We start from the raw sequence: 288358 nt of genomic DNA on the forward strand, positions 1-288358 counted from the left end.
GATGGTTGGATGGATGGATGGACGGATGGATGTGTGGATGGATATAGGCATGATGGATGGATAGAGGACAGATAGCTCAATAGATGGATATATGTACGTATATATGAACAGATGGATAAATGTGATGATGCATGGATGCATGGATGGATGGATGTGTGGATGGATGGATGGATGGACGGAGAGATATGATGGATGGATGGGTATGTGGATGTGTGGATGGATGGTTGGATGGATGGATGGACGGATGGATGTGTGGATGGATATAGGCATGATGGACGGGTGGATAGAAGATAGCTCAATAGATGTATGTATGTATGTATATATGGACAGATGCATAAATATGATGATGGATGGATGGATGGACGGCAGACGGACGGATGGATGGACGGATAGATGTATGCATGTATGAACGGATGGATAGATATGATGGATAGATAGATGATAGATAAGCTAGATGGACAGATGGATGCATGCATGGATGTATAGAGAGCTGGATGGATGGATGGATAGATAGATATGGTGGATGGATAGATAAAAACATGGATGCATGGTTAGATAGAGGACAGATAGTTCGATACACGGATAGGTATGTATGTTTGAATGGATGGATAGATAGATAGATAGATAAGATAGATGGATGAATTGGATGGATGGATGGAGACAGGATAGATAGATACAGGGATGGATGGATTGATGAATTGGTAGAGAATGGATGGATGGATGGATGGATGGATAGGTGCATGGATAGATAGGTAAGTAGATGGATGGTTGGATAGATATGGTGGATGGATACATGGATGGATAAATGATAGATAGTTATATACATACATACATACATACATATATAAATACATAGATATTGAGCACCTGGGGGGCTCAGTGGGTTAAGTCTCTGCCTTCGGCTCAGGTCATGATCTCAGGGTCCTGGGATCGAGCCCCACATCGGGCTCTCTGCTCAGCGGGGAGCCTGCTTCCCCACCCCCTCTCTCTGCCTGCCTCTCTGCCTACTTGTGATCTCTGTCTGTCAAAGAAATAAATAAATAAAATCTTAAAAAAATACATGGATATTATAAATAATTGGTGCATGCAATTATGGAAGTTGAGAAGTCCCACAATTTCCCATGTGCAAGCTGGATACGCAGGCCAGTCCGTGGTGTAAGGGCCGGTCCAACGACAGGAGGAGGACACCGATTTCCCATTTCACACTGCCCGGGAGAAAGAGAATGTCCCCTTCTCTCTCCTTCTTTTCCTCTAGTCAGACCCTCACGTGATTAGATGAGACCCACCTGCCTGGGGGGGAGGTCCTCTCCTTTACTGACTCCACCCATCCAACTGCTCCTCTCACCCAGAAACACCCTCCCAGCCACACGCCCAGAATCGTGTTTCTCCACGTATCCAGGCAGCCCGTGGTCCAGTCAAACTGACACAGGCAGTCCACACACACAGGAGCAGCAGGAAGATTCCGAGTCTTCGGAAGAAATGGGCTTCCTTGCGCTGAGCTTGCGGTGGGAGGTGAGCAGGGCAGGGATCCCCACCAGGGTTTGGCAGGTCACGGTTAGATCCGTGGTAAGGGTGTCTCATCCTGCAGGCACCCAGGGAGAGTAGATGAGGACCAGAGGACGCGGCGGCGTGGCTGATCAAGATGGGTGCCTTCAGCCATCAAGGAAGGAACACAGCTGGTCTCCCAGACTGGGCTTCTCTACACCTGGGCCCCAGGCTACCATGATGGCCTTCCAGTTCCCAGCCTACAGCTGCAGCTGGTGTAGACAGAGTTGTGCTGGCTCTTGACCTCAAATATGGAGCCCTCTGTGTGGACTCAGGTGGGCTGAGCTGACACAGTGCTGAATCCCTTAACACCTATGATGCACTCTGTGTGTGTGTGCGTGTGTGTGTGAGAGTGTCTACAGTGTTTTTCCACTTGCAAAATATCCCACCTCTTCTGCACATTTTTTAAACTAAGAACCACAAAAAAAAAAAAGAAAGAAAGAGAAAAAAAGACAGAAAGAAAGAAAACAAACTCACCCGTGAATGTTAATGAGATGCCAAAGTCAATTTTCCTGCTCAGGAGAAATCTGTGTCTGCCTGGTCACGGAGGTGAGAGGAGCTGGCACAGGCTCATGGCCACAGGCATAATTTTCTATGTTAATAGGCTGGGTTGGGACATCCGCTGAAGCGGGCGTCCCCCGGATATGTCTGTCAGCGAACTGATAGCCTGAATCTAGAAGGAGGCCCCATTGTTTGAGACTCGTATCAAACAGACTGAGGTGTAGGACAGGAGAGTGTGATGGGTCTGAGGACCTGCCCCCCCCCACTCTGGACTATCGGATGGTCCCTGCAGAAATCTCAGAGGACATATGGAAGCCACTGAGGTAGGTCAGTGCCCCACCAAGGCCACTCAGGTGGAAAGCTTTCTTCCTTTGGGAAGATTTAACCCAGCAGAGAGCATGACCTGGGGTTGTCTAGGGCCATAAAACCTAGTATAAACCTGTCCTCTTCACTTCTAAATGCACAGCAAGAGACCCAGAGTCTCTTTTTGAAAACCTGTAAGCATCTGCCTTGGGCTCAGGTCATGACCCTGGGGTCCTGGGATGGAGCCCTGCATCGGTCTTTCTGCTCAGCAGGGACTCTGTTTCTCTCTCTCCCTCTGCCCCTCCTCCTTGCTCATGCTCTCTCTCTCTCTCCCTCAAATAAATAAATAAATAAGATCTTTAAAAACAAAACAACAACAACAAACCCCCCTCTATTCCCATTGGAAGCCCTTCTATGTGTGCATCACTAATCTTTTGTTGAGGAGCAAATTGCCCTCAAGCTCAGAGGCATCACCAGCGTGCAAGGATCCCATCACCAATGTGCAAGGATCCCAGTCAAGGATCCCAGCACAGTTTCCAAGAGTCCCATGCTTTAGGCTGCAAACCCGGGAGCCAGGACCAGGTTGGCCCTGAGACTGTGGGAGGGCCCCTTTCCAAGGTCAATGCTTGTGGGCAGGAATCACCTTGCATCTCTCCAGCTAGGGACTTCAGATCCCCTCCAGTGGTCAGCTGGAGGTCACCCTCCATTGCCCCACGGTGTGGGCCTCTCTCCGTTAGCAGCTCACCCTGGGACAGCTGGCTTCCGTTAGAGCTAGCCAACGAGACAGTGGACTAGCGAGACGGAAGTTACCATCTCATGCAGCCCCATCATGGAGGTGATAATGCCATCGCTTTTGCCACATTGTGTTGGTTAGAAGAAAGGCAAAACATTCCTCCTCCTTACTCACGGAGACTGGGTGACACAAAGGTGTGACTATTACTCAATGGGGATCACAGAGGACTCTCCTAGAGGCTGCCCATGGCCAGAAAATCCTCCTGCTGTGATCTCGCATAGAAATCTCTCCGGAGCTCCAATATTGAGGTTTTCACAACTATGACCTTGAGGGAGATTATCCCAACGGTTGGCTGCTCTTGAATGCAAATGGCGGCACAGAAAGGGTAAGCCTGCCTGAATTTTCAGTGAGTTGAGGCAGCTGTGTCTTAAGGGCGTCCATAATGATCATTGTTTAACTTTCCTCGTGGTTGACTTTATCCGTGGCAGCCTCGTCAAACAGCAGTGGGAAGGGCATGGAGAACAGAACCAAGATGGCACCAGAGAGGTTGAATTTGGAGCCATTTCCTGCTCTTACGTCTCAGAGGGGCGTAAGTAGAAAAAGAAGAGAATTCCATGCATGTAAAAATAGAGTAGAAAGCCATACACCCGCATCTGGTGTAGACCCTAGCCAAATATTTACTCAGCAGGGACCAGTGGTATTCCTGACTCCATGTGGACTCCCAGTCTCTGTTCTTAAAAAACAAAACACAAGGTTTACTTGACATGGAAGGTGTTCAGAGTCCCAAACAGAAAACAAACAGGCAAGGTGGAAAACTTGCTAGAGGAAGAGAAAAGCTGATCTAAGACAGGCAGGAGCCGACTAGGTAGACACAAAGGTGGAACAGTGCTCAAGAACAGGCTCAAAACTCCTTCCCAACGGCTGCAGGCACAGCGGGACGTTGACTCGGTTGAAGGATTCACCGTAAGAGCAGCAGGGCATCAAAGGGAGAAACCCTAATAAAAGAAAAATTCCTAACTAGATGGGCAAATTAAATAGGACAAAGACACAACTTAGCGGGGAGAAAATGGATGAGAGCAAAGAAACGTGAAAAAATCATGCCGTGGGTGACAAAGAAAGATGCCACCATAGGAGAAAGTCAAGACATCTGAAGTACTACATGTCCTCTGCATGAATTACTTTTTTATTAAAAAAATTAGGAAATGTAGATACAAAAAGTCCTCCTCCTTGAAAGACGAGACACAGACAGATTACATCAAAGAATTTCATGAGTTTATTCCCAAGTTCATAAAGCCACACTTTGTATTACAACAGTTTCTCTAGTGGAATTATTATAGCATTCGAAAGGTAATACAGTATTAAGGTATCAATAGATAGCAGCCCAAGAGTGACCTGATTTATTCAGTAGAATAAAATGAGCTAGAATTAGCTTTTCAAATAACGCCTCATTCTAGCTGGTTTTTCTTAAAAAAAAAAAAAAAGTCTGCAAAGTCAGGTCATTTTAAATCTCTCTCCCAGTTCTTGTAAGTCTGACAAAGGCTCCATTTTCTCCACACGGGTTCTCGGGATGATGATAGGATGCTCTAAACAGATGGGGAATCGCGTCCAAAATCGTCGCAAAAATCATGTCGCCATATTGGAATTTCATTGGGGTGGTTGCGTCAACTAAGCTTTTCAGAGCAAGATGCCTGGTTAGTTTCTTAGTAGGCAGAAGATGGAATACTGTTTTCTGACGCCAAACGTGCAAAATGAGGGCCCCCAGTTCAATCTTCCATCATGCCCTTCAAAACCAAATGTGAATGTTGTGCGGTACCATGAATTTCAACCACAGCCAAGGCTACGTTACATAACCAACCAGGAGAAGATGCAATTTAGACTATGACGCACAGAGCATAATGATCTCTTCAAGTGCACGCAGGAAATGCAAGCAGCTCAACCCCAGGGCATGTCTTAGGAAACAAACCACTTTGGGTGGACACCCCCCATTCAGTCTCTGGGACGGTCTCAGGGATAGACACCCCCATTCAGCCCTCAATGAATAAGTAAGGATGAGTAAATGTCAGGCAGGGTACGCATGTCTGGAGTTTCCACCAAAGGTCTTAAAGCTTCTCCCTTGAATAACTTCAACAGCTCAGTGGCAGACACACCAGCTGAATGGAACGTCTCCCTTGACGGAGACAGAAGCCACTTGAAATTCGGTATTGCTCAAGAAGGAGATTCTGGATCCAAAGCTTGGCAAGGAATAAAGTAAAAACGTGTAAATGGCAGGAAAGGAGAAAGGCTGCTTGCATTCATTGAATTTTCTTCCACGTTTTGGGCTCTGTGCCGGGCACTCTGTTCAGAGGGTCTCATGTCAGTTGTCACAGTAACTGGAGTGTTAGTGTTAAAAATCTGCCGTTTCAGGCAAGGCACTAAGATTCGTCAGGGTGAAGCCCAAGAAAAGTCATACTGATCAAATACTTCCACAAAGGACCATTCCGGATAAATGATGGCCTCTCCCCGTTGCCAACGACCTTCCCGTGGAATGGGTAAGCCATTTGCCAGCAGGAAAGGTAAACTTTCGAGCTCATCCTTTTGAGCTGGGAGTACAGAGAAGGCATGGGACACGACAAATTCAGTGTTGGCCATGTCAACACTCAACTTGAGTTCTTCAACAATTAGTGGAGATGTGGAAAAAATTCTTGGCACACAGTCCAGAAGTCCAAAGCCCCTTTTGAGAAAGGACATCCATATGGGGACCTATTTCTAACCCACTTCTAAATCCTTCCGTTAGTTGGAGACATTCAAGTTTTCCATACAAGAATTAGGACACACTTGCCCATTCACCTCCTCTGGGACAAGTGTCTTTGGATCTTCTGAGATGTTTCCCTGATGGAGGGAAATCCTAATTCTGCTTCCTTTCCCATTCTGCGGAAATGATACCACTCTCTGCATCCTTCACTTGTGTTTTTGGAGTCCCTGATGTGTGCCAGGCATTGGGATAAAACAGGTATTTAAGAGAAGTGAAATTGCTGCCTTCTTGGATCTTGAGTCTACTTGGCATGAGAAGCCTTCATCAAACAACTGCACAAAGGTCCATTAGGATTTGTAAACTTAAGAGTTTACTCTTAAGTTTAGGACTTTTCATTTATTCAGTTCAGCACATGTATATTGAGTGGTTACCCAGCAACACGGCAAGTCCTGCTAAGACGAAGAAAGATCAGCATCTTCACTCTTAAGGAGTTCACAGTCCAGTGGGACAAGACAGCAAAAGGGTGAGTAAGGGGATGAGTGCCGTGGCTCCATCACAGGACGGATAACACTTCTGTCTCAGGAGCTGGGCTTCTCATGGTTTCCCACTGTCATCGATGAACAGGAGCATTAACTCCACAGGGCGCCTCTCCAGCGGCTTATCTCCTCACCACTGAGTTCCTTCTACCTTCCTCCTTTTGGAAACTATTAAGACATTTCCATCTACAATACCTCATGGTTACTGACATCCTACTCCTCGTATGGGCTGATCGACAGGCACTGGGCTTATAGATCTATTGTGGAAACAGTGTTTGAGGTGCAAAATATGGAGAGATCGAGGTATAGAGAGATACAGAGATAGAGGTAGAGGCTGAGACATACACATATATGTCTACAGAGGTGGGATAAAGGTGTAGAGACAGAAACAGAGAGATGGAAGCAGAGGCAAATAGGCATGTATTTACAGCTAAACATAGCTAAATCCAATTTAGGTGGGAATTACCGAGGTGTAGGTATAGAGGTACAGGTGTAAGTAGATATACGTGTATTATGGACATAGCATCAGAGTAGGGGCAGAACCATAAACATATAGGGAGAGATACAAACGTAAGTGCAGAATTATAAATATATGGTATAGGTATTGATGTATAGAGGTAGACGTATATAGAAAGCTATAAAGGTATATACACAGAAGCCCAGGTATGTAGACATAGGTATAGTTATGTAGATGTAGGGATGGATAGATAGATGATAGATAGATAGATATAGGTAAATTTAGATACAGCTATAGGCATACACCTCTCAGTAGAGGAAGAGATATGTAGATCCAGGTATAAGACAGGTGCGGGTGTATAGGTAAGAGTATATAGGTACAGGTATGAGCATACACATGGGCAGTAGACAGGTACCTCAAGAAAGGTAAGAGTTAAGATCATGGGGATGGCGCAGAGGGACCAGCCAGCTCTCCTAGAGGAGCAGAAGCAACATCATGACAGATGGAAGAGATGGCCTTGGTGAGGCCCAGAGGGTCTTGCTCAGCACCTGTGAAGGGTTTCCCAATGGGGATCTCATGTAAATGGGAGGACGAGTCCAGTATCTACAAGTCATGAACAGGGTAGAAGGCAGGTGTGCGCTGGGAGGTGACCCTGGGTTACCTTATCTGGTTTTTGAACGCCATGATGGTCTACCTATTAGAGAATGGGAAAACCATGGAGACTCCTATTTTTCATGGACCCTATGCTCTCCCTCTGGAAATTCTTCTTCCCTTCATGCTTCCATACCTTAAAGACCTGAGCATGTCCTCTTTGCCTGGAAGGCCCACCATTGCTATTGGTGCCATGGAAGCCAAAAGATGGTGGTCCCTTGAGGGGAACACCAAGAGCTTCCAGAAGATGACAACTCCAATCCCTGGGCCAGTAGTCCTAGTGTGGGTAACACCCTGGTCTCAATCACCCATTGGGCTACCACAGACCCCGGTACATATGTTCTTCCTTTAGGGACTCTATCAAGGAGGTGTCTTTGCCTCTGCTTCCTTCATGCACACCTTCTACCAAACACAGAACAGAAACACCTGTCCTTTGCACCTGCTGTGGGTCGAGGTGAGTCCTGGTTTCCGAGTGCCTCAGCACCTGCTCCTCCTCTCCTCTCACACCCAGACCTTTTGCCTCATCTGCACCCATGGTGCAGTTTTCTTGATGCACATCCAAGTCAAACACATGGAACCCAGGAGATGCCTCCAAAAGGCACAGATTCAGTAATGTTTTTCCCCAAAATATGAAAAAATAAAAAGATCCGATGTGATGAATCACCAACACTGTCGGATGGTCAGGAGATGAACGGTGCTCCCAGAAGACGTTCTGTTTCTAAATCCAGGGTGGGTTTCGGGACGGACTTGCTTTTCTGTTTCTTTCTCTTTTTTTTCCCCCTTCTTTTTCTTGAACAGCAAGAGATACACGAACAGGAACCAGCTTTCAGGATGTCAAAATATTTTTGCAGCTTCCCTGTGAGCAACGGAACCTTTTTTTAAAATTTTGATCTGGTGCTGTGCCACATTGGATGGTTAAGTTCCATGGTTTATTCTCAACATATGAGGATCCGTTGTCTCTTTAGCATTTGGGTGGCGGGGCGGGGTGGGGGGGGCTCCGCGTGCCTAAAAAATCCATCCGGAATTTAAGGGGTCAGGTCCACATATGCATATCCTTTCAAAATAGAAGATTTAAATATGCAAAAACAGAGGCAAACATCGAGTCTGGACTTGCCCGTTCAGCAGGAAGGCAGGGACTACCGATTTGGCAGTCAGATCTGTTATATAAATCAGCTTTCTTCTGCCTCCGTAAAAACAGTGAGAACCGGAAATAAGCTAAGATGAATAATTTATTTGTTCAATTAAAAAAAATCGAGCCCTCCGCACACATGCCCTAGAGACCGAGCTCAAATAATTAACACAGCGATAAGTCAAATATCACACGAAGGAGGAGTGAATTCTAGACTCACGAAATCCAGGGTCAGAATTTGTCGTCTCTCTCCGTAAGCTTCCTGGTTCTTGGGGGTTGAATGACAAGTCCCTTCAAGCTACTTCTTGACTTAAAAAAATATTCTCATCCACGCCTCTTCCAAATGCTGCCTTGGTCCCAAATGTGGAAAACCAATGATTGTCTTCTATTCTTTTATTTAAAATTGTTTTTGTTTAAATTTGAGTATTGTCCATGCACTATGATCTAGTGATTTTTGAGCGTTACAGCATTGCGTCAGACTCATGCTTATGTAGAAGTCTCTATTTTTCTGTTCCAGACTTTTCCTTGGCTCCAAGAGGTCTGGGGAGCTCAATGAGTTTAATGGGCTGTGATTTTCAACGGGGTGATTCTGTCCCCTGGGAAACACCAGGCCATGTCTGGAGACATTTTGGGTTCTCACAACCTAGAGGTGGGGAGTACGACTGGCATTAAGTGGATAGAGATCAGAGACGCTGCTCCAACCTCCTATGATGCACAGATGGCCCTCCCACCACAGAAAGTTATCTGGCCCTAAATGTCAGTAGTGCCAAGCTGGAGACCCTGGGCCGTGTCCATGGACTATAACAGCATCCTGTAGCAATTTTCTAGGGCTGCCAAAGTAAATGCCTACAAAGTGGGTGGCATGAAAATGCCAGAGATGTATCTCCTTATAGTTCTAGAGGCCAGAAGTCAAGACGGATGTGCCAGAGGGTTGGTCCTATCTAGAGGTCCAAGGGGGAGAATTTGTTCCTTGCTTCTCTCCCAGATTCTGGTGTTGCCCACAGTCCTTGACATGCCTTGGCTTAGGCACACATTACTCCAGTGTCTGATTTGCTGTCTCATGGACACCTTCCCTTGGTATGTGTCCTGTGCCTGAATTTCCTTCTTTTTATAAGGACATCTGTTGCTGGTTGTAGAACCTATCCTAATCTCAAAGGACTACATCCTATAGAACCTATACACTCTGCATCCTGTAGAGCCCATCCTAATCTCATAGGACTATATCCTATACATCCTGTAACTCATATCTTCAAAGACCCTATTTCCAAATAAAGTCACACTCGTTGGTTCTGGGGGTCAGAATTCTAAAATATCTTTGGGGGAGACACAATTCAACAATACGGTAAAGAATAAGTCAGAATAAGCGAAGCCCTCGTAGGATTTCCATCCGTGTGTGTGTGTGTCTACATGTGCACATACCACACATTAAACAAGTTAAATTCTCGGTATTTCCAGGAGCAGCTGTGAGGTGCTGTGGGCACACATGCAGAAGTAAAAACATCAGGACACACCTTGGTACAAACACACACAGAATGTGAAGGTTGGGGCAAATCTCAAAGGTCAAGTGTCCACCCTGTTCAGATAATGAAGTCCAGGCCAAGTATCATGTGGACAGTGCTGAACTTTGGGTATCCCGTCTGAGGACCTTGAAACCACACAAAAGAGGCCCAAAGACGAGGGGGGAAAAACCCAGGAACTTCATGGAACTGAAAATATTCCTTCCTGTTGATCTTTCAAAAGTCTGGGTCAACCATGCAGAGCTTTGGATGCAGATCCTGGACACTTAAAACAATGATCCTATTTGTAATAGGTGTCTAGTTATTATTTCACAGATGCTGTTCATTTCTCTCCTGTAGAAAGTTTGTACGTGATTGATCAAATCATTTATATGTACCAGCCCTCCCTGGGCCTTGTCGGGTTACAAGAACAGCAAACCCTGCTTTATTGGAACATCACCCCCGTACCCTCCCTCACCTCCATTGTGTAGTGGATGTCCTTGAGTCAACTCCTGGACTGATGGATGGAAGCATGGTGGGAACCGGGCAACGCCAGCAGATTCTGGAATGAATCTCCTGTACTCGAACAGACCTTAGCCACAGCCTCATCTGGAACCAAGAAATCAACCAAAATGAAAGAAGACTCAGCTGGATCCTTCAAGTCTTGTCCAACCTGAACCTTGATTTCCTTCTGCGTGCTGAAGGAAAAGCTGTTACTTTGCCTCATGTTCCTAACCCCAAAATCATGTCTGGGGAAGAAGGTTTCTATAAGACGTGGAAGGAGATGTCGTTACCAGCTGTATGATTGCTTTGCTCGACAGAGATCATCTCGGTGCCCAAGAAGAATATCTTGAAGATGGCTTTCTAGGTGACGGATGTCACTGGCAGGCACTTCCCACGTGTGAAGCACATGGTTTCACTTGGCAGTGGCTCGTGGCCCCAGGAGGACACTGAGTCGTCTCAAGTCTGCTTTGCTGTAAGCTGAGCCTGGCCAATTCCCTTGAAAGCATCTGGACTGGGTGCTGATGTGATTTGCATCTATGGACGTGCATCATGAGCACATCTTTTCATGGTCTATGGGATCAGCGAGGCAGGGAAGACCCAGTCTCGCATTTCTCCAGGAAGAACCTTCTCGCTGTTTCAAGACCAGTGAGAGGCAACATCTTCTCTGCAGTCTGGTGCCATCCTGTGTGTCAATGCCCCCAGCATATTAGAAAAGAAAGAAGAGATTTCTACCTGCTTCCTTTCAAAGTTTCACTCTGGTGCAGGATGTGTAAGACCCCCTCAACTGGGGAGTCTTATGGAGGGTGGTTTGGTGCACCTTCTGACCTCTGGGTTGCAATCTAAATTAAAGGTCGTTCTGTAGGGGACTGTTGCCTCTTGACTCTTGGGCAAGTGTCCAGCTGGGACTTGTTTTCAAATATTTTCTGAGTGCTTATGGAAGTCCCACTGTGTTTAGGAGATACTCTGCCAAAGTCATAGGACCATAGGAAAGAACTGTGGGTCCAACTCAGGACCATAAGAAAAAACTGTTGGTCCAACTCAGCAGGGGTGGTTGGTCCAATCCCAAAGAAGGATCCAGTCTTCCCCTCTCTTTTCCATAGGCTTTCTCAGATGACTGATGTTGTGGACCCTTCATTGTCACCAGTCCTTAGCCATCGCTCTGGGATCCCGTGTGACAGAAACCCTCCCAATGCAGAGATTCACGTAACTCGGCTCAGAGATGGCTTCTCTTGGAGGGAAGTGCGTGTTTCTGCAGTTCTGGAAGAAATTTTGCAAAAAAAAAAAAAAAAAAAAGCCATCGGTTTGGAAACAATTTATGGAAAGTGGCACCAAGGCATAACTGACTGACCTAAATGATCGGGGACGTGTCTACCAAACCCGCCCACAGGATGTTCACAGCCTCGGACTGCTGGTGCTTTGAAAACTCAGAAAATGTATTTAAAAAAAAAAAAAATGGCCCAGACGCTATCTGCTGCAATCAATGCGATGACCATTTTGGAAGAAAGTAGGGCATGTGCTATCTATAAACAGGTCCACGAACACCGTTCTGTGAGTAAGCTGTGTCAGGAAACACACCTTGTCTTCTTAGACTGGTGTCTGGTAAGGGGACCGTGGGACTCCTGGATCTCTCTGGACCCGCGTCCAAAAAATTTACAGAAGCATCGCTCCTTAAAGTTGTGCATTCACGGGCTCACGCGTGTCTGGGTGTCCAAGCGTTGTGTTGTGCTGTGTTGTCCTTTTGGGTGCCCGGCTTGGAAATACTGACCCGTAATATGTATTTTCAAGATGATTCGATTATGATAGAATATGCGTATATTATAGAAAAATATAAACGTTAGCTATTTTCCAGTCTATGAGTCATTAAGCTCAGCCACCTTTTCTCTATCGTGCGATGATTTCTGCAATCTGCTTCCAGATTTTTGGTTTTTTGTTCTTGCATCTTCTGGTAATTGAAGAGGAAACATGCTTTGCTTTCTTTAAAAAAAAAATGCATTTGGACCAATGCTTTGAGAACAGATGCCAACTCATCTTTCTAAAAATGATGAAATCATCCGAGTCAAAGCACAGGACACTGGGGGTACACACCCACGGTGCTTGGCTTTCCCCGGGCGTCCCGCGGTCCAACGCACGTCGCAGACACATCTGGCCCGCAGAAATGTAGGAACGCTTGAGTGAGAATCTGAGACGTGCAAAAATCGACCCTGTCACGCATCCCAGGACTTCAAGCATCAGGATGCTCAAAATGCGTTTTATCGTCCACACAGTGTGTTTTATTATTATTGTAAACAGCTCTCGGCGACCTCACCTCCCCGGTCCACGGAAAGCAGAAAAAGGATTAACGGCATTAATCTTCCCCAGTGACCTCGGAGGGCGCCCAGGGATGTTTCCTCCTTCCCCACGCCTGCGGATCTCGGCATCATCCGGAAAGAGGAAACACTGTCCACCCAGTTTTTCAATTCCTTAATCTACGTCTAGGAAAGCACGCGGCTTCGGGTTGCAAAAAGCCACAACGTCCGCCCACCGGGACATCCGTTTGTGAAAGAACAGAAGAGACGACAAGTTGGTGCCCCTCGGTTTCTGTCCCAGGCTGGGGGGGGGGGTGAGGGCTGTTGCAGGAGAGCCGAGGAGAAACGCCAGCGCGAGTCCCCGGAGAGCTCGTCGATGAACACGCCCGGCACCTGGACTTGAGTGTGTGTCGCTGAGAACCAGCAGCACACACCCAGACAAGCGTCGGAAACGTGCATGAGAAAGGCAGGAACACCCATCGTCGGAGGTCGGGGTGCCCTCCGTTATTCATAGAGCTTCCCCATCTCAGGGGTCTTGTTGAGTTTCGTCGGAAGGGACGCCGTGGTGGGGCTGAGTCGTGGGCACCGTCCATGCGTGTCTTAACCTGTGGATTCGGGTGCTTTCTGTGCCATCTCTGACTGTTCGAGAGGTACACAGCATGACCAGTCTCCCCCCCGATGCACACCGTTTGTTGTCCCTTGTGCTCTGGCTGCCCCTTGGGGTCCCAGCGATGGGGAACCTCTGCTGAGGTTGGAGGGAACGGCTTTCAAGGTGTTTGCACCCCTGGCTTCCTCAAGCAATGTCCCCAGGGTCCACGGTCTTTGTTGTCTTCTCCAAGACCCCTGCTCCTGTCTGTCCCATCTCTGGGCCACCTCTTCCCTGCTTACTGGGGCTGTGGGTCTTGGGGAGCAAGAGCAGAGAAGAGACATGTCTCTGTGGTCATCTTTATCAAGGGCACCTGCTCTCAACCTCTCTCATCCCCGTGCACGCCGACCTCAAGCACCTGGCCCAGGTGTGTTCGACAGGTGTCTCCACTGTCAGGTCCTTCTTTTACCTCCTCTTCTCCATACCGTTTGGAGGGACATCACCATGGACAACGCATACCTAATATTCAGGTCTTTAAAAGTAAATATGTCTCAGATTGAACCTCCTTACCTAAGAAGGGAGGCAGTACATTTCCCTTTATAATAAAGGTGGGACGGCAACCTGGGTGGCTCAGGCGTTAAGCGTCCGTCTTTGGCTTGGGTCGTCCTGGGATCAAGTCCTGCATCAGGCTCCCTGCTAAGTGGGGAGCCTGCTTCTCCCTCTGCCTCTGCTTCTCTCTCTCTCTCTCTGTCTCTCATGATTAAATAAATAAAATCGTTTTTTTAAGAAGTGGGGGAAAACATCCGGCAATAACCCTAAACACCTTCCACCATGAGCCAACTTGAATCCGGTATCCCTTCTACCCACGGCAGAGTGGTTTCTCTTGGGCTGAACATCCCAGAGGTAACCATTATAAACTTTCAACGAATTTTTTTTTTTAAATGGAATTATTGGAAGAGGCTGGTGCATGACCCCAGACAGGCAGAAACTGTAAGGGAGGAACCGTTCTTGAAATAAGGAGGAAGGACCCTGTGTGAGATCTGCATCTCAACGGCTTGTCTGGAGGACCCAGGTTCCTGGCAGGTGACCTGGGGGCAGTTGGGGAGCTGGAAACTTTGCAGGGGAATTAGCATGCACGGAGCATGGTTGCTGCCCAGGTACCCGGGACAGGAGGAAGGAGCCACAGCGGGGACCCCGTGGGGCTGTGTTTCAGCATCTGGGTGTGAAGGTCGCCCAGCTCCCTGGTGGGTCTGCCCTGGGCATGAGGAGGGAAACACGGAGAACGGGGGACCGTCTTCAGCACCGTGCAAAGATTTCAGGGCTGGCCCCGGCGGGGAAGGTGGCATTGCCTATGTGTTCGGCCTGGTGACCTGTCGGCGGCACTCTGCGGAGTCGAAAACACGCCATCCGCCACGTCCACGCCCAGACCCACAAAGATGGACACGGAGCAGCAGGGGGACGTAAGCTAAAGTGAGGTCAGAAGCAGCATCAGTAGGAACCGACCCCGGCGACCACCGTGGTGGAAAGGGCAGGCACTAACTTTATTCGATTCTAGTCCATTCTAGTCTTTGTATTCTATTCTGCTCTATTATCTTACTTAATTTAATTTAATGTAATTTTGTCTTATTTCATTTTATTTTATCCACTTTTATCTTGTTTTTATTTAATGTTATTTTAATGTTATCTAATTTATTTTATTTAACTTTATCTTCTTATTTCAAATGTATTTTGTCTGATTTTATCTTATCTCATTTTAATTTATCTAATGTTATCTCATTTTTATTTAATTTCATCTTATCTTATTTTAATTTTATGTTATCTAATTTTATCTTATTTGGAATCTATTTGGTGTAATTTTTCTTATTTTAATTTATCTACTTTTATCTTATTTTTATTTAATTTATCTTATCTTATTTTTATTTTATTTTATCTAATTTTCTCTTATTTTAAATCTATTTTGTCTTATCTTATCTTATTTAAATTTATCTAATTTTATCTTATTTTTATGTAATTTTATTTTATTTTAATTTTATTTGAACTAATTTTATCTTATTTGGAATCTATTTGGTCTAATTTTATCCTATCTTACTTTAATTTATCTAATTTTATCTCATTTTTATTTAATTTTATCTTATCTTAATTTATCTAATTTTGTTATTTTTATCTAATTCTATCTAATTTTGACTTACTTTATCTTATATTATTTTAATTTTATTTTACCTAGTTTTCTCTTATTTCAAATCTATTTGGTGTAATTTTATCTTATTTTATTTATCTAGTTTTATCTTATTTTTATGTAGTTTTATCTTATTTTAATTTTATTTGATCTAATTTTATCTTATTTCAAATCTATTTGGTCTAATTTGTATCATATCTTATTTTAATTTACCTAATTTTATCTCATTTTATTTTATCTAATTCTATTTTATTTTATTTTATCTTACTTCCATTTTATTTCATTTTTTCTAATTTCATTTTATTTGCCTTTATCTTATTTTAACTTTCCCTCATTTTGTTTTGTTTCATCTAATTTTATTTCATCTAATTGTATTCCATTGTATTGTCTCTTACCTTCATTCAATTTTATCTAATTTTATTTTATCTTAATTTAATTTAATTTTATCTTATTTGATTTTATTTTAATTCCAGCCGTAGTTACTATACAGGACAATATTTGTTGTAGGTGCAGAATGCCCTTTCTTTCCAAGACTACATCATATTCCATTCTATTCATGGGCCACATGCCATTTATTCATCCATCCAACCATCCAATCAACCATCCATCCATCCATCCATCCAACCATCCATCCATCCATCCATCCACCCATCCATCCATCCACCCATCCACCCATCCATCCATCCACCATCCATCCATCCATCCAACCATCCATCCATCCACACATCCATCCATCCATCCATCCATCCACCCATCCATCCATCCAACCAACCATTCATCCAACCATCCATCCATCCATCTATCCATCCATCCATCCATCCAACCATCCACCCATCCAACCATCCATCCATCTCCACATCCATGGGATAACATGTCCATCCAACACTTCCGTACATCAACTGGTGCTAACCTGCAACAACCCATGTTGTCACAGTGCGGGATTTTGAGTGCCATCTTGTAAAAAGAGGAATTGCACAAAGGCTGGGAGATATGGGGTGTTTTCCAGATTCAGCTGTCCTGTGTGGGTCTGTGTCCAAAGGTTGGGGCTTGGGCATATGATGCATTTCTTTGAGCATCTCTGTTCTACTCCACGATCTGGCCTTAAATTCTGCCGACCTCGTAGAAAAGTCCTAATGTTCACAGTCATGCTCAAAACCCTTACCACGGCCCCCCAAAATCCAGGTAGATATGCCCGCCATGACTCCCGTGATTCTATTGGAAGGAGACTCGTAGGCACACACATCGGAGATCGAGAACCCACGTGGAATGGATACTACCACCGGGAAATGAGGACAAAGCCAAGACACTAAAGATATTTCCCAGGAAACAGTCAGGACTCTAAAGCGGAGAAACGTTTTCCTGTTTTCCGAGTTCCCTGCGTGGGTCTTCTCAAAGCCTCTGAGGATCCCCGTGCGAGATCAACACGGTCGCCTGAAATCCTGAACTTTTGGAACAGGTCTGGGAGGTTTCACATGGGGTTTCCAGACCCCAAAGGCTGCCCCGGGACTCATGGAACAACCCCCTTTGGAGAAACACCAGCACCCAGAGCTGCTTCAGATGCACCTGTTCCCAGATCAGAGATTTGGAAACCGATCTCAAAGTCAACGCTCTCTTGCTTCACCCCCCACCACCCCAGGACACTGAAGACGTACCCGTTATTCCGTGTGTGCCCATGGAGACACCAGCAGGCTTACAGCCCCGTGCACAATTAAGGACCACGAAAGGCAAAAGAAAAACAAAAGCGACCCCCAACAACAAACCACAAACCAAAAGGCATAGCCAAACCCAAAACTTCTGCAAGGTTCAGTGTGTGCCATTTTTTCAAATTTTTTAAAAAAGATTTTACTTATTCATTTAAGAGAGAGAGAGCATGAGCGAGGGGAGGGTCAGAGGGAGAAGCAGATTCACCGCTGAGCAGGGAGCCTGACGTGGGACTCTATCCCAGAACTCCAAGATCTTGACCTGAGCCAAAGGCAGTTGCTTAAACAACGGAGCCACCCAGGCGTCCCCGTTGTGTGCCATTCTGTATATGGGACTCCTGCCGGGTTCCCCGTCATCACAACCTTACAAGGTGGAATGGAATTGTGCATCCGTGGTGCAAAGACCCCAAAACCAACCTTATGTCCAGCACCAACTGCACCTTCTGGCACCCCCAAGGTCACCCCCAGGTACACAGGTCCCCGACATGGACACGGACGACTCTGCCAAGCTGCCATAACCCTAACGGTTTCGTCATGTGAAAACAGCATAAAACCAGCAAAGGGAAGAGGTGTATGGGGCAGGTTCGAGGGGGAACCAGGCGCGAGCCTCCAGCGGCCCCTCCCAGCGGGCTCAGGCACAGCACCTAGCCCTCCCAGCGGTGACACATGACAACAACACGCAGCCATCGCCAACATGCACGGCTGCGTACCTGTGCATCTGCCCTCCCCCAAGCAGCATCTGCGTGCCTCAAAGCCCCCCAACCCTAAATCCCATTGTAGCATGGTCCATCTGCATGTCACAGGGCTCAGAGTCTTGCTCCTGGAAGCCCAGGGACCCACGCTGGAGCTGTCTTTGTGCAAAGTGGATTCTTGCCTGCACACCTCGGCAGGCAAAGAACATTCCGGATTTGGACCTGCGAGTCCAAGGAGTTGTTATATGACAAGAACTGTCAGAGGTGATGTCCCCTGGGCACCCCTCCCCAGAAGCATCGTGCATCCTGAGTGCCGCTAATTGTCCTACATCGCACGGGACAACACCCCGCGCCACAGGGACACCCGTCCCGGGAGGCTCAGCAGTGAGGACGTGTAAACACTGTGTTCAGATGCCAGCCTCCGAGAGACGCTCTCTCGCAGTGCAAACAGGGGACATGCTTTCTCTAACGCGTCCGTGTTTTAGGTCCACTTCTTGCACCGACCGCGACCTTTTTCTGGCTTTGTGTTTGGGTCCGCGCTGCAACAAGGAGCGCCAACAGCAAATATGCTCGCCAGCTAGGCATGGTGCCCCCCGACCCTTGGTGTGAGCCACTCTTGCAGCAGAACCTTGTCCCCCGAGCAAGCTCGAGAGGACCAACGCGACACAAAAGCGGAGGGCCACCTCCGGGCAAGATTTCCAGACGCCATCGGCGGGGAACGTGCCCAGGCACAGGGCCCTCGTGAACGCAGGGAAGGCCGCGCCGTGACTCCGCAGGGCCCCTGCCCGGAAGGCAACCCGAATCCCACTGCAGACAGCCAAGGAGCTCAACCCCGGGGCACATCCTCAATGCATTGTCTCCGTCTGCAAACCCATCACGAGCACGTCTTACTGAGGTCCTGCTCGCACCCAGGACCTAGGAAGAGAGGACACACCACCGGCCACTTGCCCTTTTTTTTTTTTTTTACCAATACTGAGGCACTTCCTGGTCAATCTGCTGCCGACTTATTGATTCCTTGTTTATTAGCTTTTTTCTTTTAACATTTAATTTTGAAGTACCTCAACCTTGGTAAAATTCACATAACATAGACGTCACCGCTGTGCAGTGCATGATTTGGAGGCAAGGACCGTATTTACGGGTTTGCAACCGTCCCCTGTACCCACCACCAGGGTATCTGCAATCCCCCACCAAAAGGAGACGGCCCGTGCCCTATTCCTCCCGTCCCCCAGCCCCTGGCATCATGAACCTGCTTTCTGCCTCCACGGATTTGCTGATTTGGGGCATATCCCATCAATGGGGTGGCACATGGTGTGGTCTTGGGTGCTGAGGGTGCTCGCCTGCAGCATCACGGCCTCAGGGTCTATCCATGGGGCAGCGGGTGTTAGGGTTGGGCTCTTTTTCCTGCCTGAGTACTATTCCCCTGGGCGGATGGACGGACGCATATATTTATTTGTCCACCTGCTGACGAATGATGATCGTAAACACTTCATTCCGTCATACTCAAACGCCCTTTTTACATGGTTATATCAACGATTTTTTAAAAAAGATTTTATGTATTTCAGAGAGTTTGCATGAATTGGCAAGGAGCCCGATGCGGGGCTCGATCCCAGGACCCTGGGATCATGACCTGAGCCGAAGGCAGAGGCTTTAACCCACTGAGACACCCAGGTGCCCCGGCAATCTGCATTTTTAACAAGTGCCTCAGTGTTTTATTTTATTTTATTTCATTGTTATTTATTTTATTATTTTACATTTTGTTAATTTATTTTATTTTATTTTATGCATTTTATTTTATATTTGATTAATTTATTTGACTTTCATTCCATTTTATTTTATATTTTATTAATTTATTTTAACTAATTTTATCTTATTAATTTTTTATTTCATTTTATTTTGTTTTATTTATTTTATTTTATGTTTTATTAATTTATTTCATTTCATTTTATTTATTTCATTGTATTCTATTTTGTTTTGTTTTATCTCATTGTATTGTATTTTATTTTATATTTTACTAATTTATTTTAACAAATTAATTTTATCTTATTAATTTATTTCATTTTATTTTATTTTGTTTTGTTTATTTTATGCATTTTATTTTATATTTTATTGATTTATTTGATTTCATTTTAATTTCAGTGTACTCTATTTTGTTTTGTTTTATTTCATGGTATTGTATTTTATTTTATATTTTATTAACTTATTTTATTTCATTTCATTTTTTTATTTCCCTGTATTTTTTTGGTATTATGCCATGTCATATCATACCCTATCATATCATATTATCTTACATTACTGGTCATTTCTGGTGAGTCTGGGTGGTACCTCCAGGACACCGGCTTTAACCCGTGTCCCGACTCACGGGGAAACGTCCTTGTCCATCCTGAGCTGTGCACACAGGGCATCTTGATAGGCTCCCAACTGGTCTTGACCATCCTTGGAGACCTTAGACTCCCCCTGCCCTCCAGTGCCTCCCCAACCCACACTCCCAACCACACTGTGGGGGAAGGACCCATCTTGGGACTCCGTTTCATAAACATCGTACACTTCCTTGGGGTCTGGAGAAAACCCCGAGGTCTTTGACCCACCCAAGTTGTAATTCTCCGCCACGCTCTGCTTTCACTGATAAGGTCCCCGTCTTATCCTGGGGACCAGGCATGGAGCCTCCTGTCCCCGAAGCCATAGGCTTGGGGTCCTTGCCAGCTTATGGGATCATTCCAACCAGCCTAACACATCCTCCCTGGGGACTCAGGGCTTGTCACCTCTCGGTACTGAAACCCCTGCAGATTCACTGCGTCCTCCTAGGGAAGTCCTCGTGGCCTAGTGTGGTGTGTATCTGGGGCCCAGAGGAACTATAGGATCCTTCTGGCCTCCTCGGGGACGTCCCATATGGGCCCCTTCCTTGTCCTGTGACAAACAGATGCACACTTCATGCCGTACGGGGAAACGCCGCTGGTTCAAACCCTCCCTCTCCCCACGACCTGCGTCATTCCTTGCCATCTTCACGTGTCTTCTCCCCACCCTGACTTTGGAAGAAGCGAGCCCGGAAAACGTTGTCACGGGCTCTCGGGAATCTCATGAGCGCCCTGATGTGTGCACGGAGAGCTGCAGGGATGTTGTGGCCCTGGGCACTAGGAGGCTCTCAGCGCTGTGGTGGACATCCTGGGTCCTGGGTGGACCTTCTTCTTCTGGTGCAGGTGATGCTACCTCCAAGTGCTGTGGTCCTCACACCCTTGAGGGGGCAGGGGTTCCTGGACCACGGTGGCCTTGGGCAGCGAGTGGCCGGTCCCCCAAAGTTACCCCGGCATGAATCCCACCCCGCCACGCCCCAGCTGCCGTGACTGTGCGCCATGGTAGAACACCAAGGGCTTTGCAGGTGGAATTCTGGTGCGGACCTAAAAATAGGCCGGTGATCCTGGATTGACCTGGTGAGACCTTCCTAAGCCCAAAAGCCCTCAGACGCAGAGGACTGGGTGCCACGGGAGTCACAGAGACGGGGCAGGAGGGGAAACTGTCGACATTCCAAGAGTGGGCTGTGGGGGGACCTGCTAGGACCAACGGTTTGCCCCCTGCTGACAGCTGTGCCCCAGAAATAGGAACCTTAGCCCCACAATCGCCAGGACCCCGCTTCCGCTCGGGATGTCCTTGAGGACCGGTTCATGAGATGGGGGTCCCCTCAGACCCTTGCTAGAGGCACCTAGGGAAGCCCGTGGCTATCAGCACAGGTCACGGCTCTAGGAAACTCCTGGGAACAGAGACAGTTGGAAGGGGGACTGGGGAAAGTAGACGAGGGGTCTTTAGGGTCACCCCAGACACTGGCTGGCTGTGGGTAACAAGCCTGTCCTTCTGTCTGTTTCTGGACACTGAGATATCCCACTCTCTCCGCTTCCTGCTGGCGTCCCAGCCCAGACCCTAGATCAGAGGACTCCCACTAGGATCCCTTCAGACCTCACCCAGACCCCAGGCCCCCGGCCCAGGGACCCCACCTGGATCTTGGATCCCTGTCCACAGACCCCCACCCTTGACTCCATTCAGACCCTGGACCCCCACTCCTGGAGTCATCCTGCACCAGGAACGGGTGGGCCAGAGCTGCCCATCCCACACACCAGGGAGTGGACAGGGGCAGAAGGTATGGTCACTGTCCCTGATCCTGTTTGTGGGGTGTACCTGGCCCAGCCGGGCAGGCCCATACTCCCAGGCCCAGTCCGGTCAGTGTTCAGAAAGGGTTCTGGGGTTGGGGCGGGGTTGGGGAAGGGTCCCTGGGCGGAGTCCGGGGTCGGGGCGGGGTTCTGGGGATCGGGGCGGGTCGGGGAGGGGTCTCCGGGCAGGGGATCCTGGAAAGGCTATTTGGCCTCAGTTTCTCAGAAGGTCGCAAAGGCCAGAATGAGCCTTCCTAATTCAGCTGGGGGGATGCACCAAGCAGGGGGGAGTCCCTACTGTCTCAGATCCCCATGGGAAGCCAGTCCCCTGACGTGAGGAAAGGGGTCCAGCTGCGGGCCAGGAGCTGGGGGACAACGGTAGCCCTGGGCTAGGGGGCCCCCTGCAGTCAAGGCCTGGTGGATTCGGGTCCTAGGTGATGGAGTTGGGGGAGATCCCCGGACTCAGTGGAGAGGTGTGGGATCCTCTGTGTTGGATCTTGGCTGGGGTGGGTGGTCTCGGCTGGTGTTGCGAAGGATGCAAGTCTGGAATGCACTGGCTGTTACAATGGGGGGGCATGTGACCGGGGGTCCTGGACCTTGGCAGGTCTGACGTTCTTGTGGGGCCAGGTTTAGGTGTCCCTTCAGAGGGTTCTGGGTAGGGGTTGGGGCGGGGGCGTGGTTAGTCGCAGTGCAAGTCCAATGATCCAAGAAGGGGTCTGCACAGGATTGGGGGTCGGGTGGGTTCCAGGGTCTGGGCGGGGACCAGGGCTGGGGTCTTCGACGGTGCCGGGGAGGGGGTGGGGAATCTGGGTGGGGGTCCCTACTCTAGGGACTGCTAGGACCACTACTCCTACTGAAGAGTGGGGTCAGGAAGGGTCCGGAAGGGGTCCCAGGTCGGGGACCGGGTCCAGGGGAGGGGTCAGTCCGCAGGGTTCTGGGGTCTGGGTGAGGGAGTGGGGGCCCTGGGCCTGTGTCCGGGGTCAGGGTCCCTGGGAAAGGTCTGATGGGTCTTGGCGGGGCGGACAGGTGTCCTCGGGCAGGGTCCAGGAGTCTCGGTGGAACCGGGGCGGGGTCTCCGAGTTGGGTCAGTGTTCAGAAAAGGTTCTGGGGTTGGGGCGGGGTTGGGGAAGGGTCCCTGGGCGGAGTCCGGGGTCGGGGCGGGGTTGCGGGGTCAGGGAGGAGTCCCGGGGTCGGGGCGGGGTTCTGGGAATCGGGGCGGGTCGGGGAGGGGTCTCCGGGTCGGGCCCGGGGCCGGAGCGGGGTTCCGAGGGTCTGGGCGGGGTCGCGGAGGGGTCCCTGGTCGGGGTCCGGGGTCGGGGCGGGGTTGTGGGGATCGAGGCGGGGTCAGGGAGGAGTCCCGGGGTCGGGGCGGGGTTCTGGGGATCGGGGCGGGTCGGGGAGGGGTCTCCGGGTCGGGCCCGGGGCCGGAGCGGGGTTCCGAGGGTCTGGGCGGGGTCGGGGAGGGGTCCCGGGGCGGGGTCCGGGGTCGGGGCGGGGTTTCGGGGGCCTGGGCGGGGTCGCGGAGGGGTACTGGGGACCTGGGCGGGGTCCGGAAGGGGTCCCGGGGCGGGGTCCGGGGTCGGGGCGGGGTTCCGTGGGCCTGGGCGGGGTCAGGGAGGGGTCCCCGGGTCTGGCCCGGGGTCGGGGCGGGGTTCCGAGGGCCTGGGCGGGGTCGGGGAGGGGTCCCGGGGCGGGGTCCGGGGTCGGGGCGGGGTTCCGTGGGCCTGGGCGGGGTCAGGGAGGGGTCCCCGGGTCGGGCCCGGGGCCGGGGCGGGGTTCCGGGGTCCTGGGCGGGGTCGGGGAGGGGTCCCGGGGCGGGGTCCTGGTTCGCGGCCCGGGGCGAGCAGGCGGGCGGGCGCGGAGGGCGGGCCGCGCGGGCGCGTTTCCGCCGGCCGGTGTCGCGCCGGGTCCCGGGGGCGGGCGGCGGCGGGCGGCGCGGAAGCGGCGTCCGGGCAGCCATGTCGCCTTTGTCTGCGGCGCGGGCGGCCCTGCGGGTCTACGCGGTGGGCGCGGCGGTGATCCTGGCGCAGCTGCTGCGGCGCTGCCTCGGGGGCTTCGCGGAACCAGGTCAGCAGGGCGCGGGCGCGCGGGCGCGCGGGCGGGGGGCCGCGGGCAGGGACGGGGGGCGGCGGGGGCGCTGGCGACAGCGGGCGGAGGCGCGCTCGTCGCGCGGCGGGACCCGGGGCGGGGGGCGCGGGCGGGCTGGCGGCGGGGGAGGCGCGCGGCGGGGGCTGGGGAGGCCGAGCGCGCCCCGCGTGCCTCTCGTGCGCGCGCGTCTCGGCTGCCCGCTCGCGCCTGCCCCGGGGCCGGGGTCTGCCGGAAGCCCGCGACCTCGGCCTCCGGGGTCACGGCCGGGCCCGCGCGCGCGCGCGCCCCGAGCCCCCCCTCGCGCCCCCCGACCTCGGGCTGTGCGCGCGCCGGCGGGGGTCGTGCGGAGAGCGCGCGCGCGGGCCGGGAGCGCGGCGGGGAAGCCCCGGAGGCTCCCCCCTTCCAGCCGGAGGTTAGGCGGCAGCGGCCTTCCCGGAAGGCCTGGCCGCGGCGTCGCGGGGCCCAGCGCGGCCCGGGGCACTGGGGAGCCCGGCCGGTGCTATGGGGACCAATGCCTGCCGGGAGCCAACTCCGCGCCGCTGCCTGGAACACCGCCGCGCCCTCCCCAGGCCTCGGGGTCGGGTCCCGCTCGAGCTCTGGTAAGCCCCGCGGGACCTCCGGCGTGCGCCCTGGGTCTGCACAGACACATGCCCGGGGCCGCCAAGCCACAATCCCGGAGGCCTTCCTGCGTGCGCGGCTGCGCGGGGACGCACAGGAGCCCTCGCCTGTGGGCGCAGCCAGGGCAGTTTATTTTTAGGTGACAAATAAGTGTTTTCCAAAACAAGGTTTTCCGTGGGAACTGGGGTGGGGAGCGGCCTCGTAGCTGAGCGCGTTCCCGCCGGGCCTAGGAGGAGAGCCGGGCTCTGAGCGGGACTTGTGCGGTTACCGAGTGTGCGAGGGGGTCGGCTCCCCACTGCAGCTGCACACGCAGCATCTGTCCTCGCCAGAATACACTTGACCTTCGGCCAGCGCTGCTGTGACGAGACCACCTTCACCTACATGTTGCTTTTCCTTTTTGTGTGTGCTTTTGCTTGCCTTTTTTTTTTTTTTTGGATACGGAGTGCACAGTCCCATAAGTGATTTTTTCATCCCATTTCTTCCTCTCCCTTCCTTGGAAGAACCCAGCATCCAGGGTTGACAACACACAAAAACCACGTGTGCGTGTGCGTGCACCCTGTGTGCCCTGGGTCAGGTTTCTGGGCTTTTCCTGGTTATGTTTTGGGGGCCGTCAGAAGTTATAAGCGGATTTTTCAGTGTGTGCCAACCCCCACGTGCTTGCAGGGGTCAGCCGCCGCCTCTGAATTCCTTTGTCTACCCATTCACGAGGGAGGGGGTCCCACCTGGAGAACCTCGGCTCTGAGTAGGAACAAGACATTTTTCAGGGAGCCCTACCTTCCCAGACCTCCAGCCAGGGAAATGACACTTTGTTTTTTCTCCAGGGGAGCTTTTAACTTGGGTGATAACACTGGAATTTGTGCATTTTTTTTTCCCCCTTAAAACGTATGTATACGCATTAGAAGTGAATGCAGGGTAAGAGCGAGTAGGCATTCCAGGGCTTGGGGACTGGGAAGTCAACATGTGTCCTTTCAATCAGCTTGTAAACTGAGGAACAACGAGAAACAGCCCCAGACCCATCGAGTACCCTGGCTTACAGGTACCCGTCTGGTTTCGCTCTGAGACGGGTCTTGTCACCTGCCTAGGAGCCCGGACCGGGAGCTTCCCGGCAAGACAGGGTCGATCTGGGAATGGAATTTTAGCCTTGGACGTTGCGCCCCTGTACGGGCACACCGAAACGTGCGTTTGCAAAACTTGTTTCCCGTGTGCAGCCGGGGGTGGCGTGCTCTGTTCTTTCTACTTGTTGGTTTAAAACAAACAAATAAAAATTTGTTGAAATACAGAATCCTCGTGAAGGCATGTGCCAGGCAGAGGTATCTTTCTGGGTGTTCTAGAAGACGAACCTTTATACATAAGGACGGACTTTAACTTGCTGGCCCTCGGCGAGCCCCAGCCTGTCTGTGGTCTCAGGAACGATTTTAGGTACTGGTGGGAGCGCGTCCCCGCCGCGGGTGTGCTGGTGGCCCACATCTCCAAGCCGCAAACCAGGGCTTTGCCTTTTAAAGCTTTTCTGATCTGCCTCTTACTGCACTGGGCGTTTGGACAAGAGCCGCTGAACTCTGCCCTAGGCGTCCAGCTAAGCAGTAACAAAGATCCAGTTCCCATTTCCAGCTGGAAATAACTCAACTTTTTTTTTTTTTTTTTTTTTAAATCCCAGACCAGGAGGATGGTCTTGGACCTTTTAGAAAGGGGAGTACGTGGCGGCACCTTCGAGGTCTGCTTCCACTTGGATTGTAGGAAGAAAGAAAGCAGAGTGCAGCCGTCTTAAGTGTTAAGAGGTGTTATTTTCTTAACATGTGTCCAAAAGCAAGATCCTTTAGAGACTCGGGTGGGATGGACATGCCTCTTCTGATTTCCAGGTTCTCTGTCTTCTCCAGACTGTATCTTGGTGTCCCACACGGGGAGGTGTGTCTCTTCGTCGTATCTTAAAATACACGAGCTAAGGACCGCATTTTGTATCCGATCGGGACCCCCAAATCTCAAGCTCTGGCCGAAGGGCTGCTCCAAGTTGCCCCAATCTTAGATGCATGGTCACGGGGGCGGGATCCACAAGGGTGATCCGTTGGAAATGAAACATCTCGATGCATCCGTGGGTTCTGAAATGGAGATTTTGGATGGAATTTTCCTTAAACATTTCGTGGGGCGGGGGGGTGGACGCGTGAGTGGCTCCGTCGGGGAAGCGTCTGCCTTCGACTCAGATCATGATCCCAGGGTGCTGGGATCGAGTCCCGCGTTGGGTTCCGTGCTGGGCGTAGGGTTTTGCTTCTCCCTCTGCCTGCTGCTCCCCTGTTGTGCCCTCTCTGTCTGTCAAATAAATAAATAAAATCCTACAAGCAAATTCCACGGGACGTCGGCAGGCTCCCTGATAATACGGACAACGGACTTGTTCATGCGTGCTAAACCTGTGACGGCCATACCCACCTCAAAGTATGTCAGCCAGCCCACTTACGGAGCTATTTTGGGAGGACTCCTAGTTTCCAGACTACAGGGCGTTGGAGCGCCTATCCAGGGAAAGTAGATTCTTGTTGGTTTTGTGCGCACGTGGACATGAACAGGGTCTCTAGGGAGGTGAAATCGCGGTGGGGGGTATTCAAACTTCATGATCGAGGGTCCCTTTGCTCTCCAAAAAAAGGAAGGACCCCAAAGGACCATTTGTTAGGCCAGTTTTGCCTGCCAGGAGTTAAACCAGAAATTTAAAACATATTTAAGATCGTGTTTAAAATAACAAAGACAAGCCAGTTGCTTGTAACTACCAGTGATACGGGTTTTTCAGATACTAAATAACTCCACTCTCCATGATAGAGTTCTCCATAAGGTAGTGAGCCCTAGTGACCCTGACCGACGCCACTGGGAGCCGAGCGGTACGGATGGTGGCGGAAAGACGGCCCGGTCCAGTGGCTGTCCAGGGGCTCACGGGAAACCTCCCCCGTCCTCGTCACCTGCTTTCCTAGGGGACCCCAGAGACTGTGACCTAAGTGATCTGACTGGGCTTACGGAAGGTGCGGCTTTGGGGGTCCTCTTTCTGCAAATCGTGGCCTCCTCGTCTCTCAGCTCCGTCCCTGCAGTTGGTCACAGTGACCATGTCCTCTGTCCAGCCCAGGTACCATGATGCCCGCTTAGCCTGCGTGTTGTGACGTCTTCCAGGAAGACCTCATGTGGACCCGCGTGGCGGGGTGTGGCTCTCGGACGTGGGGGGCATTTCCGGCATGATGTTGACGCTCAGTATCTTTTAAGGTTTTACCCTTGTCTTAGGAGTGCTCTGAGTAAGCCTTACCTTAGTACCACTGGCTTAGAAGGTCAAAAATTCATCCTTTCTGAGCTCTGGACAGCATAGTCAGATCGAGGCAGGGCAGGGCTACTGAGATCCAGGCGGTGCAGGGCCAGGCTCCCTCCAGAAGCTGTAGGAGCGGGTCTTTCCTGCTTTTTTCAGCTTCTTGGGGCTCCTGGCTGGTGCCCGCATCCCTTCCATGACCTTATGACATTTCACTTAATCACACCTGGGGCCTATTTCAAATAAGGTTCCATTCACAGGTTCTGGGAGTGCCCGAATTCTGGTGGGGGGCACTGTGTCATCCCCGCTAGACATCGAGATTGCGTTCTGGACATGCTCCTGATGCTCAGAAAATGCCTGGTTGGTGTGGTTTCTTTTTTAACCCCCCTGAGCACTGTACAGTGGGTGGGAAGGTTGCAGACTCAACACACACCTTTGAATAGAACCCAGCTGCTGTTCTGAGGGTGTCCCTGCCCTGATCGGTGGGACAGGATGAGGGGGCATCAGGGACTGTAGGAACCTTGGGGGCTTGGCTTCTAAGTCAACTCCCCTTTGAGAGTCTGGTGATGCTGAAACCGGGGCACAGCACAGCCAATGTGTGTCTGTGCGCACAGGTATGACGGCCCCCCGGTGGGCGTTGTCAGAAGCTCCTTTCACGGGATCAAGATGTCCATTACTGTCCCACTAAAGTTACCGATGACGGATGTGCCAAAGATAAAAGGACCACATGCCACGTTCCAAAAGGCATCATTTGGAAAACGTAAAATTTGGGAAGGAAAAAAAAAAAAGGAAAGAAAACATAAAATTTGGAGGAAAAAAAAAAAAAGTTGCCATGCCTCTTAGCCAACTTAAAGACTGCTTTGTCTGAATTAAAAACCGTTTTTGCTTCTTGGATACCCGGGACCAACCTCGGGGATGTGGTGCTTCACATGGTTGTTCACAAGGAGGCTTGAGGTGCTGGTGCTGGTGGGTCCTCCTGGGCTGGTGGCCGAGCTGAGGCACGTAGGCTTCGGTGGGCCGCCAGCAGTTTGTTCCCCCGGAAAGTGACCCTGCCTGGCTGGTGGCAAGATGGTGGACAGCCTAGCGCAGGAAACGGTAAACAGCCGAGGTGGGCCAGGTGCTGTAAAGACTGAGAAACTCAAAGACGTACATGTTTTCAGCCGCGCGGACTCCCGTGCGCGTAGGAGCTCAGATGCGCGCATTTTCAGACGTGTGGTGTCTTGCGCGCACCTCGGGCGTTTTGAGATGCGTGGAGTTGTGCGCGCATTGGCGCTCAGAAGCGCACGTTTTCAGACGCGTGGAGTCGTGCGCGCGTTGGCGCTCAGAAGCGCGCGTTTTCAGACGCGTGGAGTCGTGCGCGTGTTGGCGCTCAGATGCGCACGTTTTCAGACGCGTGGAGTCGTGTGCGCGTTGGAGCTCAGATGCGCACGTTTTCAGACACTTGGAGTTGCTGTGCACGCCGCACCTAGGAGTGACCTGCAGCAAAGAGGTGCTCATCTGTCAGAGCGCACCCTCCGCTTTCCAAAGGCCATGCGCACCGGGAAAGGCCGTCCCGTGGTGTCCCTCTGCCCTGCGGCTTGGGAGGAGACAGCTGCTTCGGCATGTGGCATGCGCTCGCTCCTCGCAGGGCACCCCCCTGTGCCTGGACCCATTCTCATGCTGTGTTTGTCTTGCTGCTTCTCAGCAGGTGCGCAGGAATGAGTGGAGGCCCCGCAAGCGGGCCGCGGCGCAGAAGCCATGGAGGCGAAAGGCCTGGACCCGTCCCAGACAGACCTCAAGCTAGTGGCCCACCCGCGCGCCAAGAGCAAAGTGTGGAAGTACTTCGGCTTCGACACCAACGCCGAGGGATGCATCTTGCAGTGGAAGAAGATATACTGCCGCATCTGCATGGCCCAGATCGCCTATTCCGGCAACACGTCCAACCTCTCCTATCACCTGGAGAAGAATCACCCCGACGAGTTCTGTGAGTTCGTGAAGAGCAACACGGAGCAGATGCGCGAAGCCTTTGCCACTGCCTTCTCCAAGCTGAAGCCCGAGGCGTCACAGCTGACCCCGCCGGACACGCTGGCCACCAAGGCCGGCCATGGCCATGAGAGCAAGCGGCAGCAGGAGCTCACGGCTGCCGTCATCGGCCTCATCTGCGAGGGGCTGTATCCCGCGTCCATCGTGGACGAGCCCACGTTCAAGGTGTTGCTGAAGACAGCCGACCCCAGGTATGAGCTGCCCAGCAGGAAATTCTTGTGCAGCAAGGCCATCCCTGAGAAGTACGGCGCCGTCCGCGAGGCCGTCCTCAAGGAGCTCAGCGACGCGTCCTGGTGCGGCATCTCCACGGACATGTGGAGGAGCGAGAACCAGAATCGAGCCTATGTCACGCTGGCCGCCCACTTCCTGGGCGGCGGGGCCCCCGGCTGCCTGTCCGTGGGCTCCCGCTGCCTGAAGACCTTCGAGGTCCCCGAGGACAACACGGCCGAGTCCATCACCAGGGTCCTGTACGAGGCCTTCATCGAGTGGGGCATCAGCGCGAAGGTGTTTGGGGCCACCACGGACTGCGGCAAGGACATCGTGAAGGCTTGCTCCCTGCTGGACATCTCCGTGCAGATGCCCTGCCTGGGACAGACGTTCAACGCGGGCATCCAGCAGGCCCTGCAGCTGCCCAAGCTGGCCGGGCTGCTGGCCCGCTGCCGCAAGCTGGTGGAGTACTTCCAGCAGTCCACGGTGGCCATGTACATGCTCTACGAGAAGCAGAAGCAGCAGAACATGGCGCACTGTATGCTGGTCAGCAACCGCGTGGCCTGGTGGGGTAGCACGCTGGCCATGCTCCAGCGCCTCAAGGAGCAGCAGTTTGTGATTGCGGGCGTGCTGGTGGAGGACAGCAACAACCACCACCTGATGCTGGAGGCCTCCGAGTGGGCCACCATTGAGGGCCTGGTGGAGCTGCTGCAGCCCTTCAAGCAGGTGGCCGAGATGCTCTCCGCCTCCAAGTACCCCACCATCAGCATGGTGAAGCCTCTCTTGCACATGCTGCTGAACACCACGCTGAACATCAAGGAGACGGACTGCAAGGAGCTCAGCATGGCCAAGGAGGTCATCGCCAAGGAGCTGTCCAAGACCTACCAGGAGGCGCCCGAGATCGACATGTTCCTGAACGTGGCCACCTTCCTGGACCCCCGCTACAAGCGCCTGCCCTTCCTGTCTGCCTTCGAGAGGCAGCAGGTGGAGAACAGGGTGGTGGAGGAGGCCAAGGGCCTGCTGGACAAGGTCAAAGACGGCGGCGGCTACCGGGCGGCTGAGGACAAGATGTACGCACTGCCCGAGGAGCCCCCGGTGAAGAAGTTGGTGCTGGCGTCCACGCCGCCGCCCACCAGCGTCATCAACAGCATGCTGGCCGAGATCTTCTGCCAGACGGGGGGCGTGGAGGACCAGGAGGAGTGGCACGCGCAGGTGGTGGAGGAACTCAGCAACTTCAAGTCCCAGAAGGTGCTGGGCCTCAACGAGGACCCCCTCAAGTGGTGGTCCGACCGCCTGGCGCTCTTCCCCGTGCTGCCCAAGGTGCTGCAGAAATATTGGTGCGTGGCGGCCACGCGCGTCTTCCCGGAGCGGCTCTTCGGCACCTCCGCCAACGTGGTCAGCGCCAAGAGGAACAGGCTCGCCCCGGCACACGTGGACGAGCAGATTTTCCTGTACGAGAACGCGCGCAGCGGCGCGGAGGCCGAGCCCGAGGACGAGGACGAAGGGGAGTGGGGCCTGGATCACGAGCAGGTGTTCCCCCTCGGGGACGCTGTGCACGCCGGCTTCTTTGGGATCAGGGACAGCGGCTTCGTGTAGGTGCCGGCGGGGTGGGGGCGGGTCACCGTGGCGCCGGCCCCCCCGCCCCCCGGGGTGCTCTGCTGTAAATACCCCCCCCCCCCCCGCCCCGTGCGCGTATGCGTGGGTGGCCTTGCCAGGGGGAGCAAACGCACAGGAGAGAAAGACGGGGCTGCCGTGCCTTCCCTCTGCGAGCCCATTCGCGTCCCTGCAAAGGGGCAGAAACAGGAAGGGAAGGTTCCAGAAGTTCCCTTGTGCACCTGCTGCCTGGTGATTGCAGATAATGACTCCGGGGGCAGCACAGTCAGCAGGGACAGACGGCTGGAGGGAGGGAGCCCCCTTCCCTTCCTACATAAGTTAATTAAACATCCAGTCTCGCGCATCGTTCCCAGCCCACATGCCTTCCAAAGGCCTTCGCAGACCTGTGGCGCACGTGAGCTCAAGTTTCCTCTCCAGCGGAAGTGCGCGCCTTGCCTTTGGCACGGCCGGGGATACCACGCTCCAACCCACGCGCCCCGAGTGGAGCAACCGCAAGCTTTGGGTTTGGTGCAGAGCGTGAAAGGGGCCGTGGGGACAACGCAGGAAGAGAGGGGTCTTCTGCCTTTTGTAACATTGCTGCAATTTGCTTTGTGCGTGTGGTCCTGGTGATGCCGCTGCGCTTGGGTCCTGAGCGTTCTCGCGTGTGCCTGTGTGTGAGTGCAGGGGTGTGTGTGTGTGTGTGTCCCCAGGATGACCACAAGGCCCCCGGCCCTCGGGAGCCCTGCCCTGCTTTCCAAAATTACCAGGGACCCAAGTGTGCCGAGGGTGATTTCGATTTCTCCAGGGGGCTGCGGACTCTTGCATTCTATCATGTCAAGGCCGCACCACAGGGGCCTGCTGATTTTTTTTAAAAAACGGACGATGGGACACTTTCGCCTTGATTTTGGGGTCGCTCCTGCTGCTCCCGGAAATCCCAGCTGCTGGTGACGTTCTGTGTGCCAGAGTCTCTCCAAGACTATCACAGACTTCTAAGGAGGCGGATGTGTCCGTGTCCTGGGGGTGTTACCCCGGTGGTGTCGACCAGGGGCGAGACTTGTATCTTGACGCATCTGACTGGGTTTGAGCCTTCCTCACGGTATCTATTTTTTGTGGGTTTTTTTTTTCCCGTTTTTTCTTATTTAACGCTTTCGAATTTGACTCTTGTTCAATAAACCCAAGAAACGGATGAGCTCCTAATTAATTGGTCTGATGTGTTTTCGTTGCGGTGAAAACCCTTTCAACCAGGAGGGAGGCTTTTGTTGCTCTCTTCAAAGACATTTCCGGGCCACAAAGAACAGAGTCCATGATGCTTTGTTCTGGGGTCCTTGCAAATGACCAAGGCTGTGATCCATTCTGGATATTGGCGCATCCCAAAATGTACGTAAATAAAGCCGCCACTTGGTGACCGGCCATCTGGTGGAGGGCCTTTTGCATTTTCCTTCATGCGAGGAAGGCCGCCACTTGGTGACGTCATGCCGGGGAGCAGGCCTTTTGCATTTTCCTTCACTGGCTTGTGTTCGCACGAGAATGGTTTTATGAGCCTGGCCTGTCTGAGTGGTGAGCGTGGACCTTTCGTTTTGTGCAGGCATCTGGCTGTTGTCCAACTTCCTCCTTTTCACAAGGCTCCCCGCAGACAAACGGATACGGCACGGTAGTCGGCACCGGCTGACCTCTTCCTGCAGGGAATGTGTTGCCTTGTTGCTAGGTGGGGGCGGACTAAATACTTCCTTTTCACACACAGACACGTGGAGTTGAGAGGGGCCACTTTTCGGCCACCATCATGGACATAGCCGATGTCTGACGCTCCCCAGGGAGCATGCCTTTGGCCGTGTCTGGTGGGCACCGAATGTGCCTGTCGCCGACCACAGTTGCTACGCACACAGCCCGCAGCCCACGTGCATTCTCCTAAGGCTGCACCTCGCTCGGCTTCCTCACACGTGTGGGTCGCCTATGTGGGATTTATGCTCATGTCTTCCTCTAAAGCCCTAAGTCTGAGCTGCGTTGTTGTTGTTGTTGTGGGAGTTCATCTGGGGGGCTTCCCGGAGTTGGTTCTTAGGTGCCGTGGAGGTTCAGTCCCGCTTGGTGTCGTTGTGTGATGGGCTTTCAGGACCTGGGGCAGATCTGGTTCCTGTTGTCCCTGAGAAAGGAGGTATTTGTGGCTTCTGGGAGCATGTGGTGTCGTCGGGATGTGGCCATGGTCCCGTGACTCTGCACACGGCATGCTACAGACCCCACTCTCCCTCATACATCTTCCACAAAATGTCCCTGCCCAATGTGGCTCCAACCATCTGCAAACACGAAACCTATTTAGGATTTAGCCCAACAGTTCCTATAAAGCCCACCGTCCTATCCTCCGGCGTCCCGAGACACATACACCAGCCCTATCCTGTTAGTTCACGGGCATCTGAGCTGTCTGATGTAATCCTGTGCCCACATCCCATTTCCCAGGACATGGCTTGATCTGTGGTGTAGACCAGCTCTGCTTGCCAGAAACACAGACCCAGGCTCTCTTGTGGGATCCGTGATTCCAAATCTGCATCGTCCCTGGGCTCCCCGGGTGCCTCTGCATGTCAGGACCTTGTCTGTTTTTCCAAGGTTGGGGAGCTCTGTGCAGCCTGTTGGTTGGTTGGTAATGTTGGCCTTTCTTATTCTGGGAGGATTCTCAGAATATCCACTCAGAACTCAGACTTCTGGTGAGAGACTAGCTCGAGATGCTCATCCAACCAGTTCGGCTTCTTGGTTGTCCCAGACATGGTGCAATCTCGTGCATTTCGCCGGGGGCAGATGGCACGTGCTGAGGAAGGGGCTGTCGTGTTCTCTGTTAGAACCCGTCTATAGAGCAGGGTGCCTCCCGAGAGTTTCTATTGTGGGGTGAATGGCACCCTTCCTTCTCATCTCAGATGTTCAGAGTTCTGGGAGATGGTGCTTTTCCTGGGAAGGTCATGCCTGGGTTTTCCTGGAAAGGACCCACTGGCTGCACAGCAGGCAGGAACGATGGTGCCGCGTGCACAGTATCGGGGACATCGGCACTGTCCTTTGTGGGCAGCTGGAGATTTCACGGTGATTACATCCCTGCCTAGTGGGTTACGTCCGTAGTAGGCCTCGTGAGTCCATGTCTGCATCAAAGGGATGCCATGCGTGTATGTATAGATCCTCTATGTGTATATTCTACCTGCATATAATTGTTTCTGTGTGTTATCTATCATGTATCTATTATTTGTCAATCCATCATCCAGCCACCCCTTCTTCCATCCGTCTACCCGTCTATCCATCTACTCACCCATTCTTCCACCCGCCCACCCACCTTCCTTCTACCCAACATCCCTCCTTCCCTTTCCATCCATTTATCCATCCATCCACCACTATCCTATCCATCCACTATCCATTTATCTATCCATCCACAAATCCACCCATCCATTCATCCACCCCCCCATCCACACATCCGTCCGTCCATCCATCCATCCATCCATCCCCCATCCACACATCCGTCCGTCCATCCATCCATCCATCCATCCACACATCCATCCATCCACACATCCATCCATCCATCCATCCACCCACCCCCCCATCCACACATCCGTCCATTCGTCCATCCATCCATCCATCCACCCCCCCATCCACACATCTGTCCGTCCATCCATCCATCCACACATCCATCCATCCATCCATCCATCCACCCCCCATCCACACATCCGTCCGTCCATCCATCCATCCATCCATCCATCCACACATCCATCCATCCACACATCCGTCCATCCGTCCATCCATCATCCATCCACCCCCCTATCCACACATCCATTCGTCCATCCATCCACTTTTCCATCCATCCATCCACCCATCCACCCATCCACCCACCCATCCACCCATCCATCTAACCATCCATCCAACCATCCATCCATCCATCCATCCACACATCCGTCCATCCACATATCCGTCCATCCACACATCCATCCACCCCCCCCATCCACACATCCGTCCGTCCATCCATCCACTTTTCCATCCATCCATCCACCCATCCACCCACCCATCCACCCATCCATCCAACCATCCATCCATCCATCCATCCATCCTGTGCTTTTGTGGTTAAACAGAAGGTGCATCGAGTGACCTTTATTCTACCTCCATGACTTTTAATGGGTTGATATTTCCTTATGGAACAGCTGTCACTGATTGACGTGTTATGGATTTGCAATTTTGACCACTTTCTAAATCCCACTGGAAGGAACCATGTGATTCCAGCTTCCCCGGGTCACAGGAAACATCCAAAGACTGGACCTTTCAAGCTTCCGCCTCAGGAGAGTTGGGTAGATCATCAGCCTGCTCTCAGTGCCTGGTCCCGTGCCTCCTAGGTGGGCGTGGCCCCCAGCCCTTCACACACTTGGCTAGGGAGGTGTAGGACATCAGGGTCAGGTCACCAGACTGCAAAGTTGGCCACCTGAAGGGGACACTGAGGCAGGGCCCCACAGGGGATGAGCAGAGTGGACATTGGCCTGCCTTAGGACCTTCCCAAAGAGGATCCTGCTCCTCGCAGGCTGGGCTGTGAACCTGGAGAGGGGTTCTTTAGTGGAGCACATGTGGAGAGGTCCAGGCAGGACAAAGACACCTCAGTGGGATCATCCAAACCAGCAACAGGCTGCCTGGTGTGTGTCCAGCATGAAGGACACCCCTTTGGAGGGCCTGGCGAGGGGCTGGGCAGCAGGCTGGCTGAGCCCTTCCCTGGTCTTGTCTCTTCCTGGGCACCGCGGTCGGGAGTTTGGATGCATTAAACCTGGATACGTGGAAGGACAGGAGATACACATACATAATTGGGGGTCAAGGAAGGGAGAGCGGGGAGTGATGTTCACAGAGAGAGGAGGTCTGCAGAGACGCTCAAGCTCTGTCTCTCCATTGTGAGCTCAGAGCGAACAGAAGTGACAAACCAAGGGGTGGGTTTTCACCAGGCAGTGGGTCAGCTGGCATCAGGATCTCACACTTCCAGCCTTCAGGGCCTTGAGAAATAAATGTGTGTTCCTTTTACTCCTCCTTTCTAGGGTGTTTGTTATTCAGGGTGTGTGAATCGGGGTTGTGCAGAGAAACAGAACCAATAGCTCGTATGGCACATTCTTCCCCTCCATGTTCTTTGAGGCTTTTCAGACCATCAACTGATTAGATGAGGCCCACCCACAGTGCAGAGGGCCCTCGGCTTTACTCAGTGCGCCAGATCTGATGCTAATCTCTTCCAAAACACCCTTGCAGAGAGACACACCCAGGGGGAATGCATAATCAGCTCTCTGGGCTTCCCTCAACCCACGTGTGATGAACCCTTACTTGAGATGGTTCCCTCGAGTTCCTGAGTGGGTGCAGCTAGGCTGGGTCCCAACCATCATGTCTGCCACCCATGCTCCCCAGGAACCACATTGCTTTCCAACATGCTCACAGGTTGCCTTCCGTGCAGAGTAGGGGTGGAGCTCATACCCACTCACCCCACTTTCCTCCTTGGAAATACCAACATCACACCCAGAAAATACCCTCTGGGTTTCCCACACGGGGCATGTTTTCTTCTTCCCATTTATCCTCACACCACAGGGGCTCCTCCCTAGACAGCTATGTTGTTGGGTGTTCACCCTTCCTCAACATCATGATTTGTTTGTTTGTTTGTTTAATTAATTTTATTTTTTAAGAGTGATTTTAGGCGCACCCTACAATAAAAATATATCCAGAATGCAATTAGATACGTCCAGTAGCAACACTGAGGGGAACATGCAGAATCCCCCATGTACCCCCATGACCTCACAGAGGCACAACCTCCCCAGCATCCGTACCTGCCCCACAAAGCACATTCCCTACAGTCGGCAAACGCCCATGGCCATGTCATGAGCACCGCTGACATGCTTTACGTTACAGCTTCTTCTTGGGGTTGTGCGTACCGTGGGTTTGCAGACCTGTGCGATGACACGTGTGTATCATCATAGCGTCACGCAGACGACTGGTACCTCCCTAAACATCCTCAGGGCTGCATCTTCTCATCCGTCCCTCCTACATCCCCTGCCGACCAGAAATCTTTGTTCTGTCTCTGCCATTTTGCCTTTTCGGGAACATCCTAGAGCCAGAATCATGCAGGAGGGAGCCTGCAGACCTACTCCCTTCCCTTCTCAGGATTCATGTAAGGTGACTTGGTGGCTTCTCATGGCTTGATAGCTTGTTGCTGTGAATTATATTCCCTTTCCCTGAGTGGAGCACAGGTGACGCAGGCCGCTTCCCTGGAGCAAGACTGGGCATTTGGAGGAAGGGCAGAGCTTGATGTGGCTGCAGCATGAGTTCGTCGCTGCATAGTGGGTGTGGAACTGGCCAAGAGCCTGGGTCTGGGGAGGGCTGGTTTGTTAGGGAGGTAATTCCAGCCCTGGTCATTGCCCCATCTCCTGATTTCAGACCACTTCTGGGATGCCGCAGGGGCGGTGAGCTTGTTCTCTGTGCTGCATGGTCACGGTGAGCCTCCCATGTGTGTTGAACTTGGTGATGGTCATGGGTCCTTATGGCTGTGGCTCTGGGATGGAAGTCTCAGAACCCCACACAGCAAGCTTGGGCAAGGCAAGAGAGCCCAGTGGCCGGCTCCAGCTCTCCATCTGCTACTGCCATTGAAGGCAGCAGGACATCTTCACCTGATGTCGAGACATGCTGGCACGTGCTGAACACCTGGTCCTCCGCTCACAAGGACGAGCCACTGTCCACACCCGTGGCACCATCTTGGTGCCCCATTCATGCTTCTCTGGTTCAGCGGGCCATCCCCCGCCTGAGTCCCTGCCCGCTGAGACCCGCAGCTTTGCTCCACCAGCGCATTCAACAAGGAGGGCCTGCCTTTCCAGGGAGCCTGCTGTGGGTAGGGCGTCTGGGTCTTGGCTTCCATCCAGCGCTGCTTTGGAGACTACCACGCTGGTCCTTCTGTTGTCCTTGCTCGAGGCAGTGGCTTTGCGCATGAGGGAGCTCACTCCCTTAGGGAGGTTCAGGCTTCTGGTTGATGGCTGTCACTCAACACCTTTGTTGCATGGAAAGGCTGTGTATTGTGACGGTTAATTTTATGTCATCTTGGCTGGGCCACGCGGGCCCACATGTGGTCAAACACTAGTTTAGGTGTTGCTAGGGTGGTCTGGTTAGATGAGGTTAACATTGCAATCAGTAGCCTTTGAGTAAAGCAGAGGACTCTCTCTAGGGTCATGGTGGGCCTCGTCCAATCAGTGGAAGGCTTTGTGAGCACACAGACTGACCGTCCCTTTGCTGGTAGATGTGATTTTGCTGTTGTTGTTGTTGACTTTGTCAATGACACTTTGATTTATTGCTCTACAACATGAATGTCTTTCAGACATAATCCTGCATTATGTACTCGTTGGAATCTTATCTTTTTCCTTTGGATTGGTGGGCCTTGTCTGATCAGTTGAAGGCTTTGTGAGAAAACAGACTGACCTTCCCGGACAAAGAGAAAATTCTGTCTCCAGGAGGACTTTGGACTCTGGCTGCCACTTTAGCTCGTCCCTGACTCTCAGCCTCCTGGCCAGTTCTGTGGAATAGAGACACAGTTACGTGAACCAGTTCCTTAAATTAAATCTCTGTCTCTCTGCTTAGTCTTTCGGTGTGCTTTTTGGGAGAACCCTGAATAATATGTCCTTTATGTGTAAGGGAGATGGGGCTGGACCCCTTCCAATCTGGAGAGTGCATGTTTACAAGTGTTTTACTGCATCGTATGCTAGGACTCCATTGCCAAGCATCTCCACTTTGTGCAAAACATGTGTCACCTTTGGTCACCATGCCCACGTTGATGCCTTTGAATTCTGCAGATGAATCTCTTTCGTGCAGGTGGGCCTTGTCCAATCAGTTGAAGACTTTTTGAGAGAACAGTCTGACCTCCCTTTTGCTGGTGGATGTGATTTTTTTTATGTTGCTATCATGCTTTGATTTATTGCTCTATGACATGAATGCCTTTCAAACACAATCCTGCATTACGTACTAGTTGGAATCTTATCTTTTTCCCTTGGCTTGGTGGGCCTTGTCTGATCAGTTGAAGGGTTTGTGAGAAAACAGATTGACCTTCCCGGACAAAGAGGAAATTCTGTCTCCAGGAGGACTTTGGACTCTGGTTGCCACTTTAGCTCGTCCCTGGGTCTCAGCTTCCTGCCCGACCCTGCACTGTAGAGACTCAAATATACACGGTTACATGAACCAATCCCATAAATTAAATCTCTGTCTCTCCGCTTAGTCTTCTTGTGTGTTTCTTGGCAGACCCTTGACTAATGCATCCTTTATGTGTAAGGGACATGGAGAGCGCATGTCTACAAGTCTTTTATGCATCGTTTGCTAGGACGCCATCGCCAAGCATCTCCACCCTGTGCAAAACGCATGTCACCTTTGGTCACCATGCCTATGTCAGTACCTTAACTTTGAATTCTGCAGATGACTTTCTTTAGTGCAGGTGGGCCTTGTCCGATCAGTCAAAGACTTTGTGAGAAAACAGTCTGACCTCTCCTTTGCTGGTGGATATGATTTTTTTTTTTTTTTTTTGGATCTTGCCATGATGTTTTCATTTATCACTCTGTAACGTGAATGCCTTTCAAACACAATTCTGCATTACCTCGTAATATGTCTCTTATCTTTTTCCTTTGGATTATCTTTTTCCTTTGGATCCTTTCTCTGAGTTTTATTGGAATCGAAGGATTTGTACATGGAAAATACTTGGCTTTGTTTGGATGGTCCCTTTCTTGACTGTGATGTTATAAACACCTTCTTTTTCTTAATTTTGTTTTTTTAAAGATTTATTTATTTATTTGAGGGAGAAAGAGCTGTGGGGAGGGGCAGACAGAGAAAGAGAATCTCAACCAGATTCTCTGCTGAGCCCAGAGCCTGAGATCATGACCTGAGCCGAAATCAAGAGTCGGGCATGCCCCAAACACTGTTTCTCCTATAAGCCTGATTGACCTGGCCTCAAGCTGATTCCCTTTCTCGTAACGCATATGAACCTGTTATTGGATTTTCTCCCCCAGTTTTATGGAGGTCAGTTGGCAACACATCACATACGTCTAATGGTTAGAGAATTTCAGAGAGCTCATGGGCACGTTCTCAACATGGTGGTTGTCTTATTTTCCTATACTGAGTATTTCATAGAAATGGAATCATGTCCTCTGTGGTCTTCTTGGGAGTGTGGCTTCTGTCCCTGAGCATTGCGCCCTCATGGTCCCTCCACGAGGCAGCAGGAGTCAGACTGCTTATCCTTTTCACGGCTGAGTTCTAGTCCATCCATGGATGGACCCTGTGCATTGGTGGGCACTTGGACTGCTCACATCTCCCTGGCTACCGTGAGTAACGCTGCTCTAGGCCTTCCCATGTGCATATGCTTGTGGACACCTGCTTCCCTGCCTCCTGGATAGATGGAGAGTGAGGAGTGGGATTGCCGGGCTGTGTGGTTTCCCCACTACTTTTCCACAGTGCCCACGGCATTTTCCCTGTCCACCCGCCATGCAGGACGGACACAGTTTCCCTCCCGGCTCTTCAACGTTTGTTCAGCAGTGTTTTCACTGCCCCTGAAGAAAGACCCATGCGAGGGGACCTAAAGTGATATCTCACTGTGGTTTTGGTTTGCGTTTCCTTAAAGGAGGACAGAATGCCCGTGAGACCCTCCCAGTCCATGAGTCATTTCCAACATAATGGGACAGAAGCCATGGGACAAAGACTCTTTGTTTTTAAATTGTGTTTTGAAGAGCAGAATGTGTTATTTGAACTGAGCTTATTAGACTTTTTACAGATCCCGTAATTCCTGTGCAGTTGCCAGAAAGGATATGGAGAAACCTTGTGTTCCCTTTCCCCGGTTTCCCTCCGGGGATAAAACTTACGAAGCTGTAAAGTACGTGATCCCAGCCCTCGTGACTGCAGGAATACCATCATTGCTGTTTTATCCATATTTCCTCATTTTCCTGGGCAGCCACCTGTGTGGTGGTGGGGTGACCCATCTGGGATGTCCTTGCAACATGAAGGATGGTGCATCCCTCCAGTCATGGGGGGGGGGGTGACCATCCTTTCTGTGTCAAGACACAGGTATGTTCCCTGCCCCCAGATTCCCAAATGTTCCCCTCTTATAGCTTTGCTACCTCCTTCCCATGTCTATGCACGCTGCACCCGCGGCCAGCCACTCGTCCGTTCTCCGTTTCCACAATGCCATCATTTCAAGAATGTCACATAGATGGAGTCACACACAATGCAACCTTTTAAAATTGCCTTTTTTTTTCTTTTTACCCCCCCCCACCCCCCAAACTCAGTATAATTCCACCGGAGGGTCCTCCCAGCTGTGTCTGGAACAATAAGCTTTTCTTTCGCAAGAACACCTGTAAAGACTCTTTGCATAAAATGACATTCACACCGAAGATCTTTGTCTTATCAGCAGGGCAGGGAGGGTATCTTTTTATGTTTGAGCCTCTTTGCGAACCCGTGGGAGTGCGTCTGTGGGAGCAGCTCTCAGCATTAGAGCTGCTGGGTCAGAGAGAACAGGCACGCACGCCTGCTTTGCACAGCCCTCGGCACCTCATCTGCTAAAAGGACAGAGTCTTGGTGCCCTGTGACTCGTTCTGGTGCGAGCGTGAAGTTTTGGGACCCACTGTTGTGATGGCTGATCACGAGTCAGCTGTCTTCCTTTCGTCGTGTGTGCTTAGAGGAGTGTGTTGCAACGCTGTTTTACACGGGCGTGTTTTATGCACTATCCATGAGTCCCTTGTACGTTTTCTTTGGGTCTTCGGAAGAGGAGAGAAGATGTGCATATCCTTGTACGAGACCCCTTTACGAGCAAGGTCGCTGCCCTTTTTCTACGGTCCGCATCTGTTGTTTGCCTTTACATGTTACCTGATGGACTTTCAACTCCTTAGGGTGAAACCCTTTCTTGACGTGCTCCGCCTTATCCGCACGGATTCTGCGCAGTCCTTAGAAAAGACACGGTCGCGGAGGGATCCAACCACCTCCGCCTCCCCTTCTGTGTTTACGATCGGATTTTTAAATATTTGAAATGTTGAAATATTTAAATCACTCACAATATTTTAAACAGTTCAAGTATCTGACTATGTAAATTAAACAATATTTTAAACATGGCAAGTATCCGAATCTGTAAATTATTTCAGCCGTATTTTAAATCTTTCAAGTGTCTGAATATGTAAATTATTTTTTAAAAATATTTCAAGGGGCCCAAGTATTTGAATCTGCAAGTTATTTAAAGAATATGGTAAATCTTCCAAATATGTCAAAATTTAAATTATTTAAATAGGATCATTTAAATAAACAGTAAGTACATAAACAAAAAATAATCCCAAGAGTTAAATAATTTTAAATCCTTTAAATCCTTCGAGTATTCGAATATTTCAATTATTTGAATAGTTGAATCTGTAAATGATTCCAAGATTTTGATATTTTGGGTATTTGCATATGTGGATTATTGTATCAGTATTTTTAAATATCTCCAATCTTTAGCTGTGGGAGGCAGGTCTTATTTCCTATGCTGTGGTCAGTGAGATGCAGACACAGAGGTCTGACATACAATTGCTTCCCTACGAGCTGGCCCTGGCGGAAGCATGAGGTCAACCCGCCACATTTCAGTTCTTAAAAAAGAATAATGAGCCACGAGGGCTCTAAACATAGTCCGGGCTCAGGATGGGAGCTCCTTCTCCGCTCGGCCTGCAAACATCACTCCTTTGCCAAGCAGACGGGCTTGGGAGGTGCGCGTTGCTTTTCTTGTCATCTGAGTCGTGGGCTTGCCCCCCAAGCACATCAGCTGGGCGGTTCGGGGAGGAAGGCGTGAGCCGTGACCCTGGGCGGCCTCCCCGTACGTCCGCAGTAGCTGCTGTCCCTGTACAGACCGATCAGCTCACAGCTGCCACCTTCCCAGCGCTCCTCCCGATGCCTGTTGGAGGTGAGCTGGCCCGTGGGACTTGGCGATGGTGGGTGCTGGTGTGCAGGACACAGAATGGCATGTGAGGGGATGGACAGGGATCCCCTGTGTCTCATTGCAACCGGGTTTTAGGGGGAAGCATTGAAGGCATCTGGGCTGGAGCTGACTCACCTCTGGGTGATAAAGGAGCAGGGAGAGGGACTGGCTTGCCGGTGCTCCTTGGGAGCCTCGCTAGCCAGGCTGGGGTGGCCTTGCACAGATGTGTGCATGCATGTGCACCAATCTCTAGGGTGCAAAAAAAGGTATGTTGAAGTCTTAGCCCCTGGTACCTGTGAAGGGGATCTTATTTGGAAATGGGGTCTCTGCAGGTGGTCAAGTTAAGATGAGGGCAGTAGTGAGGGCCCTGATCCCATAGGACTGGGGTCCTTATAAGAAGAGGGGATGTGGACACAGACACGCACAGAGGGACAACCATGTGCGGACACAGGGAGAACACAGGGTCTACATGCCAAGGAAAGGCCTCAGGGGAAACCAGCATTGGCCTATCTATCCATCCATTCATCCATCCATTCACCTACGTCTCCATCCATCATCATCCATTTTAACGATCATCCCTCTCTTTATATATCTATAAACATATATATATGATATATCATCTCCCTCTCTATGTGTATATGTTTACACACACACACACACACACACACACACACACACACAAATAATTTAATTTTAATCATTTTAAGGAATTGGCTCATACAACTGTGGAGACTTGTTAAACCCAAATGCTGCAGGGTAGAAACGCAGGGCATGTTAACAGTTTGAATCTGTCTGCTGGGAAATGGACTCTGGCTGGGGCGGGGGGTGGGAGTGGGGACCTGTAATCTGTCTTTCTGCAATGAACACCATCAACTGATTAGACGAGGCCCACCCACATTCGGCAGGGAAATCTTTACAGTGTGGGGATTTCAGTTAATCGCAGAGCCCAGAAGTTGCACCAGCAAGACCTGTTTCAATCAGAAGCACATGGCTGTCACATCCCTACCGAAGTAGATGGAGCTCCCATTCTCATGCCCTCTGCTGGGATCCAGCTGGGCACGGGGAGTCCCTATGCACTTGGGGTGTCCGTCACCCACGCCCCATGTCTCTGCAAGCCCAGACACCTGTATTTGTTTAGTATCAGTGAGTGCGCTGTGCAACTCCAAGCCAATACCAACTCTCCGGGGACAGAAGGATCTCAAGTGTGACCAGGAGAGGGGGAATCTTAAGCCACACACATCGGGATGGCTAAGACCTCCCAGCACGGATGATGGAAGGGAATTTCGGGGGGGGGTGATACCTGTGTTGGAGCCCAGTGACAGAAAACAGTGTGTATTTAAGCCAATAGGAGGCCCATGTTGGGGGGAAGCACTGGGTCAGCTGCTGAGAGCCATCTCTGCTATTATTTCCCTTTTCTCCTTGGCTGCTAGGAAGCTCAGAGCTGAATTTGCCCTCAGATCTCCAAGGCAGGGGTCTTATGACCAGGAGAGCTGCATATGATTTTTAATCTTCTTGGCTGGTTCAAATCTATCTCAGGGACTGACTTTTAGGATTTGATCAATCCTTTATTCACGTGCATTGTTTAACCAACTTTTGTACATTGTACTTTGGCACATTCAACATTTAACCCCCCCCCAATTTTTTTTTTTTTTTATTTCAAATTGTTTCTTTTTATTTGGATGAATCCTGGGACGCCTAATGGCTGGGGAACGCATGTGTTTAAAATTTGAAGTCAGGAAAATACAAGTGTTCTTTTTCCAAAGGGCAAGTAACACGCGGTAGGGGAAGGCTTAGTAACAGCTGTCTTGCAAAATTAAGTTTTCCACTGTAAGTTTTTATATCCGGAAACAATACCCATGACCTCGAGCGGTTGGTGCCATTTATCACACTTTTGGTGATCCTTGTGTCTCATAAATCACAGTTGTTGGCGAAGTGTGTGTGCATCTCTTTATTTATAGATCGGCATGGAAACGGCTGTGCGGGTTTTTGCTGTGAACGAGTCTCCTCCTGTCTTCACCAGCCAGGGCATATATTTCTGGGGTACAGCCAATAATTACTGGCTTTGGAGCACCCTGTCCTTGCCACTGCCTGTCTTTGGTGTGATTTGGTTCCGTAGGCCTCCTTGTTCCATTTTGAGAACATGTGCCACGTGCCGAGTCCTGATGGGGGCGTTATGGTTCCAGGTCCACGTCTTCCTGTTGTTACTTTGGGGCCATTTCACAGAATAAGCTGATGCAAGGTCAGGCTTCTCCATCTGAGTCGTGTGCCCAGTAATTTTGGCTCCCGATTTTGGGGGATGGAATCCTGGCCCCCAAAGACGTCTGTGTCCTAAGCCCTGGAAACTCTTAAGTCATGTTGTCATGAAGCTAAAGGCAAATAAAAATTGCAGATGGAAATTCAGATTTCCAATCAGCTGACCTTGAGATGGAGATTTGTGACCTCCAGAACTGTAGGATGTGTTTGTGTTTGGGTGGCACTGGTTCTCAATGGATATCCACCCAAGCTTGGAGAGAGGGGACGGACTTGCCCCATGGGCCCGTCACTGGGCACTTGACTGTGTTTGGGATGATTATATCCTATCAAAGATAGGACTGATTGGCAGCCTGAGCAGGTGGTTGGAGTCCTGGCTAGTTCAGCCCTGTGCTCCTTCCCACCATGACCTACAGACACCTCCCTGGAGAGGCGTAACCCTGTTGGAAATATGCTCGATTATGACCTGGAGCTCCTGCTTCTCACCTGGGGCCCAAGTGCTCTGTGGACTCTTCTCGTGGTTGAGAAATATCCTGAAACAGACATGATGAGCTACGTAGAGATGAAATCTTTTTAGATTTCCAGGGTCAACTCACTTACGGCACTTGGGACTCAAAATTACGGTATCAGCTGGGAGATGACTTCAGGGACCCCCGCGTGGGCTGAGCCATGCTTGGCAGGAAGCCAATCCCACTTGCTTGGCGCATCATGGCCTTGGGAGAAGACATTCTGAGGACCTGTGCCATCCTTGTTCTGGCCAAATGGAAGAAGACACTGGATGCAGACCTGTTGGGTAGGAAACGACCTTCAGGGCATGGAGCAAGCAACCATGGGCCTGGAAAGACATTTCATGGACTCGCTCTGTTCACCCAGAAACATCATGGTGGCTTAGAGTAGGGTGTCCATTATGCACCTCCTGTTTCTGATCCCTGCAAATACCTTTCATACTTAGTATCGAAGCCCAAGGAGCATTCTTTGTGAAGATGATGCTGTCCTCAGGAGAGCATTCTGGAAGACCACCTGCTGCTCTTGGCGTTGAAGGTGGTTCAGGGTTCCTGTGTCCATTTCTCACTGATAAGCTAAGGAGTCAGACTGGATCCTGGTGGTCATGTGGTTTCTTAGGGACCCCATTCCTGGGTGGTGGGTGTAGACGTTGCTCTGTCATCATGCCCGTTCCTCACATGCTTCTGTTTCTCTGCATGTCCTGAGCATCAGGCAGGGGATCTGCCTGGGATGAGGGCATCTTGTCTTAGCCCATTTGGGCCACCATAATAAACACACCATGGAGTGATTTTGTGGGGGGGGGGCTTCAGCAGCAGACACTTACTTCCCACCATTGGGGTGGCTGGATGTCCGAAATTAAGGAGCTGCTAGAATGGATTTGTCGATGGCGTTCTTCAGGCTGGGTCCTTGCACAGTTGAAGGGTCCTGGAGTCTCCTTGGGGTCTCCTTTATAAGGACACTAATTCCATCATGGTGGCTCTGCCCTCATGACCTGGGGAACTTCTAAAGATCCCCCACCTCCACTTTCATGACCTGGTCACCTCCCAAAGACCCCCACCTCCACCCTTAGCACCTGATGACCTTCCAAAGATCCCACCTCCATCCTCATCACCTGATCACCTCCCAAACACCCCCACCTCCAATCCCATTCCATGGGAGGGTTGGCCTTCAACACATGGATTTTAGGAGGAGATACCCACATTCACATCATGGCACATTTCCTTTGGTCTTTTGGGGTAGGTGTGGCCTTCAATCTGTGCTTGACTCAGCAATGGGTGGGTTAGCTCATTAAGTCCGTGAACATTCATGGAGCACCAGCCTGACATATGCCATTGGGCCAGGCAGTGAGGAACAGGGAACTTGAGAGGAGGCGTGTGCACCCAGGCAACCCTGGCCGAGGGGGTAGGGCAGGCCAGTCAAAGCACACAGTTGCAGAGGGTTGTTCTTCCCATGTAGGGCACACAAAAGCCTTCTGGATGGGATCCTGGGCACAAATGAGCACCCCTGGGCCCGTACGACTGAGACAAAGTCTTGACTGGGAATGGCTGCCATGTTGCACGGGGATTATCCCAACAGCAGAGAGACCTCCCGCATGAGTGCAGATACCACACTTAGAAGTACATATGAGCTCTTAGTGCTTGCATGACGTCCCACAGGACCATGAGCTCTTTCAGGGCATTATTCCCTAATATCTTCATAGTTTATTGGTTTATCACAGCCACTCAGGGCTGCTGACCGGTGTCTGTGTGTCTGTGAACACCAGGGACACAGCTGCAGGGAGAAATGGAAGGTCTGGTATGGATTTCCAGGGCACGTTCCTAGAAGTGGTTTTGCTGCAACAGCCTGAATGTGTTTCAGGTTGCACCCAAGGACCCCCACCCACATGGGAGTTCCCCTTCTTGCTTTGCTGCCCATGGTATACATGAACATGCGAGCACTGTGACAGAGAAGCATGGTGTCAAAGTGCCTGCTCTTGTCAAGTCCAATGGTGTCTCAGTGAGTTCTCATGAACATGCCTCTCATTGGGCAAAGTCTCACATGCCTTTGTAAGGACTGTGTCATGGCGTATGTTTTCATGTTCACCCTTTTTATGTTTCCTCAGAGTGTTCTTTTTCTTGATTTGTAAGAACTCTTTACATACTAGGAAAATAGCCTTTTGCATGTGATCAGGGTTGTAAGCTTTTTTTTCTTTTTGTTTTAAATATATCATTTACTTCGAACTTTGCTTTTGGTGTTTTTTTTTTGTTGTTTTTCAATCAAAATTATTTTGGTAGCAGAATTTATCTACTTATTCTTCTCAACTTCAACTTTTGATTAGGAAGACGTTTCATACTCTGAGGTTAAAGATAAATGGATTCATGCTCCCCCCCCCCCCCCGAATATGTTCATGGTGTAACTTCTACCCCATGGCTAATTTTGATGTGTAGATGGGTCTAATTTTGCCTTTTTTTCTTAATGGCTATTTACATGTTCCAACACCATTTATTAAAAAGTCCATCTTTGGGGTGCTGGGTGGCTCAGTCGGTGAAGCGTCTGACTCTTGGTTGCCGCTTAGGTTGTGATCTCAAGGTTGTGAGATCCAGCCCTGCACTGGGCTCTATGATCCGTGTGGAGTTGGCTTGAGATTCTCGTCTGCCTCTCTCTAATAAATAAGTAGATCTGAAATAAAATAAAATAAAAAAGTTCATCTTTGTCACCTTCATCAAATGCTCCAGCTCCCAGGGCTGGCCGGTTCCTAGAGATAGCATGTGGCTCTCTCAGGAGCACAGCTTTCCAACGCAAACCAGGCAATCCACAGTCCCACCATGTCCATAACCGCGTTGTTGGCCAGTGTCTACCCTGCCCACGCAAATCACCACAGGGCCAGGGACACACACATAGGGACAGCCCCTGTGACCCAGAATCTGCTGAAATTATTCGCATCAGCCCATCCTAAACCTGCTGAGCCTGCTTCCTTGACCCATTTCTTCCCACAATAGAGACTCTTGTCCACGCTTCCGTGTCCCTCTGCCTCCTGACCCATCCTACTGCTTCCCCATGTGGGGGGTGGCGTGGCATGCATGTCCCCTCCTCTTGGAAACTGTGTTCTACAAACTCGTTGCAACAGCAGGCATTCATCCCCTGGTCTGTTGTCCTCCTCCATACCTGAGACGTAGTAAAACCTACTTCCTGCCCCATGTTGCCTGGGAGTGTGGATGCTGGGGTGTCATCCACGCTCATAAGTGCTACTCCCACGTTGGCTCCCGACCTTTCTGCCCATCATTGTGCTGATATTCTCGTTGGGTCCTTCCAAGGCTCCGCTGGGGGTGAGCAAGCGTTTATCAGGTTTCTTTGACCGGGTTGGAATGACTTAGGACCAATCCAACCAATCCGCTTCTAAAACTCACATTGATTATATATATATTTTTTCCTTTTCTTCTTCTCCAGTTTTGGCCCCACAACCCGACCGCGTTGCCGTAGTGACTGGAGGCACGGATGGAATCGGCTATGCCACGGCGAGGCACCTGGCGAGACTCGGCATGCGTGTGATCATAGGTGATGATTGTGTTGTTGGCTAATGGAAGATACTCCGTCATTGGCTCATACAGAAACAGTGATTTGCTTATAGGTAAAACCCATCTGGGAAACACCTAAGGTTGCCCTTGAAAGGACTTCGGTCCTAGTGCAAGGAAGACCCATATCATTGGCCTCTTTTTACCCTAACCACCTCTTTAAAGACACCCTCTCCAAATAAGGTCAGGTTCTGAGCACCTGGGGTGTGGGGGTCCAGGCCTCAACATACGAATTTGGGGAAGACACGGCGTAGCCCAGTGTCGACTTGGAACAGGTGTTCAAAGATTGGCTTCCTTTGAAGCTGCGTCCCATAGACTACATTGTCCATTCTTCTTTTGAAACGCTCTCTCTGCTCCTTACCCTGGTGTCTAACTCCTCTTTGAAAACGAAGGTATTTTCTTTGCCTGGGAAAGCGAACAGAGGTCAAACGAACCCATTGTACTTTTGTTAATTTTCCCAGTGAATTGGGGGTAGAATTTTTAATCTGCTGGGAAAAATGATACTGTGCACATTACCTTCAAAAAAAACACTTCATGCTAATTATGTCTCCTGTTGACATGATTGGCATTAAATTAATACCTTTTGTGGTGTCTGTTTTTACAGAAATCATATTATACGGCTGCTTTTAGGTGTTAAGGATTGTTTTTACTTAAGACTTTCTACATAATATTACCCATGGTCATTTACTTATTCAATAATGATTTATTTCTTCCTTTCTCCCATTTTTCTCCTCCATCTTTTGCCCGCCATCAGTTTTTGAAGGGTAATTTGGGGTCAGAATTTATAGTTGGGGCAGGGTATTTAAACATGCATGTGTTCCACTCCTTCCTGGCTCTTCACAAGCTCGGTCTTTGGACCCCACAAACATCCAGTGATGCCTAAATGCACAAACTAAAATCCACACCATTATAAACCAAATGATACTGCGATGCAGATATAAAAATATGTAAGAACACAAACTTGCCACATGATTATAGACATGAAATCTTTATAGGACAAATAACATGACGTACTTGTGGGTTCCATAACTCCTACTGGTTGGAAGCTGTGACGATCTCAAACTTTATTTTGAGTCAGCTTTAACACCTCAACTTGGGTCTGAAAATATCTTTGGTTTGTGTCGGTGGGCAAGTCATAGACCCTGCCCTGGCATCTGTGTCTTGTCCGCATTTGGACAAGACATTAGTGTTGGCCGTCATGATGACGTTGATTACTTGTGTTTAAACTCAAAGACCCCCTTGCGTTCCATGGGAGAGGGGATCTCCGAGGGGGCTCTTAACCCAGATGGAGAGCCCCCAGGTCTAGCCAGTGTGGCCTTCTGTTGTCCTCACAGAGGTGTGACTCACCTGGATATACTTAGCTGTTCATTCCTATAATCAACTGGACTCATGCTCCTAACTTTGATGTTTTTATCACTTTTGTCAAACATGACTCCACAACTTAAAATTTTTGTATTGCATGGCCTTTCCCATGGGTCACTCTTTTGAAAAAGTGCAGTTTCTTACAGTGCTTCCTCCCTCATGGACCCATGTGGGCACCTTTCTCTCATGAGCCAACTGATCTATAGAACGGTATACCTTTGCCAGGCTTTGGGAGGGGATGCGTACTTCTTGGTGGACCTCACTATTTTCCTCATCCGTGTTTTTTTTCTTCAGAGATGGGTCCACATCCCTGTTGTCTGAATCAATGTGGAAATGACAGAACAGTTTTTGACAACTCTTTGCAAGGACAGTCTTTACCAACATCCATATCTACTTCCCCCACCCAGATGAAGAACAGTCGTTGGCGGATGAGGGGGTCCTGCAGGACAGGGGACCCATCTGAGTGTGCATTTCTGGAACTCCTCTTCAATTTTAGCATCCACATGATGTGTTTCTCTCTCCCTGGGACCTGAGCACAGCAGGGAGACATGGTGTGTGATCAGAGGGACTCAGGTCTCCGGGAGACTACTGCCTTGTCTTGGATTTCGCCACCATCTGGGATGACTTGATCAGAGTAATGTCAGGGGGGCACCTGGGTGGCTCAGTCAGATAAGCGTCTACCTTTGGCTCACATCATGATCTTGGGGTCCTGGGATCGAGCCTTGCATCAGGGACTCTGCTCAGCGGGGTATCTGTTTCTTCTTCTCCTTTTGGCCTCATGCCCCAACTCATGCTCTCACTTTCTCTCTCTCTCTCTCTTAAATGAAGAAAATTTTTTAAAAACTAAAAACAAAAAACAATAAGAAAGTGACATCACATCATGGACAGAAGAAGTCAAAGTCTCCTCTGAGGGCCTGCTGGAGGTTGGCTTGTGGTAGAAGGAAGCGGATAGAGCAGGGTGGGGAGGACCCTCCAGTCTGAGAACAGCCAGGCACTGGCATCCAGCACTGGTTATCTCTGCCCCTTATGACTTCTCTAGTGCACCTGTCTTCTTCATCTTCTTAGTTCTTTGTGAAACTTGGCAATAGTACAATGCAAAGAAAAAAAAATTGTTCCCTTTCTCTGCTTTTTTGCCTCAGTGTGGTATTTTAAGTCATGATGAAGTCTAGATAGATGATTTAGGTCATGATAGGGTCTAGTTGGGTAAATCATGAGGAGGTCTAGTTGGGCGGATCATGATGTCTTCCTCAGGTAGGTGGTGATGAGGTCTAGTTGGGTGAGTGATGATGAGGTCTAGTTGGGTGAGTGATGAGAAGGTCTAGTTGGGTTAGGTGATGATGAAGTCTGGTCAGGTAGGTCATGAGGAGGTCTAGTTGGGTGGATCATGAGGTCTTGTTCAGGTAGGTGATGATGAGGTCTAGTTGGGTGAGTGATGAGGAGGTCTAGTTTGGTAAGGTGATTGTGGGATCTATTTGGGTTAGATGATGATGCAGTCTGGTTAGGTAGGTCATAATGAGGTCTAGTTGGATTAGGTGATGATAGGTCTAGTTGGGTTAAGTGATGATGGGGTCTAGTTCGGTTAGGTGATGATGAGGTCTAGTTTGGTAGGTTATGATGAATTCTAGCTGGGTCGCTCATGAGGAGGTCTAGTTGAGTGAGGAGTGTGATGTACAGACAGAGTGCAGTGAAGGCACGTGAGGGACCGTGTGGTACTTATGCATGTGAGGACTGGAACCTTGACTCCCCTATCACCCCCTCATTTAGGTGATGTTTGCTGAGACCAGGAACAGTCCTGCCTGCACCAAAGTTCTCCTTCTCTTGAAGTAAACAGAATGCTCCTGTGCTTCTCCCCTTCCTGTAGCTTCTTTCCCACAGAGCTTCTGGTGTCTGCACGGGTCACAGTTTGACCTGCGCAGTCCAATGAAGTGTGAACGTTCCCTCCTCCCCGCGTCCTTCAGGGCGTAACTGCATATATTCTGAGAGGGACAATGTTTCATCTTGTGTGACAGTTTGATACAAGGCCACCTAACACAATATTATCGTGGACACTTTAATGTAAATTTCACACTAAATGGAAACTAAGAGATGTGTATATCCAATTTCAAGTTTGCCAATCCCGAGTCCATTAATGTTTAAACAATAATCAGTTACTTGTTGAAGAATTGGAAAAGGGAATGTGGGTCCAACCCAAGCACATTAATATTGCCATAAATACATTAATTATTAAATTTCTCATTTGCTCACAATATCTCAGTTCTCATAGTTTCAAAGTACTGTTTTGGTGGAGGATCTGTCTTTATAATTCTTTATGAATAGCCATATAAAAGATGGCTTTTGAGACCAGGGGCAAGTAAATTTTTTTTTTTCTGGTGTGGACCAGATAATAAATATTTGCTTAAGTGTGTCTCTTAATGGTCAGCTCTGTCTTGATAGCCAGAAAGCACCATTGGCAATATTTAAAGCTATGGGTATGGCTGTTGTTCCAACATATATATATTTTTTTCTTTTCACATCAAGGAAATCATCGGATGTGGCCCCAGGTTCCTAGTTTGCTGGCCCTGATTTGGGTTCAATGTCTTTAAACTTAGCCCCCCACCAAAAGCATGAGCCAAAGGCAGACACACTGTGCTTGTGCCTACCTTCCATTCTGGTCAAGTACTCTACCTCGCATGCAATATTTGGTCAGTAAATGCAGGAAATCTCTAACGATTGCATAGGGTCAAGGTTCCATATCCAACTCTGGGGAGCCAGCTGATAAAGATGACCTTTGCCAAAAGAGTGCCTTGTCCATGCCTCTAATGCAATGCCTTAGGGAGAGTAGTGACTTGCCCATTGAGGGGAGGTGTTACCATGCCCAGTTTCCCCTTCTGGTTGGATGCCCCCCACTTTCTCTGGCCATTGATACCTCATTCGGAACGTGGAACATCTTCTCTCCCACTTCACGCAGGCTCCCACTGGGCCACCTTTGATGCCAAGATGGTGAATGCCAGAAGCGTACGTAGCCCGCCGGTGGATGGCTCTTGAATATTTTAAAATTGCATGGAAATTCCAAAATAAGGTCATGCATGTACACGGCCCCAGCTTAGAGAAAGGTGAATTTTATTTTGTTGTCTTTGAGGCTTAGAACATTTAGAGATGGAATATAACATTCCAGTATGGCATCCTGTCTGACTGTGCACCCCGCAACACAGGAAGACCCTCTGAGCAAAAATCTAACAACCGTGTAATATGCTCTTTCTTCAAGGGAGCCGAAGGTGTGAATACGATCACAGCTGCGTTTTCTTGACGTCTGCAACTTTGAACTCCTTTAAGGTGGTGGTGCCTTATATAATCCTTTAACTGCACCCCCTGAAGATGTCTTTTGCCATATTTATCTCAGATTCATCTCCAGCTGGAGCCAAAGACGTTACTGATTTCACAACGTTCACTGCTTCTGCTGTCTGTGTTTCCTTAACTCTTTGTTGTAAAGCCTTCTGCTTCTGGGAAGGGTGTTCCATCGGGGTTTTTTTTGGCGGGGACTGGGGACACTTGTCGATGACACAGACTAATTAATGTAGGAGCAAGTGGTGTGGGGGATCCATAGCAGAGCCCCTTGTACGTTAGTTCGAATATAAAAATGAAACAAAATAGAGGAAAACAGCATGTAGAAATGTCTCCGGAACGGATTGCTTGGTGATATGTCTTCATGGAGATCTCAAGAGGGTTGTACCCCAGAGAACACCTGGCCAGCAGCGGCTGGACGCAGGTGGGAGGGCCATGTGAGCCACTCCACCCCTTTAGGACCTGGTCCTCCCAGGCCAGGTGTCTCTCCTGCTGTCCTCATGCCACCTGTCACTTCTCGGGGCTCCAGGAGCTTCACTCCCACGCCTGTGTTCCTTAGATGCCAACTCCAATCGCCTTGTACAGAAGCGCTCCCATGACTCACCCTGGCAGGGAGTTTCGGGGTTGGCTCACTCCACAAAGGAGCTGAACATCGGCCTGCGGTCCAGTTGATCGTGAGCGCTGGGGTGTGGGAAGACAGGGTGTCCTGATCTTCTGCCCGAATGGCAGCCCCATTTCCCACACCTTAAAATTTGGACTGTGTACTCAGGGACGCAGTTGAAAACAAGATGCCTTCCTCCAAACATCAATGCACTACCATCTAGTAAGACACTAAAGAAACCTCCTTCACTATTTTAACGCCCAGATGTCACCATCTCTATTTTAACGGCGATGTCCCTCATACACAAAACACGCGTGACCATTCTTCTAAGCTCACGTTTCCCCAGACTGATCCCTGTGGAGTTTGTACAGAGTCCTCGATGAGGAAATGAGAAATCCCACGTTCATAGAGGGAATGGCCCACGGTCATTTTGCAGCTCAGACCACCAGTGAGTGGGGGGGGAGGCGGGTGTCCACTAAAGTTTCTTAGAAAGTTCTATGTGTGCTCTGATCTTCCTTCTACCATCTTTATGCTCATGTGATCCTTGGCTCTTGTCCCCCGCCCCATGTTCTTTGTGCCGCCAGCTGCGTCACACCCCAGTTATCGAAGACAGAGACATTCTCCTTCTTGCCATTGCAAGCTAATGGCAATCCTCCATCAGTTGGTATGTTGCCTTGGCCAAGGCTGTTCTGGTGGCCACGTTCCACACCAGAGCTCGGTGACAAGCCATAAAGAGCCCCCTTCAAGGTTGTGTTTTGCACCTCAAGACAACATTTTCTCGTGCTTGATAATGTCTGGAGGACCTGGCCACTGATCATACTTTTTTTTTTTTTTTTCCCCTTATAGCTGGAAATAACACTGGCAAAGCCCAGGAAGCCGTGAGACAAATACAAGAAGAGACTTTGAATGACAAAGGTAGTGTTCTCGAGCCTCGTGGGTCTTGTCCTTGTTCCGAGTTGGTGTTGGCAGCTGAGCTGCAGGCCTGGACGTTGGATCATGAGTGTGGGAGGGGGGAGGCGGCACTCGGGGGTGGGGATGTCTGTCTTGTGCATTTCTTCTGGGGAATTCCAGTCCCCCCGAAGAGTGCTGAATAGCAGTAAGCATGTCCCAGTGATAGCATTGCTCTGTGGAGGCTTCTGATGATGAAAGCATTTGAATGCACCGGTTGATTGCATATTTGTGACAGTGGCACCCTGTTTCCATTCCGTGCCCGTCTCCAGGGCTGGGGGGCCTCAGTAGCATGTCTTCATGCCGGAAGTGTTCGATACAACTGCCAGCAGGTACATCGACTGGTTGCCGGTTCTGCGCTGCAGATAATTCCATCATGGATGTGTCTGGCTCCGCCTTACTCTAGCAAATCCTGTAGTGCTTGCTCTCTCTACTTGTCCAACCTGAGGCGTGGACACCTATCTGTAACCCCTATCCTGGTTGCAAATGCTGTTGAGTACTTTCTGAGCCCTGCTTGTGGGCCTCATGTTTAAGAAAAGGAGACGCACGTCAACCATCTTGGACTGGACCCAACCAAGATGGCGCTACGAGCATATCCCAGACACTGGGGCTTCTCCGGTCTGAGAGCTTATAGTGGTTCTCCTCTTCCTCCTCCTCCCTCTCCTTCCTCCATTTCTTTTTCTCCTCCTCCTTTTAAAGATTTTCTTTGTTTATTGGAAAGAGAGAAAGAGAATGAGCAGGGGGAGGAGCAAAGGGAGAGGGAGAAGGAGACTCTACACAGAGCTTGACTTAGGGCTTGACCCCATGAGCCTAAGATCATGACCTGAGTCAAAATCAAGCGTCCGAAGCTCAACTGACCGAGCCACCCAGGCTCACCAGTGGTGATTCTTTTTACTAAGGCATGAGACACAAGGAAAGCCATGGATGGGCAAGTCTAGTGAACATCTGTCTCATGGTACCTTTCTTCCACACCTAGCTTGTCCAAGGAAGCTTTGAAAGTTGGCATTTCGCTCTGTGCACACAGTGTGTGCACACACGTCTGGGGGACGTTCCCGCTGCCCGTGACCTTTGTGGCACGATCCCTTTGATCCTGGGACAGAACGTGGAGGAGAGCTTCCCTGTAGCCCAGTGCTGGTCTGGCTCTTTGTAAAACACCAGGCAGCTGTTGCAGATGGGAGCCAATGCCTTCTGCCACCTGCCCTGCGCAGAAATGATTATGACAGATGATCCTTGTCCCTCTCCTCATTTACTGTGGCTCACGGGGGTGGCGTTCTCTAACACAGTTGTGTTCTAGTTCTGCAGCATCACGGGGAAACAGGCTACAAATGCAGATTCCTGGCCCCATGAGGAGCCAGAGCATTTGAGAATGGGGCCTGGGCATCTGCATTTCCCTCTGGTTGAAACCTCATGGCCCTGTTAACAAATGCATTAGCCCTTGATTTCCAGACCCAACGAGGAGTCTCATGAGAAACCACCAATCATGAGTTCTTTGTGACTTTTGAAAAATTCTGAATGAATTCTTTTAAAAAAAGGATAGTTTAAAGAACAGTTTGCCAAACAACTCAAGCAAGGAGGGAGCAAAGGTTCATTCATAAAGTTTAAGAGTTTCGCATGTTCTAAGAAAGCTGTAACCAATAGTCCTGTCAAAGGAAAGAATGTTCTAGAAGCGATTCCTAACATTAGAAATGGCTACTGCTGGCGTCCGTGCTGTGGGTTGAGATGCAGGTGTGGGTGTGCAAAGCCCGTGCATTCAAGAGGCAGCTCTTTGTTAGCTCCTCTGTGCTGAGCTGCAGAGTAGGCTGCCGAGGGTCTTAGGGTTTGCGAGGAATGAAGACAGTGGTTCCTAACTGTGTAGGACAGTGTGTTCTCTTCTGGGGGCAGGCATGCCCCTCGCGTCAGAGCTGACGTGCCCTCTGTTGGCGGCTTCTGTTTTCTTCTTTCCTCTCAAACGCCACCAAGTAGACCTGGAATTAGTGTCTGGGAGGTCCAGGCCCTGGGCTGGCTAACCCTGCAGGGGCACATTCGCAGTCCCAGGAACCTCAGCCCATCTCGATGCATGCTCTTCCCCATCACTGCCTCCTGCTCCCGGGCACGTCCGTTTATGAAAAGAGCAGACCCTTTGTGTGTACAAGAAACATGGCTGTGCGTCCTTGGCGGGGGTGGCTGGTCCTGCTTTGTTCTTTCTGCTTCTTAGAACAGGACCAGCAAAAGCCCTGAGAGGGGGTTATCGGGTCTTGGGTGTAACCTGGCCTGGGAGTGGTCATGTGGGGTCAGGGCGGCATCTGGACCCAAGCCGGGTGAGCCCTGAGGTGTGCAGCATGGGTACTCCAAATGGGGACCCCGTTCAAGGTCATTGCCTCTGTCGGTTATGACCGAATGGGTTCATAGGGTGAGCAGGGGGAAAGAGGTCTGAGTCAGACACACATATATACACACTCACACACACACACACAGGCTTTGAAGTGAGTTTTGGATGCAATGAATTAGACCAGAAAGTAGCACTGTATTAAATTTAGATCAAAAGCTAAGCCTTTGGAGGCGTTGGTCAGTGGAGGGCCCCCTCCCGGCACGTCAGGCGCAGGATGCTGGGGCTTCGCTGCGTGGGAGCGGGAGGGCCGTGGTCCATGAACAGACTTTTGCTTTGGCTGAATGTGCATCCAGGCTCAGGGCACCCCCCAGAGACACCGTCCAGACAACCAGGGGCCACTCCCTGTTCGTGGGACTGCAAGGTCACCTTCCTCTCAGCACAACTCCCCGCAGGCAGGCCCAGCTCAGGATGCTCTCCAGAGCTGAGCTCAGAGGGAGACGCTTCTCTCCAGACCAGCGTGGACCCACTGGAGACCTCCAAAGTTCCCATCCCCGCAACGCCAGGAACGCAACCTGGATTGAGGCCCACGGAGCCACACTTACTCATGGATTATGGCTCTTCTGTGATTTCCGTGTTGGGTAATTGTGTCTCTGTGGATTCTTTAGATTTTTTTTTAATTCTTTTTTTGAGCAAGCAGGCACACATCCTAACATTAGTGTAGGTTCCTGTGAAGAACACAATGACTTCTCAATGCCTACAGGCTCTCCAGCCTACCTCCTCCTCTTCTCTTGACTTAATGTAAGTTAAACAAAAACAAACCCACTAACTTCTTAATTGAATGCTACATCCTCCTTACTTTCTGGTACTTTCTGCCATTGAGGTCTTGGTCAGTGGAGATCCTACTTTAGGTTGAGGTGGGAGGAAGCTCACATACCAGCCTTCAACTATTTGAGCTCTTGGAAGGTTGAATTTATGAGTGTTTTCAGGAACCGAGGCGATGTGGTTCATTTCTCCTGAGATTTCCCAGGGACAAGAGAGATTTTCCCAGGGGCAAGAGTTTGAATACCTTATCATTGTATCGATGGTGCCAAAATCTTTATTGCTCTTGAATCATAACTCCTGAAGACAGTTGTCTTGTTTGGAGCAGATACTCTTCCTTCTAGGACCACAATAAATAAATAAGTAAATGAAACAGAAAACAAAAATACGAGACCCAACACCATCACAAAAACAAACAACAGAAAAGACATAACAGCATCCCAGCGAACCCAAATGGAAATAGAGTATTCAAATACTATTGAAAGGACTTATAGAAGGTCATTCTGTTTTGGCTGTTTGCCATAGACTCACACAAAGCCTATTAAGATTAATTCCCTCATCCTAAACCTTCATCATGATCCTACTGAGAATGTGGAGTCTACAATCTTCTTATAAGGCTTTGCTTTGTGTTTTTTAAAAGTGTGTTCTTGACCACTCTCCTTCTTTCCTAACATTGTCCCGCCAGTAGTCACTTGCTCTGTCTTTATTGGGAAGAAGGGCCCGCTCTTTGATTCATGGGCTTTTTGCTCAGGTCTCACGTCCAGTTTGCTTTTGTTGAAAGAAAAATTTTCCTATGCCGGGAAAAGTCAGTTGTGTGCACTTACCAGTGAGATGGTTTCACCTTAGAAACATGTCTTTGAACTATGATGTTTGGATTATCCAACTGACTACAGAATACTTTAATTAGCCATGGAAGCAAAAAATACTATGACGTCAGTTTGGTGTTCATTATACAAATAGTTGTTAGCGTCTCTGGATCGCAATCTGCTGGTCTTTGTCATCTGAGAGAGATTCATATCTTGAATGTGGACCTGCCTTGCCATGAGTAGACACCTACCAATTTTCTTCTACTCATAGACTGTCTGATTTTGCAGAATGATCCTTCTAGAGTTTGGTCCATTTGGAAAAACTTGAGTGAGTGTTGATGGCATAGATTTCTGTGTTCCTTCCAGCACATTTGTTTTTCCTTTATGACGTAGAGTTCTCAACACCCACTACCTATGGTGAAGAGCATGACAGGAGTTTGTTGGCCAACAGTCAATGGTATCCCCAAAGAAGTTCGAACAATATTCTACATGAATATTTAGGTCCAGCATATATCCAAGACTACTTATCTTCCTTAGTTAACATAAAATGGCCCTTATTGACATGAATTTTTTCAAACTAGAGTCCCATTTTTTTTTTTTTTTTTACCTTTCAATTTTAATTTAATGTCCCAACTTAGGCAATAAGCAGCCACGTTCGTTAGCTAGATGATAGCCAGGCAGACAGACAGACAGCTGGTTTCCTGGGGGGTAATTAGAAGTTTTAGAAGGTCACCGTGTCTTCTCTGAAAGCAATGGAAGGAGCCGCTGAGCACTTTCTGAAAATTTAATCGGCTATTATAGCTCTCACCTTGTTCCTTACATTAAAAGGCTCTTCATTTCTCAGGCTTGCAACGATTAATTTTAACCTTTCGAAACACTAGCAAGGTGAATTCTATGAGAGAGGGCGATTGTCTGCCTGGTTTCCTTAGCTCCTCTATAAATACCTAGAGGAATAAAAAAAATCCCACAAGGAAGAATTTTCATCCTTAGACTGCCTGCCACATTCTGCTTCCCCCACCGATAATTTATGCAATATTTTCACTCCCTGCAAGGTCACTGGCCGTTATATTTCCACTCTTCCGTTGGACGCTTCTCAAATGGTTCCTTTGAACACATCTCAAGATGGTCTGGGCATCTAAGCCAACCAATGGGACGTCACACTTGTAACGGTTTCAAGAAATTATTCCAGAAACATTCCTTCTACGACATTTTTCCCTCTGGGGGAAATGAAGTAGATTTTCTTTACTGTAGAATAGATGCATAGAGTAACAAAGGGTGTTTTTTGGTTTTTTAATAAAATGTGGGGTGTTATGTAAAGATATTTTACACACATTGGTTAGACCCAGAGATAGAACCACATGGGATATGTGGGTTTGAGTAGGCAGAACCCATCACGTTAGTGAGTTATGAAGTCGTTAGATCCCCCTTTGTAGCAGGTGCTGTAAACCCTTATGTCCAGGAGAGTCTCCAAAAGGTACTATAGGGCCTTGGAGATAAATATTTATATTTCCTGTACTTGCACGTTTTATCTTAAATGCTTTTCTCACAGAGCCACGTTGTACTCTCTCCAGAGAGCAGCTGTGGGATTTGCAGGGTCCTAAGTGTTTATCTGCAGGTAAGGTGCTCCCTGTCGACTCCTGATCTTCCTGTGTGTTCCCGTTCCCTCTTGTAGATCCAAGTTTCCATCTGGGCCCATTTCACTTCAGCCTGGTGAACTCTTGTTAGCATTTCTTTGCTGTGGGGTCTGGTCATCACAAATTTCCGTACTTCTCCCTTGTCTGGAAATGTCATTACTTAACCTTCACTTTTTGAAAGCTGTTTTCCGTGGTTACAGAATTCCAGGTTGGGAACATCTTCTGACCCCCAGGATATTAAAGTTGTTCTGACATGGACCGTCGCCATTTGGGATGAGAAGACAGCTATTCTTATCATCAATATTTCATGAATATAAGTGTCTTTTCCCATTTTTCCTGTTATTTTCTGTTTTTAGAAGTTTGAGAATATGTAGAGGTGTGGTTTCTTCCCCGCTCCCTGCCATGTTTATACTGCTTGGGTGTAAAAGGTTTTCTATATCTGTGAGTAGTTGGATGTGAAAACATTTAGAGGATTTTCAGCCTTTTTTTTTTTTCCCCAAAAACTTTGTTCTGTTTTTTCCATCTTGTTCTTACGAGTCTACGGTTACACATCCATTAGATAGTATGGCGTTCTCTGGCATTTATTTCAATGAGCACTGTTCATTTTATCCCAGCTTTTAAAAATTTTTCTCTCTACTTCATTTTGGATAGTTTCTATGGACCTACCTCAAGTTCACCAACTGGTTTTTTCAGTTGTATCTATTGTACTTTTAATCCCATGATTGGGTTTTTTGATTACAGCAAAACAAAGTGTATTTTTCAGGCTTAGGGTTTCTAGTTGGTTATTTTTAGTTAGTCTTTTTGGACATTCTCATCTTGACACCCATCCATTATTATAGCCTCTTTAATATGTAGGAGCTACTTTAAAGTCCTCTTCTGCTAATTCTAACATCTGCATCATCTCTGGGTCTGTTTCTATTGATTTTTTTCCCCCTTGACAGCAGGTTACATGTTGTTGTTTCTTTGCACGTGAGGTGATTTTTGTTGTGTATTAGACACCGTGACTGGTCCATGGTACAAATCTTGGATTCTGCTTACCTTCCTCTGAAGAATGTTGAGTTTTGTCACAAGCAATGATACGACTTGCGGGATACCTAGATCTTGTGGACGTTCTGCTAGAGTCGGGTTATCATAAGTCTATTTCGTTGTTGCCCTTGGGCCTTGGACGGAGATCTTCATCTTGAGATGCAGCCCTTTCTTCAAAGACAGAGACCATCTCAGGTTTCAGGTGAGAGTCCAAGATGTTCACCAAGTCCTTCCAACTTGGCAGGATTCAAATGTCATCTTGTCTCCCCAACACCAGGCAGCAGCTGAAATGTCTCTGCTCACCTTTCAGCTTTCCAGCTGCTGTTTGCTTCCGAGCTCCTTGGGTGTCTCAAGTTGGAGCCTTTGAAATTCAGTACTCAGCCAAGGGGTCCACAGAAGTTTCTGCTTGCATTTTGGTGCTCTCCGCCCCCCATGGCCTTTCAGTTTTAGGATTGTACCTGTTGATTGCAGCTGCCCTAATAGCCCCAAACTTTGACCACTATCCTCTTAGCTCATCTGTTATATTCTGCTCGAGCTCTGCACCTGGGCACTCTTCAGTTTTGGCATTGGACTATCAATTCCAGCTGTCCCAACAGCCCCAGACTCTGACCTTTGACTCCTCAGCTCATCTGTTTACTATTTTGTGTTCGAGCAGTGCACCTTGAAATCTGAGACGTATCCTCTGTGGTGGGAAGGGGCAAATGAGAGCTGCCTTTGGCAAAACAGGATTTGTGGTCATTCTTTAATAAGCTTGTGAGGTTATAGTAAAAATTTTGAGCAAAAGAAACCACTAAAGTCCTTTATGTTAGCAATTGCTATACTCAGGGGAACAGTCAACATCATATTGGATACTTGCCATGTACCAAAGGAGTCATGTGTCCTGTCCTTTGACGTAGGTGTTACCACTGTGGCACGTTTTCCAAATGAAGAAAGTGGGGTCATAAAGAGTTTAGGGAAGTTGCTCAATTTCATGCAGTTAACAAGTGGAGATGTTGGAATTTGAACTCGGTGTTCAGGAATGAACTCAGAAATAAATGAGATCCTTGGGGGCGGGGAGAGGTGGAGGGCAACGGGAAGAGGAAAAGAAAGAAACTGGCAAACAGGAGTTGAGTTGGGTGTCTATTGGCCAGGGTCTTCTGGGAACCCTGGTTTGTGTAGTGTAGTGTGTTCTGTCCTCAGGAAGGCCTGTTACATACACACCAGCTTGTAGGTAGAGTATGTGGTGTGAGTGGACATGTGAATGAGAACAAAAAAAGCATTCCATGCTTCCGTTGATGAGACAAAATGGCACCAAGAGAGACATGGTGGTGTGGCCACCTCTTTCTATCAGCAGCAACTCAGCAGAGTTGCTCCCCCAGGGAGAACTCCCCCAGGGCTCTGAAAATGCCCCCAAGAGCTGGAGAGGGTTCTAGGGTCTTCACAACCCATAACAGGTTCATGGATCCCTCAAATCCAAAACATCGCCCCAGGAGGAAGCATTACCAGGTGCCGCTTGAGTTCTGGATCCATATCCATCAACCAGTACGAGATCCTGCTTTCCCGTCTACCCATAACATCTTGCTTTTCCACGTTCTGTCTTGTGGGAATTCTTCCTGTGTTAATAAACAGACGTCCTTATTTTTATGGTTACCTACTCTTCCGTTGTGGCGATATAACTAATCATTCATCTCATTTCTTATCAATGCACATTTTTTATGATAATATATGCTCCATGCCCTTGGATTTGTATCCTTGAACACTTTTCCACATTCCCCTTGAGATGTATACTGAAACACAGAATGAGGAGTCAAACAGGAATGGAGTGATGTTGGCAGGGGGTTCTTCAGGACGCTGGCACCAGTCATGGTTACCCCTCTACCCCCCTGTGTGTTTCCATGCTGAACTGCTCATCTGGGTGATGATTAGGCCACTTGGTGAAGCTGTGTTGGCCTGAGGAGGACTGGCAAGGGTGAAATGTGACCAATGACATAGGACGTGGATATTGCCATGCCTTGCTTCAGGACCTGGGGGTAGAGATTGCTCTCTTCCTGGGTGATCTGGTCACCCATCTTCATGTGCCCTGAGCTGGCCTTATATACTTGGAGCTCATCTACACGTTACACCGTGGGGTTGGTTCAGTCTTTTTCTCCTTCCCTAACTTACATGTCATCCCTCCAGAGCCTAGTATATCCTGATAAACTCTAGGCATGAAGGAGGAGGACTTACCATGGAGTTTCGGTGTTTGACATGCCAGTCCATCAGTCACTCAACATCATTACCATAGGGCTGGGCTTTTCCCATCAGGCACCTGCCCTGACTCGTCCTGTTTTGAGTTCTTAATTGACGTGTTTTCGCCCATCTGATGCTGCACAGATAATGAAAGCATTGATGTGATGCCCCAGGAGGGCAAGGATTTCCTAAATTTGCTGTCTTAGAGTGTGGCTTCCTATCTCTGGTTTTCTGGGGCACACTTGTCTATAGAAATCTCACCTTACAGAACGACCCTTCTACTTCAGAGCAAATGCTATATGTACTCCGCTCATGACATTAAAGGTGAGAATACATTTTTAAAAAAAGTCCTTTTGGGAAATAAGTCACAAAAAGCCCTTTTACCTGTAACACACATTCTTTCTTTGTCCCTGGGGGTGGGCAGAAGGTATCGCCATGAAAATTGCTTGCCTGACTGCTATGGCCAGACCTGGTTGAATCTTGACTTTTACTAAAAAAAATTCACCTTAATAATTTATAGTGTTTTAGGCTTACAGAAAATTGAGCACGTAATACAGGGAATGCCCAACCATGCCCCCCATCCCAGTTTTGCTGATTATTAACATCTTGCATATTTATGGCACATTGGCTATAAACAGTGAACCAATATGGATACTTTATTGTTAATGAAACTCCATACTTTACATTGGGTCACTTTTGGTGTTGTGCATTCTGTTGGATTTGGACACACGTACGGTGATGTGGATTCACCATTATGGTGCCATACAGAGTCATTTTATTGCCCTAAAAGTCTTCTGTGCTGTACCTGGTTATCCTATTCCGCTGAACCTGGGCAACTACTGATCTTCCTACCATCTCCATGGTTTTGCCTTTTCTAGAATGTCCTATAGCTGGAATCATAGAGTACATAGCGTTTTCAGGCCGGCTTCTTTCCCTTAGTTACAGGCATTGAAGAATCCTCTATCCTTTCATAGTTCTGGAGCTCCTTGGTTTTCATGCAGAACCTTTTTTATTAAGGAAAGACTACCCTCTACACACGATTCTGAGGGTTCATGAGTAAGCACACGTCGAGCTAGGTGGTAGGGGGTTTACACAGGGAGGATGAGCAGCTGTGCACAGTGTTTTCAGTTTTTGAAAATCCAGCTTTCGTGTTACCTCAAAGGATAGTTAGGGTCAGGGTCTACGTGAGGTTTAGGGTCAGGGTTAGGGCTAGGGTCTAGGGTTAGTGTTAAGATTATGGTGAATGTTAGGGTCAGGATTACTGTTAGGTTCATGGTCTTAGAGTCAAGGTCTGGGTTACAGTCAGGGTTTAGGTCTAGGGTTAGTGTCAAGGTTAGGGTTACAGTTAGGATCAGGGTGGGGGTTTGCGTTACGGTCAGGGTCAGGGCTATGAGCAAGGTAATGGTCTACACTTAGTGTTAAGGTTAGGGTTAGGATCAGGGTCTAGGGTAACATTAAGGTTGGTAAGGGGTAGGGTCTGGGTCAGTGTGTAGTATTACGTTAGAGTTAAGGTTAGGACTAGGGTCCTGTTTAGGATTAAAGTGAATTTAGAGTTTTAATGTTGGAGATTGACGTTAGAATTAATTTTTTTCTTATGGTTTGTGTCAAGCTCTGCATCAGATCACGATTGGAATGAGGGTCTGGCTCTAGTTTGGGGGTATAGCTAGGGGTTGGCAACGTGGAGGTACGTTAACATCAAGTTTGGTGAGTGTAAGGTTACCGATTTGGGGTAGCAGTGCTCTGATTTGATTGTCAATGTCTGGACCCACTTTGGGGGGAATCCCCACCTGGTGCTCAACTACTTATTCTTCCTGGTGTCATATCTGGATGTATGTCTTTTATCCAAACATCAAGCCCCTGACACGCACCCTTGTTTTGCAGAAGCCCCTTCTGGACTCTGAGTTAATTTTTGTCTCTCACCTTCTTCCGCGGGTGGAGGGTCTCCCCTTGCCTCCCTGGCTTCAACGCCCCAGGGGAGCTGAGTTTCTGATCAGGCATCATGTTCTCTGCAAATGGGTCTTGTCGGGGAAATGTCTCAGTGTCAGCAGTACTGAGGACGGGGTTGTTTTACAAGTTAATTACCCAGAAGATTATCGCGTGGTTTTGGCGGTGCCTATTGTACGCACTATTTAGCAGATAAGAAGTAATGAGCGTCGTTCAAACAGTCACAAGGTGGCTTTGTCAGCTCAGCGTGAGCGCCTTATCCTGGCTGCCTTCTGGTGTGTTGGTCTCCGTGATACAGACCTCAGGTCACAGATGGTGATGGGGGCCTCTAACAGCAATGCTGGACCCATCCTTGGAGGGCCTTCTCCTGCCCCAAGAAGAAGGCCTCCCACTCTTGGAGCAAACACCCCCTGCCCCATAAGACATTTATCAACTGCTCCTTCCCTGCTATATGTCAGGCTCTCAGATACACCTCTTTCCCGCCTTTCCCTTTATTCAGCAAACACCTCTGTATTCTGCTACAGCCCTGAAAACTATGAAGGTCCATTAATAAAGCTGCAGTTTCTGAAATGGCAGCAAGGTGGAAATTGGGGGCTGTTTCCTCTGTTTCTCACAGCCTGGAGCCACCATGTACCTTGAGCAGGGGATCTTGCCCTGGGAGGTGCCTATAAGGGGAAGGAGAAATGGTCCCCACTGAGGTGTTCCTTGCTGAAGGCAAGCTGACCCCCTTTGCTCAAAAGAGCGAGACCTCAGACCACGCAGTGCCTCATTTCCCATTGCTAGACATTTCCAGGAGCTATTATCACTTTTTTTAGGGACTGATGGTGACAGTGGTGAGGTCTGAGCATGGTCCAGAGCTGCGGTGGGGTGGCAGGTGTGTTTGAGAAGGTACAGATCACTTGTAGTTGCTCCTCTGGGCTGATCGATGGCCCCTCCAAGAAGATAATATTGATGGATGTGGTCCATGCGTAGAATGGAATATGACACAGCCTTGAAAAGGAAGGACGTTCTACACCTGCTATTATGTGGATAGACTTCGAGGACGTGGTGCTCAGTGACATAAGTCAGACACGGAAGGACAAATCCTGTGTGATTCAGTGTGTGTGGGGTCCCTAGAGGGGTCACATCCATAGAGCCAGAGACAGAGAGTAGATGGTGAGGCCAGGGACTAGGGACGGGGGTGGGGAGTTAGTGTTTCAGGGGACAGAGCTTCAGTTTGGGGAGATGGAAAGTTCTGGAAATGGGCATGTATTTTACCAGAAGCTTCTTGCTGTGGGGTCCCTTTGTCCATCCTAGTGGCTCCATTGAATAGGACCAATAATAATCCCATAGTACAAACTCACCTAGAGTGTCCACAGACTTGTTGCCCCCTACACGGCCAGAGGCTTCCTCAGGAGTGAGCCAGGCTCCTGAGGAAGGTGCTCCAGCCGGTCTCATGATTCAGGTTCTGGTTCCTTCTCTTCCAGGGGGAATGGCGGCATGGAGCAGGCAACCATTTTCTCCAGAAATTTCTAGGAATCCATGCTCCCCCTACTCAACGTTGGTCCCTTTGCATGTCTTTGGTCTGGCTAAGGTCTCAGATTTGGGGGACACTTTTCACCCCCGCCTTTCCTCTGCAAGTTCTACTCATTGGGACTACTCAAGTTCTACTCAAAGGGACTTCATGTCCCTTTATCCATAACCTTGGTCCCCTAGTCAACAGGGAGGTGTGAGGAGCCCTCTTTTCATATTTGCTTTTAAGGATTAAAACTTGGAATTTCCACATGCCCAAACATATTAATTTTTTCTGAAAGCTGCCCTTCTAAAGCACGTAGATAGAGGATTCACAGCCAGGAAGATAGTATTTTATAAACAATAAAAATGGAACCTGTGACACTTCTCTTCCATGCTGCCATCTAAAGAATAGAGCCAAAGAATACTGAGAAAATTTATACAGCTCTAAGTTCTTGAATTAGTAAGAAATAGGGGGGAAAATTGTGTCTGTGTGTCCCAGGACTGAAGTAAGAATTAGGGGCAGGGATATGGAAGTATTTGTGCAGGAATAAAACACCCAAGTGGGAACAGAGAAGCCACAAACAAGATTCATAATCATTTCCTTTTAAAAAAATGAAAGAATCATCATTCACCAAACCATTATTCATCTTCCGCCGTCCAAGAAGAGCGAGAACAAATTAAGTATGCCTTGGAACAAGAAAGAGGAAATAACATCTAATAAAATGTGATTTAAATTTGGAGGAAGAAGCAATTTATTCTTGACTCTGGGCTAATATCTTTGATTACCAGTTAGAAAAGGATGTCTTATTCCGAAAAAAAAGTGGAATTTCCCCAAATTGATGCCGAGAGAAATGGAAATCCCATACAGATCAGCAGTCTGTTGAAATACCGAGTGTCAGAGCTCTCCACTAAAGAGGGTTCTTGCCTGTGATGGAGTTCCTTTACACTTTTCCTAAACCTCCGAGGGTGATCTAGACCAGAGGTCTGCAGACGACCACCCTGGGCTAAAGCTGGCCCTCCACTTGTTTTCACAAATACAGTTTTATTGACACACAGGTGCACCCTTTCATTTATTTATTGTCTGTGGCTGGCTGTTCTAGGACAAGAGTTGAAGAGTTCAGCCCACAAAGCCAAAAATATTTACTCCCTGGCTCCTTATGACTAAAGTCTGGCAGCCCTTGGTTTATGTCATTCAACATGACCAGAGCCACCAAGCTTACTCTATGTGTTAAATAGAATAAACTCCATGTCTTTTCTTCCCAGATGGCCAATTTCCAAAGCAAAGTCGTAGACCAACCCTACTGACCAACCCAGGGACAGAATATCTAGCTTAATGTTAGCTACTGGGTAGATTCGTAGGTTCGAAAATGCCCCTTGATGCAAATACATCTTCATTCACTTGGAGAACGATAATAGGAGTACATTTCTGAAGATAGTAGTAAAGTATTCAGGATCTTTCCAAATCCATTAATCGGTGAACATCTAAAGAAATTAGTTCTATACCAGCAGCTGGGAGGCAGAAGTTTCTCTGTCTACACCGGCAACATGAATTGAGTGGATAACAAATGGGTTTCCTTCCAACCCTAAGGCTGGTAGATTGATTCTGCCCTACTGGAATAAAAGGACATGAGAATGGTCCACAGGTAAGGGCAACTGTAACCAGTTGGACATGTCTGCTGTGGTTATGGGGGAAGGATTTTGGTCATACGCCACATTCTTGCCCTTGTGATGAGTTATCTCATAAACTCAATAAACCATTAGCCATTTAAAGCATCAACAACCACCAGCAACCGCTCTAACTCTTTAAGTCCGTCAGGTGTGTCTGTGGAATTCACATTTTAGCTGGAGAGGTGAATTAATGCAAGGATATCCTCGTCCATAATTCTCAGCGAACAGAATGATGATAAACACTCTACAGCCATGTTCTCTCAGCAGCTGTCTCAAAAGATGTGGTTGCATCACCCACCGTGATGCTACCGTATCTAATTTTCCAGCCACCAATTGGTTCATTCCTTGCAGCGTTTTCTTTCTTGACTGTCTCTTCAATGCCATGTCCCTCAGCTTAAGCTTGGTGCTTGAACCCAGCATCTCAGGCTACACACCTGCCCCTGGGCATTGCATCCGTGATCATGGCGTTAGCTCGCCCTGATATCTTTTTCTCCAAAACTCCTGGCAGCTGGAGCTCTCTGCCTGCTCAGCACATTCAGGACAGAACTCGACCTCTTCCTCCTCTCTGTTTCATTCAGTCAATGGTGCCATCAACTCCCGGTGGGAGGCAAGACCCTGGAGTTTCCCTGATGGTTTCTTTTATGTCCCCATGTTTCTTTCTATCTCCAATCAGCAAGTCAACCCTTTGTGTCTACTTTGTCAACATCTCTCAAAAATACCCATTCTGTTTCTGTGTTACTGCCGCTACCTGACCCCAGGTCACACCTGTCCTGGTCCATAACGTAGCCTCCTTGCTGGCCTCCGAGCTCCCAGGTTCTCGCCAATCTGCACTGCCCAACCTGTAGTTCAGAGTCCTGCTACTGCCTTACCTGTGTAAACTCATGTGGGTGGAGAACCTTCCATGTGTCCTTTCTGTGGCTCTACTTGTGCACATGTTGTCTCTGCTTCTTGGCTGTTCTCTTCCTGACCATTCAAATCCTACCCACCGTAGACTTCTCAGTAACCACAGAGACCCTAAAAGAGCTTTCCTGAAGTCAGGTGCCTTCACTCTTTGGTCCCATAACCTCTCCCTTATCACCTACCTCACATATTGTGCTGTGGTTTGTCTACATGTATCATTGATGTCCCTGGCTCACAGCATGGCCCCTGGCACATCAGAGGCACATGAGAAACACTGGCTAACAGAAAAAAGTGTTCAAGAACATCTTGTCCATTGGGGGGATCTCCATTAAGGGCAACTGCTATGATGATGACCTGACCTTGATGGTTATGATGGTCATGCTGGTGATGGTTGATGGTGATGATGATGATGATGGTGGTGGTGGTGATGGTCAAGTTGGTGATGCTGCTGCTGCTGCTGCTAGTGATGATGGTCATTATGATGATGGTGGTAATGGTGGCAATTGTGGTGATTGTGATGGTGATGATGGCAATGGTTAGTGATAGGGATTCTTGGTTATAATGGTGAGGTGGTGGTGGTGGTCACAATGGTGACATTGGTGGTGGTGATATTGGTGACGGTGATAATGGTGATATGTTGGTGGTATCAGTGTTGGGGTGTCGATGGTGATGGTGATGATGGGCATGATGGTGCTATGTTGGTGGTAGTGGTGGTGATGGTGGTGATGGTGCTATGTTGGTGGTAGTGGTGGTGATGGTGGTGATGGTGCTATGTTGGTGGTAGTGGTGGTGATGGTGGTGATGGTGCTATGTTGGTGGTAGTGGTGGTGATGGTGGTGATGATGGCAGTGATGGTGGTGGTGTCACATGAGATGATGGTGCTGGTGATGGAGATGATGGCTCTGGTGATGATTGTTGCTCTCTACTCTACCACAGCTATTATCACATAACATCAGAGAACTTGGGAAGTGATGCCCAGAGACTACTGGGTTTCCCAGGAATGCCCAGCTAGCTGCTGGCACTGAATTTCACAGTCTGTCCCTACTATATTCCTTTCCTGCTGTGCTACAGAAGAGACTCATTAATTCTGTGGCTTCATTCCATGCCCTGTGTTGGGATCATATTTAATTCAAAATAATTGTCTGGATGAATACTGGAAGAAACTAATCTGCATTGTCTATTTGACCTTGGACACTCTGTTTCCTCAAATTTTCAGTCTTCCCTCCTGAGCTAAAATTTTGCAACTTCTCCTCCAACTGAGAGCACTGTCTTTTCCCCTGACACTACCAGAAATGAATTAATTTGTGTGCATATTCATTTTCATTGATACCTCTGTCACTTGGGATGGAGGTTTCCAGTAAGAAATCATACTTAATATTGCCTTTGTCACTTTACAGCCTTGCTTTTGCATAGAGCACTCGTCACACATCCTTACAGTCACCATGGTAGCTGGATACGCTTTGCATTGATTAAAATATAGTCTCTCCGGGCAACATTCCATTAAAAACTACTCAGTCATTTCCAACTTTCTTATATTAGAAGCACGATTGAACCCGACTTCTCTTTTCTTCCTTGTGGTGGCTGGAATTTGCACCTTTACAAAGACACTTATTCTGAACGCCCTTACTCGGGTGAAGTCGGTTCAGGCCACTTTATGACCATTATCATGACCAGGACCATCAAGGTCAGGTCATCATCATAGCAGTTGCCCTTGACTGAGATATCCCAATGTACAAGATGTTCTCCAACACTTTTTTCTGCTGGCCAGTGTTTTTCTTGTGCCTCTGATGTGCCAGGGACCATGCTGTGAACCAGGGACTTTGGTCATACATCTAGACAAACCATGTGGACAAAGGCACAGAGATACCACACCTCCAAGGAGATGTAAGTAAAGAGAATTGATTTTTCTCTTCATTCTGTCCAGGGAAGGATGAATCTGAAGGTCATAAAGAGGTTTGAGGGCTGTGATGATTCTACCCCCTCCTATTTTATTCAAGTCTGAATCCTGTGAATTCTATTAAGCACATTCCTCCCATCAGATCTCCCCGTCTCCTACCTGTGGGAAGTGTTCTCTGGGGAAAGAAACCTTGCCTATGTCAGTTAAGCACACTTTAAGTGTGTCCCATTCAGGTGGGATGGCACCCCAGTAATGCCACATAAAGCTCATGACTCATACACTTCCCTGAACAATTCGTGAGGTCAGTTCTTCATTACAAACATCCTTGTCTGTAGACTGTCCTGTAGCCTGTCCATCTGAGCCTCTGTCCCTGCCATGTCCTCCTCCTGGGAGCCTAGGGAAGCCAGCTGCGTCTGACACCCGCCCCCGCCCCCATTGAGCAGCTGACGCCAGCCTTCATGCCAGTAGACCGACAAGCCAAGGATTGTGGTTGAGGGCCATCCAAGATCATTTCTCCAAGCAGTGGAGATTGTGTTACTAAATATTTTCATTAAGGCAGATGAGTCTAGGAGAGCCCATAGGACCTCTCCAAGCCTTCAGCCCTCTGCAGGTGACCAAGATGCTCTTGGTCATCCCAGCTGTGGGTGACTTAGAGACAATGCTTCCCCGTCAAGCTGACTCTTCCTGAGCTGAGCAGCTTGGGGAAAATGCCACACTCCAGCCACCTGCCACCACTCCAATCCTCCACATCCAGAATCAATAAGATGCACCTGCCAGGTTGAATGAATTAATCCATGCACCTACCAGGAGACTTGTTCTTTCCAGGAGAACTCCCATCACACCAGATGTCTTGCTTGCTTCCCTTTGGCTGGGGCTCCTTCTGGGACTCTGAGATGCTCTGGCCTGTCAGTAGCATAGCAGAGAAGCCTTGGGACTCAACTTCTTCTAGCGCTGACCCAGTCATTGTAGAAATTTGCTAATGTCAAGTCTGCTTTCTCCTACTACACCTTCCCAGTTTTTAGAGTCCTTCTTTGCCACCCATGTGACTTTTACATGCTCTGAATTTGGCTACTTCTGATTCTGTGAGTTGGCATGGGTGTCAAGCTCAGATGTGATGGATGAAACCAGATCAGGCTGCCTGCCTGGGGTCTTTCTGTGTCTCTTGGTGAGACCCCCGTGTGCGTGTTTCTGTGGTCGCATCATGCATTGTCTTCCTGCTGGCTGGCACCATCCATAGATACCTGCTTCTCCTCCCTCTGTAGTTCCATCTGGGGTTGGGTACTTTATATAGTATCTCTCATGCCAGTATTGATCTTGGGCCATGGCCAGTGAGCAGCATCTCAGCACTGAAGGGTGTGGAAGAGACGTCTATAAAACTGGCATTCAAGTGCTCATTGGGACCCAGCTGGGAATTCATCTTCATCACGGTCTCCTGTTTATGACCATGTATGGCAGGTGGGTGAGCATCTCGTGGCTGGCATCCAGAACCCCTGCTACTGCTTCCCTTCGGTTTTGATTTCAGTCCTCTTTGCTCATGTACCTGTGCAGAAAACCCGAACTTTAGGGGCTGAAATGATATTTAAAAAAAAAAAAACACACCTTGTGACTGGTGTAGAAGGGCCCTGGTGTAAAAATCAGCAGATACTCTCAGAAGCATACGGTTGAATGCCCAACGTCATCACACCTCTTTCTTAGGAGATGCGTGAGTGTCTCGGGGCTGTTGAAATGCATCAGTCCTCATGGGGTGGTTTACAAGAAAAGGAGTTTGTCCTGTTGTAGTTCTAGAGGTCAGGGGTCTGAGATCCAGGCAGGACAGGGCTCCACTCCCTCCAGGGGCCCCAGGGGCCCCGGGCTTGTGTCCACATCCGACCCATCTCTGCCTCCGTTTTCACGTGGCTTCTCTTCTGTGTTTGCGCCTCTCCTATTCTGTGTCTTACACGTACACGTGTCACTGAATTTAGGGCCATCTAGCATGGGCTCATTTCCAGATCCTTAATCACATCTGTAAAGAGTGTTTGTCTATGGAAAGAACCAAGATGCCCTTCAACGGATGAATGGATAAGGAAGATGTGGTCCATATACACTATGGAGTATGATGCCTCCATCAGAAAGGATGAATCCCCAACTTTTGTAGCAACAGGGACGGGACTGGAAGAGATGATGCTGAGTGAAATAAGTCAAGCAGAGAGAGTCAGTTATCATATGGTTTCAGTTATATGTGGAGCATAACAAATAGCATGGAGGACATGGGGAGATGGAGAGGAGAAGGGAGTTGGGGGAAATTGGAAGGGGAGGTGAACCATGAGAGACTGTGGACTCTGAGAAACAGTCTGAGGGTTTTGGAGGGGACCAGAGCGGGAGGTTGGGTGAGCCTGGTGGTGGGTATTAAGGAGGGCACAGATTGCATGGAGCACTGGGTGTGGTGCTTAAACAAGGAATTCTAGAATATTGAAAAGAAATTTTTTAAAAAAGAGTGTTTGTCTAAAGAAGGCCATATTCTGAGGTTCTGGGGGAACGTGTGTTGTCGGGGGCTAGCCCTGTAGCCAAGACACGTGGGAAGGTGAGAGAGGCATCAGGTACAGGTGTGGTGGGGGAATTCCTGCCCAGATTACATAAAGGACTGATTCCTGCTCATCCATTTAGCTCGGGTATAAAGTTGAAGCAAGTTCCGTCAATCTCTCTTAGTCCGCAAATGAGGGGACATTGTTCACCTGCTCCGTCCATCGAGAGAAACCATAATTCGCTTCTTCGTAACCCCTCCTGCTACCTCAGGCAGTAATCTGAGACACTCAGATGATTTCGATGATTTCTTTTTTTTTTTTTCAATGCCAGCCTTCATTTTCATGACTTGGGAATTCATTTTCTTTTTAGCTGTTCTCAAGGGAAAGCTTGGAAAGTCACATTAGCAGACGTGGGTGTGTCTGTGGGCCGCCTGGCTGGATCCATTGGGGCAGGACGTGACTCTTGATCTTGGGGTTGTGAATTTGAGCCCCATGTTGGCCATAGAGGCAACTTTTAAAAAAGAAAAAAGAAAAAAAAAAAGCCCAAAGTGTGTGTATCTGTATGAGTCTGGGTGCATCCGTGTATATATACCTGTTTATATATATTTATTTATGTTTACCTATTTCTTGATAAATAAAAGTAGCTATATTTGAAGCACAAATAAAAGTGTATATAATATTTATAAAATGAATACATTTCTGTTTATAGACAGATGATTACGCATACACGGAGAGAGATTATTCTCTTTTTTTATTATAAATGGTGTTTTAAGTAATTCAAAATAGTTTTGCTAGATTTGTTCAGAGAAGTTTAAGGAGATACATGGTGAGTTTGGGTTGGGATTTTTGAGTCAGTGTAGGAGGCTAGAATGGTCAATGCACATGTGAGGTTTATTGAGTATAAGGTGTGTAATGGGGCCACTTTATTGTTCTCAGACTCTTAAAAGTTGGGACTTGGGTTGACATCCTGTGAGTGAGCAACAAGTATTCGTTGCTAAGCTCATTCCAATCCTTTTTCAGTGTTCCTTGGGTTATTAGTAGAATCTCGTGTTTATCTGTCAAGTTCCGACAGCATCTGATGAAACCCTTCAGATTCTGAAACTCCTGACGTCCCAACATTGCCAACCAGGGACAAAAAACTTGCACCCGCAGCATGACATGGTCTTTCCATGGGTAGTGGCCTTGAGAGCTGGGTTTTCATCCAGCTCATTCCCTGGGAGGTGGACATCTGCTGATGTTCCTTCCCACCTGCTGGTCTGGAGAGCCTCTGTGGGCAGGGGCGGGTCTCCGAAACACAGCAGTCACCCCCGTTCCAAATTCCCTCCTATCCTGTCCATGCCCCCAAGTAATCTACCGACACCATCGTGCAAAACCACATGAGGTGATTTCAAGAGGAATGCATGTTACTAATTTGCAAGAAAAGTCATGCGTGCTTGCGAAAGGCTTCTTTCCGTATAACATCATTATTTTTAGCTGCAGATGTGGGTTTGTGAAAGGTGCTGTTTGAATTTTCTCTTCCTGTCTCCGCACTTCGTTAATTATATACCTTTGTGTGCTCTCACTCCGCTGGAGCTTGGGTCAAGAGGAGTGCCTACCTCTTGTGGACTGAATGTTTCAGTTTCTCCCCAGAGTTCATCCGTGTGAGCCCTGCACCCTAATGGGATGGTATGAAGGGGTCGGATCTTTGAGGGTTGGATTCGGTCCTGAGAATGGGATCCCCAGAGTGATACTAGTGTCCTGGTAAGAAGACGCCAGACCTGTTAGATCACACCTTCCAGCGCTGTGCAGAAATATATGTCTATTGTCTGTAAGCCTTCTAGTCTGTGCTAATTTGTCATCACAGCCCACACAGACCAAGACATTTATACCCTTCATAAAGTGTATTGTCAGCTTAAAAAAAAAAATTAGGCAGGAAGTTCTGTAAAGAAATTTCCAGGTGTTGGAGGAACATACAAGATACCTATATGTATTCAGTAATTATAGCAGTCACTAATAACAGCTGTGTTTGAAATAATCATTTGCCGCATTGAAGATATTTGACATCTAAACACATCCCACCATATTTTGTGAATCTGTAGCAAGTAAAAGGTATTACAGGAAATTCATCAAATCGCTGTCTTTTAAAGACTCATTTGACTCTCAGACCAGGCAGAGGAAAGAGATGCTCACCCCGCTGCCTCCTTGTGCAGTCGAAAAGCCGTGTATAACTTTTGAGCCCCCCCCCCCCCAAACTTAGCTAGGAATACCCCACTGTTGACTGGAAGCCTTAGTGATCATATGAACACTCGATTAGCAGATATTTTGTACTTTCTATGTATTATGTACTGGTTTCTTACAATTAAGTAAGCTAGAGAAAGAAAATGTGGCTGAGAAAATCGTAAGAGAAAATACATGTATAGTACTTTGCTGTATTTCTTTAAAAAATTGGGGTCTAAGTAGACTTGTATAGTTCAAACCCATGTTGTTTGAGGGTCTGCTGTATCCTAGTCGGAGAAGGGAGCTCATCAAACCCATTCAATATGTTGTAAATGTGTTTGTATACTGCAGCAACATGATACATTGTAGCCACCTGTATATTTGCAGGGGCTGGATACATTGTTGCCGTGTGATGCATTGTAAACCATGGTGCACTGTGACTGGGTGATACACTGTAACCATGCGTCGCCTCATAACCAGTAACAATGCTTGCAGGTGGTTACAGGTGGTGCCTCAGTTGTCTGCTGCTGTGTGACAAAACACCCCAATGCCATGGTCTTGAAACAGCACACATTCAAGTTACCACATTTTGCATGAGTCAGGAATCCAGGCACAGGTTTACTGCATCCCCTGCTTGGGGGTCTCACAAAGCTGAATCGAGGTATGGGAGAGGGAGGCATTCTCATCTGAGATTCAGAAGGTGGCTGGGGTCAGAATTCAGTCCCTTGCATCTAGGAACTGATGTCCCCACTTTCTTCATGTCAGCCCTTGGATCTTGGCCGTGTGGCTCTGTCCCTTGCGCCCTTCACCCCTGTGCTGCTGTTTGCTTTCTCCTGGCCATCAGGGGACTCTCTGCTGCTACTTCTTGTCTCTGTGGGCTTACCTGAGCAGGTGACGATCACCATGGGATCATTTAAGTTCCACCCCCTCTGAGGCATTTACACCAATGCACAGGTGTCTGGGGCCAGATCCTAGAATCCTATTCCTATGTAAGCTTAATGGGATGTATTCATCTGCCAGTGAACATAGGTGAACTCTAGCATGGAACATCTTTACCCCTGCTAACATGGCATTTTAAGAATTTCAAGTATAGACACAATTGTACCTCTGTATGATCATAAGTGGGCTACATAAAGGCTCTGGAAGATGCCTTCATCCTAATCTACAGAGTGTATGAAATATTAGGTTGCATCGCCGAGGGGAAACGGATTAGAGTCAGTTCAGGTTGCGAGTCAGCAGAACTCAAAATACAAAGGTGGTCCTGGATCAGGATGTGGGCTTGTTATACTCACAAGGTCCTCTGAAGAGGAAGGGAGGAAGATGGGTTGGAGAAGGAGAGGCAAGAATGGAAGGCAGACAGACAACACTGCTGGCTTTGCAGATGGAGGAAGGGGCCACAAACCAAGGAATGCTGGAAGCCTCTAGAAGCTGGAAGGGCAAGGAAGTGGAGTGTCCCATAAGGAACACGGTTGTGCCTACACCTTGGTCTTAGCTCAGTGAGACTTATATCAGACTTTGAACTTCCAGCACTACAAGAGAATGCCCCTGTGTTGTTATAAGCCACTCGGTTTGTGGATATTGGTTGCACCAGCCATGGGAGACCCAAATGTAATAACTAGGTATCTTATCCGAACCATGGGTTTCCCATAATGTACAGAAACCATCTTTGTGTATCAGTTGAATTCACTTCTGATTGTCTCAAGTCTTGTGACTCCAGAGCTCATGATGATTCCTTTCCTCAAAGATCTCAGAGATCTTCAATTCCACAATGACATCTTTTGGAAAGAAAGCCACTCAAGATTCCAAAACCATTAGAAAAGACAGACCTTTGGTCTTGGATTCCAGAAGCTTGCTAGATGGGATGACTGTGCCTCCATCAGTTAATGACCCTCCCAATTGGTCTAATTGCTTTTAGCCTGCAAATGGTCCTCTGGATTCATTAGTGTTGCAATTATGCCTTAGCTCAAGTTGATTTGAGGAAGCCATGCTGATGCTTCTAGACATTGTTTTCATTTGGCAGGAGAGGGCTTTCTCTCTTCACCTTGCCTTAATTTGTTTTGAATTGCTGCTAAGGTTACACAGGTGATTTCAGGGGCTTTCCTTGACACAGTAGCATGGGAGGTCAAAGTCCACTCTATGGAACAGATATGTTGTAGAAGGCCTCCAAGATCAGCTCATAAACACCTAATTTTAGGGGTTCATAGAGATTAAGGATTTCCTTAATCCTTCTTCATAGAGATTAAGGATCTTTCCTTCTTCATAGAGATGAAGGATTCCAGCTGCATGAAGATGTTCTGTTCTGTGGTGTTTCATATTGTCATTGATCATTCTGTTGACTCATTGAAGATGACTTCCGAACAGTTTAGTCATTGTTCATTTGTCATCCAGGCAGGCTTAGGTCCATCTGCTCTGTGCTTGCTTGCCCTGTACGAATAATTGGTTGTCAGCAATCAACAGAGGGTCACATGGCCTTGTGTGATTATGAAGGACAAGGGCCGCCGTGCACCCGTGATGTGGGAAGAGAGGGTGAAGGGTGAACAGCCTTTGTAATGTGTTTTCTCACTCCATTGTGAGATACTATGTTTCCTCTTTCGTCTTCACTAGGTCCCTTTAGTGGGACTGGAACAAATTCTGTGCCCCCTGCATTTTTGGTCATGAACAGCTAGCATGATGTAAGCCACTACTGCGGAGCTGAGTCACCCTGATGTGTGCCCAGGCTGACGAAGCTATGAGGAGCCACAGGTCCACAGGGTCATCGTACAGTGAGCCAGTGCAGGGGTGTGAGTCCTGCGATTGGCATCACAAGACACCATAGACTGCAATGTTTAATGACAGAAATGAATCTTCTCAAGTTTCCAAAACCAGAGTCTGAAACCAAGGTGTGGGCAGAGCTGGTTCCTCCTGGAGGCTCCAAGAGGGAGAATCTGTGCCCAGCCAGCCTCAGCATACCCTGGCTTGTAGACACACCACCCCGGCTCTGCGTCTGCCTCCCCATGGCCTTCTCCTCATGTCTGCGTATCTTTGCTTCTTCTCTTCTTGAAAGGACACCTGTCATACTCGATTTATGAGTCCCTCTATTCTGAGATGACCCCATCTTCACCAATCCCATTAGTCATGACTTTCCTTCCAAGTAAGGTCCCATTCTGAGGTCATGGGGATCTGGATTTAAAGATACCATTTCTTGCGGGAGGTGGGAGGATCCCATTCATCCCATCACACCCCCTTGGCACTTAGACTTCCTAACACATCACGTATTTCATCTACCTTAGGGATGGCACCCTTCTGTTGATTGCTGACCTGTACACACTGTGTGGCCAAGGGCATCTGCCTGGGTCACGGCCACCTTCACCATGCAGTAAATGGGCCTGTCTGGTGGGTCCTTGGGAAATATGGACAGACTGATGGGATGAGATTTTTGCAGTATGGAAATAATCAGACTCAGTTGTCTTGATTTGAGACTCTTTACTCTGCTCTCCTCAAGGGCAAGACCAATGCTGAATTCCCCGGACCTGGCTCACAAGGTGGGCAGGGCTTGTGTCCTCCTAGAACAGGATTAGGAGGAAGAGGAGATCGGCAAAGAGGGTGTCTGGGGCTTCTAGTGGGGGTCCACTCCCAAGTAAAAAGCAGCAGGTCCTTGAGGCAGGGTAAGGCCAGGAGAAGAAGGGTGGACTTTTCAGAGGCAGCTGAACTCCAGAGGTCGCGGGCAGGAGATCCATATGGAATGTAGGGATGACTCCAAAGACCCACAGTGTGAGTGGTCGGCTGTAGGATGCTTTCTGCATGAATGTATTTCCCTTCAGAAAGCACATAGCTTGCCACCCAAGGATCTGTGAATCCGTCCATCCTCCAGACTCAAAAGTACAGAATCCTTTGTATAAAACTCCCATTTTCTATATGGTTCTTGCTTGAAAAGTCGCAGATGTTCCCAACGTGCAGACGCACACTCCCACATGCACTCTGAGAAGGACCAAGACCAGAGATGGATGCCCCAAGGGTCTTGGGCTTCTGTTTCCATCCCATAGACAAGGACCTGGGTAGGTTCATGGAATTCATGAAGAACACGCCATTTCTTTAGAAGATCAGGTGCTAAAGGTCATCAGTGAGTCAAGCAGAAGAAAGTCCATTCTTGGGTGCAGAATCCTAAGCCTTTTGCAGTGTTGGAGAGCCTGTACATCTTGGGTCCAACATTACCTTGAGCTCACCATGCTGGCGGGGAGGTACACCTGTCAGAGTGTGGTACTGTCGGGGTGGGGGGTGTACTTTGTGCAGCCAGAATGAGCTCTAGGGCTCGTGTGATGTGATGGGGAGGCATGGGCGATGGACGTGGACAAAGGGAATCTTCTGTCACCTTGTACAGACCCTCCCAGCAAAAGGGATCCAGGGAAGTCCATCCAACTTTGCCAAAGTCACCTTTTTCTAAATACGCTCAAACTCTTAAAAACATCCCATTAGTAGAGGTCAATCTTCACTCATCTTCCACGAGATCACATGCCTCCGTCTCCTCAATTTAACGTTTCTAGAAAACATTCCATGACCCTGTGGCACATGCTTTTCAAGTGACAAGAAGCATGACAGGCTGATGGCCATGAGGTTGTTGGGTTGAACCATTGGCCATGCCCTCGAGTGACAGGAAGGCACAGGGTGGGCAACCGCCTCCATCTTTGCAAGCTACAGAATCATTCTATTTAGAGCGGAGCTGATTCCATTTCTGTGAGTGCCTACAAAAGTCGAACGCACAGACACACAGCATAGAATGCTGGTTGTCCTTGTCTAGGAGAAGGGGATATGTGGAGACAACTGGTCAACAGGGGACAGAGTTTCAGGTCTGCAGGATGGAGGTGTTCTAGGAGATGCACCGTACAACGTGGCTCCTGGTTCCCGCTACTGTGTGCTGCACTCACAGCAGGGTCCGATCTCATGGGATGTGTTCTTACCCCACAAAGACAGCCACAGATGCAAACAAAAAAGCCAAGGAAACACAAGGACATTCTGGGATGTGTTGACCATGTCTGTTCCCTGCACTGTGGTGATGGTGCCGCACGTGTTTGAGAATGTGCACGCTTCATCAGATGGCATGCACCGAGCATGTGTGTTTCTTTGTGGATCGCTGATGCCTTCAAGAAGCTGGTTGGGAAGACAGGGTTGCAAAGGACACACCCCGCACCCTGGTATGATGCCACTGGCCACACTGAGTGCCCATGAAATTTTATTTGCAATGTCTTCTTCTGCTGTGGTGGTCAGTTGTCCCTAAAGAAATGTGACAGCTTGTGAAAAGCACCCTCCTCCTCACATGGGTCCCACTGACCTTCTGCCTCTGCTCATGCTTCTCTGTGGTAGCACAGAGTCTCGAGTGATGGTAATGGCAAGAATGTTTGTTCTGTCCCTCAGACGTTATGCTAGATGGAAAGATCCAGAGGCATGCAGAAAGGGTCTACTCTTGGTGGTGTTTCCCCATTGTTCTTTTTCCGTTCTCCATTTGCTCAACAGTGCTCTGGGATTCTGCCTCACTAGACGTTCTCTTTAGAGGGTGTCTTCACTGCCCATGTTCTTCCTACTTTGTAGATACTGAGGGGTTCTTGGGAGAGCCTCATGTCCCTGGATTCCAAGTGAGTTGATTCGATGATTTCCATCTACCGCCCCAAAGTTTAATGCAAAGATACAGCCAGGAGCATAGAGTTATGTTTTACTCCATGGGTCTTTGTCTCTAGGTAGGACCACTTAGAAAAGCAGCTACAGTTTTCTCAGGCTTTAAGACATTTGCAACCACAAAAATGTGTCTTAAACTCTTCATCCTCCTAACTACATAGCAACATTAAATGACGTTCATAAAAATAGCATCAATCCCTTTTTTATCATTCCATATGTATTTTTTTTTATCATTCTGTATATTGAAAGGTACACTCAACATCCTTTTTTATCCACTGCCCTACCCATAGGTCTTTAGACAGTCGTACAGTTTTAAAGTTTAAAGGAACTTGGAGCTAATTTTGATAGAAAATTGAAATGTCTGTAAGCAGGTATATTAGTCTTCCTAAGATTGCCATCAGCAATCACTGTAAACTAGGTTCTAAAAACAAAAGAAACTTGCCATCGCCCAGCTCTACAGACCAGAAGTCTGAGATCCAGGCGGGGCAGGGCCATGCTCCCTCCAGAGGCTCTAGGGAACGGTCCTTCCTGGGTCTTCCAACTTCTGGGGCTCCAGGCATCCCTGGGCTTATGGGCTTGTCTCCCCCACCTCTGCCTCCATCTTCAGGTGGCGTGTCTGTGTCTGTGTCTCCCCTTCTGTCTCTTACAAGGACAGCTGTCATTGGATTTAGGGCCATCCTGGTCCAGGATGAGCTCATTTCAGGTCTTTCACTTTGTCACATCAACAAAGGTCCTGTTTGCAAATAGGGTCCCCTTCACAGGTTCTGAGTGTTGACCCATCTTTCTGGGGACACTTCTACAATTATTTGACAGTTTGTAGGCTCTGTCATGTGGCACCCACTCTTGGCCTTTGATGGAGTGGGTCTGAATACTTAGCTCTTATAATGGATCCTGTAGTCCAATGGGAAAGGAATCAGAGCCATGGTGCCCCCTACACATGAATCTGCCCATGCAGATGTGGCCTTGGGGCACACATGCTCTGACTGAGAACTTAGGGGTCTCACTGAGAGCAAGGGCACCTCCCTTGTGATGAATGAGGAAAGCTCTGCTTATCCGACAAATGCACAGCTGGGAAGACCAGTCAGTTGGCTCTCCCACCCTGAGGACGCGTCCACACTCTGTTCTTGGCCGCGTCTGAAGAAAGGCTCAGCATTTTCACAAGCCAGTTACACATTCCCTGAACGTATCACATAAGAACTTTGGAAACAAGCCAAGAAAAAAAATTGCTTCCTAAAGTGTCTGGAAGAATTTTACTTCTAAAGTAGAGGTAATCATGTTTTAAAAAAAGAAAGGAAGAAAGAAAGAAACAAAGAAAGAAAGAAAAAGAAAATCCAGAAATGAGGATTATCTGTGCCTTGTGGCCAGATTTTATGTCCTGGAGAACAAAGGTGTTTGCAGACAACACGTGGAAGTCGTGCTGCCCTTTCTATGAAGGTTAACTTCCTTCACCTCTTGCATGTTTATTAATCTGCCAAGAGCCCATTTCCCCATTTTAAGTTTTTGTTTTTGTTTTTTTTTTTTAAGATTTTATTTATTTACATGAGTGAGAGAGACCAAACACGAGCAGGGGAAGGAGCAGAGGGAAAGGGAGAACCAGACTCCCTACTGAGCAGGGAGCCCAACGGGGCTCGATCCCAGGACCCTGAGATCATGACCTGAGCCGAAGGCAGATGCTTAACCCCTGAGCCTCCCCCCAGGTGCCCCTACTTTGAGTTTTTATAGATGCAACAGAAAGAAATGTTTTACAAAGTGCATTTGGGCCTTAAAAACACTACCAAGGGCATGCCTTTTATTATGAATACCATGGCTTGAACGCTTGCCAAACCTATCATTTCTACAGCTAGACTGTCTCCCGTGGCCTCCTGCCCCAAGAAAGTGCTCCAGAACAAACAGTATGAGGAATGGTGGTCCATGCGATGCTCAGTCTGAGAGCTCATTCTTTTAGGAACAGGCTCATTCTTTAAGATGACAGTTGACCCCATAATTATTCAACCACATTCCTACAAGTGACAAAGACTGTTGGTGCTGGGAGATTCATTGCTATGCTAAGAACTAAAGGTAATGGAGGTCTCAGAACAAACAGTCAATTATGAGAACTGGTTAGGCTGGTCCTCCCTCCTAGGCTAGAAATGCCTTCTTGTGAGGATGTCAGTCATTGGCGTTAAGGCTCCTTCTGCTCAACTCGTTGGGGTTAAACTTTGTCACCCACCCCCTCCAAAAGTTACGCTGAAGTCCTCACTTGTGGCTCCTGTGAATGTGACCTTATTTGGAAATAAGGGAGCGCCCATACTTTTGGAGGCACCTTGAGACTTGTTTTCCAGAAGCTTCTAACATCTAATATATAACCTATTGAGCACGAATTATGCATCTGTCACTTTGACATGATGCCTACCGTGGGAGAATTTTCAGTGTCTGTGTCGTGCTTCTGTCTCTGGTGTTAGACTGTGGGATTCCCAGAGGGAGCACTGAGTTGACCCATCCCATGGATTGTTAGGGGACCTGCAAGAAGCATGATGAGAAGGACACATCGTTCAAGAATGTCAGGCTCCTGATGCCATCAGTCCCTGCTCAGGGGGTGGCAGCTGGGACAGGGGCTGTGTTAACCACTGGATGTATGTCCCAGAGCCGCTTGAACGGCAGGTGTCATCAGCCTTGATTTATAGATGATGCTCTGTGATGGTTAATTATATCCATCATCTTGACTGGACCACAGGGTGCTCAGACGTTGGGCCAAATGTGATTCTGGTTGTGTCTCTGAGGGTCTTTCTGGATGAGCTTAGCATTCAGTTCAGTGGGCTGATGAAGTGGTTGGTCCTCTCCAGTGGGGGACGGCCAGAAGAGAACAAAAAGGCTGACTAGGAGAGACATTCCTCCTGCCTGATATCCTTCTAGCTGGGACGTTGGCTTTTTCTTGTCTTCAGACTTGATCTGAAACGTCAGCTCTTCCCAGGTCTCAAGCTGCCTGCCTTTGGGTGGAAACTTAACACTGTCAGCTCCTGATTCTCTGCCTTTGGACTCAAATTTGAATTTATACCACGTTGGGTCCCTCTTGGTCTGTTTCTCTGGAGAACCCAGACTCATCCATTATCAAAACACCCCACTGGCACCCAGACATGTGCCCTTAACCCAGCCCTCTCTCCTGCCCTATCTCCTTCTGGGTTCCTTCCTTTCTCTGCACCCCACAGTAGCCTAATCACTAGTGTCCCCAGCGACACAGGCCGGGCACATCCCATCTCTGTGCTTGGCCTGTAGTCTACCTGAGAACCTTTCCTGCAGCTCTTCCGGTGGCACTGACCACATGTCCCTCACTTTGGTGTTTGCTGGTGTTGCTCCTGGCCCCTCTTCTGGCTTGTTTAGGTAGGAAATGCGATTTCTTATTGGAGGTCTGATTTTCTGGGTTCTGGCTCATCATGTCGTTCTAGGACACTCATTGTCTTATTCTTAAGCCTGTCCTGGGAAGGTCATTGTGCTGTTCTGGGGTAGTCATCATCCTGTTCTGGGATGGTCATTGTTCCATTCTTGGACGGTCGATGTCCTGTCCTTGGATGGTCATCTTCCTCTTCTGGGATTCTCATCTTTATCTTCTGGGATGGTCAGGATCCTGTTTTGGGATGGTCATTGTTCTGCTCTGGGTTGGTCATTCTCTTATTCTGGGATGGTCACTGTCCTCTTCTGGGATGGTTGTTCTCCTATGTCATTCATCTTTCTCAGATCTGGAGGAAGTCCAATAGAAAAATGAACAACAGTCCATGGCCCTCCAGAACCCATCTGAGAGAGGGAGTCTGAAAGCTCATCCTAACACCTGCCCACGGGGGGTCAAAGATGATGCCTAGATTCTTAGTGAAGGGTGAGATCTGAGATACGATAAGATGTAGCACCTTCCTGTCATTGGTTAGGATGGGTGTGTTGGTTTCCCGTGGCTGCTGTGACAATACCCACCTAACTAGGGGACTTAAAACAATGCAAAGTTATTTACAAGTTCTGGGGACCAGAAGTTGGAAATCAAGATGGCAGCAGGGTTGGTTCCCTCTGAAGGCTCTGAGGGAGGGTCCTTCTTTCCTCTTCCAGCTTCTGCTGGCTCTCAGCAATGCTTGGTGTTTCTTGTCTTATAGACGCATCACTCCGTTCTGTGCCTCTGCCTCTGTTTTGCCTTCTCCCCTGCATGTCTGCGTCCCTGTTTTTGTGAGGACACCAGGCATTGGATTTAAGTCTCCCCTCACTCTGGTAGGACTTCATCGTATCTCAGTACCTCCTCAGAGGTCCCATTTCCCAAACACTTTCTCAAGCACCAGTCCTGAGTGGACACATCGCCCTGGGGGCCAGAGTTCAACCCAGTGCACCCAGGTCCTGGGCTGGAATCGGAGTGGACTTTAGATCAGCAGGCTCTTGACCTGCAAGTGCACAGTCAGCATGTTCCCAGGGCCGGCCATGTTCTCAATAAAGCCATCATCCTATTTAGATGATAAACAGCAGCCTTGCGGAGGATGCTGGTTTGCATTGTTCTTCCTTTCTGACAATTCTCCTTTGTACTTTGGTTTATGGCAAGAATAGACACACACATACACACAGACGCACAGAGGCACACCCCTCCCTACAACTTACAATGCCTCAGCTCCCGTGCTACATTTAGCCCCCGTGGCCCTATAGAATTTGGGAAGAAAGGAGTCACATGATCAGCTAATTCCATCTTTCGTCTGAATCAGAGGCACCTGTGAAGGAGGAGGAGGGAACTCTTTTCTTCTGCAAGAAAACACGACTCGAGGAAAATCGCCTTTTATTTGTGTTTTGGTGAAAACATTCTCTTGAGAATGGTGGCCCGGAGCCCGTTAGTAAAAATCACAGAGAGGGAGATTTTACACCCCAGGGTGTTGGGGTTAGGGGCGGGGGCGTGGAATACTGTGGATTCTTTTAAGACCCACTGAGCTATGCCCTTCCTGGACTTGACCGAGAATAACAAACCAAAAAGCGAACAAACGCACAAAAGCAAACTCATACGATACCTGAGGATTGTCCCCGCAGGGGTGGAAAGCAGGGACACACACGGGGTTTCCCAGTTAAATACAAACAGCTCGAGGAAGGCAGGGGAGCATTTTGGAAAATGCCAGCCTTTCCTGCAGGGAAGTAGGTCATTATTTTGTCCCTGTTGGCTTCACTACCTGAAGCACGGAAATGCATTTGAGAAGCCATAATGGGCAGAACGGGCCGCTTGACCATTAGGAAGCTTATCCTTTGTGTCGTGTGAATAATTACCCGCTGGAGATCAGAGAGCTTACCTAGTGCCTGGAGATTGCATTCCCACCTGGAGGGGCACGCTGCGGGCACTCACACAATCCCCTTGGAAACTTGCTCAATATTTTCCATGACCGAGCGGTCAGCCGTCCTCCCCCAGGGTCAGCATCTTCTCAAGAAGGTGTCGGTGCTGCCCTCTATTTTTGGAACACTCTGTTTATTTTTAAGTGAAACCAGATGTTGATATCTTAGAGCCAAGGATGCTCATCGCCTGGCGGGGGATGGTGGGCTGTCACCTGGGCTGGACAGGTGCGTGGCAGGGGCATGTGTGCAGATTCAGGGAAGGTCTTTTTCTTCCACACTCAGTGCCCAGATCTCTCAGACTCGCTCTGCTGGATACCCTGGATGAAACCCACCTCCATGGGCCGTTGATGTTTCTCTCTGTCCCTTCCTTCCTGTTCTCGTCCTCCTCCAACACTCTCCAACGAGCATGCCCTGCTTTCAACATTTCCTGCTGCTAGACTCCCTTCTCCCCACCTTCACTTGTCAACCTGCTACCTCTGTTTCCCACCAGACGCCTCCTCATGACGTCTCCCAGGGATCCTGGATGCAATCCGGCCCCTGTCTTCCATGTCTGTTTGCCTTTCCAGTACATTTCTGCAAGAAAGCACCCCATCCACTCCGTGCCAGGCACCTAGAAGCCCCTCAAGGGATCACATCTTGATGGCTCCTGGTGGCCAAACCCTGGAGACCTCACCTTGAGATTCAGCTTAGTCCCCATGCTGCCACCCCTGATAGTTTATATGTCCCTGGAGACCCTGTCCAGCCACAGCCTCATTTGAGAGCTACTCATGAGAGCGGTCAGGTTTCAGATGGGGTGCCAAGGATTTCCCGCTCATAAGGCAAAGCAATAGAGCTTGAGGGACTTTGCAAAACAGTTACTGAGAGGGGAGGAGGAGGCAGGGGCTATCATGATGCGGAGCAAGCCCTGACTGGGAGATAAGCATGCAACTCAAGGTCAGCAGAAAGAACTTTGCATTGACCTGTTAACCTAGGAGAACCAGGTACATCATATGGGATGAGCAAGTGCCGTGATTGCAATGCCAGAGCAGCAGGTCTCTTTCTTTGCAGACAGCTGACTTTTGGAGGGGTCAGTTATTCTGCATTCTAGTGCCACTCAGGCTCTGACTGAGGGGGCCCTGAAGTCCTGGGCATGGGGGGTGGGGAAGGAGAGACCCTGAACCAAGGAAGTTGGATCAAGTCAGGCGTGGGGGCATCTTGCCCAGAAGGCTCAGGGGGTGCACACAGCTCATTCATGAGCCTAGAACTGGGGATCAGAGGGAGGTCTGTGTCTGGCCTGGTCCCAGAGAAACAGATGGGGTGTTGTGAGTCCTGTCTAAGGGAGGTGGGGATGAGGGGTTCTTTGTGGGAAAATGTTTCTTGGAACACAAAAGGGGTAGAGTGTTTCTCTCCCTCGCCGTCTTCCAGGAGCACAGGTGTTACGGAATGTCCAGGTCTCCCAAAAATCCGTGCAAGGAAGCCTTGACTCCCATTGGGATGGCATCAGCAGGTGGAGCTTTTGGAAGATCCTTAGGGCTACATGCGGCCATGAAGATGGTCACCTCCCTCCTCCAAACCATGATGGGATTATTGTCCTCATGAGAAGAAGAAGGAGTTGGAGGTCTTTCCCCATTAAGTGAGGGCCCAACAAGAAGACGCCATCCATGAACCGGGAAGCAAGTCGTCACCTGACATGACACATGCAGGTGGCTTGACCTTGGACACCCAAACTCCAGAACCATGAGAAATGATCTGTGATTCAAGCCATACATTTGGGGATTCCATTATAGCCACCCAGACAAAGACAGCTGATCTCTGGAGTCCCTTACGGGGTCACGAGATTATGCTCCCAAGGGCAACGTGTAAGAAGTATTTTTGGCCCTTGGGGAAACCCAAGAGAGATCAACTGTCTTACATCTACTTTGTCCTAGTCACGGTCACCCCGCAGGGAGCAGGGGGTTTGCCTCCGTGGAGGCAAAAGTAGGGAGACTCCGTGGTGAAAAGTAGGGAGACTCTCATGCAGTTTCACTTAACGGAGAAGGCAACGTGCCTTTCAGAATATTCTTAAAGAGCAAGTACATGTAAGTGTTAGATCAAAACACATCGTCTTCTTCAATTTGTAGCAATGATTTGACTTTCAGTGTGCCCTTGAATTCTCCCGTTATAAAATATTTCATGCCTAGGAAGGATGGAGGGGCAAAATGGAATGAGCACATTTGTGTACCCGTTGTGTGGTCTTGCCCAATCTGCGCATCTTGCTGCAGGCGTTTCAGGTCTGGGTGTGTGTGAAATAAGAGGTTTCCGGTGTCACTTTCCTCCTGTATCCTTCCCCCGTTATCCCGTTCTTCCACAGAAAAATGATTCTCCAGCTTAGGTCAATATTGTTCTGCACCGTTGGGCAATGCTTCTTCTGTAGGTGGAGAGGATAGCAGGGAAAGATGCATCTCTCCTCTTCTTATTTGCTCTTCTCAAGTGATGCTTCCATTTAAAATTAATTATCTGAGGAAATAGCATCTCTCTGGCTGTCTGCTGAAGAATGCTGTTCTGGGAAAGCCGCGACGGTGGCGTTAGCAATTTCTGGTGCTCACCGAGTCAGCGCGCTGGGCCGTTCGCTGATGGGGCGCCTTGCTCCGAGGCCCCGGGCGGCATCGGGCGTTTGCAAAGTCGCCATTTTCAGATCAGAAGTGGGTCATGGGCATCTCCGGCAAACCTCCGAGTCAGCTCTCTGGGGACCAGGTGCAACGCTGCACTCACCTTCACTTTGCAACGTCATGCACAAGATGGAGGCCGTTGCAAATAAAATTGATCCAGCATGCGGGCAGAGAGAGCCCCGTGATCTCTTGATTCAATCCTGCGTCCCAGTCAGATGGTGATAATAACTATAATCTCCCTATGGGTTATTGAAATGCAACTGGAAAGAATTGTCCACACCAGTCTTTTGGAATGCATACTATCTTCTCTGTAGTCCACCTGCTTTCCACCCAAGCCCGACCACCTGGAGGAGTTGAGTCTTCATGGCTTCCTGAGCCCCCAGCAGGTTAAGGACCGCACATGTTGGATTTCTCCATCTCGTCCCAATTTGGGGGAATCTCCTGGGTCCTTCCATCATCAGCGCTTGGTGGCCCTGATGGCCTTCTCAAGGATAGAAGACCGGAGGTTGTATATTTTGGATTTGTTATGGGGACAAGCTCTCAAGACAAACCCTTTCAACATATAGGAAAGAAAAGAAAAATCACAGAAAAAGGGCATGCGAAACAAACAAGAAGACTCCCCATACGGACAGTGTGTCGTCTCATGACTGATCTCCTACCGCTTCTGTTTCTCTTTTGTGTAATTGGGCCAACAGTCCATTGCAAAGGTGAAATAGGCCAATGGGTTTGAATCCAACAGAAAGTGTGTTGACGATGATTCCAGATGCCACAGTGCAGCTGGGCTGTCTTACAGAAACCACTTGGTGGGTCTGGGGATGGTGTCCAGGATGGTCCGTGATTATCTGAAGAAGCGATGGCGATGCGTCTTCACATTCCAGCTACATATTCGTCTCCAGCTACCATCTCCTTCAACACAAACAACCTATTGCAACACACAGACACAGGCAGTGATGGGGAATCCAGCTGTCTTATCTAAAGTCCCACGTTTGCAAAAATGTTAGACATTCTGAACATCCCAGTCTACACCCAGAAGAGAGAGGTCACATCTTCCATGTGTGGCCGCCAAGGAGACGTCTGGCTTCTACTGTCCACTTGTGCGACCCATCTTTTGCCATGGGCTCTTCTAGTTGAAACAAGGCTAGCCTCAGCCACATACATGGTTGGAAAAGGAGGAGTGTTTTCACGGCTTTTTTTTTTTTTTTTTTCAGGTTATTGTGGGTAATCTTTGATACTGCTCTAAACCCAACAGGGGGTGGTTTTATAAAGGCAAGTTGCCACCTGGAATCTGGAGTCTTTCGCAATGGCAGCGACAATGATGTGTCCGTGACATGCAGCCGGGGGACCTGCTGTGGTCTGTGATCACGGGGTGGGTCATAGTGGAGGAGGAAGTTCTAAGAGCCCCTAGGTGGCAGAAGGGGTGGCATTTCCAGGACTGGCCCCATAGATGTTCTGAGTCTTCTCTACATACCTCCATGGTATGCAGGAGAGCTGCCGGCCCTGAAGTCTCTGTTCTGGAGCTCCTTGCTGACTCAACAGACCTGGGGTCCCCTACCCATGACCTGTGTGCTCAGGCTGTGCAGGAGGGTTGCACCTGTGCCGGGGAAGTGGGCTCAGTGCCTCCATCCCAGGCAGACCTGTCCTAGCCCAAACCCTGTATCTCCAAGCTGAGCCCCCACACATGCACAACAGCCCCTGACCGACTTGTGTGTCAGAGGGCGTTTCTGTGGTGTGGATGTGAGGTGTGCAATGTACCAAGCATACACAGTGTGTGTGTGAGCCTAGTGCACTATCGGTGCCCGCCAGATGCCTGCCATTAGCATGATACAACACTGAGGTTGCTTCTTGGACCGCCATATGCAAACGCTTTTAGTTACTCAGTTTTGGCTCCTTGGGTGTGGCTTTCCCCCCAAAAGAAAACTGGCATTCTTTACCTTTTTTTTGGCCCATGTCTTACAATTTTGCAAACGTGTGGCTTCACAGAAGACAGCCAGATTCTCCAATGGATATCTGCATTCTGCGTGTTGCAATATGTTTCTGTTGAAGACGATCCAACCTCACACAGACGTGTAGCTGGAAAACGAAGGAGTGATTTGGTAGCGTCTTCAGATAATTGTGGATTATCTTTGACACCATCGCTAGATCCACCATCTCCTTGTTTTATGATGGCCAAAGCCGCAGCATTGAATCCAGAAGCATCATCAATGATTTTTTTTTTTTTACTCTGCTCCGTGAATATCAGTCAGTCTACTGGTCATCTGGAATGGATGGTCTGCCCACCGGTCCTTTGGAAAACATCAATCCAGTGACTTATGGAGGGGCTTTTCAACAGTAACACATTTCATTATACGCCATTTAAAAAAAAAGAATACGTTTGTTAGTGCAACCCCCAGTCTTATCAGAGAAGTCTCGGTATTGGGAAACTCTTGAGCTCCTGGAATCAGAAACAAAGTTTTCCAGAATCCTGAATCTCTCTTGAAAGCTCACATGTTGTCACTGGCGGTAAATACTGTCATTTGTTTTCCTTGACAAGCTCACTGTGTTTGTTTTCAGGAAAATGTCGGCCAGATAGGCAGCTCGCAATAACTATAGTTTGTCTATCAGTGGCTGTTCCAAGCAACACTGGGGTTTCCTGAGGAAAAGCAGCCAGCTTAGCTTCCAACGGAAATAGCCTGCCAGCCTCCGTGTGTCACTGCACGGTAGATGAGCTTTCTGTATGCTTTCCATTTTGTCCTGTAGGAGGACATTGTGGACATATACAGTTGACCCTTGAACAACACGGAGGGGGCTCATACTATTACAGTGAAAATAGTCCACACCGCATGGACCTCCCGCTGTCTTCCACCTGAGGTTGTGAGGCCACGCTTGGAGAAACCACGGTTTTAATGAACAGCGTGTTTTGGTTCAACATGGCGGATGGTCATCATGGCAGACAAGCCTCAGTACCACCGTCCACTCATGGACTCTACAAAGACATGCTCCCTGGAAAGACGTGATCCTGCGGACTGACTCTGGCCATCACCTCGTCCTTGGGTTCCATGAGCATTGGCCTTCCCCTTTGGTTTTAGCTTTGTCACACTGCAGAGAAGTACCCAACGTTGGCTTTAGTGACATGACCCTTCCCTCTTGAGTCTGATCTTGTCATTGTTTAATTTTTTCCACCACCAGGCACCGGATGCTTCCAAGGATTACATTTTGTTTTAGGGACTTTTCTCCGGGGATCTTCACCTGTAGCACCAATGGGTTTTTACCTTACGTTCCTGAGCTGTGTGGTCTGTGTCTCCATGCTTGCCTGGTAGTTTCGTCTGCACCATCCTGTTAGGGCTGCACTTTGGGCTACGTAGTGGAAAGACCCCGTTAGCCCCCCATCTTCCCTGATGTCTTGGCCGTAGACAGTCTGCCCAGTTTGGGCACTTGCTTGCACTGAGTAGTTCCTATGATGTTTCTTGTCTTGCTGGTCTGTGATCACAGGCCCATCCCCCTCACCCCTGCACCATTGCAAGAGTACGTCATTGAGCTGGTGGATGCGGATTCACCATCACATCCAGGATGAACCTACTGCTCTTGGGCCATATACCTGCAAGTTCCACTCATGTCTATTCTTTCCTTCCCACTGGGAAGCAAACTTGTCATTCTTCTGTCATTATTTTGTTCCACTCCATGCATTAGCTGCACCTGATATGCAGCTTCTCAAATTTTGGTTGGTTGGCTGTCTAATTCTTACAAAAAGAAACAAAACAAAACACCAAAACCCTAAGTTCGTTATCCTAAATACCATGTGATAATCAGGACTGAGTCTCAGAGGAAAAGGGACGTAACTTGCAAGTTTTAAGGCACCTATGAGAGATCCATCACCTTCTTTGACATGTCCCCTGGGTCAGTGTTTGCTGGCACTTTAGCAAAATCATGGTGTGCAGTTGCACAGAATAAGAGAAATCACTGACTTGATATTTCAGAATTAGGACTGACAGGTGTCACTCAGAACTAACGTCCCCGATGAGGACCTGGATCCAGACAGCACATCAAGCATCGGGCATTTCTCCAGAAGCTGGGCTGTGTTCTCGGACTCAGAATGCATGCACAAAACCAGTGTAGAGTCCCCACGCATCGTACAATGTCCTGAAATTCAGAGCCGTCCCCGGTTCAGTGGCTGGACGATGCTGGCACTTCTCAGTGAGAAGGGCTCGATCCAGGCCGACTGTGGTTTTGTGTTATCATCATGCACCGTTCACTGCAGAGCTGCCGGGGTGCCCTGGGCTGACGGTTGCGGCATTTCTCAAATCGGAATGAGTCACGGCACTCGGTCAGCCCTTTCAAGGATGTTGCCTATGAAAAGGTCACTTGGGTGGCCAGCAGATCCAGCCTGTGTCTCACCACCGCATGTGAACAAACCCAGAAGAGCAGTGACTTGAAGCTGGAAGATTAAGGTAGAGCCAGAGCCTCGGCCATGGAATGATGACCGTGAGACTTGGCAGCTGGAGGTGCCCCCTGAAGTCCCCTTTGCACACAATTATGTGGGTGTTATGGATTATGAGGGTAGACCTTTGTCCGGAGGCAAAAAATGACTCACCTGATTTTCATGGATGTTCCAAGCCCAGATTCTGGTTTCTCTACAACCGGGCTTCTGCAGAAACCAGTGCTGCTAAAGTTCTGCATCCTGAGAACTGTATTAACTGAACTTTGCACCTGAATTGCAAACGGAAGAGGAAGAGAAGAAAGAAGGAGGAGGAGGAGGAGCAGAAGAAGAACAAGAAAAGGAGGAGGAGGAAGAGAAAAGAAAGGTAGGAAGGTAGGAAGGAGAAAGGAACTCACACACACCTCAGCCGGGTGTCATGTGATCTTGGTACTGGAGAACCACGCACACTTTCTCCATGACCTTTTCTCTTTGTGGAAAAGAGAGGAGTCTGCCGGCACCATGGCTGCTATTCTTGGTGGCTGCTATTCATGACGGTCGCCCTTACCCAGCTCCTTCCCCCAGAGAACCCATGCGTCAGCCCCAGTTCCAAGTCTTTCAGCAGAACGGCGCACTTAGAAGGTTGGTCAGTCTGAGTTCGGGGTGCTGTCTGTGGTCTTGGAACAGATGGGTCTTGAAAGCCAGCCTCCACGTGGGCTGGGTCCAGCCACACACACGTGGGATTCTATTTACCCGGATTCTCTGTGTCCTCGCCTAGAAGAACCGAGGAATCAGGAGAATTATAGAAAGTAGGATGTGTTTCCTACTAATATATATATAAATCACACTGATGACAGGCGATATCTGTCCCCTGACTGTTATCTCTTCCAGCACTGATGCTGTAATAAGAATTTAGGGAGTATCCCCTCTTGTTCTAGAATAGTCTTGCAACAGAAATGGAAGAACACCAGTAGGGTTGACACTCTCTTGCAGAAAAGTCCCGAGCCAGTTGGAAAAACAAAAAAGGCAAACTTCCCTGTAGAACGTGGTGATTCTGGGTGTCTTCATAACTCTTGGGGTTTAATATAAAGAACAGATTACGGCGCCTGGGTGGCTCAGTCGTTAAGTGTCTGTCTTCAGCTCCGGTCAGGATCCCAGGGTCCTGGGATCGAGCCCCACATGGGGCTCCCTGCTCAGCGGAAAGCCTGCTTCTCCCTCTTCCACTCTTTCTGCTTTAGTTTCCTCTCTTACTGTGTCTGCCTCGGTCAAATAAATAAACAAAAACCTAAAAATAAAAAAAAAAAGAAGAAGAAGAGATTTAAAGAGAAAGTGACAAGGAGGGTTTACACCATGTCATTCTGGACAGGTTGCCACTGAGCGTCAAGCAGAACATACTTATGTCAAAGAGGCTTGTGGTAAACAGAGGGAAAATCCTGTGCCCATGTGGTTTGGGGCACACATGGTGGGTGGTGGGGAAGAGGAGTCCCCAAACTGGAGTCCCCAAACTGGAGGGCTCCAAACTCAATGAGTTTGTCAAGGCTGCTGGTTCATCTACAAGTTAAACGGGTGCCTGAATGTATCAAGGTAGGAGTTTAACAAAAATGTTGGACATTTGAGGGACCCTATGAGAAGCATCTCCATCTTTGGCATCCACACAGGACAGCTGAAAAGAGGTGTTCAAACAAAGACGCGCACACGCTTTTGTGACGGCACAACGTAAAATAGCGGAAGTGCGTTAGCCCAAGTGCCCACCAGCAGAGCAGTGGGTCCGTCCACACGTGACGGTATTCTACCCAGCCGCAAAAAGGCACAAAGAACCAGCACACACCCCACTGTGCACAAATCTTAAAAATGTACCGGCTTCCATATGGATTCAGCACTCAGTGTCCCCTCATTGTTAAAATTTAACGGTACTTATAAATGACTCTTTTCTTTGTGAAAACAGCTCCATAAAGTTCAGTTATTTTTAATAGGTTTGCTGTCAACCCTGTCCGACTTCAGAATATATTCATGCCCTAAAAAAACCCTTTGCCCATTCGCAGTCCATGTCCCATGAACTCACTTAATCCCTAGCGCCTGGAGAGACCACTAATCTGCTTTCTGCCTCTGCTGATTTGCCTGTTCTGGACATTTCATATCAATGCAATTATGAGTTTATTGCCTTTTGGGACTGCCTTTCCTCACTTAACATAATTTTCCAAGTTCATCCCCGTCATAGCCTGTGTCGTGCTCTCTTCCTTTTCATGGCTGTATACTATTCCATCACATGGATGGATCACGTTTGTTCATCCAGTCATCCGTGGATAGACATTTCAGTTCTTTCCGCTTTAAATAACTTCGTTAAAAATGGTAAGCTAAAATGCGCACAAAAACAGCTAAGCTCTGAGAACTTACTATGTACCGGTGACTTACAACATGAGAAGTTTCACGCCACAGTGACTCTTGGAGGCAGACACTTTTATTACCCTTTTGTCATAGGTGAGGAAGGGAGATATTGATAAGTCACAATGCCCTGGGTGGTAACTGCTGGGCTGGGATTAGAACTACGCACCTTCAGGCTCCCCAGTAAGACGTCCCCACTCCTCTGCAAACAGGAGGCACCATATCTATGAACTGCCTCCTAGCACACTGATGCTATTGTCACTGTGATGTCAAGAATGGAGCTTGATCCCAACAGACTAGACCAAGTGTGGACAGGCAGTTCAGATGGTAGAATGTTCCAGAAGGGGGAACATGGTCCCAGCTGGCTACGCCATGAAGGCACACGCAGTTCAGGTGGTGGAATGTTCCAGAAGGGGTGAACCTTGGTCCCAACTGGCCCGACCATGGGTCTCAATAGACCATGAAGGGACAGGCAGTTGAGATGGTAGAATGTTCTAGGATGAAGGATGAGATAGCACCTTCATGAAGGATGAGAGATTAGGGCATGTTAGTGGGGTGCTGTGAGAGGGAGCACACGTAGAGTTGGATGCATCATGGTGGGTATTGATCACGCATTATGGAGAACCTTCCACAAGGCCATGAACAACACCTATTTTCAGTGGAAAGTGTTGAGGGCAACACGTGTCGGGTGAATGAGGGTTTCCTGAAACCTCTCCTGTCACTTCTTTTCCCTTCCTTCTTCCTTGGTTGCTTCCTGGAAGGAACAAATGTCCCAGAATCCTGGACACCCCCCACACTTTCATTTCAGGACATGTCCTCCTGCATCCTGACACCTACAATCGGCTCGGAGTTGTGGTGACGAGAGCCCGATCTGAGCCTTGCTTTTCCACTCACTCATGGAGGAACTGGGGCCAAGTCACATGCCGCAGTTTCCCCATCTGTGAACGCACAGCGTGACTTTGAGGTTAGAGGGGAACATCGACCTAAAGTCTCTGTTGCTTTCAAAGTGCCTTTTACAGACTAGCTGTCCTCATGATCAAAGCGTATTTCAGATATCTATCTACAGAGGGATCTTCTGGAAGGTTAGCACATTTCTATAGCTGACTGAAAGCTGGATCCAAAGATGCAGCAATTCATCGTTTGCTTTGTGAAACGTATTTCTGGATTCTGTAATATCCACAGAACATGTTTGGAAAATACGAATATTTTATACATGTTAATATTTGTAAACCAATGTTTCTCAATAGCAGCACTACTGACATGTGGGGCTAGAGGGCTCTCTAATGTGGGGTATCCTGAGCACTGTAGGATGTTGAGCAGTGTCTCTGATCTCCACCACTACAAGCCAGGAGCCCGCCCTCCCTCCAAGATGTGATAGACAAAATACCCAACTTTTGTAGCAACTGGACTGGAGGAGATTATGCTGAGTGAAATAAGTCAAGCAGAGAGAGTCAGTTATCATATGGTTTCACTTATTTGTGGAGCATAACAAATATCATGGAGGACAAGGGAAGTTAGAGAGGAGAAGGGAGTTGGGGGAAGTTGGAAGGGGAGGTGAACCATGAGAGACTATGGACTCTGAAAAACAATCTGAGGGGTTTGAAGTGGCAGGGGGGTGGGAGGTCGGGGTACCAGGTGGTGGGTATTATAGAGGGCACGGATTGCATGGAGCACTGGGTGTGGTGAAAAAATCATGAATACTGTTATGCCGAAAATAAATAAAAAATAAATTTTTAAAAAAAGTCTCCAGATTTTGACAAATGTCCTCAGGAGGACAAAATTTCTCCCCCTTGAGAATGATTTAAGGTAGATAGATAGATGACAGATGGATAGATAGATGATAGATAGATAGATAGATAGATAATTAGATAGATATAGATGCACATATGGGTAGATGGATGGGTGGATGGACAGACAGACGGATGGACGGATGGATGGAGATGATAGATGATAGGTAATAGATATGATCGATAGATGGATACAAAGACAGATACCATGGATAGATGGATGGAGATGATAGATAGATACATACATAATACATACATAGATGATAGGAAGATAAAGAGAGATGAATGGATGAATGGCTAGATAGATGATAGAATGATAGATGATAGATAACAGATGGACATATGGATGGATGGACATATGGACAGATGGATGGATGGATGGTTAGAGATGCTAGATGGATGGATACATTCAAAAATACACAGATGATTGATACATAGTTGATAGATGGAGGAATGGATGGATGGATGGATGGATTGAGGTAGATAGATAGATAGATAGAGATAGATAGATAGATAGATAGATAGATAGATGGAAAGAAAGAATATGGTCAGAATCTCTATCCTAAATCAGTTTCTCCTTGTTGGCTTTATTGATGTTTGGGGCTGGATAAGTCTGTCACAGGATCTGTCCCGTGCCTTGTAGGATACTGAGCATCAATTCTGCACCCTGACATTTGGGGACGTCGGGGGGCAGAATGGATGTCAGTTAGTGCATGCGTCCTTCCCCAGCTGTGACAACCAAAACTGTCTCCAGACCTGCCAACTGTTTCTTGGGGGAAAGGCAGTAGCAGAATGGTCCCCGTTTGAGAACCACTGATCCCAAGTCCAGTTCTTGGGAGCATGGCTACCGTAGAACTGAATGGCTTGGACTCAAGACTTGAATGCATCTTGAGGCTCTGGGTAGGGGGCTCCAGTCCAGTGCCCTGAGGAGAATGTACACCTGCAGGTATCACGTATGACAACTTATTTCCAGGTAGAGATGGGACCTAGAACCCACCGAGACCTTACGCTTCACATCAATCCCCCCACCACCCTGCCCCTGTGTCTTGGAACCTGGGCCAGTCACGTAGTGAGAACTTTTCCCTGCACAACCCCGTCTGCATTGGGAGTATCTTCATATCTGGGGTCCTGATTGCATGAGTGAGGACATGTGTGGTTGAGGGCTAGCTTCCTCTTTGCCCTCTTCCCTTTCTGTGCAGATCTGCTCTTGTCCATTAAAAGTAGATAAAAATAGAAGCATGATCTCAACATGGGAGGGGAGAGACTCTGAGATCGTAGCATGTGTGGTTGCACATTGTCTGTGTCATAGGTCATGAGTCCTCCTATGTGCTGGAGGCAGAACACAACACCAGTGTCACCAACGGATAGATTCCTCTCTGGTAGCCTTCCATGATTGCTTGGGCAGACAATCCATAAGAACAAGATGTGCTGTACCATCTGTGCCCCCGAACCACCGCCCTAAAACTGAGTGATCCCAAAGAAAGTCAATTAAACAGTATACACACCAACGACCGCAACATTGACACCTGCCTGTCCACAGTGTCTTTGACGTTCTTCCTTCTGTAGATGTTTCTACCACCCGCAGCCTTCCCTCCTTTGAACTTGGGGATGAATGTTGAAATTTCTTCTGATGGTATTAAAACATCAGAGTGTTTATTTTAAGCCACTTGCCAATGGTGTCAAGGATATACTCGCAAGATCCGTTGTCATCGCTCATATAATCCCATGTTTTTTTGATAGGTGGTCCCAGTAAGCATCATTAAGTAGAGCACATATTATGGACCCGGTATTGCTCCTAGGGAAGAAAATTAAGCACTAATTGAAGGAAGAATTAGAAGCTTTGAATTCACAGAAATGCAGCCACCCTCTGTAATTAATTTTTGAAGGAAAGAAAATTAAATGCTTTGCCACCGGGTGAACATCTCCAGCATTTTTATTAGATTTTTGCATTTTCTGGCTCTTCAGTTGAAAGTGCCTCTCATCAGCGCGTCAATCAAAAGTACTTATCCGGCTCTAGTTTGTTGTTCTGGAATCATGCTCTGTTCTTTTTAGGGATGGAATGGGAAGGCACCAGGAAGAGTAGGTAGAGCTTGGTGTGCTCCCAGAGGGCACCTCATCTGGGGAAAATTGACTCAGCGTCAGTCCCCTGTTCACCCGTCTTGGTAGTTAGGCAGTTTATCGTCTCTCATTCAAAATTCAATCTCTAGCTCCATGAACATTGAAGAGATTTTAAATATCTCAATAAACCCCAGATTAGCATCTCTATAAATCCGTCATAAGTGATAATAGTAGATTCTATAATGCATATGGGGCCCAAGCTGCTACAGTTATCATCGTTAGTATTACTAGTGGTCTTTTAAAAAAAGTTCTCTTAAAATGTGCATGGAAAGTGTTCCCTCGGTAAGTCTTGCATTTTCTCTACCTAAATCCAGCACTATAACCGGCATGGGGCAGGGCTGTGGTTCTGTTCATATCCACTACACGTGGGGACAGTGGGGACCCATTTCTTGCCCGTCCCCAAATTCCAACTCCATTCTTCTCCTGAAGGTGCCATGAGACCTGGTACTCCTGATAGATTCCTGGAAATATTCGTTTGGTCTTTAGTCCTTCTGCCATCAAGTATCTACGTTTGGCAGTCAGGGGGCAGAGTATTAAGTTTTTGGCATTCAAAGAACAGTAAGGATTTGTCCACATCCACTAGTGGGTTTTGGGATAGTAACCAAGTAGGACATTCTCACCTGACTCAGTGAGAACCTGGCCATCTCAGCCCCCTGGTTTATAAAGTCTTAAGCAACCATTGGGGTGCATGGAGATGCCAGGGTCTGTCATTTATCACCATTACATTTCTAGGGTTTTTGGTTTTTGTATTTGTTTTTGCTTTGAATTTATTTTTTTTCTGAAAATCATATATTGATCCTGGATTTCTTTTAGTTTATATTCACCTGTAATCCCCTCTTATGTTCAACACAAATCACTCCTTTATGTTTTTCTCTGTTTTTACATGGACTGCGTATGTCCTTGTTGCTTTCAGCCCAAGAGATAAGGTCAATCTTCCCTTGACGAGGCATGTTTATCCCAATGAGTTTTTAAAAAAAAAAAAAATATGCATTTGTGAGTACTCTGGCTTCTTGTTTAATATTTTCCATTTGTGTGTATCTATGTGATTTTCTCCTTTCCTGACTTTTATGGTATGTGTCCGTTTTGTTCCCATGGAGCCCCCGTTGGTCATCACCGCCAACGACCTAGTAATTTTCATGCTATTAGTTGAAACTGTTATAACTTCAAAGTTCTCATAAACTACATTTCTCACTCGGCCGTCTTCAAGAGTTGAACCATGACTACAGGCTCTGTCCTTTGAAGATCTAGGAAGTCCCTCACTACACAATTCCACCCAACGCGTTCGTGTTTTTGAGAACTTCTCTATGGCTCTGGTCGTTTTAACAAATAAAGTTAGTTTAGCGATGATGTTGCTTTCTCAAGAGGTATCCTGGTTCCCCCTGCGCGAAGATCTGGTCCACGATTACTTAGTAAACCCTTGTTTCATGAATCCCTTGTTTGAGGAGAACCACCCATCTTCACCCAAGGATAAGTTCTTGATTTGAGCATAGCTTAGCGCTGGCAGGAGCGTCTGAACACGTTTTTTTGTTTTTTTTTTTTTTCCTTTATTATAATTTTTTATTTTTTATAAACATATATTTTTATCCCCAGGGGTACAGGTCTGTGAATCACCAGGTTTACACACTTCACAGCACTCACCAAAACACATACCCTCCCCAATGTCCATAATCCCACCCCCTTCTCTCAAACCCCCTCCCCCCAGCAACCCTCAGTTTGTTTTGTGAGTCACTTATGGTTTGTCTCCCTCCCAATCCCATCTTCTTTCATTTATTCTTCTCGTACCCACTTAAGCCCCCATGTTGCATCACCACTTCCTCATATCAGGGAGATCATATGATAGTTGTTTTTCTCCGCTTGACTTATTTCGCTAAGCATGATATGCTCTAGAACACGTTTTATGGGAAAGAAGAAGTGACCAGTTTTCGTTTCCCCGATGCCTGGAGTAATGGATAGTATCTCGATTTCCCACCCGAAAGATTTAGTCCCTTGGGTCTACAAGCATGTGTTCACACCTTCTGTCATTCAAGCCTCTGTGGTTGTGTCTCTGCTCTTCAGTGAAATTTAACGTTGGGGAAGAAGCCTCTCAAATGTATTTGCTGTTGTCTGTGGTGTCCTGGACGCCCTCAGGATTGTCCAGCGTGGTAGATCAACCACCATAGAGGATGTGGTCGCTGGCCATATGGGCAGTTAGAAACAATTTACGTGGCTCACGATCACTCTTCCCCTTGCGGGTTTGAGTCTTTCTTTGCACAGACGTTTGCATAGACTCTTCTTTCTCTTTTTCTCAGTTCCTTTCTTCCGAGGCATTGACCGCCACCGTGTTGAGTCGCTGCTGTCTGCCTTCTGTCTCTGTGTCTCTGTTCCCCCTTGTTGGTTTACCCCGTAAACCACGGCCTTTTTCTGCCGTGTTCTGTGTGAAGCCTTCTCTCCACATCATGGCCTCAATTCTCAGCAGTCTTGATTCTGCTCCTTCCTTCTGTCTGGTTCTCTCCCGGGTTCTCCAGAACATGGTACCATAACCTCTCCTGTGAGAACCACCAGGACCTTCAATCTCGTTACCTCACCCCTTAATCTCCTGCTGTCATTGAGATGGTGAGAGAATGGTCCTCGAACCTCCCTCTGTTCTCTCCCACCTTTTCCAGACTTCCCCTGGCGTTGATGTTCCTCATCGGTGTCTAAATGGAGTAGTATTTTCATAGCATCTGTTGTGACCACATTCTTATAGTGCATTGTTTCTTCCTTTTGTGTCTCACTTTTATTTTTTTTAATTTAAACTTTATTTTTTTTGTGTTGCAAGATTCATTGTTTATGCATCACTTCCCATGTTCCTTGCAATACGTACCCTCCTTAATACCCACCAGCAGGCTCCCCCAACATTCGTAGTTTTACACGTGTTCTCTTTGCTCCTGAAGGATGGGGGTTGGTTCGGCCATCCAGTGATGGTGGCAGGTAATAGTCATCTAATGGCCTCCTCCGTTAGGAAGGCTAGTGTAGAGTGGACAGGCATCCACTAATGGCGGCAGGTCAGACTGGAGGTTTGTCTACCAATGGCACCAGGCTGCCGTACGCAGACTTGGGATGACATCAGGTCATTTGCACTCCAGTGCATTGCCTTCCAGGCCACGCCATTCATCCTCATTCTCACCAGTGGGTCAACAACCCCTGTATGGCTGTAGCCCTGTGTCCCCCGTCCTCTGCTTGCATCATCTTGCGAGGGTCATGCACAGAAGGCACAACAGAGACTCCCAAGAGGACTTCCTGTCCCTACCCTGGTCTCTCTCCCACCTGGATGCATCTTCCATCTAACAGGGTTGTGTGTATGTGTGTGTATGTGTGTGTTGCGGACCGGGAGCACCCCCCCCTTTTTTTTAAAGACAATTGACAAACTGGACGACCAATTGACAAACTGAATAACCAATCTCCTTGTGAAATATTAGCATGTTTGTTTTGCAGCTCATGGAGGCATGACTCCAGGAGATGAGTAATATGTGAGGGAATCCTTGTCCTAGGAATTATTTTGCAGGCTTTGTGAACAAGGGGGCTTAGTGTCTCGCTAGGTTGATGAACGTGTCTTAAATCCCCCAGGCTTTTCTTCATCTGTGCAACTCTGCTTGGGTATCAATGAGACCAGCATCGGAGTTCTCCGGGCCCCTTTCGGTTCCCTGTGGTCCCTGAACATGCTCCTGTGGCTTTGGGGCATACCTGTGGCTTCGGAGGATGGAGGATGGACCTTCAACCTTGAGTCTCCCTGAGATTTAGCCGGTTCAGGTGACCGAATGCCTCGTAGGAGGGATTGAAGTGTTGGCGCTCCGTTCTGAGAGCTGTTCTCAATCCCCGTGCTGGCCCTGTCTCTGCTTGTTCTTACTGACTTTGTGCCTGGAGCGACCCGAGGGAAATCTGCCAGTCCCCTTCTGAGTCTCACAGAGACGCCAAAACAGGAGATCCCCTCACCCCAGAGAACTTCCACCCCACTGAGTTCCCACAAGGCCGCCCGGAAGCGGCCCTCCAGAGCAGTGTCCACAGGCAGTGCTAAGAGATGATTTATAGCGTCCTGGGAGGATCCTGTGTATCACAGACTCGGGGATGTGACGGATCCTGCAGAGCGCAATGCAGCTGCGGAGGGGTGACTCAGCCCCGAGTGTCTGAGGCCACGGCCCCGCGGGTAGGAAGGTGTTTTGACGCCGCAGTCGATAGAGCATCTCAAGACAGCTCATGTCTTTGCAGACGGTCTTGTAGGAGTTTTATTTTAAGTATAATCTGCTTCCTTGCCACGGATGTTTCCATGACTCATGCCCACGATCTCCGTGGAGGAAGCAGACATTACCCAGTCCCCTCGCTTCCTGGTGTTCCCGAAACTAAGCACTTCTGTGCTGAACACCTCAGGATACCGTCTATTTTTCTCCAGAGTCACGGCCTCATTTAGGGATCGGCGATCCTCAAAGGAGTAATGGAAGCTTCCCAATCTGCAGGCAACAAATGGCAAAGCAGGTTGGACAGAGTCTCTTGATGTTCGTTTTAGCTCAGATTCATGGTCTTCCACTAGGGCTTCTAGGGGACACACGTGCACAGGTATTTGTGTAAGAGCAGGTGTCCCATGTGGCCCAGGAAAGAGAAAGCAGAGAATGGAGCAGGTGCAGAACACCTTGGCTGTGTTAACTGATCTCGCTAAGCTGCCTCAACCCTGGATGCTCCAGACCGTTGACCGGTAGCATCTTGGATGGGATGCCTCTCCTTGCTGAGCCCCAAAGTACGTGGGCTCTTGGTCTGATGGGCAGTGTCTCTGACATCGGAGGCCAGGGAGCCCGTAGCTGCCTCTCCAGAGGTCAGGGACTCAGGGCTGGTCCCCAAGGTTCATCCAAAGACCAGACATGCAGTCTGTGGCCCTCCCCATGCCCACGATCATGAAACGAACCTTCCGCCGAATGGTATTTCCATTTCCCTCTGTCACCCAACATGGTGACTGCATTGCCCCTTGAATCAGAAGGTCTCTGCCCAGCGAGCAGCCTGCACCGGTGATTCAGCCACAGCCTCCCCAAGGAGGCTTGGCGAAGGCCAGAGACAAAGCTATCCATGCATTTCTTATGAGCAGTAATTTATATTCAAATGCTTAAGACACTAATTACACGTATTCTTACCTACTCAGCAGAGCAGATGTGAAAAGTTAATCAGTCTTATTTTGAATTCACTCATGTATTAGAGCATGAAAACTTCTTCAATTTCTTTTTTTTTTTTAAACGGTATTTAATTGTAGTAAGGACAGTTAGCAAAAGATATACTCTCTTAACACATTTTTAGTGTGGAAGACCATCCTGTTAGTTACACGCATGCTGTTGCTGAGCACGCATGTAGGACGTTGTCATCCCGAATGACTGACCAACTCTGTCCCCTTTGACCAACATCTCCCCCATCCCCTTCCCTCGTCTCCTGGCAACACCCTCCCACTGTCTATGGGTCTATTTTATAGAGAACATGTAGATGGAATCATGCAATATTTGTCCTTCCATGAACGACTTCCTGCACTTAGCATCACGCCCTCCATGTTCACCCCTGTGGCCGATATGATACAATTTCCCTCCTTTTTAAGGCTGAATAATACTGCATTTTGCAGGTACACCACCTTTTCTTCCTCCATCCAGCCATCCCTGAACATTCACGTAGTTTCTACCTCTTGGCTGTTGTGACTAACGCTCCAAGGAACACGGGCTGACATCTCTTTGAGATCCTGGATTCCACCCTTTGGGGAAGCACCCAGACGTGATGATATGACTGTCCCATCTCTAATTGTTTGAGGACCTTTGATACTATTTTGCACATCAGCGTGTCTCTGTAGGTGACAACTGGCCATGGGATGAAGCTTCCCCTGCCCCCTCACCTTTTGATCCTGTTTCTTCCCGTGCATTATCTGCATCTACCTTCTACAGAAGAAACTGGCAAATCCTTCCTATGTCTGACATACCTTTGAGCTGCTATTCTTTTTTTTTTTTCTTTTCTTTCTTTCTTTATTTTTGGAGAAAGAGAAAGTAAGTAAAACCCATACATCCAGACTGAGTGTGTGAATGGCCCATGGTTGCAAAGGACTGATCGCAGCTGCAACCAGCCTAAGCCATAAGACAGGTGCCTTTGCTTCTTTTTTTTTTTTTTTTTAATTTTATTTATTTGACAGACAGAGATCACAAGTAGGCAGAGAGGCCGGTAGAAAGAGAGAGAGGAGGAAGTAGGCTCTCCGCGGAGCGGACAGCCCGATGCGGGGCTCAATCCCAGGACCCTGGGATCATGACCTGAGCCGAAGGAAGAGGCTTTAACCCACTGAGCCACCCAGGCGCCCCGGTGCCTTTGCTTCTAAATCCATTCTACACCACACTTCACACTCGCTTCCCCTTCAGGGACCAGGGTGGGCTTTCAGGCAGCTCTAGGAAACCTGTTACAAACCTTCAACGTCTACTTTTTCTGTGGATGAGCTCTATTCTCCCACACGGGCTTCTCTTCTGTTCTCCTTCCCTTGTTCTGTCTCCAATGCTGAAAGACCGTGTTTTTCTCATGTGGACTCAGGCCATCCCAGGGAAGTGTTCGTATTTGTCTAGTTTGAGTCCCACACCTGGTCTTGGGTTTGCACTGGGCGCATGGGGTGTCCTCATCAACAACTTTCCCAGAGCCTACAGAAATGGAGAAACAGAATGAAGCAGAATGAGGAAGTGAATGAAGCAGAAATGGGTAGGCAGATCCATGAGCAACCAGCAGCAATGAGGACCCACAGGAAGATTACGGTCCAGTTGGAGACAGGCTCCACCATTTTGCATAGGACACTGCAACATGGGTGGACTGCTCAACTCTAGAAAGTAAAACTCTATTTGATGCAGGGAGATGCTTTGGGACATCACATCCCTACCAAAGGGACTTAGCAATGAGGGGTCCTGGGAGTCGAGTGTTGGATTTATGACGAGGTGAAGCCAGAGGAGGGTTGCAAAGGTGTTGGCCGCTGCTTGAGGTATCAGGAAATGAGGCTTCACAGCAGCATCAAGATGGTGGCAGGAAGGGAAGCCACAGGTGGGGAAACCAGGTGGATACAAGATGCACTGATTTGTGCAGAAAGCGGTACCAGCCTGGGCTGTGGCTGTAAGTTTGAGAGTCATTATCAGCTTATCAGAGAGGTCAACGCAGAAGTAGGGAGAAGATTTAAGAAGGTCCATATAAAGGTGGTGGCCAAGGAGGACCAGATCTGAACCAAGGCACTGGTGGCCCAGAGAGAGAGGAGGGTCTCTGTAGCCCTTGCCAAGGGAGCATGGAGGGTAGACCAGACGGTACCCGAGATGAATTGCATGGTTCTTGCTCCAACAGTTGGATGGTGAGCTTTTCTCCAGCTCAAGACGGACACCACATCTGGGTTGGAGTTTTGGTTGTTGGAACACAGTAGTCAGGACCCTAAGAGCAGAAGCATCTGTCTAGGGAAAGATGGAGGGCTGAGTAGGGAAGAAGGGCCAAAGGGGCAATCTGTGAAGGGTATCAACATACCCGGACAGGTCAGCTGAGTTCATCTGATCGAGGAACATTGAAAGCTTACAGTCCCAGTGGTGGGAGCAATATAGCCGGGTGACAGAAAGCCCCATTGACATTCCAGAATGACAACGCTTCAAGAAGCCAGAAGTCAGTTTGGAAAATGGTTGAACAGAATGGGTTGTGGGTCTATCTTTGCTTTATGAGCTGGGGCTTGGGATGCCCTTAGGGGCGTTGCCTCTGTCGTTGGCTGGATCGTCTTTTCAAATGTAGTTCTTTAATAGTGAATGTTTGTGTCTTCTGAAGGTCATCCTCACTTGGTGTGCTGACACCCGCTTTTTCAAAGAGCCTCCTTCTGTTTTTATATCCCCAAATCACCGATTTTTTTTTTTTTTTTTTACTTACAAAATGGTGGGAGAAGCCCAATAGGGCTTCCAACGGACAAGTGAGAAGAACAGAGCCATGTGGCTCCGTTGGCAATGTGAGGAGTGGGTTGCCGCATGAGGCTGGGGCTTACTTTGGTTGTGCCCCCTGCCAGTGCCCTGAGTTTGGGAATTATGTAAGCTGTGAATGGTTGGGAGTCCATCTCTGCCACCAGCCAACCGCTGTGTCTTGGGCTAGCCCAGGCGTCTCTAAGATTCCAGGAGGAACACATGGCTCATGTGTTTGTCACCCCGTGAGTTCATCCGGTGACTATTTTTATGCTTGGGGAGTCAGGACAAGGGCCAAGCTGTGCCCAAAGGCAGATAGGGGCCTGCCAGATGGACACCGCCAGACACCAGTCACCCTCCTGCCCGGGAGCCAGAAATAGAACCAGCCCCGGGACAGCCAGTGCAGGGTCAGAGCTCGTACAGCCTGGTGAAGGTGAATCTGGGATACCGGAGTGGTTGGCTTATGGCACAAAGACAGAAGACACAGATCAGAGCTTTGACCCAGTGGCAACATGGTGTTTCTCTAGAGTGTTGGAATGCTCTCCTCAGCACTAATTATCTGGCCCTGGAGTCTGCAAAGAGCCATCCCTGCTCACACCGCCATCAATCTGGTGCATGACAAGAGTTGGAGCTCTTAGTAGACCTCCGTGCCCAGAGGTCTGAGCTTCCAAATCACATGTGGCTGTTCATCTACAGAGGGACAGATAAGGAATGTGAGCTAGATTCATAGCGTGGAATACTGTGTGTGTGTGTGTGGGGGGGGTCCTACTGTGTTGTTGGCTGTAACCTGGACCCCACGGGACATAGTGCACACGCAGAGGGTACAGGACTCGTTTGACCAACTGCCAGACTACCCCATGTCCCGTTGTGCAGGTGCACCTGCTTCCTGGGGGTTCTGAGCTGTTGTAATAGGTGGAGAACGGGAGGTCTCCTATCTCCTGGGAACAGCGGGACTGAGCCCTCACTAATCAGTGGGGCTGGAGACAAAGCTGGGCACGCCAAGGCAAAACACACACCATTCAGAGATCAATTTCTATGACTTTAGGATGGCTGTAGGTTCTTCTTGCCACAACTCAGGTGTGGCATCCCCAAGAGAGGACACTAAAACCGTGCTTTAATACTCCCCAAGCCTTCATTACACACACGTGCATGTAAGTAATGCTACCTCGTTCTATGTGACACTTACATTTTTATCTCTGCACAATTTGATGTCATTATCCCCCATTTAACACCTACTTATGAGCCTCACATGTGCCAAGACTCAATGGTCACATGTCTCCAGCGCCATTTTGAACTTTCTTAGAGTGGAATATCTTCCTTGCCTCGAAATTGATTAACAGTCTGGCAAAGTCAGCTCTGTACTTTGGTTTGTTGAAATATATATATATATATATATATATATATATATATATATATATAAATTTTTTTTTAATTGAAACTAGAATTTTTTTTTTGAATAAGCAACCCCTTTATTTCACTCCTTGGTTTGCTCCTTATGCACTCACAGAATTGAAGATAATTATGTCATGTTATCTATAAGTAAAAACCCAAGCATTTGAAGAAGGCAGCTTGTACATGAGGCTGTGTATGTGGGTCTGCAGCAAGCATTTCCACGCTCGGTGTCATGGTTCAAAAGCAACGAGGTGTTCACTTCAGGGGATATCAGTTCCAATATTTATAGTTTGAAATATGACCCTAATGACTGGACATTTTGTTAAAATACTGCAGCAAATCCTTAAATAACCACATTCATACAGAATACAGGAGCGTTATTAAGTCAGTAGGTATGACTGAAAACACTTGGATTTTTAAATGACGTTGGTATATTTCCACGTAACGACAGCCCTCCGACAGTACGGGTGGCCATTGGAAACTGAAGTCAGGGCTGAGAAACCACCGAAAAACGGTCTTAGTTGGTTACAGATCCAAGGGGTCCTCCCATCTGTGCCCCCGTTCTACAAGATGCCATTGGCACTCACAGGAAAGACGGTGGCCTGTGGAGAGGTTGTCTTAAGATACAGGATTTATTATTTTTCCATTGTGGTGAAGCTGACAGGTCAGAACACAGGTGCCACTGAAAAGATTGTGGCTTACAGGTTCCAAAAGGAGGGGACATGCCACTCTCTGAGATCCATGTGGAGAAGCACCAAGCTTGACCAGGATGCAGAGAGAGAGTGGGGACTGTGGACAAGAGCCTTTCTTGTGGTTTCCATGGGAGGGAGCAGGCAGGATGACCAGGCTTAGGATTGGCCAATGTCATCAGCTCTGAGGCACAGGGCCTCCCCAAGCTGTCTGGCACCTGGCTGGGGAGCTTTTCAGGTGCACAGTAGCTTAGAGAATGGCAACCCCATAGAGATCAGGATTGGGGTGTGCGTTCTGGAGCGCTTGGCTTGCATTTCAAAGGAGAGTCATTTGCTCTCTCTAGGAATGGGCTACCCTGGGACGAGCTGTCCCTCCAGGGTCAGTATGACCCTAGCTGTCCAGGCATCAGAATCCAGAAAATAAACGTTGGGCAGAAGATAGAAATGATGCGAAGCTGACACGATCTGGGATATGATCTGAATTTCCCAGTCAAAGTGGAGCATGGCATTAATGTGGGACAGTGAAGAGATCCTGATGCTTCTGTTCCAAGAAGTTGGCAAGAGGAAGATGGCATTTGCTGAAATGCAGAGGACGGTGCTCCTTGCTCAGGAAGGAAAGATCCAGTGAACGTTGGTTGAACTGTAGGACAAAAGAATCACGAATGGCTGTTCGTGTCTTTAATTAAGACTGTATGAATTTCTTACATCTGCCATAACAAATCACAACAAACAGGAGGGCCCGAAACCATAGGAACTCATCCTCCCCCAGCCCTGGAGACCAGAGTTTGAGATCCAGGTGGGGCATGACCAGAGATCCAGGTGGGGCAGGGCCATGCTCCCTCCAGAGGCACCCGGGGAGGGTCCTTCCTGGCTCTTTCAGCTCCAGGTGTCCCTGGGCTCATGGCCACGTCCCTCCCATCTCTGCCTGCATGTTCCCATGGCTTCTTCTCTGCGTCTGTGTCTCCTCTTCTGTCACTGGATTCAAGAGCAGCCTTGTCCAGGATGGGTTCCTCCTGAGATCCTTCACTTCCTCACATCTGCAAAGACATATTTCCACATAAGGTCCCCTTCCCAGGTTCCAGGAGTTAGGACTTGGACATACCTTTTTGGGGACACAATTCCACTCACAACTGAGGTCAAACAGTAAAAAAAAAAAAAACATGGGGTTCGGTGGGGGAGGAGAGGCATTGAGGGTTGTAGCAACTGGGAGTTCATCCTGATTTTCGGAAATCCTATTCAGTCCTGTTTTGCTCCTTTTAGCTCTGGCAGGGGTGGTGACATTTTAAGGGCTCCTCATTTCGACATTGACTTCCTGGCACCTTCAAGAGACCGTAGTGTGATCTACCAGGGGTATGAATTCAGACTCCATGAATTATGGAACAGCCCTGGGAACATAGAGCTCCTCTGTGTTTTCCCACGGCCCAGTCCTTTTCCCAGAACTGGCTTCAGCCTTTTTCCAAGCTCACTGGGAGCCTCCCTGAGCTGGTGACACCTGTCACATGTCATTTCATTGCTGGGGCAGAAGAAGCCACCACGAATTACAACCACCCACTCTTTCCCGACTAGCCTCCCAGCCAGGGGCTGACTCACCTTGGATCCAGACAGGAGTCAGAATAGAGAACACTGATGAGTCCTCAGGGAGGATTTGCACGGAAGCAGAAACCCTGTGCCCCGTCTTCCTCTGTGTCCTGTGTCCATGGCTGGCCATGACAGCTGCTTGTGTTGGGATGCGGTCTTATCTGGTGGCTCCCAGTGTCGGGTTCCAGGACCAATAGTATCAAACATCTTCTGGGAATGTGTCAGAAATGCCACTTTTCAGGTCCCACCCCAGATCTATAGGGGCCCAAAACTCTAGAGGTGAATCCCCTGACCTGTATTTCCAATCCACCCTCCCACCACCACCCCCAGTAAGGTGACTCAGTACACCCTCCAGTTTGAAAACCACCATTCTTCCCATCACACGTGATCCTCCGGGGAGAACAGAATGTCTACTGACTGTCCTTGGTATCCGGCCCATCCTAAGGCTGTGCATATATGCAACCTTATCAATTATTCCCCCTAAACCCCCAAAAGCTGATATGAACCCCCCAGATACTTGTGGCAAAATGGGTACAAGAGAAAACAGAATGCCCTCCTTATTGTGTTTCTCTGGAAACACAACCTGTTTTTGTTTGTTGAAAGGCAATTAACCTTGTTGCCCGATAAATGTTCCTGCAGATGTCTGACATAATCAGGATGCATTATCCATAACAAAATGCTCTTTATCAAGGAAATCTGCAGGGGATTGCAGAGAAAGGGGACAGTGAGTAAAGCTCCGTGCCTCCCGATTAAACCCTCCGACCGAGTGACAGGATAAGCATCTAAGGCAGCTAAGAAGGTTTCACTTTATGGAAAAAAAAGACAAGAACTTAGCACAATATTAAAAACACTGCGTTCTGTGACTCACACCTACTTCAAGGGACCTGCCATGGGTCCCTTTCCTGATGTCGCCTAAGGAAATGAAAAATGGGAGCATCATAACAACAGAGACCGTGTAGGAAGCTTTGGGGATAAGCACAAATATGATCACAAAATTAAATATGAATGGACTGAATTCTCTAAACCGATGGCTTCAGAGTCCGTTAAAAAAATGAAAGTCAAGGAAATGATTCCTTACAAAAAGTCAACTGAACTCCAGATCTTGGGGTGGTTTATTATGGTAGTTCCTGATCTGGTGCAAGACCTCTGGTTGTCCTGGATGTGTTGGGGAAGCTGTGCATGTGAGCATGCGTGCACGGTCTTGGGGACAGTGTGGACTAAAGGAATCAGTTTGCCCAAGAACGGTCTAGCATAGCTCCCTGGCTCTTAAGAGGTCACCTCTAAGCTCATGGGAAGCCTTGCCTCGGTTTACCTGGGGGCCTTGGGAGATGCCCCCTAGCTTATGGTAACAGTGATGCTTACAGAGAGGGTCTTGTGCTATCAAGGGCTATGTGCTATCAGCCTGAGCCCTGGAGGGGCTGGAGATGAAGGTCCATCATGGAGGTGGTCAGTCATGTGTACCTAACGCCCACTACAAACCCTGTGCTTCCCAACTCAAGTGAACCTCCCTCCATGGCAGTGTTCTATGCATGTCGTACACCGCTGCTGCGAGAATTAGACATGTCCACAGTCCACTGAAGTATCCTGGTAGATGAAAGTGCCTTGCCGTGTGTCTGAGCCATCACTTTGGACCAAATCATGTGGAAATCGCAGTGCTTTCTGTAGCTCTACTGTGTTGGCGCTCTGAAAGAAAACTTACTGTTGTGTATTCTTGCTGGAGTTCGAAGGAGGTGACTTTACTGATGCATAAAATCGACACTCGGGTGACTTAGGGCTACACCGCAATAGGCTGTCACCGCCGCCGAGGGGTGGTTATGCCCCAGAGAGAAGGGGCCAGCTGGCAGACACAAATTGCATTTCCATGCACACGGTGCTCTTGTTTCTTTGGGGCCCGTGTGTGAGTCTCCAAGTGTTTGGCGTCATCTGTTTACCCAGAGTCCTGGCTAACGTAGAGCGGCTAATTCCCACATGCTGTCACCTAGCCAATGCCTAATTTGTCCAATTAGCAACCTAATTTTAAAAAGCACTGTGAAAATACCACTGCAATACTATATGGCTTTTGCTCATCTCCCTTCTTCCTGGTACATTTCTCCAGAGTAACTTTTACTCAGTGCTTTTGCTTTCCCGTGAGCGGCTCACTCCCTGGGGCCTCGTGATGGATGCCTTCAATCTGTCCGTCTGTTCTTTTCCCAGCTGCCTCTCGCGACATCTCGCTTGTCCCCTCCCCTGACAATCGTCGTTCTCCTAGCTAACTAAAACAGGAAGATCAGGGTGAAGGACGTAGCTGCTGAGCACTGAGTCTACGTTGGGCGTTACGCTAAGACCTTTGCACACCTTGTTTCTAGAATGTCCCAGAGGTGGGTACTGTCCTTGGCCGCATTTCATACATGAGAAACCGAGGTTAAGGAGCCCAGCTTCCAAGTGTGGAAGCCTGGACCCCAACCCTTGAGTGGACAGCGCCTGACCATTTTCTCCCATATTCTAACCCCATGGACCCCTCCATCATCACCTTGGGGTTTTTTTGGCAGCACCTCTTCTACGTCCTCTTCCATAAGCGCTGGAGATGTTGGAGACATTTAGAATGCCCTGTACTGAGTCCTTTCCCCTTCCCTCTGGTTCATACTGAAGGCTTCCCATCTTTCCTCTCTCATTGACTTCCAAGTCTACACTTTGGCAATCAAAATGGCGCTCTCTTAGCCTATTTGGTGTGAACGGCTTCTTGCCCTTGGATTGTTCTGCCTTTGGTTTCCATTGTGGCTTGATATGTCATCAGTATCAAGGAGAACCTTCTCTCTGGGACAGCAGGCACTAAGAGCTGGTCATTGTCAATCACAATGTCAATCACGTTGGTTAATCACAGATTATTGACAATATTGTTCCTATAAGATGGGCATGAGGCATTGGCTAGGTAGATTATAAGAACGGCAGCCCAGGAAAACCAAACCAAAGCAAAAAATAATGGCAGCTTCCTTGGGGTCTAGAATTTGAAAGTCATATCAATGCCATTAAAAGCATTAAATATCAAGAATCCGAGCCAGTTTTCTCTGTGTATTTAATAAAAGAATGATGGTCTCCCAAGATGGTGTGCAACTTGCTAGGTTTACATTTCAAGTGATCCAATCCGTAGACCCGACGGGCAGTCAAGGCAGGTTGGGCTGATTCTAGCTTTCGGTGAGTTCTCCACCCACATACAATATTCCAAACGTGGGCAGGATATACCTGTATCCACCTGTCATCCTGGTCATTGTCGGTGACTATGGTGAGCTGAGCAAGGTGTCCACAACCAGATTCCACAACCGGGCTCATGGTGTTGCCCTCAAGTGGACTTCTCCAGCTTTGCTGTCTTTGCTGTCACCTTGTTGGGCTTCTCTGGGGTCTTTGTCCCCATTGCTATCTTGTTGGACTTCCTTGGCTTAACTTCCCTGATACTGTCCTGGATTTTCCTGCTTTGCTGTCCCTGCTACTGCCTTGGCAGGCTTCCCTGGCTGTGCTTTTCTCACTGCTGTCCTATTGGACTTCCTTAACTTAGCTGTCCCTATCAGTGTCCTGTTGGATTTCCCTGGCTTTGCTGTCCTCACCACCATCTTACTGTCCATTGGTCCAGCTTTGGAAACTCAGATCTGCCTCAGCACTGCTGAGACGAGAGACCTGGAGAAGAACCAACATGGTGCTTGGACAGAAGACCCAGAGCATTGTGGGAACGGTCATCTGTAGGCACGTCTTCCGTGAAACGACCTCTGGGTCCCTCAAATGAAGTGTGACCCCACACATTCACCTTGCATGAATGTGGGGCGCCACACACACCTGTTGGCCAAATGTAGGTGCTCTGTTGTAAGAACACCAGGCATCCTTAGTTTTTTTCCTTATTAGAAAGTGAGGAATGGGAAAGAAGAATGTGTTATACTTGGCGTCCTTCAGTGGAACTCCTCCGCCTTTGTGCAGATTGCCATCTCTCAGATTGCTCATGCTCTGCTCTCACCACCCAGAGGTATAGGAAGAGAATAGGTGAGGCACCTGGGTGGCTCAGTGGGTTAACCCTCTGCTTTTGGCTCAGGTGATGGTCTCACGGTCCAGGGATCAAGCCCTGCATCGGGCTCTCTGCTCAACGGGGATCCTGCTTCCCCCTCTCTCTGCCTGCCTCTCTACCCTCTTGGGATCTCTCTCTGTCAAATAAATAAATAAAAACCTTTAAAAAATATTTTTTTTTTAAAAAAAGGAAAGAGAATAGGCTTCTGGGGACATAGCAACCATGGGGGCCCCTCATGACACCGCCTAAGGATTTGAGCTTGAAAATCCATTTTGATGTGATTTCAAAACCCATTCAAGCATGTTTTCTTAGAGCCCTGACTCTGGAAGATGTGGGGCAATGTGTATTCTGACTCCTGTTTTTCCTCTGGCGTATATATACCTGAGCTTTGACCCTGTGGCTGAACGTGGCAGCATCTACTTACAGAGTCAGCGTCTGTCGCTGTGAGGACCCGTCACGGATCATCATTAACTTTAAATTAGAAACAGGTGCAGAAGCAGGTTCTAAAGAGAAATAGAATGAAGGCAAGAGGCAAGCCACAACGAGTTGGCATATGGCCTCCCTGCTGCACAGATCCGTGACCCAGAAAGGCAAGAAGTTGGTGGTCAGCCCTTGGGAGAGCTTGGCACACACAGCGTTCCTTAGCCCTGTGCCTCGACAAGACAGAGACTGAAGAATATCCTTGATGGCTTCTGTGCCGTGTCAGCTGAACACGCCAAAGCAGACACAAGACCTGACATACACACATGTGCGCGTGCGCACACACACACACACACACAGCATGGCTGTAAGCTGGGGTGGCCAGAGTATTATCCCCATGTCTCTGTGGTAGAAGCACTTACAACAGTAAGTGTTGGGTGTGATTCCAGCACTCCCATGTTGGGTTTGCCAAATGGCTTTATGGGGCAGGACCGTCAAGTTTAACTCCCACTTCGTGCTTATGGGCCCTTTTCTAAACTGCAGACTCTGTGCCATTTCCTGGTTGGCACACGGTGGCATTTACACCTCCCAGGAGCCCCCGCCAAAAGGAAGGCGTTGCCCCACTCTGCCGATGACAACCCTGCTCTGAGAGTGAGTGTTTGTCCCTCCAAAATTCACATGTGGAAACCGAACTCCAAACACGTTAGGAGGTGGGTCTTTGGGAGGTAAGTAGTGTTACGTGAGGTCATAAGAGTGGGACTCCCCTCGCCCCCATGATGCATTGGTGTCCTTATAAGACAAGACCCCAGAGAGTTTACTCTCCTGTTCCTATCCACCATGGGAGGACAGTACAAGATGGCGGCCATCAACTAGAAGACTGCTTCCACCAGACATTGACCACACGGGCAGCCTCATCCTAGATCTCCAGCCTCTGGCCTTCTCATCTTTAAGTATGGTCTCTGATGCTTTGTTATGGCAGCCTCACCAGAGACAGACCTACCCAAAGTGGCCCAGCCAACAAGGGCTTTGGAGGTGGAATGGGGCTCAGGCAGTCGAGCTCTGAAGCCAATCAGTGATGAGGCTGTTCTGCCTCCCTGGAGATGGGCCACATCCTTCAGGGAACAGGTGCCTGAGTGTGAATACAGGCTCTTGGGAATCCCCATGGGATGCCCTTGGACCAAGTCAGGGGAGGGTCTTGCTGGTGGCCTTTCTCTCCCATTAACATCTAAGTCTCTCCAGCCACAGAGATGAGGAAACTCTTGGGGCAAGAAAAAGCATCTTTATAAATGAGAGACAAGAGCATATCCTGCAGGGTAACAGTTGGGACTCTCCGAAATAGGTGTCTCCTAGTGTCTGCTCTGTCATGTAGAGTTTGTTGTTGCCAGTCTGTCCTCATTCCAAAAAAGCAAGAGACTGAAAACCAGCAAGTCTTCCTAGATCCTCAGAGAATGAGAATGGCAATCACAGGGCCAACTGCTGTCCTGAGAAGTAGACACACGTGCACACACACACACACACACACACAGGTACACACAGGTGCATGCTGAGAATCGCAGGTTAGTGGAAGCAGAAGCCCCCAGGGGGCCAGGCACAGATGGATATGCTTACAGGGTGATTGATGAGCTTCTGGAGTCTGAGTGTAGACGAGCCAGAGAATTTGGAATCCCCAGGGCTCACTCTGGTCTGGGGGGCAGGGGCTGCCTTTTCGGGAGATCTCCCTGCGTGAGTGCCGCCTGGTTCTGATGATATATGTTGGAGAAATACTCTGTGCTTCAGTGGGAGGCGGATGGTGACCATTCTGGAAAATGCCCAGAGAACTCCTGTCCCCTCCTGTCCTCATGGGAAAGTGTTTCACCAGTGCCTGAGTGCTCTGTGGGGTGTGAAATACTCAGTCTGGAATTTGACAGATACTTTGTGTGGGTGAGCGAAGGCGATGGTGTTTTCTTAGCACTTCCGTCAAGGTGCTTGCAAAGCCATGTGTGGTCCGAGAATTCTTGCACCACCTTGTTCTAAGGCGGCTGGCTTTCCTGCTCGCCCTGTCCGGACGTCCTTCCACGGTGGGGTACTGGTGCCAAGGATGACTAAGCCAGATCGTCTGGTTGCAGAAGCATAAGTAGGAGACACCTGCAGCATTCATAACCTGGATCTCAGCATCCACAGGCATTCTGGATTGAATTGTGTCCCCAGAATTCATACGGAGGAGTCCTCAGGCCCTGGACTTCACAATGGATCTGTATTTGGGTGTAAGGCCTTCGAAGAGGGGATTAAGGTAGAATGAGGTCCGTGGGGCGGGCTCTGATACCACGGGATTGGGGTCCTTATAAGAAGAGGGGATGAGGACACAGACATGCCCACAGGGATGACCATGTGGGGACATACGGAGAACATAGCAAGGAGAGAAGCTTCAGGAGGAAGCAACCTCGGCTCCGCCTGGATCTCAGATTCCCAGCCTCAGCCCTACCTGGATCTCAGACTCCCAGCCTCCAGGACAAGGAGAGAATGTGTGTTTCGTAAGCCTCTCTGATCACAGTGCTATTACCACCAACCTCGTGAACTTGTACAACAGGAAATCCAAACATCGTTCTCTGACAAACATTACTGCTAAAATCATTACCATTCGAGTATCTTTAAATCGGCAAGGAAAAAGCAATTCAGATAGCCTGCAGGCAGAAAGAAAGAAAGAAAGAAAGAAGAAAAAATACTCAAAAAAAAAAAAAAACCCAAAACTGATCTGATGGAGTCAAATATTATGACAAATGGCGAGCATTTTAAGTCTGCTCCTTGAAAACATTGGTAGACCCTTACAAAATAAGGACTGAGTTGACATTAGTTTCTAAAAAAGATAACCAGAGTTTTTTGTTTTGTTTTGTTTTGTTTTCTTAACAGAGAGTATTTTTTTTAACTGTAGCTGATGTTGACTATTTGGATCAGACACGGAAGAAAAAGACGATGCAGTTCCCCCGTTGTGTGTGTGTGTGTGTGTGTGTGTGTGTGTGTGTGTCCGTTGGTCTAAAGACTCTATATGCATCTTTCTAAATTGTTTGCTTTGTGAGTACTTCAAAAGGTAATCCCCAATAAAGGACAGTCAGTGACTTCCAGGCAGGAAATGCAAAAATGGGAGAGACCCATAGGGAATTCCTAAATTCCTACCACGCCTCTCTGCCCACGGAACAGACATGCCTATTTACACAGTTCACCTTCCTGACCACACCAGGTGTGTGTGTTTTGCGATATTCCTCCCAGGAGCTCGTAAACCCTCCACACGCATCGTTTTCAGCCAAAGATGTCCGTTGACCTCCCACAAACCCAGTGGTGTGCAGGTCTGCTCTTGCATTTACCAATTTTTAGACAGTGTCCTGTCCAGGCTGGTGGTTCCATGTGAGATCATTTGGCCAGACTTTAACATTTCTGGCATCTCAAGCTAACGGCTCTTTGGAAGCCAATCATGCAGTTTAATTGAATGTGCTAATTTTTATTTTTTCCTATTTGAAAGATTTTTGAAAGTATCTATATGGATATGTACCTTATATATTATATACTTTATGTGTTTGTATTGTATAGAGACATAATAATGTACATTGTTACTATGTAGTGTGTATTAAATGGTACATCTAATACATATTATATATTATGTATCATAATATATCCTATTTACTTTGTGATATTTATATCTTCTATAACATAATATATACCACAATAAATGTAATAGGCAAATATATGTATGTAAATATAACATAGATAATTTCTGTATTTGGGGTGTCTGGGTGGCTTTGTCGGTTGAGCATCCGACTCTTGGTTTTGGCTCAGGTCAGGCACTCAGCATGGAATCTACTTGTCCCTGTCCCTCTCCCTTTGCTCCTTTCCCCACTCAACCTGCTCTCTCTCTCAAATAAGTAAATAACATTTAACCCAAAAATCCTACCTTGAATACATAATAATATGTACAGATAGCCTCTGATTTGTCAGATGTCTGTGACACTACACTTAGAAAGGGTTTGGATCGTCCAATTTTCTTACAGACACGTGGTCTTACAGCTGCATGAATCTGAGAGCATTAATAAAGCATCCCTGAGCGCCTGGGTGGCTCAGTGGGTTTAGCCTCTGCCTTTGGCTCAGGTCATGATCTCAGGGTCCTGGGATCGAGTCCCGCATCGGGCTCTCTGCTCAGTGGGGAGCCTGCTTCCTCCTCTCTCTCTGTACCTGCCTCTCTGCCTGCTTGTGATCTCTGTCTGTCAAATAAATAAATAAAATCTTAAAAGAATAAATAAAATAAAGCATCCCTGACATTTTTCCCGGGTCCTTTGAGGACGCGCATTCACCCGAAAGTGTTGTGCAATGGCATCTGTTTCACCCCAGTGTCTTTGTTCTTGCATGGCGATTAACGTCTTTCGCATTTTTTCCCACCAAGCCGGCATCATTCCCAGCACCCTGCCCAGACTTCGCCGTCCTCTGTGGACATGTCTCAGCCGTGTGATGCGGAAGGAAACAGTTTCCTGGGAGAAAAAGGAAACAAGTAAAAGATGGTCCCCTGCGCAAAAGGCGTCCACCGTTGGGCAACGCTGTGGTCCTTTGGAAGAAAAAACACAACGTGTTCTGTGTCTCGATGGCGTGTGTTCTTCGGGAAGGTTTAACGGCGTTGAGGAATTGGGTCTGCCAAATCTTAATGTGTGCTTTACGAGCACGATGGGGAAATGATGCGGAAAATCGATGTGGCACCCCAGCGAAATGACAGTCATTACCGTGCAGATGCTGGGACCTCATTCCCCGATCCGACTCTCGGGCCCCCGGGGGTGCTGCTGAAGGACGCAGGGCAAGGCGTTTGGCTCAGGATGAGAAGCACCATCATTTCCAAGAGGGACAAATAATACTGGGATGTTTTCATCTTCCCCTTGATGGGATGCAGAACAGCTTCAGGGACAATGATTAGGGAGGCAGTCCTCACTCAACACAACCTCCTTCATGAAATATTCATCAAGTAAACACAGAGCACCAGCCACCATCACGTCTTGTTTGTCTGCAAGTCAGTGGAGAGGGGACAGCCCAAAACAAGAAGCGAAACCAAAACAAAACAAAGTGATTTCCTGTTCTTAGGTAACGTAAAAACAAACGAAAACCAAAGACCTGTTATTGACGTGGATTCTCTATTTCGGTTCTTAGGAAATAAGTCCAGAAATTTTCCTAAAGTGTGACCATGATCAGCCGGAGGTAGTATTTACAGAGGGGTAAATGCTGGAGCTCCCCATAGTGCCCAAAGAATTTTTAAAATCTGACCTATTTAGTATGTTTCATGATGTCCTCAGTGTCTGAAGACTTGATTAAGAATGTAACCAATTCATTTAGAGATTATCAGAGTCTGGATATTTTTAGGGGAGCTTGTTTAAGAGAGGAAGGGAGAAAAAAAGGAGGTGGAAGGAATCTGGACCCCAGTCCTACAAGTTCGGGGAACTGAATTTCACCTACAACCTGAATGAGATTGGAACAGGACCTCAAGCCATAGCTGAGACCCCAAGCCATCTGACCCAGTGCTCCCCAACCCAGACTTCCCCTTTAAAGAACTGGGACATAATAAGCGGGAGTCATTTCAAGCCAGTGCGTGTGGGATGTGTTGTTACGCGGCGTAGCTAGCTGCTCCAGCTGGCTTTCGGAGCCCTCAGTCCTGCCCAGAGGGAGGATGGTCCTATAGGCCGATGTGCAGCTATATTCCCTGGGTTCTAGCTATTCATCTGCTGTCTACACCCAAGTAACTACACTCCCTTCTCAGCAGCGAGCAAGGAGGGGGAGCCTGAGAGCCTCTGAGGAGGTCAGATGCTGTAGATAGCAATTCTCTTCATGTCCTAAAAACCTGATTAGGTACCATTGTTTCACTGTGCACCCCACGTGGCTGATGCTTGTCCTTTTTCTACCTGCTTTCTTAGCACCTCTGACTGACCTATATCATCACGTAGCATGCTGGTTACATAGGCACAGGAAGGCATTTATTAGGGTCCTGTTTTCCCCCATTTCTGGCCACCAAGCAATTCCCTTGAAGCATTTTTTTTTTAAATGACTGAGGTATTCATGGAGGTACCTGTGTATTTTAGGTCCTCCGAGGTGATTTTTTTAAAGGTACATGGCATGATAATTTATGGTACCCATACATTTTGAAATGATCACCGTATTCTATTCAGTTAACACATCCTCTCATGAAGCTCCCATGTTGTATATGCAGTGAACACACTTGTGATCTCCACACAGTAAATTCCAGCATTTAATTCAGTGCTGTTAACTCTCATCACTGTGCTGAGGATGTGCAGGTGGAACATCATATCCTTTGACCAACATCTCCCCATCCCCATCCCTAGAACCCCCGGCGTCTGCCATTTTGTGTTTCCATGGGTTCCACGTTTTTAGATGGCACACCTAAGTGAGATCACATGGTATCTGTCTTCCTCTGAATTCTCGTACGGAGCATCACGTCCTCGAGGTCCACCCATGTTGGGAAAAATGTCAGGATCTCCTGTGTCAAGGCTGAGTCGTCTTCCATTGTGTAGATGGACCACGTCTTCTTTATCCGTCCATCCATCGATGGGAGCTCGGGTTGCTTCCAGGTCTTAACTGTTGTGAAGAAGGTGTCAGGAAGCATATCTCTTTACTCTCCTGCTTTCATTCTCTTGTACCCAGACATGGAGTTGCTGGATCTCATGGCAGTTGTGTTTCTAACTCTGTGAAGAACCTCCATGGTGTTTTCCACAGGGGCTGCCCCAGTTGGCATTCCCACCCACAGTGCCCACCAGGGTCGCCAACACCCATCACCTCTTTTCTTTTGGTGATGGGCACGCTCACAGGTGCAAGGTTACCTCCCCTTGGGATTTCAATTTGCATTTCCCCCGTGGTTGGCTGTGTAGACGCTGTCATGGGATCTGAGCAGGGAACTCCCTAGGAATTGTGTCTTAAGAGGCTCACCGTGCTGACCAGCAGGCACGAAGCCCTTGGTGATGTCCTTGGGATGGTCTAATACCTCAGCCACGTACAACATCCTCACTACACCTGCATTAATGAGCCACCCATGAGCATCGGGGCTGGGGCAGCCCTGGGGGCAGGGCATCAAGCAAATTAGATCTGCAGGAGGGCGGTTCCCCTCCTCGGAGAAGGAATTGTTTCCAAACTCTTTAGAAAACCCCGTTCCCATGCAACACGCTGAGTGCTTCCTCATCGGCTTGTCTATATGTTGGTTCCAAGCTGCCTTTTTCTCTTTTTGTTGAAAGCAGTTTGGGGGCCACCTGCTGTTTCTCTTGGGGGCAGATCAGGTGTGTTTTGTCAATTCCCACGTTCTTAATAAATGTGGGCATCGCAACTGTCTTCCTACTCTGTGATCTGAAAAGCCCACGCCTTTCGACAAGAACGCATACCAAACCTCATGACTTGGGTTGCAGTTGTTGCCTTTTTTGGGGTGGTGACTGTTGCCGTTTTATACATGAGCGGCTTGGGCTCAAATTTGTAGGGTATTACAGTGCTGGATGGCTGGGCCACGTATCTCTAGAGAGACGACGCTGTTCGGGGACACCAGGAAAAAATAGGTTTCCCTGGAGGTGCTGTGGGGACATATGCGTGTGTATGGACAGTTTCTGTCTGTAAGGGAGGCTCTCCAAGGAGGAGTTTGCCTTGATAAGACAAGCCAGCACTCAAGTCGGCACAGAAGGGTGACAGATTGCCCCTTCAAGCTGGTTCTAAGACAACATCCGATGTGTAAGACGTGTTTGGTTGAGGAATGGGCGTCTTGAATGCAAAAGGCTGGGCAGGTGGGTGAGGACGAGATGCACTGACTGGCTCTGCCCACGAGTCCCTGTGAGGACAGAGAATGGTAATGGTTGAGCCACCCCGCGCAGGGCCCTGGACGCTGGCTGTAAGGCTGGGTCGTGATGCTTGGGTCTTTGTAGAGGGCTGCCCAGACAGGACGCTCAAACGGTACCATGCCTCCGTGTGTTGGAAAGAGAGGGAATGTGGTGTGCCGTGTAGAGACATGTACTGTCCTGTCCGAGCTGCTGGCTGGGACCCCGTGTGGGACCCCAGTGCCTCGAAGGGTCCTGGGCTCTGGGGTGGGCATCTGGATAACTGCATGAACCTCGTTCCAGATGGATGCCTGAGTCCTGACGCTCCTCTCTGCCTGGATGGTGTCAGCACAGCCTACCTCTCTGGGGACTTTACCTCCGAGCACACACCCCCACCCAGGAAATACAGCCCCCGCCTTCAGCCCTGGTGGTGGGGCCTCAGAGCCCCCAGAGGGACGTGAAAATGCTCCTTCCTTCATTCATTTTGCTCCCTCCCTGCCAGGGAGCTCTGCCTCTCTGTCTGTCTGCCTTCCTCTCTCTCTTTGTCTCTGTCTGTGACTATTTCTGACGATCTCTCTGTCTCTGTGCACCTGTGTCTGTCTGTCTGTCTGCCTGTCTCTCTCTGTCTCTTTCTGATGGTCTTTTTGTTGTTGTCTCCCTGTCTCCCTCTCTGTCTATCCTTATCTGTCTCTGTCTCTCTCTTTATGTCTCTGCCTCTGTCTCTATCTCTGTGTCTGTCTCTCTCTCACTGTCTCTGTCTCCCTTTATGTCTGTGTCTCTCTCTCTTTCCCTGTCTCTGTGTCTGTCCTTCTGTCGCCCTCTGTCTCTGTCTCTGTTTCCTTTTGTCTCTTTCTTCCTCTCTGTACTTGTCTGTCTCCTTTGTCTGTCTCCCTGTGTCTCTGTGTCTGTGTCTTGCTGATTTTCTCTGTTTGTCTCTGCCTTGGTCTCTCCATTTCTAGCACAGCGCTCCCCCCGCCCCCCACCACACACACTTTCGGGGACAGGCTTGCGTGTGCTGCAGACCTAGAGGGCGGGATTTCAGGTCTCAGCAGACGAGGACAGGAGGAGCCTAGACAGCCGCCGCCACATCTGCTTCAAACGTACTCTTTCTTCGGAGAAGCAGAGCAACGTGGCAGGGGCAGGGAGTGCTCGGGACACTGTCCTCCTCCTGGGCAGACCCCCCGCACTTTGTGGGTCCCCATTCCTCCAAGTGCCTCCCACCCCTGCCCTGGGGTTTGCCTAAAGCGGCTCCAGCAGCTGGCAACCCCCCGAATGTGGGGTTGGGTCCCAGGACGGCTCTGGCTGCCCCCCCGCACACAGGCACAGGCATGCTCCATGCCCCGTTTGCAGAGTTTCTGTTTCCCACCAGGGAACAGGACAGAGTTTCCTAGCACCGGCCGACCCTGGACACAGGACAGACCTGTTTGCTGTTGGGACAGGGTTGGGAGCTGTCATTGTCTCCTGCAGAGGGATGCCCTTTCCCCGCAAACAATGCCTCTCCGCCTTTCAGGGGGCGTGCTCTTCCTAAACTCACCCCCGATTCCATCACGCTGGGGAGCGAGCAGTGACGGGCAGTTCTAGGAGGCTTTTCCTGCCGGGCATTCTCTTCGGAAATGATCTTCTGCATTTTCCCCTCCTGTTAGACGCACTCACTTTGGATCATCCGCACGGGTTTTTAATTTCCGTTTGCGTCTGCGACTTATTCGTCTGTGGGTACAGATGTTACCCGCGGGGTCAGGTGCTCTGCGATTCCGAGTCCTTCCCTTCTGGTGTTGCGTCTTTGCAGATTTTTCTGTCACGACAACGCAGACGCCATCAAACGAAACAACTCCGCGCTTCCGTGCCTCTGTCTGGAGTCCGTCGGTAGAGGTGCGATTGTCTGTTCTTTCAAAGTGTAAAAGAATTTGCTGAAACACCGGCAGCCACTTCCCGGATGCCTGTTCTTTTGTCATTTTTTTGTGGCTGTCATATTCCTCGGTCTGATTACTCCTAATTGCCTTGATGAGGCTATAATAATCGGTATTTTCACAGAAAAGGATTCCTGTCCCCGAAATTTTCATCTTTTTGTTATCAACTTCCCATATTAATATAGAGAGAATGAGGAACCCATCATTATAAAATCTTCCTCATTACAAAAGACCCGTCCCTGTTTTGTAAATTGGCTTTCTTCAGCGTTGTCAAGCGTCCTCATCACAGCCTTCTCTGGGTCCTTGTTCCTCTGCTCGTCTGTTGGTCTGTCAGATGCTCCAAGATGGGCCCGCGTGAATCCTCTTGTAAGAATCGGGACTTTGGTGTCTCTCCCTGCATATGCAAGAGTTCTTGAGAATGCAGCTGGGTAGCTGTGAAGATGTGTTGGGAAAAGGCACAGGGTTAGGGTTAGGGTTACCAGAGGACATCATATGGGTCAAGTATTGAGTCTCTACCTGTTAAGTCTTTGGGTCCCATTCATGGTTTAGTCTTGAGTTACCCCTGCTTTGTACGAATGAGGTCAACCTCCCCTTGCGTTTGCTTGTTTGGTAACTTTGGGCCTTTTTTTATCCCTAATCCTCACTTTTTAAAACTATAATCAACATAGAGAAGACTTCACCTTCCCCCCCCCACCCACCGCCAACCAGTGGGAGTCCGCCATATTGGTTTTGAATCAGGACCAGGGTCTCGGGGCTCATGCCTCCTTCCTGGGTCTTCCATTCTGTCGACACGGACGGCTGGTATACCTCCCATTTTTCCAGTCATGTTTCACAGATACGGTACTTCTTGCCCCTGAGAGGTACGGGGAAGTCTTCCATTTCTGTAATTATTTAAATGCAACTGGGAGGTACCACTGATGGCATTCCAGGTAGAATGGAAAACACCACCCGTGTCTGCTTCTCCCACCTCCAGCTTCCATGTGCCCTGCTGGATCAATGACCCTCACCCCGTTTCCCAATGCACCTTGTGGGGCTTGCGTGGTGGAAAAAATGCAGATTTTAGGGTGTGCCAGCTGAGCTCCTAAGAAATGTGACTTCCTTTGTCTTGTCTGAGATCAGGCTTGGTGCTTCTGCTCAACAGAGGTGGTACCCATGCCCTGCAACGTGTCTTGTATGTTCCCATTGTCGGGGATGGACCCTGTGATGAGTTCTAGTTTACAGTGACCGCTCTTTCCACCCCAATGGTGGGACTTGATTGATGGGCTCAGAGTCCCTATGCGATGTCAGCCCCTTCCACCGCGCGATCCTTCTCCTTCCTGCCGGTGATATCTTGTAGCACGAACAGTGGGAGAGGAGTAGTTCCTGAATTAAAGTCGGAAAGCCGGTGTTGATGGCAACCATGGAGCCAAGCCCTTCGGCTGCCTCACAAGGTAGTGATCTCTAGGTGGAAAGCTGGCTCTCTGGGTTCTGGCTGGTTAGGAACCCTTTCCTCCAGCGATCAAAGAAAAATGATCTTCTGACTTTACAAAGATGCAGCAACAGTGCTCTCATCCTGGAAGCTGAGCTTGTGTGTCGACCAACCCTGTTATCACCCATTCTCATCAGTGGAAGCAGTGTAGATTTCCCCCTTTAAAAAAAAAAATTATCCTCATAAATATGTTGGGGGAGAATTTGAATGGTGTCTCGAGAATGCCAATCCAGATGGCACTATGTTCTAGAGCAACGCTTCCAAACCATCTGCGGCAAAACCCCTTTCCCAAATCTGTCACAGATTGATACCGATGTAGATGGGGCCGACAGGAATTACTAGAAAAATGAAATTTAAAAACACGCAAAACGGAGCCTCCAGTTTTGCTTTTTTTAAATCATTGGATTCAGCAAACATAAAATGACTCTCGATTTTTTTTTTTTTTTAAATTTTCTAAACACTGTTCTCGATGTTGGGCTGTGTCTTACGGCAGACTGGTAACAAACACTTCCCAGGATGGAACCCATCTGTAGATCTCACTCGGAGGGGCTTTGATCCAGAAACCTGCCCTCCCCAGCTCCCCCCGTATTTCTTTAGAGAAAATATTGAAAACGGGTCCTTCCTCGTCCTCAGTGGTCACGCGACTTGGCACATAGCGGCTTGGTTCTTCACACGGAAGAAGTTGGGGACTGTAGATTATCTTAAAATGTCTTTTCCAAGTGAAATCAAATATACATGTTCCAAAATATGTACCCTCCCAACCTAGTGCGTGTGGCTGGCTCTGCTGTGTTGTGATTACTGTTTAATCTATTTCTTTATTTTGGAGGGGGGAGAGCGACCAAGCAGGGGGAGGGGGGGAGGGGCAGAGGGAAAGGGAGGGAGACAGAGGGTCTCAAGCAGGCTCCCTTCTGAGTGCAAAGCCCCACAAGGCTCAAAACCGAGTGGGATGCTTACCTGACTGAGCCACCCAGGCGGCCCTCCCTCCGTGTTGTGATATTTAAAGTGCTTTACGAGAAGCACAAAACAACAAAACCGTGAAGACATGTCTCGTGCCCGGGCTGTGTGCCGCTGGTTCTTGGGCATGGGACCTGCATTCCCTCTGTTCTGGGGTCTTGCAACCAACATCCAAGGGAGCATGTTCCCAAGAGCTGGTCCCAGAGACCCAAAGTGATGTCCCCGTACAAAGACCGTCATGCCAGAGGATGACCCAGCGGACTGATGTCAGCTGCAAATGGTTGGTGCTCTGAGTTCCCCTCTGGAGCTCAGAATGCCTTTCCAAACTCATCCAGTTGTTTGATGACTGAAGCTCCTTGAGGTTGTAGGTCTGAGGCTCTGACCTTCCTGCTGATTTCGGCCAGGGGCTGCTCTCAGCTCCCCAGAGCCACTGGAAGGATCTTGACCCATGGCCTCTCGTAACATGGCGGCTTACTCTGTTAAAGCCAGCAGGAAAATCTCTCTCCCGCCCACCTTCGCAAGAGGGGATTTACCTAAGGAAATGCAGTCCTGGGAGTGACGTCCCATCATCCTTGCCATATAATGGAACCTACTCAAAGAACTGATATTCCATTTTTTTTGCCTTACTCTGTTGACAAGAAGCAAGTCACAGGTCCCATCCACACTCAAGGAGAGGGTATCATCCAGGGCACGACTCACATAGTGTCTTCATAGGGTGCGTTTCCTGCATGGTACCTTCATCTTTAAAATCCGGTGTCCCTCTCCTAGTGCGATGGGACTTAACTTACTTAGAAACCATTGTAGGCTCTGTAGGCGGTCAAAAGATAATCCGGTGTTTCTGTCCTGTCGCAGTGGAGTTTTTATATTGCGATCTGGCGTCTCTGAAGTCCATCCGGCAGTTTGTCCAGACGTTTCAGAAGAAGAAAATCCCTCTCCATGTCCTGGTCAACAATGGTGAGTCCTGGGGAAATCCAGAGCTGAACTCTGATGCAGACATGCACACCGGCTGTCCCGGGATGGATGTTCTTTGGGAAATCAGGATTTCCATGGAAATTCGGGAGTCTATGTGCTGTGGTCACCGAGGCTTGGCTTCACTGTTGCCTATGGCTTTTGTCAGGGGCATAATCGATTTGAAATGATGGTAAGCCTGATAATACGTTGTATGAAGTCCCTATCTTCACTGGCTCATGTGAGCTAATTAGGTATGTCATGAATGTTGTTTTGGTTGGGCATTTTCACAAATGTTACCATATTAAGTCCTCAGCACGTCCCCATGGAGGTCATCAGTATGTGGGCTCTATGCCCAACTGTCTCTTGACTTCTTCCCTGTGGCCAGTACTCGTCAAATGGACATGTGGAGTCCACATCTCCTCTTCCCCTGCCTTCAGTGTGCCCACCTGTCCATCTTCAACACCAACCAGCCCCGACCCCGATCCTTTCTTTCAGCCACGCTCAGCTCTTAAGGGCATCTTGGACCCATCTTGGTGCCCGAGACATTGCTTTCTTCCCCTGCTACACTGAAGAGATGTCGTAGAGGTTCATCCAAACCCTCCACAGTGAGGAGGCAGTGCCATGAACGTGTCTGGACTGAATCCATGTAGAACGCGGGAATGGTCGGAAGTATGGCAGAGAAACACTGGTTTTGGTAGAACATCACACATCGCTTTGAGACTTGGAAACCGGCTGGTCGTGTGTTGAGGACATAAACGGTAATATTAATAGGGTGAAAGGCATAGCCATCAGTCAAACCACAACACCTTCTTTCCAAAATACGTAAAACATTTGCTAAATTATTCATCTGCTGCACGGCAGGGAGAACCTTACCATTGGACCCCTGCAATTCTGCCGAATGCATTTGGATAATCCAGGCGAATTTCCCCAACTAAAGAGACTTGATTGACTCTCTTCTCCAAAGTCCTTTTGCCAGGGAAGGTACCCTAGTAAGAAATCACGAGAATGACGATAAGGACATAATCTGCGGGGAAGAGGGAGCTTAAGTCTACATAGTAAGGCTACACCAAATTAGTCCATCTGATTCTGGCTTCCGGGATTCGATTGCCGTCCCCTTCTCTTCTTTCTCTTCGTCTTCACACATTTTAATGTTTTCTGTCATATCCGTGGGGTTGGTGGGCGGGAAGGGGGTGCAGATAGGCACGCTTCGGCCCAGTGCACCTGTTTGGAAATTCTCAGTGAAGGGAAAGGTGTAGCATCTACAACGTAGAGGGTCTGACGCCCATGACCTGTTTACACATACAGATGCGTACACGTAGACCTGTGACATGTGGGTGCCAGACAAAGGTACAACTAACACCAGTTCCACCTACGTAGCCTGGAAACCACACTGCGTGTGTGTTATTAGTGCTGGTGGTGCTCGTTGGAAGGCTTGGGATGATTTTGATTTTCCTTTCCTCACGGACCTTTTCTGATATTTTTCAAGATTTCCCAAAATGGGCGCACCTTTAATTTATTTGCAGAAATCAGTGATTTGGGATCCCTCCGTCTTGGCGCTGGTGGGAGCATCCTTGGTCAGGGCGTTCCTCACTATTATAAATGTTGAGAATTAGAATATTATGGATTGCCCCGTGTAGACACGAGTTGTCGGGACAGTGAGGGATTCGGTCCAAGTGCGCATCTTCTCTCCTCAATCCACGTAACCCTCAGTGATTAGGGACTAGAGCTCGTCATCCTGGAGCAATTGTTAAGCAGCAGGATGAAACCACTGTAGTGCACATGTCCAGAATTTGTGAGATTTTATAGACATGTCCATGCAAGACAGGGGTCATCAGCGGATGCCCCGTGGTTCACTCTCTGATGTTCACTTTCAGGATGACCCCAGTGGTCCTACCATGGTCCCTGTTCTTCTCTGCAGATGGTAAACCAAGCATGCCTGGCTTGTCTAACATTTCTCTGGAGACCTCCACCCAGGGAGGCTGGACCCTCTGTATGCCATGTCTGTTTTCCCTCTAAGGAATCCCATCCATACATTGGCTTCACATCCCCCAGACTTTGCTCCCCACACACCTTCCTCTGTGCTCAAGACCTACCATGGCTTCTCCCTGCCCAAGACACATGGAGACACAACACGTGCACTGTGGAAACCCTGAGCCCTAAGGGAAAATCCCTTGATTCTCCTTGAAATTTCCTTGATTTCTCTTGCATTGACTTGCCTTTTCCAGCTTCTAGAGGCTGTCAGCCTTCCTTGGCTCATGGCTGCTTCCCACCCCGACAGGAGTAGCATCAGCAGCTCCCTCTGTCTCTCTGTGATGTTTGCTTCTGTCCACACAGACCTTCTCTGACTCGAGCCTCCTGTCTCACTCTTGTGAAGACATGTGGTGACCCTGGACCACTGGGGTCTTCCAGAACAATCCTCACACCATGTCCCTAATCCAGTCCCATTGGCAAAGTCCCTTTATCCATCTAAGGACACATATTCTCTGCAGATCACGATGTGGACATCTTTGGGGAAGTTACTGTGTCCACCACACTGGGCATGGGATGTGGACATGTTTGGGGATGCCATCTGCCATACATGGACCAAGATGTGGATGTCTGTGGGGTACATGGTTCTGTCTCCCACCCAGGGATCAAGTCATAGATGTTGGTGGGGACATTATTCTCTTCGCTATGTGGGGACCAGGACCTGGCTGTCTGTGGGGACATTATTCTGTCTTGCTTATGGGGACCGGGACATGGACATCTGTGGGGACATTATTCTCTCCACTCTGTGGGTATTAGGACGTGGATGGTTTTAGGGACATTCTTCTGTCCTCCACCTGGAGACCAGGATGTCTCCCCACATGGGGTTCGAGACATGGACATTATTCTGTTCACTACATGGAGATCAGGATTTGGACATCCCTGAAGCCATTCTTCTGTCTCCCACATGGGGACCAGGATGTGGACATCCTGAGACATTCTTCTGTCTCTCACATGGGGATTCAGGATGTGGATGTCTTGGTCATCATTCAGCCCACCACACCTACCTATGTGAGCTCAGTACTTCACAGGTAGCAAAATACAGTCATAAATGAGCACCCTTGACCTCATGGAAGCCATTCTCTAGCAAAGGAGACAGATACTCAACAGGTAGTTATTGAGTTCTTCAACCTACCCCGGGAAGTACCACTTACAGTATGACAACAGGGTAGTGTAAATGAAAGAAAAGACGCCATCTCAAACGTGATCTGCCTGGAAAGCCCCAGGCTTCTGAAGTGGCATCCCATGGAACCCAGGATGGGAGGAAGGCCACAGGGACAGATGGCCCTGGGCCCAGTGGGGTGGCAAGGGCTGTGCAGTCAGGATTGCACATGGATTCATCTCCAGCCCAGCGTGCCCAGACTTACCTTGATTTACAGGAAGATAAGGCATTCCCCGTGTGTCTCTCCCCTTGGTTTGTGCATGAGTATTCCTCCTTGCTGTGCGCAATGGGAATTCTGAGTCAAGATTCTTTTGGAGATATTTGGAGGAGTCAGCAGATGCAAACGGGTGTTCCAACCACAGGTCTTCTCAGAAGAGGACCCCAGCCATGGCATGGTTGGTGTTCAAGGGGGGGGGGGTTTGCAGAATTTCCCAAAACTATTTGCCCGAGACCCTCCTCTGTGATATTACCTCCTCCCACCAAGGCAACTGGTTGAAAGGATGTGGGTTCCCAGGACCACATGTATCCCATCTCCTGGAATACAGCCCCACCGCATTCCACAAAGGGACTCCCAAGGTCCAAGAAGAGTTAGAATTTGTGCTTTTCTTCTCTCTCTCTCTCTCTCTTTCTCATTTTTTAATTCTTAAGATAAGACTGAGGCACCTAGATGGCTCAGTCCGTCAAGCATCTGCCTCTGGCTCAGGTCAGGATCCCAGGGTCCTGGGATCCAGTCCCATATCGGGCTTCCCACTCAACAAGGAGCCTGCTTCTCCCTCTCCCTCTGCTGCTTCCCTTCTTATGCTCTGTTGCTCCGTCTCTGTCAGATAAATAAAACCTTTTTTTTTTTAAAGAAAAGATAAGAGCGATCAAGATGTTGTAAATGTTAAGTACTTCAGAAGTGAAATGGTGTTTGCCTTTGCTGGTGCGATGAAAATAGAACCAGACTGCCTCTTTCTGGAAGCTCACGATCCAAGCAGAGAATTTATCCGACACAAGAAGAATCGATAGTGTATCTCTTGCAGAGCCAGCTCAGAATTTAGAGTCTATTCACATCCAAGTTTCATTTATCGACTCTCCCATGCCCACACCTGATCACAGATAGTTTTGAAATAACTGCACGGAATTGATGTTTTACCCTTGTAGGGCTTCGTCCCATACGTCTAATGGATGCATTTCCCAATGTCAAGAATTACTAAAAATAAATATAGCAGTGGTAACCCTTGAGAAGTAAAATAACTCTGAGAAGGAAACGATTTTCACCAGGTGCATACTGATGGCATCGGCACCCGTCGAAGACCGCAGAGCAGTTGAGCGAGGAGGAACATGGTACCCGTTTCTGGGCAGGCAGATGCCTGAGCAGTTTTCCTCTATATGCACTTGGCGTTCCCTGGGCAAAACAGGCTCTGCCGTCCTCTGGTCTCCCTTCCAGGAGCACGGAAGCTGGTGAATCACCAACACGCATGCATGCGTCAATGGACTGTTGGAACCCGATGGGTGTAGACCACGTGTCATCGATGCCTTCTGCTTGTTTTCCAGTGTGTCTTCCTCTCCATGTTCTGCCGTGTGATGGGTTTCCCTAGAACAGAAGGCAGTTGGATGTTCTTCTGGTGGTGGGTGTTTGCAGTGCCGCTTGACGTGACTTACCGTGATCCCGGATCTGCCCAAAGAGTAGGCTGAAAGCTGTGGGCATGCAAGGCCTCTCCTGCATGGGACACTTCTGTTCCTCCAAATGCTCTTCATGAGGTTCTAGGAAATAGGCTGAGAAAAACAGTGGCTTTCCAGTTAGCCAGATGCCCCAGAAGCATGTTACCCACAGGCTCTTCCAAGAGTTGTGTGTTGAAAAGCGCTTGCTCTCAGGTGTCCTTGGTATGTCCTGTACATATGGTGGAACCAAGCGCATGGTACTTTTCAATCAAGACCCGTTACCTGTTTAAGGAACATACTCAGTAAACAATTGGGTCCTTCCCATCGTCACGGGGTGTGGGGAAAGTGACTGGTTTGTCTTTTACGACAACATGGGGAAAGCTATTCCAGAATCGAAATGGGAATATGGAGCCTGGGCATGGGTTTCACCAATGTGTTCCCCATGGTGTTGACATTAAAGAATTACTTTGAACACACATATCTGTGCCTTCAGTTTAGACATTGTGACTGGCCCACATGTGACTATAGGTTCACTATCCCCTAAGCACTCAACCCCAGTACCTGTGCCCTTGTAGGTTCATGGCCAACTAGTGTTGCCTGGAAACCGAGGCATTAATTGGCCTATGGGGTCCCTCTCCAAGGCCCATGGACAGCCTTTCCCTTTTCATGTTTTACAGGCAGAATCAGAACGCTCATTGCTCCCTTCCAGAATGTTCTGTTTCCCTCTCCCCGCATTGTTATATCCGTTTCCTGACTACCGTGGTCTCCAGCTTCCAGACGTCTTTGGTTTTAGTAAGTGCCACTACTGCGTAAGCCAGTGAAATCCAGAGCTGGGCGAGGACAGTGGCTCTGAAGGCAGGGGTAGCGATCATTCCCTGGAGTGAAGGTGGTGTTTCTGAAGTGTTCCTCATGCAGTAGAGTGAGGCCATCATCTGGCCATGTGCCACCAGCCAGAGAGGGCCCCCTTCTCTGTCTCTTTTGTGCTTTTCCTGTTTTCTGCAAGGCACACAACTCGGTCTCCTCCCCAGGATTAGGACGTACCTTTTCTGCTTCATTGTTTTGCTCCATAAAGAACAACACCTTGTTCTACATGCAAGTCTGCTCCCCAGTCAAACACATGGATCCATGAGCAGATACTTTTATTGTTCCTTTTCCCACTTTTGGGCCAGCAAAGGGAGGTACGGAAGTCTCGGCAATGCTCACTATCAAGGGGCAACCTTCTACGGCACTCATGTAAGAGGAGTATTTGAAAAACACAAATGCAGGTCCATGGACATAGGAGACATTCAATGAACATTGTCATATTATCATCTGAGATCAGTGATGGTCTTCACAGGCAGGTGTCTGGGACATTTTGCTTTAGAATAGAGACGGACTTGGAGATTTCTTGATGTGCGACATAATTGTGGATTAGATTAGGATTACGATGGCCCTGGTTGCAGGCTCTGTGGTGCCAAGACACCCCTGCTTCGCTTCCATGAGCCCCAGAACGGATTGGACATTTCCCTGGAGGTGACCGACCGTAGGCATGGCAGTGATGTTCTCTCTGCTCTTTAAAAGCACACTTTCTCCAATGATGCTGTTGACGCCAAGAATGTGCTCCAAAAACTGTTTATGATTTCTGGAGTAACCTTGAACTCGCTCTTGGCCCAAAGCGTCATTCTGGTCACATTCTTAGAGGCCGGGTCAGTGAATCTGTGCCATGATCTGTCACCAGAACTTGCATCCAACGAAGATCCATGCTGGCATTTCACCCCAGCTCAACCGTTGCCCCACGTTAGCTTGTCATGTACGTTCTTGTAGATAATCCGTAATAGAAATGCAATGAGCTGGATCTTTTAAGTCTTCAGGAGATGCGGCTGCGGTTGTCCTTCAGCTCCTGTTCCCACGTACTGGACCGTGTGCACCCTGGAAAAAACTAATGAGTCCAACACTTCAGCCCCGAGGTCCGTGCACCTGCCCCGAGGATCGGCTGACCAGAGTCCCCTAGCCATTTTCTCTGCTACCAACTTCCAGGCACCCAGAGGCCATCGCAAGGAAGGGAGTAACTCACAAGAGTTACTGTGAGGCACTCGGAACTAGGAACTCGCTGCAGAGCAACACCCCCAAATTCTTAATAATCCCCGTGGAGCCCCACATCCCCTAATCCATTATGTGGGATCTTTTCCAATGAATCTGGATACTTAGAAGGCTGAGTTTAGTGACAGTCATTCGTCCCATGAGATGGGGCTCTCTAATGTGGAAATTGATAATTTATGCACGCAGAGATATTCCAAGAATTGATCATTTAGGCACAGAGGGATGTTCCAGGAATGGGTAATGGGGATGCACACTGTTTCAGGAACTAATGACTTACGCATGCCATGATGTTCCAAGAATGGATCGTTTAGGCGTGCACCAATATGCCAAGAGTTGATAAAAATGGAGATGCACTGGTATCTAAGGGATTAATAATTTAAGCATGCACCGGTATTCTAGGAATTGATCATTTACACATGCCGTGATATCCCAAGAATCGATCATTTATGCATGCCGTGATATTCCAGTGGCTACTGCTGTGTTCCAAACCATGTGCAGTCCCGGTGGCTCAAAGATCAACATTTCTATTGCTTGCAGTTTGGGGACACACAGGAATTTGGGCGGGTCTAGGTCTGGGTGTCCTGTGCAGTTGGAGCTCGGGCTTCTGTTCATCTGATGGCTCATGCGGGGCTGGATGTCCAGATGTCCTTGCTTTACTGCTGGAAAGTGGGTACTGCCTGGCACGCAGGCTCAGCTGCATGGCTGGCCAGATGACCTCCATGAGTCCTCTCCAATATGGCGGTCTCACAGGCACCAGCCAGTCTTCTTAAGGGAAGCTGGTTCTTCCCAACATTCCCAGCCACGAGGTGGGAGCCGCTCCTTCTTTCCTGACCCAGCCTTGTCACGGCTGCTACATTGTACTCATTACAGAAAGCTAACAAGTTGGTCAAGATCCAAGGGATGGAACACAGAGTCCCTCTCCCAAGGAAGCAAGGATCAAAACCATGTGGAGACTGGTTTACAGGTGCGTCGAGCTCAGGTTCCCTCTCAGCCAGCCTTGTAGAAGCCAAGTGGTCATGAGGAGCCATGTTCCTCCAACTGGGAATCTTATCATCCTCTAGCTCTGCTTTTCTGGCTTCCTTACGATGAATAAAATAGTCAAGAAAATGGCATCACCAGGGAGATGTTTCCCTGTCCTTGAAATGCCAGACTTCACATCCGCTTAAACCAATGGATGCCAGGTGCCCTTTGGGAATGTTTTCTCAGCTGAGTTGAGTGACTGTGGATCTTCTTAAATACACCTTTTATTGGATGTGTGAGACCCACGTGGCTTTGTTTCCTGATGTATGGTGGTCTTCTCCCTGTAGGTCTACACGAGGGATGTTTTATAGGAAGTAGTAAGCTCAGGGGATCTATTTTCAATCTGTTGGATGTGCTTTCAGAGGGCTGGGCATTCAGGGACGTTGAAAAAAAATCACTTAGCTTAGCAGGTGTGTGGGGGATAGAGGTCATGGGCTCTCATTTCTACCTCTTTTTTTTTTTTTCATTTTATTTTATTTTTTCAACATTCCAAGATTCACTGTTGATGCACCACACCCAGTGCTCCATACAATACGTGCCCTCCTTAATACCCAACACCAGGCTCACCCAACCCCACTACCTCCCCTCCAAAACCCTCAGTTTGTTTTTCAGAGTCCACAGTCTCTCATGGTCCATCTCTCCCCTTCTGATTTCCCTCAACTCCCTTCTCTTCTCCATCTCCCCACGTCCTCCGTGTTTTTCCTTCTGCTCCACAAGTAAGTGAAACCATATGATCATTGACTTTCTCTGCTTGACTTATGTCACTCAGCACAATCTTCTCCAATCCCATCCATGTTGATGCAAAAGTTGGGGATTCATCCTTTCTGATGGCTGCGTAATATTCCATTGTATATGTGGACCACATCTTCTTTATCCATTCATTTCTACCTCTTTAATGTGACTTACCACCTTCCTGCACCCAAAACACTATACTGTGCTGTGAACCCCACAGCCTGGACCAGACATTTCCTTTGCCTTGAGCACCCCACAAGTGATAAGCTTGCATGGGGGCAGGATGTGTGGGGCCGTGAATGCACCAAACGCATCCTGCGTGGGCATGGGTGTGATGGGGCATGCGTTGTGGTCTATGTGGGCAGGGAAGGATCCTGCAATCCAGCAGGAAAACTGTCTGCATGTATAGAAAAGCACAGAGAATTACACATAGAAGTGCCTACGCACACACATGTACATTTGCAAATATATACCTGTATGTCCCCGTAAAAGACACATCAATACAAACAGATACAGAGATGCAAATCCATCTACCCAGAGAAAGGGATTCACCTCAAATCCAAGCATGTACAAATACACACAAATAAGGTAGGCATGCCTGTGTGCATGCACATTGTACACAAGTACAGATTCATTTGCAAATTCAAAATACGCACAGACCCAGAAACTTGTGGGAGCCCTGCACAAACGGCCATTGACATGTGTGCATTATCCATAAATACATATGTGAGCACATGAGGTGGGAACACTGAGGTGTATGCAGATACCTTTGCTCTTTGCACTATTGGGTGTTTACCCTAAAGATACAAACGTAGTGATCCAAAGGGGCACGTGCACCCGAATGTTTATAGCAGCAATGTCCACAATAGCCAAACTATGGAAAGAACCTAGATGTCCATCAACAGATGAATGGATCAAGAAGATGTGGTCTATATACACAGTGGACTACTATGCAGCCATCAAAAATGAGATCTTGCCATTTGCAATGACGTTGATGGAACTAGAGGGTATTATGCTTAGCGAAATAAATCAACCAGAGAAAGGCAATTATCCTACAATCTCCCTGAAATGAGGAACTTGAGAGGTGGCGGTGGGGAGGCATGGGGGTATGGAACGAAAAAATGAAACAAGATGGGATCAGGAGGGAGACAAACCATAAGAGACTCTTAATATCAGGAAACAAACTGAGGGTTGCTGGGGCGAGGGGGTACTAGGGAGAGGGTTGTTGGGTTATGAACATCGGGGAGGGTATGTGCTATGGTGAGTGCTGTGAAATGTGTAAACCTGGCGATTCACAGACCTGTCCCCCTGGGGCGAATAATACATTATATGTTAAAAAAAAATACCTTTGCTCACACACTTATAAATAGAAGCCCATTTTCACCCGCCAACGCACGCACGGATATTTTTGCATAACTACATCTAGTACGGGCGTTCAGATATGCCTGAAAACATATAATGCATATGTTCGTATGTGTTTGTGGTTACGTGGGCACATGTGTGTAAATGCACATGAGCACTTCCAACATAGGCAAACGTATGCAACATATGCATATGTGTTGGTGGATTTTTGTGGATGTGTTTGTGGAATAACAGGGCTGGAATGGAGTCTGGGGCAGGGACGGCCGGGGTGCATACCTGGGTCAGCGTTTTGGGCAAAGCACCCTGAAGAATGACCCCATTTCTGGGATGCCCTGTGAATCGAGGGACATGACAACGTGAGTTTGGGGAACTCGGCTCTGGGCCTCATCCGCCCCACCCTGCAGATGCAGGACATCGGCGTCCCAACGTGTCCAGGACGCTCCTCCTACAAGGGAGCCTTTGTCTGTGCAGACAGCTGTTCTGTCCAAAAGAATTAACTTCCCGGGGCCGCAGGGAGGCACCTTTTGGTGATTCAGGACATTCTCACGTTCTGCCAGATGCTGGTGTCTTAGCAGCATTGCAGGTGCGTCTTGATGTCTTGGCGCCTCTCCCAGTGCATACGAAGCAGCAGGAACCTCAGGTCCAGGGTGGCGACATGGCAGCGAGGACCAGAGCCCATCCTCCTGGCTGGCGCCCGGCCCCGTCTGTGGGACGGCTGTGGAACGGCTCCCCCATCTCATGTCCTGACTCTCCCTGAAACCCCTTTTGTTCCAGCCGGAGTGATGATGGTCCCTCAGCGGAGAACCAGGGATGGATTTGAGGAGCACTTTGGGCTCAACTATCTGGGCCACTTCCTGCTCACCAACCTCCTCTTGGACACCATGAAGGAGTCCGGATCTCCAGGCTGCTGCGCGAGGGTGCTGACCGTCTCGTCGGCCACGCATTACATCGCGGAGCTGGACATGGAGGACCTTCAGGGCAGGTGGGTGCTCGCGGGTGGCCATCCAGGGGCTCAGGGGTGCCCGTCAACAGTACAAAACCACCAATGTAGACTCAGGTCTGTTATCAGGATCAACCCTAACCCTAATCCTAACCCTAACCCCATGCCAACATTTTATAGGGTTCTTCATGCCTGAGTCCCCAAACATGTTTTGTTTTTGGCATTTTTCTATGGAGGTTTAATTGCTATAGCACCATAATCAAGTTTGTATCTCAGTAGTATAGTTGTTATGTAGCATTATTTATGTAATAACATTATGATGTCGATTATAGTTGCTACATAATATAACATACGTTACATTATGGAACTATAATTGTTACATAACATGTATGTATAACATTACAGTGTTGTAATTGTTACATAATGTAAGTTGTAACAATGTAATTATTGTTATAATATACATGTTATAATATACATGTTATAATATACATTTTATAACATATATTGTTATAATATACATGTTGTATAACTATAATGTTACATAACAAATATAACATTATAGTATAATTATTATACATTATTTAATGTAATTAATTATTATATAACAGGTTATAACATTATGTTATAATTGCTTTGTAACATTATACATGTTACAGCATTTCCTGGTTATAATTGTTACACAATGTAACGTTGTATATGTTGCAATGTTATAATTGTTACATAATGTGACATTATATATGTTAGAATGCCATAATGTTACAGTTGTTACACAGCGTAACATTGTACATGTTGCAATGTTATAATGGTTACATAATGTGATATTATACATGTTGTACCCTAATGTTATAGTTGCTACAGAAGTGCCCGGTGTCCACGGTAACGATCCAGTAGTTGCGTGTATCCTGAAATAATCACACGAAGTACATTTAACATCCGTCATCATCAAACCACATGCATCTTATCAATCACAAAGCTTAGCTGTGTGATGTTATTATTTTTTTTTTTTTAATTTATTTTCTTGGGTAGAAAGAGGAAAGACAGAAGTTGGGCATGCAGTGGGTACCAGAAGTAACGACATATTCTCCTTCGTTTGCAATTGTAAATAGAATGCACTAACCCCGTGTGGTGCGTCCGGGTGACTCCTGGCGGCGTGGGAGGCACCACGTTCTGATCTGTGTCTCCCGCTCTCTCCTCCTTCGGGGTAAAAGAGGCCCCGCGTGTGAGTGGGGTGTGTATTTTTGTTTGCATGAATGCTGCCCTCACTGTGCACGGTGTAGACACCCTGTTGGAAGAACCTGGATGCGTGGTTGAGCGGAGCTGGCTTTCCAGGAGCGGCTCCAGGGCATGCACTGGGGTGGGCACCCTCAGCCTCTGGGCCTGCAGACATGTGGAAGGAGGGTGGCTGGGCTGTGCACCCTGGGGTGCTTCCCGGTGTCCCGTTCTGGCACAGCGAGGAGCCAGCTGCCCAGAGAGCAGGACTGGGTTCTTCCCAGAGAGTTCCCACCCATCTGGTGGCCAACTTTGGTCCTAGGTGGGTGAGTGGATTCTATGCTGTGGCAGTGGGATCAGAGTGAGCCCTCATTGGGATTCCTTTGGGGCAGGAGGCAGGGAATGTATCTGTGGCTCCTAGGGACAGGTGGTTCCCTGAAGAGGGCCTCGGGCAGGGGGCTGGCCAGGCACTTGGTTCTCTGGGCAACTTTGTAGAACCAACCTGTGCACAGAGGAAGCAGGTGAAGCGAAGGCATGTGTTTGGGGATGGCTGTTTCCCTGAGGGGCTGCTCCTTTGTGGTGCCCTAAGGGAGCTCAGGGATGGTCTATGTGTGCACCAGCGTGCAAGTATGAGCATGTGTGAGCACGTGGACACACGTGTGCAGGCATGTGAGTGCAGCCGTGCCCTCCTCTGTGCTTTGTGCAGGATTGGGTACACATGTGTGGGCGTGAGCGTAGGTGCGAAGGTCCTTGCAGCTTTGTGTGCAAAAAAAATCAAAGAACAGGCACTGAGCTCCGTCACTTTCTTTGATAAATGTTAATTAAAAGACAACGAGGGGTGCCTGACTGGCTCCATCAGTTACTCATCCAACTCCTGGTTTTGGCTCCTGATTTCGGGGTCGTGGGATCGAGCCCTGCATTGGATTTTGCACTCTGGGGGGGGGGGTCTACTTGTCCTTCTGTCTCTATGCTTCCCCCCTGCTCTCTTACTCTCTCTCTAAAATTAATAAATCTTAAAAAAAAAAGAGAGAGAGAGAGAGAGAGAGAGAGAGAGAGAGACTGAGACCACTCAGGATGCAGGTTTTTGGAGTGTGATCCCCAGGCGAGTTTCATCCACATGCCCTGAAAACTTGCTAGAAATAAAGACCCCGAGACCACCCCCAGACCTGCTCGGCCCAAACACTGGGGGTGGGGAGCCCGGCAGCCAGACTCTTAACAAACCCACCAGGAGATTCTGCTGCACGTTGAAACTGGAGAACCACTTGAGCTTAAAACACTCTGCTTTCCTGCGTGAAAAGTCTTGATCCTCGGCGTCCCCCTGATGTAAACACCACCGGTCCTTCGCGGTAATTGCCAAGACCGATTTGCTGAAAATTCATGTTCTTCCAAAGGCGTGAATCACTATATCATAGTGATTTCAGAATCCAAGTGGGCTGCTACGCACAGGAGGGTCAGGGTGCTCAGGAAGGCTCTGCCGGAAAACGCCTCTGCTTGAATACTTTCCCCGGGGGGGAAAGGTGGGCGGAGTCTGTTGAAACTTGTTTGTCATCAGTGGAATTGACTCCTGAGGAAATGGATAGCTTTGTCAGAAAATGGCTTTGGTTTCGCAGAAGGAGGTAAAAGTATCATTTAATTTAAAAACATATGTAAGTATTTATTGGTATTTTATACGTCTGCATGAGAGAGAGAGAGAGAGATGGGTTGATTTGATTTAAGGAATTGGCTCCCAGATTGGAAGGACCAACAAATCGAAAACCTGCGGGGTAGACCAGTAGGCTAGAGAGGCAGCTAAGAGTTAATGTTCCCAGCCAATGTTTGAGCCAAAACACTGATAATTCAGGGAGAATTTCCAGGATTCAGTCTTGAGGCCAAATTTCTTCTTCTTTGGAGGAGACCTCCACTGTTCCTCTTTGGGCCTTCAACTGATTAGACGAGGCCCACCCGCATTATGGAGCACATTATGGGCTTCACCCCAAATCTACGGATATCTGTGTTAATCCCGTCTAAGAAAACACCTTCCCAGCAATGTCTAGAGTGGTGTCTGACCAACCCCTGGGCACCACTGCGTGATGGGCTCTAACCACTATCTGCCCCACTCCCCAGCTTGTCTAGGTGCTCAGCCTCCTGTAGCCATGGGCCGCCCAGGACCACAGAGGTCCTCGTGGAGTCTTGTCTGAGCTGCCTCAGCTTCGGTCCTGCCCTGAGGGTGACCGCTCTTGGAGACGCCCATTGCACCTCCGCTGAGGATAGTTCATGCTCTACTTGTCTTATGAGCCTCACCTCTTAGCCCATAGGATGCCCAGGGCAAGGAGGGACATGGCGCCATGCTGTCTGCTTTCCTCCACCGCAAAGCAGGCGACTGGTCCTGTCCTAGTTCCCGTCCTCAGGACAGACGAGGGTGCTCCCAGGTGCAAAGGTAGCAGAACCTCATTGACCCAGGAATGGCTGCTCCAGGGGTCACTGACAAAGATGCTTCTCTGGGTAAAATTGATGAGTGGGTGTCCGTGCATCATGGGGCCTCGTCCCCCAAGACCCCGCTGGAGACAGCAGTGCCCCCCATACAGTCTCCGTCCAGAGGGCAAAGACACCCTCCACATGGGATCTTCTCCCTGCAAAACATTGGCTTCTTAGGGCTCCTGGGTGAGTCAGTCCATGAAGCATCTGCCTTTGGCTCAGGTCACGATCCCAGGATCCCCACAGAGCACGGAGCATGTTTCTCCCTCTCCCTTTAGCTGCAGCCACCCCCTTGCTTGTGCTCCGTCTCTCAAATGAATCAAGTATTAAAAACCTTCATTTTCGGGTTGCATTCCAAGCAACTTTACTTTCATGCAATAGCTCATGCTCACGGTATGCGAGTCCCGGGGCGGCTGTGACCAAGGACCGGAGACTGGGTTGTTCTAAACCACGGTGGTTTACTGCCTGCCGGTTCTGGAGGCCGCATGTCTGAGATCCAGGTGGGGCTGGGCTGTTTCCTTCCCAAGCCTCTGGGGGAGAATGTGTTCCAGGCTGCTCTCCGGGGTTCTGGGGATGGCCAGCAGACTTCCGCACGTGCGTGTCCCCATCTCTGTGTCTGTCCTCAGGGTACCATATTCCCTCTGTGCCCCTGTACGTGATCTCCCCTTCATGCGTGCCCGTCGGTGTCCAAATTCTCTTTTGTGTACATTCAGCAGTCCCACAGGGTGAGCGCCCCATCCCAAAGCCCTCACGTAAACTCAGTTGCCTCTCTAAGAACCCTCTTCCCATGCAGGGTCGTATGGTGCGATCCCGGAGGCAGGACTCCAACACATCTTCCTTGTGGGGGGGCAGCGTCCGATGCATAAGGATCCCCGTGCACTGTTCCCAAGGTGACAGGTCCTTGCGCTTCTCCAGAACCGTTTCTTCCAGGCTGACCTCCCTTTGGAGCCAAACCCCTTGAGATGATGTAGGCATGTGTGTGCATTGTGGGGAAAATAGCTTGTTTCGGTTTGAGTTTCCCAAACGGTTTTTTATTTCCGGCGGGGGGGGGGGGGGCGGGGGAGCTCATCCATTTGTGCATCTGGAAACACGAATTCCCAGCCTGTTATATCACTGTTTGTGAAGCCCTGAAGGTTTGGAGGGCTTAGGCGGTGTTCTGGGATGCATGACGGGCTGCCGATGTGCCCGTGATGGTTTCCCCCACAGCCACGCCTGGCCTTTGCTCAGGACTGAAATGTGCACGTGGTCGGCAACGTCCCGCGGTGTTTCCGGGGAGACGTGGACCCCCTTCTTGGCTCACCGGGCTTCCTGGGCCCCTCCTGGCCGCTCCTTGTTTCCAGAGTCCTCTGGAATAGCAGACGTGGAAAACCAGGGATCAGGGTGACGCAGCACGTGTCCATGGTACCCGGGGAAATCTCGTGTCTGGAGATGAGGGATCCTTGGTCTGCCAATGGGTTCCGTCATCCTTGCTCCCTGAGAGGCTGCCCATTATCGGACCCAGCGAGCTCCTGGGTTCACGGTGGCCAGCGGACATTCCCTCATCGCTGGCCATGGGCTCGCGCATTAATGACCCAGAAGGAAAAAAACGCAGCTGATTTATAGGACGCAGGCATCATACCCACGGCTGTGCTGCCTCCCGCACGTGAATTTACCGGAGGCCAGCAGACACATCAGGACGGCTAACGGTCCCTGCGGATCTGTACAACAGGAGGCCGTCCGCGAGGCCACCGTGGAGGGCACAGACTGGTGACTCACGCACGGGGCACAGCATTCATCAACATCATGGTTGAAGACCTCGTCCCTTTTAATAAACTCTCTGCGTCGGCTGGGCCCTCGCGACCTCCAGCTGCAGGAAGAGTAGGAAGTGGCTGACGTTGAGCTGAAAACGTGGGCAAACACCGGGGAGGATACGAAATGCAGGGACATGTGTGTCTTATGGAAATAAGAAAACTCAAGACATTGTGTTTTTCAACGGCTTGAGGTACTGTCTGTCTGATCAATCCCGAGGTCCTATGTGCGAACGTTTCCAGTCTACCGGGGAGGACTTCAGGAAACCTACTGCTTCTGGAACCGTTAAAGTAATACAGAAGGTCCGTGGTTTTCTAGGACAGACGGGGAGGTGACGACGGTTCAACAAAATGTGGACGCTGCGGTGTAGGGCAGCTCTGCTGAGAAGGAGGACTGACTGCTGGGGTGGGGGTCGTTCACGAACCCATAGAAAATGGGTTGTTGCATGTGGTATAGACAGGTGTACCCTGCTCTCCCCAGATCTCAGTAAAAGCAGAACTTCAGGAAACTCACAAATCTTACTAAACTAACCCTTTAATTTCCATGAAAAAGATACCTTTTCACAATTTACCACCTCTGGACGCCCAGACCGCTTTTCCTTTGTCTCCTCACCCCTGCAGCATTTACCAAACTTTGTTAAATTGTGTGTAAACCCAAGTCTAGTGGTGCCTTTGGGGTTTTTTTTTTCCTTTTTCCTATGAAGCCCTGCATACATGTAAAGTGGAAAAGTAAAATTCGCATGATTTCACCCTGTACATCTGGCCATCCTCATTTTAATTTGCAGCCCTCCGGGACAGAACTCAAAAGTATAGGAGAGGAGATTTTCTGCTTCTCCAAAAGTCTGCCACATTACCGTCTCCAACTTCTGTTTTCTACCGACCTTTGAATTATTCCTGAAGGAATTACACCAAAAAGTTTTTTTTTTTTTTTATTTTCAAAATAAGGATCCGCATTTATGTCTTTCGGTTCGACTTCCTGACAATCCGTAATACAAAACCAGCGAAGTAAACATTCCGTGTAGACCCGAACCACGCAGCCATTTCCCGAATTAGTTCGTTTACCGTCACGCGGTGAGAACCGTTATTTGATTCTCTGTTTCTGCTCCCTCTTCGGTGTTAACGTTCAATCTCTTTATTGTTTTCCGAGCCAAGTGCCTTTGCAGTCCTCGGGGTTTGATTTAGAAAACCTCAGTAGGGGGATGGCGTCCTCCTGTTCATTTGCACTGATTCCTTCCCGTTTCTGCTGTGCATGTTTCTTTGTCCATAAATCTGCCGGGGAAACCTCTCCTGAAATCACTCCTCCTTCTTGGACTTTTTCCATCTCTCCCGTAGGGAAACATACTGACTTTTTTCCTCCATTGAGCATTTCTAACGATCTCTGGTTCGTTCTTCTTCGGGCTACGCTATAAAGCCACAGTTGTAGACCTCATTGTTTACCCTGGAGAAATGGGTGTATCGATCTTTCACGCCCTTTAAGGGCCCGAACCCGGCGATGCTGAGAAGGCGGCGTCCGAGGCTGCCCGTGCCCGTGGCGCATACGTGGTCCAAAGCCAAGACGAAACTCGGCATGGATTTCCCTGCACGTAATCACTGCTCGTTTCCTGCCGCCTTCTCCTCTCCTCTGCGGAGAGCGGACGGCAGACATTTGCCAAAAACAAGTCTCTTGACGATAATTGGAGGGTTGTGGCTTGTCTTGCGTTGGGGAGGGAACTCGGGCTCTGAACTGCCCTAGATCTTTGTCGTGATCCCTCCCTCCAAACACAACGGCCGTGTTGAGAATTCTTCCGGGCAGCGTTCCTTGAGAAGTTCACCCAGCGACCGCCTTTGCTGACCCGCCGCCCTGCGCCGGTCCCTTAAGACGGAGGAACCTGGGACACCGGCGAGCGAGCGCGGGAAGAGACAGGAGCTCTCCTTGGCCCCGACAGGAATGCAGAATGGCTCGGTCACTTGGGAGGATAGCCGGGCCGTTGCTGACGGAACCGAGCACCCCCTCACCGTGAGGTCCCCAAATCATGCTCCTTGACTTTCGCCCAGAGGGGCTGCAGGCACAGCCACCCGGAAACCTGCCCACGGATGTTTCTAGGAGCGTGGTTGCTGGTGGCCGGAACCTGGAGGCCACCGAGCTGTCCTTCAGTCGGTGCCTAGATAAAAAGCAAACAAAGACGAGTGTTGGCCAGCAGTCGGGGGAGGGACGGCTGGACAGGTGGGGACACGGAGCGCTTTTAGGGCCCTGAGTGCAGAGGGTATGCATGTCCTTGTACACTTGCCCGAACCCGTAGAATGCGCACCCCCAGGTAAATTCTGATGCAGCCCGGGGTAGGGGACGCTGGTCATGGGGGAGGCTGTCGTGTGTGGGCACAAGGAGGGGTGCACGGGGAACCTCTGGCCCTGCCTCTTCATGGCCCCGTGAACCCCAAACGGCTCTAACAACATGCGTTCTATTAAAAAAATGCGACGATCACGTTCCTAGCCCGTCACAGAGGATCACAAGGTCGACACAAGTCTGGAGACACAAGCGTGCGTGTCTGTATAATGACCATGAAATGTCACCACGTGCTTCCCCGTACAAAAGCGAGTGAAAAGTCAGGGTGTTTGCCCCAGGCTTAACGAGCGGGGCTGTCGGCGCGGTTTCCGGTCTCCCGCGAACGGCGGACGCGGGGAGAATCGCCCCATTTTTGCGCTCGCGGGAGGGCGTGAGGGGCATCCTGTTCTGCGCATCAAGTCAGGCGTCTGCACGACACCCAGGAGATGAAGCCCCAGGGAGGTCGTATAAACCACAGAACCCTCCGGTGCACGGGGAGTGGAAAATGGACAGGAAACCTCAGGATACCCCGGGGGCAGACAGCGGGCAGGAGGCTGGGGGCTCTGCAGGTAAGGGACCTGAGCAGGAAGGGACTTCAGCAAGTGGAGACCTGAGTGGGTGAGGAACCCAGGCAGATAGGGACCTGGACCCGTAGGGATCTCGGCAGGTAGGGACCCAGCAGGTGCAGAATCTAGGGAGGCGAGGGACCTCTGTGGGTAGGGACCTCAGCATGTAGGGACCTGGGCAGGTAGGGACCCAGACCGTTAGGCTGGGCAGGTGAGGGATGCACCGGCGTCTCACACGTGTCCCTGGTTGCTTCCACAGCCGCAGCTACTCCCCGCACGGCGCCTACGCCCAAAGCAAGCTGGCCCTTGTCCTGTTCACTTACCACCTGCAGAGGCTGCTGGCCGCCCAGGGGAGCCCCGTGACCGCCAACGTGGTCGACCCCGGCGTGGTCAACACCGACCTCTACCGACACGTCTTCTGGGGCACGCGTCTCATCAAGAAGCTCTTCAGCTGGTGGTTCTTCAAGGTAGGCCTCCTGCGGTTGCTTTGCTGAGCCCGTTTGCTGTGCCCTGCCCCCACGGCCGGCCGGCCCCCTCGAGGCCACGTCGGTGCCGTTGGGTCAACGCTCAGAAGTGCGAGCAACCCGGCGTCCGGGTCGCTGACGTCGGAAACCCAGCAGCACAGCCTCCCCCTGTGTGCATTTCAAGCAGTTTTGGTGTTTTTTTCCACGAAGGAGAAAACAGATTTTGCAGGCAGAGGACAGGGCTCTGCTTTGCGCCGTGACCAGAGAGTCACAGGCCGTGCACGTTTCTGAATCCAAGTCTGGTTGATTTCCAATGCCCAAAAGTCCACGCTCTTTCCGGTGTCCAAAACCGTGCATGGGCCTCCCACATGTCCCACGGGTCCCACGAGGGGACAGCAGAGGCTTTGCTCCAAGACAGACACTCCCATTGTGGGGGCAGCACATGAGCAGGTGACACAGGGGGCCAAGGCCAGCCAGTAGCAATCTCGGAGGAACACTGAGCCTCCATGACATGTACCTGTCCCCACGCACACGGCATGAATTCTGCACAAGGTGGAAACAAGGCACCCCACCAGGATAGGCACTTCTAAAATTCTCATATCCCCCACTTTTTTCTCCTGGTATTTTTATATTTCGTTCTTAGACACGTGGTCCCATTTAAATTTCCGGGTTTTTAAAAAATGATCCGTGAGTGGACAGGAATCCTGGTTCTTGGAACAACTCCTTGTGCGTTTGCTGCCGTCCAGTTTCCGCCGGTGTTGCTGGCCCAGACGTGGGGCTCAGACATATCCTCTCTGGCTTCCAGGGTCTTGGCAAGGGGACGGTGTTCGTATCCTAACCACGATGGGGTTGCAAACTCTAGACGTGACGAACTCCAGGGCCGTGGGGGGCAGGGCACGTGCCTTCAGTGACGGACGTGGCTGTGAATTCCCCACCTCTGGGCTCTGCATGCACTAGTGTTTCGGGGCCATTCCAGCACATGGGAATGTCTGTGGGCACTGGGGAGCCAGCGTCTGGCCGCTGCTGTGTGTAATGACCTCCTGTATGACCCTGGGATTCTTTTTCTGCGTCACAGCTCCCCTTAAAAATCCAAATTTTCTTTATGCACCTGAGTTTTTGAATGAACTCCTTGTTCACGTCCTTTTCCCCACGTTTCCCCCCCATGGGGACCTGCTGGCTCAGGAAAAAACAAAAAAAACAAAATGATAGAAAACGTTCCGTATCATTACGGATCATGAACCCAGTTTGTCATGTTGCACATCTCCCCGACCCCACCTTTCTTGTCACTCACGGTCCTCGATGGGGCACTTTAAGCCAAAATCGAGTCAAAGGCGCTAAAAATGGGTCGTCTGTCGTCTCCGGAGGTACAGTTAGGTTTTGTCGTGCTGTTGAGCCTTCCCGGGTGGGCTTTCCGCTGATCCTGGAGGGAACGGACGCTCCTTTTCTAAATGCCCACGTGTTCCCGTCTGTTCTGAAGTCACCGGTGTGCTCGGGCAGTGCCCCCCCAACCCCCACCGTGGCTTCGTTTTCTTGGCTTCCTTCTCTCTGGTTGTGTTTCCCGGGGTCAGTTTCTCGATGCTTTGCAAGTTGAAGAAAGCACCGTGGATGATGGGAGCCCGTCTGTTTCTTCACCCCGTTTCTCTGTTCCTACGTTTACGCGGCTGCCGGGTTTCTCCCGTAGAAAACAACGGAGAGAATAGGATGAGAGGGTTATAGGGTCGAGGAGAGCCAGATAGAATAAGACATGACAGGAGGGGGTGGCATGGGGTAGGATAAGATACGATAGAAGTAATATGATACAATAGCATCGGACGGGATAAGAAACAATGAGAGAGCAAAATAGGGTAGGCTGGGATAGAAGAGATACAATAGAACAAGAAAGAGTAACATAGGGTAGCATAGGGTAGGACCGAACGGGAAAGGGTAGGCTATGATAGAATAAGAAAGAATCAAATACAATAATGGTGAGATGGGATAACATTGCAATAGGATAGGATAGTGTAGACAGAATAAAATAACAGGATAGGACAGGACAGAACAGGATGGGGGACGGTAAGATAGAATAAGAAAGAATAAACTAGAATAATGATGGGATAAGATAGGACAGGGTAGCGTAGCATAGACGGAATAAAATACTATAGGCTAGGATAGGATACCGTGAGATAGGCTAGGACAAAACAGGATAAGCTCGGAAAAGACAGAATAAGAAAAAATGGAATAGAATAATAATGAGATACGATAGGATAGAATATGGTAGGTTAGGGTAGGTTAGCATAGGTTAAGATAGGATAGGATAGACATAAAATAATAAATAATAAAATTATTATTAAAATCATACAAGATAAGATAGGAGACCATAGAACGGGATAGGGTCGGATAAGAGAGAATAAGAAAGAATAGAATAGAATAATGGTGAGATACGATAGGATACGATAGGATAGGGTAGCATAGCATAGACGGAATAAAATAATACAGGATAGGATAGGGTACCGTAAGATAGGATAGGACAGAACAGGATAGGGTAGTATACGATAGAATAAGAAAGAATAAATAAGAATAGAATAATGATGGGATAGGATAGGACAGGACAGGACAGAATGTAGGATAAGAGAGAATAAGAAAGAATGGAATAGAATAAGGATGGGATAGGTTAGGATTGGATAGGATAGGATAGTGTAGACAGAATAAGCTAATAGAGGATAGGGTAGCACAGAACCGAACGGATAGGGTACGGTAAGAGAGAATAAGAAAGAAAACAATAGAATAATGGTGGGAAGGGGTAAGACCGGATAGGATGAGACAGAATAGAATAAAATAGGACAGGATAGGCTACAACAGAGTAGGATCCAATAACATAAAATAGAACGGGAAAGGAGAGGGTAACCCTCAGGACAAAACCGGCAGGGATTTCTAACTTAATTTGGGCAGGGACCTTGAGATTTCACACAGTGATTTTTTTTTTTTTTTTTTGTCTGAGAATCATTTGTCTTTCCTTTCACTTGGGTCTTTCTTGATGCCGGAGATTTTGTGACTTGTGATAAAAACACCTGTTTGGTCTTTGTCCTGTTTCTGTCCTAAAATCCTTGGAATTTCCGGTGAGGACAGCCATAGAGGTTTCTTTTGTTATGCGAATGAGGAGACTTTTGGAAAGCCCCTAAGTCTGGGGCTGATGGCCAGGGGAGCCAAACCCAGAAGTTTCCGCCCCACCTCCTGACCTTCGGAGGGAGAGGAGAGGGACTGGAGGTTGTATCGGTCCCTAGTGACCGATGATTTAATCCATCATGCCTCTGCAATAACGCCTCCCTCTCTAGAAAATGGAAAGGGCAGGGTTCAAAGAGCTTCTGGGTTGGTGAACACGTGCAGTTTTGGGGTGCGAGGTGCCCCGGCAAGGCCATGGAAAGTGCACGCCCTTCCCCACACCTGGCCCCATGCACACTTTTTCTGGCTGTTCCTGAATTACAACCCTTTATAGGAAACCTGTGATGTAGTGAGTGACGTGTTTTCTTGGGGTCTGTGAGTCGCTCTAGCAGATTACTAGGACCCCAGGAGGAGGTCCTGAGAACCTCCAATCTAGCTGGTGGGTCAGAACCATTGGTGACAACCTGGATTTGTGACTGGCATCTGACCTAGGGGGTGAAGGGCAGTCTTGTAGGACTGAGCCTTGGGAGCTTTGACACCATGGCCAAGAATATAGGTCAGAACTGGGTTGGATTGTAGGGTACCCTGATGGTGTCTGGGAATTGCTTGATGGTGTGTTGCGGATGGTCACCCCACATCTTGGAATCGGTGACCAGAATCCTAATGCTTTTCAGGGCTGACTTATTATTAATTCTCAGTACATACCCATACCTTTCCTATTGCATTTATGCATAATGGTTTTACAGAGTTTTGATGTTTGTTTGTGTGGCATATCAGTTTTATTAAAAATAGTGCAAACCGTGAAGGCAGCGAAATACATGAAACATTTAGAAGTCGGTGATAAGTGAGTACACACGTTGTCACACCACGTGGATGTGCCCACGCTTTCCCCCAAATACACCTGCAAATGCTAACCCATACCCCACCCGTAGAATCAACGGTTTTCTTGTTTCTCGTTATAAATGTCTCACGCATGTGTGTCTCTGAAATTTAAATTTGCATTCTTTGATCCTTTGGTAAGTAGAATAAGATCTGTGGTTTGCTTTTTTTGTTTGTTTAGTAGTTAGTTACCCGGGGGCGGCTGTAAAAAGTGACCACAGACCAAAAGACTGAAACCACAGAGATTCCTCTTCCCCAGCTGGGGAGAGCAGATGTCTGAGATCCAGGCGGGGCAGGACCACAGAGATCCAGGCAGGGCAGGGCCTTGCTCCCTCCTGAGGTTCTAGGGCAGGGCCCTTCCTGCGTCTTCCAGCTTCTGGGGCTCCAGACGTCCCTGGGCTTGTGGTCACGTCCCTTCCATCTCTGCCTCCATCTTCACGTGGCTTCTCCTCTGCATCTGTGTGTCCTCTTCTGTGTCTTACAAGGACACCCGTCATTGGATTCAGGACCTCCCTGATCCAGGATGAGCTCATCTCAGATCCTTCCCTTCATCCCTTCTGCAAAGACCCTGTTTCCAAATAAGGTCACATTCACATGTACTCGGGGTCAAGACTTCAACTTGTGTTTTGGGGGGTACCCCGTGGAACCCACAACTCTCCATATTAAATGTTTAAAATCAATCCCTGTGGACCCGTGAAGTCGATTCTGTCCTGGGGGTGTATATTCCACATGGGTGGACAACACGGCTTTGCTCCATCTCCGGATCGGGAGCATTTGAGGTGTTTCCAGTTCTTTGGGGTTTCCAGCAGTGTTCCCTTGAGGGATCACTCCTACATCTCCACGTCTGCTTCTGTCCCAGTTTCTCTATGGCGCATCGCAAGCTTTCATGAGAAGGTTCTAGAATATGAGAAGGTTCTAGAAGGTTCTCTTGTCCGCGTTTTCTGGAGCATTCCATTGGGCTTTCAAGGACAGTCTTACCAAAACCTGCTCCAAATACTGTGAGACTGTGTCAGGTCTTACATCCGTCTTGATGCTATCACGGATGTCCTGATTTTAAGAGATTTTCAGTCTATTTAATGTAATTAATCTAATTTTGAAGCCATATTGATTATTTAATGTGCAAATATCTTATCCCCTCTTCTTTCTAGAATGTATGTTTCTCTTGAAAATGTTCTTATGTAAGATAGAGTCAGTTCAATAATACATGGTGTAGGTGACTCATATCTTACTTTCCACTTTGAGGGTGAAGCACGTAATGTCTCTCTCTTATATTTATTAGGATTTGCACATTTTACTTTTTTTATGGACTGTGCTGCGTATCACTCCCATTTTGCTCTTCCTTTGAATGAGAGATGAATATTTAATCGTACAGAAACAAAACAGTTCGGTACATAGGCAAACTACGGCCAACAGGCCGGCCATATGGTTTTGTCAATAAAGTTTTATTGGCACACGTGCTTGTTCATTCTCACGTTCTTCCTGGGATAAAGGCAGAGCTGAGTAGTTACGACAGACCCCCAGATGGCCCACCAAGTGGGAAATATTTCCTGTCTGGTCCTTTACAGAAAATGTTTGCTGACTCTGGTCTAGAGAGATGATTGTGTTTTTCTTTGCTTTAACTCCCTTATTCAGATAATGTGGACCAGTATGTTTCTTTAGAAAGAACCGCCCCCAATTTCTACAGGGATTCTCAGTTATTCCCCAGTAGACCAGTCCTTTGGGTCTCCAACCGCTTCATTGATGACTTCTCTCTTGGCGTTTACCCCAGTGCTGTAGATCTCCTTGTGTGCCATCTTTGTCACATTGGGATCCTAAAGCCTTGATGATTTGGTTTAAAAAAAAAAAAAGTCAAAGAATGAGCCCATTTCCCCCCACATTTTTCTCTCTTACACTTCAGCCTAATGGAATGATCATGACAAGTCTGTGCGTTTGAAGACTGGAAATATTAGCCTTTGCACACTCCCTGGGTTGGGGAATTTTCAGAAGGATAGTTCCATTTCAGCTCTCTAATTTTTCTTTTATCCGTATTGCTTGCTTGGGGACTCGTCGCTCTTCTCAAGTCAGTGTAGACGGCTCCATCCCATCGATAACTATTTCTTCAAGCCTGGGAATTAAGGAGGACAGTTACCGAACCTCTTCTCAGGGTCTGCCTTCCTTGCCTGCTGGTGGTTCCATCCAAGCAACTCTTACGAAGTCAGCCGTGCCCTGGAGCTCCCTTTAGGGCCTAATTACCTGCCTTCCCTTTCAGTGTGCTGTCCTACAAACGCATGATTTGGTGTCTCCCTCCCCAAGCAGTTTGTAAAGGAGACAGGTTTGGTGTGTCCACACATGATGACCATTCTGTACACGTGGGCTCTGTCGGGCTCTGTGCGAGCGTCAGTGAAGCTTTTCAGAGGGCATGAGACCCAGTGCTGATGCAGAAATCCTGCATCTCTCAGGTCTTGGGGCTGCTGCATTGAGATACCATCCCTATCTGAACCAACCATCACTAAGTCTTATAGATTAGGGTCTGTGGGTACCATGGAAAAGCGTGAATCTCGGTGCTGGGTACATCGGGACCCTTGTGAGGAATTCACCTCAAACAATGCCAGGCCTCTTTGAAATCACTTTCTACACCAGCCTCCAACTAAAAAGGATCAAACTGATAGTGTAGAATTTGCCCACATCCCAACAAGCTATAGGGCGTAGTGATGGTTGGTTCTCTTTATTATGCATTTGAATCAACCCAGTCGTGGGGCCATTGATTGCTTTTTGATGGATGTGTCAGGAGAGTGGTACGTTTAATTAATCAACTCAAGGACACACGTCCCGCGATGCTTCTCCCCACCTCTGCGTCCTCAGCTTCTCCCCATCATCCCTCAGCATTCAAGCACACTGAAATAACAACCTTCAGTTGACCTTGTATCATGCTACAGGAACCTACCACCATTCCTCTTCCACCCTGGGATGTAGGAGATCCCCAGTGATCCTGGGGAGCTCAGGGTCATCACAGGGGTCCTCATAACAGACAGGACAGAGGTTACAAGTCCGAGAAGGAGAGGGGACAGGAGACAGACTCTCTCCTGGAGGATCCAGCAGGAATACAGCCCCAGCCCATGCGCCCACTGAGATTCATCTTAGACGCCTGAGCTTATAGAATGTTAAGATGATAAATCTGAGCTGTTTTAAGCCACCGAGTTTGTGATCCTTCTCCAAGAATACCCAAAGGAAACTCAGGTCCTCCTTCCTTGGATCTCAGCTGTCCAGACTGCTGTCAAGACAAAGATCTTATGTCTTTGCCCAGTGTGTTGGGTTCAGCTGCTCCCCTGTAAAGCAGGTGGGATAAGACCCAGCTCGCAGGTATATCATGAAGATTACATCAAGTCAGGTGGGCTCATACAGGAGGATTGGAAGAGGGAGTCAGTCATTGATTCTCATTCAGGCTGATGACGTGTCGTGCACCCCTCCAGGCGTAGAGTTATCAAGACGGATCACTGAGGCATCAAGGGAGGCATCTCCCATAGATGTACCCAGGGCTCTGGGAACTCGACTCATTACCACTCATTTTGACTTTGAGCATTTTGCATGAGTGACAAAAGGACAAATAGGGTGGCAGTAGTCTGCCCTAGTGTTGGGGGCAAGAGGAGAAGGCTTTGCTGGGGGTGGAGCCTTTGAAGGTGGATTGAAGGCTAAACCAGGGTCCATGAGCAATGCTGGAATTATACGTGATGCAGAAAGTTGTTCAAGATGGCGGGTAGGGTCAAACAGATGCCACCTCTTTCTTAGCTGTGTCCTCCAGCTGAACCCAAGACTGGGAAATGATCTGAGCTGCCCATGTCTCAATTATCCCAAAAGCAGCTGTTCCCAGCCCTACTGCAGGTGTCCAAAGAGAGAAGCTCATCATGTCTTAGAAGCCATGGCCACATTACTAGGTTAGGGCTGGGTGCCCATTGAGAAATGTCAGTGAGGAAGTAATAAGATCAACCTACAAAGTATCTGATGGACTGCAGGACACGGGGGCACCTGGGGTCTGTTTATAGACCACTCCAGTGGTGGAGGTGGTACTCCAGTGGTGGAGAGGGAGAGAAACCATCCCGAACACTACTCCAGAGATAACATGAAGACATCTTGACTGTGGCTCTGAGAGACTCAAGGATAATTCTGGGGTTTCTCACTCAGGAAAATGAGGGTAATGGTGGTGCCTATCCCAGACATGGGGTGATGAGAAATGCCCAGGAGGGGATTTGGGGATGCTTGACCATGAGGTGGGTGAAGTAGGGTGTCTACTTTCACATGCCAACTGGGCTGCCATGCATGTGTCTGTGGCTCAGAGGAGAGTGAGATCAGCTTTTCACGTCAGAGATGAAGACAGGGAAGGAGAGGAGAAAGGAAGCTGTAGGCATGGGGAATGGACCTATAGGGAAACAGATTAAGGACCAAGATGGAGAGGGTTGGGGTCTCGGGGAGAAGCGAGATCTGGCCACCCCTTCCTTCTCCTTCCCATCCTCCGCAATGCCCCTCGCTTTGGTAATTTGTTAATTCTGGATAATAATATCTCATAAGATTGTTGTGAAAATTGCTAACATAATATATGTGGAAGCGTTTCCGATACTGTAAAGCCCTGTGTAATTAGGTAATTATAAGGCATTCATGTTTCCCTCCAACCCGACGTTGCTTGCAGCTCTATTTAGCATGCTTTAAATTCCATCCTCTTTCTACCAAGTGTGCTGCTGCTGCTGCTTTTCTTTTTTTTTTTTTTCACCCGCTTGTGCCCAAACGTCACCCCACAGCCCCCGCCTCTTGTCAACTCCGCGGTGGTAGGGATTATTTTCAAAATTGCCTTTCTTGGCCCAGAGAGCCCACAAAACGTTGGGGAGCATTTAATAAACATTTGTTGGGATGAATCAAATTGAAACTTGGTGCGTCGCTGCCAGGACCAGCCCCGGTTTCATGCAGAGCCGACCTTTAACTAGAAACACAACGGAGCCCTCTTCCCTGGTCTCCCAGCGGGCATCTGGTTCTTTAGTGATCCTCCTGCCTCTGATGGAAGCAACACGTCCACTCTTGGGTTTGCTTTCACTTTTTACAAGTCTTTACGGATGATCTTTATTTCATTGTTTTGTTTTGTTTCATTTTTTACAAGCTGCCGATAAAATGGGATAAGTTATTTATGCCGGGGGAACCACTGTCTCAAGGATCTTCTTATCTGTGCAGAAGCCGACTGATTTCTGTGTACTCGGCACCCAAGAAACACACTTCATCCTCCTAGGAATGAGCTTGAATACAGCTCTTCTCAACTCCAATGACACAGGGGCAGATACCAAATTTTGCTGGGGAGTTCGATAGATCTTCAGATTTTCCATTTGATTGAGATCATCTGCCCTTGGTTTTCCTTGAGACCAGAACGAGAGAACAGCCAATTTGGGTCTTTCTGTGTATCTGCCTTAATTAGGTAGTTGCCAATTTGCCGCCATGATGCTCATCATCATAGACCTGAATTTCCCAGACATTTTAAACACAGCTGAGGACCTGGATCCCAGGTACTTTCCTAGAGGAGACAATCCCTGCAGACGAATTAAACACAGCGAAACAAAAAGAAACAGTGAATAAATTGTAGAACTCCATGCTCAGCTTAGAAAATTCCAGGAGAGGAGCGTGGTCATAGAAACCAGCACAAAGTGTCCATTTTCTTGTTGAAGAGCAGCGTTGAGTTTCATCAGCTATCTTCCTATTGATCGTCCTTGGCAAATTAAGCAAGAGGTTCTGCCTCATTGACCTGTTCTGGTTGGCGATCATTAGCGTGTTGGAGTTTCATGAGCTCGGAGCTCTCAGCAGGTTGTAGGTTGTGCTGAGCTTCTCTAGGATGTGAAGTTCCAGCACCAAATGACCCAAACAGTGATCCTGGGAAAGAAGAAAGGATTAGTAACTCTCTTTGCTGGGAGTGAACAACCCCAAGCTTGAAGTTATTAGTCATGAGATAACATCTACGTGTTCACCATGCAAGGACAGACTAGAAAGGTCATAGGAGAGGAAGCCTTTTGATCTTGCCTTTTTGACAACATGGCGCCCCTACATGAAGCCCCGAGTTAGCAAGGGAGCACCACAGTGAAAACGATCTTTGAGGGCAGCAGGGCTTTGTGCTGGTCCCGTTCGCAGTCAACTCACATGGTTTTCCTTGTCAGTGTGTATGTGTGGTGGCTCCCTGGGGACATCCAGCCAATGAGCTGGTGCCCAGCCAGTGGTCGATCACCGCACCATAAGCCACAGGTGCAAGACGTCTATAACAAGAACACAAAGCAAACAGAAACAAAGGAAAAGTGAGCGAAGAGAGGAGGAATAGAAAAAGCCCATGCATGGTGCACGTGTTTCTTATGCTCCAGTGAAGGTGACTTCACCTCTACTGTGACTGTAGTGTGCAAGGTTCTAGCTCAGACAGATTCAGGAAAAGACAAGCAGTTGTTGGTTCTTTGTGGATTTTTTCATAACCTAGAACACAGCATCATTCAAATATAGATCTTGGTGTTGGGACACGTGTTCCTCAGCTTGGGCGGCATTAACAGAGTCCCACAGATTGGGGAGGCTTAGAAACAGGTACTTGTTACTCATAGGTTGGAGACTTCCTAAGTCTTCACATCATGGACAGAGGGAGAGCTCTCTACTGGACATGCATGGCCATCTGCCTGTGTCCTTAGGTGATAGAGGGAGAGCTCTCTACTGGACACGCATGGCCATCTGCCTGTGTCCTCACATGATAGAAGGAGAGCTCTCTACTGGACATGCATGGCCATCTGCCTGTGTCCTCACATGATAGAAGGAGAGCTCTCTACTGGACATGCATGGCTACCTGCCTGTGTCTTCACGTGATGGACAGAGGGAGAGCTCTGGGGTCTCCAACTCTTCTTATAAGGACACCAGTCCCATTGTCGGGGCTCCCACCCTCAAGACTTCATGTAACCCTAATCACCTCCCAATGGCTCCACCTGCTAATACCATCCCATTGAGGGTTAGGGCTTCCACATAGGAACTGGGGGAGGACAGGACACGTACATTCAGGCCGTCCCAAGATATATGTATTCACTGGAGACGTATTTAAGAAACATCTCCTGCCTGTTGGGGTCTTTGCTGGTCTTAGGTCTATCTTAAAGAATCTGAGCATGTCCCTCCCATGAGTGCAGGAGACGAGTAGAGTCATAAGCACCTGTTCCATGGGAAAGGTGTGCACATATAACTCATTCCTGGGATGGGCACACAGCTGCCAGAGCTACCTGTCACTGCTGCCCTCCATAGACTAACATTCCCGGTTGGAGAGGAGAAGTCATTTGGACATTAAATTAGTCTTCCCGGGCTGTCGAGACAATGTACCACAGATGGGGTGGCTTCAACCACAGACATTCATTGTCTTTCAGACCCGGAGGCTGGGTGTCTGAGATCCAGACGGGGCCAAGGCTGGTTCCTCCTGAGGCTTCTCTCCTTGGCGTGTAGACCTTATGTCCTCCCTGTGTCCCCACATGGTCGTCCCTCTGTGCGTGTCTGTGTCCTCATCTCTTCTTATAAGGACCCAAACCGTTATGGATCAGGGTCCCCACCAACAACCTCCTTTGACTTTAATCCCCTCTTTAAAGACCCCCACTTCCAAAAAAGCCCCATTCTGAGGTCCCGGGGGTGAGGTCTTCAATATATGCATTTGCGGGGACATGGTCCAGCCTCTTTCAGGCATTCTGGTTGATGGTCAACCTTCCGGTTCAGCAGACGTCGGCTGCCCAGACAGAGGCAGGAGCTGTGCCCCATGGACGCTCTCCACTCTGCAGGACCAGCTCTGGTGGCTCTCTCCCTGCATGAGACATGTCCTGTTGTAAAAGCTCACCGGGAGAAAGACGTCCACCTAAATCCATTCTCCCACCAGCTTCTGGACTCATTTCTTGGAGAAGTCAGCACGTGCTATGGGTGAGGGATGTTGACTGGGAAGCTGGTGGCCCTGGGTTCAAACCCTAGCTCCTCCCCCCGCCAACTGTGTGCCATGGGGGAAAGACTAGTCTTTTCTGAGCCTTGGGTCCTCATCTGTAAAATGGGTGTTAGTGCTTAGTACAGTGCCCAGCCCATAGTATGGTCACCCGGGTCATGGTTTCTGTGGATCATTTGCAGTTGGATTTCTACTGGCCAGAGCTTTCCACTCGTACAATGTCCTGCGTTTCTCCCTGACAATTTTGTGGGAGAACTTTTTCTGGAATTGTCGTTTTCCAGGAGAGGAAATAGTCTTAGGAGGGAGGCTGGTACAGCAGTGATCTCGCAGTTCACAGGCGGTGACGTCGAAATTTAAACCCTGAGAAATTTGTGTGTCTCCTCCCAACTCCAGACGACACAGATAAATCCCCAAAGGTCCAAGTTGTGTGACTGTGTGCGTGCATGTGGGTGAGTGGGAGCACATGTGCATGCATGTGGACGTGACCGTGTGTCCGTGTGCGTGTTTATACTCACACGTGCACCTCAACATTTATCATGACCCGCTCCCTTTTACACAGGCAGGACCAATAATTGCTCGGATGGGGAATGATTAGGATGTGATATGCAACGTAATGAGAAATAAATGAATAAAACCATCTATTTCGTGAGCTGTCAAAACATTTAGGAATTAAAGAATACAAATGAAATCTCATTTCCGTCTTCATTATAAGCCCAAGGCCTTGAAAATGTTCTACAAACGATCCGCGGTTGCTTTTCGAAGCCCAGCATCTATCATGTATTTAAGCCCGTGATAGTTGGGTAAGTGGATGTGATTAATTCTCCACGAGACGTATTATAGCCACGAAACAGCTCCTTTTTCCAGCCCCCTTGGATGTGAGCAGAGCTGGGTGGTCAGGGCCAGCGTGGGGGACGGTGAGGACGTCTAGGTATAAACGTGGGTGCGGGCACGTCAGTGCGTGTGTCTGTCCATAAGCTCCTATGTGCATGGCGCCATGAAGCTGAAAATCCAGGTATCCCTTCTGACTTCCGAAGCTACTCTGCTAATAGCCTACGATGGCCCAGAAGCCTTAGCGATGCCCTAAACTGCAGATCCACCCATATTTTGTATGATGCATGAGTTATACACCGGACTCTCGCAGTAGAGGAAGCAAGGGAAAGAAAGCGTGGTTAAGAGAATCCTAAGGAGGATAAGATGCGTTTACGGGACTGTGGTACATTTATCGGAAAAATCCGTGCAGTTCAAACCTGGGTTGGTCAGGGGTCAGCTGTATAGACTTACAGAGTCTGGTAAGAAGCTCTGGAGGATTGAGCCAATTTCCACAAATTGATTAAACAAGACAAGCTCCTGAAAAAGTCTTTATCTTCTCAGGGGGAAACTCTGTTGGCTTCCAGATCTAGAATCGTAGCCGCAGATGGAGGTGCTTTGGTTCCTGCCATTTCCAATCTCTTGAGCTCCTCCTGGCTCACTGGCACCCACTGACCATGCCAACCCTTGACCACGCCAACCCACTGACCATGCCAACCCACTGACCACGCCAACTCCCACCCCAGAATGCAGGGTGTGCCGTGTTCCCACGGTGCCGCCTTCCGCCAGAGTCAAATCTCCAAACCTCACGTGTCCTCTGCATTTTAAGCTCCTACTTGGACTTTGCTTTCCCCGTGAGCAGTGACCATAGCCCAGGAATGCTTTCTTCCCCGCAGGAAGCTCCCCAAAAGAGCCTTTCTCCAAGGTGGTCACGTTTTACCCGCTTGCTACCTAGTGTTGCTTAAACACAGAGGCTCAGGGTTCATCCGCTTTGACCAGTGCATATACATTCTGGGTTCACCAGGAGCTGCAAAACTGGACTATCCTCATCACAGATTTTAATATGCATTACTGCCTGTGGAAATGGATTAACCCATCAGCTCGGCTAGGTTGTACACGTGGCTTTCCACTTGAGTGTCCCAACCCAGGGGATGAGCGTGCTGTGTCTTACCCAGCTACATCTGTGGGGGTCCTGAGAATCCCATGCACACTGCCCTGAAGACTAACGTGTCCCGGCCTTCTTCCTTCTCCCCACAGACCCCAGATGAAGGAGCCTGGACATCCGTCTACGCGGCAGTCACCCCAGACCTGGAAGGAATAGGCGGCCGCTACCTTTACAACGAGAAAGAGACCAAGTCTCTCGCGGTCACGTATGACCTAGATCTTCAAAGAGAATTGTGGGCCAGGAGTTGCCAGATGACCGGCATCACTGACGTGACCCCGGACACCTTCTCGGGGTAGCTGCCACGTCGGGGAAGACCTTGCCTTCAGTCCAGCAAACACAGGTCTGTGACAGATCCCCGTGTCTGCATTGTTCACAGCTGCCTGCCTTCAGGGCTGTGTCCCCAGAGATCTCCTGTCTGCTCTCCTGCCTTGGCAGAAAGTCAAGGACCAAAGGGAACATTGAATGTCATTTCCAAGGAGGTGGTCCCAAGCCATCAATCATGTGCCAGATTTCTGCAAGTGCCATAAACAATTAAATGCTGCCTAATCCCACTGTGCAGTCTTCCTTGTTTCGCGCAGTGCAGGGACCAGATTTGGGAGACACATCCCGGGTCAGGTAGGCACTTTCAAAGGAGCAGAACCACTAGGGCTGTAGAGGGCTTGGGGTCCCCTATGTCCTTTGTTCTTCCATTCACCCATTTTTTCCAGACTCCCAGCTTTGAATTATGGGCCCGTGAAACAGAGACATGAGCCTTCCCCTGTCTGTGGGGTTAAGGCTCAAGTAACAATCCATATTCTACTCCATCCTTTGAGAGTCACCTGGTCCCAGGTTCCACCTATAGCCTTAGAGCTGCTGTCATGATCTATCTCAAGCCCATGAGTCATGTGACCCTAACCAGACATGTTAGGGATTCTCTATAACAGGTGGGAGCAAAGGGTCCTAGACAACATTCGCTGTATGGTTTTCTAGGACAGGGCGAGAGGGATCTGGATGGCCCTCCCCATGGGGCTCTGCAGGATGGGAATGAGGAGGGGGGTCAGATCAGCACTCACCATAGGTGTCTATAGGACAGGGCTGAGGAGAGGGGTCTGGACAGCACTCCCCATGGAGCTCTGTAGGACAGACACAAGACGGGGATCTAGGTGGCACTCCCCATGGGATTCTATAAGACAAGGAGGAGGCAAGGGTCTAGATGGCAATCCCCATGGGTTCTACAGGACAGGAATGAGGGGAGGAGTCTGTAATCACTCAGTGCAACATCTTGTGGGACAGGGAAAGGCGTTCATGACTATTTGTTTTGGGCAACACGTAAAGGAAGGGGCCTCGGTTTCCCTGTCACTCACCATCACATTGCCACCCGTGAACTTCTCCTGGGCTGTTTCTCATTCAGAATGTCCATTTACACTTCTCCTGACATCCTTCCTAGAGGCTTCTGCAGGGCCTGGTTTATGCTTAAACCATGATACTGAAGTAGCCACAAACATCTCTGATGCCCAGTCATGGGTGTTGATCACAGCTCACCAGACCCCACCTGAGCTGGACATCTTCTGGTTCCTCCCTTATCTGTAGGCACAGGCAGCTTGTCTACCAGGAGCATGTGATCCCTGCACTGACAGTTGGAAAGAGATGAAGGGTCTTTGGGGTTGTATCCAGTTGGTTCCTGTAGGGGTGGAATTATGATCCCCTTCAAAAGATACTTCCATGCGCTCATTCCCCAGAACCTGCGAATGTGATACTACTTGGAGAGATCATCTTTATGATGGAATCAAGATCTTAGGATAAGGAGATCATCCTGGCTTATTTAGGTATAATCAGTGTAATCACAAGTTTCCTATCAGAGATAGTAGAGAGAAATTTGATTACAAAATAGGAAGAGGTCATGTGACCGTGGAGACAGAGACAGGAAGGATGTGGCCAGAAACCCAGGGATACCTAGAACCTCCAGAAGAGGCAAGAAGACCTTCCTCTGGGGCCTTTGGAGGGAACACAGCTCTGCCCCGCCTGGATCTCAGCAGCCCTGCCCTGCCTGGTTCTCAGACTTCTGGTCTTCAGAGTTGTGGGAGGATGAATTCCTGTGGCTTTTAAGCCACCAAGGTTGATAGGAATGTGTTACAGGAAACTCATACAGATCCCTGTGGTTCTATTTCCCAAAGTTTACGGGCACCATCCTTGACTTCAGGGCTCACCCTTACTCAGCTACCAGTCAGGCAAGGAAGGCTCAGTCCTCTCTCTAAGGATGTTTACAGACTCCAACATGGACAGACAAGCCACTTGAAAATGCAGCAGAGAGGACACCACTGCCTGCGTGCTGCTGGACTGCACTCTGAACTTCCAGAACAGTGACTACTGGTCATCCGACCATCTATTCCTTCAGTTAACAGAATCTCACCAAACACCCAAATCTGATGTCGACTCTAGGGACATGTGTGCTTTGGAAGAGCCAGCAGCTCTTCTAGCATGGGGCTCACACGGGACACAGGGACAGATGCTTTCTAGGATTGCCTCTTGGTTGTTCCAGGATGGGTGCAGTGGCACCATGAAGCAGTTTAGGAATCTTCTGTCCTGGAATGGAGCATGACTTCATGGGAACTTAGTAAAATACAAAGGAATGTCATTGCTCTGGTTTGGGGTATTTGAGAGTGCGCATGACAGATTCTCTTTCAGTGACAGAGTTCTCTGACTTTCTTGGCCATGGTGGTCAACCTTAAACAAATCTTCTCAACAAAGATGCTGACAGTCTCCCCCAAAGTCCATCTAGGCTGATGGGTTTTGCTGGCCCACTGGGGGAGTGTCTGAAAATGATTACTGCTCAGCCCTACCCTCAGTAGAACTCCAGGGTTCATTCTTCTGGACCTCAGCATTTCTGTAGAGCTCAAGCCATCCTCTTGTTCAACCAAGTTCAAGACCCAACCTGAACCAGATATACTCAGACTGCATCTTCTATCCCTAAGTACTGGCATGTCCTCAGACTGCTCAGATGTTCTACTAAAGCCCTGAAGCCCAGATTAAGGTCTTTTAGACCTAGAATCATGATCAAGATGTTCTTCATCTGATTGCTTGAGCAGCCAGGACTTGGCGCCAAAAAACAGCATCTCGAATTCTGGAAGATGCCAACCTTGGAGCATTGATGGGTCATCAAGGACCATATTACAGCTTGAGGCTGTCAGACACAAGTGCCAGTGATGGTCATCATTATCACAAAGGTACTTTCCAAGTAGAGGCTCATGACGGTGTTGGTAGGATGACTCCTGTCCAAGCCAGCATCCTCTATCACTGAGAAAACAAGCACGCCAGGGTCTGACAGATGCTGCAATCCTCGAGCTGAGAAGATGCAATCCAAGAGCAATCTGAACTTTGTAGGACCCTGGCCTCAGATTGTTCTTATTTGTTACATGACAGCCCTTTTGTTGCTCTTCCTCCCTGGGAGAGAGAAAGAGAAGGAAAACAACAACAACAACAACACATGGTTAAACATGGTTCTGGAGAAGTTAGCAGACACCCTCGACCCGTGATCGTAAAATGCCTCAGTGCTTGGAGACACTTCCCAGCAGCTGGAGAATTCGTGCGGATCTCTGGGTGAGTAAAGCTGATTTTGTGACTTGGCAGGCACTGGGTTTTCTGGGTTGGAGCCTGTCACTCATGTTAGGGGATCCGCGAGGGTCTCTGAGCCCACACCAGGGTGATGACTTTTCGTCCATGAGCAAGACTTGAGTCAGTAGTTGGACTCAGGGTGCATGCGTTTCTCTTCTCGGTAAAGCTGTTCTTTTGTTCCTTCAGTGTAGCAATGGTGAGTTTTGTTTTGGTTCCGCAGTGGGAGGGACCACTTCATTCATTTATCTCTTCATTCATTCGTTCATCCATTCATTTCTACCAAGCCAGGCTCTGAGGAAACACAAACTCGATCAAGTTCAGTGGGACCTAGCTCTTGTCCCAAAGGAGCTGGAGGTCTGTGATGGACTGATAATGACCTCCATGGATATTAGGTTCTAATCCCTGGAATCTGGAGATTTCACTGTATAGGACAGCAGAGACTTTTAACAAGAAAGAGTGAGTTCAGCAAAGGATGGCCTGCGTAGGACACAAGTACTGTCTGGATGCCAACTGGATGTTGAAGGTTTCTGTATCATGAACAGGTGGCATTGGCACCTCTCATTGGCTGTTTGGAAATTCAACCATACAAGGTGCACTGGGCTCCCTCCAAGGTGGGACAGGTCAGGAGACGAGATAGGGGAAGCTTCTTGGATTGATCTACAGGTCATGGGGAACATCCCATGTCCCACAGGATGTAAACTTTGGAAAGCGTGCAGTCTTGCAGTGGGCACCATTGTTAATTAAGTCTTCGGGTCTGTCTTTCTGAGCCTCATCTACTGAGTAATGATGCTAACATGACCTTGTCTGCACCCAGGTTTGCTGAGACAACAAAACCTATGTATGCACTCTGCTTGAGGAAAGTTCAGGAATAACTCTATGACACCCATGGTTTTGCAGGCAGGGTCTGGATTTAATTTGTCATTTAAGTGGAGAAATTATACTTGACCCTTGAACAGCACAAGACTGGGTGTGTCCAGCCTCTATGCACTCAAAAATCTACATATAATTTTTGACTTCCCCCCAAAACTTCATTCCTGGGAGCCTGCTGTTGACCAGAAGCCTGACCAATAATATAGTCAATTAATATTTTGTATATTCTGTGTATTATACTGTGTTCCTACAATAAAAATAAGCTACAGAAAATAAAGTGTGATTAAGAAAATCATAGGAAGAGAAGAGACATTGACAAGATTGTGCTATATTTATCAAAAAAAGTCTGCATCTGAGTGGACCTGTGCAATTCACACTGTGTTGTTCAAGGGTCAGCTATAGTTGGAGTTGTATTTTCTGTCATCTGGATACCAGTATCCTAGGCATTGAGCCTAGAGCCATAGCTTTTTACCAAATGCCATAAAAGCACAAACATACACCTAGACTTAAGTTGCTCCTGCTTTCCTGGAAGGGGCGGTGTGTGAACCTCTGTGCCTAGTAAACAGCTTGGGAGTTCTCCAGCTCTGACCTTCTACTCAAGGAAGGACGTTCTCTGGTTCAGGAATAGAACTTTACCAACGTGTGCGATCATTGCTAATTTATCGTTTTGGGCTGTATCAGTTGCCTAACTTCCTCCCTTCATTCTGGGATATATCGCCTAACTTCCTGATGTGATAGATGCCATTATTTCTTTATTTTCCTATGTCCAGTGGAAGCCTTCTGTGTCACTCATTTCTCCCTCTGACTTGGTCTCCATCTTGTGGATACCGAGTACCGTCCTTGTCCTCATTTTTTTCCTCTTTACACCATTGCTTAGTCAAACCCGTGTTTTAAAAATTCCCGGATAGAGAGGTGCCCGGATGGCTCAGCTGGTTGAGCATCCAACTCTTGATCTCAGCTCAGGTCTTGATCTCAGGTCTGGATCTCCATGCTTGGCATGAAGCTTACTTAAAAAAAAAAAAAAAAAAAAAAAAAAGGAATTCCCAGATATGTAGAATTAAGAATATAATTTTGATGTCGTGGATCCAGCCATGCATTAAAAATTTTGCGTGTCCTGTTTCATCCAAGACCTATGTATATCTTCAAAGACCCTGTAGTATGGCTGGTCTACCATGGTGCCAGGTGTGAGTCAATGAGTTTTCATTCAGAATATCTCAGAGAAAATCAGAGCATGGTAACTAAAAGGACCATTCTTTTAGGGGGAGAATATTCATTTTTATCGTTCTGACTTTATGGAGGTATAATTTAGCAAAAATGTATATATTTACTGTGGAGGGTGTAATGTTTTGATTGACCCTTACACTGTGAGATGTCTGTTGGCCATGACTTGGGCAAAGAGTATCTTATTTTGTTCAATATGTCTTTTGTTTTTTTAATTTAATTTGTGTATTTATTTGAGAGAAGAGAGGGAGAGAGGGGAGGGGAAGAGCAGAGGGAGAGGGACAACCAGACGCCACGCTAAGTATAGAGCCTGACAGTAAGCTTGATCTCACGGCCCTAAGATCATGACCGAGGTGAAATCAAAAGTCAGTCACTCAGACTGACTAAGCCACCCAGGTACCCCTTCAGTGGGGCTTTTTGTGGTCCATACACTCATGCGAGGGGGCCACAGAAGGGAGTTAAGGCTGCAGAAGATCTCGCCTTGTGAGTAATGCTACCATTGTGAGTTGGGTCCAAGTCATGTGCACCTGATGACTTGGCTTGCCTTCTCAGCGGCCCAGTGGTTTGCAATGCTGGTTGTTCTCTACATGGTTCATGAAAGGGAAGAGAAGGGCACCCTGAAAAGAAAACACAACAACACTAAACAAAACAAAAGAGCTACTCTTGACATTTTAGCTAGAGGAGGCCAGCGTAGTAGACTCATTGCAAGGCACAGGACAGGGCTACCCAGTGTACCATGTCCCCATGCCCACTTGACTTCTTAATGTCCATCCAGATGTCCAGGCAGGTGAACATCCTGTGTGTCATGAACCCAAGCCTGGAACTTCATTCTGTTAACACAGAAACGAAATCATTGAGTTTTCCAGGGAAGCAGCCACGACATTCATACAAGATTGTCCTTGGTTGACTTGTTCACTGTTTGCAGAAATGCAGATGGCAGCTCCTGGCTTCGGAATTACTAATGCAGCATGCCTGGGGCAGCATCTGTTTGCAGCCGACACCTTCTTGGGGATCTGACATGCAGAGGCGAGCGTCTTACCGCTTCATCATCTGCAAGCCCTGACATGTTCAGATGCCTATCACTTTATTACAAATTGCATTACATGGACATGATGTGGCTGCGATTAAATTTGTCCATAGCTCTAAGTACCTGTGATTTTATTTTAAGATAGTGGGAGCACATTAAAAATGCACTAGCAGGGTGCCTAGCTGGCTCCCTTGGTAGACCATGTAACTCTTGATCTCAGGGTCATGAGTTCAAGACCTAGGTTGGGCATGAAGCCTACATTTTTTAAAAAATGCAAATAAGTGAAACCATATGATAATTGACTCTCTCTGCTTGACTTATTTCACTCAGCATAATCTTTTCCAGTCCCGTCCATGTTGCTACAAAAGTTGGGTATTCATCCTTTCTGATGGAGGCATCATACTCCATAGTGTATGTGGACCACATCTTCCTTCAACATTCGTCCATTGAAGGGCATCTTGGTTCTTTCCACAATTTGGTGACCGTGGCCATTGCTGCTATAAACATTGGGGTACAGATGGCCCTTCTTTTCACTCCATCTGTATCTTTGGGATAAATACCCAGGAGTGCAATGGCAGGGTCATAGGGAAGTTCTATTTTCACTTATTTGTGGAGCATAACAAATATCATGGAGGACAAGGGGAGATGCAGAGGAGAAGGGAGTTGAGGGAAATTGGAAGGGGAGGTGAACCGTGAGAGACTATGGACTCTGAAAAACAATCTGAGGGGTTTGAAGTGGCGGGGGGTGTAGGAGGTTGGGGGAACCAGGTGGCGGGTATTATGGAGGGCACAGATTGCATGGAGCACTGGGTGTGGTACAAAAATAATGAATACTGTTATGCTGAAAATAAATAAAAAATAAATTTAAAAAAATGCAGTAGCATACATTCCCCACAACAGAATATTATTTGACCATGAAAAAGGAATAGAGGGCCCATACATGCACCATGGACCAGCCTCGAAAACATCATGACTGGAAGAAGCCAGGAACAAAAGACCACATGGTGTATGATGCCATTTCTGTGAAGTACTCAGAACAGTTAAATCCACAGACACAAAAATATTAGTAGTTCCTGAGGGCTCGGGAGAGGGATGGAGTATGACTTCTAATGGGGACAGGGTCTCCTTTTGGGGGGATGAAAATGTTCTGGAGCCAGGATGAGGTGGTGGTTGCACAACACAGTGAATGTCCTAAATGCATCTGAATGTACATTTTAAAAGGTTGATTGAATCCCAGATCAATCAAACATTTGCTATGGAGAGCATGGAAAGCACCTCAAAGCAAGACTATGCTTTTCCTCTTGGGTGCACACTGGGTGCCCACGTGCATGGCTTCCAGCTGCACCAAAGTGCCCTGATGCAACAGAGTGAGTCTGGCTGACTGGGCACTTTTCATTTGTCCAAATGCTCAACTTGCTTCAGGATTCACCCTCCTTGGGATGGCTCTTTGAGCCATGATTTCCAGTGGGGTCAGAAGCCCATGTTTTCAGAGACATCTAGGAGAGTGAGGTGATTGCAGCAATGGCATAGCACGATGGCCCATTCTCACAAATTTCTGAGATCATCCTGATTTCCCCAAAATAGGGATCATGCCCAAGTCCCTTCTGCTCAAACTAAGAACTTGACATTGGTGCAGGGAGCAGCCCTCCGGTGGGCTGTTTGGTTGTTTCGTCTTGTCACAGAGATCCAAACAAGCCTCGAGGTAACTTGTTTTTTGGTTCCATCTGGTCAAAAAGAATGCATGTGGGATGTTAGTTTCCCCTACAAACGAGGTTGGCTCATGAGAAGGGAGGCGTCACTTCCAGCTGGGAAGCCAACATGTCACGGCAGATTTCCAGCGTCACCTTATGTACCCTCTGCAACACCTGCAAATGAGGGCACCCCATCCTCACATCAACGTGGATCAACACAGAGGGCAAAGGAGTTCTACAGCAATCCTGCCCTGCTTACCTCTGTCCCCCAGACCATGACAGGCGTGATGTTGGGATACTGGGTGCTTTGGCTCTCAAGACACCCTCGGAGACGGCCCGTGTAGCCGTCAAACATAAAATCCTGCCATATGTCAAATCATTCATTTGCAAGTAGGATCAAGGTCCCAGGAAGAAAAGCACTCCTCCTCTCTTCAAAGACCTTATTTTCCTTATTTGGATGCTGTTTTCCAAACTTGCATATTTCCAGAGTGTAATATCTAGGCAGTCTAGTCTCAGAACCACCTGGGTTGACAGCGGACCCTCCCTCTTCAGCCCCTGGGTCAGCCCCTCCTCCCTAGTCTGAATGTAAATGGCCGCAGGCAGCCTTGCTTTTTTCTCTTTGACCTTCCCTCCAGCATCCATGGCAAGCCCTTTAATGCTGTCTTCTAGCAAAGCTCCTGCTGAGTTGGGAGACTCCAGCGCCTCACCTCTGGAGGCAAAGGGGAGCCCGTGAACCGATGCGTTCCAGCAACCTTCAGACTGGGAACGAACGGATCCCATTTGGTTTCATCATTTTCTGCACAGCTTTGAAATTCTTTCCGTGGAAGCTTTTAGGAGCACCAATGCAGAGTGAAATAAGATGGTCGAATCCCTGCGGATCCAGGACGCAGAGAGGTGCCCCACAAAAGCAGCCCTTCCCGTGGCGGCCGGGAGTTATAAAAGTCCCAGATGATGACGGCAACTCAAGATGCTGTCAGAAAGCACAAGATTTACTTCTGGGATGTGCCTTGGGTGTTCGGGAAAATGGCTCACGATGCATTTGTATACACAAAATAACTCCCCCATGAAAACGACCGAAACCATCGCCAGCCAGTACAAGGAGCTGATGGGACATGCATGGGCCACGCAGAGACTGGGTGGGATCAGCAATTTATAAATCACCAGCCTGAGGTCCCGAGAGAGCCAGGAAACGCAACCACATGGGCAGACCTTGGGTTTTTCACAACTTTTTCACGTAGATATTATATATTCACATATTACGCACATAGATATTCATATATTCACATGCAAATGATATATATGCGAAGCTATTATGTATCCATGAGACAGATTTGTGAAATTTGTGAATTATACACAGACACACATATATAGGCCTAATTTCTATGAGAGGGTATTATCGGGTAGTCCCAGGTACAGCAGGGAGTGTCCACGTGGACAAGATTGGTATGTGGGGTTGGTTTATTCTCTGGGGTGGGTCATCCTGAGCATGGTAGGGGTGTTGGCCTCTACCCACCAGATGCCAGAAGCAAGCCCCCAATTGTGACAGTCAGAAATGTCCCCAGATATCTGCAAGTGTCCCCTACGAAGGAAAAACTTGTCTCTGGTTGCAGACCACTAGCATACCTGACAGATGGATGGATGATAGATGATAGATAGATAGATAGATAGATGGGTAGATGCATGGATGGATGGTTGGATGGATGTTTTGGATGGATGGATGGTTGGATGGATGGATGGATGGTTGGATGGATGGATGGATGGATGGATAGGTAGATGACACATAGATATGATGTGGATAGATAGATTGATGGATAGATAGACAGACACATGGACAGACAGACATCCAGAATCTGTTATGCTGAGACAGATGTCTCCACCTTATCACTATTAACATCTGGGGCTGAATAACCCTCTGATATGGGGCTCCCTGGGCACTGTCAGGTGTGGAGCAGCATCCCTGACCTCCACCCACCCCATGCCAGCGCCAGCCCCCTCATTGTGACAATCAGCAGGTGTCCCCTGGGGGGTCGAACTGCTCCCTTTGGGGAACCACAAAACCACCCCAAATACAAGGCAGTTGCAGACATTGCAAGCTGTGTGCACTAGATTTTGCAATTGCAGAGCCGAAGTCCCCATTAACATTCCAAGTGAGTTATGACTTCGTTCCAGGGCAAAAATGAAGAAATAAATTTTTAAAATAGCCCCTGAGGTCTGCAGAAGCCTGTGAGCATGGCTGCTTACTTTTCAGAGGAGAGGTGTCCTGGGGTGACATTCTCAGAACGCTGAGGGTCTGGGATGCTGGGGAGAGGCTGGTGGGTGTGCATCCCAGCCCCACCTGCAAGCGTGCACACTCCGACCAGGTGCCCCTCTCTAAAGGAGCTTCCACATCTGGGCAGAGCCAATACCCACCCAAGGGCCATGATCAGGAATGTAAGCAGATCAAGGCAAGAGTGTCTGTAGCACCAACTGGAAATTCCACACTTCCCTTCCTCCCTTCCCAATTTCCCAGGATGGCTTTCAGCTCAGTTCTGAACTCAGGGCTCCACCCTGGGGAGAGCCACTGGTTGTTTGTCCCTCTGCTGGCTCTCAGGGCCAGTGCCATGCTCAGCAGGCAGAGCGTTTCATCTGTGCCCCATCTGTGGATGAATGCATCCTACGGACCTGTTATGTATTCCACTGCAAATAAACAATTTAAAGGGATGGCATAAAAATAAATGTTAATTGCACTCACAGTCCTAACCTCTGAGTGCTTTTGCATGCTCTGTCTAGAGCAAGACATTTTTTCACGTAGGGCTTTTCAAATCAACAAACAAAGAAATCGTTTTAAATTTTATATTGTGGTAAAATACACACAGCATACAATGTGCCATCTTATTCATTTTTAAGTGCACAGCTCAGAGGCATCGAGCGCATTCACACTGTTGTGCAATCATCCCCACCATCCAACTTCCAGAACTTTCCGTCTTCCCAAACGGAAGCTCTATCCCCATGAAACACTTGCTCCCCTGTCCTGCCTATGTCACTACTCTCTGTCTCTGTGGATGGGACTCCTCTACAGACCCCGTATACATCACAGGATATTGTCCTTCTGGCTTGTGTCACTCAGCACCATGTCCTTGAGGTCCATCCACATCATAGCAGGTGCAGAATGCCCTTTCTTTCCAAGATTACATCATATTCCATTCTATTCATGGGCCACAGGCCATTTATCCATCCATCCACACATCCACCCATCCATCCATCCACACATCCATCCATCCATCCGTCCGTCCATCCGTCCATCCATCCATCCATCCACACATCCTCCCATCCATTCATCCATTGTACCTATCAGTCTATCCATCCACCCACCATCCATCCATCCATCCATCCATCCATCCATCGACACATCCATCCATCCATCCATCCATCCATCCAACCATCCATCCATCCACACATCCATCCATCCATCCATCCATCCACACATCCATCCATCCACACATCCATCCATCCATCCATCCATCCATCCATCCACACATCCATCTATCCATCCATCCATCCATCCATCCATCTATCCATCCATCCATTCATGGACACTTGGATCGCTTCCACTTCTTGGCCATTGTGCATCATGCTGCTATGAACACAAGTATGCAAATATCTGTAAGTCCCTGCTTTCACTTCTTTTGTATAAATACCCCTTCACAGAATTGCTGGATGATATGGTCATTCTCTTTTCGACTTTTTGGAAAACCTGCAGGTCTTCTAAACATTTTACAAACAGTGCAACATTCTCTGTGTCTTAGAGTACAGTCCTGTGAGCTTTAACTCGTGTAGAGATTCATGTAACCACCCCAGCAGGGTGTATAACTCTCCCATCATCCTGGACAAATCTCTCCTCCCCCCAACCCCTGAAAACACAGTCTGACATTTTGTCCAGCAAGAATCATAGACAACCATTGCTCTGTTTTTCTCCTTCTATTTGCCTTTTCCATAAAATAGTATAAATGACTCCAGGCAGTAGTTAGCCCTTTGAAATTATCTTCTTCTACTCAGCTATATGCATTTGACACTGGACAGAGTTGTGCATGCAGCAGTGGTCCCTCCCCTTTTGTGGCTAAGTGATGTCCCTTTGTACGCACAGGCCACCATGCCCCATCCATTCTCCGCTCTAGGTTGTTTCCCTTTGGGGGCAGATGAGGCAGAATGCTGTTCTCAGTTTTCATATCCAGGTTTTCTGTGAATGTATTGTTACTGCTCTTGGGTAATAAATGCCTAGTAATGGGATTGCTGGATCCCACACAAAGTGTCCACTTAACTCCATAAGAATCCGCCAAACCATATTCCAGAAACATGCTGCCATTTTGCATTCCCACTGGCCCTCCTGCAGCCGCACAACTTCACCAGTACTGGGTGTGATGAGTACTTTTAGTTCAGCTATTCCATGACCTGTCTCATGCCACTTCCTTGTGCTTCTCAACTGCATTTTTCAGTGTTGTCTAGAGGCTTATTGTATTTTTCAGTGACTTTTTAAAAATATAGATTCTAAACCAACATTATGGTAAGTGACAGAAACCACACACGAAATAGCATATAGCATATGATTTCATTTATATAAGACATCCAGAAGGCGACTCCATAGAAACGGAAAGTGGATCCATGGTTGTCAGGGGATGGGGTGTGACCGCTCATGGGAATTGGCTTTCCTTTTGAGACAATGAGAATGTTCTGGAATCAGATACATATACTTATGTATATATACATATACACACAATGTGATAAAAAGTGTGTGTGTGTGTGTGTGTGTGTGTGTGTGTGTGTGTGTGTGTATTATCACTGGGAGTAGCTACTCTTCTGTCTGTCACCTAATGCAAAGAAAAGAAGGAAGCTGTTCTTAATCAAACATTCCCTGGATACCATTCCCAGATGTTTTTGTCATACTTGGGCATAAAATCATGTGTGCCGTGTGAAATCCTGCCCAGGGTACCTGGTAGTGTCTAGGTGAGCACGTGTGGCAGTCAGATCAGCCAGCATCTGAAGACCCCATGTTTGAGGAACCTTTCCCATCTCATGGGAAGCCCCTATGTCCCACTCCTGCCTGGGATGTGGCAAAGGCATGGTCCTCTCTTCCTTACACTTCTCTAAGCAGGAGACACCTGCCTAGCCAGGAAGACCCATGCAAATCTGGTGATGCAGAGGTGGGGTCCATGGTCCTCTCAAGCTGGCAGAGGCATGGTGTTTCCAGGCACTGAGAAGATGGGGTCTGACAGCATCCAGCCAGCTCCTCCCAGTGCCTAGGGCATGGCCTCAATTGAACTCTGCTCTCTCTCTCTCTTCACCTTTGGACTGGACATTATCCAAGCCACCTGATACTTTCCCTTCTAAGACTCTTGACTTAGAAGAGTCTTGTCTTTGTGTGCACCTGATTTCAAAGGCTGAACAGGAGAGGCATCATAGCCTGTATCCAAAGAGCCAGCAACTACAAGAGAAGGGCTTATCCACTGCAGTCCAACACTCAGAAAGGTCATTTGCACCGTTTCAATGCAGAAACCGTATGGATCTACTTGTAGCATCTGTTCCTTCTTTCCTGCAACCAGATGGCACATGGGACACTCTGAGATAGTAAGAATCAAGCAGCCTGTGGAAATGAACAGGGGAAAAATTCCATGTCCCTTTTCCATGTCCTGCACAACCATTTGCTGAATGAAACCATTTGGGGGAACCAGACCCTCAGCAATTGTACCCTTGTTTGAATTACTATTGGTTATAGATCAGGGCTCAAGTCTTATTGACTGATGTGGGAAGTTGCAGATGATGGGTAGTTTATTAGTTAATGCCGGCTGGAGAGAAGAGATGACCCTAATGTTATGGGATTTTTTGCCTTGTAGGATATTTACCTGCTTTGTGCCTGCTTTTTTGCATCTCATTCTGGTGTCTTGACCGTGTATCTACCAACCCTTCCAGCCTCTGTAGAACTTCTATTGATGTCTTAATGCTTGCCCAGCTCCCTCACTTAAAAAAAAAAAAAAAAAAAAAAAAAATCCTTGATGCGCCTCATGGTATATTTGTAGGAGAATTGCGCCTTCAAGTTGCTGAAAATCATACATTAATGACATAAACCATACAAGGACTGGACAGGGAGCCAGTGGGTATGTCCTGAGGGGACATCTGAATACCCCGTTTTATTCCAGAATCCACCAAACCCCACTTGCTCTGCAAATGTTTTTTGCCTGCCTATGGTTAGTTGAACAATAGTCCTTACTAAGAGGGAGGTGGGAAGGCCAGAGAGAAGGGAACATGATGTCAAAAGCAAAGGTTTAATGACACTAGCCTTCTGGTTTTGCATGAAGGAACCAGGAACTGAAGAATATGAAAAAATGCAGCTCTATACGCTGCATGAAGGTGGGGAGAAGTACTGTCCCCTGGAGCCTCCGGGAGGACCCAACCATGCGGAAGCCTTGATTTTAGGCCCGTTTTTTTTAGAATTCTGACCTTCAGAATGGCAGGATGACACCTGTGGGTTGGTTTGAGCCGCTGAGTTTGAGGTCATTAGTGACAGGAGACTGACCCATCTTCCAGAGACTTGTGTATGCCCATCACTCACGTGTGTCCAGAGAATGCAAACCCTCCCAGATTCTGGGTACTCCTTGCAATCTCGTGAGGGGTTTTGCTGTTTCTTCACAGGATGGGAGTTGAACTCAATGACAACAGAGACACCTCAGAGCATCTTTTGTGGCATGGGGGCTTTCAAAGTGGGATGTTGCCAAGAACGGGTCTCTGCACTTCTCCTCCCCTTGTCTCCGTTGCTGTAGGGTACTCCCCCCTCCACACAGTATGTGCTCTGTCCTGCTGGGTTTCTCCATGTCTCATTCCCATCCGTCTGATACCCACCGCACTGTGACTTCTTCCAGTCCCTTGGGCATTAATTTAGCTATTTTCACAGAGAGACACCATTTCTGACATCCAAGTGCCCAACTCCACAGGGGCATAGCCCCCCAGCCAAGGGCACAGACGTGGAGCACAGACCTGGGGCCTCCGGCTGTGCTCCAGACCACATTAGTCATTGATTCTCCATGCTGCCAGCTTCCTAAGCAAAGGCTCGGACTCTGTCCCTTGGAAATTTTGCAAGTCACTCTAGGTCCGTGCATTGGATAATAGGGACAAGGAGCTGGCAAGAAAAGAAAAAAGAAAGGACAACAAAAAAGAAATGCCTTCCCTTAAAGTTGAAATAGAATAGTACAATTTAGATGCTGCGGTTGTCCGTAAACGTGTTCACCTGTGGATTGATAGGTCTATGCAGATTTCTGACTCTGCGTAGAGGTTCTCCTGTAAGCACCTCCTGGTTGAGATGAGAGAGCATAAAATCATCTCTGTCTGATCTTCCTTTCTGAAAGCCAGATAGCAGAGATATCTTACATTCTGAAGCTGTCTGTGAGGTGAATTTTCAAATACTGGATTTTTGTAAAAGGTCAGAGTCCTGCAAGAAATGCCACTGAGTCCGATGCCACAATATGGCCCTGCTTGCCCCGGAACAACACCTTCACTGGAGTCTGAGCGGCTGTGAGATCGTGGCAGTTGTAACTGCAGCTCTTCAGACACACAGGCTGAATGTTCAGGGACTACTCTGTACGAGAGTGCATGCTTTTAGGGGGTGTTCCCAGCCTGCTGTTTTTGGCGGCAAAGATTCAGTCTCTTAAGATGCCTTCATCAGCTAGACCAGGGCTTTTTTGCCTGGGGACTCCTGATATCTGGGGGGACGACTCCCTGATGTGGGGCATCCTGGGCACTGTTGGGTGCTGACTAGCATTTCTGGTCTCCACCCAACAAATGCCAGTACCAATCCCCTGTCCCACTGTGACAACCAACAGTGGTTTTAGGCAGTGCCTAGTGTCCCTTGGGGGTACGATCTTCCCCAGGTTTTAACCACTGTCATAGATGATAGGTAGATAGATAGATAGATAGATAGATGTTAGATAGATAGATATGATGGATGGATGGATCGTTGGATGAATGGATAGGAGGGTGGGTGGATAGATGGACGATAGATGGATGGATGGATGGATGGATGGATGGATGGATGGAAAGATAGTTAGATGATGTTGGATAGGTAGATAGATAGATGGATGGTTGGATGGATGATAGGATGAGTGGATGGTTGGTTGGATGGATGGAAATGTGGGTGGGTGAGGGGATGGATGGATGGATAGAAAGATAGATGATAGAAGAATGGTAGGTAGACGGATGGATGGATGGATGGATGGATGGACAGATGAATAGATGGATGGATGGAAAGATAAAATGGATGTATGGTTGGATGGATGGATAGGTGGGTGGGTGGATGGAAGGATAGATAGATAGATAGATAGACAGATAGATATTAATACACAGAAATGGATCTAGATATGCATATACACATGCACACAGAGAATAACGAACACCAAGGAGAAATATGAAGCCAGGTAAGGCATGCAAGCAGGTGGAGAGAGGGTCAGAGAATGAGTGATATTTAAGCAAAGAACTTCTTGATGGGAGGGTGTGGGTAATACATATATCTGAGAGGGGAGAGTGCTCCATGAGGATGTGCAAAGGCCCTGAGACCGGGATTGGTTTGGTGATTCCAGTAGCAAAGGAGACTCATGTTACTGGAGTGTTGGGAGATCAAGTCCAGAAGAATGATGTGACTCCGTTGGGAGAGATTTCTCTCTCCAATAGCCCCAGCATCTGGGGATTGAGGACGACAAGGAGGTATTCACAGTATGAGGAGAGAAAGGTGGTCCAGTGGTTGGAGCTGAGCTAATGAGAGCAGGGAAGGTTGGGAGGCAGGTTCTGAACAGAGGCACATCTATAGGTGAACAAGCAGAACACTGCTTCAGACCTCCCCAAGACCACGACTTTTGGCTGGAGCCTCTGGGCATTGAGTGGTGATGGGTCACCCAGCATCACCTGTGGGCACCTCCAGAACTCCTTCAAGCTCTTGGGCATGATACAACCTGATGGACAGTGGCTGGTGAGGATCTGGATTCTGGGAACAGATGGTGACATGACAAGCCATGTTTGGCACTCCGTGGGGTTCCCATTAGGGCATCTAACTGAAGGATGACTTTCAGTGGCTTCCCACCAAGGATGTCTGATCATCACCGAGTGCTCCAGAAAGACCAGCACAGGTGGGAGCATGAGGAGGCTGCACGAAAGATCCCAAGCAGTGACCAAGCAGAGCTCTGGGAAGATGCAAGTAATGGCTGAAAAGTAAGCTCTGAGTCAGGAGAGTGTCTCATGGTGACAAGTGGGAAACCAGAGATGAGGACAGGCTTGGGTTTCTGAGCTGGGAGGAAGCCCAGGAGCCATGAAGATAGAGAAATGGTTGATAGAATGTCATCTTAATGGCACAACTTCATAATGGCCTCACCACTGCCTGCCTCTGTGCCCACAACCCCAGGAGAGATGTGTAACCTTGCTGTCTCATTTGGTAAAGCAGGAACCATAAAAGCCCCAGAGTCATGAGAAATGATGGGAGAAGGTGCTTACTATGGTGATTGTCACTGTCACATTGCGGTTGAGCCTTTTCTTCTTGGTAGGACAGGCAGGGAAGTGACACAGCAGTTATAGACCCACAGAGGTTTATAACTGCTCCTGCAGAGCAGGTCCTGGGTCCATACATCCCAAAGCTGCCTGTGAGTTTGAACAAAGGCTCTTTGCCTCAAACAGCACCCTAGGAAAGCAGAGGGAACCTCTGACAGCAGAAGTTAAGAGGGAGGGACGGGTTTGGAAAGAGAAAGTGGATTTTGTCGTGAATTCACGGCATTTGAAGGGGACGTCCAAATGTCAACGCTTGGACTTGGTTTTATACTGTGCATGTCACAAGGTGTTTCAGGGTTTGTATGTGTGCACGCATATGTGAAAGTGTGCCTGGATGTGTGGACACCTTGTGCATGTGTGCCATGCTTTGTGCATTTATGTTAATGAGGGTGTGTGCGTGCATGGACGTGTGCACGAGTGTGTACGTGCACATGCCCATATGAATGTGTGTGTGTGAGTCTGAATGGCTGTGCATGGTGAAATGCATGTGTGCGCACCATACATGCATGCGTTTATATGCACATGTGTACAAGCATGTGTGAATATGATGAGTAAATGTACCTGTGTAGGTGTGTATCCTGCATGTATGCATTTATATGCATAAACGTGCATGTGTGTGTGTGAATGAGTGCACAAGTGTGTGATGTGTATTCATGATCAAATGTGTGAGCGAGCAATACACGCATGTGTTCCTATGCATATGTGTGCACACATGTATGTCTAGATGATTATGTGTGCAGGTGTGTACATTACATGTGCAGGTGTGTGCGTTTCTGTGCATATATATGTATACACATGTGAATGTGTGATGTGTGAGAGATATGTGTGCATTTCTGTGCACAGTGTGCACGCATGCATGTCTACACAGTTACGGGGGCAGGTGTGTGCGCATGAGTGTGTGAATGGCTTGCATGATTAAATGCATGTGTGTGCACACATACATGCATGCGTTTATATCCACATGTGTACAAGTGTGTGTGAATATGAGTAAATGTATCTGTGTAGGTCTGTTCTGCATGTATGCGTTTATATGCATAAATGTGCATGTGTGTGTGATTGAGTGCACAAATGTATGATGTGTGTAAGAAACGCGTGTGCATTCCTCTGCACACATGTGCATGCACGTATGTCTAGATGGTTATATGTGCAGGTGTGTCCTTCATGTATGCGTTTCTGTGCACATATATGCATGCACGTGTGAATGTGTGATGTGTGTGAGTTGTGTGTGCATTTCTATGCACACGTGTGCATGTGTGTGTGTCTACACAGTTATGTGTGAAGGTGTGTACTTCATGTGTGTGTTTCTGTGCACATTTATGCATGCGTGTGTGGGTGTGTGTGCATGTGTGTGTGCGTGCCTTGTGCGTGTGTGCCCTGCATGTACGCCTTTATGTTCACGTGTGTGTGAGTGGGTGTGCCTGCGTGAGAGTAGATACTGAGAAAACAGAGCTCCGTGAAGGCTCAGGAAGGCAGTTTGAAGGCACAGTTGCACAGAACCTAGGAACTCCAAAAGGAGCCACTTCCCAGGTCTCTAACATCCAACTTGTAGACAGCTTGGGAGTTGAAAGCCACTAGGTTCTTTCCAGGTGGGTGGTGACGGATCAAGATGGTCTAGATAGTTACATGTGCAGGGGTGTGCTTCATATATGCGTTTCTGCACACATGTATGCACACGTGTGTGAGTGTGTGTTACGTGTGTGAGAGGCGTGTGTGCATTTCTATGCACACGTGTGCATGCATGTGTGTCTACATGGTTGTGTGTGCAGGTGTGTACACTGAGTGTCTCGCTTGCCATTTCCCTCTTTGGCTTTCACATCCGACTACTGTGCTGCTGGCTTGAACCCTGCTCTGGTATCAGAGGCTGTGACATGTCACATCAAACACCCAAGCCCGTTTCCCGCAGGCAGGACTGCCACGGGTCCCGAACCCCAGCGTCATTGCTTTGTCACCACTCAGTGACATCCGTAGTGAGTCAGAGCTAAGCATGTTGTGAACTTGAAGATTTCAAGTTCAAAAAACAACCACCAAAAAATGTCCGACGTGTTTGGACGCAATGATTTGTCATTCAAAACTTTTCTCTTTTTCTTGATTAGTCTTTAAAAACACAAAGCATGTATGGGATAGTACGAAGCGAAGGGTTTGTGTTTACCTTAAAAGATAACTTTGGAAGGATTTTAGATACTGAAGGTCAGAAGTTAGCAACCTCTGTGTAGAGGACCAGGCAGTGGACGTTTAAGGTTTTCTAGGCAAGAAAGTCTTTGTTGCAACTCCCCAGTGCTACTCGTTCAGAGAAATGGCCGTGGACAGTGGGTAAAGGCATGCACCTGCCCGTGTGCCAATAAAACGTGATTTACAAAAGCCTGGGCACCGTAGTTTACCGACACTCACTTTGGTGGGTCTAGCAAGACACCAATTCCCAACCTCTTCCTATAGGATAGAAATGACTCTCTGACCCACTGGGAACACTGACCACTGTAGACTTCAAGCTGAGTGTCTCCAAAACAGAAGCTTCCCGGGACCTGAGGGATCTATCTCGAGGGAGGTCTTACCACTCCTGTGGGGTAGGGGAAACCTGCTTCCCGTCACTGGCACCACACCTGGCTCCCGGCTTCCATCTAGCAGCCTCACTACTGTACCCCATCCTACCAAGATACCCAGAGCTTTCAGTCTCTCTATTCAGTGGGAAGTCCTACCACAGAGAAAATTCCATTTGCCTTTGGATTTTATCAACTTGTTTTTTTTTCTTTTTTTCTTTTTTTTTTTTCCTTTTCCTATTTCAAGACCACAAGATGGGGACTTTGTATTTTCCCATGTATTAGCAAGTTAAAGTTTTAACATGATCATGCATTTTCCCCGGAAGCTTGGAGGCCCTTGAGAGGCAGGGAGTGAGCAACGTTAGGGCAGTGAGCCAGGCCAATGTTGCTCCCCAGGGCCCTGTGCTCATGTGAGGTCAATGAAGATGGATTTTGCTCCATTGTTCTTCACTACAAGGAAGTCTGGCCCCAGGGCACATCCAGCAGATTGTGACGTCCTTATACTAATCTATTAGCTGACTCTCTGCTCCCAGTTCCACTTCCCTGTAAATCTCATCCCCTTGCTGCCCCTTATCCACTCTGTCCCCCAAGCAAGGGAGGAAAGGAAGTCAGGGAAGGCCTTCTCTTAGGTAGGAGTGAAGGGCAGAGCAAGAGAAGCAGACCTCACTTAACATAATGCAGGAACCATCTCCTGTCATTCTGTAGTGAACCATGGAAACTATAGCCTATACACTTAATAAAGGGTCCACCATGGCTCCCAAGGGCCCTGGTGAACTTAGGGTTTGGGTGCTCCGAGTGTTGGTCAGTGGGCTGGGCTGGGAGTGAGGCATAGTCCCAGAGCTCATGGTTTCTGGTGGGACACAGCCTTGTCTACCTTCCCAGGTATGCTTACTATTACTTTCTGCATCAGTCAGGGTCTCCAGAGAAACACAAAGAAAAAAGGATAGATAGGTAGGTAGGTAGGTAGATAGATAGATAGATAGATAGATAGATATGATGTAAGGATGGATGTGTGGATGGATGGATGGATGGATGGATGGATGGATGGATGGATGGAGGATGGATGGATGGTTGGATGGATGGTTGTATGTATGGATGGATGGATGGTTGGATGGATGGATGGATGGATGGATGGATAGATGGTTGGATGTATGGATGGATGGTTGGATGGATGGATGTATGTATGGATGGATGGATGGTTGGATGGATGGTTGGATGGATGGATGGATGGATGGTTGGATGGATGGTTGGATGGATGGATGGATGGATGGATGGTTGGATGGATGGATGTATGGATGGATAGATGGTTGGATGTATGGATGGATGGTTGGATGGATGGATGTATGGATGGATGGATGGATGGTTGGATGGATGGATGGATGGATGGTTGGATGGATGGTTGGATGGATATGATAGATAGATGATAGAGAGATAGATAGATAGATAGATAGATAGATAGATAGATAGATATCCAGATAGATATGATGTAAGGATGAGTGGATCGATGAATGGTTGGTTGGATGGTTGGATAGATATGATAGATAGATGCCAAGATAGATACAGAGGGGTTTATTTGAAAGAATTGGTTCAAGATTGTTTCAAAATTGGCAAATCCGAGATCTGCAAGGTAGACCAGCAGGGTGGAGACCCAGGGAAGAAATGATGCTATAATGTGACTATTAAGTCCATCTCCTGGCATAATTCTTTCTCCTCTGGGGGCCTTAGCCTTTTCCTATCAAGACTGACAACCAGAAGGCCACCTACATTATAGAAGATCATCTGCTTTACTGAAAGCCTACTGATTTAAATGTTAATCTCATGTAAAAAAAAAATATGTATACAGTCACATCTAGACTAGGGTTAGGTCAAAAAATAAAAATTAAGAAAAAAATATGGGCTACACAATTGAGCCAGTTCGACACATAACATTCTCCATCACACTTTCTACGTGTGTCCTGGGGCAAAAAATATTGTGCTGCATTGTAAGGTGCTTGGAACTTCAGACTTGAAAGAGTCTTTATTTCCTCCAAATTGTGAATGCAGAACTCAAACTAGCAAGCATTTGATTAAATTTCTATAAAATATTGATGTATGTTCTCTGCAACTAATTATTATTCTATTTACGACAGTCACACACATCCACACACGTATAGTTCACATGTAAAGATCCAGGTACCCAGTTAATTCTTATCAGAACTAACGGATGTAAAATGCTCCCCAAAATGCATTCAGCAAAAAAGTGTGTGTGAATATACACACATATATGAATATATGTATATAGTGTGTTATGCAATATACGCATATGTTAAAAATGTTACTATGTATATATATGAAATAAATATACATACACAGATATGCATAACTCATAGATAGATGAGTTAAATTGTATATCCCCCAAAATAAGTCTATATTATAACTGCTGGTACCAGTAATAGATACCACTATCTATTTTTGAAATAGGGTCTTTGCAGATATAATTAATTAGGTAAGGATTGAGATGAAGTCCATCTCATTAGAGTGGGCCCTAAGGTACCTAAGGACAGGTGTTCTTATAAGAGATAGAAGAGGAGAGACAGAGACACAAAGAAGCCACCTGAAGACAGAGGCAGAGATGGGAGGGATGTGGCCACAAGCCCAGGGATGCTTGGAACCCCAGAATCTGGAAGAAGCAGGGAGGACCCTCCCCTCGGAGCCTCTGGAGGGAGCTCCCTTCCCCACCTGGATCTCAGTGGTTCTGCCCCGCCTGGATCTCAGTGGTCCTGCCCCGCCTGGATCTAACTGGTCCTGCCCTTCCTGGATCTCAGACTTCTGGTCTACAGAGCTGGGAAGAGAATTCATATCATTGTAAGTCCCTATTTTGTGGTAATTTTTTATGGCCACCACCAGTAATATATACATTAGGTAGGTTGTGTGTGTGTGTTATATTGGATAAGGCAGTATTTTAAGTAATTCTTGGTGGGGCATTTCCAGGAGAAGAGAGTCTTCTGGTGTGGTTAGGAGACCCAGATTTGAATCCTCAACTCTGCCATTGGCCAGCCAGGTGGACAAGAGGAGGTTGCCCCTCAGGAAAGTGGAAAATACTTGTGCTTGGGATCCTGACAAGGGTGAATGAAGTAAAGATTCATTTGGAGAACCACACTGAGTTAAACTGGAAGAAGTAGAACAGGTGTCAGATTAGACACTAGACCAAGAAATTGAAATCATCCTACAGATAATGGAGAGGAGCCAACATGTTTTTTTCTTCTCTATTTTATGATTTTTTTTTTTTTCAGGTAACCAACATGTTTTTGGTTCAGGTAATGGAGAGGAGCCAACATGTTCTTTTCTTCTCTATTTTATGATTTTTATTATTTTTTTGGGGGGGAACCAACATGTTTTTGGTTCAGGTAATGGAGAGGAGCCAACATGTTCTTTTCTTCTCTATTTTATGATTTTTATTTTTTTTTGGGGGGGGGGGAACCAACATGTTTTTGGTTCAGGTAATGGAGAGGAGCCAACATGTTCTTTTCTTCTCTATTTTATGATTTTTATTTTTTTTTTCAGGTAACCAACATGTTTTTGGTTCAGGTAGCCAATGTGATTTCAAATAAGGCAATGATGGGATCAAATCTACGTTTCAGAAAACACGTCTTGGTTTTTTCCCCCTTGGCTCCTATCTCATTGTGTCAGAGAGGGAAGGAAAGGTCATTGACGTCAACAGGTGGTGGTCAGTGCGTTTCTAACATGGTACATTCACTTGGGCGTCTACTCATCCATTCTGACATGTTCAGGTGTGGAGACTCCAAAATGTGATGTTCACAAAGCTACTGAGGAATGACCAAACCCACACTGTTTAGTAAAATGTCTAAAGTCATGGTCTCTTTATTCATTTCAGCAGACTTTGGACACACTTGAGAAGGGGTATATGTGTTTCTGGTCTTGCAGTTTGATGAGACCCCCATGCTTCCAGAAGTTGGGACCTTCCCCACTCCGCTTCTCCAATCTACCTTTGCGTCACCTTTACTTTTGTTTCCTATCTTTCTTTCTTTCTCAAATTGTCCTTGATCCCAACAGAGAGCAATACCCTGGTAATGCTTTTCTGTTTCCCACTGTCAGGACTGAAGAATGTTCCCCAACCAGACACCAGACATATCTAATATCCCCGGGGACTTGGGTTTCGCATGACTGGGTATTTCGTTTGCTTTAAACACACACAGACTCTCTCTCTCTCTTTCTGCTCCCTGTTGTGATTACAAGGATAATTCCTGAAGCCATCTCTGTCTCCGAATAAAGGCTTGCTCCTTCCTGTGTTTACATTTTCATGGTTACCTAATATCACGTATTCTCAAGAAAATCATATGACATTCTCTCTGAAGACAGCTAACATCTCATTTTGCCAGCAGATTTTTAGACACTTTTGGAAATGCATCAAACAAAACTGCTTCTGGGGAGAACAGCAGAGATGTTTTATATATGCTGACAGCTCTGGGCTCCTTTGAGGACTTTTCTGCCCATCAGACTGTTTCCAAGGAGAGGGTTTCATTTCCGTGATGGAACAAAATAACTGGATATCTCTGAACAGAAACAGAGTCTGCTGCTGTCTCCTCATAGAGTCCTGAAATCTACTGAAATTGTTTACTTCCGCTCTTCATTTCCGTAGATAAATAAATTTCATCCCCTTTGGGAGAAACGGTCATTGTATTTGTAACACAACATAAAGCGTGGTGCGTACGCTTACTTTTCAAAAATGAAATCAATAACCTTAGAACAGGGTCAGATGTTTTCCCGTTTACCTAGTTCAGTGTCCTTTAAATGTGGGCTTCAGAAGGGAAATTTGTTCATAGGGCTTGAGACTTTCTGGGGACACTATGTTGTCCAAATCCTGAACGTTCGTCGTTGCACATTACAGAGAAATCTTAACGTGCACGGGGCAGCACTAAGTTAGGACTGAGTCCATCTGAGCTAGAATAAGGTGGAAGAAATTTACTTTGGGATCTATATTTTCATCATCATCAGCCACGAGCATGTGAATTACCATAATGTTTTCAATAGGGCATCATGTCTAATTAGCGTACAATTTTTCAAGTAGTATAATGTCCAACCAACATTTTTTTAAAGATTTTATTTTCAAGTAATCTCTATTCCCAGTTGCAATTGGATAAGCTCGAACTCACAACCTCAAGATCGTGGGTCACATGCTTCACCAATGGAGCCAGCCAAACACTGTACCAATGAATCAGTGAGATACTTTTAAGTTCCATCCACATTGTGTACGTATTCTGCTGTGTGAACATAACATATGTGGTTATCTGTTCCCCCATTGGTGGACATTTGGACCATGTCTGCTGTTTGATTATTGTGAGTCATCCTAACATCAACATCGAATCTTGCCATCAACATCTGCGTGCAGGTTTTTCTAGAACTCTATCAGTTTCCGTTACTTTGGGCTCTATGCCTGGAGTGGAATTGGTAAGTCATATCATAATTCAATCTTGAATTTTTTGAGAAACTCCCACACTCCCTCCTCGGCCCCAGTGTGACTGTATTGCTTTACCTTCGGACCAGCAACATAGGAAGATTCTCATTTCTTTGTGTCCTCACCAACACATATTGTTGTCTTTTTTTTTTAATTTTTTTTATTAACATATAGTGTATTATTAGCCCCAGGGGTACAGGTCTGTGGAGTCATCAGGTTTACACACATCACAGCACTCACCAGAGCTGTCCATATGCAACCACTCTGGTTGTCCATAACCCATATCCATATGTCCAGTGTCCATAACCCAACCCCCCTCTCCCGAGCCCTCTCCCCTCCGGCAACCCTCAGTTTGTTTTGTGAGATTAAGAGTCACTTATGGTTTGTCTCCCTCCCAATCCCATCTTGTTTCATTGATTCTTCTCCTACCCACTTAAGCCCCCATGTTGCATCACCACTTCCTCATATCAGGGAGATCATATGATAGTTGTCTTTCTCTGCTTGACTTATTTCGCTAAGCATGATACGCTCTAGTTCCATCCATGTTGTCGCAAATGGCAAGATTTCATTTCTTTTGATGGCTGCATAGTATTCCATTGTGTATATATACCACATCTTCTTGATCCATTCATCTGTGGATGGACATCTAGGTTCTTTCCATAGTTTGGCTACTGTGGACATTGCTGCTATAAAATTGGGGTTCACATGCCCCTTTGGACCACTACATTTGTATCTTAGGGTAAATACCCAGTACTGCGATTGCTGGGTCATAGGGTCGCTCTATTTTCAACCTTTTGAGGCTCCTCCATGGTGTTTTCCAGAGTGGTTGCCTATGGTTGTCTTTTTGATTAAACCCGCGCTGTCGTGTATGTGAAGTGCTGACTCATATGGGTTTTATGTACGTTTCCCGGATGGCTAATGATGTTGAACATTTTTTTCAAATGCTTATTGGCTCTTTTTTTTTTTCTTTTTTTGGCCTGGAAAGTGAAACACTTCTATGGTTGCAGTGGTCTTCTTGTGTCCAAATTCCCGGGGAGCACATCGGATTAGCTGTGATGTCATTGACACTCACTCCTGTTATAAGAGTCTAGAGAATTCTGCGTAGTGTTGGGCTTTCTGGCATGTAGGTAACCCTAATGTGTGTGTGAAAAGTGACTTAATCCCCAAATGATCATAGCAAAGGGTTCATACTCAACAAACTTCGGAGGAAATTAGGGTGAAGAGCACATGAACAGTGGAGGGCTTGGGATCCAGTTCTTACATTACCTTTCACCATGACCACTTTCTATTGTCTTATTTCCTTATCTGGTAAATGGGAACTATTTTATCACCTTATGGGGTTTTTTGAAGATTGAAGTCATCAAGGGTTTGTTGAGCATCTGTTACATGCTACTTGGGCAAAAAACAACCAAAGGTACTTGCCCTCATTTTGCTTATGACTAGCAGGGGATAGTGACCAGTAAGCATCCTAGTTACATAGTATTATGCAAAAATAGTAAATAGAGAAAGCGAACAGACTCTAGGGAAAAAAAAAAAAACATAGACCAGTTGAAAGATCATGCGTCATAGAGTAGGGTACCATTTGCATAATTAAATAAATGGCCAAGCTCAGTCTAACTGAAAAGATAAAATTGTATGAAGTCAAGGATGCGGAAGTCTGGACTGTGAGAATCGGACATGTAGTAAAGGATCCAAATCTATTGGTAGCCTTCATCATCATCCTCGTCATCAGTCACGATCACCAACAGCATCACCACCATGACCATTGCCAACAGCATCAACATCATCCCCATCATCACCACCATTGCCAACACCATCCGCATGATGACCATCATCAACACCATCACCAACAGTATCAGAAGCACCATCACCATCATCACGACCACCACCCTCGTGTACACCTTCAGAATCACCACCACATGAGCCACCAGATGGAGGCTCCTAAGCTACCCAGGGACCGCTCAGATCTTTAGCATCATGGAGGATACACCCAAGTGAAAAAAAAAAAAAATACCAGTAGAAACAGCTACAGTACTACATGAGCTATAAAGCATTGGGTAAGACTATTTTATCCTGTTCTATATTAAAAAAATCTTTGCAGCTGATAGTGCTGCCTTTAATCCGAGGCAGCAGCTGAAAACCCAGAAAGCGTCCAGAAATTCTAGGCACACAGCAGCATATTATGTGTGCAGTTGCTCGATCCGCTGCCTGGGGCTTGTCCTGTCTGAGTTCTAACACCCACATTCATTAGGTAGGGATTGAGACAGTGGGTCAGACTCAGCAACACTACCCAGCCCTCCCACAGGGTGCCCTCTCTCCTTAACAGGTACATCAAAAGCTCATTTCCTAAGGCCACCAAGCAGCCCTCAGGTGATAGACACTTTGAAGAAAGCAGTAGAGGACATGTACCCTTCATTCATTGTTTAGACTCAAAGTCCAATTTAATTCTCCCTGTCGCCCAGCCGCAGAGCTCTGCTGAGCAGTTGGACAACGTTCCTGAGTTTGAATACAAGCTCAGCCATACATAAAGTGGAGATGATCATATGGACCTCATCGTGCCTCAGTGAAGGTCAAAGAGAAGAAGGCAAGCCACGTACAGTGCAACACTTCTATGCAGGGATTCTTTGGAAAAGGCTGTTGATTTATGTAAAATGAAGGTGGCCGTTGAGACATTCCGAATGCATGAGCTTTGCCTTTCCACCCAGAAAATATGAGGCAGGCATGTTATTTTCTCTGTCGTCTACTGGCTTCATCATTAACTGGATGTAATACATCCCTGGAAAGTCACACTACAATATGGTGGCCAATGGAAACCAGTATTCTAAATTTGCATAAAATACCTTTGGTCTACAGGTTGTCCTAAATGCGTCAATGGTTTGTCTTGGCTTTACGACGTCTGGACACATACATACTCAGTAGATTCGAGAAACAATACCAGATCTAAGGGGAGAGCAGGTATTTCTCCAGACAGTGCTAAAGACACCTTCAATGCCCTGCTCTGGCCATTCTGATTTCAAATCTTTTGGTAATTTTTTAAATTGTTCTTTTTATTATTTTTATTATTTCTGTGCTACTAAGTGCATTCCCATGTGTGTCGTCATTCCCACCATCTGTCCCCAATATTATTTTCATCTTGCAAAACTGAAACTCAGGACCCATTAAACAATACCCATGCCCCCTTGTCCACAACCTGCTACTGGCTTTTTTTTTTTTTTTTTTTAATGTTTGAGTGATCTATGGATGGCTACTGTGATGGTCTACGTGGGAGCCTGACTGGATGGGACCTGGAGCCAAAGGGCGGTCCCCCTCTGTTGCCAATCCTCTCTGAATTGGAGACCCACCAGGGACCATTTATCTCCGTGACCCAGGCTGGAGCCCAGCTGTCCCTCCCAAGACGCTGGTCACTAAGAGGCCAAACAAACAAGAAGGAGAGGGTCAAGAGACCTTGGCCCAACCGCACCCTCAATGAATGTAGAGTTCTTCATCCTTGACATTACAATCAACTATGGAATCCATCTCAAGAGGGGTGAGTAGAAATGCAAAGGAGCCGAGGACGGATGTGCTCTGGGGCTCCTGGTGGAAGCCCCATTTTTATAAATAAAGAAGGAAGGGAGGGCTTACGTCTTCCACACTCTAGAAGTTTCTCATCATGGTATGAATGGCATTTCCTCTGCCTGGACACACATCTGACACCTTCTCCCACCTCCGCTTGGTGAGGGTACATGATGCTTCTTGTTTTGTAGTCCTTGACTTCCGTATGAATGCTTGAGCTGCTACAACAAATTACCACAGATGGGCAACTTCAACAACAGACCTTTATTCCTCATGGTCCTGGAAGCAGGGAGTCTGAGATCCAGGTGGGGCTAAGAGAGAAATCTGAGATCCAGGTGGGGCCAAGGCTGGTTTCTTGTGAGATCTCTCTCCTTGGTGTGTAGACACTGTCATGTCCCTGTGTCCTCCTATGGCTGTCCTTCTCTGCCTGTCTGGGACCTCCTCTCCTCCTCTTCTAAGAACACCTGTCCTATGGGATCAGGGCCCACTCTAGTGACCTCATTTTACCTTAATTCCTTCTTTAAAGACCCCATCTCCGAATATAGCCCCATTCTGAGGCACTGGGGAATAGGGCTTCAACACAGAAATCATAGGGGACATAATTCAGCCCAGGATAGTTGGTGACTCTATGTAAGAAGACCAGACTCCAAGGCACATCCTATTTCTTTCACTTGCCCCTCAGCATGCTGCATTTAATTGGTGTCTCATAAACTTGTGTTGTTGCTCAATGAATGTACTCAGTGAAGCATTTCAACACCCAGCTGAGAATTGTAGCTGCTGAGGCATTTCAACACCCACCTGCATACAAGGCGTGGAAGTGAGACCATAGACCCAAACGAATGCCTTGGTCAAGTGGTAATTAGTAGACACAAGAAGGTTCTCATGAGCTCTTTGGATGGGTGGCCCCCTTCCATAACAGAGGGCAAATTTCCAGACCAGCCCTCCGTGGACAGGTTTCCTACGTCTTCCAGTCCAACATCAGATTTTAACACCTGTACCTGGTATAGTGACTAGCATTCCTAGTGTAGTTGGAGGAGGTGGGGACAACATACAGAGGAAGGGTCATCAGTGTGAGGGTTGTATATCTAGAGGGGGGGGGAAGTGAACAGGGCTGAGGGTAATGAATCAGTGCATGGGACTGTAGATCTCCACTCACACAACGAGCTGTCCATAAACAGATAACACTCGTAAATAATATTTCAAGTACGAACGCATGGTCTTTTTTTTTTTTTTTTTTTCAGATAAAACACAAATACATCACAGATTACAACAAAATGAGTAGTGGCTGTTTTGGCATATTGTACGTCCTCGTTCTAAGAACACTGTGGTAGATTGCCATCGTGGGGGGTTCTATGAACTTCTTGATATCCAAAAGGAGTTCTGTTGCTCCATATGGTTGATGATGACTGATGTCTGCCACTGCTCGGAGCAGATGGCTTCCAAGATGAATCTTAACGGCAAGTGACAGGAGCCGTGATAAGCAGAATAGCGTCTGCTTCAGATGCAATTTTGCAGTGCTCTGACCAGACATTTCGGGGCAGGGAGGTGTGTTAAAATATAGGCTTTATTATCATTCAGGTAGAGAACAGCCAGCAAAGCCAAAGGTGGCTGCCACTGGGAAGGTCATGTGGACGTGAGATTTACACCAACGTGACCATACTTAACAAGAGTGTATTGTATACTTGAAATTTGTTGTGAAACAGAGAAACTGGGGCGAGGTGAAACGGTCTAGAAATACCGTGGTGTGGAAATGTACTGTCTTCCAGAAACACGTGGACGTGTGCTCTGCTTTGAAAGAGAAGTTCTGTCGCCTCAACCATCCTTTTGGAAACAGCCCACCATCCACATATGGCTTTACTCGGGCCGTAGGAGCACCTGTTTTTAATTACTGAAAAGCATAAAAATGGCTTATCTTGACAGTCGGCTGCATCCTTGCCTGATTGTGGCCAGTTACGTTTCCAATCCTCTTCTTGTTCCTCTTTACAATATTTTCCTCAAAACCTCAAATTGCATCAAAAGTTTCCTTGCCAGGTCCTTGCCAGTCTCTGGGGTGGCACTGGGGGCAGGGGGGAGGCATTTTTCCTAATTTGGGGTTCACCTTTTAATGTACCTTTTGGGAAACTTTTCCTTCTATAATCTTGGCATCAAGTGCAACCCCGCGTGCTTTGCTTTCTGGCTATCAGGAAAGACGACAAAATCCACAAAATGCACACAGCGATGGAAGTTCCCCTTCTGCTGTGTTTAGTCCCAGAAATGCCTCCTTTCCACTCAGCACTCTCTAGGAAAGAGAGTTGTTCCAGTGGCGCTTTCTGGTTGTTAAGGATGAGGTCCTTTATTTATCACGTGACTCTGTGCAACAAATTCTGGAGCCTGCCTAGTGTTGCATGGCAGAAATGGGTGGTCCCACGCCAAGGAGACCTTCTCTACCAGGAGTGGCGGGCCAATTACCGCCCTCCAAATATCAGGTCCCAATCCTTGGAACCCATGAATGTGACCCTAAATGGGAACAAGGACTTTCCAGATGTACGTTAAGTTAAAGATATGGGATAAGGACATCTTGAATCACGGTGGCCCTAAAGTGAATGACTAGAGTCCTTAGAAGAGACAAAAGAGGAGACACAGACACAGAGGAGAAGCCATCTGGAGATGGAGACAGAAAGAGGAGAGGCACGTGGCCATAAGCCCAGGGACACCTGGCTCCCCCAGAAGCTGGAGCCTCAGGAGAAAGTGTGACCCCATTGTTTAAAAATCACCTCCAAACAATTACTAAGTAATCCATTTTTATCGTGTTGATCCAGCTATGAGGTGAGATGTAAAGTCTTTGTGAACAGCATGGCTTAGGCACTCTTTGACTCCCAGTTGATGATTTCAAAGAGAGCCTCACCGTAGTCATCTAGTGATGCACCAACCACCTCGGGGGGCAGAGTTTACAGATTTCGTGGTGATGTCCCAGCCACAGCTCACCTACCCCCTGGCTTCATAGGTTGACTTGTACCAGGTCATAAAGTTGACTCATACCAGGTCATTAAAGTTAAGAGCCAGTCCAATAACTAAGGGAAGGGGATGGACTTCATGCTCCAGCTGTTGGATGAGTACATAAGAAGCTGATATCATCAAGCTTCAATCATCAAAACACATCATCAAGATATGTCTGCCATCTTCTCCCAAAGCACCATGGTTTGATGGTTGACTTGTACCAAGTTGACCTGGTACATGGTTGACTTGTACCAGGACATAAAGTTAAGAGCCAGTTCATTAACTAAGGAAAGGGGGATGGACTTCATGCTCCAGGTGTTGGCCAAGCACATAAGAAGCTGATATCATCAAACTTCAATCATCAAGACACATCATCAAGACGTGTCTGCCATCTTCTCCCAAAACACCATACTATGGATGCCCTGGGAGAAGTGAGTGAAGCCACTGGGCAAGCTGAAACAAAGAAATACCCAAAACTCAGAGAGAAAAAAGGTAGGAATAAGAACATCCTGCACTGCTATGAACTTCCCCACCCAGCACAGCTCATTCTCGGGGACAAAGCCAACAGAGAGAGAGAGATTGCCCAGCGTTGGGTAATTGGATTTGGGAAGTCAGAAATTCCACAGGGTGATGGAAGCAATTCATCACCTCTGAGGTTGGCGTCTCAGAGCTCTCACTTGTCCGCACCCAGGGCAGCTGCCAAGTCCTGCTCATTCACACCTCTGTCATATTCCCCTGCCTGAAACTCTTCAACAGAACTTTCATTTTCAAGATCAACATCATTTCCTCCAAGTGGAGATAATTTCATGACAAGAACTTCTGCCTGTGTGCTGTGAATGGGGGTCCACTCAGTCATGGTTAGATTCCTCTCCTGGTGTGGGATGCTTTCTTCTTTACCTACTGAGAGCTGAGAAGCAAAAAATAGTATCAGGGCCACTTTGTGAGACACTCAAGAAGCTCTAGACTGGGGGGAAGGGTGGACGAAGGATTCTTAAGCACTTAATTATGCAGTCGTTATAACTGAGGTACACAGAAATGAGAACAAAGAGCTAGAAGAACAGGATAGGGAAGGACCCATAGGGTAAGTTGAGGAGAGAGAAGTAAACCAGGCAGATAAAAACTCAAGAGTCCAAAAGCATGCCACCTCTTTGCTGGAACCTCTCAACCGTACCTTGAAGCAATTTTTCCTAAGTACTTCCTAGGTAATCTTTTCTTCCATGGTCCCAAAAGACTCATATTCTTGGTCTTTCTAATGAATCATTTCACATGGAGATATTGTCAACACCCATTGGTCCAGGTTTTAAAATTGGTTCTACTCCAACAATGAATATAAGTCTTGGACATACTTCCTGTCATGAGAATCTTAACTTTTGGAGAAACTGACTTTCCACATAGCTTACAGATGCCCAAGGTATCATGGGACAATCCTTCATGGGGAAGTAAAAGCATTCATGATTTTATGGATTTCCATGCTATTTTTTTTTTTACCTTCTCCTTCAATACTACACTGCTCAAGGTCTATAATGGGTTGAATTGTCATTCCCCCAAAAGATATGTCCTACATCCCCATCCCTGATACCTGGGGGTTGTGGCTTTAACTCAGAAAAGGGTCTTTGCAAATGCTTCTAATGTTAAGAATACCAAGATGGGAGAGACCCAAATCCAATCACGTCCTCATAGCAGACTGAAGAGAAGAGAACCGTAGAGAACAAGATCATCTGAAGAAAGAGGTGGGAATTGGAATGAGTACATCAGTACATCTACAAGCCCAGAAATGCCAAGGATGGCCAGCAGCCATGGAAGCTGGAAGAGAGACACAGGACAGATTCTCCCCCACAACACTCAGGAGGAACCAATGCTGCCAACACCTTGATTTTGGAGTTCTGTCCTCCACACTGGGAGCGGATGCATTTCTGTTGCTTGAAGACACCCAATTTGTAGAAAGTTGTCATAGCATCTTCAGAGTATACCTCCATCAGAATGGATGAACACCTAACTTTTGCATCAACATGGACAGGACTGGATGAGATTGTGCTGAGTCAATAGGTCAGACGGAGAGAGTCAATTATATGGTTTCACTTACTTGTGGAGCATAAGGAATAACATGGAGGACATTAAGAGAAGGAAAGGAAAAGTGAGTTGGGGTAAATCAGAGGGGGAGATGAACCATCAGAGACTGTGGACTCTGAGAAAGAAGCTGAGGGTTTTGGAGGGGAAAAGGGTGGCAGGTTGGTGATCCTGGTGGTGGGTATTAAGGAAGGCATGGATTGCATGGAGCACTGGGTGTGGTGCATAAACAATGAATCTTGGAACACTGAAAACATTAAATTTAAAAAATAAAAATTAAGAGTCACTTATGGTTTGTCTCCCTCCCAATCCCATCTTGTTTCATTTATTCTTCTCCTACCCACTTAAGCCTCCATGTTGCATCACCACTTCCTCATATCAGGGAGATCATATGATAGTTGTCTTTCTCTGCTTGACTTATTTTGCTAAGCATGATATGCTCTAGTTCCATCCATGTTGTCGCAAATGGCAAGATTTCATTTCTTTTGATGGCTGCATAGTATTCCATTGTGTATATATACCACATCTTCTGAGGGTTGCTGGGGGGAGGGGGTTTGGGAGAAGGGGGTGGGATTATGGACATTGGGGAGGGTATGTGCTTTGGTGAGTGCTGTGAAGTGTGTAAACCTGGTGATTCACAGACCTGTACCCCTGGGGATAAAAATATATGTTTATAAAAAATAAAAAGTTAAAAAAAAAAAATAAAAAAATAAAATAAAATAAAAATAAAAATTGTGCATCATTTAAAAAAAAAAAAAGGAAGAAAGAAAACTAAGACAAGCATCAAAACACAGTTCTTTTTCCCATTCAAGGGCTCTCTCCTGAGCCCCCACGAATCACTCCAACACTTGAAATACTGCCCCCCGTTTCTTATATTTCTGTTGTGGATTTCATCCATGTGTTCTGTTTCCATAAATACGTTATTAATCATTAATCATGTCTACTGCTGAAGAAGGACGATGAGGCCTTAGTACTTTTTACATAACCTTCCTCACATGGGGAAGGTGCTCGATAAACGCAACGTCCACAGACGGAATGGACTGGCAGGTGCTCAGAGCACATGCATGTGTCCTGCCTGGTAATGAACGTCTCTTACTGATGGCAATTGAGTGATCATGGGGAATTAGTTCTTTCTCTGCATTGTCCAGTTTAACTTTGAACCTTCTCAATGGCGTCCTGCCAGATTGGGTAGGCATTTACCTACCCTAATAGGGCTGGGCTGCGTGGAGGCTAGCATTTCTGGTCCCTTCACCCCAGCCGCTGAACTCTGTCTCCAATAGATATTGATCCTCTTCTCATGGGGTTCTTGGAGGGTGGTGAGCGAGTCTGCTGTTTTCTGGTTGCCATGGGAAGCCTTCATTTCATCCCGCTAGGAAGGCTTTGCTCTGCCATCCAGCGAGAGGGGAGAGAAGACACACCTAAACACACAAATAAAACAGAATTGGAGAGATGAATCACCCAACCTCCCTATTTATATTTAGATTAGAAAGCGTATAGGGCTCTCTCAGATGGCTCAGGTTGGGATGTCCATTTAGAACACGATAGAACATTCTAAATTCTCTGTTTCTTGAGCAATGCCTTGGGTGTTGGAGAAGAGGAGGCAACCATATGGTACAGAAATACTCTGCAGTTTTCCTGTTGTCAGGATGCTGGGAAATAGAATATGAAATGTCTTCACCCATATGTGTTTGCTTTGCTGGACGCTGAGTGAGTCACCAAAAGTCTACCAAAATCAACAAAGAGATGGGCCAGGCTGGCTTGTGGAGATTATCGGCTTACACCACGGGGTTACTCTGTCCCCAAGTGACTACTGACCCCAGCAAGTGTATCATCATCTGCTTCTGACATGATGACAAGACTTGGTCAAGGTGGAGTGATATACACCTTTAGGAATGTGACCATGACGTTCAGAGTTTACAATTGGAAAGAAGGATGAACATTTTCATGGGGGAGGGGGACGGCTCAAGACTTGGAAAAACCAGTTACAACATGCACAGGGAGAGAAAACAAATTTTTATGTAATAGAGCACCCCACAAGGGTAGACAGCCATGTGATTCTATGGGATGAGGAAAAAAAAAAATCTGTCATATCATTGAATCTCTATGGATCTTTCTGGCCATGGATCAGTTTGGAAATTAGACTGTAGAGGTAGAGATGTTTCTCCAAAGTGATTTAAAATAGTATCCCTTAGCGGCATGGCTAGCATAAAATACGCATTTCGAGCTGGGACATGATCTCATGAAATGTCTTCATCCAAGGGTATCCTTTGAGTGTTTGCATTTAGATCTTAAAAATCTCAACCCCGGACCCAAACTGGGAAGATGCAGTGGTTGCAAACCTTCTCCTCACCGATTCCATTTTCCGGTGGATGGTATCCGCCACTCCAAGAAATAAACTAAAAGACAATTAAGAACAGATGTCTCATACACAGTTGTTTGCAGATCTCCATTGCTGGGATTAGACCAACCTATGGGTAGATGCTGTCAGTCCAGCACAATCCCTAATTCTCAAGGAGGACCCTCCCATTCTAGCTGTGCCTGACGCACAGTTTACAGACCTAATTCTTCTTGCGGTTTCTGAGAACAAGGCTGCTGTATGCTCGTCTTCTTTGTGAAGGGTCACGGTAGCTTAGCTCCTTTAGTATTTTCTAAAGTAATTTAGCCGGTGTACTTACACCAGGATAATTCCCCTGCACAGTCTTCCATTGAACGGTGTGGCTTTATTTCTCCTACAGCAATGCACTGCGGGCATTTATTTTGGGATAAGTAGATTTTCCTAAAAGCTAAAATAAGCTTTGCAAAGCACCAAGGAGCCCATGACAAGTAATTGACAGTGGGCTGTTTGTTAGATTTTTGGCAGCTCAAAGCAATTTCACCTGACATTCATTTTTTTTTCCCCAAAAAGCTGCTGTGCGTGGGCCCTCTTGGTAAAGTCTGTGGTTCCATCATTGGACTGAACTCAAGACACAGCTGGAAGAAAATTGTCTAACTTTTTCATAACAACACAACACTCAGAAAATGAAAGTTAAGACTTCCCTTGGAAATTCGTGCTATGGTCATAATTGTAACAAGACAGAATTTCTTCTTAATTTCTAACCCCAGACCACAGGGAGAGTTGAGGGTAACTGTCCAGTGAAGACAGTGCCCTTTTCTTTGCCAACCTCATAACTGCCACCAACCTCAACTCAACTTCTTACAACTTTCCCTGGATGGCTTCTACTCATAAGCTTGCAAGTCCAAATGCTCATGTGATGGGCTTTCTGCTGGTGTCTGCCTCCTCTCTCTTGGGTGATCTACCCATTGGCTTCCCCCATTGTCCGTCAGCTCCTAGTCTGGGCTGCCATGATTCTGCTCAATGTTGGGACCACCTTCTTCTTCTCTGCCTCAAGATATGTTGATCTCTGCCTCCTGTTCTTCCTCTTTTCTTTCTCCAGATGCCAGAAATCCTCCAGACTTGGGTTCTTCTCCCTCTTCTTGGCCGCACAAATTGTGTGTCAACCTAAAACTGTGGGGGGAGGATAAAGACGACTTAGATGGGCACCAGGACAGGCTCTGCCACCAAACTGGGCATCCTTTGGCCCACATGGGCACCCCACCATCAGGGACAGATGAGCAATGCCAAGGGACACTCCTTGGGTGCCACCTTTCTATGTCCTGTCCAGATTGTCCCAAAATGCATTCCTCAGAACACTAAATCAGAAAGATGGTCAGCAGATATCACAAGACTCAACCTACAAATGTCGAAGAGACATTTCTTGTTGGATTTCCTCTCCTTAGGAGTTCATAGAGGACTTTTACCATGTTAGAGCTGGGAGGTGCCCCTCGGTATAGACACGTTTTGAGTGTTTGAGCCTACACAGCCATAGAAATATGCCCGAAATACAGGTGCAAATATATATATACACACACACATATATTTGACTAACACACTGGTGTATTTTTCTATCATAATACATTTTTTATTGTATATGTACTAACTGGAGACTCTGAGAATATTCAGTTATATATATATATATCCCGCTTATTTACATCTATCATATGAAGCTTTCATTGTTCCCCTTAACATTCTGGCCAATCATGGTAGAAGCTGCTTGTTTCTCTTCTAATTAACACAGCCTTTCTGTGTACCCAGAATAACATGATTCACTGGGTTCCCACGTATTAAATCCCCGTCACGTTTCTGCCTGCCTCCAGATCCGAGCCAGGTTGTCTTCATTGGAATGTTGGGTGTTCCCCAACTCCTCAGTTAAACAGTTATAGACAGGCTCTTGGTTTGGATCCACCCAATGGCTGGTCACCTCCTTTTGGCAAGATGTGAGTGTGTGCGGTTCTCAGTTTTAAATCCCGGGCCGACTTATTTCTTGTACCACCCAGTTCTTAGCGGGAGGATGCCACGCCAATGCCCCCCTCTGAAACACGAGAAGCGATCTCTCTCCTCCTTTCAGCCTCTCAAGACTGTTGCCGGTCTGTAGGAACCTACTCAACTTCCTCGTTCCCTTCCATTTATCAAGGTGTGGACAAAGAAAGCTGGGCACCATGTCCTTAGCATTCTGACTCTAATGGTACTCAAGGATGACCGTTGTCATAGGTAACTCTGTTGATTCGCAGGCTGCTCCAACATGAAGATCACACACGAACAGGGGAAATCCCCATTTAAGTTGTCTTTTCTTCCAGTAGAATTCAGACCTATGTGTTGGCTGAAGGTCCCGTATGTTATCACCATCACTTTGTTTTCTCTGCTGGTTGCTTCCGCCTTGTGCTTTGACCTCATAATTCTAACAAGTCCATTGAGTGTCAGACTCTTGATTTTTTTGGCTCAGGTCGTGATCTCAGGGTCCTCGGATCAAGCCCCACAGACAGGCTCCATGCTCAACTCAAGGTCTGCTTGAGATTCTCTCCCTCTCCCTCTGCCCCTCTCCTTCTCTTGCTCTGTCTCTCTCTCTCTCTCTAGTAAATCAATAAATCTTTACAAAAATTGTATTTGCTCCTTAACTAAATTAAAATGAGTCTAGTCAAAAACAGTTAACTGCTTTCTGTAGTCATACCCCAGGATTTTGTTTGTCTGTAAAGTTGAATTGTGATGGGGCCACTTCCCTTGAAAAGTCTGAATTTCCCACAAGCACATCATGATGGATGCTTCGTGTTCTCAGTAAAGCTTCCCTCTCTTGTTCACACGGTCCTTTTAATTATATCATTGACACATTCCCCTGCTGCCCATGTCGTCTGTAAGAAGATAAACATCTTCATAATAAACATCTTCCGTCTATTCTATTCTAGGAACTCAGTGGTTTCTTGCGAGGACACACACGTAAGCACCCACCTTCACTACCCCTTCAGAGGGAGCGATTTTGAAACATCGATGCAGCTCACATTCCTGTACCTAGCCCACTTTTCCAAATCTCTCTGGCACCTTTGTTTCTTTGTTGTCACCCTCTTACTGGGAGCTGTTCTTTCTACTTATAATGGTCTCCTAATTGGTTTCCCCATTTCTACTCTCTGCGCTAGAATCCGGGTGATGCATTAGAGTGACCTTCTACTTCCCACGCCTCCACCAGTGTTTCATTGCCTACAATAGAAAGTCCGTGGCCACCTGACCACCTCATCCTGTCCTCAAGTCTCCCCAGCCATGCATCTTCCATGACCCACCATCTGTCCCGCAACTGGCCTGGATTTCATGTTCTGCAAACAAGAACCTCATAAAAAACATCCTGTGCTTCCAGAATTCTGCCATGGATATATTTTTTTAAAGATTTATTAATTAATGTGAAGCTCAGAAAGAGAGTATGTGTGAGTGAGTGCTGGGAGAAGTAGAGGGAGATGGAGAGAATTCTTAAGCAGATTCCCTGCTGAGCACAGAGCCCAACCTGGGGCTCAGTCTTAGGACCCTGAGAGCATAACCTGAGCCAAAATCAAGAGTTGGATGCTTAATGGAGTAATCCAAGTAATCTTGCTTTGGATATACTTTTCTGCTTTCTGTGCCAACATCTGCTCTAGATTCTTTTCACTTCTGCACCTTCTCTCCAACTTTTGCTCATGGGTTTCATTTTCCTCTTACTTCATCCAGAGAGTCCTTCACTGCCCCCTCCCCATATCTCTACTAAGAGGCTCATTTCCATGTCCGTTCCCAGATCCATCTGGCCCTGAGCAAGGAAGATTTAAGGCAGACCACAGAGAAAACCCCTCTTGTAGTGGTACCTTCATGGAAAGGGTAGAATTATGTTCCTTTTCTCACTAGGCTGCCTGATTAGGGAAGACTTTGGTGCTGGTCTCCAGATGCTGACTTAGACCCTACATCATCGCCCACCAGGCCCTCTGTGGTCAGTCAGTCTTCTAAAGCAAGAGATTGCTGCATCTGAATGACTGATGCCAAGCGTCTCTCCCTTTCTCCTGTAGTCCATGTTCTCTCTTCCTGGAGTCTCAACCCTGGCTGGGAACCTCCAGTTCTGGTAACTGGACCATATCTTTGCATGTTCCTAGTGTTCCCAAGGCTGGAGAAGTTCTTTGTATATCATGCTTGTATGTTAAATGGATGCTTGCCTGCATGCAAGCATGAGGGAACAGATGGGTGGATGGATGGATGGATGGATGGATGGATGGATGGATGGATACTGGGTGACTGGATGGATACCTAGGTGGATAGTTGGGTAGGTGGTTGGTTGGATAGATAGGTCGATGGGTGGGTGGGTAGATGGAACTGTGGATGGGTGGAGAGATGAGTGGATGGATGGATCCATGGATAGATCAATCGCTCATCCAATGACAAAAGTCTCCCAGGCTCAATTTCCGGAGTTTTCCTGCCTGACTTTTCCTCACCAGGCTCCTTTTCCTGGACACTTTACCACTTCATCTTGGCAACCTGACACCATTCATCTGCTTGAATGATTATTTGAACCTGTGAGGTGGCGGGCAGGCCTCCTTGACCCACAGCAGTCAGGTGGGCTGCCCTCCCAGATACATGAAGACTTGGATCTCAGGGTCTAACTTTGCTAAGAATACACTACCAGGTCTCACCAAACGGGGCCAAAATGCAACTGTCAGGCACAGAAGCTCAGAAATCAATGGTTAATTGGACACCCTTGATTATCTGTGGCTTCTGCATGGGACTCTGGTATGGCATGAGCTGTGGCTGTAAGAAAACCTGTGCCTTTGGTCTGGTCAGATACAACAACATATGATTTTGATGAATACTACTGCTTTTCATTTTCTCCTCCAATTCTTTCCTAGTGTATTTTCCAAGCATAGGTTTTTTGGATCCCTTCTCTGACTTATATCTAAGTTCACTCTCACAGATGCACACCAGACATCTCAAGCCACTGTTTCTAAATTAGTTGATGGAGCCAAGTGAGTATTTTAGTATCCAGATGGCCATAACCAGAGATGGCTCATCCTTACTCCCGCTAGAAGGGTGAAGTAACAAAATGAAGATTTTTGTGCCTACACTTGTTCAGGACAGTGAGTTCTCACAGAGGAAAAAAAAAAAAACAATACTTGTTACAGGGATGTTTTAGGAGAGAAAAAGACGACATTCAGTTCAGTTTTCATTAATTTATTCCCAGGGAACTGTAGAGTGACAGTGCAACAAATGACTGTACAGGAACAGAAGCTGCACTGAAAATCATTTAGGATGCTCAGACCAGACCAATTTGTCAACAGGCCATTTAGACGGTGTCTCACAAGGAGGTTCGGGCATCAGTTTGAGCTGTTTCTAGGCCACCGAGGATGCTCTGCAGCTCCAACGAAATAATCAGTCAGACCACTGTCTTCTTGGGGTAAAGGAAAGGAGGAGAAGGTCTTTTGGGGTCAGGTTGTTCCCCCAGAAGCTCCAATGGCATCTGGTAATGATGGGGATGATGATGGTGGTGATGATGATGGTGGTGCGGATGGTGGTGCTGATGGTGATGAGGAGGACACTTTTTGCTAAGTTATGAGGCGCATCTCAAAAATTAAGATCATGCACACTTCAGTTTTGAGTTTTCTTATAAGATCTTTCTTGGTCTGAATAAACACAGTTTAAGGCAAATATTGGAATGCTTCTCCTAGGACTTCTGCTATGGATTTTGGGAAGAATAGAATTGGGTTTCAAACGCTAACATTTTTTATATGCCATTGGACCTTATTGAATGTGTGTGGCACGGCGTGGGAGACAGAGAAGTGTTACGTGTCTCTGCTCTTCTTGGCTGACGTGACATCCGTGTCCACTAAGTATCGGTTGAATATATAAAGTGGTGATGGCTTTACTATGATTTTCCAAAGAAGCGAAACCAAATCCAGTTTAGGAGGCATCCACGTTTACGTATTACTCCATCGGTTCACATTTTTCCCCAAAGATTTAACGAGGACGAGGGGGAATATTAGTCTATATGAAATGAGACTACATAAATTGATGTGAAAATCACCGTGGAAGGATACTTCTGCTGAGAAATGCCTTGTTCAACAGCCGTCGCTGGATGTCCTTTGAAATGAGGTTTCCAAAGAAGGAAGTTAAACATTTTGAATCCTTTCAGGTGTGATTGTCCCGGATGATCAAAAGTGATTTGAGGAATGTACAAAATTAACTCCCATAAACTGAACCCTGGAAGTGCACAGACTTGGGGCTGAGTTCCATGTGTGTGAACACCTGCTGTTGCGACAGGGGGATTCTTGTGCTCTGCGTACAGATGGTAGTGTGAGTTGTAAAAAGCTGATGCTGTGAAGTGAGGTCAGGCAGACCTTCAGACTGTATCTCCCAAGTTTGTTTGTTTGTTGGTTTTTAAAGCAATGTAGAGTCTTTCTAAAAAGTAGTTGAGCTATAACCATGTCATATATAAGGGCAGATCAATGATATTGGTCTGTCATTGCTATTCATTTTTTAGTAAACAAACCAGTGAGTGAGCCAACAGAGGGAATAGAATATTTCAGAATAGAATATTTCATCCCACGAAGAAAGACTAATGGAAAGAAGCGATCATGTAGCATTGTCTGATGTGACAGGTAGAACGCCATCATTCACTTCCAAAGTCCCATTCTTTGCAACCAATATTTCTGCTTTTATCACATCCAGCCACGAGTCCGTCTCCCTCTGTCAACCTTCCACGAGGTGGCTTTCAGCATTGATTGGCAGCCTGCTGTCGATACGAAAGGAAATGAAATATGCTGGGCTTACCAAGACAATTGCTAGGTCAACAGTAAGTGGAGAATTCTGCAGTGTGTGTGTGTGTGTGTGTGTACACACACGTGTGCCAGGTGAGGCAGAAAGACTGCTCAGCAGAGCTCTGAGGGATACCCACTTTCTGCAAGACTCCTGCTGGCATTTCTGGTCCGGTTTAGACAATATCCAGTGAGGCACCCTCCACATTTCATTCCCAAGCATCCCAGCAGAGCCTGCACCAAGATGGAGCTACGGGGTCCTAGAAGATCACATTTATATGACCCATAGGGTAGGATATATCGATGTAATGAACCCTGAACACATGCAAAATATCCAATATGACACCACTTGCATAAACTTTGTACACCCTAAAAATTACTTTTAATCCTTCCCTTGGAAAATTTTCTTTGGTAAGCACTAATTTCAGACGTGGCTGCTTCCTTTACGACCAGCTGTTCCGTCTCCACAGGGCGTGAGTAAGACTGTGTTACACATTCAGTGTTTGTGCAGATCTGCCTCAGTGTTTCCCACTTTCTGATTTCTTCAACTCTTGTACTCTTACGGGTTCCAGCTTGGGTTGGTTTCAATTTTCTTAATACAGTGTTTACACTTTCCTGCTGTGATGGTTCGCTCACACACACACAAAAAAATGTTCTCTGGGTATTGTTTTTTTGCAGCTGTATTGATTTAAGCACTTGTTTTTGGAAGGTATTTTCTCCTTTCAACCAACCCTTAAATTATTTTTATTTTTCTGTCGTCTTATATTGCTGGCTTTCACCCCTTGATAGAGACGTCAGTTGTAAGCCTTACCCTCCAGCCTTTGAAATTTGTTAATTTTTTTTTATTATTATTCTCTGTCTGCTTTTAAGATGGGCTATTTTTTATCTTTGATATTCTGAAATTTCATCTGATGTGTGTGTGTACCTTTATTTTTGGTCTTCTGGAGACTAGTGTTATTTCCTGTACGTATGGGTTGCTGCCTTTTCGATTCTGGTGGATTCTCAGCCAACAGATCTTCAAATATTCCTGTTGGCTTACTCTCTCTCCTGTCTTTCTCACGTTTGTTAACTCTTCTTGTACCTTTGGCAATTCTTCCCATCTCTTTCATGTGTTTAATTTCGATGTCCCTCCGTGCCAGCTTCTGGATCATCGAGCCCTCCAGTTCACTAATTCTCTCTTCAGTTATGTCTGATCGACTTTTAAACCCCATCCACGGAGTTTCAAATATCACTGATTTATTATTTTTTTCATTTTGGGAGCTCGATTTGGTCTTTTTCGAATTAAGCTAGCTTCGTTTTCTTCAGGTTGGTCACACTCCCATCTGTAGCCGATAATTCAGACCTCTGAAATCTTGGTTGCTCTGTTTCTTCTGTGTCTCATGCCCATTAGAATTGGCTCACAGTGACTTAAGTCTTTATGGGTTTACTAAGCTTTACATTTGAGCTGCTCATTTTCCTTACATCCCAGAAGTAAGGCACGTTCCTCCAGAGAAGGTATGTGTTTGGTTCTTATGGGTGTCTCTATGGGGTTGAAATTCAGCCCAAAATGCATGATAAAATGATGGTATTCGTTCTGAATAGTTAGGTCCCTTTGCCGTAGAAGCTGTTATATATTTGATATTTCAAATTTCATCACTGTGCCTGAGGACGCTATCAATTCAGGAACATTTTAAACGAAATTTAGAGTTTGGCATTTGGGAGAAGTACCACCTAAGGGGTGAGAATTTCTCCTACTACTCTGCAAGAGGGTACGTGGATGTTTGGAAGTTCTCAAGAACTTCCCATTTTCTTGTTAGCTCAGTGCCGGTGTTCCTCTTCTGTAGATTCTTGGGGTGGAGGCCAACTTTGCATCTTGTCTACTCTTACGTTGAAAGTACAGTCAGTGTCTCTCCAACCCCTTAGGGTTAGAACCTCTTTACATTCTCAGTTCTTGAGGACCCTGAATTTTGTCTATGGAATTTATATCAATTCATATTTGCTGCCTTTGCAAAGTGAGAAGATTTGGGGGCATGCTTGGTTGGTAGAGCATGTGACTCTTGACCTCAGGGTTGTGAGTTCAAGCCCTCCATTGGGTATATAGATTACTTAAAAATAAAATCTTCAAAAAAATTTCAGAAGATTTTTGCACATCTATTGATTGATATATTTAAAGGCAATGGCGGGGCTCCTGGATGGCATAGTTGGTTGAGCATCCGACTCTTGGTTTTGGCTCAGGTTGTGATCTAAGGGTCCTGAGATCAAGCCCCACACTGGGCTCCATGCTCAGCTCCTTCTTCTTCTGCTCCTCTCTCCACTGTCTCTCTCTCATAAATAAATGTAAAAATCTTTAGAAACAATAAAAGTCATGATAATAACACCATTGCTTGTTAACACAAGTCATACCTTCTTTATGATAAGTATATTATATTCTCACTGTATGAAAAATATTATATGGTCTTATTATATGATGAATATGTTGTATTCCTACATAGGAGGATATAGATGTTCTGTGTATTACAGTCTCAGTAATGTGATAATATTAGTGATAAAAGGGTATTGTTTTACATTTTGCAAATCCCTTTTCTTTTTTTTTTTAAGATTTTATTTATTTATTTGACAGACAAGAGATCACAAGTAGGCAGAAAGGCAGGCAGAGAGAGAGGAGGAAGCAGGCTCCCTGCTGAGCAGAGAGCCCAATGCGGGGCTCCATCCCAGGACCCTCAGATCATGACCTGAGGCAGAGGCTTTAACCCACTGAGCCACCCCAGGCACCCCTGAAAATCCCTTTTCACACTCATAGCTGCTTCTGATTTCAATGTGCTGTGTTATCCCCATCACATTTCTCCTCCCCACCCCCCAAAAAAGTCCACTGGACACTTGGGGGAGAACGAAAAAGATAAATGTCATCTCCATATTATCATGAAACAGTTTGACTCAAGGAACCACACTCCCCGCCAGGCTTCCCTGTGCCACATTTCAAGAATCGCTGGTGTAGAACTTTAGAATTGTACCTCAGTGCAGGAAACACCCCCCCCCTTCTCCAATTAGACTCCCCATCCTGAAAAGGACATAAAGCCGTTGTCTTCTCTTTCTGGAGAAATAGGAGGAGATATTAAAAATGAGGTTTAATTTTGACCAGGTCACAAAACACCCTCTGGGAAAAGGTGTCTCCAAGGATCCTGTTAGTCTTCTGCATCACTGCCTCCCTCGAGACCACGGCCAGATGAGTCCACGCCTTCCCATCCATGCTGCGATGCTTCTAATAAGATAGGCTCCTCCAACACATTCAATTTGTTTCAGTGGGCGTGTTGGGTCTGATAACCGCATCTTCCCTGTGACCAGAAATAAAACTCATATTAAGACACTTTAGCATGACGGATCGAGGAAGACAAAGGATTTAAGGATTTAAATTATGTCGCAGAAGGAAAATCTAATGGCTGATCTGTATAATCAAATCCATGTCCATAAAATACACATTGTTTAGAAAAATATATATTAGTTCAGAAGCAAAACATCATTAATCCGTACACTGTAAATAAGATTAACCATATTTTTGACCATTATGGCATGAAGTGAGAATTTAATCACAAGGTATCAACAAACAAAGCTACTATGGGACTGGCATTTTAAAACTCTCCTTTCAAGGGCGTTGGGTGAGGGGAAAAGATGCAAATCAATACCATTTCAGAAATGTTGGGGATATGGCAAAAATTACTTTCGTTGGGGGCTGAGGAGGATTGACCGTTTTGGAGTGAATTTAGTTTTTATATAATGAATGAGGCACCAGATTGAGGAACTTTTAAAGAGAAACCTAGGTCTGAAGAAAGCAAGAAAATGATTTTTCTTTTAATTATTAAAGGAGAAGTTTAGTACATGAGTACAGAGATGGAGAGCAGAAATGATAGTTTTTTTTTAAAGATTTTATTTATTTATTTGACAGGCAGAGATCACAAGTAGGCAGAGAGAGAGAGAGGAGGAGGCAATCTCCCCGCTGAGCAGAGAGCCCAGTGCAGGGCTCGATCCCAGGACCCTGAGATCATGACCTGAGCCAAAGGCAGAGGCTTAACCCACGGAGCCACCCAGGCTCCCCAAAAATGATAGAGTTTTTCCTGGGTGTATAAAATCAAACTTGTTCCCAAAGCCTACAAAGGTCCTAATGGCATGGACACAAGCTACCTGTCTGACCTCCAAGTCCACCACCATTTATTTTGTCCCCTCCATTTAACACACCTGGACCTCCTTGCTCTGCAGGAATTTGCAGTCCATCTCAGGGCCTTTGCACAGGCTGCCCCCTTACCCCTGCTAGAACTTACAACACCCAGAGATGAGCATCACGGGCTCCTTCTGCCCTCTCTCGTCTGTGTTCAAATGTTCCTTTGTCGTAGACTTTTTACCAGTTTTGTTCATCCTCTTTGCCAGAATTTGGTAGCACACATTGAGAAATTATGCATTTCCTACACATGCACAGACACACCATTATTTTTGGTACTTGCCTGCTGAGACAGCTGTATCCCTATCAGTATGCACTAGGTAGACACTGTGGTATCCATTACTTTATGTCCATCTTCTAGAACACTGTGTAGTCTAAAAGAGATTCCCAATAAATATTTTTTAAGCAGTGTGTTTAGTAGGATCCCCTGGGTGTTTCAGTCTGTGACGCATCTGCCTTGGGCTCAGGTCATGTTCCCAGAGTCCTGGGATTGAGTTTTGCATCAACCTCTCTGCTCTGCAGGGAACCTGCTTTTCCCTCTCCCTCTGTGCTCAGCTCTCTTTCTCTGTCCCAAATAAATAAATAAAATCTTACAAAAAAAAAAGTGTCTGCAATATAACAGAGTCTTAGTTTTCTGGAAACAAAAAAAATTCACATAAACCCTGGAAAGCAATTTGAAAAGAAGGACAAAGGGCACATAACCCAAGCGGACTTGGAAATGGTGCCCTAATCACAAAAAATCAGTGTGGTTTGCCATGGTCTATGCAAATGTCTCTGGGAAGCAGAAATAAAGGGACAATTCCAGGAAAAGCATGCACTACCGAAATTTATCCGAGGAAAGCCAATGTCAGTAAACCAGTTTCAACGATGAAATCTGGAAAGATCTACCTCCGCATTAAAAATGCTCCAGGTCAAAGAATTCTTAACTGAGTTCTCTGAAACCTTCAAGGATCCCTCAAGGTACTGATATTATTCAGAGCTTGGGGCAAGGAGAAATCCCTCCAAATGATTGGTGAGAGCTTCAAAAGAATTATTTAAAATTCTATTTCAAAAGGACAGGGAAAGGATATTTCAAACTTATAGGAATATCCCTGCCAAGAATACAAACATTGAGGGGTACCTGCGTGGCCCTTCGGGTGACTGTCAGACTCTTGATCTCAGCTCGGGTCTTGATGTCAAGGGTGGTGAGCCCAAGCCTCTGCATGGAGCCTACTTAAAAAAAAATTTATGTTGCTTAAAAATATATATATATGAACATTGATGAAGCCAATAGCGTCAGCCACTACATTACAAGAATAGTATACCTGGAAAAATGAGGTTGATTTAAGGAATTTCCAATCCCCACTGTGGCTCGTTTATATAAATACTGAGAGAGGAAGAGAGGGGCTTGACAGGAAAGTGAGGGGTCTCACTGCTGGTTACCCAGAGCCCCCAAACTCAAGTGGCCATGAAGACATACACACATTGGATTTCTAATCAACACGCACCACCTGTTGTTTTGGTCCTGAGTTTGTTTGGGAGATTTTTTTTTTTTTTTTTTGCGTTTTTCCCGTCAAAAAAATATTTTTTGATAGATTTGGTTCTTGCTATGATTGGCACCAGAGCAATCTGAATGCAGTGTATTTTCTGTGCCAGAGCAAGAGAAAATTGTGTATTCTGTGACTCATGCTACCAACCCCATACTTTTCACTGCAAGCGTGGCTAATTATTGGCTGTAATATCTCTTCGGGTTAATTTATGCACGCCTATTTCTTGTTTCCGAGAAGCGAAAATAAGGCACAACACCGGGGCTGTGAAAACCCGTAATTTGAGCTGTCAGCATCACCTCCCCGCGGTTAGAAAGCCTGCAAATTTAATCTCATCGTTCACGCAAATTTAGAGACTTAAGAGAAAGTATCTGGGTCTGAGCTCTTTTGTGCACCTCGGTGACAGACTTGCAGGGAGTGGCTGGGAACAGAGTGCGCCCGAGGGGATCTGCGGTTTCCCATCTTGGTACAAAAGTCACACCTCCATGAATCCTTAACCCTCCCCTCTTATCTGCGGCGATCCCATAAAACATGGGTTCCTGGGTTCATCTTCTTAAGATTATCTTTTGCTTTGTTTCAGGGGTGGCTGTCCACTTGGCAGTGATTCGGACTAGGGTTAGATCTGGATCAGATTTTGTGGGTTTCGCCCAACGCCCACTTCCTTTGTCTCAAAGGGTAAGATCCCCAGTTGATTGCTTGCTGGCCGTCCTCGAAAGGAGTGATTCATCCCTTCCTTTCTCCCTCACAACCTTGAGTCGAGCTGGAAATGTCAGTTACAGGTCTTGACACGTCTCCGGTGAACTGAACGGAGGGGGAAGGCATTTTCCACTTGGCTTGTTTTTGATGGAAATGAACATAGCATGAAGAGAGGAGGCGGGGAGGGACAGGTACAACTTCCTCGGGCGATGCCCACGTCAACCCTTTGCTTCTCGGTTCCCTTCAGAGGAGCAAAAAGATGCACAGGTATTTTCCGGGCAGGAAAGACATCAGGAAAACATCTGTAGGGCAGCCACAGCCGAGACGCTGAGCTGTAATGATGAGGTAGAGGCGGACATGTCCGCCGTGCCGCCGTGCATCGACAAATACGGGCATCAACATGGGAGTGTAATAATACGAACAGACACAAGAAGGAAAAGGGCACCTCGCCCCTATCTGCCCACAGCAAAGTCCCTCTGGAAAATGAGCACGTTTGCTGATGCGCCTTGACTTCTGCCCGACTGTATGCCCCACACCCAGAAATTCTGGAAAGATGATAATCCACAGTGACAATTCAAGAGCACGGTGGATGGAAGAGATATCCTTCCCAGGAGAAATAAACACAGAGCCCCAGTTTTGAGCTTGTGCTGTCATCTCTTCAAGTATCAGGATATCCCCAGTCCTGAGTCTTGCCCCTAATATATAAAGAAGTTCTCAACGTGGGATTTTTCTCATGATACTACACTGTGCTTTGACTATGTCCCAAGTCATTTTGTGTGCCATTGCCAGGAAAAAAGTCACCAGTGTCATTCTCCAGTGGTAATTATGACTGCATCCCCCTGTCAAAGAGTCTAGTCACGTGAGGGTATTGATTTCGTATTTGTGTAATGCTGAGAAATGAGACTGTAATGAATTCACAGGTTGACAAAGAACCTTGGGTTGTGAACAACGGTAGAAGCAAACATTTGACATGATTTCAATTGCATAGATTTGGAATGGAAGAAGGGACTGTAGGATCCTGTCCTGGCTGTGAACTTCTTTAACCCGGGATAGAACTTCTATCTTTGTGGGTGTCTTGTAATATCCATCAACTGCCAGGGGATAAATACATATTTGCTAAGCAATTGAATGATAATGAAGTTCATGGACAGATGGTGGTGTTTTCTTCCTGATTGTGTGAGTCAATGAAAGATTTTTTTTTTTTTAAAGTATAGGTTTTTATATAGTTTTCTGGTTTGGCCCCTAAGAAAATTTTAGGATTAGACCTGATAGGAACCTGGGTTTCTGAATATACAGGATAACGGGCGGTGGATTGTTTGGTTTTTGGTCTGTTGTTTTGTTTTGTTCTCAATGAACTTGGGCCCCATGGCCGAGCACATCTTTGGCCGGTGTGAGTGACCTTTATCTGCTCAGACCATGCTTCAGTCTAGACTAGCTCACACAGGGACAACAGGATCACCTGTCCATGCCTCCGCTGACCCGCATTATCCCCACTGCAGAATATAAATGTCACCGCAGGCTTCAGAGACCCTGAAGTGAAACACTTCTTTGATCCCTTTATTTTGTTCATACGGCCGTCTATTGACTGAGATTTGGAACTTTGCAGAAAGCAGGAGATGGTGGTAGTATCTTTTGAAATGTATCAAAGCACATGTATTTAAAAAAGAAAAAAAAAACCACTTAGTTTACAAAAATAGAAGTGTTAGAAAGCAGTGGGAAAGCCAGTCGGTCAGGTAGGAAAAGAACCTCAGAGGGGACCATCTTGGAAGTCCCACAGAGCAGGTAGGAAACTGAGGCAGGGTTCTGGCTTCAAGCAGTGGGGACCAGCACAAATAAGCAGGTAGAACCCTGCTTATGAGGACAGGACTCAGGAGATAGAGGAAAAGATGAAAAGCCAAAATCCAGAAACTACCTCCGGCAATATGGCTGAATCCCATTTCTGAGTGTTTAGTGCCAGCGTCAAAGAAGTGGCAACACCTGTTTAATGCTGTGGTGGGGTAAATGGTGGCCCTCTGAAAAACAGTTCCAAATCCTGACTTTTAGGAACCTGAGAATGGGGTCTTAAGATATGGTCTTTGCACATAGGATAAGCGAAAGATCTGAGATGAGATCATCTTGGATTAGGGTGGCCCTAAACCCAATGACAGGCATCCTTGAAAGAGACAGAAGAGGAGACATAGAGGAGAAACTACGTGAAGATGGAGGCCGAGAGGAACGGATGCAGCCACCAGCCCAAGGATGCCTGGAACCCCAGAAGGTGGAAGATGCAGGAAGGGCCCTCCCCTAGAACCTCAGGAGGGAGCCCAACCCTGCCCCGCCTGGATCTGAGCAGCCCTGCCCCGCCTGGATCTCAGATTTCTGGCCTCCAGAGTTGCGAGAAGGGACACACTTCTGCAGTTGAAGCACCAAGTTTGGGATCCTTGATTAGAGCTGCCTCAGGACACACATGCAGGTATCACCCCTGATTTGGGGAATGATGAAACTTTGAGAAAGTTTGAACATCTAGCCGAAACATCCTAGAACAGTTAGACACAAGAAATCCGTGCAGGAAATACTGTCTTAGGGCACCCATTCGATCCTGTGAAAGCCAATGTTTTGGGGGAGTGGAAGAGCTTTTTGGAGGGGGAAAGAACAGAAGAGAAGAAAAATGAGACCCCCATGGTGCACCCCTTTGAAGGAGCAGCAGAATCGGTCATTCACAACTGAAAGACAAAGATGAATTAGAGGTATTAAGAAAAGATTTAGGAATAACAGGGGGAATAAACCCAAATTATCCTGAGAGGGAGAAAATCCTGTCTGCAGAGCCCCATCTGGTGGCCAGGAGGACTCACTATGGGGTTTGGGCCATAACACCAACTCACCAAAACATGGAAAATTCATGAAAACCTGAAATGCAAGAATGGGGGAGCCTTTGGAGACTATTTCCAGAGCCCTCTGGCTTCCAGATGAGGAATACTGTCCTGACCTCCGGGTCCCATGTCCCTACCTAGCTGTTCCCTTCTCTGCAAGTGAGCGGTGACATCTGCGACACGCATCGTCAATCCCTTTAGAAAAAGATGTTTCTTTTTTTTAAACAAAGAGTTCTACTCAACAGTGTAAACAAATTCCCATTTGCATTCATGATAAACGCCAATCTTAGAGGGATGGGTTCTGGCTTGTGAAAAGATCAGTTCCAACATGACTCTCTCCTGGGTCAATTGGTCAGTGAATAGAGTGTCCAGAGCCCACTGTTGCCTTGTACAATAATGGAAATCCAGCCATCTGACAACTTAGGACGATGACTTCTGGTCTACCTGGTAGCCTTAGGTAACATTTTAAAATTTTTATTTGAATTCCAGATAGTTAACAATGGTCTAATATTGGTTTCAGAGAGACAATATAGTGGTTCAAGAATTCTACATACTACTTAGTTGTCATCATGGCCAGTGCCGTCCTTAATCCCCACCACCCATTTGACCCATTCTGCTCACCCATCTCCCCTATGGTAACCATCAGTTCTCTAGAGTCAAGAGTCCGTTTCTTGCTATGTCTCTTTGTTCTTCTTGCTTGTTTGTTTTGTTTCTTAAATTCCACATATGAGTAAGATCATGTGGTATTTGCCTCTCTCTGATTGACTTATGTCACTGAACATAACCCCCTCTAGTTCCATCCATGTCGTTGCAAAAGGCAAGATTTCATTCCTTTTGATGGCTGCATAGTATTCCATTGTATATATATGCCACATCTTCTATATCCATTCATCTGGTGATGGACATCTAGGTTCTTTCCATAGTTCAGCTATTGTGGACATTGGTGCTATGAATATTGGGGTACAGATGGCCTTTCTGTTCTCTATGTCTGTATCTTTGGGGTAAATACCCAGTAGTGCAATTGCAGGGTCATAGGGAAGTTCTATTTTTAATTTCTTAAGGCATCTCCACACTGTTCTCCAAAGTGGCTGCACCAGCTTGCATTCCCACCAACAGTGTAAGCAAGTTCTCCTTCTCCACCTCATCTCCAACATTGATTGTTTTACGTGTTGTTAATGTTAGCCATTCTGACAGCTCAGAGGTGGTATCTCATTGTCGTTTTGGTTTCTATTTCCCTGATGATCAGAATTTTTTCCCCCTTTTAGTCAGCTGGTGTGTCCGTAGATTGTGTGACTGGTCTTTGAGGTGTTATCTATTAGTGTTGTGTTTTATTACCAACATTCTTGAAACCCAACCTTCACTTTCATTCTTGGAAACCTTGCATGCTAATAGTATTCCTCCCATGAGTCTCCTGCTACTGAGAACCCAGCATACCAGGGACCAGGAGGGGGACAGAAGGAAAAGATCCACATCGTTGCCCAGGAAGGTCTGGCAACACAGAGGTGAGCTGTGCCTCCTTCAGTGCACTGCCTCTGGCTGTCCCTCCACTATTTTCTTTGTCTCCTCTACCCCCCCATGGCTCACTTAGCTATTCCCCAGATTTTCTTCTCTGAACTGCGGGGTAGGACACTTACGGACCCCATGCCTACAAATAATGTGGAGCTCAAAAGACAACTCTGCCCTTGATAGTCCTGCCAGTTCTAATAACGACTCCTTGCATGTTGGTTACTACCAGATGGTCAGAGGCCATTAAGCAAGCCAGCTGAAAACCACAATAAATCCATGTAAGCAATGGGGTAGAGAGAGAGCCAGGCTTTTACACCATAGGAGGGACTCTTCATTCATCAGGAAACAAGAAGCCAGGCTGAGGTCAGCAGGCTTCTAATGGCTCCCACATTACCCGTCCAGCACTTGCTTCCTCCTGTCCCTCTCCCTCAAGTATCCAATGCTGCTTTGCATCTCGTCCCATGGCACAATGAACGAACTTTGTTCCTGCTGTTCCCTGGTGGAGAAATGCCTTTCCTCCACTCTTCTACTGTCCAGATTCTTCATCTGCCTCCCACCCTGCTGTGGGTTGAGTTGAGTCCCTGGCTCTTTCCAAAATAAGGCTCCCCAGGCCCTGTGAATGTGACCTTATTTAGAAATAGGGTCTTTGCATATGAGCACATCAAGAGGAGATCACAAGGGTAGGCTCAAGTCCAGTAGGACTGGTGTCCTTATAAGATGAAGAGAAGAGACTGACATAGACACCAACAGAGAGGAGAAGTTCAAGTGAACCCACAGGTGCACAGGGGACATGATGTGGACCTAGAATCACAGGTGGGGTGTTGTGTCCCCAACCAGCAATGGCTGACAAACACTAGATGCAGAAGACACACACAGAACACACTCCCTGAGCCTCTAGGAAGAACCACCCATGCCCGCATCTGGCCTGCCAATCTCCAGCCTCCAGAACCAGGACAGGACACATCTCTTGTCTTACATCCTCCAATGGGAGGCAGGTTGTGACGGCGGGCAGTCAGGGGGAAGTCACTAAATGTCCTGACCCAAATGCCACCACTCCAGGTCAGAAGCCTTCTCAGACATGGCTGGTGGAACTGGCCATGTCTTCATGTGTGTTCCTGCAATATTCAGATCATAGTTCCCTGGAGCCAAGTTACTTGTATGAGCAATGGAACCAAACCTAAAAAGCTCATTGGGGGTCGATCGTGGCAGTGGGGCTTACTCATTGATCTTTGCAGAGGGGCTCTAGCTGTCCATCCCTGGGGCCAATGGCTACAGAGCTGGACGGTGCATCACCCTAGTGGACTCTTCCTTAACTGTACACATGGTCTAGTTCCATCCTTTCTGAAATGAGCATGTCGCCCTTTTAACCCATCCTTCCCACTCTGTCACTGTCCCTGCTCCTCCTGTCCCACACGTGCCTCCTACACTGGCTGCTGCCTCCATGGGACATGGCATGCATCTAGGCAAATCATGATACCACCACTAAATAGAAAGAGTACTGGCCTGTGTCTTCTTTTTACCCCTGTGGCATGTGTGACCCCCACCTTTAAAAAAAAAAAGATTTTATTCATTTGTTTGTTTAGAGAAAGAGCTTGGTGAGGGGTGGAGGGATGGAGCAGAGAGAGAGGAAGGGAACTGCAAACAGACTTCATGCTGAGCGCGGAGCCTGAGGTGGAGGTCCATCTCACGATCTTGAGATTATGACCTGAGCCAAAATCCAGAGTCAGGTGCTCCACCAACAGCGCTACTCAGGGGCCATGTGGGTGATTCTTACTCTAAAGTTCAGTCTTTTACTTTCCATGGTTGCTGATTCCCCTTCATCCACTCTGGCCATTGAGTTTCTTCTTTTTTTCTGTTTTGGTGTGAAATTTGCATGACATTAAAAACAAAAAATCAAAGCCTTCAGTTCAGTGGTGTTGAGCATGTGCGCCATATTACAGAAGGACCACGGTGGTACCAGAGCATGACCCCAAATGGAAAGGCTATCTTTTCATTACCCACCTGCTCACGTCATTGGTTGTCTTCCCTTCCTGTTGTCCCTGGAATTCACTGCATGCAAACCTGGGTCTTCTCCTGGGCCCAGAAGAGACATTATGCATGCTTGTTTCTGTGGTTTGCCTGGAGATGACCATCTGCCTCACCTTCCAAATCTAGTTCCCCTCTTGTGTTCTTGATGTTGGCCAATGGAAATACTGACCCCCTAAGTGCCTCATGTGGGGGTGTGGAGGTCTCTTTTAGGTGCATTATTAATTTCTTCTCATGAATTATAGATTCTTCATCCTAAATGCATCACGAGTCGACATTCCTCTTCCAGCATGTCCTCATGGTGCTGCTGTCTAAGTGAGGACCTTTTCCAGTGGTGCCACCGATGCTTTGGACCATTCCAGTACCTTCCAAGAGGGTATCTTAGTCTGGTGTCCTCCATGCCTGCAGCTGAAAAGCCATTTAGAGGCATCTTTCCAAAAACACGTTCGAATCGCAGGTTCCCATGTTGGCCTCCCCAACAAGGTAGCTGATATGATCATCTTGATCCACGCACCTGCCTCAAGCACCTAGAAAAATGTGTAGTGGAGAATAGGCCTTCGATATGCGTGTATGAGCAGGTGCACGCAATTTATATAGCTCAAAAGGACATCCGGCATCAAAGCAGCCCTCGCACCACAGGTAGATGTGCTCATCCTTCCAGGGCGGGGAAGTTCAAACACCAACACACAATTCCATCTTACCTTCATCAAGCTCCCTGACCCACTTAGATCCCGCTTTACTCCAGGCTTCAGCGTGAACATCCAAAGTGCCGTCTGCCCATTTTCTCTTCTCGACGGTCAGGACGTGGATTTCTGATCTGTATTTCCTTTCTGAATCTATTTCTCCCATTTAGAATGTGTGTGTGTGTGTGTGTGTGTGTGTGTGTGTGTGTGTGTGTTTTAAATCAACTTTTTTTCGTTTTCATTCCACTATAGTTACATCCAGTGTGATATTAGTGTGAGGGAAATTAGTTTTAGGGGAATAATCTAGTGATGGAACACATCCATCCATAGTTCCATGGTGCTCATGGTAAACATACTCTCCATTCTGGATAAGGAAGATGTGGTCCATAGACACGATGGAGTATGATGCCTCCATCAGAAAGGACGAATCCCCAACTTTTGTAGCAACATGGACGGGACTGGAAGAGATTATGCTGAGTGAAATCAGTCAAGCAGAGAGTCAATTATCATATGGTTTAGCTTATTTGGGGAGCATAACAAATAGCATGGAGGACATGGGAAGTTAGAGAGGAGAAGGGAGTTGGGGTAAATTGGAAGGGGAGGTGAACCATGAGAGACTATGGACTCTGAAAAACAACCTGAGGGGTTTGAAGGGGCGGGGGGTGGGAAGTCGGGGAACCAGGTGGTGGGTATTGTGGAGGGCACGGATTGCATGGAGCACGGGGTGTGGTGCATAAACAATGAATTCTGGAATACTGAAAAGAAATTAAATTTAAAAAAGAAAAAAAAAAAACATACCTCCATTCTGACTTTTCAAGCACACAGTGGTGCCACGTCATTCTGCCTTGCTGATGGCGGATTTCGTGTATCCTTTTCTTACCGGATCTCGGCAAACCACTTCTATTTAAACCCTTGCTCCATGTGTCTGGAATCATTCATTCATTCATTCATTCATTCAGCAAAGTCGAACTTTACAAAGGGATCTTGGGTAAGGATCAAAGGGCTTGCTTTGTGCCGTGTAGTTGTTTTTGCTCTGGGATCTTACTGGGTCTCCGTACTGTTCTCCAAAGCCTTCAGTTCTTTGAGGGCAGAGACTGCGGATTATTTGCCCCAAACACCCCTGTGGTTCTTGGAACCTAATGGAGAAGATTGGTACCAGGAAACATGGCAGCCGAACACGGGAAGAGCATGGATGGGGCTGGCACGGCAGGGCTGTAATCGTAACGCCACGGGCGTTCGCTGTGAACTGTGCTGTCTTGGCTGTGCCCCCGGCCCTCCGCATTCTCCCAGCAGGCCTCGTCTCCTCCCGTGATAATGACCCAGCTCTTGCACATTTGCATTGGCTGCTTGATGGGAGGATGGTTCCACGGTCATCCCTGGCTTGTGCACACCCTGATCGGAAACACCCCCCCATTGACTCCTCCCATCTCCACAAGATGTTGTCACTTGCCAGTAGACAACACATGGCACCATGTCAGATTCCAAATCTAAGTCACGGCAGGTCCCTGGATTCTTGCTGAAGCCGGTGTGTGGTGGGGAGAGACAGCCACGTGGGTCTGTGTGTGGTTCACGTGAGCCACGCTTTCCATACTGCTGCGTTCTCTCCACCAGGAGGCCGGCAGATGTGATGGCTCTGTCCACGCGTTCTACCTGTTTCTCCAGAAATTCATGTCCTGACGATACGTCTGCGCATTTCACATTTTTTTAAGTGTGTAGTTTGAATTTTGAAAAGGAAGCGGTAGGCAGTGGGGGCAGACAGAACAGGAAGTACAGGATGAGATGAGATTCCACAAAGGATGTGTTGGGGAATGGGATTTTATGCTCATTGGTATGTAAATATTGTATATTTGTATATAAATAGAGTGTATTTGATTAGAGCTCAAACCTTAGTCTGTGGGATCTTCTGAGCTCTCCAATGTCCATCCCAACTCCCAATCTGTATGTACATACAATGGAATATTATTCCGTCTTGAGAAAGTAGGAAATTGCGCCATTTGCAACAAATGGATGGACCTACAGGGTGTTCTGCAAACTGACGTAAGTCCGACAGAGGACAAATAATGCAGTGTCACTTGCACTTGGAATCTGAAATAACCAGACTCATGGAGCCAGAGGCTGCAATGGTTATGGGCAGGGGCTGGGGGGAGCAGGGAGGAAATGGGGAGCTATCGGTATAAGCGTTCAATGATAAGGTCTAGCATCCATGCTGGATCCAAACATCTAGCACCAGCATGGCGAGTCTAGCTAACAATGGGTTGTTTGGTGTTGTGTGTGCCCTGTGGTGAACCTAGTAAAGGTGGTTTAGACATTAGTGTGCAGGTTATGGTGTGGACAGATGTTGTTAGCTCCTTTGGGTAAATACCAAGGAGCAGATCCATCCGTCTTGTTGCAAACACGCCAGCCTTCATGGCCTAACCCCCGTGTCTCATGTGGATGTGTGATCCTTCTGGGCTAGCTGGTGGCATTCTGCAGTAATGGTGGTCGTCAGTCATTGGGTGGGTCTTGAGAGGTAAAGACATCGCCCGAAAGCCTTGAGCTGGCTGGAAACCAAGGAAGAGATTGAAGGCAAACCCCATAAGGGTTATAAGAGCATGGTCTCTGGATGTTGCCCTAAGGGCATTGGAGAACCAGCCAAAGGTGGGCGTCAGTGTTCCATAATCTCAGTAGTAGTGCAGGCAGCTCACAGAAGACCCTCTTCAAGCAAGCCTGGGACTGGTTTCATCCCAGCATGAGGAATACCCACCGCCAAGAAGGACGTCAAGCGTCTTGTCAGAAAAACAAACAAATACCCAGAAAACAAATCACCACCTAAAAAGCAGACACCACACACAGAGAAACAGAAACTCCAGGCAGGTTGCAGCGTAGACCCGCCAAAGAAGGCCAGGATGAGCCAGAAGAAACAGGATGTTTGCATAGCCTCTGAATATCTCCCTGAAAAACCTATTTGCCCCAGTGTATAAGGCGTATAAAAATTCAACACACGGAATGTACACAGAACGTTTAACATCCTTCATGAGTTCAGTGGACGCCAAGAACGCAAAGTTGGGCAGGCGCCTTCAACAATCAGGAAAGAGTTCTTGAGATGGAGGAGAAAACCACATGCTCTTCCAACGTGTGCCAAATATTTGGGACAGGATTTGGGCAGGTCTAAGAAAGTCATGGTGGTAACGAAGGGAGAGATCCGAGCCGTGAGATCTGGGCATATGCCCCGGCTTCCAGGGTCTTGGCGAGGGGACGGTATTCATTGCCTCCTCACGGTGGGTTTGCAAAGATGAAAGATGAGGAACTCCAGAGCTCGGGGGGGCAGAGCACGTGCCTTCAGTGACCATCATGGCTGTGAATTCCCCACCTTTGGTCTCTCCATGCCCTAGCATTTTGGGGCCAGCACCAGAACCCAGATTCTGGCAAATGGGAATGATCATGTGCAATGGGGTGCCAACGTGTGGCCACCCAGATGTAATTCCATCCTGTACGACCAGGGATCCTTTCTTTGCGTTACACCCCCAGCCGCCCAATCACAGAGCTCCCCTCTGCGGCTCTCCTTAAAATCCAAATCCTCATCATCACTAGCCCTCAGGGAGATTCAAATTAAAACCACATTGAGATACCACCTTACACCAGTTAGAATGGCCAAAATTAGCAAGACAGGAAACAACGTGTGTTGGAGAGGATGTGGAGAAAGGGGAACCCTCTTCCACTGTTGGTGGGAATGCAAGTTGGTGCAGCCTCTTTGGAGAACAGTGTGAAGATTCCTCAAGAAATTAAAAATAGAGCTTCCCTATGACCCTGCCATTGCACTACTGGGTATTTACCCCAAAGATACAGATGTTGTGAAAAGAAGGGCCATCTGTACCCCAATGTTTATAGCAGCAATGGCCACGGTCCCCAAAGTGTGGAAAGAACCAAGGTGCCCTTCAACGGACGAATGGATAAGGAAGATGTGGTGCATATACACTATGGAGTATGATGCCTCCATCAGAAAGGACGAATACCCAACTTTTGTAGCAACATGGACGGGACTGGAAGAGATTATGCTGAGTGAAATAAGTCAAGCAGAGAGAGTCAATTATCATATGGTTTCACTTATTTGTGGAGCATAACAAATAGCATGGAGGACATGGGGAGTTAGAGAGGAGAAGGGAGTTGGGGGAAATTGGAAGGGGAGGTGAACCACGGGAGACTATGGACTCTGAAAAACAATCTGAGGGTTTTGAAGGGGCGGGGGGTGGGAGGTTAGGGTACCAGGTGGTGGGTATTATAGAGGGCACGGATTGCATGGACCACTGGGTGTGGTGCAAAAAGAAGGAATACTATTATACTGAAAGTAAAAAAAAGAAAAAGAAAAAAAGAAGAAAAAAACTCCAAATCCTCTTTGTGCACATTTCACACTGGGGGCACAGCCATGTCTTCTCCGTGCACCATCCTCGCTGTGTCTCATGGGCACAGTCACACACGTGTCTTTTCCTATCTGTGGAACTCTCAGAGTGGCCTGGGTGGGCGATCCGTGCTCTTTATTCTGAGTTTTATTAAATTCTGCAGCTGCCAAGGCATGTGGAGTATTGCTCTGGGACCTCCAACCTTGGAAACACCTGTTGTCCTTCACATGTCTCGTCCTTCTGCCCAGAACTCTAGAAGGTCCTGTTCCTACCCTTCAAGGCACTCCCAGAAGTCACTACTTTGTCTTTCTCCATAATGAGCAGACCTCGGCCTCTGCTGACGCGTCTTGTGGCTTCCGGCCACCAGAACCAGGCTCTCCTCGTTAGAACCGTCAGGCCGGTGTGTGATCAGAGCACGGGCTGAGTTCAGTCCTGTAGCCCCGGGGGTTGAAAGGCACAACCCCGCCCCTTCTGCCCTTTCCATGTGCAAAGCTCTCATCCTACAGCCACATGCACACAGCCCGTCATGCTAAGCTTCCATGCTTGGCCAAGAGTCATGAGCTCCTGTGCAGAACCCACTGACCGTAGTGAGCCCAGATCCGGGCTCTGGATTGCCCCATAGAGCGACTGGGTTCCGTCTCCATTTCGGGTCCCTGCTGCCGGAGCAGCCGGCCCCTGGGGGTTTATCTTTGCCAGTGAGCATGGCCATCCAAAATAGAAAGACCTTTGGAACCTTGTGGGAAGGGACCCGGAGGCTGGCATTTCCAAGGGGATAATCGTCCCCTGACACACAGATCCGTGTCTGGCTTTGAAGAAGGAGGAGGAGCCCGCCCAGAGAGGCTGGGGTGTATTTCAGGCCACGTCAACGTTGAAGAGGGAAAGGAGGCTGTGGATTTCGGGGGATGGCGGAGAACGACTCGCTCCGTTCTGAGCCTCCGAGTCTGCCCACGGATGTCCGGGAGATGCGAGCCCCGCTGGGCTCAGTCCCGCTCTGGGCTCGGGCGCCTCTGCCATCTGGCCGTCCAGCGTTTGCAGCTCTGCATTCCTGAGTCCTTTGTCTTTAATTAGCAGGGACGTGCGGGCACTCAGGGTCCGGACGTTGGGGTCCGACCTCCTGAGATGAGCACTCAGTCTGTCCCGAATCTCTGTGTCGAGACGTCCCGTCGCGTTTCACGAAGACTTGAACCGAAACCGTCCCTCTGGACACACACTTTAAAAGCAGATTCTTTTGCCCGTCCCCCTGGAGTGAAGGAAAGTATCGTGCAAGCAATTTTATTCTATTTTATTCAGATTTCTTTCCTTCTTTTAATCTAATTTTTTTTTTCACTGTTCCCAGAGTCATTGTTTACACGCTACACCCAGTGCTCCGTGCAAACAACTTTAGAAGCCAAACTCAGGAGAAAGGATTTCTTTGGGGGAGGATGCCTTTAAAAAAAAAACAAAAAGACCAAAACTGTTATTTTTTTTCATTAATCTTCACACCCAACATGGGGCTGGAACCCACAACCCTGAGATCAAGACTCGTATGGTCCATGTAATGAACCAGCTGGGTGTCCCAAACTCAGGAGATTGCACCCATTTTTGTTTTGTTTTGTTTTGTTTCATTGCTTTAAAAAAATATTGTATTGTTTTCTTGCCTTGAAATATTGTTTTATTGCTCAAAAAATATGTTTTTGTTTTGTGTGAGGTTTTTTTTTTGTTTTTGTTTTTTTGTTTTTTTTTCCAAGGACAGGGGTCTCTCTTGGGTTGGGGTGGTGCGTGCTGTGGACAGAACCCTCCAGCCGTCCTGAAGAAAGGGGGTCAGGTGGGAGATCCCTTGTCCGGTCTCAGAAGCCTACACTGGGGAGCGTAGAGGTCGCTGGAGAGAAGGGCTGGTGTTAAGGGAATAGAACCAGGACTCTGGGAAAGACAGACCTTAGTGACTCCCCGTTCTGGATGTATGTTCAAGGACCGAGCGGAAACATCAGGCGTTCCCTGGCCTGGATGGGTTTGGGACGCCCGAGAAGGATCTGGAAATCGCTCTGTGTTGGATCGCACATGTATGCGGTCCTCTGGTCTTCAACAAGGGAGCCACGGATGCACAATGGTGAGTACGTGGTCCCTTCAACACGTCCCGTTGGGGAAAACTGGAGGTTCACGTGCAAAATAAAGAAACTGGGCCCTTGTCTCACCCACACATACACAAAGGTTAACTCTAAATGCATTAAAGACGCAACGGTAAGATCCGCAACCTTCAAACTCGCGGAGGAACACGCAGGGGAAGGGCTTTTTGGTGCTCGTCTCGGGAACGGTGTCTCCGGTGGGCGGCCAAAACCACGGGCAGCAGAAGCGAAAACAGACCAGGATGGTGGCCTCCAGGGAAAACGTTGCACAGCCAAGGATGATCACCAGCGGGAAGGCTGGTGTAGAACAGGAGGAACTATTTGGGAATCACGTTGCTGATCCCCAGACTTTGTATTTGGGGGAATGGTAGACCACCGTAAAAAAAAATAATAATAATACAGCCCCTACCCAAAAATAGATTGTGAGTCTTTACTTTATAGTAAGAGTTCTTCATTGTGGTTGATCTTTCAAACTCCAGCAATTTGTCCAATGGATGGCACACGGACTCACTTGGGGTTACTGTAGTTGTATTTTTATGTGGTTTCTAGTCTCCTTGAGGGATTTTAAAAAAAGACTCTCTGGTTGCTCGATTTTGCAGGTGGCTGGTGGCATGTCATTGACTCTCTGGAGGACCCTTCACATTTGTGCACAGTGATGGGTAAGTGCACACACCTTTTGTTGGCCACGTAATGCCCCGCACTCTTGAGGGGCCTCTCCAAGGGGCTCCCCGAGCTGCCTCGCCAATCAGATTCTGTGTTTCTGAGAACCATCTGTGGGCTGTCAATGGTTCTTTGTTTTCATCGGACATCCTTGAAGATGCTCCGAGCACCTGTCTGTTCCTGCACCAGATTCACGCTCAGACGTCATCCAGCAGGGGTCCCGGGCATAGTTTCCTCCATGAATGAGAGCGAAGACTCCAAGATCACTTTTCCAACAGACCTCGCTTGGCACACAACCAGGACAAAACCGGAGAGCCATCCACACCAACGTCCATCCCTCCTGTTCCACGGGAAGACAAAGGCTCCCTCTTCTTCCGACATGCCGAACCAGGCACCATGGACAGACAATGGGGATTGAGCTTATGTCCAGATGATTGAATGTGTGTGCAGAACTCCCATACAGAGTGGGAAGGCTCCATTTTGGTGACTAACATTAATCAAACTCCCCTGGCATTTCTTTCCAAGTCTGTGAATGTGCAATTCGGAGTATATTGGTGGAGAACGAGAAGGCTACTCTTCTAAGAAAAAAAAAAAAAATTGAGCTTGAAGATTTGTAGCTGGATATTGAACTCACAAGAGGCATGTCCAGAATGATGACTCTGTGTTCAGGCTTTCACAAAGGCTTTGACTTTTTTATGGTCTTGACCAATGGAGCCAAGCTCCTCTGTTCCAGTTTGCTGAGAAACAGGACGATTTCTGATTTTCAAGTGGAAAAATCAGGGTAGCAATGCTTCCTCCTTTTGATGAGAGAGACAGATGTCAGGCCAGACATGTTCCTGTGGTCATCCCCTTCTCAAACCAATCATTTTTTTTTTTTTTGCCTCCTTTTGGACCTCAAAACAGGACCAATGATAAGTAAGGAAATGTATACAAAAATAAGTCCATTTTCACATTTTTAAGATACAAGCAAAGCACACGAAAGAAACAGTTCCCACCATGAAAAGCAGGCGCATCGTATTAAAGATTTCATTTTGACGTAAATAGAATTAATTTTGTGAGATGTTTCGTACATCTCCAGCAGATTTTGTCACTCCATATAAAAGCTTGAGATGTGCCGTAAACTGTGTGTTCCTGTGAGAATCCTTGAATGCAAGTTCGTTCAAAATATCTTCGTCATTCCAAGTTCTTATGCCGCCCTGGGTCGTGGAAGGACCCAGTGCAAGGAGTGGGTGGGTTTTCTCATTTCTTGTGATCTCGTCCTGGGTCTGTAACTATTCTCCAGTGAGCCAGCCCCAACCTAATCTCAATGCCAATGGTATATTCTCTTTTGGGGAGAATTAGGGGGAAAAATAGAGGGAGCACAAATAATGAGCAAAACAGAAGCATAAAATGGACGTCCTGCACATCTACAGAAATGGACAATTCCAGGAAGCATCTATTCTCAAAATTCACTAATTTATTCTGCTTTATGAGGAACACAAACATAATGACTCTCATCTGAAAAGCCAGGCAGTGGGTCCTTTGACGCTTGATCAGCAGACAGAGATCACGTGGGCTGTGTTCAGTTTGGGAGACTTTCAGTGTGAACCCGCGAGCATTGTTCTCCCATCGCTGAGTTGGGATTAGGTTAACACACCATTTGCCGGTCCTTGGAGGAGTCAAAACATAACCCTAACCCCTGGATCTTAGTACAACAAGGTGTACGTGTCCCCAGGACATACCTGTTCTACATGGTGACGTAGAGATCCAAACTCACATGGCAACTTCCCTACCTAAAACACCACCCTTGTTCGTTAACATGAGTGGAGAAAGACACCGGGGAGTCACATGTGGGCCACAAACCTTGTGTGTCCTCACACACAACAGTTAGGACCAAGGCTCACGTGGCATTTCCCTGCAAAGCATGCTGGGAAATGTGGGGAGCTGACGGAGTCATCAATGGGCACCAGTCTCTGCCCAAAACACTCAGAACTCAGATCCCCTAACTGCAGCCAAACACCAAAACAAATGTTCATAAATACGGATTCTGCCCTCATCCCAGGCGACATCCAGATGTTCTATGGGAATTTTAGACCAAGAGCTGTACAAAATGCAATGGTGGAAGTCAAGTAGATGTGAAGATACCAAGGAAGGTATCAGTGGAGATTCTTGATGGGTGTGGATTCCAGGTGGTCCGGACGATGGCCAGAATTAGGCATCCCCGTAAGGAAGGCTGATGCCACAGCAATCAACAGAGAACAGGAAATAGCAAGTGTTGTCAGAGATGTAGAGAGATTGGAACCTTTGTGCATTGTTGGTGGTAATATCAAACAGCACGGCTGCTGTGGAAACACTATGCTGGTGCCTCAAAGAATTAAAAATTGAACTACCCCATGATGGAGCAATTCCAGTTCTGTAAAGAACGGAAGGCGGGGTCCTGGAGAGGCATTTGCACACCCATGTTTGTAGCAGCATTATGTGGAAGTGACCCAAGTGTCCATCAACAGATGAGTGAATGAGCAAAGCCAGGTCCATGCACACGGTAGACTATGATGCAGCCTTGACAGGGAAGGATGTTCTGCCCCGGCTATGACCTGGATGGACCTCAAGAACCTGGTGCTCAGTGAGATAAGATAGACACAGAAGGACAAATCCTGTGTGATTCAGATATGCAAGGTCCCTAGAGATGTCCCATCTGTAGAGACAGAGAGTGGATGGGGGACAGGGATGGGGAGTTAGTGTTTGATAGGGACAGACCTTCAGTTTGGGAAAATGGAAGGTTCTGGATGTGATGGTGGGGACGGTTGCCCAACACTGAGTGTTCTTCATGCCCCTAACAGCATATTACCTCATGACTAAAATGGCCAATTTTATGTTAAAAATGTCTTAATTCATTTATAAGAAATCAGAGAGGCCCAGTACAATTGTATAAGGCCATTTTTCACTTACCACATAGTCCTTGGAAGGTAGCAGCCCAATCCCTCCATAGAGAATGCTGCCCTGAGTCAACCCCGTGTTCTGTCCCAGCCCCTGTGAGTCTGGCCAAGGGGCTGGTCACAAGGTCACAGGGCCACCAGACACTCAGACACATACAGTGTATGAAGCCATGGTGGCTAACTTGGGGCTCATGATGTGTGAATTGATTGTCACCCTTTTAGCTTAGGAGAATTGAGGATAAGTGGCCTCATTTGGAAGAGAATGTTCTGGGCAAAAGGGCCAGATGGGCAGATGGTCATGGACAGAGAGTGCAAGAAATGTCTGAGAAGGCTCAGACTGGGCAGAGGAAGTCATGTGCTTTCTTAAGCCTCATGTGTATTTGTGTAACTTTTTTTTACCCTCCCCAATGTCCATAACCCCAACCCCCTCTCCCGACCCCCCTCCCCCCAGCAACCTTCAGTTTGTTTTGTGAGATTAAGAGTCACTTATGGTTTGTCTCCCTCCCAATCCCATCTTGTTTCATTGATTCTTCTCCTACCCACTCAAGCCCCCATGTTGCATCACCACTTCCTCATATCAGGGAGATCGTATGATAGTTGTCTTTCTCTGCTTGACTTATTTCGCTAAGCATGATACGCTCTAGTTCCATCCATGTTGTCGCAAATGGCAAGATTTCATTTCTTTTGATGGCTGCATAGTATTCCATTGTGTATATATACCACATCTTCTTGATCCATTCATCTGTTGATGGACATCTAGGTTCTTTCCATAGTTTGGCTATTGTGGACATTGCTGCTAGAAACATTCGGGTGCACATGCCCCTTTGGATCACTATGTTTGTATCTACAGGGTAAATACCCAGTAGTGTGATTGCAGGGTCATAGGGTGGCTCTATTTTTGAGGAACCTCCATGCTGTTTTCCAGAGTGGCTGCACCAGCTTGCATTCCCACCACCAGTGTAGGAGGGTTCCCCTCTCTCCGCATCCTTGCCAGCATCTGTCCTTTCCTGACTGGTTAATTTTAGCCATTCTGACTGGTGTGAGGTGGGATCTCACTGTGGTTTTGATTTATAGTTCCCTGATGCCAAGTGATGTGGAGCACTTTCTCATGTGTCTGTTGGCCATCTGGATGTCTTCTTTGCAGAAATGTCTGTTCATGTCTTCTGCCCATTTCTTGATTGGATTATTTGTTCTTTGGGTGTTGAGTTTGCTAAGTTCTTTATAGATTTTGGACACTAGCCCTTTATCTGATATGTCATTTGCAATATTTGTGTAATGTTTTGATGGCTATTTTGAGAACACTTCCTCTTGTAAACAAGGCTTACATGCACCTTATAAAAAGTAGAGAGACCCAGTTTCATGAAAATGCAATTAATTTCTGCAATCTTGCTTAAACCTTGGGTCCATCAAATCCCTATATAGAGCAGGGAGGGCTCTGGTAGATCTGGATACCTGAGGAATTTGGCAAGGCACCTGCCAGATAAATCAGGTGAGCTCATTGGGAAACACACTGGACCTCAGAGGCAGATTGGGTGAGAAGGAGCTATGGTAAGCAGGATTCCGAGGTGGCCTCAAGATATCTGTTCCCTAGTGCACACACTCTACAATCCCCTCCCCTAGAGGATGAGCAGGACCCATGAGCATGATGGATGTCATTCCCTGATGATGTTACTAGTCCAGTAACTGTGACTTCATTGGAGGGAGATTATCCTTGGTGGGCCTGACGGAATCAGAGGATCCCTTCAAGAGAAGCTGAATTCTGCCAACAGCAAGAATAAACCAGAAGAGAAAGCCAACCTTCAGATGAGAACACAGCCCCACCCAAATCCTTGTTGCACTTTTTTTTTTTTTTGGAAACCCTAACAGTGGACCCAGGTGACTCATGTCTGGAATCCTGACCTACTGCCACGAAAATATAATGTATCTGTGCTGTTTCAATCTGCTAAATTTCAAGCTGCTAACATTTGTTACACAGCAACAGCTAATATGGTAGCTGAGGATTGGAAGTGCTGAGCTGGAGGGGAACCTAGGGGGTGACCAGAGAACATTTCATGGGGTTGCTATGAAGAATGGGATGGCTGGGAATTTCACACCTGGGGTCTGTACTCTTAAAATGCTCATTTCCCAGGGACTATAGGGTAGAAACTAATCAGAACCAACCAGAGCAGAACCTTCCATGTCCATAGCCCCATGAGAGACATCACTTCTGACTCACAGGGGCTCCTTGGATTGAGAACACGTCACCTTGGCAGGAGCTCAGAGCACAGAAGAGAATATGGTGAACCCTCTGCTCAGGCAGATATGATCAGTTAGCATGATAGGATGAAATCGTGCGGTTGGATCCAATATGACTAGTGTCCTTCTAAGAATACCACAGAAAACCAGAGACCATGAGCAGATTGGAGGGATTCATCCACAAACCAAGCAGTGCCAAAGATTCCTGGAAAAACCACTGAGTCCTGAAACAGACTCTCCATCAGAGAATTCACACAGAACCAACCCCACTGACAGCTTGCCCTCAGATTTCTAGTTCCCAGAACTGAGAGAATACATTTCTGTTGTTCAAAGACACCCCATTTGGCATTTTGTCATGGCGGCCCCGGGAACCAGTGCACATCTGAACAAAGGATTTGGAGATCAAACATGATCTCTGCTCGAGGGAATTTCAGCCAAATAGCCAGTAGGTGAAACATCCAAAATACTTGTGTGCAGATCGGTCCAAACCGTGCTGCACGTACCAGTGTATCTAGCCAATATGGAAAGAGGACAGGTTAGTGCCCCCAGATAATTATATCAACCACCCCTCCCCAAGCATAAATCTCACGGGATTGGAGAAAATGATTCCGGGTCCAGCCCGACTGAGATTCTCTGTCTCTGTCTCGGGGCAAGAATATTTCACAGTAGAAGAATATTGAGAAAATTTCCCAAGACCTCCTGTCCACAGAGCACGTGCAGCTTTTTAGTGAGCTAATGCATGATGACCAGCCAAGGGGATCCTAGATGTTGACTCTTTGACATTCAAATATGACAAGTCATATGTGGGTGATTCAGAAGGTGAATCCTGATGGCAATGAGACATCTTCAACAAATCTCCCGCGTCCCCTCCAGTTGGGGTCTGCTGGTGACAAATCATTGTCCTTCTGATTCACGTCTACCTCCCATGTCTTGTCCTCACCTGTGTCTGGTTACAAGAGGAGAAGCATCAGGCACCAAATATTTTCTAGTGGCTAGCACATCAGTGCAACTATTTCAATAGATTTGGACAGACTTAATGGGGACAAAACGTGGTCAGAATGCTTGAGTAACCACCTGAAAGTCCTACACAACCAACGTTATTAAGGATGCAGGAAGCTTCTACAGAGAGAAAAAGTAACTCCTTACAAGAAAGCCAAAAACAACCAAAATCCACCTCACTTGGTGTCTTAGCTCAGGCTGCCATGACAACATACCATAGACTGGGGGGCTTAACAGCACAAATTTATTTCTGTGCAGTTCTGGAGGCTGGAGGTGTGAGATCAGATGCCAGCAAGGTTGGATTTCAGGGAGGGTGCTCTTCCTGACTTGTACATGACCACCATATTGTGTATCTTCATGTGACAGACTGAGCTTTTCTCTTCTCATAAGGAGAGTAAACCGATTGTGGACCCACACCCTCATCTGACCCTAATGCCTTCCTAAAGGTGCCACCTCCTAAAGCCATCCCACTGGGGGAGTAGGGCTTATACATGTGAACTCTGGGGTGGGGTGGGAGACACGATTCTCTCCATGCACCCAGCCTCTCCCATTGTGATAAGGAGCATTGTCCTTCTCCTCATCCCCCACTTTTGGTACATATTCAGGCCGTGTCAGTTCTCTCCAAGGCATATGCCTCTAGGCTGCCCCATAGTCTCCATCATGGTGGCTACCAGCCCAGACGCAGCCGCCACCACCAACCTGGACCACCATTACATCTACTTGATGGGCTCACTCATCCTTTCTCATAATTCTCCAAGCACTGATGCAGACAGAGATGCCATGACTCCATCGGCAAGGACCCCCTTGAATGCCGCTGGACATCGCCCCCCTCCAAGACCCGATGATCTCATGCCTCAGCCTCCCCATGTCTCCCAACCTGCCACCCGCCCTCCCCATGTCAGGCATATCAGACTTCCTTCAGGTCTTGGGCCCACTCAGTCCTTCCTGCCTCCAACAGATACATCAGAAGCAATAATTATAGAAATGACAGGAGACAAATGCTGTCGACCAAGGACATCATCATAAAAGCGATGACATCGGAGATCTCACTGAAAACAAAAAATGGAACCAATTCTAGACATATTCTGGCGAATTTCTCAGACCAGATGAAATAAAGAAAGCTCTCCAAGAGTCTACAGGGGACTAAACAGAACACAAGAGTCAAACTGGTCTGGCTTCATTTCATCTCAGACATTAGAAATGACACAGTGGGGTTGGATTATTTGACATTGATAGGGGGCAAGAAAAAAATATATCATTATTAAGGATTCCACAGGGAGACTTTTGGGGAACGAGCCATTTCTCCTCCAAATACCATTAAAATAATTTCATATACAGTTTGTGCAATCCGTGGCATGTCACGCAATGATTGTGCAGGGTGTCACAAAGCCCTGTTGGGTACAGGATCCGCGTTAAGGAATCCTACAGTGAAATATTCATCCCCTAAATCAAACAGTTTTTGTCACAGTTGATTATTGCTTCTGAAGCCCTTGGAACACGGAAAGAGGGTTTCAATCTTAATCCACACTTCAAAAAAAAAAAAAAAACGTAGGCAAAACATATGATGATTTGCAAACGTCTTGCAAAACCAGGGTGCAGAGAACGCATCAATGCCTTCACATCTATGAAGCCCTGGGACAGGGAAAAAAAAATCATAACCCTTAATAGGATTTTCTGACTATGAGCAAATATATTTGCATTTTTCTTCTCTGAGGGACCAAACTAGAATTGGCTGATTTTCATGGGATCAATACTTTCCTCTGTAGCTCAGTGTCACTCAAAGAGAAGGGAAGTCTTCCCACATTAAAATTTAAGATTGAAAACCTTTTCAAGAATTTACATATTTTCTGAAATCCCTTCAAATGTCATATGCTACCAAAAAAAAAAAAAATCTACTTGGGGAGGACAAAGCGGGGTATTTTAAGAACCAGGCGTCCGTGACTGTGCTGATATGGTTATCCTTTATCATTTCGGAAACTCAGGATGCTCGTCTTACTTTACCAAGAACCCTGGCGAACACGTAGGACATGGCGTTGGCGTGAACCAGTCCCGCAGAGACCAACACCTGTGCCATCCAGGTCAAGGAGAGCCAGAGATCTGGTGAGTATGCATGCTTCTTTGGGAGTGAGTGGTGTGTGTTTTGTGTAAGCTGCATGGTTCAAAATTGGATCCCAGATGTTGACCTTGGGGCATCCCTACCATGCTAACCCTGTTAACCACAGCCTGGGGTGGACTTTGCATGAAGGAATCCTACAGTGGCATCTTTATCCCCTACATCAAACGATTTTTGTCAGAGATTGAAGACGGAGATTGAAGTCAGCCCTTTCTCCCGGCATGGTCTCCTTTGGGCGCTGGCAGTCGGACCCAGGAGAGAGGGTGCCATGCTCCTGGGCCACCTGGAGCCCAATTGGTTCAGAGCCACAGCTGGGCTGAAGACAGCTCAGGCAGCCCCCTGAGCTGCCCCCCTCAAAAGTATTGAGACAGCTCCGGCGGGTCTACTGGATGTGCACCATCAACAAATGGTAGATAAGATGTCTAGAACAGCGCTCATTTTTGACAAGAGGATCCCAGGAGGAAGACGCTCTTCTGGCCACTTGAGAAAAAATAAGAATATGGAGACACGGCATTCAAGTCAACCTCCTCCCTCCTTCCCACACTCAAACAGCCCGTGAGGAAGAGCCCTGGTACCCATTCACAGAGCATCATGGGCAGGAAGAAGAAATGAGCTGCGTGCTGGGGCTTTGCCCAGAAACATTCTGACTTCTGCTCAGAAACGCCCAGAGATGAGGTCACAGGAGCCTGTGTGGTGGCCTCAGCTGTCACTGGTGTGTGACTCTTGGATTTTCCTCCCGGGGCCCAGGGTCTGGTAGCCTCAGGTGCAGAAACCAAGCTTCAGCAAGGGCTGGCTGTGCTGGCAACATACAGGTCTCCGCGCCCACATCCTGCAAGGCTCCCCTGAGCCGAGGCTCACACAGTGGCCGGGGACGTGGCAGGCTCACGTTGGAGTCTCCAAACCTTCCATGCATTTCCAGGCGTAGAAGCTTCAAGGAATTAAAGGGCAATTCTGCCCCATAGAGGAGACACGCTCCTTGTTCTCAAAGGTCTCTCCAAGCTTGATGTTTGCACGTGAGGTCCGTCCATGTCTGGGGAGAATTAGTGCAAGAAAGAACCTCAAAGAAAAGTGCACCTTCACGATTATGCGTCATGTGTGCTGTAGGACAAGTGTGCAGAGTTTTCGTTCGCCGTCGAAGAGACCTTTGAATCTAGGCTTGTAAAGAGCCTTCAAGGAAATGGTTAAAAAGATGGGGTTTTCCCGCCCCACGTGGTGCCTCTGGCTCTCTCCAGAGGCAAAGGGACCAAGAGAAGGCTCATTTGGCGCACTCTTGTCCAGATGGGATCTCAGTGCACCTGTGAGTTTCTTTTCCTCAAACCTGGTCGGGTCCCGTGAGCACACCCACAGCAGCCGTGGTGAGGGAGCCTGGGAGAAGTCTGCCTCTGGGACGCGTGTCAGCGGCGGCCAGGATGGGGCTGTTCCCCACGTCTGAGCTCCTCTCAGGAGCTGATTACCCACCACTTTGCATCAGGAAGACGAGGGATGTGAGCGGGCAGCCCAGTCCATTACCTCCCAGCAGCCGCATCCCGCGCCCGGCGTTTGGCAGTAACTCGGCCTGGCGTGCCTTGTCACCTCTCGTCAGGCTCCGCGATGCCTTGCTCTGTGTTTGCCGGGAGGCCCGGTCCTCGGGGAGTTTGCTCCTTCCTGTGGCAGATTGCCAGTGACTTAAATCTCATCTCCGGTTTCCCGCCAGGATGACAGGTGGTCGGACCTGGGAGGTACGTGGGGGACCTGCGTGTTCGGACTGAGACACCTCCGTGGGTCTAAGACACATGCCCGTGCATACGTATATCAGTGTCCTCAGCCCACAGGCATACACACTCACCACCCACTTACTCGCTCATCCCTACACAGACACCCACACCCCCACGTATTTTCCAAACTAAATCCAAACCATTCGCCACACTGTATTTTGCAATATCGACGAGATCCGGAAGTTTGTTTGTCATCCTTTGTTTAGACAGAGCGACAACGGGAACTTCCTTTTTATTAGTATTATTATTACGATTATGAGGATTGCAAGTGATTTGTTACTTATTTGTAACTGAAAGAATCCTACATGGTTGCAAGTCCCCCCAAACAGCTAGGTTCTTGTCTCCTGAAGCATTTACAATGTATCTTCCACCGTTTCTCTTCCTTTACCCTGGACGCCTGCCCACAGCCATCTGGGATGCTTTTCTATGTTTCTATGTTTTTTTTTTCCCTTTCCTACAAGGGCTCGTGAATCGTGGGTGCATCTACTCTGTGCTTGTGTAGGAGCTGGGATACCTATCACCCTCCCCGTGGTGCTGAGGTCAGCCCTAAGCAGGGTCAGATCATGCATTCATCAGAATTCTCCAGAGAAACAGAACCGATATAGGGAGAACATATATGGAGTTTTGTTTTGGTTTGGTTTGGTTTGGTTTGAAGGAATTGGTGCAGGAAAGAGCTGGTGTTTGAGCTGAGTGGCACAGGCCCTGTGCTGGCAGAATTCCTTCTTGCTCAGGGGAGCTCACAGCGGAGGCCCTTAACGCCTTCAACTGATTAGACGAGGCCCATCTGCATCGAACCTGGTAATCCGGTTCTTTCAGAGTCTGCTGCTCGACATGTTGATCTCATGCTTTAAAAATGAATACAAATGAAACACCTTTAAAGGGAAACATCCAGAATAATATTTGACCACCTCTTGGCGACTTGGCCACATTGACACATAACATGGACCATCACAGATCTGCTCACCATTCAGGAAGACAGCTGTGACCAAATGACCAGAGACCTGGCCAGGACCAAGGAGGCAGTGATAGGCTTCATGACGTCTCAAAGAACAGTTTTCCATAGCAGCGGGGGCTGAGCCCCATTCATCAAATACTGACGTGTCACGCAAAATATATGAGTCGGTCAAACTCCTACATGTCCCTACCTCATGGATGTGGCATATTATAGCAGCACGAAGGTATGAACATCACTATGTGTTCCCTGTCCCCCTGTATGCATCGACAGCCTTGCACAGAAAGTCTGAAAAGTACAATGATGCCTTTCTGCATTTTGTGATGAAGAATTTTTTTTCCCCCTCCGTGCACGTCATGGCTTCTCAGATGTTTGTGGACACACATTTCCCGGGAATCTTGCAAAAGTGCCGATTCTGAGCTAGCAGGGGAAGGGCTAGCTGAGATCTTGGCGTGGGTAACAAGCCCCCAGGTGAGGTTGATGCGGCTCTGGGCATTGGTGCATAGACCTTTACCCTCCGAAATCCAGGACGACACAGAATCAGGCATGAGTCAGTTTCTTGACTTGTAGTGTCTCTGGACTCTCCTGAGCTGAGTTTCTGTGAGCCCTCGAGTATCAGGGCGTTGCCCACAACCTGGAGGTCAGGTGTGTTGGAGGAGGTGGCCACCCAGGGAGTCTTCTGGGTGTCAGTTCTGTGCAGTCAGGCAGGAAGCATGGCTCATCAACCACATGAGATAACATTTTGGCCGCATGTACGCATTCTCAAGGTTTCAACCCAAACATCCACCCCTATTAAGATGCTCTCATGCCGCAGCATGATGGGGCAATGAGCAAGCCTGCCAGCACACAGACACTCCTTGAGTCAATAGCATCCTGCTCACTTTTAAAGTCCAGGTACACAAATCCATTCATGATACCCAGCCACCTCCTCACCCATTCTCACGAGGCATTGTGTTCCAGAGGAGACCAGGCAGAAGAGGCGTCCTTGCACCATTGTGGCCACGGTTGGGGGTGACGTTTGCCCAGACAGCCGGGAGCAGACAGTGTGGATGGTGGCATGGCTATGGGCCAGCCTGACTGGACGCAGCTCACATGGCTGTGTGGGGAGGGGAAGAGGGCTGGGATATGAGTTTGGAGACCACAGGGATGGGGCAGATCTTGCTGTCTTACGTGGACTTTGGGTTTCATTCACACTGAAATGAGAGGCCGGTGGAGGTTTTTCCTCTGATGGACCTTATCCTCATGGGGGTGTTCCTCTCAAACCCCTGGGAATTCCTTGCCATTTCTGGGAACAGTGACCTGCCTTCCAATGCAAGCCCTGCCCTTCTGTTGGAGGACTACGTTCATTGCTGGATCCCATGATGCCCATTCGAGTAGCGCGCTGGAAGTCTGAGAAAGTCACATTACTGCCCCCTGCCCCCAGTGCTGTTGGGTATAGTGTATAAATATGGTGTCCCTCACTTTTCAGACAGGACAGTCCCCAGGTGGGTGTCTATGCTATCTGCCAGAGCATCACCATGGGATAAGCTCCAATCACCTCTGTGTGGTTAGCTTGACAAGTCCCCTTTCATGAGCTATTTTCCTTTCTTGTATCACCACCTCACCCCCTACCAGAGCCCCCGCTTCCCCTCCCACCGCATTCAATCCTCAACCCCAGGTTGCTTCTTGGAGAAGCCCCATCAGGAACCCTGACGTAGAGACCAAAGTCATCCATCTGATTTCTGGGCTGAGGTTATGATGCAGGAACGGATGTTGAGAGACGTAGGGGCAGGTAGAGGCTAGTGTCCAGGGAGAGAGGGCAGGTTGGACCACGCTGATCACAGGTGGCGTGATGAGAAGCACGCACATCAGGGACTTACTGAGAAACTATGTGAATCAGCCAAGAAAACTGATAGGCTTGTCCAGGCTGTTCTTTTCCTTGATAAGCCTGGTCCTCTGACCTTTGTGTCTTCATTATCCCTTATTAATTGCTCAAAATCCCTTCACCTTGCTGTGTCTAGATCTTTCTCACACCTCTCCCTTCGATCTGGCTCATTAACATTCTTGCAGAAAGTAATTCATGTCAAGGCTTTGGTGGAGCGTGTTGGAGGTGCTGAACACTGAGCCAGGTACCAGGGAGACAGCAATTACTGCGTCTCACCCAAGGCGTGATCGACGGAGGAACACATAATCAGGACACAGCACGTCTGTCTGATGTGAGGACACATTAGGAAGAGAACTTTTGTTTGTGTTTCCTGAGTGGTGTTTGTAAATGCATCTTTCTTTAAAAATTCACCCAGTGTGCATTCCCTTATTTCTCTTCTGATGCATAAATAGAGAAACAAACACAAATGTGGTACATAATTGCCTTTTTATTTGTTGGAGCTGGTGGTTTTGTCGTATGAGCCTTCAAGAAAATTGTGGTTTTCTTCCGAAGTGGGTCGGAAATAAAAGAAGCGTGACTTGTATGATGCATTCTAGTGTTCAAGAAATGGCGACTACAGTTCCTTTGTCTCTTATGACAGTCCTGGGAGGCAGGTCACATCACCATCACCACCATCGTCGTCTTCACCATCATCCGTCATCACTGTTGCCTTCATCATCATTGTCTTCATCCCCATCACCATCACAATCACCATCCTGGTTCCCACTATCACCACTGTCACCTTCATGACCACCATCGTCACCACAATCACCATCCCCACCATCATCCCCACCATCAACACCACCATCATCCCCACCATTGCCACCATCACCATCATCAATAACATCACCATCATCAGCACCATCAGCACCACCATCACCATCACCACCATCACCACCATCATCAACAACATCACCATCATCACCACCATCACCACGATCACCATCACCACCATCATGATCACCACCACTACGATCACCACCATCCCCAACATCATCACAACCATCACCATCATCCCCACCATTGCCACCATCACCATCATCAATAACATCACCATCATCAGCACCATCATCACCACCATCACCATCACCATCACCACCATCATCAACAACATCACCATCATCACCACCATCACCATGATTACCATCACCACCATCATGATCACCACCACTACGATCACCACCATCCCCAACATCATCACAACCATCACCATCATCCCCACCATTGCCACCATCACCATCATCAATAACATCACCATCGGGGCGCCTGGTTGGCTCAGTGGGTTAAGCTTCTGCCTTTGGCTCAGGTCATGATCCCAGGGGCCTGGGATCGAGTCCCGTATTGGGCTCTCTGCTCAGCAGGGAGCCTGCTTCTCCTCATTTCTCTCTCTGTCTGTCTCTCTGCCTATTTGTGATCTCTCTCTCTGTCAAATAAATAAATAAACCTTTAAAAAAAAAAAAATAACATCACCATCATCAGCACCATCATCACCACCATCACCATCACCATCACCACCATCATCAACAACATCACCATCATCACCAACATCAACAACATCACCATCACCACCATCATGATCACCACCACCACGATCACCACCAACCCCAACATCATCACAACCACCGTCATCCCCACTGTCCCCACCATCATCAGCACCACTGGTAACATCACCACTGAGATAACCATCACCGTCATTGTCATCACCATCATCGCCGTCATCACCGCCATGTTACAAGAGACAAAATGAAGCTTCACAGAAATCCAGCCTTGCCTAGTGTCACAGAATTAATAATGAAAGGCACCATCGTTCATGCCCAGGACCTCCCAAAACAAAAGCTTTTTCCCTCTCTGCCTACTGGTGCTACAATGTGCTGGAAACCTTCCTTCAAAGACATACACAGCTGGCCCTTTCTTTCCTATCCTACTTCCCTTCCTCCCACTTGGTCCCTGGACTGTCGGGACCATCATCCCAGACCATGAGAACGGGGGCCATGACTACAGCTGGAGAAGCAAGAAAGTGCAAAAATCCTAGTTTCAGAGGAGTCTGACACACAGCCAGCACACCAACTCTGGACCGGGTACCACAGGGTCACCTTTACTTGAGAAAGACTCAAACTTCTGTCTTTCTTAGGCACTGTTGTTTTAGGGTTTCTGTGTCTGCCCATCCTAATCGTGATGTAGCATTCAAGCTCCACATACTCTGCAAACTACCCCCTCAAGCCCCCATCCCTGCACACACATTAACTCCTCCATCCTGAAGCTCAGCTATTTCCATAATCTGATTTGCTTTTACTCCTCGTTGGAGGAGATAAAAGCAGTGACCTTCAAGGACAGACCTGAATGAAAACAGTGGGGATAAGCATTTGTTTGGAAAGAGCTGCAACATCAGGAGGGGTATCCGAGAAAGCTATTAAATGCATTTAAAAATCCACCATTGCTCTAAAATGCACATTTTCCATCTCTGTTCGGGTCAGTCCGGTGACTGTCACCGCTACTTGAATTATAAACACGTTCAGATCATAATCCTGCAAAGATCCCTGGAGAAGAGGATGTCTGCCCACCATCAGACTCCACCTGGCAATGGAGCGGTCCACTCAGAGCCCAACGAGACATTATCGCATCTCAGCCTTGCCCTTCTGCCACTGCGTGGTCCTTGCACGTTGCACGGCTGATGCTCGGAAGGGAGTCAATGGCTTAGAGTGTTTCCCTGACACGACGAAATTCCAGTGGTCACAGGCAGCGAGGTTTGGGGCTTGATGACAGCTCGTGTCTGAGGGAGGGGGATCTTGATTGCCGGTAAACTGTTCAGCAAGCTGTGTGGGGACCAAAATAAATCATGGGAGCTCTGAGAAAAAGGCGGGGCTGACCCCGGATACCTGAGACCCTCCTCCATGGGATGTTTCTTCTGCAGAGATACCTGGGAAATACATGGTGTGACTCTGCCGTGGATGTGCCGACGGGCCAGGACATGCATCTTGGAAAAGTACAAAGAGCCGGCCGTGAGCTGGTTTCTAACCGTGCTGTGAGCAGAATGGGTCAGCATTTACCAAAGACAGACATCTGGATTTTTCATGCCAGACATTTAAATTAGTCTTGCACAGAGCAAGCGTTGACTTCAGTACCAACAAAACGGGACTGGGGAAAAGGATTTCAGAAGATGCTGCTCAAAATTCCCGAAGGCGTAGTGCAGTTGCTTTTGCAAACAGACTTAGGAGAGTGTGACAGATGTCCGTGCATGTATGTGCCTGTGTATAGGTGTATTGTGTGTTTCTGAATGTGCATGTGTGTGTGCATGCATGTGTGTGTGCACATGTATATATTTGTGTGTGTACATGTGTACATGTGTATCTCTATACGTGTGCATGTGTATGTGTGTGCACGTGTGCATGTTTTATGTGCATATGAACGCATGTGTGCACACATGTGTATAGGTGTACATGTGTGTGATATTTGTGGTGTGTGTCTGTCTGTGCATGTGTGCACATCTGTTCATGTATGTGTGTCTTGTGTGCATGTGTATGTGTACATATCTGTGTATACATGTGTGTTTGTACATCTGTATGCCCATGTATGTGTTTGTGCATGTATGTGCATATATGTGTATCTACACACGTGCTTGTGTATGCATGTTAATGCATTGTGTGCTTGTACATGCACACATATATTTGTGCATGTGTGTGCATGCATGTGTGTATATGTGTGCGTGCACAAGGTAGAGAAAAAGAATAATCACGGGGCTGGGCACTCTGTTGAACCAAATGCACCCTCCGCTTGTAAGAAAATTTATACAACTCGCGAGACGCCACTCTCAGTGTAATCTCACTATTAAGTCAGCTGTCCGCTCGGTCATCAATCAGCGGTTCCCATTCCTCTCTGAGCACCTCCGGCTCAGCGACAGCCCACGGGACACGGAGACATGCATATCAGTTGGCGTGGGCTGCGGTAACATGACACCAGGCTGGGAGCTTCAACAGTGGGAATTTATCTCTCGCTGTCCCGGAGGCTAGAAATGCACGATTAGGCAGTCGGCGACTTTGGTTTCACGCCGGGCTCGCGGACGGACGCTTCCAGGCTGGGTGGTAAATTTGGGTCCTTCGAAGCCAGTAGGTTTCTGGTGCATTGTGAGAGCTGCCGTTGGAAATTCATAGAGAGCCCGAGGGTGTTGAGGACGGCGGGTGCCAGGGTAGCGGCTGGTACTTGAGCGGAAATGAGCATGCATGGAGGTTTGATGAACAGGAGAGATTAGAGGCAGTAGAAGCTGTGGGGGAGACATCTCGCTTTTCACGTTCTGATGTGGTTGACTGTTGTGTGTGAATCCGTGTAGGACACTCAGGTCCATGAAGGCCGGACTGAAGTCAACCAGCTCACCTGTTTCTGGGCTCCCCCTGCCCCACCTGGCCTGGTCAGGTGCTCCATGAAAGCCTTCTGGAGGAAGGCTGACACGTCACAGGACACGGCAATCCGTGCCTCTCTCGTGTTCACGTCCCATCACCAGGAGCACACGGACTGGGGTGCGTTACGGCCGTATTTCCTGGGACATCACAAGCTGCCTATTTTATCAGTTATGATTAATTTGATTGGATCCGAGCCTCCTTTCTTCCCATAAAGCAGATGTTTAAGTCTAACTGAGGTGTGCATGTCCATGCAGATGTGGTTTCCTCTCCCTTCTGCAGATGACACACTCTGGGGAGAAGTGTGGAGAAGTTCTCTCCCCTCACCCTGAGTGCACGCTTCCTGAACTGCCTCTTCTGGTCACCTCTGGCTCTCCTTCATCTACCCGGGCAGGCTCTCGATAAATAATTACTGAAGAGAGAGCGAAGGCTTGCCAGCGTAGTGCTGTGTGGATCTCGAGGCAGCCAAGAATGAATTCATGATGAGCCCGGGCAATGGGGTTGGGTTGGGTTTGGTTTTAATCCCCACCCAACATCTATATCCTTCTGGAGATGCGGCATCGGGAAAGCAATGTCCACATCCGTCCTTCAGATCTCTGTGGTCACGGAAGAGGCAGCTCAGCCGGGAGCCTTTCCAGCTCAAGAGGAAAAACCATTGACCGTGGAGCGCGTCAGCTGCTCTGACCTTGGAGGTGGTCAGCCGTGCTTCTGAGTCCAACGGCCACCCACCACCACGTGCCCTTGCACAAGTCATGCGTCTCCTAGGAAACACAGATATTATTTTTTGTCTTGAAGATGGGAGTGCCGTCAGCTGCGTTGTGTCTCTGCAAAATTCATGTGTTGAAGCGCCATTCCCCAGGACCACACAATGTGGTATTCTGTGTGGCTGTATTTGGAGGTGAGGTCTTTAACGAGGGGATTTTTGGGAAAATGGAATCACAAGGGGAGTCTCTCATCCCATAGGACTGGGATCCTTATAAGAAGAGGGGATGAGGACACAGACATGCCCAGAGCGATGACCACATGAGGACACGGGGAGAACACGACAACCACATGCCCAGGAGAGACCCGTGAGGAGGCACCAACCTCAGCCCCGCCTGGATCTCAGACTCCCAACCTCCAGGACCGAGATAACAATGTATGTCCGTTGTTGGAGCCAACCTGTCTGTGGTGTTTTATGACCACAGTAAGTCATGATTTTGCTATGTGTTTGTGTGTCTGTATCTCTCTTTCTTATATATATGCCCAAATATATATATATTTTATATTCAATTAGTCTCATGGTGGATTTTCTTTGAAGGAGCACTTTCTTTGGAGACAGTACGTGGGGTCTGGCGTCCCTTGTGAGTACTGATTGCCTTTCTTGGGACAGTTTCAGCGTACATGAGAGGTGGGTTTTAAGGGCACCCCTGTGTCTTTCTTCATGTGTCCCCTCCCTTGCATATTCTACCAAGGGTCCTTTGACGGAACAAAAGACAGAAAGAGTTCAGGTGTGCCCTTGGAAACACAGATGTGCCCTTGGAAACATCCCCTCTGGGTGGATGCCCAGCTGGGACATCCTTCAGTGATGTCCAGTGCCAGCCCACCCAGTCTTCCCCACCCGCATAACACCCCGGACGGGACAACCGAGTGACGTGATCAATGGATGGAGCTTGGGACAAGGGAACAAATAGACCAGCCAGATGACCCCATTTGGATTCTGTAAGGTAACACAGCTGTCTAATGGCACTGAAGACGTGGCCCTTGCATGCTGTGTCAAGTCATGAGAACTCCAGAGAGCTGATGTCCCTTAGAGACAAGGAAAACCCCACTCTTTTCGTCTGGCACCACAGGCTGCCGAAAGTCATCCCAAACCACTGCAAAATGCAGCCAGGATGGCGTTCAACCCACCTGCTCCTCTGCGGAAGGTCCGGACTATCTGTCCCTGCCTGGTGCCGTGAGAAACAACCATGTGGTTGATGAGGTTTTCCACGGGGACACAGAGCTGTCCCCGTGGGACTGATGACTTTATCCATCCCTGGGAACAGATGGAACACACAGCGTGCCAAGATGCTGGGCTCATGCCACGCTGTGCTCTGGCCGACTGGTCTCCCTCAAGCCTTGGGAGGAGGCATCCGGTTCTATCTTCGAAAACTCTTGATTTTGAGCACAAAAGAAATGATACACTACCAGATTATCACCTAAAGACTCACGTGGATAACCGTGATTCTGTATCGATATAGGCTGTTGGTGGAATGAATAACACACAGGGGAGATGAATTCACAATAGTTCATCTAAATAGTAGAGACTCGGGGTGATGGAGCAAATCTCCCCGTGCCTTCCTTGTGGGCTAGGTGAAGTGACTTCCTTCCAAAGAATAACATTATGGCAGAGAAACTTGATCAACACCCCCTCAACCAGATGATCAACGCCAATGGCAATGGGTCAGGTTGATGGTATGTCCCCAGACACGAGCTGATGTGAAGGACACTTCATCTCAGTGATTTCCTACCCAAGAATGTATAATCCCAGTGAAGGCAAGAGGAAAATATCACACACACCCCAGTGGAGGGACCCCCTACAAACCTCCTGACCAGCACTCAGAACTGTCAAGGTCATCAAATACAACAGTGGCCAGAGAGATCGTCCCAGCCCAAAAGACCCCAAGAACCCAGGACAACCCGATGTCATATGGGATTCTGGATCGAGTCCTAAGACACAACACACATACTTGGGGAGGGGAACCAAGAAAATGTGAAGAACGTGTGGGCTTGAGTTATTACTGATGTATCCGTGTCCATCCATTAATAGTAACAAAGGCATCAAAGTCGTGTCAGATGTTAACGGAAAGGGGAAATGAGTGTGGGATAATCCTAATGCTAATATCCTGCTAAGCCTGACTACTCTAAAAAAAATTTTTTTTAAGCTTATTCTTTACGAAAAAAAAAAAAAAGCTACATGGGCTTCATGCAGTCGGGATGCCTGCAGGATCCGTACATTTCCCTTCTGCTCACAGGAGCGTGTCCCTCATCTGTAGGTCTTGGGTTCCTCATGATGATTGGGCCATGACACCATCTCTGGAGGCAGTGGCAGTAGTTTCCCTGGAGGTTGGTCTCTGATGGCGGGTGTTGGTGTTGGGGAGTTGGGGGATGGCAGCCGTGTGGGGACGTGTGTGGAGCAGGCTGGCTCCAGGTTGGGCGTCTATGGGTTTTGATGTTCTGGGTTGGCTCCATCAGAAGCTCCAGTCATGCCTTCTTGTTGGGAACACGTTGGGGGCTTGGGGTTGACCCATGAGCATCTCCAAACTTGTGTGAAAGGCTTCGTAGGGACTTACTTGGTTCTGCTCTTTGTCCACAGCTCCCTCCCTTGATTACCACTTGCATGGATTTTCCCAGCTCCAAGTCAAGGAGGATGAAGGCTTGATGAAGACCCAGCCCCCAAAGCCATGTCCAGGGTGGGGCTCATTGCGTGGGTCTGCGAGATGCATGCTGGTCGCTCTGGGTCCATGGGGGCCCATCTGGGAATCCCAGTGCCCCCTCATCCGTTCACCAAAGACTCACCAGAAACCTCACAGAACCCAGGCGTTAGCTTTAAAACAAATGGGCGAATGCCAGCATTCATCTCCCTTCAGGGAGTTCTGGAAATGGAGAAATCCGTGCCAACTCTCAGGCGGGAAGATGGTGGGAGTCCAAGATCTAGAAACAGTGGAGGGGATGCTTCTCAGATGACAGGATGTTTCAGCACCACCAGGAAAGCTCTGTGGGAGGGGAATGGCCCTTGGAGATCATTCTGGGGCACGGCAGGCTCAGGGACTCTGGAGACACAGCAGCCAATGGACAACTGTCGCCTTGCATGGGGAAAGGTCCTTTATCATGTGGACACCCCCATGTATGTGTGTGTTCACACACTTTGCACAATTACCCATGATAATATTCCACGGTTGCTGGCATCTGAACCATGTGTCGGGGGCCCTGAACTCCACTGTGGTCACCAAATCCCAAGTGTCCAAAGCCCACTGGAAAGAGGTGTCCATGGCCAAGCTGCCTGGCTCTCCAGTTCCCTCTCTTGCAACTTCTCTGATCAAAACACCAGGGCCCCCCACCTTCCCGAGTCTGGGGACGGTACCCATAGCCAACGTAGGGGACATGAGAGAAATCATGATTCACGGGGACCCAAGTTAGCCATGAAATTGAGGCATGGTGTCAACAAAGTCATCCCAATGGACCTTCCATCGGGACACATGGAGAGTGTAAGATCACATGCACACACATGACCCACGCACATATGTGGTTTCTTAGATGTGGAACCTTCATGATAACCACATAGCTACAATTCTTCTATTTGACTTTTTTAAAAGATTTTATTTATATATTTGAGATAGCAAGAGCACCATCAAGAGGAAGCAGCAGAGAGAGAGGGAGAAGCAGGCTTTCTTCCCAGCAGGGAGCCCGACGTGGGACTCGATCCCAGGACCCTGGGGTCAGGACCCAAGCCGAAGGCAGACGCTTCACCAGGGAGTCACGCAGGGGCCTCTAACTTTGTCCCATTGTCATCATGACACAAAGAAGGTCATTGAGGCTCAGGGAATCAAAGGGACTTGCCCAAATTAGTCAAAGCGTCCAGGAGAACTGAAACCTCAATAGCAGGGAACCTGAACCCCAGACCAGCTTCCCTACACTGTGTTCCCCTTGCTTTAATGATGCTAAGAAGTTGAGGAGCCTGGGTGATCAGTCCGTTAAGTTTCTGAGCCTTGATTTCAGCTCAGGTCACAGTCTCAGGGTTGTGAGATGAACCCCGTTGATGGGCTCCGCGCTCAGCAGGGCAGTCTGCTTGGGAATTCTGTCTTCTACTCCTCCTCCAACACATGCTGTCTTTCTCCCTCTATCTCTAAAATGCATAAATAAAACCTAAAATAATAAAATAAAGATGCCAAGGAGGGGCGTGCCCAAAACGTAGATGTTGGACCAGCCTCCTTCGACCAGTGGACCCTGTCGCAAAACACCGACGTTAGAATACACGCCTTCTGATACGGCTTTAATGGCTTTCCGTCTAAGTTCACTTTCCACGTCAAATGCAAACGCCATCACAAAAGCTGGCGTCTAAGTGTCTTCCCCATTTTTTCACGGCCACGCCTTGAAACGGATCATCGCAACCTTTGCTTAGAGGCGATGTGTGATGGGTGATGGCCACTTGAAAACAAAATGGTGTTTCCCCGTCCGGTTTTGCTTGGCAGCTCCCATCACGCGTGGTAAGGTCCAGGGACCGTGAAGATGCCCCCTGCTGCTGCCCGTCATGTGTCTGCACGTTGCAAGCATTGGCGACGTCCCCGCGGCAGAGGGAGGCAAGTGCAAGAACCAACCTTCTGGGCAAAATCGGAAGCAGAGGAGCGTCTGAGCCCCTTCGACAGCTGACAATGAGGGTTGACTTGGTGGAAGGGGCTATGTTATCCAGGTAATACAACCCTTGCACCACCCAGTGTCTTCGAAAGTCTGCAGGGCCAGCAGGGGACCAAAGCAACATCGGAATCTGCTGCCTGAGCCTCTCCTGACCAAAATGGCCCCAGACCCTGCAGTTCCACGGTGCCTGTGTGCAGTGGGGCCAACACATTGCACAGGCTTGAAACACGCTGTTAGATGGGTCTTTGCACATGGGACAGCAAAACCATGCATTGCAATTAGCATGTGTGCTGAATAGGGTCCAGCCTCCCACAGGAGTTTCGGAGATCCCCGCTGGAGTCTAACTCCCATTTCCATGCACTCAAGGCCATCTCGGCAGCCCCTGCAGCACCGCTGGGGGCCCGAGAATTGGGGTCTTCGTGGAGATTCCTCTGAAGGCATCTGCCACATCCGGACATGAAAAACTATCCTGGTAAATGGGATGGAATTAAACCACCATCACCGAGGGGTCCCTTAAAACGATAGCTCCTGTGTTGGTTCAAATCCAACACAGCCAGATCCACGGAAGCGTAAAAACAGTCAGGGTCTTGTGGCAAAAACCAAAAGCAGCATAGGCCAGGATGTGTCCCCGAGTCTGCGTGATGTCCTCATCCCTCGCTAACCCTCCTTACTCTGCATGGACAGGGCAGAGAGAGCTTGGACGGGGTGGAGAAGGAGACTGGATGGCTGGTTTATTTATTTGATGGTAGGACTGAGTCACCTACAAAGAGGTGATCATTTGTCTTCACCCTCTCAAGGCTCTTGCTGGGGGCTGGGGGGTCGACCAGGCTCTTAATGTGTCCCCTGATACCCAGGAGCTCCTGTTGTCAGCATGATGTCTCTGGGCACCGCCCCCCATCCATTCAGCAACCGGGAAAATGAACACTTCGCCGTTGCAAAATGCTTCCGTTTACACGACACGTGCCATGGGGCTTATTCTCCTGCAGAGAATAACATCGTCTCTCTCACGAGCTGTGGTTCCTTTTTACACCCGCCACGTGCCCACACCACCCGTGGTCAGTGGTTTCCCACCACGGAGCCCTGTGCCCACCAGACACTCATCTGCTGTCTCTCTGCAGGCAGCCTGTGGACTCTGGTCTCCATCCATCCTCAGTGTCGACTCTGGGCCCCTGGGGACCCTTGGGTCCAGTGAGCATCCACACAGCAGGACCTCAGGGAAGAAAACCAAACTGTGCATGCCCAGAACATGGACATCAGAACCCAGAGCCAGGCGGAAACCTTTATACAAAAGTCTCCAATAAAAGGCAGACGGTGTTTTCCAAAGTGCACTATTCTTTGATGGAGGACCTGTCATGAATTTGTGAGGCGTGCACACTCTTGACTCAGACAAATGAGGGTTTGTGAGGGACGGGGACATTTCCCAGACTTGGGGACACATCCTACCATCTTATGTTTTGAGTTTTCGCTTTTAGAACCGAACTGCTTTGATAGCTCTGTGCATTGGGTTGTGCTGCATTCGAAGCTTTCTGGGAGCTACAATTTTAAGGGATGCTGACATCCTTCGAGCCCATGTTTCAAGGTGTGTGATGGCGGGTGGGTGTCCTTTTGAGGAGCCACACTGGGAGGAAGGCATACCGACGTGCTGTGACATTTATGGGCAGATCCCTGGCTGAACACGCACCCTAAGCGCCAGGTACGGCAGGCAGATTCGGATCATGTCTGCTTGCTGTGCCTCCGCCACACCTCCCAAGATCTGTTGAAACCCGAGGACCCCAGCAAAGCCCGGCTAGGATCCTCCCCATCTCCTGACTTTTGTATCCATCTGTCTCTTTACTGGCTCACAATGCAGCCAGACCAACATGCATCTGGTTAACTAGAACTACATTGAGCAGTCTTCCCAGAATGGATTGATTCCTTGGCAATGCAAAGCCACTCCGACAGCTCCCGTGACTTCCGCTGTTCTGTGGGCACGTTCTGCAAAAGCATGGCTCTGTCTCGATCTTGTGTCTCGTCCTGCAAATCCTAAGCACCTCCACTGCCCAAGAAAGATGGGTCGGTGCACGTCAGGTTGCTTATCTCAGTAATCACGGTCCGAACCACCATCCTGGTCACGTTCAGGCAAGGCTTCACGTCTCAAAGGCTTGCAAGTACCCTCTCAGACATTTGCACAGAGAAAACAGCCCCAGTGGGAATATGTTTGCAAGTATTTCACTTTTCCCGTGGAGCTTGGGGCTAGCAGCACACACGCTGAGACACAAGGCTAGTATCCTGTTGGGGGCCAGTCTCTCCTAGCCCAGAATCTTGATCCCCCTAGAAACAAGCCCCATTCATTCCCCATATGGGGAACCCCAGACCCCATCACGACTGCGTGGCCTCCAGACACTCAAATCTGTCCTTTCCTGAAGTTGTATGTTTTCAGCTTGACAAGTGTAGACATGACCGTATTTTCATGATGCTGGCAGGAAACAGACCTTTTCTTTTTAACTTTCCCCCACCACACAGGCAAGATCCTCCAGAGAACCCCCAGCATAGATTTCTAGGGAGGTTGGAAGGCACATTTATGGGACTGAGGTGATTCCTCCAGAGGCAGAGCTGGAAGCAACAGACTTCCAAATGTGGTTGGGGGTTCCACAGAATTTGAGAAAACTTACACATCCTTATTTCTTGCCTGGAGCCTGCAAATATATATATATATATTTCTTAGGAACAACAACAAAATAAACAATCTTATTTTTTTCAATCCAAGATGAATAGAAATTTCTCCAAAGAACATACACGAAGGGTCAAATAAGCACATGAAAAGATGCTCACCATCACTAACCATTTAGGAAATGCACATCAAAACTGTAATGAGACAGCACTTCACCCTCATGATGATGTCTAGACAACAAAACCAAACATGAAACCAGAGAGTGCAAGTGTTGGGGAGGACTTGGGGAAGTGACAAACTCGTGCGTGGGTTGTGGGAGTGTAAATGGGTACAGCCACGGTAGACAGTGGTATAAAGTTTCCTGCAAGAAGGAGCTGCCCCTGGATCTCACATTGCAAGTCTGGGTATTTACCCAAAGGGATTGAAAGCAACGTCTTGAAGAGATAGTTGCACAGCTGTGTTTGCAGAGTATTATCCAAAATATTCATGGTGGTCAAGAGGTGGAAGCAACACAGGTGTCTACAGATGGATGGAGATTGGATAGATGGATGGATGGATGGATGGATGGATGGATGGATGGTTGGATGGATGGATGGATGGATGATGGATGGATGGATGGATGGTTGGATGGTTGGATGGTTGGATGGATGGATAGTTGGATGGATGGATGGATGGTTGGATGGATGATGGATGGTTGGATGGATGGATGGATGGTTGGATGGTTGGATGGTTGGATGGTTGGATGGATGGATGGTTGGATGGATGGATGGATGGATGGATGGATGGATAGTTGGATGGATGGATGGACAGGGAGAAGGATATGCAGCATGTGGGGTTTCCATACAATGAGATGTTATTCATCCATAAAAAGGGGAGGGAATTCTGACACCTGCTTCAACATGAATCAACCTTGAGGACATGATGCTGAGTCAAAGAAGCCAGGCACAAAAGACCCTATATTATATAACCCCATTTATATGGAATATCCAGATTGGGCGAATGCATAGGGTCAGAAAGGAATATGGTGAGTGCCAGAGGCTGGGGAAAGAGGAATGGGGACTTAGTGTTTCATGGCAATAGGGTGTCAGTGGTGCATGTTTTATTTTTTTTTAATTTTATTTATTTATTTGACAGAGAGAGATCATAAGTAGGCAGAGGCAGGCAGAGAGAGAGGAGGAAGCAGGCTACCAAATTGAGCAGAGAGCCCTATGTGGGGCTCAATCCCAGGACCCTGAGATCATGACCTGAGCCAAAGGCAGAGACTTAACCCACTGAGCCACCCAGGCATCGTTCCGTGGCGCAGGTTTTAAAGAGCTCTGCACATGGATGGTCGAGATGGATGGACAGCAAAGTGAAGGTACTTCATGCCATTCAACACTTCAAAATGAGTCCAGGTGTACATTTTTTATGTTTTGGATAAAATCTCATTTCAAATTAAATGTTTCATTTTATGTTTCAAAAAAATGGCACGTTTATGGTTTGTAGGTTTTCCTATATTTCCAACCTGCATCCTAGGCATTCCCTTGCTCTGCTAACACTGGGAGCTGGCGTGATTTCTTCCACGTCCGTCAGGAACAGAAGTGACACAGTCATGAAGGACGGATGCGAATGACCAGTAACCGAAAAGAAGACACAGAGACATCCAAGTCTGTGCTGGCGGGCACAGGTTCCCAGACCCTGGCTTTGTTTCCCGTTGTGAGTACCTATGGACTCGGCATTCTGTGTGTGGTGACAATCCACCACCTATTGTCACCAACCATCAGATCTTTAGAAAAGAACATGCATGTGTGTGTGTGTGTGTGTGTGTGTGTGTGTGTGTGTGCATTCCTCCACAGGGTCAGCTGTGGTTAAAAGCATAATGTGCCTTTTATGTGGCTCTTTCTCTGCATGGGGTGGCCACCCCAAGGGGTTTCAGAACAACCGAGCTCCTCTGAGTTAAGATTTAAGGAACCAGGTATAAGGAAGGTTTGCTTTCCACGGCTATGGCTGCAAATTAGCACACGCTTAAAGCTTCAAGCATGTGTATTTAGTATCTTCCACTCCTGGGGGGTAGGAATCTGCTGGGGCTAAGATCCAGGTGTGGGCAAGGCTTGTTCTTCCTGGAGGCTCCAGGGAACAATCCATCCCCTGCCTTTCTTAGCCTCCAGAGACCACCCACCTTCCTCGGCTGGTGGCCCCTTTCTCCACCTACAAGGCCAGCAATGGGTGGTCCAGTTTTTCACAGATGACATCACCCTGACCTTCCTCCTCCCTCCCTCCTCCACTTACAAGGACCCTTGGGATCACATCCAGCCTTGCTGTATCATCAGGGATCACTTCCATCTTAAGATCAGCTCATTGCCAACCCTCATTCCCTTGCAAACTTAATTCCCTTTGGCCGCATAAGGTAACATATTCACGGGTCCTGAGGATCAGGGATTAGGACATGGGTGCCTTTTAAGACCTTGATTCTGCCCAGTAAGGGGCAGAGATGGGACCTACACCCAACCCTTTTGACGTTATCCATATCCTAACTCATTAATTTCCCACTGAGGCTTTGTGTAAACTCTCATGATTCCCACCAGGCCCGTGAAAGAATGGAACATGGCTTTCACAGAAAGCTGATTTTCTTAAGAAAACCCAGAGTCGTGACCACAGTGTCAAAGATGAGAAAATACAATTTATCCTCTGTAACACAGATTCAGACAGAACGCCACTCCACTGAACATAAATCACGTGTACAGAGAAAATAAAACCCAGATGACTGCCTACCTCCAGGATGTTTGCTCACGCGGTGCCCAGCCAAGACGTGGCCTTCAGGCTGTGATCGTCACTCCTCAGAGCCTCGTGATTTGGTTTTTCTAGAGTGATGGGATGGCCCAGTGTCTCCTAAAATGTAGGAAAAGGAGATCACCTCTTCTGCTCCCGACCAGAGCTTCACAGCAGACGTGCTCTTCCATTTCATTTTGTGTTTGTTTGTTGGAAATATGAAAATTTAATTTTTTCCCAGCTTTATTGACATATAATTGGCACACAGCATCGGGTAAGCTTAAGTAATTATACAGTGTTGTATGTCAATTATGCAAAGACATACACATAAGGGGTGAATCATCAGACAGTGATGTCATGACCCATAACATTGTCCGCCATGTTCTCTGTCATGTTACAACATGACTTGATACACATACATGCTTGGAATAACCAGTGTGATCAGGTTATTAACACCTCCGCCCCTCACCCAATTACCATTTCTGTTTTGGGTTGGGGACATCTAAGTCTACTCTCTTAGCAAGTCTGAAACATATAACACCGTCTGATTCAAGATGGCGCAAGGCAGTCAACAGAGTGGCAGACCCTGCTCGCCGCTTGGCACCTGCCTGTCCACCAACTCATGTGGTACAGCACTTTCTGGACATGGGACCCAAGGCACTGGAAGTTTTTGATCCAATCCCGTTACATAAGGAAAGGCTACAGAGGCTCTCCCTGGGGACAGGCTAAGTATCACTCCAACAAGTGAACGAACCCTTGAATGTTCTTGGATGACTTCCGTGTTAGGAAGAATAGTGTTTATGTCAAGCAGTTGTACAGACTTCAAGCCAAGATAGGAGAAAAGCAGAACAAAGACCTCAAAGGATCTAACAGAATTAAAAGTAAGATTCAAATACATGGAAATAATACAACAAAAGAAAAAAAAATTACCAGTGCCAGGATATCAGACCTAATAGAAATTCAGTTAAAACACTTAACTAAACAAAAAGTTCATATTAAATATGATTCTGACTACATAGATGGATGTTTTAATCTGACTCTAGTCTTTGTACATAATAAACCAAATTACAGGGCAGCTGGGTGGCTCAGTCGTTAAGCATCTGCCTTCCACTCAGGTCATGATCTCAGGGTCCTGGGATCAAGCCCCACATTGGGAAGCCTGCCTCTCCCTCTCCCACCCCCCGGCTTGCGTTCCCTCTTTCGCTGTGTCTCTCTGTCAAATAAATAAATAAAATCTTTAAAAATAAAATAAACTGTGAAGTACTTATTTAAAAAATAAACCAAATTACACAAAATGGTTAAAAAAATGAAAGACTAAACGGATGAAAATAACCAGCAAGGAGTAATCTAAATCCTGCTGATGAAGCACCATTAATTCAAGACACAATTAAGACAGAAAGCAATTCAACACCAAAAATAAAAGTCAACTTCACCAAAGTGATGTAACACGTTCACACTCGGATGCATGCTGCTTCCTAAATCAGAAACGTGTAAAACATGGCAGAATAGTAAAATGCAACACAGCGATGTGTATCAACACGCTCATTTTATTTTATATTATTGACCAATATTTTATAGGGTGAAAAAGCCACAGACAGTCATTCAGTAAGACAGTTGATGTATAAACCACGTGAAAGCACTATCTATCATCACGAGTCTGTATAAATGATTTTACCTACAAATATATATCGTGTAAATAAATTTTTGAGTACATGTGATACATATATACGTATCCCACATACACAAAGAGAAATAAATTTATAATCTTTGGCTATATATATATTTAAATATAGATATAGATATTTTAAATTATTGGGATGCCTGGATGGCTCCGTCCGTTAAGGTCTGCCTTCGGCTCAGGTCTTGATCCCAGGGTCCTGCATCAGGTTCCCAGCTCAGTGTGGAGCCTGCTTCTCCCTCTGCTTGTGTACACTCTCTCTCTGACAAGTAAATAAAATCTTTAAAAAATAAAATAAGATAAATTATTTCTATATACATGCACAGGATCTAACTAAATCATATGTACACAAATATTATACACACACACATATAGTTTGGATAGATATATAAATTATTTATATATACAAACCACCTATCTATATCACCTGTACACAAATATCCACAGAGGTAAAAAGCCCAGAGTAATACTTCTTTTTTATTATTATTATTTAATTTTTTCAGAATTCCCAGATTCATTGTTTGTGCCCCACACCCAGTGCTCCATGCAATCTGTGCCCTCCACAATACCCACCACCAGGCTCACCTGATCCCCCCCACCACCCTCCAAAACCCTCAGATTATTTCTCAGAGTCCACAGTCTCTCACGGTTAATCTCCCTCTCCGATTTCCCCCAACTCCTTTCTCCTCTCCATCTCCCCTTGTCCTCCATGCTATTCCTTATGCTCCACAACAAAATGAAACCGTATCATAATTGACTTTCTCTGCTTGACTTATTTCACTCAGCATAATCTCCTCCAGTCCCGTCCATGTTGCTACAAAACTTGAGGATTCGTCCTTTCTGATGGAGTGTAATACTCCATTGTGTATATGGAGTACCAGAGTACTATTTCTGATCACACCTCTGTCATTATCCCTGATGCCAAGTCTATGGGACCTCAGACTGTCACTATCTTTGGACATGGAGTCTTTAAGGAAGTAATTAAAGTCACTAGGTTGGACCCTGATCCTGTAGGACTGGTGTCCCTATAAGAGATGAAGACACAGTTACACACAGAGGAGTGACCAGGTGAGAACACAAGGAAAACATGGGTTCCACATGCCATGGAGAGAGGAGTCAGGAGGAACCAGCCGTAGCCCCGCCTGGATCTCAGACCTCCAGCCCCGCCTGGATCTCAGACTCCCAGCCTCCAGGACCAGAAAACACTAAATGTCTATTGATTCAACCATTTAGCTTATGATGGTTTATTGTGACAGCCCAAGCCAACTAGTACATCATGGTTTTACAAGGAAACCATTTTTCATAAGTTACAGCAATCGGTTTGCCTGCAGGGCCCCTATAGCAATTTGTGGAATATACCAGTCAATTTCCATTTGTGGTCAATATATATAAAAATGATACTTAAGTTTGAGAAATGGAATTCTGTGATATAAAGTTGAATGCATCACGAGTTACAGTATAATACCTTTGCACAAATATACCCCAGCCCCTGCAAGCAATCCTAAGGGAACGTCACATTTCTGTGATATGTATCTGAGTTGAAATGCATTTATATCCTTTGGCCCCAAAATGTCAATACAAATATTCACCGCTTTCAGTATTGCTAACCAAAAATCACACAGCAAAGTGAGTGGGTAATGGTGAAGATAAGCCAGCTTTGAGCTATAAGCTAAAGGTGAGAGGAACCACAATCGCATTTATAACCGACTGTATACAATACCCATGATACCCTGGTTACAAAGCCATCTTCCCCGGATTGTGGAGATTGCAGTGACTGACAAGTCTGAGGGCATGGCTGAAGGTCAGGAACATCGCCTACTACCGCTTTGCCACCCAAGTTGTAAGGAAACAGATGAATCAGAATCTTGAGTAAAACTCCTGGAATATGTTCACTTGGGTTTGGTGTACTGTATTTTCATAACATATTAGTGGTAAACGGCCTTTATTCCTGAATGGAAACCAATGTCTCAGGTGCCAGCATTATTTACTTGTAGGAAATGGAGGTAGGGCTGCTCTACCAGCCTACGATTCAAGGATCAGCCTCTGAAAACTACTCACTGTTTTCCAATGTCCCAAACGTCCCTATGCCTCCCACCCCAACCCTTCTGAAAATTTAATATGATGCATATGCACTCACAGGGACAAAGTCTACACGCAGTTTCGGATTGATTCATGAGACTTCTCAGTCCCTTTCCTGGGCTCAAAATTGCAGAATGAAATCATGTGGGTTGTTTAATACATCTTGCTTGGGAGTGGGAGCTCTCCCGTTGGACCACTGAGATCCAACATGGTGGCAAGAGAAGCACAAGAAACACACCATCATCCACAGATACTTTGTAACCCAGCAAGAAAAAAGGCAACCTTGTCCATGGAGGTGAAAAGCCCGGGGTAATACTTCCGCTCAGACCTCTGTCAGCATCACTGTTGCCAAGGGACAGGGCAACCCCAGAAATGAGGTGGTTATGCCTCCCTGCAGAGCTAGCCTGACGCAGAACAGGGGTTTAATATGCAAGCAATGCGCTCTGCATGATAGTTTTTGACGATTTCTTTCTTCCTATTTTCTTCTTGCCAGTTCCATGTGTTATAAAACAAAATGTAAAATGTGGTCAATCATCATAAAGTCTCATGGGCCATATTTCAGCTCGCTTAACCCATATCCCATTAACTGTGCATCATGTGCCCTTCCTAACATGAAAAGTCCACTATGACATTTGTTGACACACCAGGCAGGAATAGATGCTGTTTTGATTCCTAATTGGACAAAGTGGGGTGATTCAGCATACCACACTGGGGAGAACCATGAACGGTAGGCATCATGATTTTGTGTACATGATTTTGTGTACAAGGGAAATGTTGATATCACGTTGTATCTCAACACAACACACTCTTCTCTCTTTGCAAGGCCATGTGCCTGCCATTAAAAAGGACATTGAGGATGGATGTGGCCTGAACAGAAAGGAGGGGCAGCCAATCTAGACCTTGAGACTCTCACCCAATGCAACACAAATCCAAACAGAAAACCAGGGAAACATGAGACCAGGGTGATGGGGGAAGAATGGTGCTGACCTAAGAAACAAAGGGCTGATTCAGGGGACAAAATGGCAAGAGGAGAAGCCAGGAATCAAATGGAGGCTCTCCAGGTCAGAACTGATGCAAGAAACTAAAACAAACAAAGAAACAAAGAAACAAACAAAAAACAACATGGCGGGCGGGCTGGGGGTGCTCGCCGGCAGGGTACCTTCTCTCTGGGAGCCCAGGGTAGACAGGCTGATGCTTCCTGCATGTGAGGACACATATATGCAATGTTCAACATCTGGAAACATCACTCATACCCCTGCTAGTGAATGTACCTCCCTATCAACCATCACTATGCACCGCCATTGGGGAAGTGATGGGGCATAAACCTGCCTTCAGGGAACTCACAAGAGATGAGTCACATAGACACAGTAAAGAGAGACTTCTTCACATGGAATGCACCAATCACAGACCCATGAACAATCACGGGCAATCACCTGCTATCTATTCACTGGGCCACCCAGCCAATGGGCGGGGTGTGGGGGGGGTTCTGCTCAAGAATTTAAGTCATGGAGGGGGAAGGCAATACCTTTCTTCCACCTTTGTTGACTAGACAGTGAGCCAGAATGGTTTCCCAATGAGGAAGGCAGGAAGGGCAGATGAGACCCATTAGTTGGGAAGTGTGTAACACACAGACATAAACTACGGGGTGTGCACAAAGAGAGGATGAATTCCAGCTACTCTACTAGGAATATACATTTTTTCCAAGTTTTCATTTAAATGCTAGTTAGTTAAAATATGGTAATGTTGGTTTCAGGTGTAGAGCCTAGCAATTCATCACTTCTATGTGTAACACCGTGTTCACCACAAGAGCCTTTCTCAATACCCACCAACTACCTATTCATTTTCTTAAAATTACTCTCTTTCCAAAACCGCAGGAGTGACCAAGCGACCGAGCTAAAAACAGATCGTGGATTCCCCTCAAATCGAGATGTCGGCACACGTATGACTCCAGCAGTAACACAGCGAATCTTCATATCCAGATGGTACCTGAGCATGAAGTCCCCATATTTCTTGGCCGACTGTGCAATCAACTGGGAATCCAACCCATTTCTTCCCAAGCTTTGTAACCCAGTGCATGGCTAACAGCTGCCCAGAAGTGGAGGAAAGGATGGGGCAGGGTGGGTCCAGGGTCTTCGCGTTCCGTGGCCTGTCCGGCTCCACACAATATGCAACGTAAGCAAGAATTAGCTGTCGCTGCCATTGGGGTCTTCATGCCTCTTTGTTTTTCCCAAGGTGACCCTATTTGAACTACAGAGGGCAGATGCCTCCTTTTCCTCCAAGAGGCTGAGTGGTATGCAATGTTGCCCATGCAGGAAGAGGCATGGAAATCCCAGCTGTGCCTCTGAACCCTACCACGTTCTTGGCACCGCATCCCACTGATGATGATGAAGCTTGCCTAACCATGTGGTCTAAAGTGATGTCAGTGTGTGTCATCTTCTGATTTCTCTCTTCGGTCAGGCTGGGGGCGGTGCTCAGGATGTGCATACTGACAGTCATGCATGGTCTTCTGGAGACTCAGCACGCCAGAGGCAACCCCCAAGGTTGGGAATGACCATCGTGGCTGGTGTGTCACGTGATGCCCACATCAACAGTCAGCTCTAGTCATTTGCAAGATCGGGTCTGTGTCTTCGGCATGGTGTGCATGCAGGGACAATGGGTCCTTCAAGTCTTTCTGGCACAAATGGAGACCACGGCTCAGAGACTTTTGTCAACCCACACAGGCGATGGGAAAAATGCAAAAACTCTGAGTGCACAATTCTGGCACCATAGTCCATGCACACCTCCTTGGGGCCAGCGTGGGAGCTGGTTACACATCCTGTGCACCAGATGTCTATGTGGATATAAAGGCATTCGGTGATTCCTCTTGCTGGTGTCCAGCTGGAGAGGTCCCAGAATGCAGATAAGGCTCAGTGAAGGCAATAAACCCAACAAAGCTCACTGTCTCGGAGGACACCAGGCAACTGCATGGCATCCGTCCTTGGATGCCCTTCCATGGAAATCTGGCTGCTGTGAACATGGACATGGCCACACTGTGCCATGTGCCAATAGCTGCTGAGGGTCTTGCACATGCTTCTTTCGTGCCCTGGGGCAGCACGACGGAAGTCTGTTCTCTCCCAGCTCCAGAACCTGGATGTCCAAAACCATCGTGTGGGCAGAGGTGGTTCTTCCTAAAGACTCCAAGGGCAAATCTGTGGCAGGCAGTAGGGGCTGCTGGCCATCAGTGTCCCCTGGCTGATGGACACATACCCGCATCTCTATCTCGGCCTCCCCGTGGTCTTCTCCCCAACTGATTACACTTGGAGCCCAGGGGCACTTGGGTGGCTCAGTGGGCTAAGCCTCTGCCTTCAGCTCAGGTCATGATCTCAGGGCCTTGGGATTGAGCCCCGCATCCGTCTCTCTGCTCAGCAGGGCAATCTGCTTTCCCCGTCTCTCTGCCTGCCTCTCTGTCTACTTGTGATCTGTCTCTGTGTCAAACAAATAAGTAAAATTTAAAAAAAAAAAAATTTACACTGGGAGCCCAGAGACTTCAAATCAGATCCTGCATCCTAGCAAAACCTGTGGGGCTGTAGCTTCTCATGTTTCAAGGTCCCAGCATCATTGTGCAGAAAAGCATCTGCATGCATTTTGTTACTTTGCTTAATATTTTCTTTAAGTTTAATTTAGATTTATCAACATATCATGTACTGCATTGAAAGAGCAGAATTGAATACAAAGGCGCAAGCCAGCTCTGAGATATCTTAATTGGTTTGGAGACCATTCCTTGGCGGTGGGTGGTTCTGATTTCCCCTCAAGCAGCCACAGGCTGTCTGGGCTTCTGGGAGCAGAAGGAAAGCTTATGGGATTTCCAATCAGGCAGAAGACCCTTGAGGGTTTGGATGCATGCAGACGTGCCCAAGCCCATCAGCCTCCTGCCGAAAAGGGTTTTAATTGAATTTCCCTCATTGAGCACTACTGTGGAGCATCTTTCCATGTTCTTCTTGGCCATTTGGAGCTTGGTTTGGGGGCACTATCTCTTCCTATCTTTTGCCCACTTTAAAAAAAAAAGGGATGATTTGTTGTTTTATTATGCAGTCCTAAAAGCTGTGTGTATATACTAGGGGCATGTTCTCAATCAAACACATACTTCCAAGAAAAAAACAAAAATGCTTTATTTAAAACAAAAAACAAAAAAAGCTTGACCAAGTTGTCTAGGGAAATTTTTTTTTTTTAATCTCTCTTCTTTTGCTTTGTTTTTACCTTGCAGGGAGATTAAGATGACAGAAAGCAAGAATGTACATGAAAATACTTTGAAGGGAAGCTAGCAGATCCCCGGGTCCGAGGGGAACACAATGAAGGGTTAAGGTAATTTGTCCTGAGATCCTAAGTCTTCTTTGGCTGTTCCCACCCCTCACAAATTTCCACGGGTGTGTATTTGGGAGTGAACGCTCCACGTAATCTGATTTTTATTGCTGTAAACAGAGAGTGATGTCTATCGCCATGCTGACCATCCTCAGTAAAATATTACAGATACGGATATTTTAAAAAAAAAAAAAGCAATTACTCTTTCTTTTTTATGGCTTCTTGAAGCATTCAGTGTGCTTTTGCAAGCCTTTTGAATGTCCCCAAGAATCTACCAAATGCACTCATGACTTTATGTTACTTTCATAAAATCTATTAATTGCATCCCTGGGTTCATCGTAAAAGAGAAGGTTCTTGCCCCTGATCAATAGTTTTCAGTTACAATAGACGAGGGTGTTCCATGGCGTACAACGAGCGCAAAGCTCCGCGTCTGACAGAAACCATTCAGACCAAACTGGATACAGAGTGTACTACACGAAGAGTCATCGTTTTCAAATTACTCGCTCAGGGCAGGGACTGATGAACCGATTATTCCTTTATGAACTGAGGGCCACCCATTTCCCTGGTGCAGACTGCGGGACGGATTTCTGGAGACTCTTCAATAATAATGTTTACAGTGAAACAAGGACTCTTCCGTGCACATGTTCTGGGAGAGGAGTCTGAGGAAAACCATCGGGTAAACCCATTGGGAAAACCCATTGGAAAGCCCATTGGGAAAACCCATTAAGAAAACCCATTGGAAAGCCCATTGGGAAAACCCATTGAGAAAACCCGTTTGGAAAACCATTGGGAAACTCATTGGGAAAACCATTGAGAAACCCATTGGGAAACCCATTGGGAAAACCCATTGGGAAAATCCATCGTGCAGCCCACATTTTGTCTTGACTGGGTTGTGCACAGCCAACCAATGAACTGGCCATTCTTGTGACCAACTTGAACCAATCAAGATGTGTAGGGATAGTATAAGGGGTTCAGATGGCCCGTGACCTGGCGGTAGATACCAGACAGTGGGCAATATACAGGACTTTTTGAAATCCCTGGTTTCACCCTTGTGGATATTTCTCGGTATGGTGCTTAGCAATGCCCGCTCCTCTGTTCCCGGGATCTGCCCACGGCAATGCCATAGTGAAGGCTGGCTTTGCTTTGGGTGAAACACAGACAAGCCATGCTGGTCTGGGTGCCTCACCAATAATGTATTCCCTCTTAGGAGGACGACCAACCTCTTCGTGTTGCTGAGAACGGGATGGATCCTTTGGACTTTGGCTCTTCCCAACTAAGCCACCTTCCTTCCTTCCGAAGGGTCCCCTCCACCTCTAAAACTGCCACCCTCTCCAAATGCAAAAAAAAAAAAAAAAAAAAAAAAAAAGAGAACCTGCCATCCTAAAAGGAATTTCACTATTTCTTTAAATTAATATGAGCACAGTTGAATTGGGAATGTCTCACGTTGCTATAGATTTCGAAGACACTGTATTCTTCCTAATCTCTCCACCTATGGCTGCTCCTCGAGGTGGTAATAGGACATCAAACTGAAATTTGGGACTAATATCTGAGGCTTTCTTACTCTTTTTTAAAAAATGACTGGAATTTAAGAAGACATATAGAAAACCAGCTCCTCACTGTCAAAATTCAGTTTGTGTTTAGAAGCACTCGTAGTAGTTCCCGCGCCAAAAATCTTAACAGAGTCGTTTGATCCCAGATGGGCTCCCATTTAGGAGAAAAATAAATGAAGTCAGGCCAGGAAGAAAGCTTGGCACGGATGTCCCACCGCCGCTGATTATCGACCTGATTTTAACGTCAAACATGACATCTGCTCTTCTCACAGTTGCCTTCTGCTGTATAGCTACTGGTCCTTGATTCAAAGACCTATTATTTCAAGTCATACAATCACGGGTGGGACAAGTATCTGTGGGTCCTTTAATGTGGGGTTCCCTGTGTTGGTGCCAAGAGCGTGAAGGTCAATGGAAGGCATTGAGCTGGTCCAGAGGAGAGATAGGCAGGTGTCTGACCCCCGCCCCCAATGCATGCACACACACACAAATTTTAATTGGCTGGTGCCACCTTGCATTTCTGATGGTGCCACCTGCTTTCAGAGCTCTGTACAATGTTTATTTATTTTTTTAAAGGATTTCTTTTCTTATTTGAGAGAGAGAAAGCAGGGGAAGGGGCAGAGGGAGAAAGAGAGACTCCTCAAGCAGACTCCATGTTGAACATGAAGTTGGATGGGGGGCTCAATCTCACAAACTTGAGATCACGACCCGAACTGAAACCAAGAGTTGGACGTGTATCCAACTGAGCCACCCAGGTGACCCCGTACCCTGTTTATTCCTCCTCTTTCAACCTGAGTGCCTCGTGTATCTCTCTCACCATCACACGGTCCAGGTTAGGACTCCCCCTATGATGCACAGTTGCAGTGGTGAGATCAGACGTCTTTCCGTCGTCCACACACGTGGCTGGGAAAGCATTTGCTCCCTCCAGGATAGAGGAAACCCCCTTCAATTCCCGGCTTGCTGAAGGTCCTCAATGCCAGATGGGTTTGTCAAAGCCTTCCTCTGCCAAATCCAGATGACCCTTTGGGGTTTTCTTTCTCCCACCTGTTAAAAGGGTGAAGTACTTGGATGCCTTGTTATGAAGGAACCCGGAATATTGCCCATCTTAAGCCATGCTTGGTCAGGAAATGTCATGCTTCTTCTACATGTGATGGGGCTCCTGGCTGGCTCAGTCAGTTAGACATCTGCCTTCGGCTCAGGTCATGATCCTGGGGTCCTAGAATCGAGTCCTGCCTCAGGTCCCTGCTCAGTGGAGACGCCGCTTCTCTCTCTCCTCCCCACTTGTGCTGTCTTTCTTTCTGATGAATAAATAACTAAATCTTTAAAAATACATTTCTAAATGTGATTTGCTAGCGTTTTGTTGAGGGCTTTTGCATCTTTGCCCCCAAAAGGAGATCTATCTGTGGTTTTCCTTTCTTGTCCCCTCTTTGTGTTTGCATCAAGATAAGTCTGGTCTCATAAAATGACTTGTAAGTCCATTCTTGATATTTGTGTACAATCGGTGATGTATTATCAGTAAACGTGTGAGAAAATTTGTCAGTAAAACTGTCTGGACCTGGAATCCTCTTTTTTGCTTTATTTATTTTTATTTATTGTGTTCAGTTAGCCAGCATATAGCACATTATTAGTTTTTGATGGAGTGTTCAAAGATTCATTCATTGTGTATAACACCCTGTGCTTAGTTTCCTTTTAAAAAAATATATATTTCTAACTAACAGACTTATTTAATCAATATAAGACAATTCAAGTGATCTATTTCCTCTTCCTTGGATTTTGCTGGATGTGAGGAATTGCTCTATTTTATGTAAACTGTTTAACTGATAGACATATGATTTTAGTTATTATTTTCTTCCTATCGTATCACTTTCTGCAAGATCTGTAATGCAGTTGGCCTTGGGGCTGAGCCAGAGCTGGTGAAAGACGGGAAAACATCAGAATCTGCCCAGTTCCCAAGTCCCACCTGTTTGGGTGGATTCCAGGAAAGAACAGAGAAAAGAAATGTGTGTCTGGGTCCCAGTTCCCCTCTTCCTGTAAGAACACCAAGTCACTGGATCGGGGGCAAGCCCTACTCCAGCACAACCTGATCTTAACAAATTACATCTGCCAAGACTATTTCCAAATAAGGTGCCATGTTTGTATGTTGAGCTACAGTGGTGACATGTCCCCAAGCCCGTGTATACCATCTGTTATCCCGGCAGGCTGCTGAGTGATTCCGGCACAACACGCTGATACAGAGCCTTGTGGATTCTCAGGAGATGCACACTGCAGCCTTGCCTCCAGCCTGGGTGGGGGACCGAGGCAGGTGGAGCACACTGGGCAGTCTGGATGGGACTTAAGCCACCCTCAGGTCACAGCCTGCGTGACCCCAGGCAGCACAGACATAGTCACCCATCACCAGCCCATGGACAGACATCTCAGGATGGCCAACAGTGAACAGCAAGTGCGTATCTGAGCTGGGTAGTGTGCACTCCAGTGTAGACAGGCACAGTGCAGCTGGGGGGTGGATATAGGAGCTCTCTTACCTTGTACCAAGGTCCTGGGTTTGGGAAGATGTCAGACACACTCATGGCTCCACTGCTGTCTGTCCACTGCCTTCTCCATAGTCAAGGCCTATGTCCATGTCCTGAGGGCAGAACTCCATCTCCCCTCAGACTCACCTGAGTCACCTGTTGATGCCAGCTTTCGGGAGCAGGAGTTGGGTGTCCAGCATGAGCACATTTGCCCTTCCCATGCTCGAGAAGGACAAGAAGATCAATCCATGCCACAGAAAAAACACTTGGGACCTGCACTAGCCACGCCTCCATGGATCATGGCGGTGAGGAAGTCACATCACCCAGATGTGTGAGTGCTTAGAACTTGAGCTGAAGGATGGATGACTCCTCCTCATCGTGGTGGACAGGATGGACATGGAAGAGACACTGGATGTAGGACCTGAAGCTACATCACTCACCAAATCCCCTACCCCAATCCCACACACACGTGTCACATGTGCACACATGCATGACACATACCATTCCCTCACATGTGTGCAGCCACACCCACTCTTACGTGACACACACGTACACAGGCTCACACGCATGGCCACCCCCAACCTTAAAATTACCAGCTTCCCTTCTTGTCACCCCCATCTCTGAATGGTTCCATTTTCTGCTCTGGAGAGATGTCTCATTCATATAATGTAATTAGTAATAATCATTACTTATTAATTAATTTATTATATATGATTATCAATAAGTAGCACTTATATACAATTATTTATCACTACATTCTTAATAATTACATTAGCAATAGCATTAATACACGCAGTTGATAAAATTGTATTTTATTTGCTTGTTGTAAACGAATCGTATTTATTCAACGTAAATAGACCATTTCTATTTATCATTATCTGAGAAATAGTATGTAACATATACTAATCTAAAATTAAATAATTAAATAAAATTACGTAATGATTAATACTTAAAATTAAATGCTACCTGTTATCATTGTGGTACTAGCGTATGATCATTATGATTCTCTTCATCATCAAGGCAGTAAAACTATTATTATGATTGCTACTACGGGCATCGTGGTAGCGATACCATCATGGTCATGGAGGCAGTATCATTATTATTACTAGCAGGGTAACAGTATTAATTTACTTTCATGGCGGTAGTATTACTACTACTACTACTACTACTACTACTACTACTACTACTACTACTGGCATGGGGCAGTACCATCACGATCATGGAGGCAGCCTTACTAGTATCGTGGTCTCACAATTACTTACCTCACATGGGAGCAGTATTATTACTCTTCCCCTCCTCCTCCTATGGTAGCCGTATCATTATTCTTACTAGCATGGGGCAGTACCAACCTATCACCATCACGATTGTGGAGGCAGCATGACGAGTATCATGGTAGTAGTCTTACTCACATGGTAGCAGCATTGTTCTCCCACAGCTCCCTCTCCAGACACAGTACCCCTATTATTACAATATCATGGTCACCATACTATGATGACACACAGCAACACGGCAACAGTGGCTGACAGTGCGTGGACACTTGCATACGCTATACCAGATACCACTGGATGTGCTTTGGGAGTAGTAACTCACTTTAGGCTCTCAAAGCCAGAGAGGCATTCCTTATGTTCACTCTCATTTGTACTGAGACCCTGCAGCACAGAGAGGGTGATACCTCCCCCCAAACTCCCCAGCTGGGAGGCGGTAGAGCCTGGCTACCCCACAGGTAGGTTCTGCCCACAGCTGGTTCTCACAGACCGGCCATCCTATGCTTCCTCTCCTGATAGGATGTGCACATCTGCTTCTGGGCCTTGTTGGCTGCTCTCAGCTTAGATTCCTATTGTGCATTCATAGTTGGTTAAGCCAGAAGGGACACCCACACCAACACCCACACAAAACCTCCACCCATCCATCCATCCAACCATCCATACATCCATCCATCCACACATCCATCCGTCCATCCATCCAACCATCCATCCATCCATCTCTCCATCTTTCCTTCTCCACTGTCCTCAAGGCTCTGCTGCCCACTTTCTCCATCATGTGTTCATCTCCTTATGTGGTCTACAGAACCTGGGCTCTCTGGAACATCACTCCAGCTCCCCAGACTCACACCTCTGAACATGTTACATTACACGGCACAGGTACTCTGCAGGTGTAATTAGGACTCCTGCTTACTGACTTCCACTAGGGAGATCACCTCCAGTGTATCCAGGCTATGCCCATGCAAGCACATGACCTCTGTATATCACAGCTTTCCACTTATGGAGGATGGAAGAGGAAGTCAAAGATTGGAAACATGAGACCTTCTAGCAGCCCCTCTGTTAAGACCGGTGTAGGTTCCAAAGACGACCAACAATGCCCCCTCTACGGAGACACAGGGATTCATCATACTTCTTCCCACATGAAAAAAAAAAAAGGGTAATGCCATAATGTTCTGTGGTGAAGCTTCTTCCCCCTTCCCGAGCCTTCCTGAAACAGAGACGTCATCGGCGTTCACTAAACTGTTTCCAAATGCCCATCTAATTGGATTCTTTCAAGGCATTTAGGTATCAATCTGATTTACAAAAGCATTTCTTCAGAGCTTAATTACAAGTGTATGCAACAGGATTTACACTTGAAGCTCCTCATTTCTTTCCGCCATCTAGATATCCAGCCGGTCGAAAATAAACAAGCAAAGCTGTAGGCACGGTTTTGACTGTGTCAACACAGCGTCTAAATCAAGCCGCTTGTTTGGTTTTAATTAGTGGAAGTTTGGCTTCAGTAGGAAAAACATCATTTTGGAAAAGAACTTAGTTCTAGGGTTGGAAAATTGTCATCAGTTGAGGAGAAATAGATGCCTCAAATGCGCCACGTGAAAATGGATGTTATGGTAAATTTAGCATACTTTTCTTTCAGCAGATAAAAATGTAATTTATCAACTAGTCATTCAGAAAGTGTGGGAATCGTGACGACAGTTTCAGGGAAGGCAAAGAAATTTCGAGTTAGTATTTGTGACGTCAAGTCAACCGATCCAAGAGTGGGTTGCCATTTTGGTTGGATTCTCTGTGAAATATATTTCAGATTATATGTTTATTGGTATGTACATATATAAAGAGTCAACACATGGATGTGAAGGGTACACCCCAGCTTCCCAGTCGTAGCGATGTGTGGTGACAAGAGGAGTCAAGGGTAATTTGGGGCTCTAACTACACACACACACACCCCCATTCCTATCCCATTCATCAAAATATCTGTTGTAACAGAATCTTAAAATTGATTGTCCAGTAGACACCATGATACAGTAGATCTGAGACTTCAGGGTGAAGGAACACATCATCACTTGCAAATTTACAAAGGAAATTAAAAGATTGGAACCAGTTCTGTGATTTTTTCACACATTCACACACATCCTTTGGAAAATATGAAAGATCTACACAAGGTTTTGGACATTTTCTTAAAAAATACAGGTTGTGCCCTGAACCTTCCCCTCACCTGAGAAGATGATTGTTTTCTGCATTAGTCAGCTCTATGCTGATGAGGCTGCATAACAAAACCTCCATCTCAATTCTCAGCCACGATGCCTACTTATCTGCCCCACCCGTGTGTGTCTGGATGTTTTGGGCTTGATCTAGGTTGGGTTCCTCCAGGCTAAGTTGAACCCAATGTGTCAGTGTAGATTCATGGTCTGCTGCATTTGGTTTCATTATTTTGGAATGCGGGAATCTTCCTGTAATGATGGGGAGTGGGTATTCAGAGGACAAGCCAAACCACACAAGCACAAGTCTACTTCAAGCTTTTCTTCTGGCATTTGAAACACAAAGCAAGCCAGATGCAACGTCCAAAGTCAATGGACCAGGGATGCATGGTCTTTGCACGAAGGATTAGGCAGCACCAAGTCATGGACAGAAAGACATTGTGAGCAATTAATGCAGCCGACCACACCTCTTAACCTCAAGGTCTGTGGGAGTGGACTTGTCTTCCAAATCCCCCTTCAAACTCAACACTCATCATTTCCTTCCCTACCCTGTGCCCCAAGAGGCTGATGGACATGGTCTGCCTCATTCAGTCCTGGGCTTCCTGGTGAGTTCAAACGTCAGAAGACACTGGAAGGAGGTAGGAGATGGGGGGAAAGGGTATTTCTTTCTTGGAACAACCTTCTCTATTTGGTGGGTGCTGGTTTTGGGGAGGGCGGGAAGGAGACAGAAAACAGGAAGCTTGATGCCTCCTTCCATTTTCCCTTTGCTAACGCGTACATGGTCGACTGCCCCATTTTCTTACCAAGTCATCAGATCCTGGCTAAATTACCATTTTTCTGATGTGCTTCCTCCCTTGTGCTTTTTAATCCCGTTGACTATCCTTGTTCCAATAACCCATATCTATGCTGACATGTTTTTACACTTACTCATATAATCGTGATCAGTGCAGCGTGGCGGAATTAAAAATGCACATCTGTGCGGTGGTCTTATCATCAAATAAATAAAATAGAGCCTGCTAGGAGCATGCAAAGTGTGTGTAGATGCCTTCCCTTATGATTTCCATACACTAAGGTTTATTGTCACGAGGACATTTCTGAGGTTTTATCTGTCTGTGTAGCATCCCATAGAAACTGTTGTAACTGAAAAAAAAAAAAAATCCGTATGTAAAGACACTTCATAGCTGAGTTTGAAACCTTACCAAAAAGCTTGAAAAAGTCCATCATTTGGTGAATTTGTCCTTAGCCTCTACTTGTGCCACATGAGAAAAGCAGCACATTCCCACCTACTTTGCAAGGTGGAAGACGGATTGCATTGCCTCATTAGCACCTAAGTGATGCACACAGATGGCTTCTCTCCCATTCCTTGAAGACTTCAGGGGAAGAGATGCTGACAACCCCCCAGTGACACTGAAATTAAGCTGGGGGACACAAGCTCCAATACCTCCAGGATCCATAGCCTCGGGACAATGATGTGCCTGACTGAGCTTTACATCTCCAGATGGCACAGTTCAATAAAGTTCTTGAATGCTGCCTCCCAAAACTCATGCCAGCCTATGACAGCCCGGGGCGGGCAGCAATTACAGTATCGCCAAGACTGCTGAAAAGCGTCCAGAGCTTAAATGCCTTTCCTGGCCTGGAGAGCGCCTTGGGCACTGGCTTACTGTCCATTTGCAGGCAGGCTTTGTGACCACAGCAGGGGACTAGTCTAAGAAAAACATCTCAGGAACAAGGACTGCCACCGTCCATCCTTACGTTGTGATGTCTGCAGATGTGAGCCACCCAATTGCATATCAACGTCTCTGTCCCAAAACTCCTCTGTGCCCCTTCGCAGCCCGTAGGCAAACACGTGGGGTCACATAGAGTCTCTCCTGCCAATGCCAACCTCAAGGGGTCATTACGTGACCCAACACATGGTTCCTTGATCCATCTCCACCTGGGTCCCAGGTATCACTCTTCCTCTCCTTTATGGATTCCTGCCAAGCTGACTTTGAACATGGTACCTGTCCCAACACGGTCTTCTTATCAGCCTTTGGGCATTCACCATGGCAAAAAAGTTTGTCATGAGCTGGGGACTGCTAATGGACCAACAATAGGTTCCTTCCCTCGAGGTCTCCATTTCACACCATGCTGTCCACTCTGGGACCCAGCCGGCTCCCACTCAGGCATCTCAGTAGGATGCACATCAGAGGGCTAGTTAGTTAAGAGAGTATTCTTCCTACGGCATCAGCAGCTACATCTGCAAAACCATCGTTTTGGCACATAAGGTCTTATTCCTTCCAAATAAGGTCCACATATGCATTTGCACGTGAAGAAAGATGCAGAGGCATTTCCAATGACCAAGTCTTGCTGTTGTTTGTGTAGGGTGCGTGAGCAAACAGAGCTCATCTCCAGCACCCATGCAACGCTTGAGCTGCACTCCAGGGTGACCCACCCCTGGGTGTTCTGTGGTGTGGAAGCACGTGGTTTCATGACGTATGTAGGATTTCAAGGTGATGACCTACAGCTTCTTACAGAAGAAAGGACTCCCGCTGTGCACCACCCAAAAGATCGCTCTCAGGAAACGCGTTTTCTGGTTAATCAAGCTGCTATTACGGAGCATTGAAATGAACACCCTTCCCCCGGGCCTTCTGCCAAGGATCATCTGTGGTTGGATCACGGTCTGGCACGTTCTTTATTTCTTCACTGTGACTTCACATTTCAATACACAGAGAAGGTGCGGGAGATGGCGCCGAGTTTCTCGACAGTTCGTGTCCCAACGTAAAAGCTTGACGTGGCCATGGACAGATCCCTGCACACGGCTCTGCAAAGCCAGGTAGATGTAAGTGACTGGGATATTTTTTCCTCCCTACCTCCCAACGCAAATGCAAATGCATCTGTACACAGATGCAAATGCACAATGCAAATGCCTACGGAGGATGAAAAGTCATCTCCGCAGTAGAGCACATCATTTCCAGCTCCAAATGCACTGATCATTCTCTCGCTGACCTCCCTTCTGTCCTGGAGACACGCAGGCTATCGAAATGGCAGTGTTTTCCATAGGGTCCTCACTGAACCCACCAGACATTCCCAGCAGACAGGGAAGGAATAGCACTGTGTGCACACCTGATAAATCCAGACCGTTTCAGTGTCCTCCAAGCTCCGACTTCCCTTGTTTCCTTTTCCTCGAGGATCCTCTTATAATTCAGTTTTGGAAAGCACGGCTATGAAATCATGACGAGCTTCCCCAGAGGAATGCACAAGGCAGACAGATGTCACATCCACGGCAGAGAGGGGGATGAGTCCCGGGAGAACAGCTGCACACCACGCACAAAGCCACCCACAGCTGATCCCAATTCCTCGGTGCAGAAATAAATCGCACCAAGACTTCTGAGTCTGGTGCATTAGGGTTCTGGAGTGACCATATCAAAGTCCCACAGATCTTGTGTGCTCAAGTCCTAATCCCCGGGAACGTGCAGGGATTTTTCTGCAACGTCAAGGTACCATCACTGTCAATGCTCTGCAAATGACCCAGGCAGGTTGGATCCCACCACACAGAGAACGTGTCCGACACCCAGTCTGCAGATGGGACAGTGAGCTGATGACCAGAAAGTCGGGAGGTTCCTGAGGGGTGACTCCATTTTCAGAGGTCACTAGAAGGGAAGGAAGCATCGTCCATGGTGCTGCTCCATTTACAGTTCCTGGAGTGGCTACTCCAGCCCTGTCTGGGGCATGTGCTGTCAACCCATCCCCACTTGCCTCCAATTTACAGTCTGGTCCTGAGATCGAGCGCCGCATCGGGCTCCCTGCTCAGTGGGGAGCCTGCTTCTCCCTCTCCCTCCGCCTGCTGCTCCCCGTGCTTGTGCTCTCTCTCTCTCTGTCAAATAAATAAATAAAATCTCAGAAGAAGAAGAAGAAGAAGAAGAAGAAGAAGAAGAAGAAGAAGAAGAAGAAGAAGAAGAAGAAGAAGAAGGAGAAGAAGAAGAAGGAGAAGAAAAAGTAGAAGTAGAAGAAGGAGAAGAAGTAGAAGTAGAAGAAGAAGAAGTAGAAGTAGAAGAAGGAGAAGAAGTAGAAGTAGAAGGAGAAGAAGTAGAAGTAGAAGAAGAAGAAATAGAAGTATAAGAAGAAGAAGGAGAAGTAGAAGAAGAAGAAGGAGAAGTAGAAGAAGAAGGAGAAGTAGAAGAAGGAGAAGCAATGGAGATTTCTGGGAAGGACCCAGATCCAATTTAGAAGGAACGATCACACCCCCACACAGTGAGAATGTGGCCCATTTCTTCTGAGATTTGCCAGCAGTCCCAGAGGATCCAGAGATGACCCTGTGCATGGACTCATGTCTGGGACAGGCATTTCCATATAGGAGGTTGCTCCCACCTGCCAACTGTGCGTGGCCAACTGAAGCATGATGGTCGTGTGAACTCACTGGTAAGGTCCAGCCAATTTGTCCAGGTGAATGAATATGTAGAATGCATTCAATGCACCATAACATCTAAATATCATTGGATTTCCCCCAGCACTGGGGCTGCTACTGCACGGTCTTTGGCTACTTTAATTTGACTTTTATCCAGGTTCGAAATATGTTCAGGGCTGGAAACGGGAGCCCCACGACTCCCTCAGACCTGCCGGGTTCATGCGTGAGGATTTTATAGGGAGCCCGTAGTAAGCAGGCAGGGTGTGGGATGCTCGAAGAGAAAACAGACCCTAAATAGGAGGGGAGAGAAAAGTCCCAAAGTCGACGACTAAACCAGAGCTCCGTGTATTGAGGCAGTCACAGAAAATACCCCACAGTGGGTGGTTTAAATAACAGACTTTTATTGCCTCCTGGTCCTTGAGGCTGGGAGTCCAAGATCCAGGTGGGGCTGAGGCTGGGTGTCTGAGATCCAAGTGGGGCCAAGGCTGGTTCCTCCTGAGTCCTCTCTGCTTGGCGTGTAGACACTGTCTTCTCCCTGTGTCCCCACATGGTCGCCCTTCTGTGCATATCTGGGTCCTTGTCCTCTCCTCTTAGAGATAAACCAATAAGGTCAGACGAGGCCTTCTGTCTCTTATATACAAAAGCACCTGATTAAGTCAACGTGTGAATTAAAACATGTCGGCCCACACACCACACGGCACAAGCTATCCCAGAACAGCAAAGATACGAAGCAGCCACCCACTGGGGTGAAGGTATTTTGAAAGTTCTTTTTTTTCTTTTTTTTTTTTCCAACCAGTCCATTTAATAACCACAGATGATTGCTCCAACCCAACAAGGATCTGACCCCGGGACGCACTGATGTTATAACCGTTCTGGGTAATGAGGGTTTTAAAGCTATTTTAAGGGCTCTCGGCATGAGACAGTAAGCAACTCTATATCCAAGGTTATTTTAAGCAGCTGAGTTAAATCATGAAAAGAGCATCACTAACGTATCCGTGAAGGAATGAGAAGAGCAGATGCCTATGAGGAAATGTGTGTGTGTGTGTGTGTGTGTGTGTGTGTGCATGTGTGAGAGAGAAGAAACTACATGGGTTTCTGTGCACGGGTGCCTCTAAGGTAGTACATGGGACGATGTATGGGGGCAAAACACGAGAGTTTGACACATATGTACACTGCAGCAAATCCCTTAAGTCACACTCATACGGAAGCTAATGAGAAGCTAGTTATGAGCACGAGGAAGGACTGTCCGTCACCACCAGGTCTGGTTGGGTGCAGTCATGGTGCATGTGAATGGACTGTCCATCGCCACCAGGTCTGGTTGGTTGGAGTCATGGCACACATGGACTGAGGCACCACCCTCCTGACCTCCTGGTCTTCAGCTCACCATCCCATCTGCAGTCCGGGTGTCGGGCACGTTCTCTGTGTCGTGGGGTCCAACCTGCCTAGGTCGTTTGCAGAGCATTGAGAGTGATGGTACCCAACTTGCAGAAAAATCCCCCCATGTTCCCGGGATTAGGACTTGAGCACATGAGGTCTGTGGGACTTTGATATGGTCACCCCAGAACCCTAATGCACCAGACTCAGAAGTCTTGGTGCAATTTATTCCTGCACCGAGGAATTGGGATCAGCTGTGGGTGGCTTTGTGCGTGGCGTGCATCTGTTCTTCCAAGAGTCATCCCGGTCTCTGCTGTGATATGACATATAATTTCAATTATATTGATTGATGCTTAGGGTATTATAGGGTTGTTTACCGACCCACAACTTCAGAGTAAAATGTACTAGCACTTCAATCTTGTGAGATAACTCTTTCAGAGATCACGAAAACCTAATTATGTATTTATAACCCCAGGGCTTTTGGGCAGAAATCTCTCTCAAATATCTAACACTTATGGCTTCCTATAATTTTTAATGATTTGGGGTAATCATCATCGATGACCAGCTCAAAAAAAAAAATAAGAAGAATCACAGCAGCATTGATTGTAGCTACTATAAATAGTTTCTGTATGGCTAGCACAGATAAAGTTGTCACCTCATGTTAGTGGTGTAATGGCGCTTGGAGAAAACACAACTATTGTCCCTTCATCTGGGCACATGGAAGGACTGTCTGTTACCACCAGGTCTGGTTGGGTGCAGTCATGGCGCATGTGGAAGGACTGTCCATCACCACCTAGGTCTGGTTGGGTGGAGTCAGGGCACACGTGGAAGGACTGTCCATCACTGCCCATGTCTGGTTGGGTGCAGTCATGTAGCACACGGAAGGACTGTCCATCACCACCCAGGTCTGGTTGGGTGGAGTCAGGGCACACGTGGAAGGACTGTCCATCACCACCCATGTCTGGTTGGGTGCAGTCATGTAGCACACGGAAGGACTGTCCATCACCACCCAAGTCTCGATGGGTGGAGTCATACACACATTTTCAATAGCAGGTTGTGAGTGGAAATGCTGTGCATTTCTTTTGAGCGACAGCATTTAAATGCCATGTGGAGACACTTAGGACACCCCTTTTCCTTTCCTGTGGTTCCAGCTGACTGCTGTTCACCCTGCGTGTGTCTGGGATCATGGCAATGGCACGGAATGGAGCCCCCAGCTGGAAACAAAACACTACAAACCGCTATGGCCTGAGGCACCAAGATGTTGGTGCTGCTTGTCACTGTGGCATGGCTTTTCCTGCCCTGACTGATACCAGCCACATGTGTGGAAGCCAGTGGTCACTGCCAGAAACTCCAGGCAGGGTTGCTGCGAGACGTGGGGAGACATGCTCGGATTCTGCATAAAATAGGCAAATGATTGGCTGGTACTTTAGGGTACAGAGAAAAAAAAGGGATTCCTGATGATCTGGGGACTTTTGGCCAGAGCAGGTAGCAAAGTGGATGTGCTAGTGTATTCCCCGTGCCCCTGAGAAAGGTACTAGTAGTGGGCCAACATCTTTCTGCACACATCCCCCAATTTTACCTGCTTTGAGGGCTTCCTCCTGTTTTCTCCTGCCACAGAGCCAGCCACAAAACTCGGACACAGAACTACCAGGACTGGGGGTGGGGGTCAACACTGAACCTCCTTCTGCTCGCGGGGGGATGACGTGAGGATGCACAGAGGATCCAGAAATGACCCTGCACCTAGACAATACCAAAAATATTAAACTTTGTCTTCCTCCCCCTTGGCCCAATCACTGTTTATTTTGTTTTCCATTTTAAGGATTTCTTTTTCCCATTAAAAGGTTTCTCACTTTGTACATGGCTTGGGGGACGTCCCATTGCCCACCTCGCACACTACCCTCAGTTTACCAACTACTCTTCAATCCAGTGTCCCGGTGGGCTGCCCTGTGGATTTCCAGGTCCCATGTCCCATAAATATCTGAGAGTCTTCCAACTCCAAAATGAAAGCTCCTGGACAGAGTCCCCCCCACCCCACCCCATCACCTTCCCTGCCCTTTCTCTCTCCCATTTTCCAAACTATTAGCTTTGTAGGTGAGCACAGACAGTTTGCACAAATCTGGAAGAACGTGGATTATTCTGTGCCATGTGACAAGGAGCCACCAGGGCAGACTGAAACCTTGTCTCATGAATCAGGGACAATGGGACTCGGCAAATGTGCCAGCTGCCAGCCGACCAGCTGGGTCCAGCCCTCACATCTGAAGGCCATTCAATTGAGAATGAATCCAGTTTGATGCACCTGCCTGTAGTGCCAACCCAACACCAGCAGTGTCATGAAATAATCTGCTTCTGTAGATCATGTCAACCTCCTTATGCCTTGGAGAATCCTCCCTTCCACCGTGCTGTGCCCTGCTCTATTATGCACGGGGACGTTGTTCCTGGCATGCATCTCTCACCACTAACAGATGATGCACTCAGGTCTTTCTCTGCCCCAGGCTACGAGTGATAGGCCTCTCATCGCTCATAGGGTTTCTACTTCCTGCACCATCCACGGCACCCACGGCTCATCAAATCGCATGTGTCTGGTGCTCAAGAGGTCTCCCACAAGGACGCCCTCCCACAGTTCACATGACCCGCTGCCTCCCTGAAACTCATCCTCCCCATCTATGATCTTGGAAGGGACACAAAATTAAGACCCAATATCACATACTTCCTGACACCTGGAAATATCAGGAGGTCTCCATTACCTCGAACCTCAAGTTGTCCCTATTCTGCTCTTGTAGCTAAGGTTCCACAGCTGAATAACCTCTTAATCATAGGGAAGGGTCATGGTGCCTGCTTATGCCTGCTGGCCCATAGAAGTTATCGTCAAATGACGAGTTATATCTTCCCAGGGGAACATCTGCGCTACTTTGAAGGCATCTCCACCACCATCTCTAGAACTTCCATCATCCCAAACTGAAGCTCTGTCCCCATGAAACACTAGCTCCCCATCTCCATCCCTAGATTTGACCCCACAATCTACTCTCTGTCTCTATCAATGGGAGTCTTCTAGGGACCCATATACATGGACTCACACGGGATTTGTCCTTCTGTGTCTGGCTTATGTCCTGAAGGCTCATCCATGTCATAGCATGTGCAGAACATCCTTCCTTCTCAAGGCTGAGTGACATTCTACCGTGCATATGGATCATGTCTATCCACCAATCTATCCATGCATCTGTCCATCCTTGAACCCGTCTATCCAACCACCCATCTACCCATCTACCTTTCCACCCACTTACCTGTCCAACCATTGTTAATCCACCCATCCATCCACTCACCTATCTATCCAACCAGTTAGCCAGCCAACCAGCTACCCAACCATCTGATCATCCATACATCCGTCCATCCATCCACTCGGCCATCCATCCATCCATCCACAGACACTTGGGTTGCTTCCACCTCTTGGCTGCTGTGAACACGGCTGCACAATTATCTGTTCAAGTCCCTACTTTCAATTATTTCCAACTTACCTTTTTTTAAAATACCTGTTGTCATCAGTGTGCGGCCATCCACAAGTGCTGTTTAATAATCCAAAGTCAGGGCAAACTTCCCTCAATTTAATTTCCCTACAATACCATCTGATATGCAAATAACCCATTTCAGCCAAGCCCATGACAGACAAGTGACATTGTGTTTCCCTGGCACACCGCAGCCTGATGAGAAATGTATTAATTGCACAGTTCATCCAAGCATTATGATTCCTGCCAGGCCTGGCTCTGCCTGTATCCTGGTTTGTTAATTATTTAAATCCCTTCGGGTTCCCCTGATGGGTTTCCCCATAATTGAAAAAATGCAGATGAGCCTGACATCAAATACGAGGCTCAGGAACTTCAGGAATTCACCCGTGTTGTAAGAAGGCTCTCTCTATGCCTTGTCTGTGCAGCTCTAAGCTGCATGAGGGGCTCCAAGGGCTGCCCCATAGTGACGCTATCCATCTGTCCTCCTGCTTGTTGCAAACAGGCAGTCATGGGGAGGTGGCGGCAGCCGGAGTTTCCATGTGAAAAGGTCAATCTCCAAAGCCAGCGAGTAAGAGGACGAGATCCTGGACAGTCCCATTACTGCTGGTGAGGTTGTCCCATCCAGGAAGCTCTCCCCAGAGGTCCTGAGTATGGACCTTCATAATCTGACATATCAGGATCTAGGAGAGAGTGGCCAGGATCAGTGTTTTGCCCAAGACAAATTCCACCCGCATTAGTCAGTGGAAAAGATTCAGAAGTGTCCTCTGCGCTCCAGAGGAAGACAGCTCGGTGGTTGATTAGTAATGTCTGGACCAGGTGGGGAATAGGTAGACAGTCTGTATGCAAAATGCTGTCTTGCGTAGACTCTGGAATCTACTCCTTCGTCATTTTTACTGCACTATTTTATTTTCCTAATGGCAAACAACACACATCAGTGCATGTAGGAAAGCTTGGGGTCCCTCTTGTCCTGGAAACCTCCCCAGCTGCACACCCAGATGGCCTTCTTGGCCAAAAGAACTGTTCCACAATCTTGGGGCAGAATTCTGAGTTCTCAGATGGAAACAATTCTGCCTTCATGTAAAGATGCCTCATCAGCCATGTCGACAGAAATGTGAAGTGTTTCCCTTGGGCTCTAGGAGCCGTGAAAACATAATCCATCAGAAAGGGTACCATGAGGCAAGGACTTTGGGGAATTTTAGTCCTTATAAGACCTCCTGAGTGAAGACTTAACAAAGTGCCTTTGGACAGTTGATGGCTTTTGCATCAGACCAACTCCATAGCAGGGGTCGGAAGTTGGTTCTGAAAGATGCTGGTGGCCTCCAGAAATTATTTTGGACATCAAAGGATGCCCCCTGTCTGAAAGCCGTCCAGCCCAGAATGCCCACAGTGCAGAGGCTGAGACACCCCAATACATAAAATGTTTCCGTTTAAAACAGCTCAACCAACTCCCAAAATTAGCTCCAAGATTTTCATCCTCAGACTCTGGGCGGGCTATGGAAATGTATGGCCTAGAATTGCAATGTCTAGGTTGGTAAGAAATGGTCCACCAGGGTCATGACATGGAGCATGACCCTGAAAACTCAAAATTAAATTGTGGTCCCTGAGAGGACAAGTGGATAATTGCAAATTACAGAGCAATACACCAATTCAAACAGCAACGTAGAGTGTGGCCTGAGGGATAAGAAGTTCCTCCTCAAGCTTCAGGAAATGGCTAATACAACATAAAAGTTTATTCACACCTGTGGTCATCAGGACGAGGAAGATTGTTGGTGACCTCAGAAGATGGGGCCCAGGACTGCCTCCCACCCATTCCAGCAGGGGCCTGACTCTGGAACTCACTGTCACTGCGGATTCTACTCAGGAGAGGACTTGAAACTTTTATGAGTTTCCTGGACCTGCCATAGCAACGACTGTGACTTGATGGTTTATAGCCACAGAGATTATTCCCCCCCAGCTCTGGAGACCAGCAGTCTGAGCTCCAGGTGGGGCAGGACCACTGAGATCCAGGTGAGGCAGGACCACTGAGATCCAGGTGGGGAGGGGCTATGTTCCCTCTGGAGGCTCCAAGGGAGGGTTCTTCCTGCCTCTTCCAGCTTCTGGGGCTCCAAGCATTCCTGGACTCATGTCTACATCCGTCCCATCTCCGCCTGTGTCTTCACATGACTTCTTCTCTGGGCCTGTGTCTCTCCTCTTCTGTGCCTTATAAGGACACCCGTCATTGAATTTAGGACCACCGTGACCCAGGACGAGCTCATCTCAGATCCTTCACTTCATCACATCTGCAAGATCCCCATTTCCAAATAAGACCCCATCCGAGGTTGTGATGGCAGAAAGCCATGTATTGGCTACAGGGCAGAGAAGGGAGGGTTCTTACGGTGGCTAAAGGCCTCCCACATTGGTGCTTCTTCCTACAAGCTTGTAGTAGGCTGAACTTCCTACAGATTCGGTCATCCACTGAAGCAATTGCATCCTATCCATCAAGGGCATACAGTTGCCTCACCCTCAGCTGCACGCTCATGTTTCACATTCTGCCACCAGGGACAAAAGGTCCGGTCTCACCGTGTCTTTACTTATCTTGAGCTTGGTCCCCAGGAGATTCATCAAGCACAGGTCGAGGTGTGGCTGTGAGGTATTTTGTAAATGTGACTGATATCCACAAGCAGCTGACTTCAAGTAAAGGAGGACAGCCTCCGTGGTGGGGGTGGGCCTCATCTAATCAGTTGAAAATGCTCAAAGCAAAGATTTCCCTGAGGTTTTCCCTCGGGGCCAAAGGAGTTTGCATCCTTTCTGCAGCACTGACCACTGCTTGCGCTAACAGGCTTCCCGCCTGCCCTGAAGCTTTCAGATTTGCCAGGCCCTGCAACTGTGTAAGGTAAATTAATATATTCAGACATCTCTTACTGCAACTCATAGACAAATTCTGCAGACGTAATGCACAGTCAAGTGAACACAGACAGCAATATTGTATTATAATCCTCCAGCTTGCTAAGAGACTAGATCTTCATTATCCCCACCGCAAAAAAGAAAGGCTAATCCTGCCACGTGACAGAGGCGTTATTGCTACAATGGCAATCCTCTCACAGTATAGCAATGGAGAGTCATCAAACACAGGTCTAGGTGTTGCTGTGATGTACCCATATATGGTACATCTTAAATGCACACAGTACATCATTTAATTGACACAAGCACGTTCTCATTATGTTACTTATATTTCAATTAAAAATACATAAGTCACTGTATATATAGTTACACGTAAAATAGATATAAACACATGATGCATTATATAATATATACAATGTTACATATAACTGTATTACATATCACTATATATAACCATAATAACTATCTATAGTAGCTACACATGTAACTATATATATAACCATAACTATTAAAACCATGTATCTAACATACATGTAACTATATATAACTACATAACTATATACATAACTACATTTCGATAAAACCATAACCATGTAACTACATATAACTTTAAACATATGATTAGATATAGCCATATATAACCAGTGTATTACTATATATAACTATGTATCACATATATGTAACAATATATATAACTACACAGCCATATATAACTATATAACTATGTAATTGTAACTATATAACTATATAGCTATAACTATAAAACTATAATATATATAACCATATATAAGCATGTATGTAACAATATATCATATATGTAACTATATATAGCTATAAGTATATACTTATATAACTATAGGTAACCATACACAACCATGTATATAACTATATGTAACATATATGTAACCACATATATAACCACATAATTATATGTATAACTCTATATACAGCCATATATGTATGTATAGGTCTGTGTCTCTGATAGAACCCAGACTGAGAAAGAGAAATTCTAAGCAGGTCTACTGGCCAGCCTGAGCAATCAGTCCATAGCGTCTCCATTTTCTCATCCTCTGCACAACTGATATTCTCATTTTATGCCCTACAGGGCCATCTTGTGCACTATAAGGCATTGAGGATTGTCCCTGGTCCCAAGCTGGTCGATGCTAGTAGCACTTTCCACCCTGAGTTGTGACAACCATACATGCCCAGGGGTCCTCTGGGGTGCAGAACTGGCCCAGATGGAGAACTAGTGGCCTGGACCACTCTTTTTTATCAGGGATTTCATTGGCCCCTATTTGGAACATCCCCACCTCTTTGGTAGGGATAAGCCAGGGTGGGAAGGTGCTGCAGGTGGATATGTGACCTGTGGAGAACAAAAGACTTAGTAGATATATCAGAAGGTCCCCAGGCTCTAAAACGATTGCACCTTCACAATGTGGTGCAAAAGTGTGGGCAACCCTACGAAGTCTGGACTTCGCTCCTGGCATCAGATTTGCCCCCTTTACCTCACACACACCTAAGTAGATGAGGAACCGGAGTCTGGAGGAGCAAGACTCTGATGCCCGACCTGCATGTCACGTTTTCCCTCCACCTTCAGATTCATCCCGCAGGGAATCAACAATCCCTGGGAGGGACAACCCAAGACCAGCCCCAAAATTGTGCTCCTTTCTCTGGGAGCTTCACCAAGAAAAGCCTCATGATTGCTATCTCTCAAAAAAAAAAAAAAAAAAAAAAAAAAAGACAAAATTTGAGCAGCAGAAATGGATTTCTTTGCCCTGTGAAGCACCACAATTCAGACTTTGGGGCCGGTCAGAAATGAGAAGGATCTCCCGAACGCTGGAAACATGTCTCAGAAACTTCAGAGTCTCCAAACGAGGGCGATTCCCATTTCACGTGGGTCCGGACACCTGCACAAAGGGTTGTGCCGCGCGGCTGGCTCACAGCACACGAGGCACTTGGAAACTATTAACCAAGTGTTAGGTACTGAGCAAAGCATCTGAGTCATGAGCACAGGCCCTGGAAAACCATTGCGGCAATATGTTTCGGGGAAGATACGTTTGATGGAAAGACCGTGGAAAATGCCTTTATCTTCCAAGAGGACAAGGGAAAGCGAAAGCTTCCCTCTCTCGCCTTAAACTTCTGGATCCTGCGCTTTCCCCGGAATTTGTAGGCATCCTTCTGGCTCATGGTTATAAACACACAGAACGGGGAAATGAAAATGTAGAAATGTCCCACTGCTCACACAGAGGGCAAGGGGTGCGTCGTCACTTTGAAGTCTGTTCTTAAGGTTCTGGTGACCCTGAGCCAGCATCTCTGCCTGCGGCTCCATCTTGGGGTCCCTTGGGGTTCAGGGTTTCGAACAGGGACAGGCCGTCCCCAACTGGTTTTTCACAAAATCGCAGAAACATTTCCCTCCGAATCTGGATAAGCACATTCTCCCCCTACATGCCTCCTTCAGACAGCATCTTCGCCAGCTGGGGGTGTCCATAATGAAATGCCACAGGCTGTAGGGGCGGCTTAAACAACAGACACTTTTCTTCACAGTCCTGGGGGCTGGAGGTCTCGGATCCAGGCATGAAAACTGCCTTCCTGACTTGCATTCCTTACATGGCTTTTCCTGTGCACAGGGAGAAAGGGAATCTCTTCTCTTCCTCCTCCTCCTCCTCCTCCTCCTCCTTCTCCTCCTCCTCCTCCTCTTCCTCTTTCTTCTCCTCCCCTTTCTGCTTTTTCTTCTTCTTTTAAGGACACCTGTCCTATGGGAAGAGGGCCTCAGCCTTACAACGTCATGGAAATCCAATTACTACCTAAAAGTCCTCTCTCCCCATACAGTTGCACGAAGGATTGAGATTATGAATTTGGAGGTAGGAGGGACCTCCGTGCGTAGCACACACCATAGGCTCTTGGGATGAAAATCTGTGGACATGTCATTTTGGGGAAGTAGGAAATGTCAATCTGATGAAATAAATAGTTTGGTCCAAAAAAAAAAAAAAAGAAAAGTGTCATCTAGTCTTGAAATGGTGACGAATGGCCGCCATCTTACTTTACCAGCACAAGGACAAAATGCTCAACAAGAACACAGATGGCCACACAAGACAGCCTCATGCTTAACCACCCAGATGCCACCAACATTGACCCCTCTGGACATGGGTGGTTCATTTCTCTGTATCTCCAGTCAAATATGACAGGTTCTCGTGAGGGTCCCATGGACTGAAAGAACTTTGCCTTCCCATTCGTGCAGGGTGTTCCCATTGGCACTTACTGAATGACATCTGCATCCTACTGATGGTTAAAGAAGGGGAAGAGGAATTTCCAAAGACAAAAGGGTCTGGGGAGACCCGTGTTCTGTATCAAACTCCCAAGACTCGCCCCATGAATTCCACACATGAGAAATGTCATCACGCATGTGTGGGAATTTCAGCTGGATCAA

At 47.8% G+C, this 288358-nt stretch overlaps 2 protein-coding genes across 8 annotated transcripts; both read left to right on the forward strand.

Moving 5' to 3' along the window:
- Positions 1 to 24014: 24014 nt before the first annotated feature.
- Positions 24015 to 33154, forward strand: LOC309855558 (E3 SUMO-protein ligase ZBED1). The gene is made up of 2 exons (XM_082715946.1): positions 24015 to 24228; positions 29820 to 33154. The coding sequence occupies exon 2, from the start codon at positions 29873 to 29875 to the stop codon at positions 31958 to 31960; it is 2088 nt and encodes a 695-aa protein (XP_082572072.1). The 5' UTR covers positions 24015 to 24228; positions 29820 to 29872; the 3' UTR covers positions 31961 to 33154.
- On the forward strand, positions 24095 to 233421 carry LOC309855559 (polyprenol dehydrogenase-like). 7 transcript variants are annotated; one of them, XR_014306859.1, is made up of 11 exons: positions 24095 to 24228; positions 50064 to 50171; positions 56319 to 56387; positions 131102 to 131203; positions 141999 to 142206; positions 150742 to 150949; positions 164967 to 165214; positions 166444 to 168450; positions 214835 to 214929; positions 228338 to 228475; positions 229091 to 233421. XR_014306859.1 is itself a non-coding variant. In XM_082715948.1 (8 exons), the coding sequence occupies exons 1-7, from the start codon at positions 24120 to 24122 to the stop codon at positions 165168 to 165170; spliced, it is 1008 nt and encodes a 335-aa protein (XP_082572074.1). In that variant the 5' UTR covers positions 24095 to 24119; the 3' UTR covers positions 165171 to 165214; positions 166444 to 169612. The 7 variants fall into 7 exon arrangements, 2 of the variants coding, with proteins under 2 accessions (XP_082572074.1, XP_082572073.1); XR_014306860.1 differs by lacking the exon at positions 214835 to 214929; XR_014306861.1 differs by lacking the exons at positions 214835 to 214929; positions 228338 to 228475; positions 229091 to 233421 and adding an exon at positions 193281 to 193663.
- The last annotated feature ends 54937 nt before the right edge of the window (positions 233422 to 288358 follow it).

Source organism: Mustela nivalis, assembly GCF_964662115.1.
Source record: "Mustela nivalis genome assembly, chromosome: X".
NCBI classification, from domain to species: Eukaryota; Metazoa; Chordata; class Mammalia; order Carnivora; family Mustelidae; genus Mustela; species Mustela nivalis.

Coding starts and splice junctions, on each gene's coding strand:
- LOC309855558 (XM_082715946.1), top strand. CDS start 29,873: ATGGAGGCGAAAGGCCTGGACCCGTCCCAGACAGACCTCAAGCTAGTG.
- LOC309855559 (XM_082715948.1), top strand. CDS start 24,120: ATGTCGCCTTTGTCTGCGGCGCGGGCGGCCCTGCGGGTCTACGCGGTG. Junction 24,229..50,063: donor CGGGGGCTTCGCGGAACCAG/GTCAGCAGGGCG, acceptor CTTCTTCTCCAG/TTTTGGCCCCACAACCCGAC. Junction 150,950..164,966: donor TCAGCTGGTGGTTCTTCAAG/GTAGGCCTCCTG, acceptor TTCTCCCCACAG/ACCCCAGATGAAGGAGCCTG.